Raw genomic sequence first — 288,358 nt, forward strand, 5'->3', positions numbered from 1 at the left:
TCCTTTAACTTGGACACACACATCTATAACTTTGGCCATTCTAAGCCAGTCATTTCCAGGAGTTATCTCACCCTCTGAGAAGCCTCCGTTTACTAATGTTTTCCAATGTTGTAAAAATGTGTAGAATAAATATTAAACATTTAACATTTCTGTCAACGAAGATTTGTTTCAGCCTGCAACACATAGTACGTTTAATAGTAGGCTAATATAGCTAATATAGAGACTTACATCATGTGTTGCCTTCATTATACTTATATAAGGCTTTTATTTTTCTGCAGCTCCAGAGACATTTTTAGTTTTTTTGGATTTTTGGTCCAATCTGGCTCTTTCAACATTTTGGGTTGCCGATCCCTGTTCGAGGCATGCCCAACCCCAAGCACACCTCCGGGTAGATTGAGGACACGCTAGAGAGGTTATGTCTGGCCTCGGTGTAACTGAAATAGACGGCTAGAGAGACAGGAACTGCTGCCCTTTAATCTGGACCCCAAAGTAAAAGAAAATGGATACATACTGTGGGTATTTGAGGAATGTGTTTTGTTCATTAGTATTACCATTTGCATATTTTTATAATTACATGATGACTTTAGCTTTATCCATTTTTGATTGTTTTTTTTCAGGACCATAAAAAAACAGCCACATTTTGCAGGGGACCCTAATCATACATTTGATCGATTGTTTTATGAAACATGTATATTAAATGACACAAATATAGTGTTATTTAGTCTAACGATTGTACCCAAGTGAAAGAGTCCTCCAATGCAAAATTACATTTCCGCATTTGTTGGATTCATACACATGCAGAAGGTGCATGATTTCCAATGGGGAGCACGTCTCGCCAGAACACCGGCGAGAAATGTTGGCACTCGAATAAAAAGTGTGTGTGTCACGGGATTTAGCGCCAAGTTCGGTCATTCAGTTTACTTCTGCAGTGCCTTACTGTACGACCGAAAGTGGTAAGGAGTCGTCTCTGATTGTCTATTGTCACTGATATTTGCGCCATGTTTAATCCAGTTAATATGCTCACAGCTGAACACCGTAATTGACCTGAAATCAATTACGATATTTGATCACGATCATATGTCCAGCCCGAGTGAACAGCAAAGGTAGGTATAGCCAAATAATCTACCTGAATAACTACTTGAATAAGAGTAAGTAGTCAATGAAAAAACTACTCAAGTACTAAGTAACTGGTGACTAACTTATTTTTTTATTGGTAATTGCACTACAACCGTAATGGGTGTGTGTGTTTGTGTGTGTAAGGTAAAGAGTGAGAGACTACTAAAGTATGCACTACAAAAGATCCACATTTTACAGTCACCTATGACGTTATAACAGGCTAATGTTGGCATATGCGAGCTAAAACATAAAAAAAAACCATCTACAACTTAGCGAAACATGTTTTCTCTGGTCGTGGAATTCTTGTACGCTGAAATGTGAACATTTCTCCTGACACACATGATGATATAAATGTTTAGTTGTTTTATACTTTGTAAGTAAACATTGAAGAGTTATGACTCACGTTACTTTTTACAGTGTGTGGTTTGAGTGCGGTCATGTAACTGCCAGGCTCTGTTTGATTGGCGAAAGGTCACTAGTGCTTGCTTTGGATTGGTGAATCGGAGTCAAGAGACAGAAGTGTCTCTAATGGGCCAAAGGAATACTGTATGTCTTGCCAGCAGTAATCAATAGATTACAAGTAAACATATTGATGATTGGGGTCGGGTACCGAATTCGGCACTTTTATAGGCACTAACCGAATTCTGTCAGTACTACCGGGTATCGATTCACGTAAAATCGAACAGTGCCATATTTCAATACCTTTTTTTGCACGTGACTTCACATCTGCTTGCAGACTCGTTAAACACAAGCTCAGTCAAGCGGCACTCGGGGCCGGCTCAGCCAATCTCCCTCTAAGTAATGTTGCATTTTTTAACACCAACAAAGACAGTATGCTAGTAAGGCTCCACTCTTCCAAAATGTGCTAGCCTGATGCTAATCTATTGTACAATAGATTTGCCATGGACAGGCTACTACTAGCATTATTATTTTTACATGGTGATTTCATCACCTCCAAATTTGTTCATGAAAACTACAACCAATATGAATGTTACAATCAAACAGATGATGTGTAATAAGTACAATACTTACAGTATAAACACTTCGTAGGGTGCAACATAACACATTCAGCTTCATGGAAAAAGCTACTCTGTAGTTAGACAACATATCATAGATCGCCTATACAGTACTGCCATCTAATGCCTTGGAAGTACAACTGCATTGCAGTTGAGACTCAAATGGAACAGGGATATAATGAGAACGTTTTGCTAGTGTCTTTCATATTAGCATGCTAGCGTTTTATGCTAGCTTTTTTGCTACTCTCTATGTATACACCAACAAATACTGCATTTTGGTATTTCTTCTTACTTTTCCAGCTAAAATTACGTTTTTTTGTCTAATTCAGCAGCCATACACCTTAGAGTCATATAACTTGGAATGTGACACATGTTAACTGTTAGCATGCTAGCACTTAACAAGTGTTACATACCAAGTTATATGACTGTAGGGTATACGGTTACAAAATTAGCTAAAAAAGCTAGCACTTTAATGTTAGCATGCTAGAAAGCTAACCTAAACATGCTAACAGTTAGCATGTTTGACATACCAAGTTATATGACTGTAAGGTGTATGGCTTGTGCAGCCCTTTGAGACACTCATGATTTAGGGTTATATAAATAAACTTTGATTGATTGATTGATGGCTGCAGCAGAATTAGAGAAAAAAGTGTAAAACTTGCAAAACAAAGTTAGCACTTTAATGTTAGCGTGCTAGCATGCTAACGTTGGCACGCTAACACATACTTGCCAACCCTCCCGTTTTTAGCGGGAGAATCCCGGTATTCAGCGCCTCTCCCGACAACCTCCCGGCAGAGATTTTCTCCCGACAAACTCCCGGTATTCAGCCGGAGCTGGAGGCCACGCCCCCTCCAGCTCAATGCGGACCTGAGACTGAGTGGGGACAGCCTGTTCTCACGTCCGCTTTCCCACAATATAAACAGCTTGCCTAACGAATTCAAACGAATGGAAATAAGAATTTCAGTTCATCCAGGACAGTTCGAAGGGGAAGGTGTATGTTGCCTGTAAATATGTAGAACATACTTCTCCATTGAACACGGTGGCCGAAATGATATACTCATCATGAACGGAGAAGTTAAACAGGACAATACTGCCATCTAATGGATAGCCACCGAAACACTGAAATTCAAGTATTTCTTTTATGTAAATAAAATAAATAAATATATATATATATATATATATATATATATATATATATATATATATATATATATATATATATATATATGAAATACTCGAGTACCGGGAATTGGTACCGTATCGGTTCAAATGTGAACGGTGCCCACGTTAGCAAAACAAATGTGGTGTTTCTTCTTCACAAAAATACTCAAGTAAAAGTAAAACGTTTTAGGACTACTCTGACAAATGTAAATGACCCCAAAAGTTACCCAATTAAAGGTTACAGTTAATTTAGTGTGTTACTCCCCACCTCTGACGATCGACGTACAAGTTTAAAGTGCGAACTCCATAGCTTTTTTGGGAAAATCATTAAACTATTGTGCTCCTCCTCTCACGAGGCAAAATAAACAGCACATGTTGTAGGAGGTTTAAAATTGGCCACTAATAAGGATAGTAATAGTTGTCTAACCTTTGATTTTAGCTCACGAGGGAGGCGCTAACCAGACCTCTATAGATCTGATGTATCACCGTCACTTATAAGGGTTAAAAATAATATATTTCCAAATCATACACAAACAAGGAGGTAGTCTAAGAATCTGTCTTTCCTTGCCTTCATTCCAAATTGAAAAGATGCAGAAGACTCGATCCTGTCGGTTTTAGGGTCAGAGTACGGACTGAAGTGACCCAGTAAGTGCACTGAGTCTTATCGGGGTCTGAAAGAAGCGTGGAGCTTGTCGCTGTGTCACATGAGTGTGCATTGTGGAGACGTGTGACAAACAATCACACTATGTTTCATACCTTGGCGACATGCGTTGCCCGTCTGGAACACCCTTTCGGCGTTTCAAAAGCTGACAGCGAATACAAACGTAAGCACCAAGCTGTGAGTGTGTGGATTAAAATTCCTTCATTACTGTTTTTACCTTTCTTATTTGAACAGGAACCAAAACCTGTGGAACCGCTTGAATGTTGTTTGTTTTAACATAGTAAACACTGTGTTGTGCTAAGTGTGCACTGCCTGTGTTTTGTGTTTCCCCAGGTAATGATAACCTAGTTTCTTGTGTGTTTGCATGTACAGGTCATTGCAGTGGTCATGGACCTCTTCACCGACGTTGACATCTTTCAAGATCTGATTGATGCTGGTTACAAGAGGAAGGTTTCTATCTATATCCTGTTGGAAAGCACAACATTACCTCATTTCCTGTCCATGTGCCAAAGGGCCAACATGCACGCGGGACACCTCAAGGTATGTATCGTTTCAAAAAAGGATGCACAAGGGTTGGGCAATATGGCTGAAAACTGTATCACGATATAAGTGTTTTATATCGGTCCATAAGGATAATTATTGATATTTTTTAATGAAAAATAAGAACTAGGAGCAAAATAAAATAAAAATATATATATTTTAAATCCAACCTTCCTCTGATTATTATCCTCTTGGATATCAAGGCAGAAAGGAAATGTCAATACAAGCATGGAAAACACTCAAACAATATAAACAAAATAGTAAAATCCCATTGAACCCACAAAGTGCTGAAAAGGAATATGTAAGAAATATTTGTAATTTTTTTTTTTTTGTAATTTTTTTTTTAACCCATTATTGTCACACACACACACTAGGTGTGGCGAAATTATTCTCTGCATTTGACCCATCACCCTTGATCCCCCCCTGGGAGGTGAGGGGAGCAGTGGGCAGCAGCGTTGGCTGCGCCCGGGAATAATTTTTGGTGATTTAACCCCCAATTCCAACCCTTGATGCTGAGTGCCAAGCAGGGAGGTAATGGGTCCCATTTTTAAAGTTTTTGGATGGTTAATGAAGTGTAAGAAAATAGTGCAAAGTGTGACAATGTAAACATAGAGAAACCTGAGAAGAACTATTTTCTGCAGGTCTAGTGCTAGGAAGTTACAGCTGTGCTCTAAAGGGTGAGCATGGCTAAGGTGGTGTGGTATTGGCGGTCTTGGTGGGGACGAGGGCCTTGCATCATTTACAGACCACATTGGTCTGACTACGGTCTGTTTTAAAAACAAAACAAAAAGTGCCATAGTGTCCAGGTGAATTTTCCTCTTTTATCCACAATTTCTTAATTTTGACTTTCTCTTCTCACTCCATGCAAAGAATCAACCGCCAGACAACCAAACTTGATAGTTGATACTGTTAGCGTGTCACTCCCACTGATTGGTGATCACTTCCTGCGTTGCTCGGCTATCAGAGATGCGAGCGCCTTGCTTTGCAGCTTCCGCTTTCTTCCAACGGTAAAAAAAAAATCCAACGTTTTATTGAACACATTTCTTTTTATAAGGATGATGTGTCTATGGCGATATAAATTGATATCGCCCTAAGATGTACTATGTAAAAAACACAGCTTTGTTATCTGGTCAGCAGACTTAACAAACAATGGCAACATTGTAAGGCTCCAATATTGATGGAACACCAATGTTAACCAAAATACTAAATTTAGAAAAATTATGTTTTTTTTAGTTCTGAATGAAGTTTTGTTATGCACAAAAGACACAATAATCTTGTTGTTGGTGCTAGGGATGGGGACTTGACATGGTTTGGAGCACATGTGGTACTAAGATCATGGGTGCAGATAGACTTAGACTTAGACTTCCTTTTTATTGACGGCACTGGGGACAGGGCAAAGGGTCTACCTCAGATTCATAGTGACAGCAAACCGCCCTCCCCCCTTTTCTGTCATTAGATGACACACATCACCTATAAAACAGATTAATAATGTTAGGTTATTTAGACTAATTTACATTGCAGCGCATATACAGTCCGGTGTTTGCATGCTATACGGCAGGGGTCACCAACCTTTTTGAAACCAAGGGCTACTTCTTGGGTACTGATTAATGCGAAGGGCTACCAGTTAGATACACACTTAAATAAATTGCCAGAAGTAGCCAATTTGCTCAATTTACCTTTAACTCTGTTATTATTAATAATTAATGATATTTATCTTTGTGGGAACACTGATCATCTAAATGATTTCTCACAATAAATATATATAGAAACAGATAAATATCAATATACAACACTTTATTTTTATATTTTCTCTAAGTGCACATTTTTCAAATTGAACATTTTCAAATGATCACTTCTAAGACAGTCTTGTGAAATCACAATATCCCATTTTAACTAGCTAGCCACTAACATTTTTTAACAAATCATGAATTACTTTGCACCATGTTTGTACAAATAATAACTCATGTAAAATACAAAAGTAAACTCTCAAATTTTTAAATCATGTCACACTTTGAACTGGACACCAAATCTGTTATCTGTTTCTTTGTCAGTTAGTGGGAAGCCTGGCATTGCATGCTGTTAACTAGTGTGTTGTACTCTGGTGTGTAACTTGACACTGCAACTCTGAGTGAGTCTTGCAGATGTGCATCAGTGAGGTGTGTTCTGTGTTTGTTCTTGATGAAGTTCATGTCAGAAAAGGCTGATTCACAAAGATAAGATTTTTCCTCATTGTTTGCGGAACCTTCTTAATCTTTTGGACATATTTTCACAGCAATCTGGCCTTAAGCTTAATTATGATAAATGTAAAATGTTAAGGATCGGAAATCTAAAGGGAACGTCCTTTCGAATGGAATGCAAAGTGCCTGTTTTGTGGACAGATGGACCAGTTAACATACTTGGTGTTGTTGTCCCAGAAAATCTGGAAGATCTAGGCTCAGTAAATTATGATAATCGACTAAGAAAGCTGGACAAAATTATGCAATTATGGAAAGGGAAATCCCTAACCTTGTATGGTAAAATGCCTATTGCCAACTCGTTAATTATTCCTCAATTTATTTATTTGTTTTTGTCATTACCAGCTCCATCACAAAACTTTTTTAAGATTTATGAGCGGAGGGTCTTCGATTTTGTCTGGAACGGCAAACCAGAAAAGATTAAAAGAAAGGTTTTGTACAAAGAGTACGAATATGGGGGCCTGAAACTTCTCAACCTTGAAGCTATGTGTCTGTCTTTAAAAGCATCAATTGTTCCAAAGATGTATTTAAACATTGAGTGGTACACAAATGTCCTGTTGGACAAAAAACATGTACTGTATCAAAATAAATTGTATCCTTTTTTACAAGTGATCCCCTCCCAGAGAGTCTGCTGGGAAACATGGCGGGGTTCATAAAGGAAACAATCCACTCATAGTGGTGTTTTCAATTTTATGTGCCAGAAAAAAGAGACAATATTTTGCAGCAGTTAATATGGATGAACTCTAATATTGTAATAGATGGAAAGCCTTTCTTTTGGAAAAATATGTTTGAAAGAGGAATCATTTTTGTCAATGATATTATCAATGAGAATGGTAAAATTATGAAGTATGATGAATTTAGAGCTATGTGATGCTTGCTCAAGCTTTTCATTTTATCAACTAACTGGAGTAATTGGGAAAAGATGGAAACAAATAATTAATTATGGAACTACTAAATTATTAGTTTGTAAACCTCTAATAAGAAATTCTAGTTGGCAAAAAGGAACTAAAATAAATAGAAAAATATATAATTTTTATTTAATAAAGAAATCTTTGAAGGCTGCCTCATACAACACAAATGGAAAATGGGAGGACTTTTTTGACTGCCCGTTGCCATGGGATGCCATATTCAAACTAATCTATAAAACCACTATCGATGTGCAAAATCGTTATTTTCAAATTAAAATTATTTATAACTTCTTACCCACAGGGAAAATGTTAAAATTATGGAATATGACAGAGTCAGATGATTGCCGATTTTGTTGTCAGGAGCCTGAATCCACCCTACATTTGTTTTGGTATTGTCATATTGTGTCTTTGTTTTGGGTGGAAGTTGAAAAAATGTGTTTAAGGATTGGTTTGTTTATGAAGCTTAATGTGGTTTCTGTTATTTTAGGAGAGTTCATTGACAATCATGATTTAGTCAATTTAATTATAGTACTCGGTAAAATGTTTATTTTTAAGGCCAAAAACAGATATTCACTTAGTATTACTTTCTTTAAAACATTTATTCAGTATTTTCTAACTTTAGAAAGTTACATGGTTGAAAACGATAATGATGCCAAAAAACATTAAAAAAAAGATGAGAAGTCCTCAAAGGCTTATTTTGAAAGTATAATTATGACTCCAAAGGGAATAAGCGGTAGAAAATGGATGGATGGATTATATGATATCTGTTGTTGTGTTCCCTAATTTGAGTGACCTGGACATAATCTGGACTGTACATAAATGCTTATTTTGAAAATGTAATTTTGTTTATAAATTATATGCAATCTGTTGTGTTCCCTAATTTTTTTCTGTGTACATGAATGAAGGTGTGTGTTGCTGAGTCCGACTTGGACATTATCTGGACTGGGCCTGGTTTAAAAAACCCTTTAAACAAATCTAATTTCATTGACAACCTGGTCTGTTGAAGATAAGGCCCTTTTTTAAAAAATAAAATAAAACAAGATAAATAAATAAAAAACATTTTCTTGGATAAAAAAGAAAGTAAAACAATATAAAAATAATTACATAAAAAATAGTAATTAAGGAAAATGTTAGTGGACCAGCAGCCTATACAATAATGTGTGCTTCAGGGACTGTGTCCCTTGCAGATGTGTTGTCTATGTTGTGGGAACCAGAATATTGGTAGCAGAAAGAAATAACCCCTTTTGTGTAAGTGGGTGTGGATGAGTGTGCATGGGGGAGGTTGTTTGGGTTGATGCACTGATGGAAAGTGTATCTTGTGTTTTTTCTATGTAGATTTAATTTAAAAAAAAAAAAAAAAAAACAATTTTTAAAAACAATTTTTATTTTTATTTTTTTTTTTAGAACAGGCCCGCGGGCGTCTCATCTGGTCCTTACGGGCGACCTGGTGCCCGCGGGCACCGCGTTGGTGACCCCTGCTATACGCCAATTTAGCGTTAAGGTGTACATGAATGTTGGAATTTCAATCAGGGTACTAAAGAGGACCTGGTAGCTTTGTTTGTGGGAAAGGAGAGATACCGCCACTGAAGCATGTTCAGTAGTTTATTAACTAGCGCTCACAACATGCAATCAACAAGAGCTGCCATACATCACTTGGCAACAGACGCAGCCTTTCAAAGGCACACACTCACGCACTCTGATCTCATGAAACATCTCTCAATGGCATGCACGGCCAGGGGCGTCACTAGCTTTTAAGGACAGGGGGGGCTTAGCCCCCAGTAAATGCACAGGATGCGAGCGAACGTAGCGCACAAGCACAAAACTTGAGTTTGAGTTTGAGTTTGAGTTTATTTCGAACATGCAAGCATACAACATGATACATCACAATTTCCAGTTTCTCTTTTCAACATGTTCGAAAAGGAGTAGGAAGAAGCAGAGCTTATTTAATCCTACCCCTTTTCTTTACATAACAGTTGCAAAACGTTTTGTTCACTTCCTGTTCACAATTTTTTCACAATAAACTCCATAAGTAATCACAATAAAAATAAATCAATAAATAATAGTAAGAATGTAATAATAATAATTGGTGAAGTAAGTCATATTTCACATGATGAGATAAGTAAGATTACTTTAAGAATGAATGAATGGATGGATGAAATAAATTGAGAATGTTTGTCATGGTTCTTCTTCTTTGTACTTTGTAAACACTTTAAGTTTGAAGAGTTTCTTGAAGTGTATCATATTAGTACATTGTTTGATTGCTTTGCTTAATCCATTCCATAATTTAATTCCACATACTGATATACTGAAGGTCTTAAGTGTTGAACGTGCAAACAAATGTTTTAAATTACGTTTTTCTCTAAGATTATATTTCTCCTCTTTTTTTGAGAAGAATTGTTGTATATTCTTGGGTAGCAGGTTATAGTTTGCTTTGTGCATAATTTTAGCTGTTTGCAAATTCACTATGTCATGGAATTTCAGTATTTTTGATTCAATAAATAAAAGGTTTGTATGTTCTCTATATCCAACATTATGTATTATTCTAACTGATCTTTTTTGTAACACCGTTAATGAATGAAGTGTACTTTTGTAATTATTTCCCCATATTTCTACACAGTAGCTCAGATATGGTAACACTAGTGAGCAGTAGAGAATATGAAGGGATTTTTGGTCTAGAACATGTTTTGCTTTATTCATTATTGACGTGTTTCTTGCAACTTTATGTTGTATATTTTTTACGTGAGATTTCCAGTTCAATTTATCATCAATCATTATACCTAGAAATTTGGTTTCATTTACTCTTTCAATTTCTATTCCGTCTATTTGTATTTCTGTTTGACTTTCTCTTCTACTGTTACCAAATAGCATTATTTTAGTTTTACTAAGATTCAACGATAGTCTGTTTTTGTCAAACCATCTTTTTAATTTGTTAATTTCTTCTGTTATTATTTGTATTATCTCCTGTGTGTTCTCTCCTGAACAAAACGCTGTTGTATCATCCGCAAATAATACTAACTTTAAATCTTTTGTAACTTTACAAATGTCATTTATATAGAGATTGAATAATTTAGGTCCTAGTATTGATCCCTGAGGTACACCACAGGATATATTTAGCGCTGTAGACGTGTGTTTGCCTAGCTTCACGTATTGTTTCCTGTTCGTTAGATAACTTCTTATCCAGTTTAAGACTAACCCTCTGATGCCATATCGTTCTAGTTTTTTGATTAAAATATTGTGATTAATTGTGTCAAATGCTTTAGTTAGATCCATAAAAACCGCTGCCGCACATTTTTTACTATCTATTGCATTGGTAATTTCTTCTGTAATTTCAATTAAAGCCATTGAAGTTGAAACATTAGCTCTGTATCCATATTGGTTATTTTCGAGTATTCTATTTTTATGTATGAAACTTTCTAATCTGTTATTGAACAGTTTTTCAATGATTTTAGAAAATTGTGGAAGTAGAGAAACAGGTCTATAATTTGTAAATTGATGTTTGTCTCCAGTTTTATAAATTGGTGCAACTTTAGCTATTTTCATTTTGTTTGGAAATGTACCTGTTTGAAATGATAGGTTACTAATATACATTAATGGTCCTGAGATCTCTTCAATAACCTTTTTTATCGTTTCCATATCAATTCCGTTACAATCAGTTGAAGTCTTAGATTTACATTTTTTTGCAATTGTAACTATTTCCTCCTGTGTCACATTACTGAGGAACATGGAGTTGGGATTTTGCTCTATGGTATCATTATAGTCCTCAATTGGAACTGGGTCTGGAATCCTTTCTTCCAATTTTGGTCCAATATTTACAAAATAATTATTGAAGCTTTCAACTACTTCCTTTATGTTGTCATTTTTTTGATTTTCATCTAAGAAGTATTGAGGGTAGTCCCTCTTAGTTCCATTTTTAATAATGCTATTGAGGATGCCCCATGTTGCTCTCATATTATTTTTGTTCCTGTCCAATAATTCACTGTAATATTCTTTTCTACATGATCGTAGTATGTCTGTTAACTTGTTTTTATACTTTTTGTACTAAATTTCTGCCTCTATAGTTCTTTGTGCTATAAATTTTCTATATAGTGTATACTTCTTCTTACAAGCATTGTTTAATCCTTTTGTCATCCATGGTTGATTATTCTTTCTCTGCTTGTTACTGAGTTGTATCCATGGACAATGTTTGTCATAAAGTATTATGAACTTGTTTAAGAAATGTTCATATGCTTCATCAACCTCTTTTTCATTATACACATTGTCCCAATCTTGCTTTTGTAGCTCAATTTTGAAGGCATTCATCCTCTTCTCTGTGTATAGTCTTCGAAATGTCCTTTTGTCTTCCATGTTCTTCTTGTAGTTTCCATCATATATTGTAAAAACTGGCAGGTGATCACTAACGTCGCTTATAAGTAGACCACTTGTAGTGTTATTATCAAAATCATTGGTAAAAATATTATCAATAGGCGTGGCGTGGCACAGTGTCCTGTGATTCTGCTTGGCTTTGTGATTTTAGGATATAGACTGATGCTGTACATTGTATCAATGAAGTCATCAATAAACTTTTGCTTGTTGGGGTTCAATAAGTCAATATTAAAGTCACCACATGAGAACATTATTCTTTGACCATTGTCCATGTAAGTTGCCTTGATCCATTCTTCAAATGTTTCTATAATTGACTTAGGTGATCTATATATACAACTGATGAATATGTTTTTGCTTTTTTCCTGATATATTTCAATGGTTATACATTCTAAGATATTATCTATGGCAAATGACATGTTTTTTACCACTTTGTAGTTCAGGTTCTTCATCACGTACACAGCTACTCCTCCTCCATTTTTGTTGGTTCTGTTGATGTAGTTTAGCTCATATCCCTCCAGATCAAAATCTATTCCTTTTTTATCATCAATCCATGTTTCTGTGACAGCAATCACTTTGAAGGGTTCGTTGATGTGTTCCAAAAAGTTCTTAATGTTGTTGTAATTTGCATACAAGCTTCTACTATTAAAATTAATAATTGACTATTTGTTATCACATTCAATGTTGCTATTATATTGATCATCTGTATAATAAAAACAACTATTACTGATGTGGGAGAAACAATTTGTATCTGGATCTATATCATTTTCCAAATCCTGGTTTTTGTGATCTTTGTTGCAGAAATTTTTTAGTTCCATATTTTCTTGTTCAACAAACTTTGATGTTGTTTCAATAATCTCTATAAGTGTAGGTGGATGCAATCCTCAATCTAGGTCCTCTTGTTTAGTCGTCCCTTGGAACATAGTAGTGCCGATGCTGAATTTAGGTGCTTGTTTTCTGTCAGAGTCCATTATCATCACAAACGGCTAACAAAGACTTAGAAATTATTCATTGTTATTATTATTTTTTCAGGGGGTTTAGTTTCAATCTCTGTTCAGTACAACAACAAACATGGGTTTGCACAGTGACATTTTGTTTACAGCATCAACAACAAACAATTACTTGCATGATCCTTCAAGATACACTGAAACACAATGAAAGTCATGGCATTAGCCTCTATGTTATTCATTCACAACATAGAGGCTAATGCAGTGGTTCTTAACCTTGTTGGAGGTACCGAACCCCACCAGTTTCATATGGGCATTCACCGAACCCTTCTTTAGTGAAAAATAAAAAAATACAATTTCAAATTCACGACAAAGTTATATGTTTTCGGTAACACTTTAGTATGGGGAACATATTTTAAGTAATAAAGACTTAATTTAGAGTTATTTGGTTAGGGTTAGGGTCAGGGTTAGAGGGTTAGGGTTATAATAAGGCCATGCCGAATAAGACATTAATAAGTACTTAATAATGACTAGTTAAGAGCCATTATGTTACTAATTTGCATGTTAATAAGCAACTAATTAATGGTGAATATGTTCCCCCTACTAAAGTGTTACCATGTTTTTTTACTGGTGCATAAAATGAACCGTGCATGAACATCACCTTGTTCAAACAACAAAACCAACACAGTGCATAAACTCACAACAAATTACACACCTGCAAATCAGTCAGCTGTTGCCGTATCCGTAATACGCCGATAGGGAGAAGTTTGTATTTACACGATGAGCCGGGTGTGTTTTGACCTCCGCCGAACCCCTGAGGCCGACTCACCAAACCCCTAGGGTTCCATCGAACCCAGGTTAAGAACCACTGGGCTAATGCCACGACTTTAGCTCACAATACAATAATTGTTTGTTCCCAAATATTTTGAAGTTGCACAGATTACATTTTGGGCACATATGTGACTAAAATGGTTGTAAATTCAAGCCCTGGAAATATTACTTAATTACTTGAATTAAAGTAATATCTGGATCGGGATAATTTGGCTTGCATATAGTACAGTATATTTATATATATATATATATATATATATATATATATATATATATATATATATATATATATATATATATATATATATATATATATATATATATATATATATATATATATTATGGCAAGCCGAAATTAAATATATATGGAAGTCTGAATAGAAATGAGAAACGTTTATATATACTGTAAATAAGAAAGACTTAGAGTCTGTCTGCTGATCTGAAAAAGAGCCGAAGCTGTCAAAAAGCTGAGGGACCATCTTCAAAGTGCAATGCTGAAACAAATAATGCAAACAATAAAATGTAACTTCCAGGGCTTGAGATAAATGTAGTCCCGTTGTCCCGGGGACGGTAAAAAAAATGCACGGGACGAAATGAAATGCTGCCCGGGACGATGGCTTTTAACCATTTTTTTTCTTTTTCTTTTTATGTATTTATTCATTTTACATTTTATATTAAATGTCTTGGTTTTTCCTCCCTCTGAAAATCCTATGAAATGTTTAACAAGCCATCGTATAATAATACAACAGCTATTAATGTAACAATACAATAAAACAAATATATTTAATGATGTTTTTTTCATTATTTTAACAGTAGGCTAATGTATATTACTTTATATAGATTCTACAAGAAACACAAAACTTAAAAACTAAATTATTTACAATTGCAGACACAAGGTTTAGTGCAGCTTCACTCATTGTAAAGGAAGACGGAAGTCCACGCAGGAGAAAAATGACTACAAAGATGGTGTCTGGGTTTTTCTTATATATATATATATATATATATATATATATATATATATATATATATATATATATATATATATATATATATATATATATATATATATATATATATATATATATATATATGTATATATATATATATATATATATATATATATATATATATATATATATATATACATATTAAGTCTTTCATACATATATACTGTATATATATATATATATATATATATATATATATATATATATATATATATATATGTATATATATATATATATATATATATATATATATATATATGTATATATATATATATATATATATATATATATATATATATATATATATATATATATATATATATATATATATATACTGTATATATACTGTATATATATATGTATGTCCTTACGTAACATCACCAGAATGATTGACAATTAGGAGGACCAATAGTCAACATGATCCACCCAGAAATAAATAAAACAAATGGCTTATCGATAAGCCATTTAAAAAAAAAAATTGTTTTAATATTTATTTATATGTATCATTAGTCTCCTACTCACCTTTCCAGTAGAGGCCTCTCCCCTCTCACTTTCTGTGCTCCTCTGCCCTGACTCCTACAGGTCAATAGGGTTTTGGAGTGATTATTATTATTATCTACTGATGATAGTCATACGTGAATGAGCTCAGCTCCTGTTCTCCTCCATGTGTAAAGTGAGAAACACAGCTGATGCTCCAGAAGGAAATAACCCCAAAGATAGCAAATGGTAAAAAAGAGTGCAAATTTAACTTTATAAATAACCAGGACCTTCATGATGCATTTCAGGCTAACTAGCTAACTAAGGTGCAGCATTGTTTTAGAGCGGGAATTTAACTTTTTGTCAAACACAGACCTGGTGTAAAGTGGAGCTAATACATTTTACTACAAGCAGTGATGAATACTTACTTTCTTGAAAAAGTTTCTTATGTCCCTTTTGCATCCGTTCACGTTCTTGTTCTGCAGTGCTGTGTGCTAATGTGCTTCGTACACCTGCAGGACCGCAACTCCGCAAGCAAGGTCGCAGAGAAAATGCGGACTGGATTTTGAGTGATGTGGGCATTTTCTATATGAACAAGTGGAATGGACGCACTAAGGGGGCTCTCTACCTTACGCTATGAAGTGAGGGGAAACTGAGTGAATAATGACAGTTTATATGATTATTTATTTAAAGTCATATTGGGGCCACTTTATAATGAGTATGTCGGCATGTATTTGTAAAAAAAAAAAAAAAAAAAGAGTTTTTTTTTTTTTTTTAACACCAAATTATTTAGGGGCGCTTAAGAATATTTTAGGGGGGCTTGAGCCCCCCTAAAATAGGCCTAACAACGGCAATGTGCACGGCTACAACTTATCACTTTGTTTTGACTTACTTCCGTCATTTTAAAATAAAAACTCGGACAGGGCAAAAACTCCTACATAATATCCCCGTGTGTACAATGTTTTTGTTTTGATTGAAACAAAAAAACCTATAGTACTGATTAATATTGTGCTGTATTTTATGTTGATTGTATAAAAAGTGGTTATAGAGATAGTATACTTTTTTTCTCTCTCTCTAATTCAAAAGGTCAAAGCATTGAAGCCATGTTTAAGTTTTATTTCATGAGATGTCCAGGGTGTACCCCGGCTTCTGGGATAGGTTCCAGCACCCCCTCCCACGACTCCATGAGAGACAAGCGGTAGAAAAAGGATGGTTGGATGGATATTTGTAAGAACCACAACTGATAAATGGTAATATATATGGTATCTTAGGCTGGTAAAAAGAAGAAAAATGTCATACAACCGTAATACAATCCTAACCGTGGATTTTGTGAACCTTTCCACCCCTAGTTGGTGCTACAACACTATTCTCACAGGAATATCATAGACAATATCATATCAACATCATACAGTATATGATCATATCTTGGGGTGGGTACCAAATATAGTACTTTTATAAGTACTGCCCGAAGTCATTCCAAACTACCTGGTATCGATTTACGTAAAATCAAATGACACCGTCGTCCGATGCTTTTGTTGCATGTGACGTCATGTCCGGTTGCAGACTCACAAGCACTTGGCTGGGAAACAAGCAGTCAAGCACTCAGAGTGGACTCTGCTGGACTGCCTCTAGGAAATGTTATATGCCAACAAAGTAAGAAGAAAGCACTCAAAAGTACAGTAAGGCTCAACTTTTCAAAGTGCACTAGCTCGATGCTAATTTACATTGTATTTGCCGTAGACATGCTACTGATTAGCATTAGAGATTTTACATGGCGATTTCAACACTTCCATATTTGGTCATGATAACGAAGATGTATGGTACTTACAGTATTAACACTTTTTAGGGCTTAACAAAAGACAAGACTGGCACATTCTACTTAATGGCAATCTGTTATGCAGAACCATTTTTTCTTACCTGTTGTACTGGTTTTTGTGTATTTGGGATCCGCATAAGTCCCAAAAGGTAATGTATGACAGTTTAAAAAAAAAATAAATCCCACTCACTAAAATTAATTGGGTATCTAAAAGGACCCCAATCATAAAAGTGTTGAAAATAGGTCATACTTTTTTTTACTTTCAACACTTAAGTCTCCAGATCAACTTCAGATCTATCTGTCGATAAGTTTTTATAATTTTTTTCTTTTTGTTTGTTTTATGTTCTTTTTGTCAAAGTAAACTTGTTTTTTTTAATATAGCAAATGCACAAAGATTGCAATATTTTCTCAAAGTGGAATATTTGATGATTGGTAGGGCAATAATTCATAACCACATTGTATTTAATTCATTATTATTTTTTGAGCAATGGCAGTTTTAAAGAAACAATAGCCTGCGTGGCAGCTTTGTGTTACTATAGTGTCAACATTTTAACTTTTTCTCATTACATTTCACCTGTTTGCTCTCATATTCCACTTTTTTTTGTTAATAGTAGTTTTAGAATGTGCTGTAGGTCGTGACATTAGCTGCGGGCTGCAAATGGCCCCCAGGCCATACTTTGGACACCACTGCACTATATTATTGCTATAAAATATTTGAGCTTGACAAAGCAGTTAGGGCGTTGTGTTGTCATATAACCCCAGTAATATGTCAGTTTACTAGAAATGAAAGTTATATTTCTATCAACTTCTACTAAATGCTTGTGACAACAGGCCCCAGACACAAGGAAATACACACACTCACAGTTGTTTTCATCAGACAATTAGCAGAATTGTCTTCAAGTTGGGACATGTGAGAGTAAGGCGTAGCAAAACTGATGTTAATTGTTTGAATGAGAAACTATGTATCATCAACTTGCTGCCAAGTGCCCAAATAGATTTTTACTGAAGTGAAAATACATTTATGGAGTGAAACTATTTATAATCTATGTGTGTGTAATATTCAGTAAAATAGCAATATACATAAAACCCTTAAAAAGGCCAATGTAAGCTATTTATTTGCATTTTAATATAGTTAGGAACACAAGTATTTGCTGGGAATATTTACTGTAAATTGGACTATTTTGTAGACTTGATAGAACAAAAATTAGGGCACAGGGCTGTTGCTTGAAAAAACACAAAGACAAATAAGGCGCACACACATTTCCTTCTACCATTTGGTGTGCTGGGGTAACTAAAGGCGAGCACAAAGGCAGCCTGACAGACTCTCAGAGCCATCTGCTTCTGGATTATCAGCAAAACGACAGAAAATGCCACAGTCTCATGCGGCACCCTGTGCTGCGCTCTGTAAACCAACACATGACAAGTGAGTGAGGCGCTCTGAGCTTGTTGGCAAGTTTGTCGTTTTTCTGACCGATTCGCTTTTGTGGCTTCTGCCTTCACCAACTCTTAGGCTTCTCACAATTTCCAGCTTTTTGTAGCATTAAGTTTTGTTTACGACATTTAACAATAGCAACAGCTTGAGCATGATTAATACAATCGATACAATTAATGCAAAACCTTTAATTTTGATGCAGTCTGTTGTCGACGTTTTTCAAAGTTCTTAGAATTATTGTTGATTCTAGTAACGTGCTGATCGATCAGCCAATTTTCGAGAGAAACTGTGTGATTTACGTGTTGCCTGTGGCTGACAGTATTTAATTGTATTCCCCCGGGTGACAAGCGGCTAGCAGCTAACTGTGTCCCAATACAAAGTGTGGCGCCACTCCCCCAAACTAATTATAATCCATTTAATTGTGGGTTTTTTTATCTTAAAGGGAACCTATTATGCAAAACCAACTTTTCGTACTTGTTTTTGCGTATTTGAGATCTGCATAAGTCCCGAAAATGTAAAATCAAACCATGGAGGCATCGCAGAGATATTTATAAAATAATATTGTCAAATTCCTTCATATTCCTCCAAACGACCGGTTTAGAATTTGCCCAAAGTTTTTTTCCCAATTGTGACGTCAGCGGGTATCTCCAAATATAGTTCGCTATGTAGTCAAGAATCATAATATGACTCTTAAGTATCATTATCAAATAACATTATCACTGCAGGATGAGGCTAACAACAGAAATCAAACAGCTATTAATAATAAATTAACAAATAGATTAATAAGAGTTACAGAGAGGATAATATAACAGATGTTGGTGTATTATCACAGTTCGTACACAATATGTTATTTTCTAAAATCATTGGGTTTTTTTTGGTTAATGTGAACAAATTTGGGGAATAATTCCCAGGACACAGGAGGACTTTGAGGGTAAAAACCCCCCAAAAATGTAAGAGTAGTAGATAGTAGTTTTTGTTTAGTTATTGTGTACTGTTGACTTTGTTTTGATCAAACAATTGTATGCAATACAAGATAATAAGGAACTAGTCTAAACAGTGTGTTGATATTGCTACACTGTCAATAGCACTCACTAGAAATGCGTTGAAAAATTGTCGAGCAATACATGTGATTGGTATCAATACCGGTATTAGCCGATCTGACTCACAGATGATTGGTATCAGAATCGGCAGCAAAATAAACCCTGATCAGGACATCCCTAATCGTTATATAACAATGATTTGAAAAATTTTATTTTTCTCCAGAAGGTTAACTGTAAGAGCCCAGTGGTGTTTGACTTGAAGGGTCATATGATTTGTAATGGTGGTTCTTTGGTCTACATGTTGCATAGATTATGTTTTACAGATCATCTTGTAGTAACTTTCTGACCGTCTCTTCAGGATGTGTCGTTTTGTGGGTGGTCTTATTTATGTGCCTCCACTTGTTTCTGTCATCCATGTTGTAGTTTTCAGTGCTTCCATATGAAATCTACGGACAGTTATAAGTTGGAACTATACGCTACTTTGCATTAGAAATGGTAACAGCGCAGGATGCATGTGCATGTATGAGCCAGTCTGCCCCACAAGAGGATAGAAGAAATGAAGGAGCTTATTGACTAAAGTGTCAGACTAAATCTCTACTGTATATGGAGATATCCGCTGACGTCACACTTGGGAAACAGTCACCAGATTGGGCAAATTCCAAACGGCTTGTTTGGAGGATTGTTTTATAAAAATCTCTACCATGCCTCCATGGTTTGATTTCACATTTTCGGGGATTTTCCCAAATACACAAAAACAGGTAGCAATAGGTAAGAAAAGTTGGTGTTGCATAACTGCCTAGCTTCTTAGTAAAACAGAGACGTTGTTAGCATCAATCAAAGTCTCTCTCTGACAGGCGTTTCACTCTCTCATCGCCACATGGCATTGCAGTGAGCTTTATCGAGCACAGGGAATGACTTCATAAGTAAGTGCCAATTATGACCAAAAATAGCAATAGTGCTAATCAATCCATCTTGTCATGTTGGCGTGGCCGATGAAACGAGGCAAAGGGAGGTGTAATAGCCTGATGACAGCATTTATAATGAGCTGGAAGTGGAAAAACGTTGTAGAGCAGCTCTCTCTGAAGCTTGGGAATATGTTTATACAAATCCATTTGTGTATAATTGGCCAACTCAACAGCTCATTAGGTGAGTCAGTTCTCAGTTGTAGCGACACTGTGACCAGAGCTTGTAAGGTGGCTTTATTTTGCATCACATTCTTCCTTGAACGGCCAAAGGCTTCGAAAATGACTTTTGCTGATCGTAACTAATCAGTCAAAGGGATGCACAAAGGGGAAGAGAAACCTGTGAACATAAAGAGAAGTTCCAACACATGACCCAGTGAATCAGACAGAGATAACAAGCCCAAGCTTGAGCTATGCAACTTCTTAAATGCAATGGATTTGTTTTAAAGACACATCACCCCAGAGACCGCTTCTAAAGTGATCAGGCCCACACAAATTCTACAATCATTCCAGATCAACAGGAGTGAACAAGCAATTCATTATGGAATGTGGAAGTTTGAAAAGAGTTGAGTCCTCAAAGTGGCAGCCAAACATCGACCTGTTTCATAATGTGCAATGCAGCTGTCAAATGCTCCAAATTGATTTCTCCCCATTAGTAAATCAGTAAAAGAAAACGAACACTGACTTAGGTAAATTCACTGCAGCAGTGGCTAGTTAACCAGCTGGAAACAAACAAAAACAGTAGACTTTGATTATTTATGTCCGCTTATGTATAAACAGAGGTGGTTTATTTCCAGCTATGAAAAGAGAATGATGAACAGCTTGTGTTAAAGTCTGCTAACTTGTTTGTACTTAATTTTAGGGATTAGAATCCCAATAATTGTTTTTTCTAATTCTTATTTCAAGATTCATAATTTTCAAGAATCGATTAAAAAAAGGCTGTCTAAGCATCATCACCCAAAATAAGCGATTGTAACCTGGAAGTTGTTACAATATTTTTTAAACCAAATAATATATTGCAAGGATCAATTTGAATCAAGTATCGTGTTGAATCAAGAAATAATTACGAATCGAATCGTCACCGCGTTAGGGCTGCAACGATTAGTCAACAGTGTCGAGTTTGTCGCCGACAATTATATTTGTCGACAATAGTCGTGACGTCATCACTAGTGTTTTTACGGGCGGAACTGGGTCACTCGCAAAAACATCGCCAGTGATAACATGTGAAGTGTGAGGATATTTCCTTTTATTCTTATTCAAAACATGAAAACCTTGCTAATTTTGCAAAGCAGACCTTGTTTTTATGGCAGTACATCTGTGATATGCCACCATATAAAGCAGAGACATGATGTCGGACATTTGGAGGTAAGATTTTTAGCGTCTACCTTGCTAGCTAGCTAACAAGAGTGAGACGAAAATGTTTGAAAAATAACTTTAACCATCATTTTAGCCAAAGTCAGCCGGCTAAACTTTGTCTACATCAATTCAAGTATGTTTTAAAGCAGCGTCAATTTGCAATGCAGTAAAAAAAAGCACTAATCAAATATAAACATTTACATATTGAGTCTAATAGAGTGCTAAAACTGCCAAGAGTTAATCAATAGTCAACATACCAGTGTGCAGCTTTTTAAACATCACAAAATGCTTTTCTTTTTGAGGAAGTTAGATTTTGTGTTTTGTTGTTAGTTTTCATTGCTGCTATTTTAACTGTTTTTTAAATACATAAACAAGGTTAATTTTATTTTAGCACTTTGCCTTTCCTTTCTTTTAAATGGACATTTTAATAATCATTGTAATTGTTTTAAGAGCTGAATGAGTAGCGCAGTTACAGTATAAATACATATTTATGAATTAATTAGTCATCTTCGTAAAATAACTTAAGCTGCATTTAGAGGTCGGTGGAAAAATTAGTGCCATTAAATATGTGGACGCTTTATTATCCAATTCATCGACTAATCGTTAAGATAATCATTGACTATTCGACTATCAAAATAATCGACCTACACCCCATGACTCGTAATCAAATCTTGAGTTGTTGTAAGATCCATCCATCCATTTTCTACCGCTTGTCCCTTTCGGGGTCGCGGGGAGTGCTGGAGCCTATCTCAGCTGCATTCGGGCGGAAGGCGGGGTACACCTTGGACAAGTCGCCACCTCATCATAGGGCCAACACAGATAGACAGACAACATTCACACTCACATTCACACACTAGGGCCAATTTAGTGTTGCCAATCAACCTATCCCCAAGTGCATGTTTTTGGAGGTGGGAGGAAGCCGGAGTACCTGGAGGGAACCCACGCAGTCACAGGGAGAACATACAAACTCCACACAGCAAGATCCCGAGCTCGGGATTGAACTCAGGACTAGGGATGATGTTTGATAAGAAATTATCGAGTTCGAGCCTATTATCGAATCCTCTTATCGAACTGATTCCTTATCGATTCTCTTATCGAGTCCAGATAGGTTGTTGTATATGGAAAAAAACACAATATTTGGTTTAACAAATCACTTCACATTCTCTACTGCTCGCTACTATAGTATTACCATATATGAGTTATTGTGCAGAAATGTGGGGAAATAACTACAAATGTGTGCTACATTCGTTAACCGTGTTACAAAAAATATCAATTAGACTGATACATAATGTTGGATCTAGAGAACATATAAACACTTTATTTATTGAGTCAAAAATATTAAAGTTTGATGATTTGGTAAAATTGCAAACAGCTAAAATGATGTGGAATTAAATGATGGAATGGACTAAGTAAAGAAGTTAAACATTGTACTGATATGATCCTGTTTAATAGGTTGTTCAAATGAATAGTGCTTACAAAGTACAAAAAAGAAGAATTATGAGAAATACTTTCAACCTTATTAAAAATAAGATATTCTTCATCTCAGTATATTAATAATGACTGAATTAATTAATTACATATTACAAAACTGTTGTATATACTAACTTACAGATATTTTATTATACAAAGGTCAATAAATGATGTATATATTTGTAAACGCTATGAAGTGGGAAAGGGGTAGGATTAAATAAGCTTTACTTCTTCCTACTCCTGTAAAGTGAAATGATATGAAACTGTGATGTATTATGATGTGGTCGGATCATGTTTTGTTTAGTTATGTTCTGTTAGTTTTGGACTTCCTTAGTTGTTTTGTGCACTTCGGGGGTTTGTTTTAGTCACCATGGTTACTTATGATTTTTACCTGCCTTGTGAGCGCACCTGTTGCTCATCAGAGACTCTATTTAAGCCTGCCTTTTCCGGTCACTCGTCGTGGCTTCATTGTTTGCATTTGCAACAGTTACGTTGGCATTCTGGTTTTCGAGCTCATGATTCCTGTGCTAAAGTTACCTTAGCTTCTAGTATTCCTGTGCTAAGTAAGTTTTTGCTTTAGCTTCTCGTGCGAACGGCACACTTTCCTTTTGTTTCGTTCCTGTCTGTTGTAATGTGTATGATTTATGAGAAATAAATCATCTCCTACCTGCACGCTTTCGTCCGGAGCCGTCATTTTTGCGCCCCGGGAACGAACCGCAGCATGCTGCACCCCACCCTGACAAATGACTGAGCTACGTGACGTCATTTCTTGTGATGTCTCACGGGGCATTTCTTGTCGGGACGGGATTCGTTCCCAGGGATTCGAATAAAGAACCAACTCTTTTTCTTTATTATAGTGGTCTCGATAGCGGGTACCGGTTCTCAAAAAGGGATTCGAGTCCGAGGACTCGGTTCTTTTCTTATCGAACAACCGGGAAAACCGGGTTCGAGCATTATCCCTACTCAGGACCTTCGTATTGTGAGGCACATGCACTAACCCCTGTTCCACCGCGCTGCCTCTTATTGTAAGATTCCCATCCCTATTTGGTATGTACTAGTACAGAGGTTTTTACCCTTTTTGATCTTGGGGCCCAACTTTTCTAATACACTCATTTATGAACATTGAATAGGTAATCTTCTCTCGATTTTAATCATATTCAATATTATATCCAACCTACTTACAGTTTTACAGGTCTAAACTTTGTCAAATGATATGAACCCATGTGTTAAATCTCTTTTTACACATAAACCAGCACAAAAAACAACAAGGCTTTGGTCAGGCTGATTACATAGCATACTAATCAAAGAAGTGACTAAGAAAAGCTGATGAAACTGTTACATAATGAGTAAAAATCCTGTAAAATGTTTTCCATGGCATTCGCTCCAGACTTCTTCTGATTGACTTCTCCTCAGTCAACTGACTAATCAATTACTGCCACACGTGTAAAAGTGTATTACATTTGAATACCGCTGCAGACCACAGCTGAGAAACAGATATTTTTAGTTGCCCTCTTGTGGCCCTATGGCTAAGAAACACTATACTAGTATATACTTAGCGGTTTGACAGCCAAGTAATCGTGATTTGGTGATTTTTGTGGGTTTTTATTTGTACGAAGAATGTCAAAACTTTGATGACTCTCTCATTTTCCTAACATAAAGCATTATGACCAACAATGTGTGTATGTGTATTATAGCACCTTCGGGTACGATGCACAGAGGGGTCAGAGTTCAACACTCGGTCATGCTCCAAAGTCAAAGGTCGACTTGGCCACAGATTCATGTTCATCGATGGAGACAAAGCTGTGTCGGGGTCATTCAGGTCAGTATACTTGATGTGTGTGTATCTATGTGTGTTTGTGTGACTGTGAGACAAATAATGCGTCTCTAAATGTAATTTTGCATAATCTACATATTTGACAGACAGGCTGTGAATGTATCCTGTTTTATATAAATGCATTTCCCCTGTTATTTGCTTGTTTTAAGTAACTCGATTGTGACATCATGTAAGACCATTGCAACGACTTAAATATGTGGGGTAATACTTTATATTTTGACAGGTTTAGTACTTGATATCTGCCAAATTTGAAACCTGTAAATTAAATTGTCAGCACTTAACTGTCTAGACAGTCTTAGATGTTATTGTCAGCTCTTTTATAATATAAATGTTTGTGTTTTCTAAATGATCTATAGTTTCACCTGGATGTCTTCACGACTGGACACAAATCTTGTCACCGTGATTACGGGACAGGCAGTGGAGGCCTTTGATCATCTTTTTCTCAACCTTTATATGAGCTCCAGATTTGTAGATCTTCGGCAAGTCACCACAAACCCTGAGCCGGAGGCTGACCCTCTCCCACAGCCAGTCACTGTAACCCTTCCTTCCACGACTATTGCAAGGAAATTGTACAACCCAAAGTATGCCTTACTGGTCGGGGAAAATGCAAGTCCCTCCCCCTCTGCCGTCCAAAACAGCCCCAAAGAGTCACAGACACCGGATGTCCCAGATACCAAGAAGAGGCGACGAGGAAAGGGGAGTCAAGAACCTGGAGAAGTAGAGGAGTTCATCCATCCGGGACTTATTAATTTAGAGAAGGCTTGCTTGATCAACTACCTGCCTACCTGGCCAGAGCCGGACCCCCCAAAAGATGTAATTGGGTTTATAAACATCATGGATACAAGCAAACCGACTCAAGTGCATCTGCAACGCTCTGAGAGGTTTGAAACCAGTCAAGCGATCCGGTTCAGCAGTCCTTTCAGCAATGACATCCTGCCTGTGGTTGCAAAGCAAAGGGAGGCATCTTTAAAAACTGAGGAGAAGACAAATCCTGCATCATCACAAAATATAATCAAAGCTGAACAGCCTGGATATGACACAGTACAATTCAGGGATCCCACCAGTACCAAAGCTGAGAAACTTCAAGTACTATCATCTGCATTAACCAGACAAGATGACGGTCAACCCACGAAACACACAGCCTCTCAATTTAGCAACGTAGAACGCACTAAACAAACAAATACTGACAGTTCTAATACCGAATACAGGGCACACGCGATGGAATCAAATAAGACACAAGCCCCTCAATTGAAAAGCTCTGTTGATTTAAACTCAGGAACCAAACACCCGCAAACTAAGAAAGCAATGCCGCTCATGCAAACTGTTCATACCCAGCAAGATCGCACTTCTGAAAGTTTCACATCTTTATCTGTCAATAATCCCGCTCCCACAACTGATGCCTCTTTGTCTGCAAAAAGCACCTCCTCGACACGCTCTGCTCTTACCTCCCGCTTTGAAACCGTCCAACACCTCTTATCCTTATCCTCAAGCTCAACTCCTACAACCCTGACACCTCACACTGCCCATTCAGTTACCAAAGCTGGCGACACCAGCGATGGCCCGGTAATGTCAAACACTGGTACGTCTAAGATGCCTGACAGCCTGACTACAACGAAAGCAGCCGGCCCCAAGTCCACTGGAGAACACAGGCAACGGACACCTGTAATGCTAAAAAACAATAATAAAGAAACTGGAGTGCAAAAATTTGACAGAAACAAAAAGGATAAAGAAGCAGTAGGACTGCATGATGGCAAAAGAGGAACCCCATGTGTCTCTGCGAACACAAAAAAAAGCCAATCAGAGGCCACTTTTGCACCAACTAAAGACGGTACTTCTGATGAGCTGAATTCTGTAGATGACGGAAGTGCAAAGCCACAGGCAGATCATGCAGCCACAGTAGAGACAAAGACCAGAGCAACAGCAAAACCGATCACTCGTTCAAAGTCTGCAAACATTGAGAATGAAAAAAACGCTGACAAAAAAACTTACCAAGTAAGAGAGAACAAACCTCAAAGAATATCTTATTCAGAAAAGCCTTCGCTGAGTATGTGGGAGAGGATTCAGGCACAGACACTTGATACATCCAGCAAAGATGTCAAATCCACAAAACTTCATGATAATACAACACATTCAAAAAAGAACGCCAGAGAAGCCTCCCAAGATTCTGCAAAGAAAAAAGAACTCTCTCATGCAGCCGAAAAATCCCCAAACTTACATTTGCCAGATGTCCGATCATCAGAGAGAAAATCGTGGTCAACACCAGACTCACCTGCTAAGACTCCAGACCTTCAAACCTCCACGTCAGATATGAGTGATGGGTATCTCTCATCGAGAGATGACTCCAATCGGTCCACGACTTCTGAAGAGTATCAGGAATGTAGCGCCTCTCCAAACCATGAAAGGATGTTTGAAAAAGCATTACACCAAATCCCCGGTACAACAGATACTCATACCGATAAATCCCAAGCAAATACTCCTAGTGTAGATAACCCCAGTTTATTGTTCAAAGACTATAGCTCTGTGGTTGCTTTGTTTGGCACCAAAGACAAGCATGTACCGAAAAATGAAACTCAGGCCCTTGATAAGAAAGTGAAAAAATTGGACAAGGAGGAAGTGAGAAATAAAGACAGTGGTATTCAAAAAATGGATGAAAAGGGAAGGACATTTAGGTCTGAACGAGATTCCAAAGGGAAGGACAGGAGGAATGGTGAGGAGTCAAAGACAACTGGTTCACCGAAGACCGCTGAAAAAGCAAAGGAGACCCAAGCTCAAACTCCTATAAGAAAGCGGGCGTTGAATATGTCGGCAACAGGGACACCAGTGCACAAGGACAAGAACTCAGAAGTCAAAACTGAGAAGGCAGGACCCAGCAATGTGCAGAACAGAGATGGCTTAGCCAGACAGGTTGATGGTCAGAAGGTACGAACAAGCAATGGCCGTCCGACAGCGCTGTAAATTATTAAGACACATACCTTGATACTGTACTTCAAAACACTTGCATCTTAGATCAAGGTTATTCATTGAAATTATTTTTAATCTCCCCCGCGCCCCCCAAAAAAAGAAAAAACAGCACAATGTAACATATGCCTTTTAAAAAGAACAACTAACTTTTAGACAATAAATTAAAGAAAACAAAAAACGACCACAGTAGTTTTATGAATTAATGTAATAACAATACAGCATTGGAGAGCAACCCGGTGAAGTTGGTTTCACGTTGGTCCGTAGCTACGGCGGCAGTTCACCCTCATTGTGCCCCGACTGCTCCGTCAAGGTGCGGAGAGCTCGCACGAGAAGTGCCGCTTTGAATGCTGGTCATTTATACTTAGGAGCAATGTTCCCTCTAAGGTGCGCGCCTGCACAATAATGCACTGCTCCCGTGTCCTCCGCGCATGCAAAATCTATGCAGCGCGCAAAATTCTAATCCAAAATCCAACCTAAACTCTGAACAAAATAAACACATGATTTATTCCTTACCATTTTCACTGCTACGTTGTGAGTTACAGGTGACAACAAGTGGTCACAACAGATAAAACAATGACGTCTGCCGAGACGTTTTAAGGAGGAGAAAGAGGTGGTCGCATCGACAATCATTTTATTAAATAAAACTGATGGATGGATGGCTGTAACCACACTAAAACAACATCAGCAACAAAACTACTATTTAGCAAATATGGTCACTTTCTGCTGTAATCGCACCAAAACAAACTAAATGTCGTATTGACAGAAGCGGCTCTTTTTCACTTGCGCCAAAATACACACACACTCGGCTCAGCCAGTGATGCGTTTACGGCCACAAAAACAGTCAGACAACTCCAACAACACACATTAACTATAACTGCCAGGTCGACACAATAATGCGGTTCACACACAGCCAATCAATGTCATCAACAGCGTGTTATGTGTGCGTGTTGCTGTTTTGTAGGTTAGCTTATAGCAGCAAAAGCAGTTAAAAGAGTTAAATGCTGCATGCTAACTCTTATTTTGGCAAAACGAACAGGCACTACATGTACACAAAAACTCCACAATCAGATGTTTGCTTACTTTAGTTTCATATATTAAGAATGTTTATTTATGGATATTAATCATGAAATGCAGTTACTAGATTACATAAATGCTAATAAAAACGTAATAATGTATTTTACAGACCAAGGGTTGTACACTGTATCCCATGCTTGTGCTAAAGCAAACATCTCATTGTGCAAAATGTGAATGTATTAATGTGAACTGAATGTGATCTCTGAAAGGGGTACATGTCTCAAATTCTTACATAGCACAACCCCCACCCAGAAATTCAACATAGAGCTCATGAAGAACAATATTTATTGTTAGTGAGCCAAATCTTTTATTTGAGAAAATAATATATATTTCTATAATAAAACATTTAACTTATGTCTGCTTTGGGAAAGTTGTGATGCTTGTGTGGTGACATATTGCTCACATGTGGTCCACTGAATGCTCAGGGAGTTTGTGCGTTTGTGCAGACACATAAAACACTAGAGGGAACATTTCTTAGGAGAGTGGACTTCTACGGTATCTCCTTCCAGCTGATTCTCCGTCAAACACACCATCAGCAGCGTCTCCATATTTTCATACTTAAAGGCCTGCCGTTTAGATATCATTTTAACGCCCTTGAATGGCAGAAAAGCTAGCTCTTGCTTCAGTATGGTGCAGATTGGCAGTGCTACACTTGAACTGCCTCGCCAAGTCAGAATGTATATCATCGGCTTCTTCTCTGCAGCACTTTCTCCATTCCAATGGTTGGAAAATAAAGATATGTTATTCACTAGCTATAAGCTAATGCTAGCGAGTTAGACAGAGTGGCTCTTACGGGGTTTACAACTAGTGGCTAGTTCAAACAACAAACGGCGCAAGAGCAGTGTTTGGAGAGATGTATGGTCTCAGTCACACGTTTAAACTCCGCACAGCGGCCACTTCAGTCATTTTTATTTCATTCGCATGCGAAGAGCTCTCCTGTGGGTGGGTATGTGCGACAAACATGCGCACACATAAAGTCATGAAAAATGAAACCAAAGCTAAGATTTAAATCTGTGCGGTAGTGCTGTGCGATATGGACAAGAATATTTATCCAAATATAGGTAATATACAGTTGAAACTCCAAACATTGAAGTATCGCGCAAAAGTTCATTTATGTCAGAAATTCAACGTCAAATGTGAAACTAATATGTGACGTAAACTCATTACATGCGACGTGAGATATGTCAAGCCTTAATTTGTTAGAATTTTAATGATCATGGTTTACAGTTTTTGAAAACCCCAAATTTTCCCAGAAATTCCATTTAAGGTTTTCATAAGATGTAGAATCTAAATTATATCAAAAGAAGGCTTGAAATATCATGGGCCTATATTATGGGCCTTTGCCAAATGTTAGTTTCACCTTGTAAATCTAATTGCTGCAATAAACAAACCTTTGCACGATGTTAACATTTTTTAGTTTCACCCATAAATCATAATATATAATTGTTTCTTAGAATCATATACATACACATATATCTACATATATATACACAACTATATATATAAATATATGTATATGTATGTATGAAATGAATGCCAATGTTGCTCATCTTTTCTCCTTTTGTCTATAAAACAAATATTTCATATATAAAAAGGACAAGACAATTGAAAAACAACAAAGTACTTTAAATACCAGTCCTTCTTTTCGAAAGTGTATAGTAGTTCATATCTACACATAAGAATGTAGAGATGAAATATGTAATTTATTGGTGTCTGCGAGACTGCTTGTCACTCTGTTTGGCTTGTTCAGTGTTTTTCTTTTCATCATGTTAGTATTTTGTCGCATTTTAACACTAGCTATTTGTATATGGACACAATTAATCGGATTAATAGCCTAACTGGAATAAAATCGCTTCATGTAAACACGCCATTTGGAAAAAATTCTGACCCGATCACACACGTTCAAATCAAAATTTCCGTCCGATCGAGACGGGTGGTTAATGTCGATAGTCATTCAGATTGGAGCACAAACACTTCTTCCTCCTGGGTCAGCTATACTTTGGTGATAGAGGAGGGACTAAACTTTATCGTCTCGGAATGAAGCGATTGTCTTGCGGCTGTCTCCCCCATTCAACATGTACAGGAGTAGCGTTAAATACTGTTGAGTTTGTTAAGACGAGCAAAATCAAAAGTATGGCCTGGAGCGCACCGAACTGCTCCATTTCAAAAAGAGAGGCAAGACAAAGGTAGCAAACAGAAGGAAAAATGTATAAATAAATAACGTGACATTGTCGAACAAGAAGAAATTCACACAGCTATGTTTGTTTACAGTGGAAGTCACTGCTTTTTCGTCTTCTACTTTGGTTTCCAGTATGTGCTGCGCATGTCAAAATAAAGTATTCTGATTTAAGGTCTGATACATTAAAAAAAACGCACGTCATAACCAGATAATTTTTTTCAGGGTCCATGTATACAGTAGCATTCTAATCCGAATTATAATCAGATTAAATACATTTTGCCCATGTACAGGCATGTTTAGCAGATTGGCCTGCCGTTGTTTGATACATGTGTTCCTTTTTTTTTTAAAATCAAAAACAAAAGAGTTCCTCTTTCCTCTTTTTGGTACAAATTTTGTTGGTTTAGCTTCCATTCTGCTCTCGGTCTGTGCAATGTTAACATCCATACTCTTGCCGGCTCTTGCCGTAAATTTCTTTCAAGCGGTGTAAAAAAAAGCTCCCACGATATAGCAGTGCTGAGTGTTTAAAGGCCTACTGAAACCCACTACTACCGACCACGCAGTCTGATAGTTTATATATCAATGATGAAATCTTAACATTGAAAAACATGCCAATACGGCCGGGTTAACTTATAAAGTGCAATTTTAAAATTCCCGCCACACTTCCGGTTGAAAAACTCCTTTGGATATGATTTATGCGCGTGACGTCACAGAATCCACGGAAGTGGTTGGACCCCGTCGAACCCGATACAGAAACCTCTTGTTTTCTTCTACAAAATTCCACAGTATTCTGGACATCTGTGTTGGTGAATCTTTTGCAATTTGTTTAATGAACAATGGAGGCTGCAAAGAAGAATGTTTTAGGTGGGATCGATCGGTGTATTAGTGGCTAAGTACAATACTTAAAGCAACACAACAAGGACTAGCAGACGCCTAGCCGATGCTTGCCGCCAAACCCACGGTTGAAGTCCTTCGTCGCGCCGTCGATCGTTGGAATGCAGGTGAGCACGGCTGTTGATGGGAAGATGAGGGCTGGCTGGCGTAGGTGGAGCGCTAATGTTTTTATCATAGTCCTGTGAGGTTTCAGGCACAACACCGGTTGCTAAGTTGCTAAATTAGCCTTAGCGTCGTTAGCAACAGCATTGTTAAGCCTTACCAGGCTGAGAATTTTTAACCGTGTAGTTACATGTACATGGTTTAATAGTATTGTTGATCTTCTGTCTATCCTTCCAGTCAGGGATTTATTTATTTTGTTTCTATCTTCATTTGAGAACGATGCTATCACGTTAGCTCAGTAGCTAAGTGTGTCTCCGATGTATTGTCGTGGAGATAAAAGTCACTGTGAATGTCCATTTCGTGTTCTCGACTCTCATTTTCAAGAGGATATAGTATCCGAGGTGGTTTAAAATACAAATCCGTGATCCACAATAGAAAAAGGAGAGAGTGTGGAATCCAATGAGCCAGCTTGTACCTAAGTTACAGTCAGAGCGAAAAAAGATACGTCCATCACTGCCTCTCTAATCCTTCACTGTAACGTTCCTCATCTACGAATCTTTCATCCTCGCTCAAATTAATGGGGTAATCGTCACTTTCTCGGTCCGAATCTCTCTCGCTCCATTGTAAACAAAGGAAAATTGTGAGGAATATTGCCTCCTGTGACGTCACGCTACTTCCGGTACAGGCAAGGCTTTTTTTTTATCAGCGAGCAAAAGTTGCGAACTTTATCGTCCATTTTCTCTACTAAATCCTTTCAGCAAAAATATGGCAATATCGCGAAATGATCAAGTATGACACAAAGAATGGATCTGCTATTCCCGTTTGAATAAAAAAAAATCATTTCAGTAGGCCTTTAATTAGTCGCAGCCCAGAAGTTAAAATTACGATGTGAATCATAGAGAGATTTCTTACAATATGTCGTACTGTGATATACTGTATATAATCGCACAGCACTACCGTGCGGAAGTACTTCCAATGTTTAACTTCAAATTGTGATATGTACTTGTTAAATCTGTTCTATTAAATCACTAATGGTGACATAAGCTAACTAGTTTTGTTCTTAATATACATTTTCAGTCATTTTAGAGCGTAACAAAAGGCCAAGAGACAGCTCATATACTATGAGCAGTAAGTTGGGGTACCACTGTATATAATGCATGTAAAATAGGGTTTGCCTGCAATGTATGCATCAGAAGCGCATCACTAATGCTCGACATGACACTTTGTCATTATTCAGTTTTAAACAAGGAGACGAGTGTGTAAAAGTAATGCTTAATGAAGCATTCAAGCACACCCTGATACAATAATAATGAAATTGTTAAATATTGATAGTTTCACATTTAGTGACATTTCACGTCAGTTTAACTCAGTGTTGACTTGAGAGTCTATAATAATAGAAATAGTCCGTTCAAGATGCTAGTGAAAGATTTTTTGCTAAAAAAAGGAGTTTCCCTTCTCCACTTGCAACAATACTGTTTGGTCTGTTAGCACTGCATTTCTGGCATGACTATAGAAATGTAAAGTGCGCTGTCTCCTTTGCCTTTTGCAGCAGCCTAAAGCAACAGCCAAGCCCTCTCGTCTTGTCTCAACTCCGGTGGCCCAAGAAGAAAAGAAAGTCTCCCACAGCTCTTCACAGGTCTTTGACTATTTATCGTCTTTCCATAAAGCCTCTTCGGAACAACCGCCTTCATAAGCAGCTCAACGCGAGAAGATTCACCGGTAGAGCCGGACAGTTGCGTCATGCACATGCGGCAGGAAAAGCCTAAACTTGCCTAAATTCCCAACGTACCAAAAATGCTATTTACTGCATGGGAAAACAGACATGACGGAAGTTTAATTTTTCGTCATCATTGACTGGTTGGACAACAAAAAACGCTTGAAGTACAAGACAAGCCAGTTGCCAGCGCCTCAGAACAAGAGTTCTGCAATGAGTGTGAATTCTACTTTCACACCACAACTAGCTCAAGGCCCAGATCCCTAAAGACGATGAAACTGAATACAGTGTCATGTGCACTCCACCCTTCTACCTCCGTTTGACCACTTAGGAGGAGTTCAGTAAAGAGATGAACCTGCTTACGTGTGGCTGGTCACATGCTCAGACTGTCTGACAGGTTAAGCTAGACAGTTGCGGAACAAGATGACACACCTAAGAGTCACTTCAGGTTGTACCAGACCCAAGGTCTTGTACTGAACACCATTTTCACAAGGACATTTAGTTGCCTTCTTGCTTCATGCTAGGCAACACCCTCTCCGGAGGTCTGGGAGCTTCTTCAAGTGCCCAAATATGATATTTGTGATGTCAAATCAATCCTGTAGAAGTTGGGATTGGATTTATTTAGAGGTTTGGTTTAGATACTTAGAATATACCTCTTCATCAATGTATTCAACCGCAATGCCCAATTCAGTTGTTTGGTCGATCCTTTATATAGTCGTTCACATTACAAAAAAAAATATTTTTAACGTGAGTGGAATGGGTTTGAATGGGATAATGACTATGTTCACACAGCAGGGTAAAATGTCCAATTTTAATTTTTTTTGTTAAATCCGATCTCTTTATTCAGTCGTTGAAAAATGCAATGTCTAATGTGAACATGACGTCATGGCTTCACATTTGCTGCAGTGTTTGTAAACATAGCTTCAATTCCAGTAGGTCTCAGTCCTGGCGTATTTGTGGCAATGTTATGTTGTGCAATCAAAGTCAACATTTTCTTAACTGAATTATTGGGCATAGAAGATTAAGAAGAAAAAGGCCCAACATTTTGGCCGCAGTTTGTGGGGCATTTCAAGGTCTGTTCCGAAGAGCGTGTGGGCGAACATTGACGTGAGTTCCCAAAACATGTTATTTTCACATGTTTTCTACTTATTTGTCAGCTACTTATTTTGCAACCGACTATTTTGGCAAATAATTATGACGAGTATTGCTATTTGATCATAAATTGGTTGGGTGACTGCAGACTGCAGTCGCGATTGATATATATCTGATTTATATCCACATATGAAAAAAGCCTGGTTCGGATTTGAAAAAGTCTGAATTGCACTGTGTCCATTGACATGAAAAACTCAGATAAAGGTCACAAATGGGCAACAAAATCCGGAATTGAACATTTTCTTAACCAAATTATTTTGCATAGTAGATTAAGAAGGAAGAGGGAAAGAATGTTGGCTCTCTGTAGGGCATTTGCTTCGATATCTGTTCAGATGATCATGTGGGTGAGGAGTCGGAGCCAGGAGTGGTGGGACATTGACGTGAATTTTAAAACATCTTCTTTGCAACTGTTATCTGCTCGTTTGTCGCTTTTTTGATGACGCATGAGTCAGATGGACGCGAAGCAAAGCGTTCAGACTGCAGTCACATGGGGCGCATATCGGATTTATCACCACATACGCAAGTGGGTCGGAGTTGAAAAAAATCATAACTGTACTGTTCACATTGACATGAAAAAAACAAATCTGAAATGGGGGAAAACAAATCGGAATGACCTGTAATGCACGTGTTTGCTTGGCATTCACCTTGGCATTTTTAATCAGCAGACCAAAAGTTGCCAATCAAAAAGCCTATGCAAAACGCTACAGACCGACTGGATCATATTTCCGTGATTAAATCAAGCATTTTTTAAATTTGAATGACACGGTGTACACCAGTACGTGTTTTAAAAACATTGCTGTCAGCTGATTATTTTGTTCAATCAGATTACACTTACACAAATTTAACTTTTTAAAAAAGCCCCCAATATTTTGACAAAAAATACAATTTTATTGTCAGAATGTCGTACAGGAAAATTTTTGTAAATGTTTTACTTGAATACACGTCATTTGCTAATAGTTATATCTGAAGTACTGTGGGGGTGTATTTTGAAATTGTCCATAGAGCACACCAGACTGATATGCATTGACCTGACAACTGACTGTAAAGCAACATTTTCAAGTAACTGCCCGCGGTTAAGGTAATGTATATGCATCCATCCATCCATTTTCTACCGCTTATTCCCTTCGGGGTCGCGGGGGTGCTGGAGCCTATCTCAGCTACAATCGGGCTGAAGGCGGGGTACACCCTGGACAAGTCGCCACCTCATCGCAGGGCCAACACAGATAGACAGACAACATTCACACTCACATTCAAACACTAGGGCCAATTTAGTGTTGCCAATCAACCTATCCCTGGGTGCATGCATATGTAGTCAAAATAAACTGCATGATTCATCTGTGTTTACACATGATTATTGCGATAATGTTTTGTGATTGATCGCAACTATGACAGCCCTCGTTTTAACCAAAGCAAACAACAAGTGAGAACATGTTAACAGCTCATCTCACAGTTACAATTTTACAACTCATAATAAGAAAATGTATTGGTCGAAATGATTACATCAACCAGTGTCCATAAACAAATCTGATATTGGCCATAATATAACCACTACAATCATGGGAAACTAATTCAGGTGACTCCCAGCAGCCCTTGCGTGTGTATTTGGACATCTTAGTGTTTATCAGCATTTAAATTAATTTGTTGCAAAGAAAGCGTGAGATTATGTGACAATTATGATACAATGTAAATATGTAGTTATGTTAACATTTGCTAGCTGCTTCATAAAGGGTTTTTTTTTCTAGAAGAATATGTTTTAGTACAGCTGTACAAAAAACAAGGTGGTTTGTTATTCACATTCCCTTTAAAGAATACCACAATGTGAATGGGAATTTTGAGAAAATGTCTACTAGATATGAACGTGGTCATGGCTACAATATCAAAACTTTTGTTGTGGTGTTGTCCCCAAGTAGGGATGGGTACGTTCACATTTGAACCGATATGGTACCAATTTCTGATACCTGGGAACTCGACGATACCAATTTTCAGTACATTTGTGTGTTATTAAAATATATATATTTTTGATGATTAATTAAAATTTTCATTGCAAAATTTTAAAATGAGATGATTATGATAACTCTTTCTGAGTCTCATTTAAAGTTGCAAGTCCAACACGTTGGATGGCAGTAGTGTATAGTTTATGGTATGTTGGCTAGTCAGTTCAGTCTTTGCTGTTGAGTCTTTTGTTGTGCCCTAAAAAGTGTTAATACTCTAAGTATTGTACTTTTTGCAAACCAGCTGTTTTTTTTGTAACACGCATCTTAGTTGTAGTTTTCATTAACACATTTGGAGGTGTTGAAATCGCCATGTAAAATCACTAATGCTAATCAGTAGCATGACAATAGTAAAGCCAATGTATATTAACATCAAGCTAACGCATTTTATGAAAAGTGGAGCCATACTTAACTAAATGTTGGAGCGTTTTTTGAGTCAATGTCTTTTTTGCCATTGAAAATTGCAACATTACCTAAAGGTAGTTTTTCTCAGTCCGATCTCAGTGCTGCTGGAGTGATTGCCAAGTGCAGAAGTGCAAAGAGTAGACAACTCAGGTTCCGTAACATAGCACCGTTGGATTGAATGTGACTTTGTACTTGTTGGACCGGCGGGATTTGGTCGGTGCCAAAAAAGCACTGGATTTGGTACAGATCCTTATCATTATGTTACGCTTATCTACGTCTCTCATTAGATCCATATACACACAGACCATATGTGACATTAGTAACAGTTACAGATCTCAATCAAGTAGTTCTGTTTTTTTATTTTTTTTTAAGAATTTATTTATTGTTCAGAAGTAAATATTTAAATGGATAACATCCTCACAGGTATAAACAGTTACATTGTATTTGTACAAATTTGGCAATAGGGCTCTCTTCCATTTGACATTCATTGTGCATTTTATATTCAAAGTATATTTAAGTAGGGTCTTGTTTACAGAATGTTCTGTTACTCTATTATTGCTGAAATATATTGTTATTGACATGATGTACAGTAAGTCATTCAAAAATAAAAGTTGCCAATGTTTTTTCGTCCTTTGTACAAAAAGTTTATTTATATTCAGAATGTTCTTGACAGAAACGTCAAGCAGATTGTAAAGACACATGTTCTCCAGATAAAAAAGAAGGAGCATTTAAAGCTGTTCTAGTTTGGAAAGTGGGAATATGCACAGCCTCTGTTTGCAGGACAAATAAACCTATTGAAGACCTCAATGACTCTTTAATGACTGAAGGATAATGATGGGAATTCTGTCTCTTTGTGGAGAGCTGGCTCTTTTGGATCGGCTCCCAAGTGGCTCCTCAGATATTTTGTTATTTAAATTAATTTATATATATATATATATATATATATATATATATATATATATATATATATATATATATATATATATATATATATATATATATATATATATATATATATATATATATATATAGTGGGGCAAAAAAGTATTTAGTCAGCCACCCATTGATTGTCAATGGGTGGCTGACTAAATACTTTTTTGCCCCACTGTATATACATATATATATATATATATATATATATATATATATATATATATATATATATATATATATATATATATATATATGTATATATATATATATATACATATACATATACATATATATACATATATATATATATATATATATATATATATATATATATATATATATATATATATATATATATATCAGTGTTTCCCACAGGACAGGCATCTATTTGTGGTGGTGTGGTCGGGGGGCGGGGGGTGGCGGTGGCAGCGGCGATGACCAAGAAGAACACGAAGTTGGAATATAATTACAACACTTTATGTACATCTTTATATACAGATTTGTATACACAGCATTTCTGATCTGACCCTGCTTTATTTTTCAGTGTTTGCTGAGTCTCACCTGTTGCCTCCGCCCTAGCTGGCTCTACATGCTGCCTGTCTTCCTCCTCTCCTACAACATCTCCCTGCGTACTTACTATCCCTTCCTCCTCACCCTCTCTCACTGCCTCAGCTGCGCCAGCTGCCACTGCTGCGGCACTAGTTGAAGCCTGGAAGTATTGGAAGCAAATTCATTTTCACACTGATGGACGTCTGTTCACTTTCCTTATGAGATTTCTAAGTGTCTACACCGTTTTGATAATACCTCCTGTGGTCCGGTCTTTAGGCCTACCTCCTCTCCAAGTCGAGCCCTTTTCGGCCGTTGAAATTATTTTTCTACACTCATCTGTGTGAAGGAGTGAACATCCAACATTAGAATTTATTACTAACGAGCAGAACCGCTCTATGTACAGTGCCGTCTAACCTTAAGCGGCAGCAGCTCAACACATGCAGGGTTCAACGTTAAGGTTTTTTTCTACTTGCCCGACTTCTCAAATCTACTTGCCCCAATATTTTTACTTGTCCTGCCTAGGTTTTTTTCTGGCTGTGTAGTTCTCATGGCTTATATCTTACTAAAATCCTTCCCGTTGACTATTTACAACACTACACAGTATTTATTATTATTATTATTATCTATAATTACATTTAAATGGTATTGCATACATGTAAAATTAAATGCTATTTCACATTATTTGACCAGTAGCAGTTACACCCATCTGAACAGGTCAGCCACCTGTTTAAAGCCCGATCACAGTTGAAATCTTGAAATGAAGGGCCTTTAATGGCCAAAACATTAACTTGGACAACATTTTAACACCTGGTTGGCTCAGATTTTATTCTTTTCATTGCATTCACATGCTGCAGTGGACAGTGGACAATTTAGCTTCAGTATTAATGCAGTATCTGAAGCACCGTCTCCACATGTGTTTATTGACAACCGGGTTATAACCTGGACACGTTAGCTCGTCGGTATGGTAACAGGTGACTGTTACTGCGTGCGTCTGCCCCGCCCCCCGAGTCAAACAGCGGCGGTGTTAATGAAGCAGCGTCAGGCTGCTCACCGTCAGTGAAACGCTCGGTGAAATCGCGGATTAATGTTAAATATATGACGAGCCGCGAGCGATGCAGCTATAACCTATCTCACCTGGTAGAGCACCCGCTGCGGCGACCCAGTTCGATCCCACCTGACAGTCGCTTTGCTCCGCGTCAATCCCCCCTCTCACCCTCTCTCCCCCCTCCCCCGTCTCTCTCCAGCTGTCCTTTCAAAATAAATGCATTCAAATCCCGAAAATAAAAATTAAGAAAATCCGAGTCGGTGCTGCACACTGCACAGGTTCGGACCACTTTTGAACTTGTTTGCCAAGACGTCTTACCCTCGTATTTTGATCCGGTCGGTCCGTTCTTCTTTTACTTCGTCGTCGTCGTCTTCTTCTTCTTCTATTTGTGGCGGATGTAATTCTTTCGTGGCGGCCCGCCACAAATAAATGAATGTGTGGGAAACAGTGTATATATATATATATATATTAGGGTTGTCACGATATCAATAGTACCGGTACCAAAATGTATATCCATACTTTTCGATACTTTTCCAAATAAATGGAACTATGAAAAAAAGTTCAATTTTGGCTTTATTTCAACAGAAAATCTTACAATACAATACACATATGTTTCCTATTGCACTCAAAGAACAATTTTAGAAGGTTCAAATATAAATTAAAGGGCATTAAACACATTGTGGTTTTTTTTGTTGCACTCAATTTTCCATAATCAAGAATTAGATTAGAATATAATGCAAAAGCTTTAACAACATAATATTAAATTATTTACCAATTATTTGCCAATCCTGGTCTGTGCTTTAAGAAAAATACAATTATTACTAAAAACTATGAATAAATGTACACAGATAAGCCGTAAAATACACATCTGTTAAAGATCAAACACAAATTGTAGCAATTTGTTTCCAAATTCAGTTATTTTACTTGTACTAGTTGACGTTAGATGGGCAGTCTTAAATGGTAAATGGGTTAGCGCTTTTCTACCTTCAAGGTACTCAAAGCGCTTTGACACTATTTCCACATTCACCCATTCACCCACACATTCACACACTGATGGCGGGAGCTGCCATGCAAGGCGCTAACCAGCACCCATCAGGAGCAAGGGTGAAGTGTCTTGCCTAAGGACACAACGGACGTGACGAGGTTGGTAGAAGGTGGGGATTGAACCAGGAACCCTCAGGTTGCTGGCACGGCCACTCTCCCAACTTATGAGAGTAGCATATGTGTTTTTGCGAGAATGGCAACGTGTTGGCTGAGTGACTTCAGTAAGTGAGTGGGCGAGTAAAGACAGGTAGAGGTAGCGCATGCACTGCACAGTAGAGTGATGAACGGGTTCGGTTGTGTCCTGCAAAACTAATAATGAAGCAACAGAATGTCACAAATCGGCGACCTCAAATTCTGACTGGAAAACGTAAAGTGAAGGGTTACCCCCGACGAAAACATCGAGCTGAAGTTTACAGTTACGGTAGCACAATTAGCCCCGAATGGGCTAACATCATGACTAACGTGTTACACGTCCGATTCGCCCAGCGAATCTCTGCCGGAGTATTAGCGCTGGGGTCCAGTGCACCACATTTTTGTATTGTCGCTCAGCGAAGTGCTTTAGAAGCTACCGGACCGCTCGTCTCCCCCGCCCGGACTGTTTACAGTGGCGCCAGGGGCAGGAGCGAGAGAGAGACACACACACAGTGACAGAGAGAGAGAGAGAGAGAGAGAGAGAGAGCGAGGGAGGGAGGGAGGAAGAGCGCGTGCGGGTCTAGTGGAAAAGCGGCAAAACGTTTTTCTGCTTGCATCACGCAAGTGACGTCAATGTTCGGCCCTCGAGAGCCATATACAACACCGTGATTGGTAGATTCCTTCAGCTCCGCACACAATGCTGTCAAGCGCCATTCATATAAAACTTGCGGGCCGCACTAACATTAAATTTTCATATTAAGGTGGGGGCCGCAAAATAACGTCTTGCGGGCCGCAATTGGCCCGCGGGCCGCGTGTCTGAGACCCCTGCTCTAAGGGGACAGATGTTGCTACTATGCAAAGTCTACATGTGAAAGTCCAGGTTGTTTGTGGAGCCTGCTCAATATGACATTTTTACTTTACAAAGTGTACACGCCGCCTTTCCGCAGTCCAACACTTTAAAATATGTCCAAATTGTACTCTTTTTTTTTTTTTGCTGTCACTCATCTTCGGTAAAGTGGTAAAATCTTCTTACGCTCCTCTCGTCTCTGTCCCTCTTGTCTGTAACACCTAGCCCCCATGTGCAATGTACTACCAGTCACACATACACTGCTACAGCCACACATGTTGACCAATGTGGCTTTAAAAGACAATAGAAAAAAAAAAATGCTTTCAATCGGGAGCCAGCTCTCTCGATCGCTAGCCGGATCCCGTCGTTCATTTCAAAGAGTCAGCTCTATTCCGGCTCTTGTTCGGGACCGACCCATCTCTACTGAAGGGGTATCAATTACAACACTGTCCACCTGTCCTCTCCAAATTGATGCCTCAGATTTTTTTATATATTTTTTCGACTTACGAACAAATAAGCGAACCATGTCTCGCTTCATTTAATAATTCATTTCAAAAAGACAACAGACTAGCGTGGAAAGAGGGAGGGAATCTGGTCAGGATGCCAACCGAACGCCTCCCCAGGGAGGTGTTTAGGGCACGTCCAACCGGTAGGAGGCCACGGGGAAGATCCAGGACACGTTGGGAAGACTATGTCTGCCAGCTGGCCTGGGAATGCCACGGGGAAGACCCAGGACACGTGGGGAAGACTATGTCTCCCGGCTGGCCTGGGAATGCCTCGGGATCCCCTGGGAGGAGCTGGAAGAAGGAAGTCTGGGCTTCTCTGCTTAGACTGCTGCACCCGCGACCCGACCTCGGATAAGCGGAAGAAAATGGATTGATGGATGGAGAAGATCTACTCTCGTTCAGCAGCATGTCTTTTATGGCATGCACACGCACACCCCAGTAAGTGATGCTTCAGTAATCTACAAGAAATATGTGTATTCTTACTGTACATGATGTGCTTTATTTGTGGCTGCATTTCCCACCTGGCAAGTTAAATAGAGACAATATTTTGGACTCTACAAAATAGGATGACCTCAATTCTTTGACATTGGCAATGAATCCTAAATCATGGATGACTTCCCCTTAGCAGCTTTGAAGGAGTTCTCAGTACGCTGACTGAGACAGAAGACACATGCCAGCCCGAGGCGGAACAAGCGAGAACGGATTAACTATCGGAGAAGTTTATCAGCAAGTCTTTTTCACGCTCAGCCCTGTCAAGAAAGTCTTATGTAAGCCTGTAGTGTTGAAGTACAGTCCCATGATGCTCCATTTCTGTAATGCTCACATCCACTCTAATGCTTTTTGGATACTGTTGGGAACAAATATCTATTTTTTTGCAGAACATTTCATTACGCAACAAATTATACCAGTTGAATAAAAGGTTCCCCTTTTTTTCTTTAAGCAGCCTTGATGCAGGACAAATATGCCACTGTTTTATTTATTATTTTGGATCTACATGTTTTGGTGATCAGGGGAAGATCAATGGAAAGATAATGTTTATTGTAAAATATAGTCATGACGTATGACATATATATTTTTTTAAAGTACGATTCTAAGGTTATACTACTTACGAATAAATACTGAACGGTGTAGCTCCATCCTATCTTGCTGATTGTATTGTACCATATGTCCCGGCAAGAAATATGCGTTCAAAGAACTCCGGCTTATTAGTGATTCCCAGACCCCAAAAAAAGTCTGCGGGTTATAGAGCATTTTCTATTCGGGCTCCAGTACTCTGGAATGCCCTCCCGGTAACAGTTAGAGATGCTACCTCAGTAGAAGCATTTAAGTCCCATCTTAAAACTAATTTGTATACACTAGCCTTTAAATAGACCCCCCTTTTAGGACCCCATATGCGGTCCCCTCCAAAGTTTCTCATTTATCCCATTAGGTTGAGTTTTTTCTTGCTCTGATGTGGGATCTGAGCCGAGGATGTTGTTGTGGCTTGTGCAGCCCTTTGAGACACTTGTGATTTAGGGCTATATTAATAAACTTAGATTAATTGATTGATTGATACATGATGTGGCTGAATAATAAACAATCTGAGTATTCCAAGATTAAACACTTCATGAATATGTTTATTCTGATTAATAATAAGTAGTGGCAGTGAATGAGATCCATTCATCCATCTTCTTCCGCTTCGCGAGGGCAGCATCCTAAACGGAGAAGCCCAGACTTTCCACTCCCCAGCCACTTCGTCAAGCTTTTCCTGAGGGGATCCTAGGGTGTTCCCAGTCCAGCTGGGAGACATAGTCTCTCCAACATGTCCTGGGTCTTCACCGTGGCCTCCTACCGGTTGGATGCACCCGAAACACCTCCTCTGGGAGGTGTCTGGGTGGCATTCTGACCAGATGCCCAAACCACCTCATCTGGCTCTTCTTGATGTGGAGGAGCAGCAGCTTTACTTTGAGCTCCTACCGAATGACAGAGCTTCTCACCCTATCTCTAAGGGAGAGCCCCGCCACTTGATGGAGGAAACTCATTTTGGTCGCATGTGCCCATGATCTTGTCCTTCCGGTCATGACCCAAAGCTCATGACCATAGGTGACCGGTAAATTAAAAGCTTTGCCTTCCGGCTCAGCTCCTTCTTCACCACGATGGACCGATACAGGGTCCGCATCACTGCAGATGCTGCACCGATCCGCCTGTCAATCTCACAGTCTACTCTTCCCTCACTTGTGAAAAAGACCCCAAGGTACTTGAACTCCTCCACCTGGGGCAGGATATCATCCCCAACCCGGAGATGGCACTTCACCCTTTTCCAGGCAAGAACCATAGACTAGGACTTGGAAATGCTGATTTTCATTCTAGTCCCTTCACACTCAGTTGCGAACCGATCTATAGAGAGCTGAAGATCCTGGCCAGATGAAGCCAGCAAGACCGCATCATCTGCGAAAAGCAGATATCTAATCCTACAGCCAACAAAGCCGATCCCCTCAACGCCCTCACTGTGCCGAGAAATTATGTCCATAAAAGTTGTAAACAGAATCGGTGACAAAGAGCAGCCCTGGCGGAGTCCAACCCTCACTGGAAATGGGTCCGACTTACTGCCGGCAATGCGGACCAAACTCTGACACTGATCATACAAGGAGCAGACCGCCACAATCCGGCGGTCAGGTACCCCATACTCTCTGAACACTCCCGACAGTAATTCCCCAGGGACAGAGTCAGATGCCTTCTTAAAGGCCTACTGAAACCCACTACTACCGACCACGCAGTCTGATAGTTTATATATCAATGATGAAATCTTAACATTGCAACACATGCCAATACGGCCGGGTTAACTTATAAAGTGCAATTTTAAATTTCCCGGGAAATATCCGGCTGAAAACGTCTCGGTATGATGACGTTTGCGCGTGACGTCACGAATTGTAGCAGACATTTTGGAACAGCACGGTGGCCAGCTTAAGTCATCTGTTTTCATCGCAAAATTCCACAGTATTCTGGACATCTGTGTTGGTAAATCTTTTGCAATTTGTTTAATGAACAATGAAGACAGCAAAGAAGAAAGCTGTAGGTGGGATCGGTGTATTAGCGGCTGGCTACAGCAACACAACGCCGTCAACCGCCGCGCCGCTGTCCTCACCGGTGTCTGGGTTGACTTCCTCCGTCTACGGGCCGCCGACCGCACCGATGATCGTGGTGAAGTCCTCCGTCGCGCCGTCGATCGCTGGAACGCAGGTGAGCACGGGTGGTGATGAGCAGATGAGGGCTGGCATAGGTGGAGAGCTAATGTTTTTAGCATAGCTAAGTCGAGGTCCCGTAGCTAAGTTAGCTTCAATGGCGTCGTTAGCAACAGCATTGCTAGGCTTCGCCAGGCGGGACAGCATTAACCGTGTGGTTACAGGTCCAGGGTTTAGTTCAGTGTCTCCTGATAGTAGAAGTAATAGTAGTATTGTTGATCTTCAGTCTATCCTTCCAGTCAGGGGCATGTTTCTTCTGTTTCTATCCGCAGTTAAGCACGATGCTATCACGCTAGCTCCGTAGCTAAAGTGTTTCGCCGATGTATTGTCGTGGAGATAAAAGTCACTGTGAATGTCCATTTCACGTTCTCGACTCTCATTTTCAAGAGGATATAGTATCCGAGGTGGTTTAAAATACAAATCCGTGATCCACAATAGAAAAAGGAGAAAGTGTGGAATCCAATGAGCCCTTGTACCTAAGTTACGGTCAGAGCGAAAAAAGATACATCCTGGCGTCCTGCACTGCACTCTAATCCTTCACTCTCACTTTCCTCATCCACAAATCTTTCATCCTCGCTCAAATTAATGGGGTAATCGTCACATTTTCGGTCCGAATCGCTCTCACTGCTGGTGGGAATGATTGTAAACGATGTGCAGATGTGAGGCGCTCCACAACCTGTGACGTCACGCTACTTCCGGTACAGGCAAGGCTTTTTTATCAGCGACCAAAAGTTGCGAACTTTATCGTCGATGTTCTCTACTAAATCCTTTCAACAAAAATATGGCAATATCGTGAAATGATCAAGTATGACACATAGAATGGACCTGCTATCCCCGTTTAAATAAGAAAATTTCATTTCAGTAGGCCTTTCAAGTCTACAAAGCACTTGTATGCTGGTTGGGCAAACTCCCATGCATCCTCCAGGACCCTACCAAGAGTATAGAGCTGGTCCACAGTTCCACGACCAGGACGAAAACCACGCTGCTTCTCCTGAATCCGAGGTTTGACGATACAGCGTAGCTTCCTCTCCATTTCAACTGAATAGACCTTCCTGGGAAGGCTGAGGAGTGTGATCTCAAGATAGTTGGAACACACCCTCCTGTTCCCCTTTTTCAAATAGAGGAACCACCACACCAGTCTGCCAATCCAGAGGCACCGCCCCCCGTGTCCACGCAATGCTGCAGTCTTGTCAACCAAGACAGCCCCACAGCATCCAAAGCCTTAAGGAACTCTGGATTGATCTCATCGGAATGAGATGTAAGGATGAATACGTAAGAACAGAAGAGTACTACAAAATCCTCCCTTGTTATTTTAAAACAAAAATAATCCATAGACTTTGCAATCAAACTTTTTCGATCCGTCTAATCTTCATCATCTTTAAAATCCATTAATTGTTTCTATACTGCTTGTCCTAATTACGGTCACAGGTACACTGAGGCCTATCCCAGCTGACGAGACGGCCGAGAACAAGCACACTCCACACAGACATGCAAATTCCACACATAGATTCAAACCCTCGATCTCCTGACTGCGGCCAACATGCTAAGCATTTGAACAATATGCAAGCCATTCTTAAACTCGCTTTTTACAGAACGTTTGTTCTAATGATCGTGTCTGCCATCATTATGCTCACAACATGGCTCATGTCAGTCAATGACGGAATGAACGATCAGAACTCTTCTTGATGGATTGCTGACGAGGACGTGAGGAATTGTCTGGACTTATCAGGCTGCAAATAATAATAATAAAAACGGACAATAGAATGGTCACTTCTCTGATGAAAAGACCTCTGAGGATTCTTTTGACTTTAGTTTATTCCAGTGGTTCTTAACCTGGGTTCGATGGAACCCTAGGGGTTCGGTGAGTCGGGCTCAGGGGTTCGGCGGAGGTCAAGACACACCCGACTCATTGTGTAAATAAAAACTTCTCCCTATCGGCGTATTACGGATACGGTAACAGCAGAAGTCACACTGATTTGCAGGTGTGTAATTTGTTGTGAGTTTATGCACTGTGTTGGTTTTGTTCTTTGAACAAGAATATGTTCATGCACGGTTCATTTTGTGCACCAGTAATAAAACATGGTAACACTTTAGTATGGGGAACACATTCACCATTACTTAGTTGCTTATTAATATGCAAATTAGTAACATATTGGCTCTTAACTAGTCATTATTAAGTACTTAGTAATGCCTTATTCGGCATGGCCTTATTATAACCCTAACCTTCTAACCCTGGCCCTAACCCTCTAACCCTAATCCTAACCAAATAACTCTAAATTAAGTCTTTGTTACTTAGAATATGCTCCCCTAGTGTCCAAAAAACTCTAAATTAAGTCTTTGTTACTTAGAATATGCTCCCCTAGTGTCCAAAAAACTCTAAATTAAGTCTTTGTTACTTAGAATATGCTCCCCTAGTGTCCAAAAAACTCTAAATTAAGTCTTTGTTACTTAGAATATTTCCATATACTAAAGTGTTACCAAAAACATATAACTTTGTCTTGAATTTGAGAAAAAAAAAACATTTTATTTTTCACTAAAGAAGGGTTCGGTGAATGGGCATATGAAACTGGTGGGGTTCGGTACCTCCAACAAGGTTAAGAACCACTGGTTTATTCCCTCTCTATGTGTCCAGGCTTGCCCCAAACTGGTGTAATCAAGTACTGGTTATATTTCAAACAGTACTTTGAGAAGTTTAAATTACGTTGGTCTTTTTCCAAATGACAAGAGTTTATAACTATAAATAAAATATTAAAGGTTCATATAAATTTACTGACTTATAACCTTAGTGGTTTTACAGTTTTTGCAGATATTTTTAAAGCATATTCTCCATATGTTGGAATTAAGTATTGACTTAAAGGGGGAACTGCACTTTTGGAAGTATGCATATCGTTCACAATCCTTATGTAAGACAAGAACACATGTGTTTTTCTTTTTTAATGCATTTTAAATAAATGCGATCAAAAGTAGGCTTACAATGGAGCGTATGGGTTTGGATTTATTCTGCCTATAAAAGCAATGCTAAAGCAATGACGCTTGAAGGATCCCCCCGGTACCGACAAGTAGAACGCACTCAAAGCTAAAAAAAAACTGCTAGTAATGCAGGTACTGGGGATACGATCCATTTCGCCTTTAAAGCTCTCTAAAACCACCAAAAACATGTATATACACGCTGTAAGTATGTATGGAATGTAGTAACAGGCAAATTCATAAAAACGTTTATTTTTACAATATTTTGGTAATTTTAAGCATGAAAGTAACTTCTTTCCTGGGCGCATGGATTTCACAGCGCACATGGCAACAAACGCTACGTCTATGAACAACAACAAAGAGGGCACTATTGTGTTCGCTACTACTGATGTCAAACTTTGTGAGCACTTTGAAACGTTATTGTGTAGACTTTTTGCTAAATGTTTCAAATTAAAACAGAAAACTGTGACTTACAATATCCGCTCTCACAGGGATGATGGGATGGGTGTATCTTTCAGCACTTGTGCTCTGTTTGAGTTGTTAAAGTCAAAATAATCCTCACTCCTCAGATAAAAAAAAAGCTTTTAAATTATGTTGCAATCGTTTTGCACTGCGTTCCATCTGTTGAGGGCCACATAGTATCAAGTTTGTAGCTTGTGGATTTTCAAAGTTGACCAACTTCTCAGCTTGGTGCCACAACTTTCTACTATACATGTGAGATTTATGATTTATAACCTATCTTACTAACTCATTTTTGATGGTGAGTGGCTACCAACATTATAAGCAGCTCAAGCTAGCTAGTAGGTGGCTACTTGCTAGTGGTCAGAGGAGCAGTGTGATGTATCACTACGCCAGAAAAGTAGTTCCTCCTATTCCTCCTACGATAACAATGTCGCTATAGCGTGGCTATTATGCAGGTCACGGCATGTAAATGGAGTATTGTTGGCAGTTTTTTCTTAGATCGCCTAAAAAGCGCAGCAGATATAATGTTAGCCACCTTGTATCTATCTATACCTGTATCTACTGTACTACAATTTTTTGACTATCTCAAAAGCACATCAAAGAGAAACACGTTTGTCCGTGTTCTACATAGGAATTGTGGATGTTGGGCAATTTGTAAAAAAAAAATTGCAGTTTTCCTTTAATAACCAATTAAACAAAATACACAAGGGACGACTGTTTTTTTGTCCTCTCCAGCTACTTAAGGCAAATCATATTGTTGATGTACAGTCTTGGTCAAAAGTTTACATACACTTGTGAAGGACATAATGTCATGGCTGTCTTGAGTTTCCAATCATTTCTACAACTCTTATTTGTTTTGTGATAGAATGATTGGAGCACATACTTGTTTGTCACAAAAAACATTCACAAAGTTTGATTCTTTTATTAATTTATCATGGGTCTACTGAAAATGTGACCAAATCTGCTGGGTCAAAAGTACAGCAACATACATACATTATCAATTTTGGTGATGTAGAAAAGTTACAGTCAACTTTGTGAGTGATTATGATTGACGACACCTGTTGACTTCTCTGAGCCCATTTAAATAGGGCTCATGTGATGCAGTCATTAGACTTGGTTACAAACGCGACAATGGGAAAGTCAAAGGAACTCAGCACAGATCTAAAAAAACAAATCATTGACTTGAACAAGTCAGGAAAGTCCCTTGGAGCCATTTCAAAGCAGCTTAAAGTCCCAAGAGCAACTGTGAAGACAATTGTTTGTAAGTATAAAGTGCATGGCACAGTTTTGTCACTGCCACGATCAGGAAGAAAATGCAAGCTATCACCTGCTGCTGAGAAAAAATTGGTCAGAATGATCAAGAGTCAACAAAAAAACACCAAAAAGCAGGTCTGCAATGAATTGGAAGCTGCTGGAACACATGTGTCAGTGTCCACAGTCAAGCGTGTTTTGCATCGCCATGGAGTGAGAGGCTACCATGCAAGAAGGAAGCCCTTGCTCCAAAAGCGACACCTTAAGGCTCGTCTAAAGTTTGTTGCTGATCACAAAGATAAGACCTTCTGGAGGAAAGTTCTGTGGTCAGATGAAACAAAAATTTAGTTGTTTGGCCACAATAGCCAGCAATATGTTTGGAGGAGAAAAGGTGAGGCCTTGAATCACAGGAACACCAAGCCTACCGTCAACCATGGTAGTGGTAGTATTATGCTCTGGGCCTGTTTTGTGAGTGCTTTACAGAAAGTAAATGGGACAATGAAAAAGGAGGATTACCTCCAAATTCTTCAGGACAACCTAAAATCATCAGCACGGAGTTTGGGTCTTGGGTGCAGTTGGGTGTTCCAACAGGACAATGACCCCAAACACACGTCAAAAGTGGTAAATTAATGGCTAAATCAGGCTATAATTAAGGTTTTAGAATGGCCTTCCCAAAGTCCTGACTTAAACTCCATTGAGAACATGTGGACAATGCTGAAGAAACAAGTCCATGTCAGAAAACTAACAAATTCAGCTGAACTGCACCAATTTTGTCAAGAGGAGTGGTCAAAAATTCAACCACAAGTTTGTGGTTGGCTACCAAAAGCGCCTTATTGCGGTGAAACTTGCCAAGGGACATGTAAGCAAATATTAACATTGCTGTATGTATACTTTTGACCCAGCAGATTTGGTCACATTTTCAGTAGACCCATAATAAATTCATAAAAGAAGCAAACTTCATGAATGTTTTTTGTGACCAACCATTATGTGCTCCAATCTCTCTATCACCAAAAAATTTGAGTTGTAGAAATGATTGGAAACTCAAGACAGCCATGACATTATGTTCTTTACAAGTGTTTATAAACTTTTGACCACGACTGTAGATGATCATATTTGCTGTACAGATTTACTTTTCAAAAGAGAAATGTGGGATACTTCTCTTGTTGCCTTGTTTGTATTTGACTTTATTACATGGATTAATATTATTGTTTGGCGCAGCCAGACCGGACCAGTGGGGGATAGAAAGAGAAATAAAGGAAGACAGAGGGGGAAATTGCGGACTCAAGAGGGGGACAAGACAGCGAGACAACCACAACAACAACAACAGAACAGCATCAGCAAATCCGATATGTACAAATATGTTACGAAGAGTGATAGCAAAGAAGCAGTTAGTGAAGTAAATATTAGTAACACAGAAATGACAATGAACATTATTACACTACAAATGGAGCAATACCAAAACCAATAGAAACATCAGTATTGATAATGAATAATAATACTAATAATTATTTCTATTATCAACAATACAATTGTTTCAAATGCAACAATACATATATGTAATAATAACTTGAAATACAAAAGATACATGGAGGGGAAGAAAGAGAAGCGAACTGTATGAACCTTGTAGATTGTTATAGTAGGGGGACAATAATGCACTCCATTACAAAAAATAATCAAATGTAGCCTAACAAAATGAAAAGAGTGTAATTTACAATATTGTACAACTGTTGCATTATTACCCTGGTAGTTCCTAATATTAGGCTATGCATCTGAATCAGACGTATGGAATCATGGAGCTACATACATTTTCAGCATTTGGGTATTTAACAATAGTTGCATCTGCAAATAAAGGACTATACTTGGTGTGTGTCTTGCTTGCATGCATGTTGTCTGCATGCGAGCACTACATTCTTGTCTGGGCCGAAGGGTGGAGCCTGGTATGCACGGAAGGTATTTGCTGGGACTGACGAAGGACAACTTGAAAGACAAGGACGGCAGAAGAAATAGAAGCCATCTGTTATCAAGTAACAGGTTGTGTCAAACCTGTACAGTGAGGGTGAGCGATCACACCATGAACGTTCATTGTCTCTTTACTCAATAATGACATGGTCTTAAATAGTGCAACACACACACATAGGCATCATATATGTGTTGTGAGTGTTTGGTTGTAAAATCTAAATTGAGATTTACATTGGAGCCTCCTAAGATAACTATACTTAAACATTAGTTTTGGTGATAATACAAACTCAAAAAGTAGCTACATAATGTCCATAATGATTTTTTTTCAGAATTCAGTAATCGATTACATTTCTGATCACTACCTTTTTAGTACATACAACATTTATATTAAAGTCAATAGTGCAAAATAATTACACAAAAGCAAAAACTACTGTTGGCACCTATTTTCTGAGTTTGTAAACAACAATAAAAACAACTAAACAACGATTTTGTGATAGAGAAATATAGTTAATCACTGAAGTATACTGATATTATACTATTTGTATCGATTGGGCCACCACTGTTTACATTCAAGAGCTCTAGCTTTGCGGTTAGCTATGCGTTTTGATACCCTCCTATAGTGTGTAGTGTAGCATGTTAAGCTATTGCTCCAGTACCGCAGTGATAATGCTACAGTTCTTTTGCTACCATGGAGGCAGATAGTGATTTAGAAGCTGCACTGTGGAGGGACATTAGCCGCTGGCTTGCTATTAAGAATGCTACATTGCGATGAGGACACTGTAGTTAGCCTGTCACTGTCAAGTTTGCAAAACACTGCCAGAATGCGTCAACATGCATTATCACCATATGACGATAGTATTGAAGGCTCCATTGACGGCCAAATTTCTAACACGTATATTAGGGCTGGGCTATATGGCTGAAAACTAGAGATGTCCAATAATGGCTTTTTTGCCGATATCCGATATTCCGATATTGTCCAACTCTTAATTACCGATTCCGATATCAACCGATACCGATGTATACAGTCGTGGAATTAACACATTATTATGCCTAATTTTGTTGTGATGCCCCACTGGATGCATTAAGCAATGTTACAAGGTTTTCCAAAATAAATAAACTCAAGTTATGGAAAAAAATGCCAACATGGCACTGCCATATTTATTATTGAAGTCACAAAGTGCATTATTTTTTTTAACATGCCTCAAAACAGTAGCTTGGAATTTGGGACATGCTCTCCCTGAGAGAGCATGAGGGGGTTGAGGTGGGCGGGGTTTGGGGGGGGGGGTGTATATTGTAGCGTCCCGGAAGAGTTAGTGCTGCAAGGGGTTCTGGGTATTTGTTCTGTTCTGTTTATGTTGTGTTACGGTGCGGATGTTCTCCCGAAATGTGTTTGTCATTCTTGTGTGGTGTGGGTTCACAGTGTGGCGCATATTTGTAACAGTGTTAAAGTTGTTTATACGGTCACCCTCAGTGTGACCTGTATGGCTGGTGACCAAGTATGCATTGCATTCACTTGTGTGTGTGAAAAGCCGTAGATATTATGTGATTGGGCCTGCATGCAAAGGCAGTGCCTTTAAGGATTATTGGCGCTCTGTTCTTCTCCCTATGTCCGTGTACCACTCTGTACAGCGGCATTTTAAAAAGTCATACATTTTACTTTTTGAAACCGATACCGATAATTTCCGATATTACATTTTAAAGCATTTATCGGCCGATAATATCGGCAGTCCGATATTATCGGACATCTCTACTGAAAACTGTATCATGATATAAGGGTTTTATATCAGTCGATAATAATAATATTGACATGACTTATTGAAAAAAGGATGAGGAGAAAAATATATTAAACGTAAACATTTTTATTTGAAATGTAACCTTCCTCTGATTATGACCCCTCAGCTATCAAGGCAGAAAGGAAAGGAAAGCATGGAAAACGAACAATGTAAAATACATTGTAAAATCACATAAAAAGCCCAACAACACGCTCTTTAAATAAAGGTGCAAAAATAAGGAATATGTTACAAATGGTTAATAAAGTGTAAGAAAATAGTGCAAAGTGTGAAAATGTAAACATAGAGAACTATTTTCTGCAGGTTTAGTGCCAGGAAGTTACAGCTGTGCTCTAAAGGGTGAACGCGGCTAAGGTGGTGTGGTATTAGCGGTCTTGGTAAATGGTTATACTTGTATAGTGCTTTTCTACCTTTTTTTTAAGGAACTCAAAGCGCTTTGACACTATTTCCACATTCACCTATTCACACACACATTCACACACTGATGGCGGGAGCTGCCATGCAAGGCGCTAACCAGGACCCATCAGGAGCAAGGGTGAAGTGTCTTGCTTAAGGGCACAACGGACGTGACTAGGATGGTAGAAGGTGGGGATTGAACCAGTAACCCTCAGATTGCTGGCACGGCCACTCTCCCAACTTTGCCACGCCGTCCCATGGTGGGGACGAGTGCCTTGCATCATTTACAGACCACAATGGTCTGACTATGGTCCTTTTGAAAAAAAAATCCCAAAAAGTGCCATACTGTCCAGGTGACCTTTCCTGGTTTATCTACAATTTTTTCATTCTTTTCTCACGCCATGCAAAGAATCAACCGCCAGACTGCCAAACTTTATCATTGATACTGTTACCTGATTGGCTGTTAGCGTGTCACCCACTGATCAGTGATCACTTCCTGCTTTGTTCGGTTACCAGAGAGCGAGTGCCTTTGTTCATGCAACCAACCTTGCTTCCATACTCCCGCTTTCTTCCCACAAAGAAGGAAAAAAATGTATGGAACATTTTATCCAACACATTTTTCGTTGATATCGATTACATGTCTACGGCAATATATACTGATATAATTTTATCGCCCAGCCCTAGTGTAGATTGCGTGTTCCCCGTTACCCTAATCGGACTGTACGATAGCGGTCTCTGGAATACATGTAGCATGCAGCACACATTTAAATACACATTTGGATAGCAACCATCCTCTCTCCCTAAGACCATTTATATGGAGATCAGAGACTTGGCTCCCCAGCAGGCACACACACCAATACACAAATACATGTACACACACACGCAGTCCAATTTGGTGAAAAGAGCTCATCATAGCATTTTTAATGAAGGGACGAGCCATAATGTCCACACTGAGAAATATCCACACAATAAAAGGTGGTCAAGGTTTGTGCCCTACAAAGATGCAAAAACAAGAGTGAGCACAACACGCCAAAGTTGTCACTGTGACTTCATCTACTCAACTAAGCCCTCCAAGTGCGCATCAGGATAATTCCAGACATGTGATCATCCTTTGGGGGGGATGACACACACACACACACACACACACACACACACACACACACACACACACACACACACACACACACACACACACACACACACACACACACACACACACACTGATTAAGTACAGTGATTTCCTCAGATAAAGAAGATATGAATTAGGAGGCTAGTGTAAGCGTCCGCGAATAAGAAAGTTGATCATGACATCCATGTGACGTCGAGCCCTTCTGACACATAGCATGAGTCACGCCTTAATGAGTGCGCTGGCTCTCACTCAGTCCTGTGGGTAATTAGGTTTCCAATTAGCCTACTGATCATATCCTCACATGTGGCACTTCAAATGTGTTCACAGCGAGGGGTGAACAGAAAAATGAAGATGTTACGTTTTATGTCGACCCCTTCCTCAGGCTTTGCTTGCTCACGAGGACGACGATGGCGCCCTCTTTTAGAACAGGAAGCAGTTGAAATGCACGTCCATTATGTGACTTTTCAGCAATATTCCTGAGGACAGAATTTCTAGGCGCAGTCAGGGCGTTGAGGGGATCCAGTTTGGTGGCTGCAGGATTAGGTCTGTTTTTTGCAGATGACGTGGTCCTGATGGCTTCATCTGGCCAGGATCTTCAGCTCTCACTGGATCGGTTCGCAGCCCAGTGTGAAGCGACTGGGATGGGAATCAGCACCTCCAAGTCCAAGTCCATGGTTCTCGCCCGGAAAAGGGTGGAGTGCCATCTCCGGGTTTGGGAGGAGACCCTGCCCCATGTGGAGGAGTTCAAGTACCTCGGAGTCTTGTTCACGAGTGAGGGAAGAGTGGATCGTGAGATCGAATGGCGGATCGGTGCGTAGTCTTCAGTAATATGGACGTTATATCGATCTGTTGTGGTGAAGAAGGAGCTGAGCCGGAAGGCAAAGCTCTCAATTCTCTAGAAAAGTGTTCTCAGAGTTTCCCCTAGATTGGCATAGAAGTGGGGGTGTGGTTAGGGGCGTGGCTATGGGCGTGATCAATTTAACATCACATTATTTGCTATGATACATATATTTTCAAACAAAAATGTATACATATATTTAAAACAAATCTGTTATCATTAATTATAGCATGAACATATATTTTCATCTTACATAGTATCATATTCCTGCTTATTGTACTTTTTTTTCCTAGGGATTTCTAGCAATCCTTCGTCAGTCTTTCCTCAGCAGAGGGTGTCTTGTGGTAAGCCGGGCCGAAACACCCCGTGACGCTGGGGCACACAACTGAAGATGTGTCCCAATGGTGGAAAAGCCTCCCAGCAGTGTCACCTAGCCTCACTTAGGTATGCGGTCAGGTGCAAGCCTGGCTCAGGGAGGAGGACGCCCCTGCCATGCAGAGTCCCCAGGGATTGTACCAACTAGTCCTTTCAACAAATTATAAAATTATGAAAAACAACTGGCAACAAGTCTAGCATCTATTGTAGACTGTACTGGTGTTTAGAGACTCTTTATTCATGTCGCTCCATGTCCGTGATGAAAAGCGAGCTACACTTGCTTCGCGCTGTTGGGAGCCTTTCTGTCCTGACATCTTAAATTTTGAATATCGCTGTCCGTGGGTATACTGGGATACATTAAAGTACTGTACACGCACATCACGGACATGCTCCCAACAATCCAGACAACCCCATGCGTTTGGATTACATCATCAGAACATCCGGTTTTGGCAGTGCTGTTGCGGTCATCAAATAACTTTTTTCCGGCAGCCAAATTTTCGGTGCATCACTAGTCAATAGTGCAGGAATAATAAACTAGATTTATCCACTCATACTATAACTACCAGCTGGTGCTAATGTGTATGTAAGTGTCTTATGATGGTCATTTTTTCCATGGTCTGTAAACACACCGTGTTGGCTTAAAAGGAGCAAGTTGTCGGAGTGAAACACGAAGACGCGTGTGCACGGAGGAAATACTTTTTGGAATTGGGCCAGCTGTTAGCATAAAAATGGCAATAAAAGCTAAAAAGAGTGTCAGACTTTGTGTCTTCTTCTGGATACTACAATACAGTATATTACTTAGTTTTGTTTTCACGTAAAAAACCCTTTTTAAGTTGTGGCGGCTAATATGTTGCCAAATAGATTAAGTGGAAACCCTGGCGTTTGTAACAGTATTTGTCACGGCTAAGAATTACAGGTGGAAAAATGATTGATTCCCCAATGCATCATGATTACAATGTGGAACATTCATAAATTGTTGGACAAATGTCTCATATATTGATTATATACCCGTATGTTAAATAAAGTAATACAGATGGTTCTAAAATGCAGCTAATGTGTTCGAAAAGTTAGTTCTTCGTTTGGTTTCTATCTAACGATGGGATAACCATTAGCTTATCTTTTACCATTATTGTGTTAGCTGAGTTAGTGCAGACACATACGGAGGCGGGAGGAGGATAAGACAAGCTATGCTAGCCGCGGCGCAAAGCTAGCTCGAATGTGAAGTAGTGAAACAAGAAAAGAATACATGCTTTGTACATTTCAACAGAAGGCTAATAGTAAAATTACAGCAGAGAGTAACCGGCTAAGAAGAGGAAATTATATATATATATATATATATATATATATATATATATATATATATATATATATATATATATATATATATATATATATATATATATATATATATATATATATATATATATATATATATATATATATATATAAACATACATATATATATACATACATACATACATATATATATATATATATATATATATATATATATATATATATATATATATATATATATATATAAACATACATATATATATATAAATATAAATATATATAAACATACATATATATATATATATATATATATAAATATATATAAACATACATATATATATACATGGGCAGCAAGGTGGAAGAGGGGTTAGTGCGTCTGCCTCACAATACGAAGGTCCTGAGTAGTCGTGAGTTCAATCCCGGCCTCGGGATCTTTCTGTGTGGAGTTTGCATGCCCTCCCCGTGACTGCGTGGGTTCCCTCCGGGTACTCCGGCTTCCTCCCACCTCCAAAGACATGCACCTGGGGATAGGTTGATTGGAAACACTAAGTTGGCCCTAGTGTGTGAATGTGAGTGTGAATGTTGTCTGTCTATATGTGTTGGCCCTGCGATGAGGTGGCGACTTGTCCAGGGTGTACCCCGCCTTCCGCCCGATTGTAGCTGAGATAGGCTCGAGCGCCCCCCGTGACCCCAAAGGGAATAAGCGGTAGAAAATGGATGGATGGATGGATATATATACATACATACATACATATGCATACATACATACATACATCATACATACATACATACATACATATATATATATATATATATATATATATATATATATATATATATATATATATATATATATGTTTTTATATATATATATATATATATATGTATATATATATATATATATATATATATATATGTATATATATATATATATATGTATATATATATATATATATATATATATATATATATGTATATATATATATATATATATATATATATATATATATATATATATATATATATATATATATATATATATATATATATATATATATATATATATACATACAATGCTGAAGAAACAAGTCCATGTCAGAAAACCAACAAATGTAGCTGAACTGCACCAATTTTGTCAAGAGGAGTGGTCAAAAATTCAACCAGAAGCTTGTGGATGGCTACTAAAAGCGCCTTATTGCAGTGAAACTTGCCAAGGGACATGTAACCAAATATTAACATTGCTGTATGTATACTTTTGACCAGGCAGGTTTGGTCACATTTTCAGTAGACCCATACTAAATTCATAAAATAACCAAACTTCATGAATGTTTTTTGTGACCAACAAGTATATGCTCCAATCACTCTATCACCAAAAAATAAGAGTTGTACAAATTATTGGAAACTCAAGACAGCCATGGCGTTGTGTTCTTTACAAGTGTATGTAATCTTTTTACCACGACTGTAAATGTATCAATAATCGATTTATAATCAAATTGTAGTCCCTAAATTGTAATTGTAATCGAATTTTGAGGGGCCCAAATATTCCTATCTCTACGAGGGATGTGGCGATAAACGGTAATAATGATAACCCCGGTAAAACTGCCGAAAATAATCGAAAAACCGACACCACAATTAATGACCACACTTTGATAAACTTATGGACCGACTAGCGTTAGCTTTATAGCCATCCTAAATGCTGACATGAAAACAAGAGACATTAACATATTTCCCTATGAAGAAACATCATAGCCCAATCTAAACTTATACAAGCACATTACTGCCTGGGTAAGTAAGATAGTCACATTAACATAAAGGCTGTGCCATCTAAGCACAAAGTGGTGGATCTATACTCCACATAGTCGTGGTGAAGCAGACACAGGTGTCTTTAACAGGAAGTGAGCTCGTGTGACGTCACATAAACTGAAAGTAAAGAAAAGTGAACATCCAGTTTTAATTTATTAAAAAAAACATTGTAAAATGTGTACCAATTCAAATGGAACAAGAGTAACATGTTTAAACACTCAAATGAAAATAATAGGGCTGTTAAGAAGCCAGAACAATATTTAATGCTAAGAAAGCAAAATCTTTTTGTTTTATTTTTATTTTGTTTTTAATAAAACCTGGTTAAAAGATTTCGGTGTGTGTATGAGTACTTTTTTAAGCACATTCAACACGATAATAATGGTATCTTTGGTCACCATAACCGTAATATGAAATATTTATACACTATATTGCCAAAAGTATTTGGCCACCCATCCAAATGATGAGAATCAGGTGTCCTAATCACTTGGCTTGGTGTATAAAATCAAGCACTTAGGCATGGAGACTGTTTCTACAAACATTTGTGAAAGAATGGGCCGCTCTCAGTGATTTCCAGCGTGGAACTGTCATAGGATGCCACCTGTGCAACAAATCCAGTCGTGAAATTCCCTCGCTCCTAAATATTCCAAAATCAACTTTATTATAAGAAAAGTGAAGAGTTTGGGAAAAACAGCAAGTCAGCCACCAAGTGGTAGGCCACGTAAACTGACAGAGAGGAGGTCAGCGGATGCTGAAGCGCATAGTGCAAAGACTTTCTGCAAAGTCAGTTGCTACAGAGCTCCAAACTTCATGTCACCTTCCAATTAGCCCACGTACAGTACGCAGAGAGCTTCATGGAATGGGTTTCTATGGCCGAGTAGCTGTATCTAAGACATACATCACCAAGTCCAATGCAAAGCGTGGGATGCAGTGGTGTAAAGCACGTGGTCACTGGACAGTGGAGACGCTTTCTCTGGAATGATGAATCACGCTTTTCCATCTGGCAATCTGATGGACCAGTCTGGGTTTGGAGGTTGCCAGGAGAACGCTACATGTCGGACTGCAATGTGCCGAGTGTAAAATTTGATGGAGGAGGAATTATGGTGTGGGGTTGTTTTTCAGGAGTTGGGCTTGGCCCCTTAGTTTCAGTGAAAGGAACTTTGAATGCTCCAGGATACCAAAACATTTTGGACAATTCCATGGGATGGCACTTTAAGTTCATATGTGAGTAACGGCAGGTGGCCAAATACTTTTGGCAATATATAATATCCTTACATCCCGAGTCAAGACAACGCATGAACGCCATGATGCTGAACTAAATAGCGCCCTCAAACGAAAGCGAAAGTTCCCCCTACCATGCCAAACAGGAAACAGAAGTGCAAACTAGAAGAACTAAACAGGAAATGAGGACGGAACACAGGACTGTAGAGAGGCTGTCAAAACGATAGCATCACTGTTTCTAAAGGATTGATTTTATTTTACTTCAAGGCTAATATGAAGCTGCTGATGTCAATGAGCCTCCACATGTGTGGCATCCTTGGACCAACACCAGAATCCTCACGCAGAGAACATCTTTTACTTGCAGGTGGTGACTGCAGCCGGTTAGTCCGAAGAGACAGAAAGCGCTGAAGCAGCATTAAAGCAGTCCCACTCCCAGACACTAATATTTGTGCTGGCACTCTGCCACACACACTTTAGCTGCAGGCTTCCCACAATTGTACACTTGTATATATCCTAGTGGGTGCAAGCAGCTTCAACTTGTGTGCATTCTGCTGCCTTCATCAGCAAGTATTAAGTCCACATGTCCAAATGTATCATGTGGCACAGGATGAAACATCCTACATCAGGAGTCTTCAAAGTTATCCAAGCCAAGGACCCCTAACTCATACTTGCCAACCCTCCCGATTTTCCCGGGAGACTCCCGTAATTTAGTGCCCCTCCCGAAAATCTCCCGGGGCAACCATTCTCTCGAATTTCTCCCGATTTCCACCCGGACAACAATATTGGGGGCGTGCCTTTAGCGTCCTCTCTCACCTGAAAAGGAGACTATTATATATGTCTCTGTTAGCCATAGGTTTATCTATAACCCATAAAGTAGGCAGGCACGGAGCTATTTCTCAGCGTGTGTTTATTCCAGCCGGCACGTTAATACACTGACACACAACATCTACATTCCCATCATGCATTGCTTCAAAACTACGGCAAGTAGTAATGTCCAAAAACATAACCGAGACAAAGCAGAAGAACGAAGTGACAATGACGAGTAAGAAGAAGAAGTACGCTTGCAAGTTTCAAAATGATTGGAAAAAATCAATTCAGTGTTCCCCCCCCCCACCTACCCCCCCGATCTCCCGAATTCGGAGGTCTCAAGGTTGGCAAGTATGCCCTAACTGGTGGAAAGAAGGAGCAAGGACCCCCTATTTAAATATCTGACGTGATGATGATTGTATTTTACATTCAACTGGTCACAAAGGTACCCTGTTATTGTGCAATACGAACAATAGTCAAATAATAACAGTAGTGTGCCGCAAATTACCAGCTGGCAACAAGCATGCTAATCACTAGCTGACAACTAGAGCGCTAACCACTAGCTGGCAACTAGTGCTCTATCCGCCAGATGGCAACTAGAAGGCTAATTGCTAGATGGCAACTAACGCACCATTCACTATCTTACAACGAGAGCGCTATTCGGTAGCTGGTAACAAAACGCTAATCACTTGCTGACAACTAGAGCGCTAATCAATAGCTGGCAACCAGAGCGCTAATTGCTAGCTGAAAACTAGCAGACTGATCGCTACTTGGCAGCTAGAGAGCTAATTACGAGCTGACAACTAGGGCGCTAATTTGTAGCTTACAACCTGCACGCTAATCGCCAGCTGGCAGTTAATGCACCAGTTGCTAGCTGACAACTAGAGAATAAATTGGTATCTGGCAACTAAGGCGCTGATCGCTAGCTGACAACTGGCGCGTCGATCACTAGCTAACAACTAGAGCACTAATCATTAGCTGGCAATCAGAGGACTAATTGATAGCTGACAACTAACACGCTAATTGCTAGCTGACAGTTAATGCACCAATTCCTAGCTGACAACTAAAGCATTAATTATTATCTGGCTATTAAAGTGCTAATCACTAGCTGACTACAAAAGCACCGATCACGAGCCGACAACTAAAGCACTAATCCTTAGCTGGCAACTAGAATGCTAATTACGAGCTGACATCTAGGGCGCTAATTTCTAGCTTACCGCCTGCACGCTAATCGCCAGCTGGCAGTTAATGCACCAATTTTCCAGCTGACAACTAGAGCATTAACTGTTGTCTGGCTACTAAAGTGCTAGTCACTAGCTGACTACAAGAGCACCGATCACGAGCCGACAACTAAAGCACTAATCATTAGCTGGCAACTAGAGTGCTAATTACGAGCTGATAACTAGGGCGCTAATTTCTAGCTTACAACCAGCACACTAATCGCCAGGTGGTAGTCAATGCACTAATCGCTAGCAGACAACTAGAGAGCTCTAATCAATAGCTGACAACCAGAGCGCTAATTGCTAGCTGACAACTAGTGCACTGATCGCTACCTGGCAACTAGAGCGCAAATTTCTAGCTGACAACTAGGGCGCTAATTTCTAGCTTACAACTAGCACGCTAATAGCCAGCTGGAAGTTAATGCACCAATCCCCAGCTGACAACTAGGGAATTAACTGTTATCTTGCAACGAAAGCGCTAGCCGAAAATGAGAGCACTTAACATAAGCTGGCAACTAGAGCACTAATTACTAGCTGACAACTAGGACGCAAATTTCTAGCTTACAATGTGCACGCTAATCGCCAGCTGTCATTTAATGCACTAATCGCTAGCTGACAAATAGAGAGTGCTAATCAATAGCTGGCAACCAGAGCGCTAATTGCTAGCTGACAACTAGAGCACTAATCATTAGCTGGCAACTAAAGTGTTAATTACTAGCTGACAACTAGCGCACTAATCATTAGCTGGCAACTAGAGCGCTAATTACTAGCTGACAACTAGAGCACTAATCATTAGCTGGCAACTAGAGCGCTGATTACTAGCTGACAACTAGAGCACTAATCATTAACGGTCAACTAAAGCGCTAATCGCTAGGTGACAACTGGCGCGTCGATCACTAGCTAACAACTAGAGCGCTAATCATTAGCTGGCAATCAGAGGGCTAATTGCTAGCTGACAACTAGCGCACTGATCGCTACCTCGCAATGAGAGCGCTAATCACTATCTGACAACTAGGGCTCTAATTTCTAGCTTACAACTAGCACGCTAATGACTAACTGGCAGTTAATGCACCAATCGCCAGCTGACAACTAGAGCATTAAATGTTATCTGACAACTAAAGTGCTAATCACTAGCTGACAACTACAGCGCTAATCATTAGCTGGCAAACAGAGCGCTAATTACTAGCTGAAAACTAGCGCACTGATCACTACCTGGCAACAAGAGCGTTAATCCCTAGCTGACCACTAGGGTGCTAATTTGTAGCTTACAACAAGCACACAAATCGCCAGCTGGCAGTTAATACACCAATCGCTAGCTAATAAATAGAGCATTAACTGTTGTCTGGCAACTAAAGCATTAATGCTAATCGCTACTTGACAACTAGCGCAATAATCTCTAGCTGGCAACTAACGAGCCAATCACTATCTGACAACCAGAGCACTCATTGCTAGCTGACAACTACAGTGCTAATCACTAGCTGACAATCAACTCCTCAATCTCTAGCTGGCAAAGAGAGCGCTAATCGCTGGCTGATTACTAGCGCACTAATCGTTAACTATGTTAAACGCTAACATAAATATACAATAATTTTTCATGTTATTATTTATTCACATTTAAGAAGATGATTGTGTGCTGGCTCAATGTTCTTGTGTATTTAAAGACATTCACAATTGTGAAAAAAATGCAGGGGCAAATATTAAAAAATATATTTTTAAAAATCTACTTTTACGGCCCCCCTGCAGTCCCGCTGCAAACCCCTAAAGGTTGCGGACCCGCTGTTGAAAGCCTCTCTCCTAAATGATGATATAAAGTATGCTTGGTTGACAAACAAATGTAAAAATGTTTGTCAATAAGTTGTGGTTGGATGACAGTGAGCACAAACAACAAGTAGTGGACAAAGCAATGAACAAAAAATACATAGTAGCCTAAATGAGACATGGTCAAAAATACACAATAGACAAAAATGTTACTGAAAACAGAGTTTCGAAGCGTTTACTTGTCTACCTTCGCAGATGACGTGAGTAGGGCTTCGCGATCTGTGAGGGCCACGTTTTGCGTGAAGAAGCGCATATAAAATGTCCATTAATTCATGACTACAAACATGTTCTTAACCCCTTCCTGCTCCGTCACTGATACGAATGTAATGGAAATTTTACAAAATGGCACGCAGCGTTAGTGCTGGTCTGGTAAGGTATTTATATTTGGTTCGATTCCCGGTTGGAGTTGTCTGATAAAAATTTGGTAATCCATGTTTTAAATATCTTCAATTTGTTATTTTGCACAAAAAAATGTATATCAAATATTTGTTAGCACAAAACATGCATTAAATTCAATTTCATTTGAAATTTTTAAAAGTACAGAATTTTCCGGACTATAGAGCGTATCGGTATATAAGCCGCACCCACTTAATTTTAATAGAAAAACTTATATTTTCTAATTTTAGCCGCACTAGACTATAAGCCGCAGATACTGTATATACGTTGTGAAATGAGTTATTTATACAGAAGTATTTTGTAAATGTTTATTTACCTTATTTGTTTCCAAACGGTGCCTGTCACACGGCAGTAAAACGGCTGATCAAACAAAACAACAGTCATCATCATGGACCCACTAGCTGCAGAAGCTAGTTTAGTTTAGTTTTGTTCATTATAGTGGGGGCCCTTAGGGAGATTTTAGGGTGTGTTCATTCACTTTTGTCTAAAAGCGCCAAATTTGGCACAGGTGTAGCTCAGGGCATACTTAAATGACTTGGCTAGGGTGCCCGCACCGGTGACTTTTGGGGTTGCCACAGCAGATGATCCAATATGGCCACCACCTGAACACGCTTTTGCCTCTACATTTGAACAAAATGAGCTACAAATCCAAACTTGGTGTCTATTTCATGTTTTTTGACAATTAGAAATATGATGGAAAAATCATCTTTATGATTGGTTGTGTCTGGACACCTAATTAGCATATTTCCAAGATGGCGGCTATGTAAAAATTAGGTGTACCTTAGCTTTTGATACTTTTGGCAAACTGTTTTAGGTTTTTTGAGCATCAGAAATATACTGGAATGATCAGATTTATGATCATTTATTTATTAGAGCCCTTTAATTTCCATATTAACAACATAGCCATTATCTACCAAAATGTTTTGCACATATATTTCAACACAGATAGAATGTAAAGCTACAGATATATTTCATTGTAACTATAATATAGGTTTCTGTTTCAACAGAAACAGAAAGGTATCTTATAGAGAAGGCTCCGACACGGTTATCCACACAGTGTGATAATAGTTTGGTCCCTCGACAGGTTATTGTTGTGTCTCCTGACTTCTCCTGATGTGAAAATCATACAGAAGAGCTTATCTATGTACAGTCATTCTACTGCCTAATCTAACACTGCACAAGGCATTAACAAATAATGTTGATTCCAAAATGACAAGCGGGGCAGAATCTAGTAAAGATTTTAAACTTCTCGGGAGATTAGTTACTCAAGCGTCTGATGTGCACGCAGCAGATGTGTACTATCATACCAAATGTTATCTGAACTTGAGATATGCAGCACAAGTTGCACAACATAAAACATCTTCTAGCATATCAGAAGAAGAAGCGTCTACCAGTGAATCCAGGGTAACCTTTGACCCTCTGACTATAGCGCAAATTGTTGCCCTAGTTGAGGATTCAGATTGCTCCTTCACAATTTCAAATTTAAGGCAACTCTATAGAACCCTTATGAATGAACGTGGGCATGTCTGTTGTTATAATGAACCTCACACAACAAGATTCAAGACACATCTCCTCTCTTTTCTGCCTGACTGGAGTGAACACCAGAAAGGGAGGTAGACGTACATTGCAAGCAAGCAAAAAGTGTCAGACAGTGTAGCCAGAGGCCATGATTCCAACCAGATTGATCAAGATGAGGCACTTTTGTTGACAAGGGCTGCCTTGGTTTTACACAAGTATTGTTTACAACCAGGACACAAATTTGATGGCACCTTACCTTCCAACTGTCTTACGGTATCTGTTCCTGAACCTTTAAGAGTATTCAATGACATTGTCCTTCAAGGACCAGGACTCCTCAAAGCCTATGAGGATAATACAGAAGGGCACTGCTGCAGGCCAGTTTTTATTGGAGTCAGGCAACCTCCGTCAAACTGAATATTCCCAATTTTGGAATGTGGGGATGGAACAGCTCGACAACAAAGACTTGGGAACCATACTGAACCCATCTGCCAGATGCCAGTACAGCCTGTGCCATCCTTCTTCGCTGCGGGTGCAAGAAGTCTTGTAGTGGGCGCTGCAAATGCTTTAAATCTGGGGTCTGTTGCACCTCATTGTGTGGCTGTGAGGGTGCATGCACCAACAATGAGGGTCCAGCACACTAATTTGGATGCGCACACTTGGTGCAGCTTTTGTCAAGTAATTGGGGAACAAAAACAACAACAACCCCACATAACAATAATAATAATAATAATAAAATAATTTTAAAAAAGGTAGAGAAGAAGACAGCCTCCACGTGGCCTCCCCCGCAAGTAGCCAAAGAGTAGTTGCCCTTTAAGCGAAACCAATGTCTTCAAAATTTACAACCACAGCTGACCCCCCCGACATTTCATATAAACATTAGAAAGGAATCACGCATGTTGCACCAGGTTTTACTCGTAACAATGCCCAAGTTACATCCAATGTCTTCAGAATAGCAAAACGCCACTTGGAAATATGCAAATTAGGGGTCTAGACACACCCAAAAATAAAAATGAGCATTCCAACACATTTCTAATTGTCAAAACACATGAAATAGACACCAAGTTTACATTTGTAGCTCATCTCAGTGTTTCCCACACATTCATTTATTTGTGAAGGGCCCGCCACGAAAGAATTACGTCCGCCACAAATAAAAAATAAAAATTGTTATGTTTTTGTTTTTTAATTTTTGTTGTTGTTGTTGTTGTCCTGTCCAGCTTCTCAGGCAAATCATATAGTTGATGTAGATGCCCATATAGGCTGTTCAGATTTACTTTACAAAAGAGAAGTGTAGGATACTTCTCTTGTTGCCTTATTTGTATTTGACCACTACTGTTTTCTGTTTATTTGTTACTGACTGTGGCAGGACACCTCTGCCTCTGTTTCACTTTATGTTGCTGGTAAATAATATGGTTGTAGTAGTAGGCTAAAGTTAAATTATTTAGTATGCACTAATTAAAGGGGCAGAGCTTTAAAGGCCTACTGAAATGATTTTTTTTTATTTAAACGGGGATAGCAGATCTATTCTTTGTGTCATACTTGATCATTTCGCGATATTGCCATATTTTTGCTGAAAGGATTTAGTATAGAACAACGACGATAAAGATCGCAACTTTTGGTATCTGATAAAAAAAGGCTTGCCCCTACCGGAAGTAGCGCGACGTAGTCAATTGAACATATACGCAAAGTTCCCTATTGTTTACAATGATGGCCGCATGAAGTGAGAGAGATTCGGACCGAGAAAGCGACGATTTCCCCATTAATTTGAGCGAGGATGGAGAAAGATTTGTGGATGAGTAAAGTGCACGTGAAGGACTAGTGGGGAGTGGAAGCGATTCAGATAGGGAAGATGCTGTGAGAGCCGGGGGTGACCTGATATTCAGCTGGAAATGACTAAAACAGTAAATAAACACAAGACATATATATATACTCTATTAGCCACAACACAACCAGGCTTATATTTAATATGCCACAAATTAATCCCGCATAAAAACACCTAGGTGTTTGTTATGCTAGCTCCTAGCTACTAGCTCGAGCTAGTTATAGCTCGAGCGGGTAATATGGACGGGATCCCGTATATATAACGAGCCAATACAATTCAAACACCTGCACAACACACACACTCACTCAGCCCAAAGAACCGTTCACCTAACCCAAGGTTCATAAAGCTTATATATTTAACCAAAGTTACGTACATGACACGCACGTACGGGCAAGCAATCAAATGTTTGGAAGCGCGCGGGTGGGACCTGATATTCAGCTGGGAATGACTACAACAGTAAATAAACACAAGACATATATATATATACTCTATTAGCCACAACACAACCAGCCTTATATTTAATATGCCACAAATTAATCCCGCATAACAAACACCTAGGTGTTTGTTATGCTAGCTCCTAGCTCCTAGCTACTAGCTCGAGCTAGTTATAGCAAGCGATCAAATGTTTGGAAGCGTACTCACGGTATCGCGTCTGCGTCTGTTAACGAAGTCAAAGTCCTCCTGGTAAGAGTCTCTGTTGTCCGAGTTCTTCGATCTTGACTGCATCTTTCGGGAATGTAAACAATGAAACACCGACTGTGTTGTGTTGCTGACTTCCCTCGCAAAATACTCCGCTTCGCACCGACTTTCTTCTTTGCTTGCTCAGCTTCTTTCTCCATAATGCAATGAACAAATTGCAACAGATTCACCAACACAGATGTCCAGAATACATCCAGAATGAGATGAAAACAGCTATTTCGTATTGGCTTCAATGTGGAAGCCATACCTGTGTTCTACTGGCTACGTCATGCGCATACGTCATCCTCAGAGGTGTTTTGAACCGGAAGTTCCCCGGGAAATTTTAAATTGCACTTTATAAGTTAACCCGGCCGTATTGGCATGTGTTGCAATGTTAAGATTTCATCATTGATATATAAACTATCAGACTGCGTGGTCGGTAGTAGTGGGTTTCAGTAGGCCTTTAAGAGACATTTTAGCTTTTATATTTTATAAGATATATTTTTTGTAAGAACCACAATTAATAAATATATTTCAGTGAATAACTTATTGTTCAAATCTGTATATAAATATGTACATAAAGTGTTGTAATTTTATTGTAAAATGGATGAATGGATGGACGCTTAAAACAAAACTGTTATTATTAATTAGTAAGTATACATTTTTTGAGCCTTTTTAGAGAAAATCATATCATTGTAGTAAATTATGCAAATTACTCGATGATGTCATGTTGACCACGCCCCCACCGCCACAGGTATCTTGGCAGTTTATGGGAAACACTACATCTGTTTCAAATGTTAGAGACAAAAGCTATTACAAGTGGCGGCCATATTTGATTGGCCGCTGTGGCAACCCCAAAGGTCACCGGCGCGGGCGCCCTAGCTAAATCATTTAAGTATGCCCTGAGCTACACCTGTGCCAAATTTGGCGCTTTTAGACAAAAGTGAACGCAAATATCCCTAAGGGCCGCCATTATTAAGGATCCCCATTAGTCAACACCGCAGTGGAGACTATTCTTCATGGGGTCCAGGCAAAAAACATCACACGATCACAAAAGAAAAGATTACAATGCAGTACAACATGATCAAACAATAAAATGTTGTAATACAAAAATAGCAACAACAAAGAACAAAAAAAACAATAACTTCGAGTTTACATAATAATGTTAATACCAAAGATAAAAAGAGCAATATAAAAATATATATATATATTTTAGCAAAAATAAAACTAGCTCTCATATTGGCTAATGCTAACGATGCTAGCTTGACTACATTACGATAACACGTACAAATATGCTGGAAAACACTCCTACAGACATCACACACGCGATTCTCACATTGTGCGATTTAGAATCGATTCTCATTTTTAAAAAATCGATTTTTTTGTATTTTATTTTTTTTGTATTTATTAATTTTTTAATTTTTTTTTTTTTTAAATATTTTTTATTAAGCAATCCAACAAAACAATACACAGCAATACCATAACAATGCAATCCAATTCCAAAACCAAACCCGACCCAGCAACACTCATAACTGCAATAAGAGCAATTGAGAGGAGACACAAACAAGACACAGAACAAACCAAAAGTAGTGAAACAAAAATGAATATTATCAACAACAGTATCATTAGTTACAATTTCAACATAGCAGTGATTAAAAATCCCTCATTGACATTATCATTAGACATTTATAAAAATAAAAATAAATGAACAATAGTGTCACAGTGGCTTACACACATCTCATAAGCTTGACAACACACTGTGTCCAATATTTTCACAAAGATAAAATAAGTCATATTTTTGGTTCATTTAATAGTTCAAACAAATTTACATTATTGCAATCAGTTGATAAAACATTGTCCTTTACAATTATAAAAGCTTTTTACAAAAATCTACTACTCTGCTTGCATGTCAGCAGACTGGGGTAGATCCTGCTGAAATCCTATTATTATATGTATTGAATGAATAGAGAATCGTTTTGAATCGGGAAAAAATTGTTTTTGAATCGAGAATCGTGTTGAATTGAAAAAAAATCGATTTTGAATCGAATCGTGACCCAAGAATCAATATTGAATCGAATCGTGGGACACCCAAAGATTCACAGCCCTAGTAAGAATTGTTTTAGTTGTATTGTAAAACTTACAAACATTGCTTGGAATGATGAATGAAGAATCCAGACGAGTAGAAACGCGGTGGACGATTAGAAGACGGAACACACTTGTACTTCCAGTTGCAAGCACTAAACGTTAACCCCGCCGCACCTGTGTTGAGCGAACTGGTCCAACAGATGGCGCCTTAGCACAAACAATAACAACTTTTCAAAGCCTTTGCTTGTGTTTTATAAAAACTATTTGCATTATTTTCTTTTTGGCCACATAACAGCCCAATCCAGATCCCTCAAAAAATACTCCAATGACAATTTCAATTTAAAATTGAATGAGTGGGACTGTTCCCCTGTGCTCGCGAGCAACCTGGTCGATGTTGCTTGGGATCGCTTCAAAACGGCGCTCCTAAAGATACTAAATGACATGGCTCCCGTGAAAACAGTCAGGATCAAAGCCCACTCGGAACCATGGATGAATCCGGACCTATTAGCTGCCATAAAAGACAGAGACAGAAAATACTCTGAATACCAAAAATGTAAAACAGAAGTAGATAAATAACCCAATAATATCAACCTCAAATTACTCCTTTCAACTCTCAAAAAGCAATGCAATAAATTAAGAAATAAGTCAACCAACCTGACTAAATCCTTAAAAAAAAAATTACATTAACGACGAAATAGAGGAAAACACAAATAAGCCACGTGAGCTCTGGAAAATTCTCAACAACCAGCTTCCTGGTTGCAGCCAGAAACTTAAAACAAGGCTCACCAACATCAGCATCAAGGAGGGTGACTCCCTCATTACAGACAAAATGGAGGTAGCTAGCAGACTTAACATCTTTTTCACCAGCATAGCCGCAACTCTTGTCAACAAGCTGTCCCACCACTCTGGTCGCTTTGGTGTAGAACACATTAAAACCTTCTACAGAAAGCTAGGAGTATCCAACGATGGTTTCAAATTAGAAATGGTCACAGCTGATGAGGTGTTTAAAAAATTGAGCGCGCTCCACCCTAACAAGGCCACCGGCCTTGATAATATTCCCTCCAGATTCCTCAGGGACTCTGCCTCCATCATTGCCCCGATCATCACGCACATAATAAACCTATCAATTACACAAGGCCAAGTACCAAAAGATTTTAAGATAGCAAGAGTAACTCCCCTCTTTAAAAAAGGAAGCAAATTGGAACCTGGCAACTACCGACCTGTTTCTATTCTCAGTTCCATTTCGAAAGTAATGGAGAAAATAGTTTATGAACAGGTCGATAGTTACCTTGCCACTAATAAACTCATGTACAAATTCCAATCCGGCTTCAGAACTAACCACTCCACTGACACATGCCTTCTCTATCTGACCGACCACATCAAACATGAGGGGGACGCGGGCAAATACTGCGGCATGGTCATGCTGGACCTTCAGAAGGCCTTTGACACCGTTAACCACGCTATTCTGTTGGATAAGCTCAGAGCAATCGGATTTAACAAAACCTCATGGAGCTGGATGCAATCTTACTTGGAGGGGAGGGAGCAGGTGGTAGAGGTGAACGGCACCGTGTCCCCCCCCCTCTCGGGGAGCTGTGGAGTCCCCCAAGGCAGTATATTGGGACCTTTACTGTTCCTAATATACATAAACGACATGTCATCGGCATGCGACTGTGAATTGTTTTTGTTTGCGGATGACTCTGCCCTGCTGGTATCCGGCAAGGACAGGTGGAGAAAATCCTCAGTGCTGAGCTCTGTAGAACTTGCACCTGGCTCGCTGACAACAAGCTATCCATACACTTGGGTAAAACAGAATCCATCCTGTTTGGGTCCCACATCAACCTTAAGAAAGTCACTAACATCACCATAAAAGTGGGTGACATTGTTATCACCAGGAAAGATGAGGTCACCTACCTAGGTTCCATTCTAGAGGCTAACCTTTCCTGTGATAAAATGGCAACCAAGGTAATCAGAAAGGTTAACCAACGAACGAGATTTCTCTACAGAATCTCCTCTCTGGTCAACAAAAGCACCTTGAGGATTCTGGCGGGAACTCTCGTTCAACCCCTTTTCGATTACGCATGCACCTCCTGGTACCCTAGCACCTCCAAAACCCTCAAATCTAAACTCCAAACATCTCAGAACAAGCTAGTCAGGTTACTTCTAGACCTCCACCCCAGATCCCACCTCACTCCTACCCACTTCTCTAAAGTGGGCTGGCTCAAGGTGGAGGACAGAGTTAAACAACTTGCACTGAGCCTAGTCTATAAAATCCACTACACCTCCCTGATACCGAAGTACATGTCAAACTACTTCCTTAACGTAAATGACCGCCATAACCACAACACCAGGGGGAGCTCCACTAACCACGTTAAACCCAGATTCCGAACTAACAAAGGTCTTAACTCATTCTCTTTCTATGCCACATCAATGTGGAATGCGCTCCCAACAGGTATAAAAGAAAGGGCATCTCTATCCTCCTTCAAAACCGCAATAAAAGTTCACCTCCAGGCAGCTACAACCCTAAACTAACACCCTCCCCGGATTGCTAATAATCAAATGTAAACAATCAAATGCAGATACTTTTCCTTATGCCTTCTGATCTCTCTCTCTCTCTCTCTCTCTCTCTCTCTCTCTCTCTCTCTCTCTCTCTCTCTCTCTCTCTCTCTCTCTCTCTCTCTCTCTCTCTCTCTCTCTCTCTCTATGTCCACTACTTGCTGTCCATATCCTAACCCCCCGGCTCCCCCCTCCACACCCCTGATTGTAAATCATGTAAATAATTCAATGTGATTATCTTGTGTGATGACTGTATTATGATGATAGTACATATGATAGTATATATCTGTATCATGAATCAATTTAAGTGGACCCCGACTTAAACAAGTTGAAAAACTTATTCGGGTGTTACCATTTAGTGGTCAATTGTACGGAATTTGTACCTCACTGTGCAACCTACTAATAAAAGTCTCAATCAATCAATCAATCAATCAATGGCCGTCAGCGAAGAAAAACCATAAATTAGCCGCACGGTTTTAAAAGCTGCAGGGATCAAAGCGTAGGAAAAAGTAGGGAATTATAGTCCTTAATTTAGGGTATAAAAATTGTTTCACATAGATGAAAAAAGTGTGATCAGTGAAATTTAGGCCTCCACTTATGCACACCTACTGTGTTGCAAGTGGTGCCCAAAGTTTTACCCCCATTCGTCGATATGACTTGCAATTTCTCACACAGCTTCATGTTGAGTGGCTGAGACACAGAGAGGGGACAGTAATAAGAGAGGAACAAGGAAGGAACCAAACAGGATCCAGTGTAAAAACATTTAAAGTCACCAACATGGACGTTTTGCTGTTTTTTTTAAACTTGTAGTTCAGCTGCACTTGATCAACAACAGGAAGTGTCTCGCACGCCCACTCACACATGAGCGGGAGTCATCTTCTGACAAGTGGAACACTATTTGTTTCCTAAGTTGGATGACAAACACACAAATAAACAACAACGCCAGCAGAGATATATTCATTTGCAGAGTACACAAGTGTACTGTATCATCTTGAAAGGTGTATCTTATTTTGTCGTTGTGTAACCAAGCAAAATATTACCTGTCACTATGATGCATCGTCTGCACACTACCATCATACAGTAGACATATTGTTAAAATAACTTTCTGATTGCAATCAAAACCAAGCTTTATTTGCCTCTTCTTCATCAACTATCGTAGGGATGGAGCGTATTATGGGAAAAAATCTGAACCATTCTGTTCTGGTTTCAGAGTAAGTTGTGTTGCTCATCAGTTTGGAGTGTGTACGTATGGAGGGTCATTTGTGTCTTTATTATGAAAGCTTTTTATGACAGTGAATTCATGTAACTGAATATTTTTTACATCAACTTGAGCTGACAATTGAATTGAATAAAATTGTCATCAAATAAATGTGTGTTTGAAAATTCAGTATAAAAAAATTCAGTGTATAAAAATTCAGTGCAAAAAAAATCAGTGTATAAAAATTCAGTCTAAAAAAATGAGAGTATAAAAATTCAGTGTATAAAAAAATTAGTGTAAAAAGTTTCAGTGTAAATAGGTTTTAGTGTAAAAAAAATCTGTCTATAAAAAAATTCAGTATAAGACAATTCAGTGTACAAAAATCAGTGTGAAAAAAATCTGTATGGAAAATTCAGTTAAAAAAAAATCAGTGTAAAAAAATGAGAGTATAAAAATTCAGTATACAAAAAATCACTGTAAAAAATGGGAGTGAAAAAATTCTGTGTAAAATATTTCAGTGTAAAAAATTCAGTGTCTAAAAAATCTGTATTGAAAAATTCAGTATACAAAAATTCAGTGTATAAAAATTCAATGTAATAACATCAGAGTATACAAATCCAGTCTATAAAAAATTATTGTAAAAAATGTCAGCGTAAAATTCAGTGTAAAAAAAATCAGTGTATAAAAATTCAGTGTAAAAAAAACAGTTGAAAAAATCTGTATAAAAAATTGACACGAGTGCGTCTCATTGTGCTCCAACCGACACTGGCACACCCCGTTCCGCGGCAGGCCCGCAGGCCACGCCCCCTCCACAGTATACTTTCACCGAAAAATATATTGTGATATATATCGAATATTGAGTTTAAGCAAAAATATATTGAGATGTACTTTTTCGTCCATATCGCCCAGCCCTAGTATTCAGATATGCACAAAACAACAATACCAGAGACACAAAGAGCAGTATGCAACAAAAGATTAGCAGAGGACGCTGCAATATAAACACTTCTGACTGCCAACCAGGAACATGTGAGGAGAAGGGTGCTCAAAAGTAGGAGTAAAGTCATGCCTGAACAAAACAAAAACTACCGTATTTTCCAAACTATAAAGCGCACCGGTATATAAGCCGAACCCACTAAATTTTTTAAATAAATAAAAATATTTCTCTATATATTAGCCGCATGGACTATTAGATATAATGAGTTATTTAGACAATATTTTGTAAATGTTTATTTACAACACACGCCAAAAGTGGTAAAGGAATGGCTAAATCAGGCTAGAATGAAGGTTTTAGAATGGCCTTCCAAAGTCCTGACTTAAACGTGTGGACAATGCTGAAGAAACAAGTCCATGTAAGAAAACCAACAAATTTAGCTGAACTGCATCAATTTTGTCAAGAGGAGTCTTCAAAAATTCAAGCAGAAGCTTGTGGATGGCTACCAAAAGCGCTTTATTGCAGTGAAACTTGCCAAGGGACATGTAACCAAACATTAACATTGCTGTATGTATACTTTTGACCCAGCAGATTTGGTCACATTTTCAGTAGACCCATAATGAATTCATAAAAGAACCAAACTTCATGAATGTTTTTTGGGACCAACAAGCATGTGCTCCAATCACTATATCACAAAAAAATAAGAGTTGTAGAGTTTTTTTTTTCTTTTCTTTTTTTCTAATAATCTTTTAAGACAGTAGGCGTTTTTCTCCGGAAAAAGTGTTGTACAGTATTCAGTACTGACGAGACTGAAAAAAGCAGGTTACGAAGTATTTCTTGCACGTTGATATCGACTTGGTATCAACGTACCGATATTTCACGGTACCTAATAAAGTTTCCTGTGTGGGGACAAGTCGCGCTCACGCAGCAGTTAGCTTGTCAACATGCTAATCCTACATCACACCGGCATGCCAGTTAGTCCCTCTCTGACCTCCTAAGAGGGTCAGACACATTCACAGAAGAATGTGGAATGTTGGAGACACAGCGCGAAGAAGGTTCTACTGGATGTGCACTATTTGCTGATGACTGCACAGAAATATCCAGGACCATATCTCACCACAGTGGGAATTGCTCTCGGGAAACAACTCGGCTATTACAAGAGAAAATAAAGCAAATATGGCGTCCCAAGCCTGAATGATTCATTACCTGAGAGGTGTGTCTTAATAAAATGCATCTAGTGTATTTCCATGGTCGACATGGAGTACAGTAGATAGTGTGCACAGTGGCACTCCACAAAAGCAGCTTCTGGAAGGATCCATCTGCACCTATTCTAACTGCTTGGGGACGCTAAATAAAATATGAGCCTCAGACAACCCTTTTAACGACACCCCACTTGAAAATGGCCGCTACTTTAACTGCATGGGAATCAATAGAGTCACCTTGTCGTGGTTTTAGTTGAACAGTCTTACCTGTGCGGTGGAGAGTTCTTGTCGAAGCCTTAAGGATGAAGACTGTCAAGCGTTGGCTGTTGATGTCACAACATTAAGTCCAGTTAGTTCTAGGATGGGCCTTGAACAGGCAGAACCTACCGAGGAAGAACGGAAACAGAGATTATGTAAGCAGTATGACAGTACTACTGTAGTCTCATCAGGTAACTTGATCGCTTACTAATGCAAATGTCTTCTTTAAGATTGTCTTCATGACAAATTTAGTAAGATTCTGTCCAAAAAGATAGACACATTTCATAAATGATCTTTAACCCTATCAGACTCATTCATTTGTACATAATACAAAATATAACGTAAAATGGCCATGAGGCAGAGGCGGACTTGCCATTAGGCAAACACAAGATTTCCTGAGGTCCCAAAATATCTCATACAAAATTGTTAATAAAGTTTTCTTCTATTTAAATCAACTATCTATGTTTTGGTCTTAATTTGTGCGCTTCAAAATACATCAAAATGCTTAAATCCCTCATTGTTTCAACAGCTACTTGGACTGGGCGATACTCAAGAAAACTATCGCGATATGAGTGTTCAATATCGGACAATATTGATAATTATTGATATTTGTATGACCTATCCAAAATAAAGAGCATGGGAAAAATATATGAAATGTAAACATTTTTATTTGAAATGTAACCTTGCAAAGTGTGAAAATGTAAACATAGAGAAACCTGAGAAGAACTATTTTCTGCAGGTTTAGTTCTAGGAAATAACGGCTGTGTAACATTAATTTGCCCTGTTATTCTTATAATAACTATGAAAAATATTTTTTGTTATTCAGTAAATATTATTATTATAGTGGTCAATATCGATAATTATTGAATATTTTTTTGATCAATGGTCAAAATAATATAAACAGATAGTAAGTAATAATTAAAAAAAACATACTAAAATAAAAAATAAAATAACAAATAAATAAATAAATTTAAAATAAAAAAATAAGTAAATATATATATATATATATATATATATATATATATATATATATATATATATATACACATAATATATTAATCTGATTTTAAAAGGCTACAGGTTACGATTTTTAATAATTTTTTTTTAAAAGGGGGAAATAAAAACAAGCAGTTTTTTTTTTTAGACTTAGACTTAGACTTAGACAAACTTTAATGATCCACAAGGGAAATTGTTCAACACAGTAGCTCAGTTACAATGATGGAAAGGACAATGCAGGTATAAATAGACTAATATAGCTATAAAAAATCTAACATATATACGAATATATACATAATATGTGTACAGAGTAATTTATATACAGATATATTATATTATGTCTATAACATATATACAATATAAACCAATGACCATGTACAATATTACAGTATATACAGTCTATATGACAGCAGCAGCATAAAATGGAGAGTAGGTCCAGCAGGAAATAGAAAATAGACATTATAAACAAAGAGAAGTAGCTAACATGTCAGGTGTCAGGTAATAGGCAGATGTCGTCTATTGCTGTATGGCGAGTGATTATACAGCTGGATGGAGTGTGGAATTAAGGAGTTCTTGAATCGCACAGTGCGGGAAGGAAGTTGAAGGAGCCTGTTGGAGTATGAACTCCGCTGTCCCTTAATTGTCAGGTGGAGTGGGTGGGAAGGATTGTCCATGATGGCCAGCAGTTTGTCCAGTGACCTCCTGTCCCTCACTGACACAAACGCCTCCAATTGCGTGCCAATAGTTTGGCCGGCTTTCCGGATCAGATTATCAATCCGGTTTGAGTCCCTTTTGCTGGTGCTGCTCCCCCAACAAACCACTGCGAAGTACAGTGCACTGGCCACAACAGACTGATAAAAGATCTCCAACAGCTTGCTGCACACATTGAATGACCTAAGCTTCCTCAGGAAAAAGAGTCTGCTCATGCCCTTCTTGTAAACAGCTTTGCAGTTGTCCTTCCAGTCCAGTCTGCTGTTCAAGTGGACTCCCAGGTACTTGTACTGCTCCACCACTGCCACCTCCCGGCCCTGGATCTTGATGGGCTCCACCGGGGTCACTCTCTTCCTGAAGTCGATGACCAGCTCCTTGGTCTTGTCCACATTAAGGACCAGATGGTTCGCCTGAGACCACTCCACAAAGTCAGCGATCAGTATCCTGTACTCCAATTCCCGTCCCTCTCCGATACACTCGACCACAGCAGAGTCGTCAGAGTATTTCTGCAGGTGGCAGGACCTGGAACTATACTGGAAGTCTGAGGTGTACAGGGTGAACAGGAAAGGAGACAGGACGGTCCCCTGTGGAGCACCTACACCACTGACCACAGTATCCGACACGGAGCTCCCCAGTCACACAAACTGGGGCCTGTCAGACAAGTAATCAGTGATCCAGGAGACAATGGATGAACTGACACCCATCCTGAGCAACTTGTCACTCATCAGAATTGGCTGAATGGTGTTAAAGGCACTGGAGAAATCAAAAAACATGATCCTCACAGTGCCCTTCCCACCATCCAGGTGAGAGTAAGCATGATGCAGCAGGTAGATAACAGCATCGTCCACTCCTACATGGGGCTGATATGCAAACTGTAGAGGATCCAGGGAAGGAGCCACCAGTGGCCTCAGCTGATCCAGCACAAGTCTCTCGAGGACCTTCATGACCTGGGACGTCAGGGCAACAGGTCTGAAGTCATTTGAGCTCGATGGGATGGGCTTCTTGGGCACCGGCACTATGCAGGATGTTTTCCATAGCACTGGTATCCGTTCTAGCTTCAGACTCAGGTTGAAGATGAAGTGCAGGATCCCAGTTAGCTGAGCAGCGCAAGTCTTCAGGATCCAGGGGTTGACTCGGTCAGGGCCTGCTGACTTAGCTGGATTGACTTTCTCCAGCTGCCGTCTTACAAGTCCAGGTGTCAGACACACCGGGCTGGCTTTCTCAGTGGGGGTGGAAGTGGGGGAGGGAGAGGGGGGGAAAACGGCTGTGGCAGGTAAAAGAGAAGGAGGGGGAGGTGGAGGTGTGAGAACAGGAGTAGTGGGGGGAGGGCCAGTAAGGGGTGCGTTGCTAAATCTGTTGAAAAACAAATTCAGCTCGTTGGCTCTATCTGCACCCCCATCCAGCAGTTTGGCTTTATTGTTGAAGCCTGTGATGGCCTTCATACCTTTCCAAACCTAACGAGTGTTGTTTTGTTGGAGTTTAGCTTCAAGCTTCCTTCTATAGGCATCTTTCCCTTCTTGAAGATTAACTCTGAGCTGCCACTGAATCCTCTTCAACTCGTCCCGATCACCGGATCTGAAGGCTCGCTTCTTTTTATTTAGCAGCACCTTTAGCTGGCTGGTGATCCAGGGCTTGTTATTTGGGTAACAGTGGACAGTTTTTGTCGGGATGATGGAGTCCTCACAGAAATTGATGTACTCAGTGATGCAGTCTGTGATTTTGTTGATATCTGTCCCGTGAGGCTTACACAGTACTTCCCAGTCTGTAGTCTCAAAGCAGTCTTGTAAGGCTATGCCAGCCTCAATGCTTCTCATTTGCACTGATTTAGTTGAGATGGGCTGCCTCTTCACAGCAGGAACGTAATGAGGTGTTAAAAGCACCAGATTATGATCAGACCGTCCCAAGGGGGGCAGGGCAGTGGCGCTGTATGCATCTTTTGAATTAGCATACAGTAGGTCCAGAGTTTTATTTTCCCGTGTTGCACAGTGTACATATTGATGGAAAGTGGGTAAAATAGAGTCCAGAGAAACATGATTAAAGTCACCCGAAATGAGAATGAGGGCATCGGGATGTTTGGTCTGTTGCTTAGCAACAGCGGCGTGAATGGTGTCACAAGCAGCAGTTTCGTCAGCAGAAGGAGGAACATACACTCCGATGAAGATTACAGAAGTAAATTCCCTTGGCAAATAATATGGCCGAATTCCAACAGCCAGAAGTTCAATGTCCGGCGTACAAACACACTCCTTTACAGTAATATGAGCAGGATTACACCACCTCTCGTTCACAAAGATGGCAATCCCGCCGCCTTTTTTCTTACCGCTAAGGAGTGTGTCTAAAGACCCACTTTTATTCTTTGGCTTTTAACACTACGTGAGTTGTGTGGTCTTCTGTCCTCTGTTGTCCTGTGTGGTTAGGGTTAGGGTTATAAATTTTGATGTCTATTTTACTGTTTTAATTGGTTTCACCCTTTAAAATCGTTTTTAATCATATTTATTTTTTATATTGTCTCTGTATTGGTTTTCTATTCATTTATTCTTTGTTTTTATTCAGTCATTGGTGTAGCATAATATTGTTTTTAATATAGTTTTTAATATTGTTTTGAATATTGTTTTTAACATGGCTGTGCAGCACTTTGGAAACATTCTTGTTGTGTAAATGTGCTATATAAATAAAGTGGATTGGATTGGATTGGATTGTGCTTCTATCCGCCCGTGAGGTTGTGAAGCCGGGTAGAGACGCGCAGTGGTCCGGGAAGTCCGCGTGTAGCCAAGTCTCCGTAAAGCACATGATGCTGCACACGGCGTACTCCTTTTGAGTTCGGACGAACCCAAACAATTCGTCCATTTTGTTCGCCAAAGACCGCACGTTCCCCATGAGGACAGAGGGGATTGCAGGCTTAAATTTCCTTCTGCGCTCCTTCATCTTTATGCCGGCACGGCGTCCCCTGCGCTTTTTCCGTACTTCCACGGGAAGGTTCCGGCCGCGTTCCCCATAGCGCTGGTAAGGAGAGCGCAAACAGCTCCTCGCGGGTGTAAACAAAAGGTCTGCTGCTCCGCTGATCAAAGCCAAACACAAAACGGCCCGAAAAGAAAAAGAAAAGTAACGAAAACACACAAAAGCGCCCAAGAACCATAATTAGTGGTTTATGGAAGGTAAGAGATTAAAAAAAGGCAATAAAAGTTTTTAAGGGTTCCTGCTGTTTTCTCTTGTATTGCACTTTTCAAACATTGTGGTTTCACCACATTGAAAATTTAAAAAAAATCTATATTTAAAGTATATTCCACAATAATTATTATGCTTTTTCAAGCATGTACACATTTTTAATTACCTAAAACATGTCAATACTACAGTAGTATTGAATGCCAATCAGAGTGTGCTATTTAGTATCAGGGCCACTGATTGGTTTAGCCTCAGACAGCGTTACTATATTGGATTAAAATAATATAAATGAGATTTACCGAACGCCTCCCTAGGGAAGTGTTTAGGGCACGTCCGACCAGTAGGAAGCCACAGGGAAGACCCAGGACACGTTGGGAAGACTATGTCTCCCGGCTGGCCTGGGAACGCCTCGGGATCCCCCGGGAAGAGCTGGAAAAAGTGGCTGGGTAGAGAGAAGTCTGGGCTTTCCTGCTTAGGCTGCTGCCCCCGCGACCCGACCTCGGATAAGCGGCAGAAGATGGATGGATGGATGGATGGATGGAGATTTAGGAGTTTTATTTTATATATAGGAGGGACTCTTAATGTAAAATATATATATATGTAAAAGGTTGTAAACAGTTTTTATGCTCTTAACTGGTATAAACGAGGGATGACAGTCATATTCTTAAAATGTGCCGCAGCACTTTGGAAAAGTGTCGGTCCGCCTTTAAATATGATAATTTAGCAAGCTGGCTAACGTAGCACTGTTGCTATCGTAGCTAAGCTATCTTACATTGCACAAATGTCTTGTCACTGGGTGTTGTTGTTGATTTTCTCTTGTCTTTGAGTCATCTTTGCTCGATATATCTGGTCTTGTGTGGTTTTGTGCGTCATGTACCTTGTTTATTTGATGGCTCTTCCTGCCTTCTAGAACATTCCGGGCTACTGGAGAGGGAAGAGCCAAAATGGGGGTCAGGGGTTGACAGATGAGAAGTTATTAATCATCTTGAAGGAAAGCTGTCTTACCTTTCAGTGAATATTTAGTTTTGAACAAAGTCTTAAAGTCTATTTGACCTTTGGTGAAATGTCAACATAATTATTAATGGCCACTTTTAAAATGAAGTCCTTCTACGGGAAGAAATGAAGACTATTTTTAGGAAGAGCGTTTGTCGCCACCTAGAGGAGAAAGCTGTGTGTCACAGTACGGCTACCGGAAAACGTCATTACGCAGAAAATGATCCATTTGAACCGTTAGCGCCCTCTACCTGTGGAAGACCTCCTGACCTACACTTCAACTACAGTAATCACATGCTGCCATTACACGACTAATATTTATTGTTTTAATGTATCATTAAATTAAATAATAAATTACAAAAATAAAATAAAGTCTAATATATGTATATACTATGAAAAATTTAAAAAAATCTAAAATAATAAATACAATTTAAAAAATATTTAAAGTTAATTCCCATTCAACATTAAATATAGCACATTTGTATTATCAGCAATATATGGATCACCAAACAAGATTTATAAAATGCAGTACAACCAAGGAAAACCGAAACCGACATATTTTAAACAAATCTCAGTTTGTAGGTAAGCGTAGTTTGTTTTCTTATAGGATAAATAAATAAATTTGCTTTGTGTTCCACGGTTTATTGCAAGTCTTTGCAAAAGATAGTTATCGTCAGGATTTATTTTTGTAATATATCACACAAAACATTCACACCTTGCATTGGTAAAAAAAAGTTGACAAAATGAGGGGAAAAAATGATATAGTAGTATATGTGTGTTTGTGTGTATATATATATATATATATATATATATATATATATATATATATATATATATATATATATATATATATATATATATATATATATATATATATATATATATAAATATATATATATATACATATATATATAAAAATATATATATACATATATATATATATATATATATATATATATATATATATATATATATATATATATATATATATATATATATATATATATATATATATATATATATATATACATTTTCTACCGCTTGTCCCTTACGGGGTCGCGGGGGGTGCTGGAGCACCCCCCGTGGATTTTGTGTTTTGTTGTTAGTTTTCATTGCTGCTATTTTAACTGTTTTTTAAATACATAAACAAGGTTAGATTTATTTTAGCACTTTGCCTTTTCTTTCTTTTAAATGGACATTTTAATAATCATTGTAATTGTTTTAAGAGCTGAATGAGTAGCGCAGTTACAGTATAAATACATATTTATGAATGAATTAGTCATCTTCGTAAAATAACTTAAGCTGCATTTAGAAGTCGGTGGAAAAATTAGTGCCATTAAATATGTGGACGCTTTATTATCCAATTCATCGACTAATCGTTAAGATAATCATTGACTATTCGACTATCAAAATAATTGACCTACACCCCATGACTCGTAATCAAATCTTGAGTTGTTGTAAGATCCATCCATCCATTTTCTACCGCTTGTCCCTTTCGGGGTCGCGGGGGGTGCTGGAGCCTATCTCAGCTGCACACGGGCGGAAGGCGGGGTACACCCTCAACAAGTCGCCACCTCATCACAGGGCCAACAGATAAACAAACAACATTCACACCCAAATTCACACACTAGGGCCAATTTAGTGTTACCAATCAACCTATCCCCAGGTGCATGTCTTTGGAGGTGGGAGGAAGACACAATTTCAACTCTTGTTTTTTTGTGATAGAGTGATTGGATCACATACTTGTTGGTCACAAAAAACATTCACGAAGTTTGGTTCTTTTATGAATTTATTATGGGTCTACTGAAAATGTGAGCAAATCTGCTGGGTCAAAAGTATACATACAGCAATGTTAATATTTGCTTACATGTCCCTTGGCAAGTTTCACTGCAATAAGGCGCTTTTGGTAGCCATCCACAAGCTTCTGGCAAGATTCTGCTTGAATTTTTGACCACTTCTCTTGATAAATTTGGTGCAGTTCAGCTAAATCTGTTGGTTTTCTGAAATGGACTTGTTTCTTCAGCATTGTCCACACGTTTAAGTCAGGACTTTGGGAAGGCCATTCTAAAACCTTCATTCTAGCCTGATTTAGCCATTCCTTTACCACTTCTGACGTGTGTTTGGGGTCATTGTCCTGTTGGAACACTCAACTGCGCCCAAGACCCAACCTCCGGGCTGATGATTTTAGGTTGTCCTGAAGAATTTGGAGGTAATCCTCCTTTTGCATTGTCCCATTTACTCTCTGTAAAGCACCAGTTCAATTGGCGGCAAAACAGACCCAGAGCATAATACTACCACCACCATGCTTGACGGTAGGCCTGGTGTTCCTGGGATTAAAGGCCTCACCTTTTCTCCTCCAAACATATTGAAAATAAAAAAAATAAAAAATGACAAGAAAATTGTGCATGAAATTCCCAGATGTTTATTTTTTATTTGAATAAAAACACTGCATTGTATTGAACATACATATTTCCTGCTCTACGGTGTTCAAAATTCAGCAGGCTTGATGACAAAACAATGACTTTTACATCCATTATCGACTTATTTTAGACATCTTGCTGATGCAAGTAGTCGACTGCACGCTCCCAAAGGATTTGACTGCAGCACGCGTCGGGCGACACGCCCACGATGCATCGGGAGCTCGACCTCCTTTCCACGCGTGGTCTGCAACACATCTCCTCCATTATGGATCACGTCTCGTGACAAAGACAAGAGTGCGTCTCATTGTGCTCCAACCGACACTGCACGGCAGCGAAAAGTACAAATATTCATCAGAACAAAAGTACCACAACAACACCTCATCAAGTACACGAACTGTGGATGCAAAACAAACCAAATATCGGGCAGTAAATTATAATTCAATTATTTTAAAAAAACATAATAGTGTCAGCAATATATCCGACTTTACATGAGTTTTCCAGCAGGGGGAGCCCTCCGTCCTCTAGTGAGCGAACGTGAGCTCATTTGCATATCTAACACCCCAAAGATGCGTTCAAAGACACTTGGTTATTAGCCCTGCCTTAAAAATATGTGTTATGGGCGGTGCGTGTCCTGATCATTCCACTTTTTTCAAGAATGGAAATGGTAAATAAATAATATATAAAACTGCCCTTTACTGTTAAAAATAAAACCGTAGTTTTTGCAATGAAAAACCGGAAGCCCCGTTACCAGAAGTTTACAGAAAAAACATGTTCATTTACCGTAATTTGGTGTAAAAAAACCCACCGTCAATTATTTTGAATTTTACAGTCACACTATAAAAAAAACGGCTGAAGATTTTTTTCAGTGAATTATCAGCAGTTTAAACCCCAGAATTTACTGTAAAAATAAAAGTGGTTCCGTTTTTTCCAGTTACAGCAATGCTTTGTATTTTACGGTAAAAAAAAACAAACTGGCAGCTCAGTTGCCGGAAGTGTACCCTAAAAAAATACAACCGTGCCTTTTTTCCACCCCCTTGTGTAAATTAACTTGTCGTTTTTATTTTTGCAATTTTATTTTGACATCGAGCACTCTAATAAAAGTCATGCGATTTTACAGTAAAATGTCAGCAGTTTGGTCGCCAGAAATGGACTGTCAAAATAATAGCGGCACTGTAGTTTAGTAATGCACTGTAAAAAAGAACCAAAAAAACACACTAAATTTTACAGTAAAATTCTGGCAACTGAGCTGCCGTTTTTTCCCTGTGAAATCTTCAGGTTTTTTTTGTTTTTTTTACAGTGACCACTGTAAAAAAAAAAAAAAAAAAAGGTCAGCAGATTTTACGTTAAAAAACTGGCAGCCCAGTCGTCAATTTTACTGTAAGTAATAGTAGCATTGTTTTTCCATTCACAGTAATGCACTGTAAAGACATCAGTAGATTTTACACAAAAAAAACAACAACTGTCTGCTCCATTACTGGAAGTTTACCGTAAACAAAACAGTGGTACTGATTTTAAATTTACAGTCATTTGGTGTTAAAAAAAAAAAAAGACACTTTACATTTTACAGTAAAATTCTGGCAATTGAGCTGTCGTTTTTTTAAAAATTAAAGTGGTACCGTAACAACAACAACAACAACATTGTAAATATGTGGTAACATTCCGGCGACAGAGCTGCCATTTTTTCCTTGCAAAAAAAAAAGTCAATACATTTTATGATGAAATATGAACTGCCTGATCCTCCAAAATGGATTGTCAAAATAAAAGTGGTACTGTTTTTCCATTTACAGTAATGCACTGTAAAAAAACAAAACAAAAAAACCAACTCTAGATTTTACAGAACAAAACGTTCAGCTTTGTTTACTGTAAACATAACAGTGGTACTGATTTTCAATTAACAGTAATTTGGTGTAAAAAAAACAAAGCATACTCTACCTTTCACAGTAAAATTCTGGCAATTGAGATGCTTTTTTCCCGCAAAATATACAGGTGTTTTAATTTTTTACAGTGAGAACTGTAAAACTTTTTTTTTTTAAATACACCTGTAGGTTTTATGGGGGGAAAAAAACTGGCAGTTCAGTCGCCGAAATTTTACTGTAAAAATGAAAATAGTGCTGTTTTCATATTTACAGTAATGCACTGTAAAAACAACAACTGCACATTTGACATAAAATTTAACTGAGCTACTGTTTTTTTTTTTTTACAGTGATAACTAAAAAAAACATGAGTAGATTTTATGGTTAAAAAACCCCAACTATCAGCTCAGAATTTTAGTGCTGTTTTTCCATTTACAGTAATGCACTGTAAAAACAACAACTGTAGATTTGTCCATGAAAAACTGGAATTGTTCACTCCCCATTCATGAAAAGGTGACGAAATCAACAACAACAAAAGAAGCACCTTATTTGAAGATGAAATGTGCTGATATGACAATCTTACTGAACACTGAAATGAAAAAGTACAATTATATAAAATATATTTGGGGTCAGGTCTACTTACGGTAAAGGAACTTTGGGATCGTAAAATATTGTTTGAAGTGAAAAACATAATATGTGCAACGTGAATTTTAATGTTTGGCTTTTTTTATGTGTGTGTGTGTGTGTGTTCTTGAATTTTTACCCTCCTTGAGACACCAACAAGTAAAAGTAGCTTCCATATGAGGAGGTGTGAACAAGTGAGGACATAAATCATGGTCCCAATACAGAAAAGCATTGCATCTAACAGAGAATGTCTCATTTGCACCCCTGGTGGTGAAATCTATCAAAATGAGGGTGGTCCCAAAAAGGAGGGATTTTTCAAATTGACTGTGTGTCGCTTTTAAAAGTGCTCCCCCTCTGGTCAACATATGTAATAACAAGTGTTTTTCTTGTAACATTTTGACTTGCGTTGAGTAAAATGACGACTTTTATTTTAATACTGCCAAAAAAATGTTTTTCTTGTGAAATGGTGACCTTTTTCTTGTGAAATTCCAACTCATTTTTCACCACAAGCTTTTTTATATGTGCATAGTATGTATATATTATTAATGTTGTAAATACACATCTTTATATATCAATCAATCAATCAATGTTTATTTATATAGCCCTAAATCACAAGTGTCTCAAAGGGCTGTACAAGATCTAGAAAGGGTGGTCCTAAAGAGGGAGGCATTTTTCGGAGGTCTCAAGAAGGTAACAAATAGAGGAATGTCTGTGTGTGTGTGTGTGTGTGTGTGTGCGTGTGTGTGTGTGTGTGTGTGTGTGTGTGTGTGTGCATTTGTTTAGCATGACCTGACATACACATACAGTAAGTGTGCGTGGATGAGTGTAACGTTGCCCATTATGCTAACATATGCTAACAGAACCTCCGTGGTGCGTTCAAGTACCCCTCCCAGTGTGCGTCAGAAGCCTGTCGTCAAATCAGACGTGAGGCTCAGTCGTAAGGACACACGAGGCGCCGAGGGCGTCACGAGCAGGACTGGGAGAGAGTCTGGAAGAGTCTGACCAAGTACCACCATAATGGCCAACATTCAAGTACAGTAGCGTAGTAGGCCTAAGAATTCATTAAAGACAAAGCAGAGGATTTATTTAATAAGTATATTTAGTATGCAACACTACACAGTTTAAACGGTAACACTGTGTGTGATAATTTCACTATAGGCGATTCTTTGGCGTACCACTAGATGGCGGCCACGTGTTACTACAGTCTGACAAGCACTGAAATATTAAGAGCTGACTCCAGGAAGTATTGTGACACACCTGTAGTCAATTAACCAGGTGCTGGGCTAGACCCTTTGGTTACTTTAGTTACTGTGGATGTTGAAGCTCTTGACAGATGGTAAAAATCTAATAAATAAGCTATTAATCATATATGGATTCTTTTTTTAATCAAATTAATCTCACTGTTGAATTGGGATTAATCACAAGTAATATTTCCTCGCGTCTTTTTAATTCGCTTAAAAAAAAGACCCCAATAATGTAATGTTATTGTTGGTTAGGAAGAAAAGGAGCGTGTGCAGTGTGATTAATCTGTTGTAAACATGATTAATGCAATACTTTTGTGATTAATCACATGAGTTAACTCGCTATTTTCTACATTTTCTATTAGATATTATGCTAGCTTCCTTTGTTACCTGTAGCACGACGCTAACGTTGATGTTTACTTCAGCTAGCTTAGCATCAATTGTGCTACGTTGGTTAGCGGCCCGCCACAAGTACATTTTATTTGAAATAATTTGATTTTTTTGTGTCCCAATGCCGTTGTCCATATAATGATGATGTCATTTAGTTTTTCTGTAAGCAACACCATATAAACTAGATGCTCCAATGCTGAAGTTGAAGTGAAATCCTGGAATTTTTAAAGAATAGTTGAAGTAGAGCACACAATTCCTGAACAGGCTGAATATTTTGAAGTTGGAACAGATTGAATCAGATGACAAATGTGGGAATTGTAGAACTTTGAAAAATGTCCCATTGATTTCAATGGGAATTTCCCCCAAAACTGGGAATTTCAGGAAAAGCGGGAATTTTTTTGAAAATGGTAAAACACTTGAATGGTCTGAATGAGTTGAAATGGTTGGTGTTGGAATTTTTCAAATCGGTTGAGAAATGTTGACGTAGTAACATGTTGAATTGAGAAATGGTATTACGGAATTCCTGGAAGTTCGGGAAAACCGGGAATTTTTCCAGTTCAAAAAACAACTTTGTTTTTTTTCTTAACTTAAAGGAATGTTTTGACGATGGAATGGTTAAAATGCGTTGGAAAATGTGGAAGGAGAAGTCGCCAGAAAAAATGGTGGAAATAGGGCTTTGGAAAACCAGGAATTCTGGAAAATCCTGGAATTTTTTTGAACTTGGAAAAAAGGTAGTTGAAATTTCCAGGATGAGTGGAATGTGTTGAATGGTTTGAATCGGTTGAAAAATGTGGAAATGGTGGTAGTTTGAAAAATTGCCAATTCATTTTGAATTGGAAAAATGTCCCGGAAAACCTGGAATTCTGGGAAATCTGGGAATTTTTCCAGTTCAAAGAATAACTTCGTTTTTTTCCTAACTAAGAGGAATGTTTTGACGGTGGAACGGTTGAAATGCGTTGAAAAATGTGGAAGGAGTAGTCGCCAGAAAAAATGGTCAAGGGAAAGCCCGCGATTCCCAAATAGGTTGAACAGTTTGAAGTTGGACCGGTTTGAATCGGGTGAAAAATGTGGAAGGTAGAGTGCGCCAAAATCTGGAGAAGAAGAAGAAGTTAAACTAGAAGAGGCAATTCCTTAAGGAATTGCGTGTGAATGCTCCAACGCTGAAGTTGAAGTGGAAATGCTGACAGAATTTAGTATGAATGTAAGAATAGTTTGAATGTTGAAGAGCTGAACTGAAATGCTAATAGAACGTAAGATACATGTAGAAATGGTTTAAATGTTAAAATGGTTTGAATGTTGGAATGTTTTGAATGTTGGAATGGTTTGAATGTTGAAGAATTAGAATTTCCAGGAAAACCGAAATTTGGTTTGGAACTTGGGAAATACTTAGTTTGAATGTCCAGAATGAGTGGAATGTGTTAATGTTGGAATGGTTTGAATAGGTTGTTAGAATTGTTTGTTTTAATTAGTTTAAATCGGGCAAGAAATGTTGACGTAGTAAATGGTATTAGGGAATTTTGGGAAAATCTGGAATAACTTGGAAAAAGGAAAGTTTGAATTTCCAGAATGGTGGAATGTGTCGAAGGTGGAATGGTTTGAATGGGTTGAAGAATGTGGAAATGGTGGACGTTTGAAGAATGACCCATTCATTTCAATGGGAATTTCCCCCCAAAATTGGGAATTTCGGGAAAAGCGGGAATTTTTTGGAAAATGGCAAAAAAAACTTGAATGGTCTAAATGAGTTGAAATGGTTGGTGTTGGAATTTTTCGAATCAGTTGAGAAATGTTGATGTAGTAACATGTTGAATTGAGAAATAGTATTACGAAATTCGTGGAATTTCAGGAAAACCGGGAATTTTTTCAGTTTAACAAAAACGTTGTTTTTTTGTCCAGATGAAGAGGAATGTTTTGACGGTGGAATGGTTGAAATGCGTTGAAAAATGTGGAAGAGTAGTCGCCAGAAAAAAGGGTGGAAATAGGGCTTTGGAAAGCCAGGAATTGTGGAAAATCCTGGAATTTTTTTTTAACTTGGAAAAAAAAGTAGTCTAAATTTCCAGGATGAGTGGAATGTGTTGAAGGTGGAATGGTTTGATTCGGTTGAAAAATGTAGAAATGGTGGAAGTTTGAAAAATGGCCAATTCATTTTGAATTGGAAAAATGTCCCGGAAAACCTGGAATTCTGGGAAATCTGTGAATTTTTGGAATTTGTCAAGGGAAAGCCCGCGATTCCCAAAAAGGCTGAACAGTTTGAAGTTGGACCGGTTTGAATCGAGTGAAAAATGTGCAAGGTAGAGCGCGCCAAAATCTGGAGAAGAAGAAGAAGAAGAAAAATAAGTTGGATAAATAGATGAGTTTTGGTGTAGAAATGTGTGAATGTTTTGGAACATTCACACAAAAATGTGTCAAATGACCGCGCAACATTTTATCGTCATTTTATCGTAAAAAAACAGCAGTACTGTTTGGACATTTACAGTATCAGCGTAAAAATGATAGTAGATTTTACGGTCGAAAACTAGCAGCTTTTGCCGGAATTTTACCGTAAAATAACAGTAGCTTAGACTGATCGGATTGTTTTCCCCTTCAAGTGACAAAGATCAGATTGTTGTTGTTTTTTTGCCCGTCGGAACGCCCCAAAGTGCTTTGAATCTGACCTTTTCGGATCAGATCCGGGCCACATCAGGATGTAGTCCCGAATCCGATCTTTTCAAATGCGACTTCAGTACAAACGGAAATGCGAAGTGAACGCGATTTTCTTCGTCATCTCTGGGCGAGCTACGTCACTCGTGTGCGCGGGGGAAGACGCAGCCCGCTAGCGGAATTGGATACTTCATCGCAATGTCCGATTTCAGAGTATTGCAAAGTATTTTTTCAGGCGACGAAAATTTTGGTGCATATATATATTTATATATAAATATATTGATTCCGAAGAAATAGCGATTGTTGAAGGATCATAATTGACGCTGTGGCGTATTTGCTTACATGATACGTACAGTATGTAAGTTGTTCACGTAAGTGAGTTGAAAAATAAAGCTAACGTAGATTCACGCTGATGTACTTGTCTCCTCTACTAAACAGATATAAAAATATTACAAGCGTCTCAAATATATGACACTATATATATATATATATATATATATATATATATATATATATATATATATATATATATATATATATATATATATATATATATTCATACATTATGTTATTTTTATTTATTTTCACGTTTAAAAAAACCCCACTCATTAAGGTGTAGCGACTTTTATTTTGTAGTAGTAGTCTATGACTATGTCTACACTGCAGGCCAAAGTGGCCCAAATCAGATTTTTTTCTAGCTGACTGTTTACACTGTGTGGCCCCCATGTGGCCCCAATGTGGCCTCGAAGGGAGTTGACCGGATTCCGTAAACGAACAAGGACGTGGCCACACCTTAAAAATGTGTGTTTTTTTACGTGAAAATAAATGAAAATTACTTATATATATATATATACAAACGTATATACATACATATCATACTTGCCAACCCTCCTGTTTTTAGCGGGAGAATCCCGGTATTCAGCGCCTGTCCCGACAACCTCCCGGCAGAGATTTTCTCCCGACAAACTCCCGGTATTCAGCCGGAGCTGGAGGCCACGCCCCCTCCAGCTCAATGCGGACCTGAGACTGAGTGGGGACAGCCTGTTCTCACGTCCGCTTTCCCACAATATAAACAGCTTGCCTGCCCAATGAACGGAGAAGTTAAACAGGGCAATACTGCCATCTAATGGATAGCCACCGGAACACTGAAATTCAAGTATTTTTTATTTTTTTTCTATGTAAATAAAATAAATATATATATATATCTATAGCTAGAATTCACTGTAAGTCAAGTATTTCATACATATATATATATATATATATATATATATATATATATATATATATATATATATATATATATATGAAATATATATGAAATACTCGAGTTGGTGAATTCTAGCTGTAAATAACCACGCCCCCAACCACGCCCCAACCACCGCCAATATACATATTATTTGTTGTGGACAACGTGAGCATTATGGATCAATGACCTTTAGTTATGCTTTGAGCATCAAACATGTGCAGCATTGACTTAAATGACCCAATGCAAACAACCTTACCTAGTCATGGTGCAAAAAAACAAAACAAAAATCCAACCAACACAAAATGTCAACAGACATGGTCACACAAAACACAACCTGCTCACTAAACTTTATGGAAATTATAATTTATTTTTTTTTTTTTCAAATTATAAAAAATTCAAAATTAGACCCATTTAAATCCATTACAAAGCATGATGGGATGATGGGAAGAATGCAGAACACTATATATATATATATATATATATATATATATATATATATATATATATATATATATATATATATATATATATATATATATATATATATATATATATATATATATATATACACATATATATATATACTTTACATGCAGTTGGCTTTCAGGCCCTCAACTAAATTATCACTATTTCTTCGGAATCAAAACATATATAATATATATATTACATAAAGCCTATTAGGTTGATTGGCAACACTAAATTGGCCCTAGTGTGTGAATGTGAGTGTGAATGTTGTCTGTCTATCTGTGTTGGCCCTGCGATGATGTGGCGACTTGTCCAGGGTGTACCCCGCCTTCCGCCCGAATGCAGCTGAGATAGGCTCCAGCGACCCCCCGCGACCCCGAAAGGGACAAGCGGTAGAAAATGGATGGATGGATATAGCCTAATATTTACGCACTATTGATGAGTGATGCACCGAAAATTTGGCCATCAATAAAAGACTTTGCTCACCGAAACCGGATGTTGCAAAGAAGTATCCACTTCCTCTGCGTCTCTTCCTGCGCACACGAATGACGTAGTTCGCCCAAAAGATGATCTAAAAGTCGCAAACAGTTCGCATTGTGGTAGACGAGGTGGGGGCAGCCGCAGGCCAGGTGGGCGCCCTTCTCCATGGCCAGGAAGAGGCGCAGGAGGGCCGGCCGGGAGATCCCGGCGGTCACGTAGAACAGGTGGATTACTCCGAAGTCACACAAGCACTTTGGAGCGTTTAGACCGGCAAACAATATCCGATCTTTGTCACTTTAGGGCAAAAATGTCTAATTTGGTGTGCAGTGTAAACAGGGCCACATTGGGGCCACATTGGGGCCACATTGGGCCTGTGCGCATTTATACTGGAGTCTGATGAAGATCACATTTTACTTGCAGTGTGGAAAAAAATGGGATTTAAATAAAAATCTGATTTGTGCAACTTCAGCCTGCAGTGTAAACGTAGTCAGTGGTACTGTTATTCCCTTTACAGTAACGCACTGTAAAAACAGCCACTCTTCATTTTAAGGTAAAAAACTGGCAGCTCAGTTGCTTGAATGTTACCGTAAAAATACACCATACTGTAAATTTTACAGTGAAAAAAAAATAGCAGCTGAGTTGCCAAAATTTTACCATAAAAATAACAGTAGTATTGTTTCTCCATTTACAGTAATGCGCTGTACTGTACATTTTACAGTAAAAAAAATAGCAGCTCAGTTGCCAAGATTTTGTCATAAAAATAACAGCAATACCGTTTTTCCATTTACAGTAATGTACTGTAAAAATAAAAACAATTTAATTTTACGCTAAAATACTGTTAGCTTAGTCGCCAGAATTTTACTGTAAAAATAACAGCAATACTGTTTTTCTATTTACAGTAATGCACCGTATTGTAAATGTTACAGTAAAAAAAAATAGCAGCTTAGTCGCCAAAATCTTACCGTAAAAATAACATTAGTACTGTTTTTCCATTTACAGTAATGCACTGTAAAAAAAAAAAAGTACATTTTACGCTAAAAAACTGTTGGCTAAGTCGCCAACATTTTACCGTAAAATAAGAGACGCACTGTACTGTAAATTGTAGAGTAAAAAAATAGCCGCTTAGTCGTCAGAATTTTACAATAAAAACAACATCCGTTCATTTTACTGGAAAAAAAAAGAAAACGGCAGGATTTTACTGTGAAAATACAAATGGTGCCATTTTAAATTTTACAGTAATTCTGTGTAAAAAAAAACAACACTGTAAATTTTAGGGCAAAATTCTGGCAAACTGAGCCTTCAGTATTTTACGGTAAATGAATATATTTTTTACGTAGTACATTTACACGAGGATCCGGTGGCGATGACCAGGATCTCCGGAACGTCTGACCTGGGACCAGCCAGAATCAAGTCCACAATCCACGGCTTAGACCCTGGTTCAGAAAGGGGATGCCAGACGGGCAGGGCTTAAAAAAGTAGGAGAGTTGCTTTGTGTAGAAAAATAGAGGAATTGTGTGAGGCTGATTGAAAGTCTTTGGCACGTCTAAAAACCACAAAGGATCCAGAGTGAGTAAAAAAGACCAAACCTGAAAGCTGATTAACATAATCCGTCATCCAGAGATGAGTCTTGCCAGACCGGGGTGGATCTGAGCCTGGACCGGCCCATAGTGCACCGTCTCGCCGTCCACCGCGATCACGCCCTCCCGGGAGAGGGGCTCCAGCCGCAGTGCCCGCACCTTCTGGTAGACGAGGTGGGGGCAGCCGCAGGCCAGGTGGGCGCCCTTCTCCATGGCCAGGAAGAGGCGCAGGAGGGCCGGCCGGGAGATCCCGGCGGTCACGTAGAACAGGTGGATGACTCCGTCGTCCGCCAGGGCGCCGGGGACTGCCCACAGGTCCTCGGCCAGGTGAGACTGGTAGATGGCCAGCACCAAGACAAAGTCCTCCTCCTCGACCACGGTCCAGCTGTCTGGGAGCGGCTGGTCCAGTCCTGGGAGTAAAGAATCTGCCGGTGCTCTGGTTTTGCCGTCGCTTTCGGGTCTCTTGGCGGAGGAGTTGCTGACACAGTTTCGGTTGGCTCTGTTGGGGGCGTAGTCGGGGTCCGGCCGGCAGGGGAGGGAGGAGCACGGCGAGTAAGGCTTCGGTCTGGAGGGAAGGTCCGGCCTCTCCGTCACGGGCAAGTACGCCAACCTGCCCCGGTAGACGCGCAGCGTGGCCAGGCGCACCAGGGTGCCCATCAGGAAGCGGACGGCGCCCACGTGCCGGTACTTCTCACTCTCGATGTCCACGTCGGCCACAAAGCCCCAGGCCAGCGACAGGAAGGAGAAGAGGCGCTGCTTGGAGGCCAGCTGGACCGACACCAAGTCCAAGGAGCCCACCTGACCTTTGCACAGCAGGAAGCTGCAGCTCAGGAGCAGCTCCTCGTTCCACGCGGGAGGTGACCTGAGGGACAGGAACTTAGTCAGGAACTGGAACTGGAAACTATAAAGGGCACCTCCTTTGGCTACTGTGTCATTTCTGCTTTTTGGATGTGTGTATATATATATGTATATATATATACACACAGTATATATATATTTACACACACATACATACACTACCGTTCAAAAGTTTGGGGTCACATTGAAATGTCCTTATTTTTTAAGGAAAAGCACTGTACTTTTCAATGAAGATAACTTTAAACCAGTCTTAACTTTAAATAAATACACTCTATACATTGCTAATGTGGTAAATGACTATTCTAGCTGCAAATGTCTGGTTTTTGGTGCAATATCTACATAGGTGTATAGAGGCCCATTTCCAGAAACTATCACTCCAGTGTTCTAATGGTACAATGTGTTTGCTCATTGGCTCAGAAGGCTAATTGATGATTAGAAAACCCTTGTGCAATCATGTTCACACATCTGAAAACAGTTTAGCTCGTTACATAAGCTAAAAACTGACCTTCCTTTGAGCAGATTGAGTTTCTGGAGCATCACATTTGTGGGGTCAATTAAACGCTCAAAATGGCCAGAAAAAGAGAACTTTCATCTGAAACTCGACAGTCTATTCTTGTTCTTAGAAATGAAGGCTATTCCACAAAATTGTTTGGGTGACCCCAAACTTTTGAACGGTAGTGTATACACACACACACACACACACACACACACACACACACACACACACACACACACACACACACACACACACACACACACACACACACACACACACACACACACACACACATAGATTTATACATGTATACAAATATACCTACATACATATATATATGGACTGAGACTGCAAGAGTTATGCTCCTATCATAACCTGTGCATAAAAAACAATCTTCTCCACCAAGCTAAGCCACAGGGTATCCTGGCGTCACCCCAGGTCCTGTCACTGGCACCAGCTGGATCTCATAATTACCCGGAGATCATCACTGAACTGCATCCTAGTTACTTGCAGCTACCACAGTGCCGACTGCGACACGGACCGTTCTTTGGTTTTCAGCCAGGTGAGACTTGAGCACAAACAATCATCATTCGAAGACCGTCCAAGGATTAAAGGCCTACTGAAACCCACTACTACCGACCACGCAGTCTGATAGTTTATATATCAATGATGAAATCTTAACATTGCAACACATGCCAAAACGGCCGGGTTAACTTATAAAGTGCAATTTTAAATTTCCCGCTAAACTTCCGGTTGAAAAACGTCTATGTATGATGACGTATGCGCGTGACGTCAATAGTTAAACGGAAGTATTCGGAACCCATTGAATCCAATACAAAAAACTCTGTTTTCATCTCAAAATTCCACAGTATTCTGGACATCTGTTTTGGTGAATCTTTTGCAATTTGTTTAATAAACAATGAAGACTGCAAAGAAGAAAGTTGTCGGTGGGATCGGTGTATTAGCGGCTGGCTGTAGCAACACAACCAGGAGGACTTTGCCTTGAATAGCAGACGCGCTAGCCGGCGCTAGCCGCCGACCGCGCGGATGATCGGGTGAAGTCCTTCGTCCCTCCGTCGATCGCTGGAACGCAGGTGAGCACGGGTGGTGATGAGCAGATGAGGGCTGGCTGGCGTAGGTGGAGAGCTAATGTTTTTAGCATAGCTCTGTCGAGGTCCGGTTGCTAAGTTAGCTTCAATGGCGTCGTTAGCAACAGCATTGTTAACCTTCGCCAGGCTGGAAAGCATTAACCGTGTATTTACAGGTTCATGGTTTAATAGTATTGTTGATTTTCTGTCTTTCCTTCCAGTCAGGGGTTTATTTATTTTGTTTCTATATGCAGTTAAGCATGATGCTATCACGTTAGCTCCGTAGCTAAAGTGCTTCGCCGATGTACTGTAGTGGAGATAAAAGTCACTGTGAATGTCCATTTCGCGTTCTCGACTCTCATTTTCAAGAGGATATAGTATCCGAGGTGGTTTGAAATACAAATCCGTGATCCACAATAGAAAAAGGAGAAAGTGTGGAATCCAATGAGCCAGCTTGTACCTAAGTTACGGTCAGAGTGAAAAAAGATATGTCCTGCACTGCACTCTAGTCCTTCACTCTAACGTTCCTCATCCACAAATCTTTCATCCTCGCTCAAATTAATGGGGTAATCGTCGCTTTCTCGGTCCGAATCGCTCTCGCTGCATTGAAAACAATGGGGAAATGCGAGGAGCCTTTCAGCCTGTGACGTCACGCTACTTCCGGTACAGGCAAGGCTTTTTTTATCAGCGACCAAAAGTTGCAACTTTATCGTCGATGTTCTCTACTAAATCCTTTCAGCAAAAATATGGCAATATCGCGAAATGATCAAGCATGACACATAGAATGGATCTGCTATCCCCGTTTAAATAAAACAATTTCATTTCAGTAGGCCTTTAAGACAGCAAAAGACGTCAATCCCCGATTTGTGTGAGCACTTCACCGATGCCATGGAAGAGGCTCTCAAGGACGGTGGAAAAGAGATGGAAGCGCATCCGTGAGGCCATCTACCAATTTACCATGGACACCTTTGGCAAAAGCGAGACCAAAAATGCTGATGGGTTCAAAGCAGCCATTGCGGAAACGGATCCAGTAATCTCAATCAAGAGAGCAGCACTGCTCGACTACAAGACCAATCCCTCTAAGAAAAGGCCAGACACGACGCACAACGAACATCCCGGCAACACGACAACAGTCATTGGTGCTTTGCTAGAGTATCCAACTTGCATCTGACTGTGAAAACACCCAGGCATAAAGTGAGCCTTTGGCCCTAGTGCGGTAAGGATCACCCTCCTGAAATCTGCCAGTGGTGACCTCATAACAGAGATGGGTGGAAGAGTATCTCCAGCTCCATGCAAAGGGGAACACTGTCACGGATACTGCAATTACTAACATAAACCCCCTGGGTGTTATGGAAGCGCTAGATGCTCTGCCTACCAGTGAAGAACTCAGCAAGGCCATTGATTCCCAAGCTCGTGGTAAGGCTCCAAGAAATGATGGCATGCCAACAGAGATCCTAGCTGGAAAAAGAAGCGACCTCCTCCATCTCCTGCATCAACTCTTGCTCCGGTGCTGGGAGGAGGGGGCAGTATTCCAGGGTATGCGCGATGCAAATATTATCAAGGTGACCGTAGTGACTGTAACAATAATCGAGGAATTTCCCTGCTCAGTACTGTTGGAAAAGCCTTTGCCCGTGTAGTCCTGAACAGACTACAGACACTCGCAGATCAAGTCTACCCTGAGGCACAATGTGGTTGTAGAGCGGGAAGAACAACAATTAACATGGTTTTCCCACTGAGACAGCTTCAAGAGAAGTGTGGTGGGCAAAGACGTCCACTCTACGTTGCCTTCTTCGACCTGATTAAGGCATTGGACTTGGTCAGCGGGAATGGGCTCTTCAGTTCCACCCTAAACTCTCAAGCCGGGTGACGTCCTTTCATGAAAATATCCAGTACGATGGCACGTCCTCAGACCCGCTCCCCATCAGATGTGGCGTAAAGCGAGGATGTGTACTCGCTCCGACACTCTTTGGTGCCATCATGTGCCTTCAGCCAGTCAGATGAAGGCTTAGATCTTCACACCAGAAGTGATTGAAACCTTTCACATCTCCCAGCAAAAACAAAGGAAAGTACTTATCAGAGAAATGCTTTGAGAAGACGAGGATGCCCTGACTGCGCATGCGGAGGAAGTACTTTGACAACTCGTCAACAACGTCCCCTGTGCCCCACTATCAGCCGCAAGAAGACCAAGGTCATGGGTCACATTGTCTGCAGCCCTCCGACTATCAGCCCAGGTATTCATACCCTGGAGACAGTGGAGAACTTCACCTATCTAGGCTACAACATCTGCAGCAGCCTCAAGAAAACCAAGGTCATGGGTCAAGATGTCTGCAGCCCTCCAACTATCAACATGGGTATTCATAGCCTGGAGGCAGTGAATAACTTTACCTATCTAGGCTCCAACATCTGCAGCAGCCTCAAGAAGACCAAGGTCATGGGTCAAGATGTCTGCAGCCCTCCAACTATCAACATGGGTATTCATAGCCTGGAGGCAGTGAATAACTTTACCTATCTAGGCTCCAACATCTGCAGCAGCCTCAAGAAGACCAAGGTCATGGGTCAAGATGTCTGCAGCCCTCCGACTATCAACATGGGTATTCGTACCCTGGAGGCAGTGGAGAACTTCCCCTATCCAGGCTCCAACATCTGCAGCAGCCTCAAGAAGACCAAGGTCATGAGTCAAGATGTTTGCAGCCCTCCGACTATCCACACGGGTATTGTACCCTGGAAGCAGTGGAGAACTTCACGTATCTAGGCTCCAACATCTGCAGCAGCCTCAAGAAGACCAAGGTCATGGGTCAAGATGTCTGCAGCCCTCCGACTATCAACATGGGTATTCGTACCCTGGAGGCAGTGGAGAACTTCCCCTCTCTAGGCTCCAACATCTGCAGCAGCCTCAAGAAGACCAAGGTCATGGGTCAAGATGTCTGCAGCCCTCCGACTATCAACATGGGTATTCGTACCCTGGAGGCAGTGGAGAACTTCCCCTCTCTAGGCTCCAACATCTGCAGCAGCCTCAAGAAGACCAAGGTCATGGGTCAAGATGTCTGCAGCCCTCCGACTATCAACATGGGTATTCGTACCCTGGAGGCAGTGGAGAACTTCCCCTAGCTAGGCTCCAACATCTGCAGCAGCCTCTCCCTTGTTGCTGAGCTGAACACACGGATAGGCAAAACAGCCACCGGTTCTGGGATAACATCAAGTTAGCCACCAATACCAAGATGAAGGTACACCAAGCTTGCGTGCCAAGTACCCTGCTTTATGGCAACAAAACATGGACTCCTGCCAAGAACGCAGACTAAATACTTTTCACCTTCGTTGCATCAGGGGAATACTGCCAATCACCTGGCTTGACCCAAGACGTTCTGGCACAAGCAGGTATAGCGAGCATGAATGTTTAGCTAGCACAAAAAACGCACGTGCTAGCTTGGCCAAGTCACTCGGCCGAATCCCGGAAGACCTACTGTACGGTGAGTTCGCAACTGGCTCCAGGTCTACACAAAGACCTGTTCTTCGCTATGAAGATGTGTGTAAATGTCATCTAAAGGCAGGAAATATCGACCTGGCCAACTGGGAAGCTGCAGACCGCAGCAAATGGAGGCTGGCTATTAATTATAGCATCCAAACAAGCGAGAGAAGGAGAGAGGACCGGCTTGAAGAAAGGAGAAAACAAAGACAGTTGAGAGGAGTACAACCAGAAACAGGACCTGTCACAGACTACATCTGCAACAATTAAAACAGAAACATTCAAATCAATTAGCTATCTAGTAATTTGTATTTTGTGATGAAAATTAAAATTAAACTTAGCCAAATCATTTCGATCCATTGCACAGACTCTATTGCCTTTTAGTGGCCAACTATATGTATACCTTTATATATATATATATATATATATATATATATATATATATATATATATATATATATATATATATATATATATATATATATATATATATATATATATATATATATATACACACACATACATACATACATACACATACAAATACATTAGGGCTGCCAAATGATTATTTTTTTAGTTAAATTAAACACATTTTTGAATTTCAAATAATTGTGATTCATCACAGGTGATTACTCGTTTGCATAATTGAAATTAGTTTAAGAAAAGACCCCAATATTTGTACACAAATGTATTTTTATAGTCAAAATGTCATCCAAGAACCTTTTTACCCATTTTACTTGAACGCATGTCAATATATGTATATATGTATATATATATATGTTTGCAGGTTTCCCTGATTTATATATATGTGTATATATATATATATATATATATTAGGGCTGCAACTAACGATTAATTTGATACTCGATTAATCTGACGATTATTACTTCGATTAATCGATTAATAATCGGATAAAAGAGACAAACTACATTTCTATCCTATCCAGTATTTTATTGAAAAAACAGCATACTGGCACCATACTTATTTTGATTATTGTTTCTCAGCTGTTTGTAAATGTTGCAGTTTATAAATAAAGGTTTATTTAAAAAAATAAAAAATAAAAAAATAATAAAAAAAAACAAACAAACAAAAACTCTGCCCATGCGCATAGCATAGATCCAACGAATCGATGACTAAATTAATCGGCAACTATTTTAATAATCGATTTTAATCGATTTAATCGATCAGTTGTTGCAGCCCTAATATATATGTATATCCATCCGTCCATTTCCTACCGCTTGTCATATATACATATATATATATATATATATATATATATATATATATATATATATATATATATATATATATATATATATATACATATATATATATATATATATATATATATATATATATATATATATATATATATATATATATATATATATATATATATATATATAAAGGGAAACCTGCGAAACAGGCTTGTAATGTGGTTTTACTACTTTGTTGACATTGTTTTCTATGCTTGTGTTGACATTTCCTTTCTGCCTTGTCAGCTGAGGGGATTATAATGAAAAGAAAGATTTTTCTACCGGTCCTTATTTTCCATAGGTACAAAAAAAATATAAATAATCATCAATATCGAGCGATATAAAACACTTATATCGTGATACACTAAGATATGCTGGTGTTTTACTAATAATACATAAATAGCACGGCCACCATGTTTGTGCAGTGAGGGCTGCAGGCATTTATATTATATTGAACTTTCCACTAAATTCTCATTGGATGATGCTGAATAAAGAGATTTTTTGAGTTCCTAGACGTAGGACATGATTGCTTTGAGGTTATCAGCAGCCTCTGCTTCTTGAGTGATGACGTGTCAGTTGGCAGCAGAATCACACAGGAGTGAGTTAAATCACTTTTTTTTTAAGCTCGGCAAGCTTTTTTCTTAACTCTCTTCTAAATGACCCGGTCATGCACAGGTGTCAAACTGGAGGCCCGGGGACCATATCTGTGCCGCCTCATCGTTTCATATGGGCCGCGAAAGCCTGGAAGTATTGTGCAGCAATAAAGTACTTTCTTACTTAACGTGTTTGTTCTGTCAATTTGGACAGAGAAATTGCAAGTACTGCATAGAATAGCGTGTCTTTTAAAGCTGAGACCTATCTGACCATGCAACATCATCTTATTAACATGGGGGTGTCCAAAATGCAGCCAGCAGGGTAAAAAAAAGCAACTTTTACAATGTAGGGGAAAAAAGCTAAAAATGTCTAAACTTCTTCTACCAATGGTCTCATACTGAAAAGTCAGAGTATCAAAATTTCAGCTTTTTCTCTTGCTTTTTTAATTAATTTTTACTGTCGTGGTTTTTACCTGTGTAATAATGAATAATACTTTGTCACCTACAACACAAAGCTGACAATAAGTTTTGTCTTAAAACATCTGCTTTTATCTCTCTTTTTATTTTTGTATTTTTTTTACAAAAAAGTAAGTAAATCAAGATAGTTCCCGCATACTTCGACTTATTAGTTTGTGGCCCTTGTTGGAAAAAGCTGCAACACCTCTATATTATTAACATATACCATGAATTATATTTTCCTACGCTTTGAAACCTGCGGTTCATAAAACGGTGCAGCTAATTTATGGAGTGTTCTTCGCTGACAAACATAATACAAATAGTTTTTATTATAATTGTATTATTGTTTGTGCTATGGCGCCATCTTTTGGATAAGGGCTGCTGGGTGAATGCCTTACAAGTGCCCTTCCGTCTTTTAGTTGTCCATAACGTTGCTACTCATATGGATTCTTCATTCATCACTCAAAGCAACGTTTGTACGTTTTACAATTTAACTAAAACAATTCTTACTCACTGAACCGTCCCATGTGTGATGTCTGTTAGGAGTGTTTTTTCATGCATTTTTGTACGTGCTATTGTGGTGTAATGACGCTGGCATCGTTAGCATTAGCTAATATGCTAACATGTTTTTACGAGTGTCTGTGTTAGCATTATTAACTTACAATAGCATTCTTTTTGTATTGTTTCAGTTTCACAAATTCCTCAGTAAATTCGCTCACTGCAGGTGCCGCAAGGTGAATGCCTACAAGTGTTTCCTGCTATTTAAAGCTTTCAACTGGAAGTACAAGTGCCGTTCCATCTCTTAATCATCCAAGCAAGCTTTACAATATAATTAAAACAATTCTTACTAAGAAATTTGTGGAAATTTATAATCAAGCTAGCAGCGTTAGCATTAGCTAATATGCTAACATGTTAATGAGTGTCTCTGTTAGTATTTATAACTTACGACATTCTTATTGTATTTTTTCAGTTTTACAAATTCCTCAGTAAATTCACCGAAACGTCACCATGGAGTTATTGAGTCTGTTTGGCTGATTGGAGAGCTAGCTTGCGCAGCTAGTGGGTCCATGACAATGACTTCTGTTTTGTTTGATCAGCCGTTTTACTGCCGTGTTACAGACACCATTTTGAAACAATTATGGTATGTCAGGGTTGTCCAAAGTGCGGCCTGGGGGCCATTTGTGGCCCGCAGCTAATTGTTTACCGGCCCGCCACACATTCTGGAAATGCTATTGCAAAAATAAAAATAAAACATTTAAAAAAGTGGATTGAGGTGAAATCTAACTAGAAAGAGTTGCAATGTTGACACAAAGCTGCCATAGGCTGTTTTTCCTTTTGTCTACCTTAATTTTTCTTTTTTTGCCATTGCTCAAAAAAATTAAAAATAAAATCTATGTTATAATGAATTATTGACCTATTTAAGGCTCCAATTACTTCAAATATTTCACTTTAAAATGTTTTATGTGGAAAATATTGCATATATTGTGTGGTTGCCATATAAATACATCAATGTTTTCTTTGACAAAAGAGCATAAAACAAACGAAATAATAGTTCAAACGTAAAATGGACAGATATATCTGAAGTTGATCTCGTAACTTAAGTGTAGAAAGTTTAAAAAAAACTAATAAAAAATGATCACTTTATGGGTGGAGGACCTTTTGGATCCCAACAATATTTAGTGGGATTGTATTTATATTTTCTCTGTGATAGCTCAAAAATTACGGCCCTCAGTGGGAAAAGTTTGAACACCCCTGTGGTATGTAAATAAACATTTACAAAATATTTATGTGTAAATAACTCATTTTACAACGTATACTGTATATCTGCAGCTTATAGTCAGGTGCGGCTTATATATGGAAACATGTTTTCTTCTAAAAAATATACCAGTGCACTTTATGGTGAGAAAATACAGAAAAATACGGTGTTTGAAACATTTTGTGTTGAATTGCGATTATAGATGAATATTCATATATATCCACTGTAACAAGCGGGCTTCTGAGGGCAGCCATAAGTGAAAAGTGTCTTTCAATGACTGCGATAAAGGAGGGACTCACTGAGAGTAGTGATGGACGGAGGCAGCCAGGGCGTTGCCAGAGCCACCCGGCAGAATCCCCAGAGGGGTCTGGATGGCCTCTTGCCAGTCATCGCGCTCCATCAGACCGTTAACCACCTGATGAAACAAGCATGAATAAATAGCATCCGCGGTGTATAAATCTGCCGCTATGTCCGAGTCGGAGCACCTCAAAGAGCAGCCCGTCTCCCGACATGATAACCAGGGCGTCCCACTGTGACAGGTCGGCCTTCTTCACCAGCTCTCGTGCGTGGTTCTGGTGCTCTGAGGACACAAAAACACGGGTTTATAGGAAAAATGAGGGCAAGGGCAAAGACAGACAGGCAAGCTTCCATCATGGCTACGGGAGATTAAGTATTGACTTGTGAGGCCAGACATGTGACATCAGGCTGCCCTTCAGCGGGCTCCAAGGCAGCTTAACTGCTCTGCAAACATCTGTGACCGACACATGTGTGCGCTCAAGTACTGGATGGAGCGCATGATTCATGGCGTTACACAAAAATAACAGTATTTCCTACCAAGTGACCAACGATTCTGGAAAAAAAAGCAGGTATCAATGTATATATATATATATATATATATATATATATATATATATATATATATATATATATATATATATATATATATATATATATATATATATATATATACAGTCGCAATCAAAAGTTTACATACACTTATAAAGAACATATTGTCATGGCTGTCTTGAGTTTCCAATAAATACTACAACTCTTATTTTTTTGTGACATGGACAAAGATAAGACCTTCTGGAGGAAAGTTCTGTGGTCAGATGAAACAAAAATTGAGCTGTTTGGCCACAATACCCAGCAATATGTTTGGAGGAGAAAAGGCGAGGCCTTTAATCCCAGGAACACCATTGCTACCGTCAAGCATCATGGTGGTGGTAGTATTATGCTCTGGGCCTGTTTTGCTGCCAATGGAACTGGTGCTTTAAATGGGATAATGAAAAAGGAGGATTACCTCCAAATTCTTCAGGACAACCTAAAATCATCAGCCCGGATGTTGGGTCTTGGGCGCAGTTGGGTGTTCCAACAGGACAATGACCCCAAACACATGTCAAAAGTGGTAAAGGAATGGCTAAATCAGGCTAGAATGAAGGTTTTAGAATGGCCTTCCCAAAATCCTGACTTAAACGTGTGGACAATGCTGAAGAAACAAGTCCATGTCAGAAAACCAACTTATTTAGCTGAACTGCACCAATTTTGTCAAGAGGAGTGGTCAAAAATTCAAGCAGAAGCTTGTGGATGGCTACCAAAAGCGCGTTATTGCAGTGAAACTTGCCAAGGGACATGTAAGCAAATATTAACATTGCTGTATGTTTACTTTTGACCCAGCAGATTTGCTCACATTTTCAGTAGACCCATAATAAATTCATAAAAGAACCAAACTTCATGAATGTTTTTTGTGACCAACAAGTATGTGCTCCAATCACTCTATCACAAAAAAATATGAGTTGTAGAAATGATTGGAAACTCAAGACAGCCATGACATTATGTTCTTTGCAAGTGTATGTAAACTTTTGATCGCGACTGTATATGATTACATAGTATCATATTAATATAATGGATATATAATTAATAATTCATATAATTGTATATTAACAGTATGTGAAAGTTCAACTCCTACCTTGTTTATTTCCGTGACGACCTCCTTAAAGTTTTGTAATCAATCAGAAATATCAAGCTGCGAAAATGCGCCAAACATCGATAAGTGGAGAGAGAGTGTTTTGCCTTTTCCCATCATCCCTTGTAATGGATTTAAATAGGTGTAATTTTTTTATGCTGATTAGACGTTTTTTATATAATCCACAAAGTTCAGTGAGCAGGTTGTGTTATGTGTGGCCATGTCTGTTGATTTTTTATTTTTGCGCCATGACTAGGGAAGGTTGTTTGGATTGGGTCATATAAATGAATGCTGTGCACATTTTTCAATCAATGTACAATTAATAGCCACTGATTTGAGTTGCTGAATTGGCCATCAGATGGCGACGAGGCGGCAACTACCAGATTGTTGGTATTTTATGTGAAAACACCACGCCTGCCAAATTACTCTTAGTCTTGGACACCCGTGGTCAAGAGCACACAGATGTCTATATAGACAAAGTTTTAAGCATTTGACAAAAATAATGTTGAAAAGTTAACATTAATTGTGGCCAAATTAGTCACCAATATTATCATAACATACAAACTCCAAAACCAGTGAAGTTGGCACGTCGTGTAAATCGTAAATAAAAACAGATGATTTGCAAATCCTTTTCAACCTATATTCAATTGAATAGACTGCAATGACAAGATATTTAATGTTCCAACTGGAAAATGTTATGTTTTGCTAATATTTGCTCATTTGGAATTTGATGCCTGCAACATGTTTCAAAAAAGATGGCACAAGTTTGCAAAAAAGACTGATAAAGTTGAGGAATGCTCATCAAACACATATTTGGAACATCCCACAGGTGAACAGGCTAATTGGGAACAGGTGGGTGCCATGATTGAGTATAAAAGCAGCTTCCATGAAATGCTCAGTCAGTCACAAACAGGGATGGGGCGAGGGTCACCACGTTGTGAACAAATGTGTGAGCAAATTGTCCGACAGTTTAAGAACAACATTTCTAAACGAGCTATTGCAAGGAATGTAGGGATTTCACCATCTACGGTCAGTAATATTGTCAAAAGGTTCAGAGAATCTGGAGAAATCACTGCACGTAAGCAGCAAGGCCAAAAACCAACATTGAATGCCAGTGACCTTCGATCTTTCAGGCGGTACTGCATAAAAAAGCAACATCAGTGTGTAAAGGATATCACCACATGGGCTCAGGAACACTTCAGGAAACCACTGTCAGTAACTACAGTTTGTCGCTAAATCTGTAAGTGCAAGTTAAAACTGTACTATGCAAAACGAAAGCTATCCATCAACAACACCCAGAAACACCGCCGACTTTGCTGGGCCTGAGCTTATCTAAGATGGACTGATGCAAATTGGAAAAGTGTTACGTGGTCTGACGAGTCCACATTTGTAATTGTTTTTGGAAACTTTGGACGTCGTGTCCTGCGGCCCAAAGAGGAAAAGAACCATCCGGATTGCTCTAGGAGCTAAGTTGAAAAGCCAGCATCTGTGATGGTATGGGGGTGTATTAGTGCCCAAGGCATGGGTAACTTACACATCAGTGAAGGCACCATTAATGCTGAAAGGTACATACAGGTTTTGAAGCAACATATGTTGCCATCCAAGCAACGTTATCATGGACGCCCCTGCTTATTTCAGCAAGATAATGCCAAGCCACGTGTTACAACAGTGTGGCTTCATAGTAAAAGAGTGCCGGTACTAGACTGGCCTGCCTGTAGTCCAGACTTGTCTCCCATTGAAAATGTGTGGCGCATTATGAAGCCTCAAATACCACAACGGAGACCCCGGACTGTTGAACAACTTAACCTGTACATCAAGCAAGAATGGGAAAGAATTCCACCTGAAAAACTTCAAAAATTGGTCTCCTCAGTTCCCAAACGTTTACTGAGTCTTGTTAAAAGGAAATGCTATGTAACACAGTGGTAAAATTGCTCCTGTGACAACTTTTTTGCAATGTGTTGCTGCCATTAAATTCTAAGTTCATGATTATTTGCAAAAAAAAAAAAATCTCAGTGTGAACATTAAATATCTTGTCTTTGCAGTCTATTCCATTGAATATAAGTTGAAAAGAATTTGCCAATCATTGTATTCTCTTTTTATTTACCATTTACACAACGTGCCAACTTCACTGGTTTTGGGTTGTGTATATTAACAATGCAAATAACCCTTTCAAACGCAATAAACATATTTTTTACTACTGTAGTATTTTTGCACTATTGTAATTGGAAGGTGAATAACTTAATTATCCGAACTAAAAAGGTAAACAAACATAAAACAATATGGACTCTCCATCTCTGGTAGCAAAAATTGCGCTTCAATACATTTTGTTAGGAATTTTTGTCCAACATTGGAAAAACTGGGTCAGGCGGTTTGTTTTGTTGTCTTTTTTGTTACCGATTGCAATTTTTTAATGCCTTTTCTTTTTAATGCCTCGCAAAATCCATTCAATGACTTTTAATGTTTGCTAATGACCCGGTTAAAAGTTTATACTAATTAGTCAGTTTAGGTCACATGATTCATCTGCAATATAGTGATTCAGGGGGACTGTGCTGCCAAATAGTGACACTTTTTAATGATGAGGTGTTTTCATTGGAGCAGATCAACATTGGTCAGCAGTGTTTACGCTGGGAGACCTTCTTTGAAGGGTTTGTAAATGCAAGAGGCATTCAGACAACACAATTGTCGACGCAGCAAAAAAAAGAGAGAGGGGCGACAGCTAAATGATCAAGTATCGATGTGCTCCTACTGGGAAGTTATGTTTCAGCTGACATATTGATTGAAGGAATACACACAACACACATTACATAATCCTCTTCATCTTCTGGGCCTGGTGTGTGTGTGTGTGTGTGTGTGTGTGTGTGTGTGTGTGTGTGTGTGTGTGTGTGTGTGTGTGTGTGTGTGTGTGTGTGTGTGTGTGTGTGTGCGTGTTCTTGTATTTCTACCATTCTTGAGACATCAAAAAGGGAAAGTAGCTTCCATATGAGGAGGTGTGAACAAGTGAGGACATAAATCATGGTCCCAATACAGAAAATAATTGCATCTAATTGAGAATGTCTCATTTGCACCCCTGGTGGTGAAATCTATCAAAATGAGGGTGGTCCCAAAAAGGAGGGATTTTTCAAATTGACTGTGTGTCGCTTTTAAAAGTGCTCCCCCTCTGGTCAACATATGAAATAACAAGTGTGTGTAAAAATTTGAAGTGCTCCCCCTCTGGCCAACATACACTACCGTTCAAAAGTTTGGGGTCACATTGAAATGTCCTTATTTTCAATGAAGATAACTTTAAACTAGTCTTAACTTTAAAGAAATACACTCTATACATTGCTAATGTGGTAAATGACTATTCTAGCTGCAAATGTCTGGTTTTTGGTGCAATATCTACATAGGTGTATAGAGGCCCATTTCCAGCAACTATCACTCCAGTGTTCTAATGGTACAATGTGTTTGCTCATTGGTTCAGAAGGCTAATTGATTATTAGAAAACCCTTGTGCAATCATGTTCACACATCTGAAAACAGTTTAGCTCGTTACAGAAGCTACAAAACTGACCTTCCTTTGAGCAGATTGAGTTTCTGGAGCATCACATTTGTGGGGTCAATTAAACGCTCAAAATGGCCAGAAAAAGATAACTTTCATCTGAAACTCGACAGTCTATTCTTCTTCTTAGAAATGAAGGCTATTCCACAAAATTGTTTGGGTGACCCCAAACTTTTGAACGGTAGTGTATGTAATAACACGTGTGTGTAAAAAATGTAAATGCGCCCCCTTTGGCCAAAATTAATAAAAAATAAATAAGTATATAAGGACATACGGTAATACCTTGAAGTAAATAATGAAGATTAAAAACCAATTACAAACGAAAAATTCAACAACAAAAAAAGTTAACTAAAAGCAGTCTTTTTCTCACAATGTGTCGACTTCTTTCTTATAAAATTGGGAACAATTCCTCATATTCTTTCTGTTTCTGTAATATTGCAATATTTTCTCGTAAAATTATTACTTTTTGATGTAGAATTACTACTTTTTTATGTAGAATTACTACTTTTTTTATGTAGAATTACTACCTTTTTATGTAAAATTACTACTTGTTAATGCAAAATGGTGACATTTGTCATATCAAATTCTGACTTTTATCACAATATTGCCAAAACAATTTTGTTCTTGTAAAATAGTGACATTTTTTGAGTAAAATTATGACTTTTGTCATAATTTTCCCAAGTAAAATTCCGATTATTATTATAATATTGCCAACATTTTAAAGTTTTCTTATAAAATCGAGTAAAATTACGACTCTTTTCATAAAATTGACACATTTTTAAGCTTCTCTTATAAAATTGCGACTGTTATTGAGTAAAATTAAAACTTTTGTCATAATATTGCACAAATGTTCAGTTTTTCTTGTAACATTTTGACTTGCGTTGAGTAAAATGACGACTTTTATTATAATACTGCCAAAATTCTAAGTTTTTCTTGTGAAATTGTGACCTTTTTCTTGTGAAATTCCAACTCATTTTTCAACACAAGCTGTTTTATATTTGCATAGTATACAGTATATTGGCCCTAGTGTGTGAATGTGAGTGTGAATGTCTATCTGTGTTGGCCCTGTGATGAGGTGGCGACTTGTGCAGGGTGTACCCCGCCTTCCGCCCGAATGCAGCTGAGATAGGCTCCAGCACCCCCCGCGACCCCAAAAGGGACAAGCGGTAGAAAATGGATGGATGTATATATTATTAATGTTGTAAATACACATCTTTATATATCTAGAAAGAGTGATCCTAAAGAGGGAGGCATTTTTCGGAGGTCTCAGGAAGGTAAGAAATACAAGAGTGTGAGTGTGTGTGTGTGTGTGTGTGCACGGTATGTCAGGAGGTGGTGATGCGGTGCTGCGTTGACAGACAGAGCGGCAGAAGGAGTGAACGGTGCTCAGCAGCCGACTCAGCAATTTGAGGCTCCAGCTGATGCAATACTTCCATATTCATACTCTTCAACACGCTAACCTCCACCTAAAGACGCTCACTTTGTGGAGTCACCACACCACTATAATCTGGTTGTCTTTTGCAGAAATGCACCGTCTTGCTGCATGTGAGGAACACTGGATGCTTGGTACAGTGTGTACGATGGATGCTTTAATGAGACTCTCATTAAAGCAACAGTAAGGAACACTTGATGTCCTACTTTGCTTATTATTGTGAATAGGGGTGTCCTCCAATAAGAAAACCATTTATTCTATTTACTAAAGTAATTTAAAAAAAAGTAAACAGGCTAGGCTATAGGCTACTATGAGCTAGCAACTACACAACAGCTAAGCACACAGTAGCACACAAGGTAGACATACAGTCGTGGTCAAAAGTTTACATACACTTGTAAAGAACATAATGTCATGGCTGTCTTGAGTTTCCAATGATTTCTACAACTCTTATCATATATAGAAGGTCTTATCTTTGTCAATGTGATGTCAGATGATACAAAAATGTAGCTGTTTGGCCACAATACCCAGCAATATGTTTGGAGGAGAAAAGGTGAGGCCTTTAATCCCAGGATCACCATTCCTACCGTCAAGCATGGTGGTGGTAGTATTATGCTATGTGCCTGTTTTGCCGCCAATGGAACTGGTGCTTTACAGGGAGTAAATGGGACAATGAAAAAGGAGGATTACCTCCAAATTCTTCAGGATAACCTAAAATCGTCAGCCCGGAGGTTGGGTCTTGGGCGCAGTTGGGTGTTCCAACAGGACAATGACTCCAAACACACGTCAAAAGTGGTAAAGGAATGGCTAAATCAGGCTAGAATGAAGGTTTTAGAATGGCCTTCCCAAAGTCCTGACTTAAACGTGTGGACAATGCTGAAGAAACAAGTCCATGTCAGAAAACCAACAGATTTAGCTGAACTGCACCAATTTTGTCAAGAGGAGTGGTCAAAAATTCAAGCAGAAGCTTGCCAGAAGCTTGTGGATGGCTACCAAAAGCGCCTTATTGCAGTGAAACTTGCCAAGGGACATGTAACCAAATATTAACATTGCTGTGTGTATACTTTTGACCCAGCAGATTTACTCACATTTTCAGTAGACCCATAATAAATTCATAAAAGAACCAAACTTCATGAATGTTTTTTGTGACCAACAAGTATGTGCTCCAAACACTCTATCACCAAAAAATAAGAGTTGTAGAAATAATTGGAAACTCAAGACAGCCATGACATTATGTTCTTTACAAGTGTATGTCAACTTTTGACCACCACTGTATGTAATACATGTCTGTGGAGGGGGGCGTGGCCTGCGGGCCTGCAGCGAGGTGGGGTGTGCCAGGACCGGCCTCAAAGTCAGCGACAGGTGCGTAGATGGTCCACCTGGGCCTTGTTATCTAATCACCTGTCGCTCTGTACAAGCAGCGGCCGGGAGGAGAGACGGAGTTGGAGCTGGGGGAGAGCGAGAGCACAAAGAACATTGACCAAAAGACGACTGCTGAAAAGCACCAAAAACTTGTTCTGAAGAATAAAAACTGTCTTGTAAACAATGAAACGGGCTCGCCTAGAAATGCTTAGTGGTCAGGAGGACCCACTGGAAGAGAGTTTCCACAATCTCCTTCATTGAACAATATTGCAGTGTAAAACAACACGTTTGTCAATATGAACAAGTATCAAATAATTATGGTTGCATGTTAGTGACACATGCAAAGTCTCCAATGTGGATAAAGTATCCAGTAACAAATGTGTCCGCATTATTCCATTTACTGCGTCGTGAGCTTAATTTAACGAATTATGGCCAACAGGTGTCACCAAAAAAACAATTGCCACTCCAACTTAAAGACAGCACAAGTCTATAACAGACGGTTATTATTAAATATTTTAGTGTTTTTCACAGCTACCATTAAGTAGGTGTACCAAATCCGGTATTTTTTTTTAGGACATACTGAATCCCGTCGGTCCTACTGGGCACCGATTCACGTGAAATCAAACGGTGCCTTGTTTCGGTACCTGGGTTGCGCAGGACGTCACGCCCTGTTGATGACTCAGTCTTGACAGTCTTGACTCACTTTGGCACTTGATCACTACAGCAGCACTGAGAGCGGACTCAGCCAAACCGCCTCTAGGTAATGTTACAATTTTTAATGCCAACAAAGAAATTGACTCAAAAAACGCTCAAAGTAAAGTAAGTAAAGTAAAGTAAGGTAAAGTAAAGTAAGACTTTTCCAAAACTGCGCTAGCTTGATGCCAGTATAGATTGGCTTTGCAACCGACATGCTACTGATTAGCATTAGCAGTTTTACATGGCGATTTCAACACGTCAAAATGTGTTCATGTAAACTACAAATAAGAAGCATGTTAAAATCAAACAGCTGCTGCGTAATAAGTACAATACTTATGTTGTTAACACAACAAAAAAGCAAAACACACATCATAAACTATACACTACTGCCATGTAACATCTTGGACTTACAACTGTAAGTGAGACTTAATGTCAGACCTACATACTCAAATGTGAACATTTAACAACGGGACAGCAGTAATCATAATCCACTTATTTTTAAATGTTGCAATAAAAATTTCATTTAATTACCAAAAAACAATTAACATTTATTAATTGCATTTATTATTACGTATATATAATATGTAAATATGATATATATGTTATATTTGATATTGCTACTATGGTACATTTTAGTCTACTTTATACCTCCATTATCCTTTCCATCCTTACCCTTTCCATACTGTGTGGAACAATTTCCCTTGTGGATCAATGAAGTTTGTCCAAGTCTAAGTCTAAGTGTAACACACGCAATTCCCCAAAATTGGTATTGTTAAGTATCGACCAGTATCAATTCCTTGGTACCGTATCGGTTCAAATATGAACAGTACCCATCCTTACCTAACATTTTTCTTTGTTTGACAAATGTTTATTGATCAAACCTTTTTCAACATTCCACACTCCAAAATAAGAAAAGTTTGCATGCCTTGTGCTGATATCGTATCGGATCGATACCCGCATGGGCCAATACTCAAGGTTCCGATATCGTTATCGTATTGGCAGTGACACTCCTAATTGTGAAGTGTAATTTACTTTTAGGCCACTTTGGTAGATATATACAGTATATACTGTATGTGTATATATATATATATATATATATATATATATATATATATATATATATATATATATATATATATATATATATATATATATATATATATATATGTGTTTTTATATATTGTTATACATATATGTACATATATGTTCACATATATACATACACACATACATACATACATATATATATATATATATATATATACAAACATACATTTATATGTATATATATATGTATATATGTATATATATATATATATATATATACACATATATAAATATATATATATATATATACATACATATACATATAGATGTGTGTATCTATGTATATATATATATATATATATATATATATATATATATATAAATATATATATATATATATATATATATATATATATATATATATATATATATATATATATATATATATATATATAGATGTGTGTACCTATGTATATATATATATATATATATATATATATATGTATATATATATATATATATATATATATATATATATATATATATATATATATATATATATATATATATATATATATATATATATATATATATATATATATATATATATATATGTTACTCAGTGACTCAGTGACTTGGTTAAAAGTATTTTTTTACATTTTGTAAGGACACACCCTGCAGGACAAAAATATCAATATAGAAAGTATTGATATTTATATCACTCACAGTACAGTATGGCTCCACCAGTCCTTCTTTCTCATGGCCATTGTCCATCTCCTACAGTTACAAACAAAGTAATATGCAAGAGTCCTCGACTATTATTAGATATGAGGTCTTGGCAATAATGACCGTATAGAACTGCACTGTCACTAAGACAGGGCTGAATCGTTGCAATTTTCAACAGCAACCAAGCAAGTATGCTTGGTAAAAAAAAACGCCCGAACGTAAAATAAGGCTCCGCTCTTCCAAAATATGCTACTAGGAATTGATTAACGTGGACCCCGACTTAAACAAGTTGAAAAACGTATTCGGGTGTTACCATTTAGTGGTCAGTTGTACGGAATATGTACTGTACTGTGCAATCTACTAATAAAAGTCTCAATCAATCAATCAATGATGCTAATTTACATTGGATTCCACATAGACAGGCTACTATTGGCATGAGCGATTTTACAGGGCGATTTTAACACCTCCAAATTTGGTAATGAAAACTACAACTAAGATGAACGTTACAATCAAACAGGTGGTGTGTAATAAGTACAATACTTACAGTAAAAACACTGTAGGGCGCAACATAACACATTCAGTTTTATGGAAAAAGCGACTTCCTAGTTAGACAACACATACCATAGATAGCCTATACAGTACTGCCGCCTCTTGGAATTACCCCGGATAAATAATAAATATATGTAAACTTGGAAGTAAACGTTTATATAAAGTACTACATTACCCAGAAGGCTTAGCGCTGCAGACAGGAAGAAGAAGTAGGTATGAGCTCCGCAGACGGATAACAATTGTGTGGTTTGATCTATAAAGAGTTGATTTATTGTTACAAGTTGTTGTTGCCGCTTTGTCTACACAAAAAACAAACGTACGTTTTGAGTAGACAGTTAATGTGCGCGTTTGAGCACCACTCAAAGACAAATTAGATTGGCGAAATTTACGCTGGTTGGGCAGATTGTGCGAGGAAGTTGTGGGAAATTGGACAAAGTTGCAATATTTGTAGGGATTGGTTGAATTTGCGTGAATTAGCGCAATCACTACATTGCGGGAATAGTACAGTATACTCCTCATTGCTATTTCGTTTGGCGAATACACAACAAAAAGATTAGAAGAAAACACCCTGGCAAGTCAACCTTTCTTTTTAAGTATCTCAGGTTTTAGTACGATAAATAGTATAAGAAACATACCTTGTTATTCAAAAATAAGTATTTTATACCCTTTAAACGTGTTTGGATTTCAGTTTTTGCTGTACATGTCACAAACTCGCATGGCGGCGGTCGGTGTGACCCTCGGATGCAGAGAGGGTAGGCGATGTACAGGCAAGAAGGTCCTTTTATTAGGGACCGAGCAAGACAACAACACAGGCAACGCAGGAACACAGGGTAGTATTCAGTAGGGCTGGGCGATATATCGAGTTTGTAAGATGAATCCATATATTTTTAAACAAGATCCTCCCACCTCCAAAAACATGCACCTGGGGATAGGTTGGTTGGCAACACTAAATTGGCCCTAGTGTGAGAATGTGAGTGTGAATGTTGTCTGTCTATCTGTGTTGGCCCTGCGATGAGGTGGCGACTTGTCCAGGGTGTACCCCGCCTTCCGCCCGTGTGCAGCTGAGATAGGCTCCAGCACCCCCCGCCACCCCGAACGGGACTAGCGGTAGACTCAATAACTCCATGGTGACATTTTGGTGAATTTACTGAGGAATTTGTGAAACAGAAACAATACAAAAATAATGACATTGTAAGTTTATATTAAAAACAAAAGCTTGATTACATTACAATAGCACGTACAAATATGCATGAAAACACTCCTAAAGACATCACACATGGAATGGTTTAATAAGTAAGAATTGTTTTAGTTATATTGTAAAACTTACAAACGTTGCTTGGGAGTGATGAATGATGAATCCAGAACGAGTCGAAACGCTACGGACGATTAGAAGACAGGACCGGCATTTGTACTTGCGGTTCAAAGCTTTAAACAGCAGGAAACACTGTAAAGGATCACTCAGAAGCACTGGCAGTGAGCGAACTTGAACAAAAGATGGCGCCATAGACAAACACTAACGCACATATTCAGTGTATTTGCATGTGTTTAATGAAAACTATTTGCATTATGGCCGCCAGCGAAGAAAAATATTTGATTTTATAAGCCGCAGTGTTCAAAGCGTAGGAAAAAATTAGTGGCTTATAGCACGGACTTTACGGTAAACAATAATTTTATATGACACATATTGTAACCAAAACGTAACTATAGTGGTTAATAGTGTGTGTGTGTGTGTGTGTGTGTGTGTGTGTGTGTGTGTGTGTGCGTGCGTGCGTGTTGCTGACCTGTGATGACAAGGGAGTAGGGGACATCGGCTTCATTGAGCATGCCCTGCACGTGCCCAGTGAAGAGCTGCAGAGCCTGGCCACGCCCACTGTGAGGGTTTACCAGGATCATGACTCTGCAAGGCCGTCGCACCTCCCAAAGCGTGACACCTACGAGTCAAAGAGACGTACACGTCGACATTGTGTGTATCTAGCATGTACATCACATGGACAAAAGATAAGACCTTCTGCAGGAAAGCTCTGTGGTCAGTATGAAACAAAAATGTAGCTGTTTGGACACAATACCCAGCAATATGTTTGGAGGAGAAAAGGTAAGGCTTTTAATCCCAGGAACACCATTCTTACCGTCAAGCATGGTGGTGGTAGTATTATGCTCTGGGCCTGTTTTGCTGCCAATGGAACTGGTGCTTTAAATGGGATAATGAAAAAGGAGGATTACCATCCATTTTCTACCGCTTTTTTTTTTTTTTTTTTTCCATAAAGAAATACAATCAAACCTGCGTTCAAAGAACTCTGGTTTATTAGTGATTCCCAGAGCCAAAAAAAAGTCTGCGGGCTATAGAGCGTTTTCTATTCGGGCTCCAGTACTCTGGAATGCCCTCCCGGTAACAGTTAGAGATGCTACCTCAGTAGAAGCATTTAAGTCCCATCTTAAAACTCATTTGTATAATCTAGCCTTTAAATAGACCCCCCTTTTTTAGACCAGTTGATCTGCCGTTTCTTTTCTTCTCTCCTCTTCTCCCCTGTCCCTTGCGAGGGGGAGTTGCATAGGTCCGGTGGCCATGGATGAAGTGCTGGCTGTCCAGAGTCGGGACCCCGGGTGGACCACTAGCCTGTGCATCGGTTGGGGACATCTCTGCGCTGCTGACCCGTCTCCGCTCGGGATGGTTTCCTGTTGGCCCCGCTGTGGACTGGACTCCCGCTGATGTGTTGGATCCACTGTGGACTGGACTTTCACAATGTTATGTCAGACCCACTCGACATCCATTGCTTTCGGTCTCCCCTAGAGGGGGGGGGTTACCCACATATGCGGTCCTCTCCAAGGTTTCTCATAGTCATTCACCGACGTCCCACTGGGGTGAGTTTTTCCTTGCCCGTATGTGGGCTCTGTACCGAGGATGTCGTTGTGGCTTGTACAGCCCTTTGAGACACTTGTGATTTAGGGCTATATAAATAAACATTGATTGATTGATTGATTGATGTGTACTTACAGACTGTATCCCTGCAGACTGTATTGATGTGTTTTGTTTTTTATGTTGATTTGAAAAAAAAAAATATATATATATATAATTTTTTTTTTTTTTTTAATTTCTTGTGTGGCCCGGTACCAGTCGGCCCGGTGGTTGGGGACCACTGGTGTAGACAATGCTGAAGAAACAAGTCCATGTCAGAAAACCAACACATTTAGCTGAACTGCACCAATTTTGTCAAGAGGAGTGGTCAAAAATTCAAGCAGAAGCTTGTGGATGGCTACCAAAAGTGTCTTATTGCAGTGAAACTTGCCAAGGGACATGTAACCAAATATTAACATTGCTGTATGTATACTTTTGACCCAGCAGATTTGGTCACATTTTCAGTAGACCCATAATAAATTCATAAAAGAACCAAACTTCATGAATGTTTTTGTGACAAGCAAGTATGTGCTCCAATCACTCTATCACAAAAGAATAAAAGTTGTAGAAATTATTGGAAACTCAAGACAGCCATGACATTATATTCTTTACAAGAGTATGTAAACTTTTGACTGCGACTGTAAACATACAGCATTAATCAACATTAAAGGGAAAAAACATGGATTCTGACAGGAAGTTGCCATCGATGATGTTTGAATATGTGCCTCTGTAATGTACACACAAAGTTACCCCGATAATAACGAGTATCGATATTACTGATAACCACGGTAAAACTCCCAACACTGAGTATCACTGTTTAAAATTAAAGGCAGAAAGTCATATTCTATCCTCTATTTACTGTCCTCCCAGTGAAGAAGTATACACTTTGATGGCACGGGAAACAAAGGAGTTTGTAGGTCCGTTGCTTTTGGTGGCTGGCATCTTCTATGATGGCTGCTCAGTTATGTTCTATCCAAACATACATATTAAAGTTCAAAGTACCAATGATTGTCACACACACACTAAAAGTGGTGAAATTTGTCCTCTGCATTTGTCCCATCCCCTTGGGGAGCAGTGGGCAGCAGCGGCGCCGCGCCCGGGAATCATATATACTGTATACATACATATAAACATCCATCCATTTTCTACCGCTTGTCCCTTTCGGGGTCACGGGGGGACATACATACATATGTATATATATACAGAATATTTCCAAAATTATTTGGCCACCCGTCCAAATGATCAGAATCAGGTGTCCTAATCACTTGGCCCGGCCACAGGTGTATAAAATCAAGCACTTAGGCATGGAGACTGTTTCTACAAACATTTGTGAAAGAATGGGCCACTCTCAGTGATTTCCAGCGTGGAACTGTCATAGGATGCCACCTGTGCAACAAATCCAGTCGTAAAATTTTCTCGCTCCTAAATATTCCAAAGTCAACTTTCGGCTTTATTATAAGAAAATGGAAGAGTTTGGGAACAACAGCAACTCAGCCACCAAGTGGTAGGCCACGTGAACTGACAGAGAGGAGGTCAGCGGATGCTGAAGCGCATAGTGCAAAGACTTTCTGCACAGTTCGTTGCTACAGAGCTCCAAACTTCATGTGACCTTCCAATTAGCCCACGTACAGTACACAGAGAGCTTCATGGAGTGTTTTTCCATGGCCGAGCAGCTGCATCTAAACCATACATCACAGTGTTTCCCATAAACGGCCAAGATACCTGTGGCGGTGGGGGCGTGGCTATGGGCGTGGTTACCATGACATCATCGAGTAATTTGCATAATTTACTACAGTGATATGATTTTCTCTAAAAAGGCTCAAAAAATGTATACTTACTAATTAATAATAACAGTTTTGTTTTAAACATCCATCCATCCATCCATCCATCCATTTTACAATATAATTACAACACTGCATGTACATATTTATATACAGATTTGAACAATAAGTTATTCACTGAAATATATTTATTAATTGTGGGTCTTACAAAAAATATATCTTATAAAATATAAAAGCTAAAATGTCTCTTAAAGCTCTGCCCCTTTAATTAGTGCATACTAAATAATTTAACTTTAGCCTACTACTACAACCATATTATTTACCAGCAACACAAAGTGAAACAGAGGCAGAGGTGTCCTGCCACAGTCAGTAACAAATAAACAGAAAACAGTAGTGGTCAAATACAAATAAGGCAACAAGAGAAGTATCCCACACTTCTCTTTTGTAAAGTAAATCTGAACAGCCTATATGGGCATCTACATCAACTATATGATTTGCCTGAGAAGCTGGACAGGACAAAAAAAAAAAAAATATATATATATATATATATATATATATATATATATATATATATATATATATATATATATATGTATATATATATATATATATATATATATATATATATATATATATATATATGTATATATGTATATATATATATATATATATATATATATATATATATATATATATATATATATATATATATATATATATATATATGTATATATATATATATATATATTATTTTTTTATTTTTTTTATTTGTGGCGGACGTAATTCTTTCGTGGCGGGCCGCCACAAATAAATGAATGTGTGGGAAACACTGCATCACCAAGTCCAATGCAAAGCGTTGGATGCAGTGGTGTAAAGCACGTCGCCACTGGACTCTAGAGCAGTGGAGACGCCTTCTCTGGAGTGATGAATCACGCTTTTCCATCTGGCAATCTGATGGACGAGTCTGGGTTTGGAGGTTGCCAGGAGAACGCTACATTTTGGACTGCATTGTGCCGAGTGTGAAATTTGGTGGAGGAGGAATTATGGTGTGGGGTTGTTTTTCAGTAGTTGGGCTTCGCCCCTTAGTTCCAGTGAAAGGAACTTTGAATGCGCCAGGATACCAAAACATTTTGGACAATTCCATGCTCCCAACCTTGTGGGAACAGTTTGGAGCGGGCCCCTTCCTCTTCCAACATGACTGTGCGACAGTGCACAAAGCAAGTTCCATAAAGACATGGATGACAGAGTCTGGTGTGGATTAACTTGACTGGCCTGCACAGAGTCCTGACCTGAACCCGATAGAACACCTTTGGGATGAATTAGAACAGAGACTGAGAGCCAGGCCTTCTCCACCAACATCAGTGTGTGACCTCACCAATGCGCTTTTGGAAGAATGGTGGAAAATTCCTATAAACACACTCCACAACCTTGTGGACAGCCTTCAGACTGGCAAAACATATCCTATCTGTGTCACTTGAGGGCATAAACAATTGAGACTTGCCGTGTGTGCAGTGTAAACGGGGCCACAAAGCAGCAACACAAACCTGAATGGTTCTACCAACCATGGCCTTCTGTGGCTTCCATCTGACAACAGTCATCTTGTGTCTCTGCACCCTTTGACCCCGGCTGGCCAAAGAGGTGTGACTCCAGCAGGGAGAGTGGGTAGAGAGTGTAAAAACAAACACACACCAGCACAAACTGTGTCTCCATTCAGCCACGCACACACACTAGCCCCATTGTCGCTGGTTTGTATCAACGCACAATGTGGCATTCAAACACAAAAAAGGGCCGTCTACACTTCCAGAATATCAAGCTGCACTGGAAATTGTTCCCCAAAAAGCTTTGGCTCAGCACAACCTTCATCAAACCCTTCCATCCTTTCAACTTTGGAATGAAAACAGGGAAATCTAGTTCACATTTCGACTTGAAATATGTCAGAAAGTTCTTACACCCTGTTTCGCAATAAAAGAACTTTGCAAAGTTGCTCGTAAAAAAAACACTTTAGTGGGATACTGTACTGGAAAATGGGGCTCGAGCCCACGAGAAAAATAATAAGACGAAGCAGTAAATGCGTTTAAATGTATATTTTTTATTTCCATGCGGTGCAAATTAAAAGTGAGTCATCAAGTACGAGCGGTTTACGAAAGGCGAAGCATTCGCATTGATGCAGGGCACTTTCACATCAAGATGAGGCGTGGAAGCGTGCAGCACACCTCCACAAGCCTGCATCCTAGCGGCAGTGCTAAGTGCTGGTGTAGGGGCAGGACGATTATGAATAGGGGCGCGAAAAAAAGTCACCCGATTCTAAATAGAATTATCATTTTCAAAAATCGATGAAAAAAAATCTAATTAAAAACATTAAAAAATATATACACAAATCAAATTTAAAAAAAAAATTGCAACCAGCGTTTTCTAACCTTTTTTGAAAAATTTCCATTATAATTTGCGAGAATCGTGTTGAATCAAGAATTGATGCTGAATCGAAACCCAGGAATCGGAATCGTAACGAATCAAGATTCAAAAGATTCAAACCCCTAGTTGTGATTGGGGATTGCGACACATTTCAGGGTGATTAGGGTGACCCGGAGAAGGGGGCGCCTGTGATGTGTTTGCGCACCCCTTAAAAAGTGGGTTGTTTTGCCGCTGCTTTTCACCACGATGTCTGTCTTTTTCAGTTTTAAATGCTCGGAAAAAACTTGTGACAGCTTCCCTGCTCTTTGCTCTCTTTCTCCCTCTTCCCTGAGCCGTCTGTCGCGGCACTCGCACACAGAGGCCACGTCAACTGCATTGCGACCGACATCGCTGTAGGTGCACCGCTCCAATGTGCGCGCCCTCGGAGCGCTCTTGCAGACTTTTTATCGATGAAACTTAACTGGAAGTCTCTCCAGAGAGTGGTGAGAACGGCGGAAAAGATCATTAGGACTCCTCTTCCTCCTATCCAGGAGATCGCAAAAAGTCGCTGCCTGATCAGGGCTCAGAAAATCTGCAAAGACTCCTCCACCCCCACCAAGGACTGTTTTCACTACTAGACTCTAGAAAGAGGTTCCGCAGCCTCCGAAGCAGAACCTCCAGGTTCTGTAACAGCTTCTTCCTTCAAGCCGTAAGACTCTTGAACGCATCATAATTAAATTATCCCCTCAACTCCCCCCAAAATGGATAAACTCGCTGGAATGAAAAAGACAATATAACATACATCCATAAACGTGGACGCAAGTGGAAAAGTGCAATATATTTATCTGTACAGTAATCTATTTATTTATTTATATATGCACCTTATTGCTTTTTTATCCTGCACTACCATGAGCCTATGTAACGAAATTTCGTTCTTATCTGTGCTGTAAAGTTCAAATTTGAATGACAATAAAAAGGAAGTCTAAGTCTAAGTCTAACAAAGAAATCATCGCTAAAAAAATACAAATCCAAGATTTTTTTCTAGTCGTTGAATCGTTTAAGTTTGATGTAGCTTTGAGCAGTTTAGTCTCTGGACCGACAATCTCGCTGAAATGTCGACGTTAGTCACGAATAATAAGACAAATAATTGTCTTTAATTACAAGTTGTTGTAAAAAAAAGTTTTAATAAAAAAATAAAATAAAATAAAAATAATATTAATAACATTTAAGAATAAAAAGTTTATAAAAAAACTAAATATATATATTTTTTAAATTACACAGTTAATTTTTTTTTTTTAATTATTATCCACCATACACCATGGTCCAGTTGCACCATTGGTGTATTTAAAAAGTTATTCAATGGTTTTTAATTATGCAAATTAAGTAATCACATAGTCTTCCAAAAGAAACCTTTGAAAATAAAATATAATTTTTGTTTAGGTTCTTTAAATAGGAAACATGTCAAGTATGTTTAGGAATAACGAGTGGAGCTAAAACTCCAAAGGTGGATTTGGGTATTTCCAATGCTGGGGGTTCAGAGCGGTGGGTTAGTGGAGAGGCTCGAGGGGTGAAAGGTCATACATGTTGACAGGACATCACAGCAGTGTGTCACACAGAGGAAGTCTCACGGGACGTCTGGTGACGCAGTGTGGTTTACTGGGACACACACACACACGCACGCACTCACACACACACACACACACACACACACACACACACACACACACACACACACACACACACACACGCACACAAACTTACTGACCTTCAGGCTGGAGAAGCACTGCAGTGACTATTATATTTTATTACAGAGGTGGGGCAATAAGAGTCAAACTACTTTTTAAACCTGCATGAGTAGGGCTGGGCGATAAAATTATATCAGTATACATCGTGATAGACATGTAATCGATATTAATGAAAAATGCATCCGATAAAACATTCGGTAATTTTTTTTTTCTTTGTCGGAAGAAAGTGGAAGTATGGAAGCATGGTTGGTTGCATGAACAAAGGCACTCGCTCTCTGGTAACCGAGCAATGCAGGAAGTGATCATTGATCATTGATCAGGTATCAACTATCAAGTTTGGTTGATTCTTTGCATGGAGTGAGAATAGAAAGTCAAAATGAAGAAATTGTGGATAAAAGAGGAAAAGTCACTTGTGCAGGTTTTAGAATTTTTTTCAAAGGGACCGTATTCAGACCAATATGGTCTGTAAATGATGCGAGGCAAGACCGCTAATACCACACCACCTTAGCTGCGCTCACCCTTTAGAGCACAGCTGTAACTTCCTGGCACTAAACCTGCAGACAATAGTTATTATCCGGTTTCTCTGTTTACATTTTTACACTTTGCATTATTTTCTTACACGTTATTAAGCATTTCCGACATATTCCTTATTTTTAGACGTTATTGTTAAATGTTCAATGTGATTTTACTATTTTGTTGACATTGTTTGACTGTCTTCCATGCTTGTGTTGACATTTCCTTTCTGCCTTAATAGCAGAGGAATTATAATCAGAGGAAGTTACAACAAAAAAAATATATATTATTCTCCTGCTCCTTATTTTCCATAGGTCAAAAAAATATTCAATAACAATCGATATCGACCAATATAATAATAATATTTAAATAATTATTGAATAACAAAAACTATTTTCAGTAGTTAAATAAGAATAACAGGGCAAATTAATGTTACACAGCCGTTATTTCCTAGAACTAAACCTGCAGAAAATAGTCATTCTCAGGTTTCTCTATGTTTACATTTTCACACTTTGCACTATTTTCTTACATTTTATTAAGCATTTTTTACATATTCCTTATTTTGCACCTTTATTTTAAGAGCCGATTGTTAAGTGTTCAATGTGATTTTACTATTGTGTTTACATTGAGTGTTTTTCATGCTTGAGTTGACATTTCCTTTCTGCCTTGATAGCTGAAGGAATTATAATCAGAGGAAGTTACAATTCAAATAAAAGTAATTATTCTCCAGCTCTTTATTTTCCATAGGTCATAAAAATATTCAATAATTATCGATATCAACCGATATAATAATACTATTTACTGAATAACACAACATTTTGTCCATAGTTAAATAAGAATAAGAGGGCAAATTAATGCTACACAGCCATTTCCTAGAACTAAACCTGCAAAGAATAGTTCTTGTCAGGTTTCTCTATGTTTACATTTCCACTTTTTTCTTACACATTCCTTATTTTTGAACCTTCGTTTTAAGAGCTTATTGTTGTGATTTTGAAATGTTGTTGACATTGTTTAAGTGTTTTCCATGCTTGTGTTGACATTTCCTTTCATTTCTGCCTTGATAGCTGAAGGGGTTATAATCAGAGGAAAGTTACATTTCAATCAAAAATGCTTACATTTCATATACTTTACTCCTGAAAAATAAAAATAATGATTGATATCGACCGATAAAAACACTTACATCACGATACAGTTTTCAGCCATATTGCCCAGCCCTATGTGCTTGGAACTGCAAAAAAACAACAAAGGTGAAGAAAACTAAATCACCACATTTATTCATCACATTGGGATTAAACAAATGGTTCTCTAAAATGTGTATATTAGGATGATCAGAAATAAATCAGTATGACTTCCATAACAAAAAAGGAAATACATCTTTGTTAGTATTTTTGCCCAGATTTGCACCAAATGGATTGCTCCACTCCGTCACAAAGTTCTAATAATAATTCAAAACTGAATAATTTCTGGGGGGAACGTCCTCGTGAATATTTGAACACGAGGTAGTTCTCTATGGGAACATTTCACATAATGAATCAAGCCTATCACGACTTAAAGGGACATACTGACAGTGCCCCTGCTGGTAGCAGCTGTGTACTGCACTCAATTATGCCTTAGACGTGATGACTCAACACACACAAGCTGCCATATTATATTGACAGTAAGTACTACTTATTAGTGTCATCATGCCACACATAACATAGAAAGCATGCAGGATATATACAGTATGTGTACAGTATCGTGGGGAGAATAATCCATTTGATCGATTGTGGATCGATACATTTTCATTTTTAGCGATATCACAAGTCTTATTATCGATCACTTCGGAGGAAGTTTAAGCCCTGAAGAATTTTCTATGAGGAAGAAAAAAAACAAGTACATTTGTATTTCGTAACAAATCTTAGACATGTTTGATATTTAAGTGTAGACCAAATTGAACCGAATCGTGATTAACCGATTTAGAACTTTATGAATCGAAATCCGATTCGGGAAATTGGCCATGAAACCCAGCCCGAGTGTCCCGATGAAACATTGTCCCTCTAGAGCCCATTCCGATACTGAAGACTTAAGTATTGGCCGATATCGATATTAATTTGATACGACACTAGTGCTAGCTTGTATCATTTTGTAGCATGGGATGTTAAAAGAGGTTGGATCAAAGGAAACGAGTCGAACAGAGAACAAAGGTAGGCATGAAAAACACTAACCTATTCAGTATTAACCGTCTGGAATGGACTTTAAGTTGAAGTGGAGTGGTTTTGTATATTTGTCGACACGTAGAAGTCACAATGAGTCATGAAGTTAAGCTCATGACGCAGTCAATTGAATGATGCGGACCCTTTTGTTACTAGATACTTTATAATATGTCTTGGAGACTTTGTATGTGTAAGTAATATGTAACTATAATTACTTGATACTTAATTATATTGACAAATGTGCTGTTTTATTTTCAATAATAATTACCTATGTCTAGCTTGTGTGCTGTTGTGTGCTTAGCTGTTGTGTAGCTGCTAGCTGCCTATAGCCTAGCATGTTTACCTTTTGTAAATTACTTTTGTAAAATAGAAGACATTGTGTGCTTTTTGGAGGACATTTAAATGTTAACTTTGCACAATTAAACACACTATAGGACAGCTTGTATCGCACATGATATCACACACAAGTAAACACGCCGCACGACTACTTGTATCGCACATGATATCACACACAAGTAAGCACGCTGCAGGACTGCTTGTATCACACATGGTACCACACACAAGTAAACACCCCGCAGGGCTGCTTGTATCGCACATGATATCTCACACAAGTGAACACGCTGCAAGATTGCTTGTATCGCACATGATATTACACACAAGTAAGCATGTTGCGGGACTGCTTGTATCGCACATGGTATCACACACAAGTAAACACCCTGCAGAACTGCTCGTATCGCACATGATATCTCACACAAGTGAACACGCTGCACAATTTCTTGTATCGCACATGATATAACACACAAGTAAACACGCCGCAAGACTGCTTGTATCGCACATTATATCACACACAAGTAAACATGCAGCAGGACTGATTGTATCGCACATGATATCACATACAAGTAAAGACACTTCAGGGCTTCTTGTATCACACATGATATCACACACAAGTAAACACACTGCAGGGCTGCTTGTATCGCACATGATATCACACAAGTAAAAACACTGCAGGGCCACTTGTATCGCACATGATATCACATACAAGTAAAGACGCTTCAGGGCTGCTTGTATCGCACATGATATCACACACAAGTAAACACGCTGCAGGACTGCTTGTATCGCACATGATATCACATACAAGTAAAGACGCTTCAGGGCTGCTTGTATCGCACATGATATCACAAATAAGTAAACACGCTGCAGGACTGCTTGTATCGCACATTTTACATGCAAGTCGATATAACACAACACTTGTTTTTATTTGCTGATATCGGCCCGATGTTCGATATCAATATCAGATGGGAACGCCCCTAATATGAGGGAACATGAATGGATGAGTGGATTCTTATGGAATGTGCTGTTTGTCATTTGGCAGCTATCTGAGAAAATTCAAGTCATCTCCAGCAAAGCAGATGAGCAGAGACGTAATTAACTTGAGGATAAACACTGGACAGGGGATTAGGGACTCACGCTGACTTTCAAACGACCTCTGCAGAAGAGGCAGCGTCTATTTGGCTTTGGAATGCAAAGCGTGCTGATAAATGAATGAGACGCCCAAGAAAAGTGGAACAAGTCTGCATCAGACTCAGTGATTGGTGATATCTCAGCCTGCACACGTCCAAGATGCAGCTTTTTGGAGGACACAAGAAGGCACTCAGGTTACATCTGCTGCATGCACACACTTCCAACTAAACAGTCCACCTTTGCTTTTTCAACTATGGAGATTATGTTGTGTCTTTATTACAACAGCTTTGTTTCACACTGAATTTATTGCGTTTGCATTTTGTGAACTGAATTTTTTTGTACACCAAATTATGCTGACTATTTCGTTGAATAAAAAAATTGTGAGCAAAATGTGTGTTTAAAATTTCAGCTGATTATTATACAGTGCTTGAAAATTCAGAGCATGAATAATTGTTGCTTCAGAACTCAAGACTCACGATAAATTAAGACTGAATCACTCGATCCTTTCTCAGAACCAGTAAATGAGGTGCACATTTTTCTGCATTGATTTTTTTTTACACTCAATTTTTATACACTCAATTTCTATACACTCATTTTGTACACTTATACTCTCAATTGTTTACACTCAATTTTTATACACTCAAATGTTTTACCCTTACATTTTATAAACTCAATTTTTATACCAAATTTTTCTGAAATAAATTTTTTTTACACTCAATGTTTTGCAGTCAATTTTTCAACACTCATTTTTTTTCCACTTACATTTTATACACTGAATTTGTATGCAGTGAATTTTTTTTGCACCCAGTGTTTTTACACCAATTTTTTTACACTAAATGTTTATGCACTGAACTTTTTTACATTCAATTTGTATACACTGATTCTTTACACTCAATTGTTATGCACTTAACTTTTTAACACTGAATTTGTGTATACCAAATTTTTCTGAACTAAATGTTTTTAGAAAAAAAAAATTTAAACTGAAATTTTATACACTATATTTCTACACCAAATTTTTTTACACTCAATTTTAAGACACTCATTTTTATACACTGAATTTTTCTGCATTGACTTTATTTTACACTGAATTTTAGTTTTTACAATGAATTTTTAGACACCGAATTTTTATGCCACATTTTTCTGAAATACAATTTTTAACACTCAATATTTTGCACTCAATTTTTCGCAGTCATTTTTTTTACACTCAATTTCTATACAAAAAATTTTTACACTCAATTATATACACTCAATTTTTATACACTCATTTTTTACACTCAATTATATACACTCAATTTGTATGCACTAAATTTGTATACACTCAACTTTTTTACACTCAATTGTTACCCCTTAATTTTTTCAAAACTCAATTTTTTATACCAAATTTTTCAGATTTTTTTTTTTTACACTCAATATTTTGCACTCAATTTTTCTGCACTCATTTTTTTTCCACACATTTTTTTTACACTGAAATTGTGTACACTGAATTCGTACGCAGTGATTTCTTTTACACCCAGTTTTTTTTACACCAAATTTTTCACACTCAATTTTTATACACTCAATTTTTTACACTACATTTTTATACACTGATTTTTTACACTCAATTGTTATGCACTCAACTTTTTAACACTGAATTTTTGTAAACCAAATTTTTGTGAACTACCTTTTTTTTTACACACATTTTTTTTACACTGAAATTTCATACACTATATTTTTACACCAAATTTTGTACACTCAATTTTTAGACAATCATTTTCATACACTAATTTTTTCTGCATTGACTTTATTTTACACTGAATTTTAGTTTTTACACTGAATTTTTATACACTCAAATGTTTACACTGAATTATTAACCCTTATTTTTATACACTCAATGTTTTATAACAAATTTTTCTGAAATACATTTTTTACACTAAATATTTTGCACTACATTTTTCTGCACTCATTTTTTTCCACACATTTGTTTTACACTGAAATTTTATACACTGAATTCGTATGCAGTGAATTTTTTTTGCACCCAGTTTTTTTTACACCAAATTTTTTACACTCAATTTTTATGCACTGAACTTTTTTACACTCAATTTTTATACACTGATTTTTTACACTCAATTGTTATGCACTCAACTTTTTAACAGAATTTTTCTAAACCAAATCTTTGTGAACTAAATTTTTTTTACACACATTTTTTTTACACTGAAATTTTATACACAATATTTTTACACCAAATGTTTTACACTCAATTTTTAGACACTCGTTTTTATACACTAAATTTTTCTGCATTGACTTTATTTTACACTGATTTTTTGTTTTTACACTGAATTTTTATACACTTAAATTGTTACACACTATATTATGTATATTCATTGTAGCAATAACCAAAATATTGGCGCTCCATACGAGACAGTTCTGCACCACTACAAACAATGTTGACCCTTATTTTAATACATATATATTTTGCACTCAATTTTTCTGCACTCATTTTTGCCACACATTTTTTTCCACTGAATTTTATACACTGAATTCGTATGCATTGAATTTCTTTTTGCACCCAGTTTTTTTACACCCAATTTTTTACACTCAATTGTTATGCACTAAACTTTTTAACACTGAATTTTTGTATACCAAATTTTTCTGAACTAAATTTTTTTACACTGAAATTTTATACACTATATTTTTACACCAAATGTTTTACACTCAATTTTTATACACTGAATTTTTCTGCATTGACTTTATTTTACACTCAATTTTAGTTTTAAAACAATTTTTAGACACTGATTTTTTTTAAACTAGCTTTTTTACACTGACTTTTGACACATTGAATTTTAAAACACTGTATTTTAACAAACTCAATTTTTTAAACGCACACATTTTGATTCAATGAAACTCTCAGCATAATTTGATGTGGAAAAAAAAAAGAGGTCACACAATTTAAATGCAAATCTAGTTGGATAAATTCAGTGTAAAAAAAACAACAACTTATGTAATAAAGACACAAATGAACCTCCATTCAAACATCCTTTCTATTCTAAAAGGTAAAACACGCAGCAGACACTTCTTTAGTTATAGTGAGATTCGGGTAATTCTGCATTTTCACATGTAATAATCGGACATTGGGCTGTTTACATTGTATATTGTGTATATTCATTGTAGCAATAACCAAAATATTGGCGCTCCATACGAGACAGTTCTGCACCACTACAAACAATGTTAACACTTTCCATATTCCTGCTGTATGAGTGATGGAGTCATTAGCAAAGTAAACAGTTCCCTTATTGTTTACATGTTAATTGGCACCTGACTGTAATCCAGGATGAGACGCTAATGAGGCTGGAAGACAGCGGCGGCACGAGCAGACCTCGTTAGACGAAGCAGCAGCAAAGATAATCAGCGCCGTGTTTTGATGTGACTTTTTTTCCCCCTCACACGTCATCAATAAACCCTCGTGGGAAGTAACGACACAGATGAGTCAAGTTTGAGCAGCAACGCTCTTGTTGACGTTGGGAATGTAAACAAACTGGCTGGACTTAAGTATTGGGACACCCTAACAAGGCCTTTTGGATGTAAGATTAGGGACTGGGCGATACGGCTGAAAACTGTATCACGATGTAAGTGTTTTGTATTGGTCGATATCGATAATTATTGATATTCTTATGATTTATCCAAAATAAGGACCTGGAGAAAACAATATTAAATGTAAACATTTGTATTTCTAATGTAACCTTCCTCTGATTATAATCCCCTCAACTATCAAGGCAGAAAGGAAATGTCAACACAAGCATGTTGAAAACAAACAAAATAGTAAAATCACATTGAACACTTAACAATAAGCTCTTAAAATGAAGGTGCAAGAATAAGGAATATGTAAGAAATGTTTCATAAAGTGTAAGAAAATAGTGCAAAGTGTGGAAATGTAAACATAGAGAAACCTGAGGAGAACTATTTTCTGCAGGTTTAGTGGCAGGAAGTTACAGCTGTGCTCTAAAGGGTGAGCGCGGCTAAGGTGGTGTGGTATTAGCGGTCTTTCCTTGCATCATTTACGGACCACATTGGTCTGACTACGGTCAGACCAACATCCAAAAAAAGTGCGATACTGTCCAGGTGACTTTTCCTCTTTTATCCACAATTTCATCTTGTTGACTTTCTCTTCTCACTCCATGCAAAGAATCAACCAAACTTGATAGTAGATATTGTTACCTGATTGGCTGTTAGCGTGTGACTCCCACACTGATCAGTGATCACTTCCTGCGTTGGTCGGTTACCAGAGAGTGAGTACATTTGTTCACGCAACCAACCTTGCTTCCGTTCTCTCGCATTCTTCCAACAAAGACGAAAAGACGAGTTGGGCTTGGCTACAGAGCTCCAACTGTCGGCTTTATTATAAGAAAATGGAAGAGTTTGGGAACAACAGCAACTCAGCCACCAAGTGGTAGGCCACGTAAACTGACAGAGAGGGGTCAGCGGATGTTTTACACATTTTTTTCTAATTAATAATGATTATGTGTCTATCACGTAACCTGAAAAACAGGCTTGTAGGGATGATATAGCCTCTTGTGTTTTTTCCTGACCTAACGTATATATATATATATACATATATATATATATATATATATATATATATATATATATATATATATATATATATATATATATATATATATATATATATATATATATATATATATATATATATATATATATATATATATATATATATATATATATATATATATATGTATACAGTATATATATATATATATATATATATATATATATATGGCCACCCATCCAAATGATGAGAATCAGGTGTCCTAATCACTTGGCCCGGCTACAGGTGCACAAAATCAAGCACTTAGGCATGGAGACTGTTTCTACAAACATTTGTGAAAGAATGGGCTGCTCTCAGTGATTTCCAGCGTGGAACTGTCATAGGATGCCACCTGTGCAACTAATCCAGTCGTGAAATTCCATCGCTCCTAAATATTCCAAAGTCAACTGTCGGCTTTATTATAAGAAAATTTGGGAACAACAGCAACTCAGCCACCAAGTGGTAGGCCACGTAAACTGACAGAGAGGGGTCAGCGGATGCTGAAGCGCATAGTGTAAAGACTTTCTGCACAGTCAGTTGCTACAGAGCTCCAAACTTCATGTGGCCTTCCAATTAGCCCACGTACAGTATGCAGAGAGTTTCATGGAATGGGTTTCCATGGCCGAGCAGCTGCGTCTAAGCCATATATCGCCAAGTCCAATGCAAAGCGTGGGATGCAGTGGTGTAAAGCTTGTCGCCACTGGACTCTAGAGCAGTGGAGACGCCTTCTCTGGAGTGATGCATCACGCTTTTCCATCTGGCACTCTGATGGACGAGTCTGGGTTTGGAGGTTGCCAGGAGAACGCTACATTTCGGACTGCATTATGCCGAGTATGACATTTGGTGGAGGAGGAATTATGGTGTGGGGTTGTTTTTCAGGAGTTGGGCTTGGCCCCTTAGTTCCAGTGAAAGGAACTTTGAATGCTCCAGGATACCAAAACATTTTGGACAATTCCATGCTCCCAACCTTGTGGGAACAGTTTGGAGCGGGCCCCTTCCTCTTCCAACATGACTGTGCACCAGTGCACAAAGCAAGTTCCATAAAGACATGGATGACAGAGTCTGGTGTGGATGAACTTGACTGGCCTGCACAGAGTCCTGACCTGAACCCGATAGAACACCTTTGGGATGAATTAGAACGGAGACTGGGAGCCAGGCCTTCTCGACCAACATCAGTGTGTGACCTCACCAATGCGCTTTTGGAAGAATGGTGGAAAATTCCTATGAACACACTTCGCAACCTTGTGGACAGCCTTCCCAGAAGAGTTGAAGATGTAATAGCTGCAAAAGGTAGACCAACATCATATTGAACCCTATGGGTTAGGAATGGGATGGCACTTCAAGTTCATATGTGAGTCAAGGCAGGTGGCCAGATACTTTTGGCAATATAGTGTATATATATATATATATATATATATATATATATATATATATATATATATATATATATATATATATATATATATATATATATATATATATATATATATATATATCAGTGTTTCCCATAAACTGCCAAGATACCTGTGGCGGTGGGGGCGTGGCTATGGGCGTGGTCACCATGACATCATCGAGTAACTAGCATAATTTACAACAATGATATGATTTTCTCTAAAAAGGCTCAAAAAATGTATACTTACTAATTAATAATAACAGTTTTGTTTTAAACGTCCATCCATCCATCCATCCATCCATTTTACAATGTACAATATACAGATTTGAACAATAAGTTATTCACTGAAATATATTTATTAATTGTGGTTCTTACAAAAAATATATCTTATAAAATATAAAAGCTAAAATGTCTCTTAAAGCTCTGCCCCTTTAATTAGTGCATACTAAATAATTTAACTTTAGCCTACTACTACAACCATATTATTTACCAGCAACATAAAGTGAAACAGAGGCAGAGGTGTCCTGCCACAGTCAGTAACAAATAAACAGAAAACAGTAGTGGTCAAATACAAATAAGGCAACAAGAGAAGTATCCCACACTTCTCTTTTGTAAAGTAAATCTGAACAGCCTATATGGGCATCTACATCAACTATATGATTTGCCTGAGAAGCTGGACAGGACAAAAAAAAATAAAAAAAAAGAATGTGTGGGAAACACTGTATAAATATATATATATATATATATATATATATATATATATATATATATATATATATATATATATATATATACATACAGTATTTATATATATATATATACATATATATATATATATATATAAATAATGTATTTATATATATATATATACATATATATATATATATATATAAATAATGTATGTATGTATATATATATATATATATATATATATATATATATATATATATATATATATATATATATATATATATATATATATATATATATATATATATATATATATATATTAGGGCTGCAACTAAGGATTAATTTGATCATCGATTAATCTGTCGATTATTACTTCGATTAATCGATTAATAATCGGATAAAAGAGACAAACTACATTTCTATCCTATCCAGTATTTTATTGAAAAAAAACCAGCATACTGGCACCATACTTATTGTGATTATTGTTTCTCAGCTATTTGTAAATGTTGCAGTTTATAAATAAAGGTTTATTAAAAAAATAAATAATAATAATAATATTTTTATTTTTTAAATTTAAAAAAAAAAAAAGCCTCTGTGCATGCGCATAGCATAGATCCAACGAATCGATGACTAAATTAATCGGCAACTATTTTTATAATCGATTTTAATCGATTTAATCGATTAGTTGTTGCAGCCCTAATATATATATATATATATATATATATATATATATATATATATATATATATATATATATATATTAGGGCTGCAACAACTAATCGATTAAATCGATTAAAATCGATTATAAAAATAATATTAATATATATATATATATATATATATATATATATATATATATATATATATATATATATATATATATATATATATATATATATATATATATATATATATATACATATATATATATATATATATATACATTTATATGTATACATATACATATACAGGTACTGTATATATATATATATATATATATATATATATATATATATATATATATATATATATATATATATATATATATATATATATCACATTATATATATATACATACATATACATACATATATACACATATACATATATATGCATATATACATATATATATGCATATATACACATATATTATATTATATTGAAGAGGTGCAACATCAAACCCTACGAACTTGAGACAGCTGCAGCCAATCGATCGCTGTGGCGCTCGCTATGCCATGACGGGGTCATGTATCTGGAGGAGTGTCGGAACCAACACCGGAGGGATCAGCGGTAGGCGAAGACACCACCATGCAGTTCCAGAACCATCCCAGCCCCCTGATCCAGGCCTGACATGTCCCCACTGTGGCAGGACGTGTGGTTCCAGGATCGGACTTCATAGTCATATGGAGTGGCATCGTCGTCAGCAACGATAGCCACCGACCAGAGCAACAAAATGGAAGCTACGTCATCTTCGACTACGATGGACCGCCTAAGCAAGTAAGCATACACATATACATATATACATATAATATATATAAATGTATATATATATATATACATATATGTGTGTATATTTATATATATATACACATATATACAGTATATATATACATATATGTGTGTGTGTATATATATATATATATACATATATGTGTGTGTATGTATATATATATATATATATATATATATATATATATATATATACATACACACACACATACATATATATATATATATATAAATGTATCGCGCAGCCCCAATAATAATAATAATATTGATGTATTGTTGTGATTTCTATTATCCACTGATGATATAGTGTTATGTCATATTTATAATAATATTTAAAGGCCTACTGAAATGATAACCGCTAGCGCTAGCCGAAGTTAAAGGCCTACTGAAATGAATTTTTTTATTTAAACGGGGATAGCAGATCCATTCTATGTGTCATACTTGATCATTTCGCGATATTGCAATATTTTTGCTGAAAGGATTTAGTATAGAACAACGACGATAAAGTTCGCAACTTTTAGTCTCTGATAAAAAAAAGCCTTGCTCCTACCGGAAGTAGCGTGACGACACCGGAGGAAGGACTGCTCATATTTTCCTATTGTTTACACCAGCAGCGAGAGATTCGGACCGAGAAAGCGACGATTACCCCATTAATTTGAGCGAGGATGAAAGATTTGTGGATGAGGTACGTTAGAGTGAAGGACTAGAATGCAGTGCAAGACATATCTTTTTTTGCTCTGACCGTAACTTAGGTACAAGCTGGCTCATTGGATTCCACACTCTCTCCTTTTTCTATTGTGGTTCACAGATTTGTATTTTAAACCACCTCGGATACTATATCCTCTTGAAAATGAGAGTCGAGAACGTGAAATGGACATTCACAGTGACTTTTATCCCCACGACAATACATCGGCGAAGCTCTTTAGCTACAGAGCTAACGTGATAGCATCGGGCTCAAATGCAGATAGAAACAAAATATATAAATCCCTGACTGGAAGGATAGACAGAAGATCAACAATACTATTAAACCATGGACATGTAAATACACGGTTAATGCTTTCCAGCCTGGCAAAGGTTAACAATGCTGTTGCTAACGACGCCATTGAAACTAACTTAGCAACCGGACCTCACAGAGCTATGCTAAAAACATTAGCTATCCACCTACGCCAGCCAGCCCTCATCTGCTCACCTGCGTTCCAGCGATCGACGGTGCGACGAAGGACTTCACCCGATCACAGATGCGGTCGGCGAGACGGAGGAAGTTAAGGTGAGTTCGGCGGCTAGCGAGTCTGCTATCCATCTCTGTCCTCCTGGCTGTGTTGCTGTAGCCCGCCGCTAATACACCGATCCCACCTACAACTTTCTTCTTTGCAGTCTCCATTGTTCATTAAACAAATTGCAAAATATTCACCAACACAGATGTCCAGAATACTGTGGAATTTTGAAATGAAAACAGAGCTTTTTTGTATTGGATTCAATTGGGTACCAATACTTCTGTATCAACCGTTGACGTCACACGCATACGTCATCATATCTAGACATTTTCAACCAGAAGTGTGGCGGGAAATTTAAAATTGCACTTTATAAGTAAACCCGGCCGTATTGGCATGTGTTGCAATGTTAAGATTTCATCATTGATATATAAACTATCAGACTGCGTGGTCGGTAGTAGTGGGTTTCAGTAGGCCTTTAAGTGAGCAATGACAGGTTATACAATTATTTAAAAATGCATACATGGTTACTTTGTACTGAATTCGTCGACACTTTTTTGTAAAAACAAAACAAAACAAATTTTTTTTACAAAACAAAACTAATTTATTTCTATTTTTAATCTGGGTTTTTAAGATATTTTCTAAATGTATTTTTTATCTAGATACGTGGGGGGCTTCAGGGGTCTTGTGAATCTGGGAGCTCAGAATTTGGTGCTCCGCCCCTGCTATGAGGTGTGGTTCTAGATGGCTAAAAAACGAGTAGAGCAGGTTTTGGGAATGCAAACTAGTTTTCCCGAGAGAGAGAAGTCGTTGGTTTGTTAAAAATGCTGAAATAAAACCGATTATTGGATGTCCTGTATGGAAGTAGAATTGTCTCACATCAACTTATATATCAATATGATATTAATACCTATGCATATATTAATAAATATACAAATACAAATGGGATATACAAATAAATAAATAATTTGTATCAATAAACGCGTACTGGTAAATATATTTTTGAGATTGGAAAACATATACAAATAAAATGTATAAATATAAAAATGTGACATACAAATAAATCAAGAATTTGTATAAATAAACAACGACGTCTGGCAACATCCAAAATATCTAACGAAGTAAAAGTGGAAGTAGGAGAAAAAAAAGATCCTCCAGTAATCTACAGATACAGCATTTCAGTACTACTACTACTAGTGAAGTAGGTCTTAATAGAAGCAGTAGAAGCATTTAAGTCCCATCTTAAAACTCATTTGTATGCTCTAGCCTTTAAATAGACTCCCTTTTTAGACCAGTTGATCTGCCGTTTCTTTTCTTTTCTTTTCTCCTCTGCTCCCCTCTCCCTTATGGAGGGGGAGTTGCACAGGTCCGGTGGCCACGGATGAAGTGCTGGTTGTCCAGAGTCGGGACCCGGGGTGGACTGCTAGCCTGTGCATCGGTTGGGGACATCTCTACGCTGCTGACCCGTCTCCGCTCGGGATGGTTTCCTGCTGGCCCCACTATGGACTGGACTTTCGCTGATGTGTTGGATCCGCTGTGGACTGGACTTACACAATATTATGTCAGACCCACTCGACATCCATTGCTTTCGGTCTCCCCTAGAGGAGGGGGGGGTTACCCACATATGCGGTCCTCTCCAAGGTTTCTCATAGTCATTCACATTGACGTCCCAATGGGGTGAGTTTTTCCTTGCCCGTATGTGGGCTCTGTACCGAGGATGTCGTTGTGGCTTGTGCAGCCCTTTGAGACACTTGTGATTTAGGGCTATGTAAATAAACATTGATTGATTGATTGATAATAGCCTTGGCCTTAGCTCTACTTCGTTAGCTGCTAGCTAGCTAACGTTGCCAGACGTCGTCGTCACATCAACACCTGTAAAAGCTGAGTGACTGACTAAACTATCTAGTAGATACAACAATGGCACTACTACCCATCCATTTAATCCACCATATGATCCTCCCTAGTGTGCCTCTGATTGGCTCGCCAGTGTCTGACTATGTCTGTGACCCAGACCGCTCTGGCTGCAGTGCCCTCTGCTGGTTGTGGTTTGTGGGAGTGTGGGAGGAATGTCTCATCAACACAAAAGCAAAAAAGCGATCCACATATGCAAATTCAATACAAATGCAAACACAAAATCAAACATATTTATATTCAAATCTCCAAAATATATTTATACAAATTCTTGATTTATTTGTATGTCACATTTTTATATTTATACATTTTATTTGTATATATTTTCAAATCTCAAAAATATGTCTACAAATACGCGTTTATTTATACAAATTATTTATTTATTTGTATATCACATTTGTATTTGTATATTTATTACTATATGCATATGTATTAATATCATATTGATATATATATATATATATATAAGTTGATGTGAGACATTTCTACTTCCATAGTCCTGCACATGAAATAAAGTAGAAAAGGTGTCCTTGCTCACCATCTCTCCGAGGCGCCTGGAGCACCGCGGCGTCCCGGATGGCGCGCGCCCACCTCTCCGCCTCTCGCAGGTTGGCCGCGGCGTCCTGGACCAGCGCCACCCTGAAGCACTGCTCCAACCGCTGCCGGGCCACGCCGGCGCTCATCCAGCGCCGCTTGAACGGGTAGAAATAGGCGCGGAAGTAGGCGCCCGCGTCCGCGCTGTCCTGCGCTCGCTGCGCCCGGCAACCGACGCAGTCCGCCAGGTTAAAGACCACCTTCGTCCTGCCGGGGGACGACGAGATCCTCTGGACGGTCAGGGCGCCCTCCGTCAGGCTCACCGAGTACCGGACCTTGTCGTCGAGCGTGTCCGTAAACTCCCCGTAGAGCATGCCCACCAAGCCGTTCCGCGGGCGGGGAGGCTCGTCTTTCTCCATCCCGGCCCGGCCGGAGCGAGGCTGGCAGCGTGGTACTCGAACACCGACTCCCAAGTCCGAGGGAGTGCAAGTCGAAGCTGCTGCGGGACGCTGAGCACGGGGACACGCTATGCCTTGTCTGGGTCGTTGTCTCCCTCTGGAGGCTACAAGTGGGACTGCACAACACTCATATGAATTATTGACATACAATCCAGTGTTTTCCAACCACTGTGCGGCGAGATATTGCCTGGTGGGCCGTGGAAAATTATGCAACTTCACCTAACTCAGGGGTCGGCAACCCAAAATGTTGAAAGAGCCATATTGGACCAAAAATACAAAAACAAATCTGTCTGGAGCCGCAAAAAATTAAAAGCCATATTACATACAGATAGTGTGTCATGAGATATAAATTGAATTAAGATGACTTAAAGGAAACTAAATGACCTCAAATATAGCTACAAATGAGGCATAATGCTGCAATATGTACATATAGCTAGCCTAAATAGCATGTTAGCATCGATTAGCTTGCAGTCATGCACTGACCAAATATGTCTGACTAGCACTCCACACAAGTCAATAACATCAACAAAACTCACCTTTGTGCCTTCACGCACAACGTTAAAAGTTTGGTGGACAGAATGAGACAGAAAAATAAGTGGCATAAAACACGTCCTAGAAAGTCGGAGAAAGTTATACTTGTAAAAAAACTACGGTGAGTTCAAGGACCGCCAAAATTAGTAGGACAAAAACGGCGCTCGCCAAATACTCGAATCAGTGAAGCATGTTTAATATAAACTGTGATTTATAACAATTAGGGAGGTTTGCGTCATGTTTGTCCTCCTACGGAAACCATATTAAAACAAAAACTTTTTTTTTTTCCTCATCTTTTTCCATTTTTCATACATTTTTAAAAAAGCTCCTGAGAGCCACTAGGGCGGCGCTAAAGAGCCGCATGCGGCTCTAGAGCCGCGGGTTGCCGACTCCTGACCTAACTGGTCCAAAAAATATTTTTTTGCAAATTAATAATTATAAACTGCAAATAATGTGCCGTTGCTCTGTGTCTGTGCTGTGAAGATGTAATACTCCATGTCAGTAGGTGAAGTGAAGTGAATTATATTTACATAGCGCTTTTGTCTAGTGACTCAAAGCGTGTTTACATAGTGAAACCCAATATCTAAGTTACCATTTAAACTTCGGTGTCTTGTTCACGAGTGAGGGAAGAGTGGATCGTGAGATCGACAGGCGGATCGGTGCGGCGTCTTCAGTAATGTGGACGCTGTATCGATCCGTTGTGGTGAAGAAGGAGCTGAGCCGGAAGGCAAAGCTCTCAATTTACCGGTCTATCTACGTTCCCATCCTCACCTATGGTCATGAGCTTTGGGTTATGACCGAAAGGACAGGATCACGGGTACAAGCGGCCGAAATGAGTTTCCTCCACCGGGTGGCAGGGCTCTCCCTTAGAGATAGGGGGAGAAGCTCTGTCATCCGGAGGAGCTCAAAGTAAAGCCTCTGCTCCTCCATATCTTCACCACTGCTTAATTCCTCTTCGGGGTTGTGGACGGCTGAGCAGCGCTTTATAGCGGCAGCCGGCCTCCAGGGCGCCAAATCCCCCCCCCCCCCTGTTGCGAGTTGTTGTGATTACATGTATCATGTTTATGTGTGCTATGCTATGTGAGGTTTTTTTCCTTGGACTCAGTCTGGACCCCTCCCGAGGGTCCAGCCTTAGACCGATACTATTTTTACTCTTCCCCTTTCCCAATGTCACCTTTTTCCCACCTTTTTAAGGAGCGCTGTAAGTGGCTGATCCGTTGCCGGTCCCGTCTTGTCCCCTTGTAACGTATGTCTGCTCTTAGTGGGACTGTGCCGAAAATGAAATTTCAGTTCTTATGTGTCTTGTACATGTTAAAGAATGGACAACAATAAAGCATCTTGAATCTTGAATCTTAATATACTAGTGTGCCGCGGCACAGTGGTTGAAAAACACTGCAATAACCAACACAATTTACACAAAAAATAGGATATTTTCAAGTAGAAGTACAAACCCCGTTTCCATATGAGTTGGGAAATTGTATTAGATGTAAATATAAACGGAATACAATGATCTGCACATCCTTTTCAGCCCATATTCAATTGAATGCACTACAAAGACAAGATATTTGATGTCCAAACTCATAAACTTTTTTTTTTTTTGCAAATAATAATTAACTTAAAATTTCATGGCTGCAACACATGCCAAAATAGTTGGGAAAGGGCATGTTCCTTTTCACAACACTCAGTAAACGTTTGGGAACTGAGGAGACACATTTTTTAAGCTTCTCAAGTGGAATTATTTCCCTATTCTTGCTTGATGTACAGCTTAAGTTGTTCAACAGTCCGGGGGTCTCCGTTGTGGTATTTTAGGCTTCATAATGAGCCACACATTTTCAATGGGAGACAGGTCTGGACTACAGGCAGGCCAGTCTAGTACCCGCACTCTTTTACTATGAAGCCACGTTGATGTAACACGTGGCTTGGCATTGTCTTGCTGAAATAAGCAGGGGCGTCCATGGTAACGTTGCTTGGATGGCAACATATGTTGCTCCAAAACCTGTATGTACCTTTCAGCATTAATGGGGCCTTCACAGATGTGTAAGTTACCCATGTCTTGGGCACTAATACACCCCCATACAATCACAGATGCTGGCTTTTCAACTTTGCGCCTATAACAATCCGGATGGTTCTGTTCCTCTTTGGTCCGGAGGACACGACGTCCACAGTTTCCAAAAACAATTTGAAATGTGGACTCGGCAGACCACAGAACACTTTTCCACTTTGTATCAGTCCATCTTAGATGAGCTCAGGCCCAGCAAAGCCGACGGCGTTTCTGGGTGTTGTTGATAAACGTTTTTTTCGCCTTGCATAGGAGAGTTTTAACTTGCACTTACTGATGTAGCGACCAACTGTAGTTACTGACAGTGGGTTTCTGAAGTGTTCCTGAGCCCATGTGGTGATATCCTTTACACACTGATGTCACTTGTTGATGCAGTACAGCCTGAGGGATCAAAGGTCACGGGCTTAGCTGCTTACGTGCAGTGATTTCTCCAGATTCTCTGAACCCTTTGATGATATTACGGACCGTAGATGGTGAAATCCCTAAATTCCTTGCAATAGCTGGTTGAGAAAGGTTTTTCTTAAACTGTTTGCGACCCCGAAGGGATTAAGCGGTAGAAAATGGATGGATGGATGTTCAACAATTTGCTCACGCATTTGTTGACAAAGTGGTGACCCTCGCCCCATCCTTGTTTGTGAATGACTGAGCATTTCATGGAATCTACTTTTATACCCAATCATGGCACCCACCTGTTCCCAATTTGCCTGTTCACCTGTGGGATGTTCCAAAAGAGTGTTTCATGAGCATTCCTCAACTTTATCAGTATTTATTGACACTTTTCCCAACTTCTCTGTCACGTGTTGCTGGAATCAAATTCTAAAGTTAATGATTATTTGAGAAAAAAAAAAGTTTATCAGTTTGAACATCAAATATATCAAATATTGTCTTTGTAGCATATTCAACTGAATATGGGTTGAAAAGGATTTGCAAATCATTGCATTCCGTTTATATTTAATGTATTAGCTCCATTTTACACCACGTCTATGTTTGACAAAAAGTTACATTCCCGCTCTAAAACAATGCTGCTACTTAGTTAGCTAGTTAGCCTGAAATGCATCATGAAGGTCCTGGTTATTTATAAAGTTAAATGTGCACTCTTTTTTTACAATTTGCTATCTTTGGGGTTACTTCCTCCTGGAGCATCAGCTGTGTTTCTCACTTAACACATGGAGGAGAACAGGAGCTGAGCTCATTCACGTATGACTATCATCACCAATAGCCAACATGATCCACAACATCCTCTAGTATACCTTTAAATCTTTCATATACACACACATATATATATACATATATATATATATATATATATATATATGTATATATATATATATATATATATATATATATATATATATATATATATATATATATATATATATATATATATATATATATATATATATATATATATATATATATACAGTTGTGCTCATAAGTTTACATACACTGGGAGAATTTATGATTTCTTGGCCATTCTTCAGAGAATATGAATGATAACACAAAAACCTTTCTTCCTCTCATGCTTAATAGTTGTGAGAAGCTAGTTATTGGCAAACAACTGTTTACTCTTTTTAAATCAAAATGACAAAAGAAAGTACCCAAATGACCCTGATCAAAAGTTTACATACCCCAGTGACTTTGATCTGATAACATGCACAAAAGTTGACACAAACAGGTTTGAATGGCTAATCAAGGTTCCAATCCTCACCTGTGACCTGTTTGTTTGTAATTAATGTGTGTGTATAAAAGGTCAGTGAGTTTCCGGGCTTCTGACAGACCATTGCATCTTTCATCCAATGCTGCACAGATATTTCTGGATTCTGAGTCCTGGGGAAGGCAAAATAATTGTCAAAGGATCTGCGGGAAATGGTAATTGAACTGCATAAAATAGGAAAGGGGTATAAAAAGATATCCAAGGAATTGAGAATGCCAATCAGCAGTGTTCAAACGCTGATTAAGAAGTGGAAAATGAGGGATTCAGGTAGACCAGCAAAGATTTCAGCCACAACAGCCAGGAAAATTGTTCGAGATGCAAAGAAAAATCCACAAATAACTTCATCTGAAATACAGGACTCTCTGAAAAATTGTGGTGTGGCTGTTTCAAGATGCACAATAAGGAGGCAACTGAAGAAAAATGGGCTGCATGGTCGAGTGGCCAAAAAGTACAATTTTGGTCTCATCACTCCAGATTACTTTGTTCCAGAAGTTTTGAGGCTTGTCTCTGTGTTGTTTGGCGTAATGTAAGCGGGATACTTTGTGACATATGCGCAGAAATGTCTTTCTTCTGGCGACACGACCATCCAGCACATTTTTCTTCAAGTGCCTCCTTATTGTGCATCTTGAAACAGCCACACCACAATTTTTCAGAGAGTCCTGTATTTCAGCTGAAGTTATTTGTGGATTTTTCTTTGCATCTCAAACAATTTTCCTGGCAGTTGTGGCTGAAATATTTGCTGGTCTACCTGAATCCCTCATTTTCCACTTCTTAATCAGCGTCTGAACACTGCTGATTGGCATTCTAAATTCCTTGGATATATATATATATATATATATATATATATATATATATATATATATATATATATATATATATATATATATATATATATATATATATATATATATATATATATATATATGTATCAGTGGCGTGCAGTCACTAGAGGCAGGGGAGGCGGGGGCCTCACCTGCCATCATGGAAAGAAAAAAAATTTAAAAAGAAAAAAATAATAATTAAATTGTTATTTGTATCCAGTGATTATACTAAAGTTATTTTCCATTTAACTTCACCAGTTTTAGATTATTTTTATTTTTATTTTCACATTTGCCGTTCAAATACTGAGAAGAGACGGTGCGGTGATCAGCAGCCAGTTGAGGCACGTCACTGATTTGTGCCTCAACATGGATTGTGCACAATGACTCGGCTAACTGCTGAGCTGCTGTGCAGTGAGACTGTATTGCTATATGAATTATATCAGCTAACTAAACTATGGCATAGTTTAGTTAGCTGGGGTATATAATGTACAGTGTATTTTGTCAACAACTGTATGTGTGTAACGTATTTCTTGTGCTGAGCATTCATAAAACTGCTGCAAAAAACGTACTGTCTGTCGCAGTAATCCGGCCTCCTGGTGGTAGAGGGCGGTAGTGATCCCAGAGATCATTCCTCGGCCGCAGAAGAAGAAAAAAAGAAAAAAAAGTTAGCAATAAGTGCGGCGATTGTTTATTTCCTCTCACCTGAACTTTTATTAAAAACATGGAGGATTACATATGTAAAATAAAACAGTTTTCTGAACTGGACTTTCAATCGAAGCAGGAGGTAATAATTAAAGGTAGACCAACGCCGGAGCTAAAAGGTTTGCTTTTGACTTCGGGACAGAAGACCCGTTCTTTTCAAACGGCGTGGTACACAAAGGCTGGCTGTGTGGATGTCCAGCAAGAAAGGTAAGACCATAATAATGTTTTTTTTTATTAAACAGGCTTTTTTGTGTGCTACAGTTGTGTAAAGAATGCTGGTATGAGCTTTTAAACATAACCCGTTAACTGCTGCCAATCACATGGTGAATAAGATACTATATAGGGTTCATATGTTTGTAAATCTGACTGTGATGAAGTCAGTGCCTCACCAGACATTAACCTCACCGCACGCCACTGATATATATATATATATATATATATATATATATATATATATATATATATATATATATATATATATATATATATATATATATATATATATATATATATATATATATAAGCCAAATTATCCCGATCCAGATATTACTTTAATTCAAGTAATTAAGTAATATTTCCAGGGCTTGAATTTACAACCATTTTAGTCACATATGAGCCCAAAATGTAATCTGTGCAACTTCAAAATATTTGGGAACAAACAATTATTGTATTGTGAACGAAAGTCGTGGCAATAGCCTCTATGTTGTGAATGAATAACATAGAGGCTAATGCCACGACTTTCATTGTGTTTCAGTGTATCTTGAAGGATCATGCAAGTAATTGTTTCTTGTTGATGCTGTAAACAAAATGTCACTGTGCAAACCCATGTTTGTTGTTGTACTGAACACAGATTGAAAATAAACCCACGGAAATAATAATAATAACAATGAATAATTTCTAAGTCTTTGTTAGCCGTTTGTGAAGTTTTGTGCTTGTGCGCTACGTTCGCTCGCCTCCTGTGCATCTCCTGGGGGCTAAGCCCCCCCTGTCCTTAAAAGCTAGTGACGCCCCTGTGTGGTATTATTCAAAACTAATGTAAAGTATCAAAAAAGGGAAGAATAAGTGATTATTACATTTTAACAGACGTGTAGATAGAACATGTTGAAAGAGAAAGTAAGCAGATATTAACAGTAAATGAAAAAGTAGTTTAATAATTAATTGTCTACCACTTGTCCTTAATAATGTTGACAAAATAATAGAATGATAAATGACACAATATGTTACTGCATACGTCAGCAGACTAATTAGGAGCTTTTGTTTGTTTACTTACTACTAAAAGACAAGTTGTCTAGTATGTTCACTATTTTGTTTAAGGACTTAACTGCAATAATAAACATATGTTACACATTTGCATTGCTCACATGATTAAAAAAAAAAGATACTTACCCTAAGATTTGTTGTTAAAATAAAGTTAATAATGCAATTTTTTTGTGGTCCCCTTTATTAAGAAAAGTACCGAAAAGTACTGAAATAATTTTAGTACTGGTACCAAAATTGTGGTATCTTTACAACACTAATATACATATATAATATATATATATTTTATATATTTGAAAGATACATCTCCTGGATGCACTGGGACACATCATCAGTGATGTATCCTGGATTCATCGGGTGTTTCGGGTCTCACAACATCATACACCCTCGTCCAGGCGACCCGGCCGGGGTGATCAAGTCCCTGCTTGTGTCCCAGTAGCAACCCACGGATCTGCCCTTTTCAGCCACAACCACCTCGTGGCTTTCTCTGCCGCTTCACTTGCGGATTGAATGGCACTGCTTTTGGCCGCCCCTGTGACTCCCAATCGGCCAAGCACTTTGCAGAGGGAGCGTCCTGCAAAGCCACGGCAGCCAACTTCTATTGGCCCATAGAAAGTCCTCCAGCCCCTGCCCCTGCAGTCCTCCACCAGCTCCTGGTACTTGGCACGTTTCCTTTCGTTGGCTTCCTCAATCCGCTCCTCCCAAGGCACTGTTAGTTCCAGCATGATGAGGTGTTTTGAAGCCTCTGAAATGATGATCATGTCTGGCCGTAGAGATGTTTTTACAATGTGCTGGGGGAACCTCAGTTGTTTTCCCAGGTCAACATGTTGCTGCCAACCAGCGGCTGTGTGAAGGAGTCCTGTTGTTGTCTTTGGACGTGCACAAGGTCTCTCTCCAGCTTTGATGAATGAGATTGCCTTCTTTGGCGCATGTTGTTGCTTGCTGGTGCTGATGGCTGAGGCTATGCCAGACCTGGGCATTCTGCGGCCCGCGGGCCGCATCCGGCCCTTTGTGCGTCCCTGTCCGGCCCGGGTGAGGCCAATTATAAATTACAAAATAAATTTTAAAAAGTATCTATGTCGAGTGTGCAATACAATGGTGCTGCTTTTGTTTTGAAAATCGTTATTTGTATTACTTCCGTGTGGACGTATGCGTGATTGTGAGTGAATGTGAACAACTGCAATTACAAAACAAAGTTGAAAAAACATCTATGTCCTGCGCGCAATACAACTGTGCTGCTTTTATTTTGAAAAGTATTATTTATGGGCGTGTGTCCGTGTGTAACCTGCGAGTGAAGGTGCACATGCAGCGACAAGTGATGCACGGTTTACACCCGAGACGCCAAAAAGAGAAAAGTTGATGAGGAATGCCGTGTTTTCAACAACACATGAACTGCAAAGCAACGTCCCCTCACCTAAGGTGCGTGCCTGCGCAATTGCGCACTGCTCAAGCGTCCGCTGCGCGCAGCAAGTATATGCCGCGCACCAAATCAAATCCCATCTGAATTCTAAACAAAATAAACATATTTATTCTATGGAATTTTGCAATGCAACTTTGAGTGACAGTGACAACAAGCGGCCCTAATGGTGTTCGTCAACACCGTTCAATTGAACACCGTTCAATTATTGAAGCACCTCTATCGAGATGCTTCGAGGACAGGAATTATATCGAACACTTTATTGAACAAAACTGTTTATATTCGGACATAACCACACCAAAAACATGAGTAAAACAATTCTATCTCGAAAAACTAGTCATTTTCTGCCGTAAAAACCAGGCCAAAACCAACTTGTCATCTGTCACCAACACGCATAGCACTAAACCACTGGTGCGTTTAAGGCCACACAAAAAGTCGGACAACTCAAACACCACACAAAGTTACACTATGACTCCTCAGTCATACGTGTGCTTATTTTACTGTCATTTATTATTAATGTTAATTTATATATATTAGTCATGGAATGCTGTTACACACACTATGTTGAAGTATTACTATTATTATTATTATTATTTATCTTACGGTATATATCAAAAATAATATTGAGCAAAATTTAATTGAAATATTGTCGATGTGGCCCTCCAGCAGTGCTCGGGTAGCTCATGCGGCCCCCGATAAAAATTAATTGCCCACCCCTGGGCTATGCTCTCAGCAACTGCTTTGAGTACCTGGTCATGACGCCAGCGATAGCGACCATCAGCCAGAGACTTTGGGCAACTGCTGAGGAGATGTTCCAAGGAGCCTCTTCCGGAGCAAAGGAAGCAGGAGGGTGTCTCGCTCTTCCCCCAAACATGGAGGTTTGCTGGGCTAGGGAGGGAATCATAGACTGCTGCCACGAGGAACCGGACGCGGTGGAGGTCTGCCTGCATGATGTTTGACCAGGTGACTTTGCGCTGCAACGTGCCCTCCCATCTTGTCCATGCCCCCTGTTGCCGGAGTCCCACTATCCTGCCCACTCGCTCTTCCTCCAAGCCTGCTCGGACCTCCTCCTGGAGTAGATGTCGTCTTTCTTTGCCCCGGGCCTGGCCGACTTAGGTCTTTGGGAAGTAACCCAAGCCTGCTCTCCCTGTTGCTATGGTCCCAACCAGTGCCTTTTGCCTAAGGTGTGACTCAGCCACCTCCACTGCCTTTTCTGCCTTCCACTTCCTTCCTGTCCTCACTTCAATCCCGGCTTCAATATATATATATATATATATATATATATATATATATATATATATATATATATATATATATATATATATATATATATATATATATATATATATATGTATACTGTATATATACAAACCCTGTTTCCATATGAGTTGGGAAATTGTGTTAGATGTAAATATAAACGGAATACAATGATTTGCTAATCATTTTCAACCCATATTCAGTTGAATATGCTACAAAGACAACATATTTGATGTTCAAACTGATAAACATTTTTTTTTTTGCAAATAATCATTAACTTTAGAATTTGATGCCAGCAACACGTGACAAGGAAGTTGGGAAAGGTGGCAATAAATACTGATAAAGTTGAGGAATGCTCATCAAACACTTATTTGGAACATCTCACAGGTGAACAGGCAAATTGGGAACAGGTGGGTGCCATGATTGGGTATAAAAGTAGATTCCATGAAATGCTCAGTCATTCACAAACAAGGATGGGGCGAGGGTCACCACTTTGTCAACAAATGCGTGAGCAAATTGTTGAACAGTTTAAGAAAAACCTTTCTCAACCAGCTATTGCAAGGAATTTAGGGATTTCACCATCTACGGTCCGTAATATCATCAAAGGGTTCAGAGAATCTGGAGAAATCACTGCACGTAAGCAGCTAAGCCCGTGACATTCGATCCCTCAGGCTGTACTGCATCAACAAGCGACATCAGTGTGTAAAGGATATCACCACATGGACTCAGGAACACTTCATAAACCCACTGTCAGTAACTACAGTTGGTCGCTACATCTGTAAGTGCAAGTTAAAACTCTCCTATGCAAGGCGAAAACCGTTTATCAACAACACCCAGAAACGCTGTCGGCTTTGTTGGGCCTGAGCTCATCTAAGATGGACAGATACAAAGTGGAAAAGTGTTCTATGGTCTGACGAGCCCACATTTCAAATTTTTTTGGAAACTGTCGACGTCGTGTCCTCCGGACCAAAGAGGAAAAGAACCATCCGGATTGTTATAGGCGCAAAGTTGAAAAGCCAGCATCTGTGATGGTATGGGGGTGTATTAGTGCCCAAGACATGGGTAACTTACACATCTGTGAAGGCACCATTAATGCTGAAAGGTACATGCAGGTTTTGGAGCAACACATGTTGCCATCCAAGCAACGTTACCATGGACGCCCCTGCTTATTTCAGCAAGACAATGCCAAGCCATGTGTTACATCAACGTGGCTTCATAGTAAAAGAGTGCAGGTACTAGACTGGCCTGCCTGTAGTCCAGACCTGTCTCCCATTGAAAATGTGTGTCGCATTATGAAGCCTAAAATATCACAACGGAGACCCCCGGACTGTTGAACAACTTAAGCTGTACATCAAGCAAGAATGGGAAAGAATTCCACCTGAGAAGCTTAAAAAATGTGTCTCCTCAGTTCCCAAACGTTTACTGAGTGTTGTTAAAAGGAAAGGCCATGTAACACAGTGGTGAACATGCCCTTTCCCAACTACTTTGGCACGTGTTGCAGCCATGAAATTCTAAGTTAATTATTATTTGCAAAAAAAAAAAAAAAGTTTATGAGTTTGAACATCCAATATCTTGTCTTTGTAGTGCATTCAACTAAATATGGGTTGAAAAGGATTTGCAAATCATTGTATTCCGTTTATATTTACATCTAACACAATTTCCCAACTCATATGGAAACGGGGTTTGTACATATATATATATATATATATATATATATATATATATATATATATATATATATATATATATATATATATATATATATATTTCCACACACACACATATATATATATATATATATATATATATATATATATATATATATATATATATATATATATATATATATATATATATATATATATATATATATATATATACGCGACTTGTCCAGGATGTACCCAACCTTCCGCCCGAATGCAGTTGAGAAAGGCTCCAGCATCCCCCCCCCCCTCCTCTTGAAAGGGACAAGCGGTATAGAAAATTGAGATGTATATATATATACACAATAAAAATAAAAAACAAATATATACATACATTATTTTTCATATGCCCCCCCCCCCCCCCCCCCCCCCCCCCCCAGATTTAAACCAAACACATTACATTGTGTAAATGTGGAATTTTCCGGGTAGATAACAATTTGACAGCATTCTCCAAGTCTTTATGAAATTTACAAGGTAAAAACAGAACTACTTCTTCCTTGAAATTAAAAAGGTGTACTACAAGTAACAGTGCAACATAAAGATCCTTCCTGAATAACTGGGAGTTTGGAAATTGACAAAAAATAAATGGTTTATTGACCCCTCAAGATTACAAAAGGAGCATGCTGGAGAAACATCCGGGTACGACGAGAGGCGGAAGTAAACCAAGAGCGGTGGCTAAACACGTGAGAGTATCCAAATCTTCTTGGCGGTTGTGCATAAGCTGTTTTGTGACTGGATGGAGATGGAAGGGGATAGTGACGGGATGTATGAGGAAGGTGTGGACGTGGATAGGATAGAGGGGAGAGATGAAAGAAGGGGAGTGGAGGGCATGAAAGAAAGTCGAGTGCTAAAAGAGTTCACGAAGAAGATGAAGTACAAAAGAGAAAAAAGACTATGGAAGATAATTACAGGATTATATATACATTTAAATCAAGTCAAGACATGAATGACATAAGTTTAATGACACTGGTTAAGGGGTTAAAGAAGGACATCGGAGAGGTGGAGATAGCGAAGGTGCTTAGGGACGGACAACTTTTGATTAAATGCAAAAATGGAGAGCAAAAGAGTAAAGCAATGCGGTTGCAAAAACTGTGCAATAAGATAATAAAGGAAAAAATGGAAGTGGGAGAACGAAAGGGGGCAAGAGGAGTAGTGACAGGAATTCCAAGAGGTGAAAATTTAGAAGAATTGAAAAGACAAATAAAAGGGGGAACTGTCAAGATGATGACAAGAATGATGGCATATAGAAATGGAGAAAAGACGGAGAGCGAATCAGTATTAGTACAGTTTGTCGAGGAAGTCCTCCCGCAAAGAATTTGGGTTTTTAAGCTTTTATGTTAGAGCTTACGTTCCACCCCCAGTACGCTGCTTCAAGTGGCAACGCTATGGGCACATAGCCAGTGCGTGCCATGCTAAGTTGACATGTGGAAGGTGTGGAGGGGAGCATGAATATGGACAATGTGGAGATAATGATCTGGTCAAATGTTGTAACTGTGGCGGGAATCACACAGCAGCGTATGGGGGATGTGTCATTAGGAAACAGGAAACAGAAGTACAGCAAATCAGAGTAGAAAGAAATATTACATACGCAGAGGCAGTTAAAGTAAGAAATCAAGAAAGTGCAGAACAAGATAGAAGTGAGAATAGTTCAGAACGAGACAGAAGTGACAATAGTTTAAGTAATAAAAAACAAGAGGCAGCAAATACAGGACTTTCTATGGACAAGCTAGTTGTGTTCCTGGCATATGTCATAAACTGCACAGAACAGGCAAGAAATAAAACTGAGAAGATCAAAATAATTGTCAAAGCAGGAGCAAAGTTCTTAAATTTTTATTTTATTTTCATTTATTTATTTATTTCAGGCAATGACAAAGACGTACAAGTTGACAAAACATAATAATATAAATTAATATAGTGCATTATTGTCCAGTTTTGCCTGAAAGGGAGTGGGAAGAAGATAATGTATTTAATCCCACCCCCAGTTCTCCATTCAGTGATTATTCACATGAGTTTCACTCTCACTTTGTTCAAGGATTATAATACAGATGTTGTATCATAGTGGCATTACCACAGGTAACAATAATTATTACACTGTAACAATCATTTGTATCAACAATGTAGGAATAATGAATATACCAACAATGGTAATAGACATCATAGCAATAATGGTAATAGACAACATAGCAATAATGGTAAGGAAACATTGAGCACATGTTAACACTTTGAGACAGAGTACAGCAGCAGGTCAAATTAAAGACCCTCATCTCTATATTTGAACCAGACCCCATGTTTGTATAATAGTTTAAATCGATTAATAGTTTGGCATTGCTTGTGTTGTAATTCCAGTTTGTTCCATAGTTTTACTCCGCATACAGACACACAAAAACGTTTACGAGTGGTTTGAGCTCTCTGCAATAAGAAATATCCAAAGCCTCTCAAGTTATGAGCTTGCACTCGTCTTATAAAAAAACGTTGTAGATTAGGTGGCAATAATTTGTTAAAAGCTTTATATAAGATTATTAATGTATTATATTTAACAAGGTCATCAAATTTGAGCAACTTTGATTGCATAAACAGATTATGAGTATGTTCTAAATAACCAACGTTGTGAATGATCCGCACTGCTCTTTTCTGTAATATAATCAGAGGATGAATTGTGTTTTGGTAAGTATTCCCCCATACTTCAACACAGTATGTAAGGTATGGCAGTACCAAGGTGCAGTATAGAGTACGGAGTACATTTTCATTGAGGTATAGTTTTGCTTTGTTTATAATTGAGAGGCTTTTGGAGATTTTTGTTTTAATGTGTCTGACATGAGGTTTCCATGATAGTTTACTATCAATTATTACTCCCAAAAATGTATTCTCATTTACGATTTCAATTTGGGTACCATCAATACTTATTTTCTGTTCAGACGTTATGTTGCGATTTCCAAACATTACTATCTTAGTTTTATTCATATTCAAAGATAATTTATTTGTGTCCATCCATTTTTTTTACTATGTTTAGTTCTGTGTTTACTGTATTTATAAGCTCATTATAGTCATCACTACTGTAGAATAAATTTGTGTCGTCTGCAAAAAGTATAAATTTCAGTATTTTGGATGTATTAAACATATCATTAATATATACATTAAACAGTTTTGGCCCCAACACGGACCCTTGGGGGACACCACAAGCAATGCCAAGAGTATCAGATAAAAATGTACCCATTTTAACAAACTGTACCCTCCCTGTTAAATAACTTTTTAACCAGTCACCAGCCAGCCCCCTAATTCCATATCTTCCCATTTTATCTAGTAGAATTGAATGATTAATGGTATCAAAGACTTTCTTTAGGTCAATAAAAATACCAACTGCATGTATTTTATGCTCCAGTGCATTAGTAATTTCCTCAATAGCTTCAGTTATCGCCATTGAAGTTGTTCTTTTGGACCTAAAGCCATACTGACCGTCATTGACTATATGATGCTTCTCAAGAAAAGATTCAAGTCGAGAGTTAAATAGTTTCTCTAAGATTTTTGAGAACTGAGGCAAAAGAGAGATTGGTCTGTAATTGGTGAAAGCGTGTTTGCTGTCACTTTTGAAGAGCGGAGTTACTTTAGCGATTTTCATTTGACTTGGAAAGCAGCCAGTCTGGAATGATAAATTACATATATAAGTTAATGGTTTTACAATATTCAGGATAACCTTTTGAACCAATATCATGTTGATATCATGGCAGTCAGTGGAGCACTTACTTTTACACTTCCGCACAATGTTTGTCACTTCCTGCTCATTGGTAGCTGAGAGGAAGAATGACAAAGAATTCTGTTCAATATTTGATTTTGTAACTCCATTGTCTGGGATATCAACAGCCAATTTAGGACCAACATTTACAAAAAAACTATTGAACTTGTTTACTACATTACTCATATTATAATCTTCACCGTTTTCATCAATAAAGTAATCAGGATATGTCAACTTGGAATATCCTTGTTTTATTAGACTATTCAAAACATCCCAAGTTCCTTTTATACTATTTTTGTTTTCATATAGTTTTTTTTTGATAATATAACCGTTTGCTTATTCTTATAATATCAGTTAATTTATTTTTGTACTTCTTGTATCGTTGTTCGACTTCTTTTGTTTTTATTTTGATGAAAAGTTTGTAGAGATTGTTTTTCTTTTTACAGGCATTAATTATCCCTTTTGTGATCCAAGGGCTATTTTTATTTTTTCCTTTTATAAAATATTCTTTTACGGGGCAATGTTTATTATGCAGGGAAGTAAAGATGTCTAAAAAATTACAATAAGCACTGTCCACATTAGGTTCTCTGTATACTGAAGTCCAATCCTGAACTGCTAAACTATTGTTTAGGGCACAGATTGTTTCCTCAGTTGTTATTCGTTTAGAGATTTTTGCCATAGTGTCTTTGGTTTTCTTGAGATGACAGTCATATTGTTACGTCTTCGACGCATGGCTGCGATTGTTGTGTTCCTTCCAAGGTAGGAGACAAGCAGGAGTGTCGTGGAGTTAAGATGAAGTATTATTTTAATAAATTAAAGGCAAGACAAAAATACAAAACTGAGGACGCTAGCAAGCGTGGAGCAGAACAAAACCAAAATGTCACCAAAGGTGAAAAAACGAGGAAAGCTAGACTTTGCTACAGCGATGAGAAAAAAAAACATGAGACGTAAATGTTGCCTACAGCAAACATTGACCCAGCAACTACTGCTGGGTGACCGCACACTATAAAGGGGAGTGATTAACCAAAACACCTGGCGAGAACACTAATTGCTAAACTAAGACAGGTGAGGAGAATCAGTGCCCATGGAAACCAACAGTAAACAGGGAAAGAGGGTGCTCCCAGGAAACAGACTAACACAGAAACATTACCAAAAACATACATCATGCCATGATCCGGGTAACGGATCATGACATAACCCCCCCCTTAAGGGACGGATCCCAGACGTCCCAAACTAGAAACCCCTCCCCTAAAAAAAAAACCTCCAGAATAAGTCAAAAGTCACGGGAGGGTGGAGGGAGGTCTTGGTGGTGGGCCGCCCAGCCATGTGTCCCCGAAGCCACCGGGGACAAGTCAGGTGGCGGCGGCGAGTAGATTGTCGCCGCCTTTGTCGAGGCGGGCGACCTCGGAATGGCCATGTCTGTGGCCGTTGAGGAGGCGGACGAGACTGACGCCAGAACCTCAGCAGTCTTTGAGTCCTACACCCAAGTCCTGGGCGTCGCTGCTGTTGGCGCCAAAAGCGTCCATAAAAAGTCCAGAGACGAGGAGGTGGGCGGCGCCGTGGTGTGGCCCGCCAGACACGAGTAGGTGGGCGGCGCCGTGGTGCGGCCCGCCTGACATGAGGAGGTGGGCACGTCGTCGGCGAAGCAGGCGTAGAAGCCGTGGGAGGCGTGGTAGGCGAGGCAGGTGTGGAAGCCGCGGGAAGCGTCATCGCCGTGGAAACAGGAAGCGTCGTCGCCGTGGAAGCCGCAGGAGGCGTCGCCATGGAAGCAGGAGGCATCGCCATGGAAGCAGGAGGCTCGTCTGTCGGCGTGGGCGGAGCCAGAGGCGGAGCAGGCGGCTCGTCTGCCGGCGTGGGCAGAGCCATAGGCGGAGCAGGCGGCTCGTCTGCCGGCGTGGGCAGAGCCATAGGCGGAGCAGGCGGCTCGTCTGCCGGCGTGGGCGGAGCCATAGGCGGAGCAGGCGGCTCGTCTGCCGGCGTGGGCGGAGCCATAGGCGGAGCAGGCGGCTCGTCTGCCGGCGTGGGCGGAGCAGGCGGCTTGTCTGCCGGCGTGGGCGGAGCAGGCGGCTCGTCTGCCGGCGTGGGCGGAGCCAGAGGCGGAGCAGGCGGCTCGTCTGCCGGCGTGGGTGGAGCCAGAGGCGGAGCAGGCGGCTCGTCTGTCGGGGTGGGCGGAGCAGGCGGCTTGTCTGCCGGCGTGGGCGGAGCAGGCGGCTCGTCTGCCGGCGTGGGCGGAGCAGGCGGCTCGTCTGCCGGCGTGGGCGGAGCCAGAGGCGGAGCAGGCGGCTCGTCTGCCGGCGTGGGCGGAGCCATAGGCGGAGCAGGCGGCTCGTCTGCCGGCGTGGGCGGAGCCATAGGCGGAGCAGGCGGCTCGTCTGCCGGCGTGGGCGGAGCAGGCGGCTCGTCTGCCGGCGTGGGCGGAGCCAGAGGCGGAGCAGGCGGCTCGTCTGCCGGCGTGGGCGGAGCAGGCGGCTCGTCTGCCGGCGTGGGCGGAGCAGGCGGCTCGTCTGCCGGCGTGGGCGGAGCAGGCGGCTCGTCTGCCGGCGTGGGCGGAGCCATAGGCGGAGCAGGCGGCTCGTCTGCCGGCGTGGGCGGAGCCATAGGCGGAGCAGGCGGCTCGTCTGCCGGCGTGGGCGGAGCCATAGGCGGAGCAGGCGGCTCGTCTGCCGGCGTGGGCGGAGCCATAGGCGGAGCAGGCGGCTCGTCTGCCGGCGTGGGCGGAGCAGGCGGCTCGTCTGCCGGCGTGGGCGGAGCCAGAGGCGGAGCAGGCGGCTCGTCTGCCGGCGTGGGCGGAGCAGGCGGCTCGTCTGCCGGCGTGGGCGGAGCCAGAGGCGGAGCAGGCGGCTCGTCTGCCGGCGTGGGCGGAGCAGGCGGCTCGTCTGCCGGCGTGGGCGGAGCCAGAGGCGGAGCAGGCGGCTCGTCTGCCGGCGTGGGCGGAGCCAGAGGCGGAGCAGGCGGCTCGTCTGTCGGCGTGGGCGGAGGTCTCAGCTGGACTGCTAGGTGGGCCGTAGGGGGAATCATCACCTGCAGCGCGGTGAGTATACTTCCCAGCTGTCTCTCCAAAGCATCAAGGCGAGCATCTTGGCGTTCCGCCATGGCGTTGACGCAAGCCCCAAGAACGCCAAACTGTTCCTCCTGTTGTCCAAGTTGTTTTTCCTGTTGGTTCAATGCCCTTTTTACTGGGTCGGTCTCTGCAGGGTCTCGTGTGCTTTGCAGAGCTGGAGCAGGAGGTGGAGAGGATGGTGTTTGCAGGACCACCAGCGTTGATGGTGGCGTCAGCGTGGCAGGCGTGGGAGGAGCCAGAGGAGCAGGAAGTAGGGCCGAAGCAGACAGCTCCCCCGCTGGAGGAGAGGCAGGCAGCAACCTCAGTGGAATGAGGTCTGCTTGCCCCGCTGACACGCTACCAGCACTGCCCCCCCCCTCAGGAAGCAGATTCCAGATGCTAGATGGAGCTGGTGGGGGGAGCGCTTGTGCGGGTTCGGCGGGAGCAGAGGGCACGGGCGGGTGGGCTCTAGGAAGCCTGGGAGCTGGCCTTGTGCGTGAGCGCCGCTGGCGTCTTTCTGGACAATTGCCAGCAGGTGGTGTCTGAGGGGAGGAGAAGCCGCACGGGAAGAGCCTGGCAGACAACGTTGGGGGAAAAGTGTCCATTTCGCAACCCTCATACGCATGTGCCTCTGTGCCTGCCCACTGCCCGAGCCTTCGCTTACCGGGTGGCGTGGACGATGTCCGGGTGGCTTGAGAGTGGGGGAGGAAGCGGGTCTCTGCTTCCGTCAACTTCGCCATCAGCTGCCCCCATGCCACCAGAGCGCCGGCCGGAAGGTCTTCTTCGGACAGCTCCGCTTCGTCTTCGCTCTCCCATGGCTGGACGTCCGCTCTGAGCTCCCGGAGGATGTCTTGCTTGTCCATGTTGGACAGGAACACTTCGTCTGGCTGGGTCAATCTGTTACGTCTTCGACGCATGGCTGCGATTGTTGTGTTCCTTCCAAGGTAGGAGACAAGCAGGAGTGTCGTGGAGTTAAGATGAAGTATTATTTTAATAAATTAAAGGCAAGACAAAAATACAAAACTGAGGACGCTAGCAAGCGTGGAGCAGAACAAAACCAAAATGTCACCAAAGGTGAAAAAACGAGGAAAGCTAGACTTTGCTACAGCGATGAGAAAAAAAAACATGAGACGTAAATGTTGCCTACAGCAAACATTGACCCAGCAACTACTGCTGGGTGACCGCACACTATAAAGGGGAGTGATTAACCAAAACACCTGGCGAGAACACTAATTGCTAAACTAAGACAGGTGAGGAGAATCAGTGCCCATGGAAACCAACAGTAAACAGGGAAAGAGGGTGCTCCCAGGAAACAGACTAACACAGAAACATTACCAAAAACATACATCATGCCATGATCCGGGTAACGGATCATGACACATATAAAGTAAAGACAGGTAAATGGTCAGTGATATCACATATAAATAGGCCACTGGTGACTTGATTTCCCATAATGTTTGTAAAAATGTTGTCAATGATTGTGGCACTATGTGTTGTTATTCAGCTTGGTTTGGTTATGGTTGGATATAGAGACAAGCTGTACATTGTGTCAATGAAGTCATCAACATGTTTTTGCTTGGTTGAGTTTAACAAATCAATGTTAAAATCACCACAGATAAATATGTTTTTTTGGTTCACAGAGGAAAATAGTTTACCCATCCACTCATTGAAAGTTTCTATGCTTCAACCAGGTGCCCGGTATACACAACTCATGAAGATATTTGTCTTTTTGTCATTTAGGATTTCCACTGTTAAACATTCAAATAATCCATCGACTGCTATGGTCATGTTTGTTAAAACTTTAAATGTAACAGATTTATGAATGTACAATGCGACCCCTCCTCCTATTTTATTTATTCTGTTTATGTATGTTAATTCATAGTCATTCAGACTAAAATCAATACCTTTGAATATGGGCAAGGAGGAGGATGTGCCATATTTATTAAAGAAGACATGCATTATACAATATTAAAAGAAAAACAAGAACTAGAAATAGTAGGGGTAGAAGTATGGAATAATAAAGAAAGATACAAAGTGCTAAACTTCTATAATCCGTGCAAGAAATTACAAATTCATCAACTAGAAAAAATAGTCGAGCACTGGAGTGGCAATATCATTTGGTGTGGTGACTTTAATGCACATAGCACAATGTGGGGTGAACGGGATGACTGGAATGGGGAAACATTGGAAGCATTTTTGGAGGAAAAAGAACTGGTGTGTGTGAATGATGGGTCGGGAACAAGGTTAGATGTAGTTACGGGTAAAGAAACAGCAATAGATTTAACACTAGTGTTACAAGGGTTAGCAGGAAAGGTAGAGTGGGAAATAAATAAAGACAGCACTATAGGAAGTGATCACTACCCAATCTTCATTCACATAAACATAAACCAAAGGACAGAAAGCACTAAAAAATAAGGAAGATGGAAGTATAATCACGGTGATTGGGGACAATTTAGGGAAAGTACTGACATGACATTAAAGGAAGTGGATATAAATCAAGATATTGAACAACTGAATACAGATATTACAAAGTGCATAATAGAAGCAGCCAAAAAGATCATACCAAGGAGTAGTATAGGGAAAAGAAGGAAGATAGTGCCGTGGTGGACACAAGCGTGCACAGACGCAATAAAAGAACGGAATAGAGCATTTAGAATATTGAGAAGAACACATAATTTCCAAGATATGATCCAATATAAAAGGCACCAAGCTAAAGTAAGGTACGTTATTAAAAAGACAAAAAAACACTATTGGAGAACGTTTTGTGAATCATTAAATAGAACTACTCCTTTAGGCCAAGAAAATGTCAGGGATCAGAAGTGAACATAAAAATCATGTGATGAAAGATGGGACACGGTGTGTGGTAGAAAATAAAGAAAAAGCAGAACTTTTAGCAAAGACATTTGTTAAAGTGCACAGTAATGATAATTTGAGAAATGTACAAAAACAAAAGAGAGAAGAAACAATTAGTTTAAATATTGGGGAAATGGTGGAAGACAATGATAACAGTTTAACCAACACTATAGATATTAAATTTTCTTTGAATGAAATGGTTCGAATATTGAAAAAGGTTAAAAATACAACACCAGGAAAAGACCAGGTGAGTTATCAGATGATCAAAAACTTAAGCAGCATTGGCAAAGAAGTGGTCTTGAAATTATATAATAGGATATATGAAGAAGGGAAATTACCAGCAGAGTGGAAAGAAGCTGTAATAATTCCGATATGCAAACCAAGGAAAGACCCGGAAGAGGCAGGTAATTATAGGCCGATAGCATTGACCTCAAATTTGGGTAAAGTAATGGAAAAAATGATTAATGAAAGACTAGTATATTATTTAGAGTCAAAAGAAATAATAAAAAACTACCAAAGTGGATTTCGCAAAGCAAGAAACACAAACGACCCAGCAGTGCAGCTGGAAGAGGAAATTAGAAAGGGACAAATAAATAAATAAAGTATAATTGCAGTATTTTTTGATATAGAGAAAGCTTATGATATGTTGTGGAAACAGGGGTTGCTGATAAAACTAAATATAATTGTGATTAGAGGGAAAATGTATAGATGGATAAAAGACTTCTTAACAAGTAGAAAAATATTAGTAAAAATAGAGAATGAATACAGCAGAGTATATGAAGTGGAAAATGGGACCCCGCAAGGGAGTATAATAAGTCCAGTATTATTTTCAATAATGATAAATGAAGTTTTTAGTGAAGTGGAAGGGTTAGTGGATGTGGCAGTGTTTGCTGACGATGGAGTGATGTGGAAGAGAGGTAGAAATACTAATCATATACAAAAGAAGATTCAAAAAGCGGTAAATAATGTTCAAGAATGGGGAACGGCGTGGGGTTTAAGATTCTCTGTTGGAAAGACAAAAGTCATAATTTTACAAAGAGGAAAGTACAAAACGAGATCCAAATTAAACTCTATGGAGAAAATATAGAAGAGGTAAAAGTATTTAAATATTTGGGTATATGGTTTGATAAAAATATTAACTGGTCAACCCACATCAGCAAAATAGTGGAGAAAAGTACAAAGGTGTTAAATATAATGAGGGCTTTGAGGGGTAAAGACTTGGGGGCTGATAGGCAGACATTGAAAGCAATATAAGTCACTTTAATTCGATCTGTTATTCATTATGGATGCATTATTTATCAATCTGCTTCAAAAACATTACTTGGGAAAATAGACAGGATCCAATCACAGGCTTTAAGATTATGTTGTGGAGCTACTAAATCAACCCCAGTTGCAGCATTACAAGTAGAGATGAATGAAAAACCTTTAGATATGAGGAGAGATCAACTGTCAGTAGTTTATTGGGCAAACTTAAAAGGGTCCAAGCAAGGACATCCAACCCATCAAGTGCTACTAAACTGCCAAGAAAAAGAGAAGAAAAAAATGAATAGTTTCGGGTGGATAATAGGAGACCGATGTAATAAAGCTCAAATTGATAATATTAAAGTTAGCCCTACAGTACCAATCCCTGCAATACCACCGTGGATGTATGAAAACCCAAATGTAAACATGCAATTACTAAAGAATAGAAATTTAAATAGTTACCAGATAGATTGAGGAAACGTTTTTAGACAACATAATGGTGTACACAGATGCATCAAAAACTATAAATAATAAGGTAGGAGCAGCAGCAGTTATCCCACAAGGAAACATAGTATTAAATAAAAGAATTAGTGATAAATTATCTGTTTTTACGGGAGAATTGGTAGCAATTTATATGACAATTCATTGGCTAGAGGAAAATAAAGCAAGAAAAGCAGTCGTGTGCTCGGACTCCAGCAGTGCATTGACTAGCATAAAAAACATAGCATCAGAAACAAGACAAGATTTAGTTTATGAAAGTGTTCAGGCAGTCTACAGAATAAATGAAGCGGGAGGTGTGGTAACATTTCTTTGGGTTCCTGTTTATGTAGGAGTTGAGGGGAACGAATTAGCTGATAAGTACGCAAAACAAGCAACCACTAAAACGGAAGTAAACATGGAGATTAAGCACAGTAAAGAAGAAGTGAAGAACATCATTAAGATAGAACACAATAAAAAAGTGGCAGGATAATTGGAATAAGGAAACAAAGGGTAGAGAGTATTACAAAGTCCAGAGGAGAGTAGGTGTAATGAGAGGAGGCAATAGAAATAGGAAGGAAGAAGACATTATTACTAGAATGAGATTAGGACATACATATCTAAATAGTTCATTGAAATTGATGGGGAAACATGCTACAGGACTGTGTGATTCTTGCCAACAGATAGAAAATGTAAGACCTGTTTTAATACATTGTAGGAAATATAATAGAGAAAGGGAAATACTGGGAAATAAGTTAGCGATAGAGAATATTAGGTTAGCAGTGGAAGATATATTAGGATTGCACTCAGAACAAACAGGTTATAAAGCAATACACAATTTTTTTTAAAACACTAAAAGAAGAAGAAGAAGAACATCCGGGTACTGGTGGTTACTTCACAGCCAGCTTTAGCCACGCCCAGTTCCAAGTCACGTTGGTAGTGACGTAAGCGAAGTATAAAAACGCATCGCGCAAGCCTTCCTGTCTTTGCTCTCTCTCCACCGTCGTCGTCTCGGACGCGAGCATCGATCTCTTTATCGTGTCGTATTTTTCATACATTTCTATGTCTTTCTGTTCAGCTACGATGCTGATTGCAGCACACGACCCTCCGTGAAAAGCCACCGTTTTGACGGAAATGTGAAGTTGTACGCGCTAGCTTGTTAGCATGCTAGCTCCAAGGCGAGCAACACGTGGTCACGCCTGCAGCCATGCATCTTCTGACAGGTAATTTGTGACATTTAATGATTTTTTTTATAAATCTGCTCTGTAAAATGTGATGAGTTTTGTTATCCCTGTCTGAAGACCACCTGTGGAAGACAATGCTATCTGACTTAAGTCGGGGGTCGGCAACGCGCGGCTCTGTAGCGCCGCCCTAGTAATCCACAAAAATATATTTGTTTGAATATGGTTTCTGTAGGAAGACAAACATGACACTAACTTTCCTAATTGTTCGATATCCCACTGTTTATATTAAACATGCTTCACTGATGAGAGTATTTGGCGCGCGCCTTTTTGTCGTAATTTCGGAAGTCCTTGAACGCACCATAGTTTGTTTGCATGTACAACTTTCTCCGATGCTGCCATAGAGAGATGTTAAAAGCCACTTGTTCTTTGTCTGTTTGTCCAGCCAACGTCCTGTGCTGTGTGTGAATTCTGTGAATTGACTTCCATCCATCCATTTTCTACGCTTATTCCCTTCGGGGTCGCGGGGGGGGGGGCGCTGGAGCCTATCTCAGCTACAATCGGGCGGTAGGCGGGGTACACCCTGGACAAGTCGCCACCTCACCACAGGGCCAACACAGATTGACTTGTGGAGTGCTAATCAGGCCTATTTGGTCACTGCAAGCTAATCGATGGTAGCTGTATGTACATAATGCATCATTATGCCTCGTATTTTAGGGCATTTTATTTGTAGTTTCCTTCAACTTTGACACACACATCTTTACCTGTGCATTCTAAGCCCGTCGTTTCCAGGAGTTATCTCACCCTCTGAAAAGCCTCCATTTTACTAATGTTGTAAAAATGTGCAGAATAAATATTACATTTAAACATATCTGTCAACGAAGATTTGCATCATTTGATAGTAGGCTAATATAGACACTTACAGCATGTGTTGCCCTCATAACACTTATATAAGGCTTTAAAATGTTTGCGGCTCCAGACAGATTTTATTTTTGGTCCAATATGGCTTTCAACATTTTGGGTTGCCGACCCCTGGACTAAGCAGTAGACGTGAGAATATAGAAGCTAGTTGATCCATCACTCACTAAATGTTTTGTTTTAGGTTCCTGCTCCAGATGTTCCATGTCAGATTGAGGTGTGTATGAAACTACTGCAATGTCCTACTTTCTTCTTAACTCAATGATGATAACTGGAAGTGCCGTCTGATGCGATAACTGACGATGGCTAAAAGCTTTTTCTGAGAACTAGTCAAAGATGTTTTTTTGAGTTGTGTACAATAAACTGGAGCTGACAAAGTGATGTTTGTGTTTAGCAGCTATAAACTGCTGCTAGAGGATCATCAGTGGACAGGTAAATACTGTGAAAACGTGCATGTTCATCAAGCCAGTGATGATAAAAGTTATCCCTGTCTGAACTTCAATGTTGATTCATGGTAACCTGAGGCTTGGCATGAAATTAAATGTAACTTGCTGACTTAAGACAGTTTGTAAAATGTCCTGTTTTGTGTCCTTTTATAGGTGACACTTGATTTGGGCGGAGCAACCTGAAGAGTAAAAAACCCATTGGGGAGTGACATTGAGGTTTATTTAAAAATGATAATAAAAAAACTTGAATTCATACTGCCGGTGTCCAATGTGACTTGTTGTGTCCGTAAGGCTTTTTCTTCAAGTTGTTGAGGAAGATCTGCTGCTCTTGCAAGTAGTGTTGTTCCTGTGTGCAGGAGAAACCACACTTCAGCCAGGAAAATATGAAGATGCTGTTATAACTAGGGATGTCCGATAATGGCTTTTTGCCGATATCCGATATTGTCCAACTCTTTAATTACCGATGCCGATATCAACATCAACCGATATATACAGTCGTGGAATTAACACATGTCTAATTTGGACAACCAGGTATGGTGAAGATAAGGTACTTTAAAAAAAAAATATTATAAAATAAATAAATTAAAAACATTTTCTTGAATAAAAAAGAAAGTAAAACAATATAAAAACAGTTACATAGAAACTAGTAATTAATGAAAATGAGTAACATTAACTGTTAAAGGTTAATACTATTAGTGGACCAGCAGCACGCACAATCATGTGTGCTTACGGACTGTATCCTTGCAGACTATTGATATATAATGTAGGAACCAGAATATTAATAACAAAGAAACAACCCTTTTGTGTGAATGAGGGAGGTTTTTTGGGTTGGTGCATTAATTGTAAGTATCTTGTGTTTATGTTGATTTAATTAAAAAAAAGAAAAAACCGATACCGATAATTTCCGATATTACATTTTAACGCATTTATCGGCCGATAATATCGGCAGGCCGATATCGGACATCCCTAGTTATAACCATTACCTTTTTCATTTGATGTTTACACTTATTTGTTATTGTATTGAGTCAACGTCCCATGTTTACTGTAAAAAGTTATTCCCTTTTTGTGTGACACGAAGCTCAAATTTTCATTTTGAGTAATGTCACACTTTGAACACCACTGAAATTTGCATTTAAGACCGTTTATTCAAATGTTAAGAAAAAAAATTCTGTTAAATTGTTAGTATTTGAAATGTGCACTGAATGGGCTTAGCAACTTTTTAACCAAACAATGTAACAGCACACATTTTAAATGTATATGTCTCACAATTACTAATTTGTAAATAAGGCTTCAGTGAGCATATGTCACACTGACTAGCACAGTGTTGGTATTTCATAATCTACAAGAAGTGATTCTCAAACTGGTGCGTGTATCAATAGTAATACGCTTGATCAAAGGACAGTGTTCTATTATACTATATTCAAATTGTGTAAAGCAGAGGTGTCAAACTCATTTTGCGGGGGCCACATGGAAAAAAATCTATTCCCAAGTGGACCAGACTGGTGAAAGCACAGCACGATAACTTAAAAATATACAACTTCAGATTGTTTTCTTTGTTTAAAAATAGAACTCATTCTGAAAATGTACAAATCCTAATGTTGTTGGGGTATTGTTTACACTTACATGTTGCAGTAATTAGTATTTTACCTTTTATTTAAAGTTTTCTTATACTTTCTGAATAAATTGTGATAATGTTCATCAGTCAACTCATTGGTGTTATTTTTCGATCCATCAAGATTAAAAAATATCAAAATCAAAACACAGGATGTTTATGTACTTTGCAAATTTTCCTCAACTAACTGGTGCACTAACGTGGTTTATTTTATTAAATATGTAGCATCTACAAATAATTGTTATTATGACATCTAGTGGATACATTCAGAACAATTTCTTTCATTCAAAAATTTCCGCTCATTTTTATACTTGTCAAGCATCCTGCAGGCCGGATAAAACCTGTTCGGGGGCCGTACGTTTGACACCCCTGGTGTAAAGCGACTGGCCAAAAATATTGAATATACTTTGTAAATTAAACCTGTCTTGTTTTAATGAATACTTGTGCCTACTGTATTTTCATGTTGATCATTGATGGTACTTGGAGAGCCAAGTTGTTTTTTTCCTGAGGTGGTACTTTGTGAAATAAGTGAGACCCACTGTACTAGATTTAAAAGTCACCACATTTGACAGGCAAATATAATTATTGTGTGTAAATAACTTGTGCAGAAAGGAATATGAAACATGCAACTCTGGTCAATGAGCCAATGGTCAGCAGGAGAAGACAGTTCACCTAACTTTGCGCTATGAGATCAAAATGATCCCCCATTTTGGATTTATTTTTAGTTCCATGTACATCGGTGGTGACAAAATACGGCACGTCACTCTCCTGACTTCATTTAGTACAAACTCACTTGAGAGCCCAAAAATGTGCTTCCCGATACACAAGTTTGTTGCCTCATAGTGAAATGACACAGCAGCTGTATCGGTCACATAGTCTTTCTTAATAGGGACACTGCATCACTCCTGGTGTTTCACAAGGCAGCGATGCTTCAGTATCGTCTGACCCTATCACTAATCAATACAAATTGCTCGTCGGCCCGAGGAATATTTCTGGCATTCAGGCTTGTGCACTAGGGCTGGGCGATATAACCATAATAATCACAATATAAGTGTACATCGGTCAATATTGATTGATATTTTTTTGTCGAAAATAAGGAACAGGAGAAAAATCTATTAAATGTTAACATTGTTATTGTATTTGTAACCTTTCTGATTAGAATCCCGTCAGATATCAAGGCACAGAGGAAAGTAAATATCAACACAAGCATGGAAAACAATGTATACAAAAGTATAAAATCACATCAAACACTTAAAAAGCTCTTAAAATGAAGGTGCACAAATAAGGAATATGTAAGAAATGCTTAATAAAGTGTAAGAAAATAGTGTGAAAATGTAAACAGAGAAATCTGAGAAGAACCATGAAAATGGGACCCATTACCTCCCTGCTTGACACTCATCAAGGGTTGGAATTGGGGGTTAAATCACCAAAAATTATTCCCAGGCGCGGCCACTGCTGCTACTCACTGCTCCCCTCACCTCCCAGGGGGTGATCAAGGGTGATGGGTCAAATGCAGAGAATAATTTCGCCACACCTAGTGTGTGAGACAATCATGTGTACTTTAACTTTAACTATGTTCTGCAGGTTAAGTTACAGCTGTGCTCTAAAGGGTGAGCGTGGCTACGGTGGTATTAGCGGTTTTGGTGGAGCTGAGCGCCTTGCATCATTTACAGACCACATTGGTCCCTGAAAAAATCCCAAAAAGTGCCATACTGTCCAGGGGACTTTTTCTCTTGTATCCACAATTTCTCCATTTTTACTTTCTCTTCTCATTCCATGCAAAGAATCAAGCGCCAGACAACCAAACTTGACAGGCACTTTGAAACATGATAATGGGCGGCGAGTCGGAACGGACATGAAATCAACTTGTCAAATGTTTTCAGACGTAATTCCAACTTGACACAAATGGATGGGGACATGCTGATTCTGGAGGTCCTAAATTGAAGAATAAAATACAAGCATAGCCCAGGCAGCTATATGGGGACTTCCTGCGTTGCTCGGTTACCAGAGAGCAAGTGCCTCTGTCCATGCAACCAACCTTGCTTCCATACTTCCGACGAAGACGGAAACTATTTATCGTATGCATTTTTTATTGATATCAATTACAAGCATCGTGATATATACTGATACCGTTTTATCACCCAGCCCTAGTGTGCGCACAGAAAAGCAACTAACAATTTTAAGTTATGTTGTTATGACAAAATATACGTTGAATAGTCGCTAACTTTAGATAACTTCAAAGGTGCACATGTTCATCACAAACTCTCCAGAGAGTGGTGGCCCTTACCCCCAGGAAATTGTAATCCAACAGGAATGCAGGTTTGGAGTTCAGGAGTGATAATAAAAACATTAGCAACATCTGGTAGGAAGCCCCCACAGGTAGGAGTAGAGGATAGGGGTCGGAGGTCACCCGACTCAAACTGATCATAGGAATAATGTCAAGGAAAGATTGACTGGCCAGACTGACCGACTCCAAGGCTAGACCTACAAAGGAAAAGGGTCTTCGTGTAAGAGGTATTTAAGTACAGTTGTCCAAGAAGACAGCAGAACAGTAATCCGAGCCATAGTCTCTCTCTTGGAGCTGCAGCTCCAGTCTGAGTCTCGCTGAAACAAATAATGCTTTTTGTTCGACGATTCCTCTTTGGCGTCTTCTTGGCTCATCACCCATCGCACGACCAAAAAATATACAACACTAGCCAAAACGCTATCATTAACTAACAGCACAAAGCTAATGCGTGTGTTACTAAACGGGCGAAGTTTGTGTCATTACGTGCTGACAGCTGTAAGAGGGCGGGATATATAACGACTAAAACATTGGAAAAGTTGCAAACACCCCCAGGAAGCAGTCTTATCACAGTGACTTGTCCGCACTACTTGATGTTATTGTCGCTTACCTTTATTTCGTTGTACTTCCATATCGCCAGGCGTGCCAGAGACTGAGGATCGGGCAATGACTTAGTGGTCTTCGGTGTTGGTGCCAGATTGGTTTCTGGCATCACTGAACCTGAGTCTCCAGATAAATACAACGATTCAAAGAATACTTTAAATCCACACTAAACGTTGATGGTACCTGTTAAAACAGTCGGATTGCTTTGTGTTCCAGAGGGTAGTTTGGGTTGAACCTTCTCACTGATTTGCAGCTGATGAAACCGTAGTCGCTCCTACAATTGAGGTGATTGTTGCTTAAACGAGCACAGCGACTACAAACAGGTTGATTTATTTTCAAAGAGCACATTTTTTAACCAACACCTGAATAGTGCGCTGTTCAAGCTGCCTCAGCTTCTCGATCTGGGAATGGATGTTTCTTAGCCTTGCCTGGTGCTCCGCCTCCACACGTTTGGCTTCCTGCAAGGCCTGCTCACCTTCCTCATACTTTTCTGCTGCCATCTGTAGACCACAAGGGGTTTGTTGGCAGGACTATGCAAGTGACTCATTCAGGATGTTGGTATTTGCATTAAAGTTGATGCAACACAGAAGCTAACTACCGCACTCGGGCAGTTACAGTCGTGGTCAAAAGTTTACACCGCACTCGGGCAGTTACAGTCGTGGTCAAAAGTTTACATACACTTGTAAAGAACATAATGTCATGGCTGTCTTGAGTTTCCAATAATTTCTACAAATTTTTTTGTGATAGAGTGATTGGAGCACATACTTGCTGGTCACAAATAACATTCATGAAGTTTGGTTCTTTTATGAATTTATTATGGTTCTACTGAAAATGTGACCAAGTCTGCTGGGTCAAAAGTATACATACAGCAATGTTAATATTTGGTTACATGTCCCTTGGCAAGTTTAACTGCAATAAGGCGCTTTTGGTAGCCATCCACAAGCTTCTGGCAAGGTTCTACTTGCATTTTTGACCACTTCTCTTGACATAATTGGTGCAGTTCAGCTAAATTTGTTGCTTTTCTGACATGGACTTGTTTCTTCAGCATTGTCCACACATTTAGTTCAGGACTTTGGGAAGGCCATTGTAAAACCTTAATTCTAGCCTGATTTAGCCATTCCTTTACCACTTTTGACGTGTGTTTGGGGTCATTGCCCTGTTGGAACACCCAACTGCACCAAAGACCCAACCTCCGGGCTGATGATTTTAGGTTGTCCTGAAGAATTTTGAGGTAATCCTCCTTTTGCATTGTCCTATTTACTCTCTGTAAAGCACTAGTTCCATTGGCAGCAAAACAGGCCCAGAGCATAATAATACCACCACCATGAGGTAGGCATGGTGTTTCTGGGATTAAAGGCTTCACCTTTTCTTCTCCAAACATATTGCTGGGTATTGTGGCCAAACAGCTCAATTTTTGTTTCATCTGACCACAGAACTTTCCTCCAGAAGGTTTTATATTTGTCCATTCAGATGAAAAATGAGTTGTTTGGCCACAATACCCATGTAACCAAATATTAACATTGCTGTATGTATACTTTTGACCCAGCAGATTTGGTCACATTTTCAGTAGACCCATAATAAATTCATAAAAGAACCAAACTTCATGAATGTTATTTGTGACCAACAAGTATGTGCTCCAATCACTCTATCAAAAAAAAAAAACAAGAGTTGTAGAAATTATTGAAAACTCAAGACAGCCATGACATTACCGTAATTTCCGGACTATAAGCCGCACCTGACTATAAACCGCACCAGCTAAATTTAGGGGAAAATACAGATTGCTCCATATATAAGCCGCACCCGACTATAAGCCGCAGGGTTTTGATGTGTAATTACCGTAGTATATAGGGGTTCCTGCTACCACGGAGGGGATTGTCGGGACAGAGATGACTGTTTGGGAACGCAAAGCGTCCCATTTATTAACAATAAATCTTTCAATCATTCAATCAAACTTTCACATCTTTGACATGGCGAACAGCATTCGTGCAGAGTACAAATAATACAACGGTGCAAAGTAATACAAAGTGCTCGCCTGTACGTTATCAAAATAACCAGCCTACAGGTATATGAAAAGTCAGTCTTTAATCATTGTGTCATCGTCTTCCTCCTGCGTACTAAAACCACCGAAATCCTCTTCGTCGGTGTCGGAGAAGAACAGGCCGTAAATAAGCCGCACCGTTGTATAAGCCGCAGGGACCAGAACGAGGGGAAAAAGTAGCGGCTTATAGTCCGGAAATTACGGTATGTTATTTACAAGACTGTGTCTAAATGTTAATGCAAATGAAACCTCTGCTGTTAAAATAAAAACACAACCCAGGCAAAACATGTTAAAAGTAGCATATTATGAACACAGACTCCTTGAGTGACAACTAGAACGGCCAATCACTTTAGCAAGAAACGTCAGCGCCAATCAATGAGCCTGAAGACGGTCTAAAGGGGAACAGGGATTTTCTGCTTGGTGCTAGTGTTTGACCTGTGTCTATTTACTATAGCGTAACATTGTTTCTAGATCGTGCAGGGGACAAAATGACAACAGTTCCACTGCAGGCCAAAGTGGCCATTATTGGATTTTTTGGAGATCTGATTTTTTTTCCAGCTGACTGTCTATCTACACTGCAACTAAATATGTTTTTTATTAGACTCCGGTGTAAACTTGCACGTGGCCCCAATGTGGCCTCGACGTCAATTGCATGCGCACTTCAATAAAGTGAAAACAAAGGAAGTTGACCAGGAGGTAGTCGCTACTATTACAAAATAAAGTATAAGTCACAACACACAAAACATTTTTTTACGTGAAAGTAATGTAATGTATTAATAGATGTATATAGTGTAATATATTTGGGAGGGTTGTAATGTTTTTATGGCCGTCAAGGACATCAGCGTGAATCTAAGTGAGATTTTCAACTTACATGTAACCAAATGTGCCAAAGTGTCAATTCCGGTCTTTCAACAATGGCTATTTCTTCTGAATCAAAATATATATTTATATATTACATATAGCCGGTTATTTATGCACTATTGACAAGTGATGCACCGAAAATTTGGTCGTCTTAAAAAGACTTTGCTCACCGAAATCGGATGTAGGGATGAAATATCCACTTCCGCTGGCGACTGTGTCTTTCCGGCCGGCGCACACAAGTGACGTAGCTCGCTCAAAGCTGACGGAAAATTCACATTCGTGTCGCATTGCGTTTAGACTTAAGTCACATTTGAAAAGATCAGATTCCAATCTGATTCAGGATTACCTCCGGATGTGGCCTGAATCTGATGTCAAAAGATCAGATTTGAAGCACTTTGGAGCATCTAGACTGGCAAAAACAAATCAGATCTGTCACTTGAGGGCAAAAAATCTGATTTGGTGTGCAGTGTCAATGGGGCCAAACTGACTTTTGGCTTAGTACAAATTACAGCCTTGCAGCAGGATGTCCATTCTATAGATCACCCGAATAATGACGCCGATATTTGTCATTTTTACGTATATCTGTCTTTATTAAAACATTTTTTAGATTGAATTTATACACAAATGATATCAGTATTTAAAAAATAAATATTAGTGATGTAGATGGTAAATAAGCACTGCTCAAGTTTGTTCTGCATGAAAAAGTATTTCTATATATGTTTTGATATCTGACAAGGCATCTATTTTAGTTCTTGTGAGAATTCTGCACTGATGCAGCCATGCCCCGAACCCCCTCCTCCACTGTTGGTCGCCGACAGTACGTCTCCTCTGCTTACCCATCCATCCATCCATTTTCTACCACTTGTCGGTCTCGGGTTCACTGGGGGTGCTGGAGCCTATCTCAGATGCATTCGGGCTACCTCATCGCAGGGCCAACACAGATAGACAGTCAACATTCACACTCACATTAACACACTAGGGCCAATTTAGTGTTGCCAATCCACCTATCCCCAGGTGCATGTCTTTGGAGGTGCCACGCAGTCACGGGGAGACCATGCAAACTCCACACAGAAAGACCCCAAGCGGGGCTCGAACCTCAGGATCTTTGTGTTGTGAGGCACATGCACCAACCCCTGTTTCACCATGCTGCCCCCTCTGCTTACCAAAACTTTGAATTTTTGCCGGGAAATCCAGATTTTGTCCTTCTTTCCGATTACGTTTTTTTGTTTTTTACTACTGCAGAGATCAACTCGACAATCCTCCGTCCCCAATACTTGGAGCGTGTGTTAATTAAAGGAGCACTGCCAGTTTCATGTTCCGTGATTCAATCAAACCCCAACACGGCAGAGATGGATGACAAATAGGCGATAATTATATAAGTTAAGAGCAGCAGCTCACACGTTCTCATACTTTCTGTCACATCCAGGAAGAAATTATGTCAGCCAGCTTGGAAAATGTACCAACTATAATCTACGTGAAGAAGCCCAGAATAGTTTTTATTGAAATGTTGGCAATATTTCAGAAACCTCAGAATGTATTAACCCATAAAGTGTTATCAAATGGAATAGATGGTGAGTTGTCGTGATGTAGAAAAATGCCGTATTTTGACCAATTTTACCAGGAGATTTGCTATATTTTGAAAAACAATAAAGGTGTTGCTGCTAAAAGAACCACAACATTAGCGCTGCATTAAACATTATGTCGCTACTGGTCCATCATTTCCTAGAAAAAAAATTAAATCCTTGTCTAGCTGTTTACAGACGCATAATAACCATGTTTAAATACGTTTTACTCCTTGACTACTAATAATCTAACCTGACTCTCGACAGATCCTTGTAGTTCGCTGAGCTCCACACAAGGATCTGGGACTTCTCAATAGGAGATGTACTTCAGAAGGCGGGGCCTTGTAAAAAAAAAAATCATTGTATGTGATTGGATGAACCACTTGTCTGTTATCTTGAATGACGTGCTACTTCAACCACTCACATGGAAATCAACCCGTGACGCTGATGAGAGCGACGCTGGGAAATCCAAAACAGAATAGTCGACATATTGGATAACGACAGAGCGAGAACTTTTACTCAAACAACGCAGCAATGTCAGTAGACGATCGATGTTGTTTGTGCAAAGAAAATATGCAGAATCAATGTCAGCACACAACTCCTCGCTGTTGTTGTTTGAATCAAACAGTCGCTTCGGCGCTACGTCACATCTATAAAATCCCGCCCGGCGATCCTGATTGGTTCATTATTTTTTGCTATCTTGAAGGACTTTGCAATGCCCTCGAGCCCAGATCCTTGTGTGGAGCTCAGCGAACTACAAGGATCTTGGCTAGAGTCAGGTTACTAATAATCAGTATCGGCCTTGAAAAAAAACAAACAATGCTTGATATCTAGTCCACAAGGAACAATTTCCCTTGTGGATCATTAAAGTTTGTCTAAGTCTAAGTAGTCCTTTCTACTGCCAACTTTACCATGTGCACCCAAGAACGTAGTGCTATTTCATGAGTTACCTTGCTGAAGGAATCCACCTCCTGTGCTCGACTCTTCAGCCTCAGAGCGGTGCTGCTTATCCTTTCCTTTTCCCGATTCAGTTCCACTCGGAGTTGTTCCAGAGCTTCTCTTTCCTGAGCCACTGTCGCCTCCCTTTGTTTCAGATCTCCGCTACGCAGCTTCAAATCAGCTTGCTCCTGCGGGCCCCACCGGGGTTCTATTCACTCTGGGTTTCAAACGGAGTGGATTCGCTGAGAATCTGTCTGAGCTCACCTGTGCCAGACTCATGATGGAGCCTTCCCTCCTGTCCAGGAGCGTGCTGACGTCTTGCTCGGCCCTCTCTCGCCTCTGTTTCTCCTGGGCATGGAAGACGTTCCACTCGGCGGCCAGTTTCCTTCTGTCGTCTGCACACTGCTGCATCACCGACTTCTGCTCCTCCAATAACGCGCTCTGTTAAGGAAGGGGGGGCAGGGTAGGAATGATGTTTGATAAGAAATTATCGAGTTCGAGCCTATTATCGAATCCTCTAATCGAACCGATTCCTTATCGATTCTCTTATCGAGTCCAGATAGGCTGTTGTATATGGAAAAAAACACAATATTTGGTTTAACAAATCACTTCACATTCTCTACTGCTCGCTACTATAGTATTACCATATCTGAGTTATTGTGCAGAAATGTGGGGAAATAACTACAAATGCTTGCTACATTCGTTAACCGTGTTTCAAAAAAGATCAATTAGACTGATACATAATGTTGGATATAGAGAACATATAAACACTTTATTTATTGAGTCAAAAATGTTAAAGTTCGATGATTTGGTCAAATTGCAAACAGCTAAAATGATGTGGAATTAAATGATGGAATGGATTAAGTAAAGAAGTTAAACATTGTACTGATATGATCCAGTTTAAGAGGTTGTTCAAATGAATAGTGCTTACAAAGTACAAAGAAGAAGAATTATGAGAAATACTTTCAACCTTATTGAAAATAAGATATTCTTCATCTCAGTATATTAATAATGGCTGAATTAATTAATTACATATTACAAAACTGTTGTATATACTAATTCACAGATATTTCATTATAAAAAGGTCAGTAAATGATGTATATATTTGTAAACGCTATGAAGTGGGAAAGGGGTAGGATTAAATAAGCTTTACTTCTTCCTACTCCTGTAAAGTGAAATGATTTATGAAACTGTGATGTATTATGATATGGTCGGATCATGTTTTGTTTAGTTTGCATTTGCAACAGTTACGTTGGCATTCTGGTTTTCGAGCTCATGATTCCTGTGCTAAAGTTACCTTAGCTTCTAGTATTCCTGTGCTAAGTAAGTTTTTGCTTTAGCTTCTCGTGCGAACGGCACACTTTCCTTTTGTTTCGTTCCTGTCTGTTGTAATGTGTATGATTTATGAGAAATAAATCATCTCCTACCTGCACGCTTTCGTCCGGCGCCGTCAGTTTTGCATCCCGGGAACGAACCGCAGCACGCTGCATCCCACCGTGACAAATGACTGAGCTACGTGACGTCATTTCTTGTGATGTCACACGGGGCATTTCTTGTCGGGACGCGAGTCGTTCCCAGGGATTCGAATAAAGAACCAACTCTTTTTCTTTACTATAGTGGTCTCGATAACGAGTACCGGTTCTCAAAAAGGGATTCGAGTCCGAGAACTCGGTTCTTTTCTTATCGAACAACCGGGAAAACCGGTTTCGAGCATCATTTCTGGGGCAGGGTTTCAAATCTCCAGGTTCTGTTGTCCTTGAACGAGCCTCACCTTGGCTCTCTCCAGCTCCTCTCGCTCCATGTTCATCTGCATCGTCAGGGACCGTCGCTCATCCTCCAGGCTTTTAAGGGAGGATTCCACCTTGGCCTGCTCCGCGGTCACCTTCCAGCGCTCCTGAAACAAGAACTGCGTCATCAGTGTCGTCGTACAGTAGGAAATTCAAATGGCCCTGTTCGCCGCGGTTTACCTGACACATGAAACGTGACAAATTGGGACGTGCACTATTTACTTTAGCCGCCAGACGGCAGTAGAGTGTTGACTATTAAAATGTGTTTTGTGGCAATTCCAACTTTGACCACAGTGTCAGTTGCTATGCAGAGTGGCACTTTCCATTATTTTCAGCAGACAGCATTGCAAAACGATTAAATCCCCCACCTTCCTCTCACGAGAGATCCCCTCAGGATTGGGGGCATATGAATCCCTTCCCGACTGTAGTCCAGTTTTATACTGCTTGTGTACGACTTGAGAGTAGATATGTTTGCTAGCTCCCAGTTTGTAGCGTGTGCAAGGCACATAATGTGTGGTTCTAATCCCTCGCTTACGACTAGGTTTGGGCATGGAGGATCTGGCATTGATGGGAACCGGGTCTTATATTTATATTTGTAAACAATTTTAATTTTCCATGCTTACAGAGGCGGCTCGCAGCTAACTGTATCTCCATACATAATGTGGAGCCACTCCCCTAAGCCAATAAGCCTCCATTGTGGCAAATAAATCAATTAAAGTAAATTTATATAGATATTTTTATATATTTTACAGTCTAACAACGACAAACTACATCCCTTACAAGTAACATCACTGACGTACTGTAGGACGATGCTAAACATGTTACACAGACAAGCTAATCGCTAAGCTAACCACTATCTTGAAACGTCACCAAGAAATAAGTGCTTAGCAAAGTTTAAGAAGTGTCGATCAGTTATATTTTAAAATACTATACTATTACAAAACAAAACATAAGAAGTGGAAATAAAGAGCAAACAGTTGGAATGTAACAATAAAATGTTGCAATGTTGACACTCATAACACAAAGCTGTCATGCAGACAGTTTTTTTTTTTACTTTAAAACTGTCATTGCTCCAAAAATAATAATGACTTATAATCAACAGATATATCTGAAGTTAATCTAGAGATTTAAGCTTTGAAAGTAGAAATAATATACATTGATATATGACTTATTTTTTAACACTTTTATGAGTTTGGGCCTTTTGTACCCCTGAGACTTTTAGTCAGGTCTTTTAAACTGTCATTTTTCCAAAAATGATAATGACACAAAAGCAATGTCGTTATGAATTATTGACCTTTAAGGGCTCCAAATAATTCACATCAAATATTCCATTTTGAAAAATGTTTTGGTGAAAATATTGTATATTTTGTGTGCTTACCATAAAAACAGTTTGTTTTTTTAAAGACCATTAATAATAAAACGAAAAAACATTTATGGCAACGGATGGATCTGAAGTTGATCTGTAGATATTTAATTGTTGAAAGTACAAAAAATAAATAAATAATATACGCCTTGTTTAACACTTTAATGACTGATACCCTTTCGGGTCCTGCAGGACCTTTACCATGATAGTATTGAAAATGAAAAATATCAGAATGGCCCCTGCATGCTGTAACTTTGTGGAAAAAGTGTGGACACTTCTGGTGTAGATGGAATAAACTTGCCTTATAAAAGAAAATAAGGAAATAGTTTGAATACTGTCTGTATCGGAATCCGCCACTTTTGTGAAAGTGTACCTAACATTTATTAATCACAACGTAACTACATCATATAGGAGCAGGTGGGTAAAGTGTCTTACCCAAGGACACAACGGCAAAGGCTAGGATGGCGGAAGAGGAAATCGAACCTGGAACCCTCAAGTTGCTGGCACGGCCACTCTACCAACTGAGCTATGCCACTCCAGTAGTCATTTTCATGAGATTAGTTTCTATTCTAAGTGATTTGGCCCACTTAAATATTGTTTTTTTTTATCAGCTATGTGCTATAGTATTTTATGCCTGGGTTCGGGGGCCTGCTTTGGAAAGATCGTGTACCCCTTTCAGAGATCACATTCAGTTCCCCATAAAACATTCACATGTTGCATGAGATTAAGTTTGCATTCCTGTAACTTTCTGCCTGTGAAATAAATATTTCTATTGGCAATTCTGTAATCTAGTAACATAATTTCATGATTGATATCCAAAAATTAACATTCTTAATAAACGACAGTAGAATAAGCACACATCTGATTGAGGAGTCATAGTGTAACGACCTGGAATTTACACTTAATGTGTAGTGTTGGAGTTGTCCAACTTTTTGTGTGGCCATAAACGCATCAGTGGCTAATTGCCCTGAGTGCATGTGTTGGTGCAGGTGAGAGAGAGCAAGCGGCAGCTGTTGATATGACAGATGACAAAGACTTGCTTTTGGCTTGGTTTGTACGGTAGATAATGACCAGTTTTGCTAGGTAGGAGTATTTTACAATTGTTTTTGGTGTGGTTATGGCCGACAAACAATTTTGCTAAATAAAGGGATAGATGGAATTTTTGTCCTCTTAAAGCGTCTCGACAGACGGTACAATAATTGAACAGTGTTGACAAACATTGTTTTATCTGTTGTGGCCGCCTTGTGTTACTCACAGTTGCATTGCAAAATCATATAAAACAAACTGTTATGCGTATTTTGTTTCGAGTGGGATTTGATTTTGTGCGCGGCATAGGACGCATGAGCAGGCGCGCACCTTAGAGGGAATGTTGATGGCGAGTTATTGTGATGTAGAGAAATGCCATATTTTTACCAATTTTCCCAGGAGATTTGCCACTTCTTGAAATGCAAATGTAGACGCTCCTCTTAGACTCACGTAATGAAGGGGTTTGTGAAATCCCCTGATTTTTTTCTCTGCTAAATTAACCACAACATTAGCGCCAAATAGAAAAGGATGTTGCTACTGATCCTACATTTCTTAAAAAAACAATGTTAAAAAGGCAAATAAAAGCCTTGTCCAGCTGTTTTACTGACATACACTACCGTTCAAAAGTTTGGGGTCACATTGAAATGTCCTTATTTTTGAAGGAAAAGCACTGTACTTTTCAATGAAGATAACTTTAAACTAGTCTTAACTTTAAAGAAATACACTCTATACATTGCTAATGTGGTAAATGACTATTCTAGCTGCAAATGTCTGGTTTTTGGTGCAATATCTACATAGGTGTATAGAGGCCCATTTCCAGCAACTATCACTCCAGTGTTCTAATGGTACAATGTGTTTGCTCATTGGCTCAGAAGGCTAATTGATGATTAGAAAACCCTTGTGCAATCATGTTCACACATCTGAAAACAGTTTAGCTCGTTACAGAAGCTATAAAACTGACCTTCCTTTGAGCAGATTGAGTTTCTGGAGCATCACATTTGTGGGGTCAATTAAACGCTCAAAATGGCCAGAAAAAGAGAACTTTCATCTGAAACTTGACAGTCTATTCTTGTTCTTAGAAATGAAGGTTATTCCACAAAATTGTTTGGGTGACCCCAAACTTTTGAACGGTAGTGTATACTATTCATGTTTAAAGTTAAAGTTAAAGTACCAATGATAGTCACACACACACTGGGTGTGGTGAAATTTGTCCTCTGCATTCGACCCATCCCCTTGTTCACCACCTGGGAGGTAAGGGGAGCAGTGAGCAGCAGCGGTGGCCGCGCCCATGAATATTTTGGGGTGATTCAACCCCCAATTCCAACCCTTGATGCTGAGTGCCAAGCAGGGAGGTAATGGGTCCCATTTTTATAGTCTTTGGTATGACTCGTCCGGGGTTTGAACTCACAACCTACCGATCTCAGGGCGGACACTCTAACCCAGGGGTGGGCAATTAATTTTTACCGGGGGCCGCATGAGCAACCCGAGCACTGCTGGAGGGCCACATCGACAATATTTCAATTAAATTTTGCTCAATATTATTTTTGATATATACCGTAAGATAAATAATAATAATAATAATAATACTTTCATTTAACCTAACTTAACTTTATACCAAAAGCACTGCTTTGGAAATCATTTGTACCCCTTTCAGAGATCACATTTAGTTCCCCTTAAACATCCTCATGTTGCACAATGAAATGTAAGCATAGGATGAAGTGTGCATTCCTGTAACTTTCTCTAGTAACAGCATTCCATGATTAATATAAATATATTAACATTAATAATAAATGACAGTAGAATAAGCACACGTATGACTGAGGAGTCATAGTGTAACTTTGTGTGGTGTTTGAGTTGTCCGACTTTTTGTGTGGCCATAACCGCACCAGTGGTTTAGTGGTATGCGTGTTGGTGACAGATGACAAGTTGGTTTTGGCCTGGTTTGTACGGCAGAAAATGACTAGTTTTTCGAGATAGAAGTGTGAAAACTCATGTTTTTGGTGTGGTTATGGCTGAATATAAACAGTTTTGCTCAATAAAGTGATCGATATAATTCCTGGCTTCGAAGCATCTCGATAGACGTTACAATAATTGAACGGTGTTGACGAACACCGTTAGGGCCGCTTGTTGTCACTGTCACTCAAAGTTGCATTGCAAAATTACACAGAATAAATGTGTTTATTTTGTTTAGAATCCAGATGGGATTTGATTTGGTGCGCGGCATATATTTGCTGTGCGCAGAGGACGCTTGAGCAGTGCGCAATTGCGCAGGCGCGCACCTTAGAGGGAACATTGCTTGGCAGTCCATGTCTTTTTGAAAACACGCCATTCGTCATCAACTTTTCTCTTTTTAGCGTTTCGGTTGTAAACCGTGCATCACTTGTCGCTGTGCACCTTCACTCACAGGTTACACACGGACATACGCCCATGAATAACACTTTTCAAAATAAAAGCAGCAGAGTTGTATTGCGCGCACGACATAGATGTTTTTTCAACTTTATTTTGTAATTTGTGATTGCAGCTGCTCACATTCACTCACAATCACGCACACGCATACGTCCACACGGAAGTAATACAAATAATGCTTTTCAAAACAAAAGCAGCACCGTTGTATTGCACACTCGACATAGATACTTTTTTACATTTTATTTTGTAATTTATGATTGGTCTCACGCGGGCCGGACAGGGACGCACAAAGGGCCAGATGTGGCCCGCGGGCCGCAGAATGCCCACGTCTGCTCTAGCCACTAGGTTAATATATAACCCATTCTTCCATCCATCTATATCTTTTTCTGCTTATTCGAGGTCGGGTCACGGGGGCAACAGCCTAAGCAGATGATTAAATAACTTTTACCGCAAATGAAAATCGTCTCCAAATATCGGTTATCAGCCTCCTTGACTATTAATAATCGGTATCGGCCCTAAAAAAAACATATCGTGGATCTCTACTCCTGACCTTCTCAAGCTGTCGCTGCTGTTCATTGATCTGAGTGTCCATCCTGGAAATGATCTCCTTCAGGCAAGCCTTCTCCTCAGCCATTGCTTTCTGCTGCTGAGCCAAACGCTCCTGCATGACTGAAACAAACATCTCGTTCAGAACTTAACTTGTCAATACCGCTGCGTGTTGTGTCCGTACTTCGAAGCTGCTCATCTCTGTGCCGCGCCCCCTGCTCCAAGTCTTGGCTCGTGTGCTCATGTCTGCTCTCAACCAGAGTGGAGAGACCTCCGAGACGAGAAGAGAACTGCTCCATCTTCTCGATCACGACAGTCAGAGACCTGGGCATAGAAGGCGTACTCCTATAACAACACAAATTATTCTGTGCGCTCCGATGTAATACAATATTGATGCACTTGTTTCCCTTCCTTTCACATGAATTATAAACATGCACCAACAAAGGAAAACAGGCTAAATAAAGACATGGGGAACCTGGTCTCAGACGTTGCACTTGTCACTGCGTCAATCTCCTCCTCTTTTAGTCTTTTCAGTCTATTGACATGGTCTTCGTAGTCTTTCTTCATCTCCAGAATAGATTTTCTGGAAAGACAAGTGTGAAGCAACGCTTTACGAGTGAAACTTGTGCAACAAAGTGAAGGGCAAACTCTGTCACAATATATAGTTTGGGACGTATATGTTTCATTGGGTTGAGGTCAGGGCTCTCAAGTTCTTCCACACCAAACGTATCCAAGCATCGGGGTGGGAAGTCATGCTGGAGCAGAAAAGAGCCTTTTTCAAGAGTGGTAGAGTATATTTTTTGCAATCCAAATCATCATATGCCACTAGTGCTAAAATCTGCGCGCATAGTGTGGCCCTCCAGCCTCTTCAATTTGGCCCGCGAGACATCATGAGATCAACAAAGCAATGCACCACAGAATGTTTTCAAATGAATCCGAAATACCTGGCGGTCTCTGAATGCTACATATTTGCTGCCATCTTGTGGACTATGTGAATAAATCAGATCATAACCCTTGAAAGTACTTTGAAATAATAGCTCAGTATTTAGTTCAGTGGCGGATGCTGGTCTCTCAAGGAGGGGAAGCTCAATTTTGGCCTACATCATAAAATGTGTTGGTTTATTTATACGTAAATTCTACCCTCTGTTCCTTTTTAAGAAAGTGGTCTGTGACCCTGTCGTAAAAGAAAGTGTCTTTTCCAGGGATTTGACAAGTGTCCTCTCAAAGGCCAGCAGAGGTAGGCTGCTTAAACGGCCTTGGCCCATGGTGTTGCGGGTGTAAGACTTCCATCCATCCATCCATTTTTTACCGCTTGTCCCTTTAGGGGTGGCGGGGGGTGCTAGAGCCTATCTCAGCTGCATTCGGGCGGAAGGCGGGGTACACCCTGGACAAGTCACCACCTCATTGCAGGGCCAACACAGATAGACAACATTCACACTCACATTCACACACTAGGGCCAATTTAGTGTTGCCAATCAACCTATCCCCAGGTGTATGTCTTTGGATTGAGCCGCTTTAAACAGGAGAAGCTCCTCTCTACACCTGCAGATGTAGCTCCAATCGTTGCCACTAATGACAATAGTTTGTACACCTGTGTGCATTATAAATGTATGTTTGTTGTTCAATAAAAACAAATAAAAAAAATAAAAATCGAATTATCTGCCATTATGTGCAGCTTGCTACCTCGCTAGCTGGGACTGGCGCGAGGCTAGTGCGAAGTTTGTTCGCCTGTGAGTGCTTTGAGGTGGAGGGGCTCAGCAGCACCTGCTGCTCGGTAAGGACAGAAACTGCAGAATGAAAGAAGTCAATCTCCAAACACAAAAAAACACCAGAAATAGAAGCTCTATTTGTCGCTTGTCGTTTTTAAGAAAGAAAATGTCGCTAAGAAAATCAGGAAAGTCTTCAACTCAGAACAACAGAATAAATATTGAAAAAAGGTCCCACGGACGTTTACAACACAAGATCGCTGATTCTCTCATTTCGCTGTCAATCAAAAAGGGAATCAGCCTTAGACAGATCATCCAATCATCATGCAGAAGTTGAGCGTCCGGGCCAGCCCACTGCCCCATAGACCCCCAGAGACGCTGAGCGTCCAATGGGCGGGACAAAGCCCAGCATTTATCCAATGACTCGTCTCGTTTCGCAGCAGTGTTTGCTTCCCCATTGAAGTCTGTGGACGCCAAGCTCTATACTGTTTAAAGCTCCGTGGAGCTGCGGGAATGAGAGAGAGGAAAGCCGCCTCGTTACCAGTGATAAGAAGCTGATTCTGAACAAAAGAGCGCGGTGTAGTGCATTTTTAGTCAATAACATGTACACACAACACTATATATTTAGTGACTTATTTTTTGACATTTTAGGGGAAGCTGAGCTTCCCTTGCAGTCTTAGAGAAATCGCCACTGATTTAGTTCTATGAAACAATCCAAACAACCTTCCCTAGTCATTGTGCAAAAAACAACACAAAAAACACAACTAACATAAATGTCAACACACATGGTCACACAACCTGCAAACTGAACATTGTGGATATTATGAAAAACATCCAAACACCATAAAACACATTCTAAATTACAACCATTTAAATCCATTAGAGTGCATGATGGGTAAAATATAAAACACTTTCTCCACACATTTTAGCTGCCTGATATTTCTGACACAAAACTTAAGGAAGGTCGTCAGGGACGTAAACAAGGTAGGAGTGAAACTTTGACATACTCTTAATATCTAATTATATTAATTATATATCCATTATATTAATTATATATATTCATCTTATCAATATAATATGTACACACACACACACATAGTTACTTTACATGCAGTCGGCTTTCGGCCCCCGGCCAAATCTTTTTAGCCCAATGCGGTGCCCAAGTCAAAAAGTTTGGACACCCCTGGTTTAGACCATTGATCCTTCTATGTTTTCCAGATCAAGGACCCCCAAACTGATGAAGAGTTGGGCCGGGGACCCCCTAATTATAAATACTTAAACTACCTTGTTTTTGTGCAATACTAAGATATTCAAATAAAATAGTATAACGCCGGTACCGAGCACGCCAATCGCTCGCTGACACTTAGGGCCTGATTTACTAAGATCCAAATATCTTGCGCTAAACAGCGTGTGTAATCTATAAAAATGAGTGTTCTTTTAGCGGGCATATTACGTGTGATCTACTAAGACTGGGTGTGCAATTGTTTATTTAAATGAGGATTTTGCGTGTACCAGTACTATATATACACTGTTTTCACCCCGGAGACACTCATTTACAGCACATTAATGCTATCATGAATGTTTTCAAATATGTACTACTTTTATGGGCATTTCAGAAGCAGTCGTGCATTGCATCTACAATGAAACCATTTGTTTTTTTTTACAGCTGAAGGTGCACGGGAGGGAGGTTGCACTACTGTGCTCAAGATGCAAAAAATGCTTACCGTATTTTTCGGACTATAAGTCGCAGTTTTTAAGTCGACTTATACTCAGGAGCGACTTATGTGTGAAATTATTAACACAATACCGTAAAATATCAAATAATATTATTTAGCTTTAGAGACTAGACGTATAAGATTTCATCGGATTTAGCGATCAGGAGTGACAGATTGTTTGGTAAACGTATAGCATGTTCTACATGTTATAGTTATTTGAATGACTCTTACCATAATATGTTACGTTAACATACCAGGCACGTTCTCAGTTGGTTATTTATGCGTCATATAACGTACACTTATTCGGCCTGTTGTTCACTATTCTTTATTTATTTTAAATTGCCTTCCAAATATCTATTCTTGGTGTTGGGTTTTATCAAATAAATTTCCCCCAAAAATGAGACTTATACTCGAGTGCGACGTATATATGTTTTTTTCCTTCTTTATTATGCATTTTCGGCCGGTGCAACGTATACTCCGGAGCGACTTATAATCCGAAAAATACGGTAACTATAATATATCTTTAACATGAAGAGAGGTCTTTCATTCCAGCTTTTAGAGCCTGATCGACTAAAGGTTTGCGCGTACTAAAACACGTGCCAACCTGATAGCACACGCAAAAGCTGATCTAGTAAACTAGTAAGCAGAGAATTGTGTCTGTTAAGTGAGCCGATTAAGGTGTGCAATCCATTTTGCGTCTCTGTCTTCATGAATATGCAAAATATATGCTGATCATCAAAACGCCCCTGTGTGAGAAGTACGTGCAATTCCACACACTGCAGGACCAGTGGTCGCGCTGCACAGACAGACAACGGACAGACGAAAATCCTCCGTCCTACGTGTGTGTGTGAAAAATAAAACAATATTAGACATATCGTCTATTCAGCAATTTCCTTTTATAATTGTATTGCTGCTGAATGATTGATGGTGCTGATTAAAATGAATTCAATGGATGTGTTTTGGTGTCTGTTGGCGGTTTAGTTTTTTAATGTTTGTTTTCTTATTTAGGAAATATATAACTATAATATATCTTCAACATGAAAATATGTCTTTCATTGTGCATTTTTTTTGCATTTGACCCACGAATGCGCTGGTGACGCTATCCACAGCCTTGCGCACAGACTGAAGTGTCAGTGTACACGTTTCTGTTGTCTAGATTGCGATTCAGAAAAGGTGTTACAGATTATAGAAGTGTGCTGCTTGTTCAACACATCGCTCCCAGGTAGTAACACGATAACATGAATGTTCAGAAAATGATCGTCTCCATGGTAAAAGCCCCGTGTGCACGCAAAATTCTCATTTAAATAAGGCGGTCTGCACCACTTTTCAATTGCACATGCAGTCTTAGTAGATCACACGCAATATTTAGTGTTTTGCACACGCTGTTTGGCATGTGGTGTTTGGATCTTTGTAAAGCAGGCCCTTAATGCACTAATGACAAGCTGACAACCTGAGCGTTAATCCCTAGCTCACAACCAATACCCTAATCGTTAGCTGACAACTGGCACATTAACTGCTAGGTGACAACTGCCGTGCTAATTACTAGCTGACAACCGGTTGTTGTTTTGGCTTGTTGGTAAAGAGACAGTTGATCCATCGGCTTCTTGTTATGTTTGTTTGATATACAGTAGTGTATAGCACTTTATATTTTGTCCAAAGTGAACAAACCTTAATAATAATAATAATACCTGGGATTTATATAGCGCTTTTCTAAGTACCCAAAGTCGCTTTACATGTTTTTCTGAACCCATCAATCATTCACACCTTGTGGTGGTAAGCTACTTTCGTAGCCACAGCTGCCCTGGGGTAGACTGACGGAAGCGTGGCTGCAATTTGCGCCTACGGCCCCTCCGACCACCACCTATCATTCATCATTCATTTCACGGGTGTGAGCGGCACCAGGGGCAAAGGACACAACGGCAGCAATATTTAGATGGTAAGAGGCGGGGAGCAAACCTGCAACCCTCAGGTTTCTGGCACGGTTGCTCTACCCACTACGCCACACCGCCCCATGAACAAACCTTCACTAAAATATGGACTTTTGTCGAGGCTGGAACCAATTATTCAGATTCACATTGTTTCTTAAGAAGAAATTTGCTTCACTATACGAACCTTTCTATTTATGAAACCTGCTCAAGAACCAATTAAGGTTCCACTCTAAAATAAATGACAAAATACACTTATCTTGTCTAAAGACTCTAATCTCCTTCAGAAAGGACACAGAAAAGTTTCCCTCAGATTGGCGCTGACCAGAAATTGCGCACAAGGCATTGACGCACGGAGAGAAAGCGCAAACAGAGTAGTTTTTATGTGCACCATGCATTGTGCCTGAACGCCAGCTTTGTCGGGTTCACCTCTGCAGATCTCGCAGTCTCTCTACGTCACGGTCTTGGTCTTGCTGGAACTGGGCCAGTTTGCGCTGGTAGTGCGCCTGCAGGTCCGAGCGCTCCTTCTCTGCGCTTTGCGTTAGTGCGGCCAAGCGCTCAATGAGGTCTTCGCATTCCTGACGCATCCGTGTCTCCCTCTGAGCGGTCGATTCTTCGAGAAGCTTGACGCGAGTCCTGCGAGGTTAGATGTTGGTGTTACCCAAGATGCGCACAGGTGTAAAAGCAGACACGTGCATTTGAGACTAAATACCTGTGGGCGTTTTCCATGAGTTCCATGTCCTGTTGATGTCGCTGCTGGGCACTCTCCAGTAACATCTGGCTATGGTCTCGTTCCAGCTTCAAGGTCTTAATCTGGGCAAAAAAACACAGTATTTACAGTTTGCAATCCTGTCTAAACACAATATAAGAGCATTCTCCTGCTCCATCATTCTAAATCACCCAGGTCTAGATTTGGCACGCCATATCCTTTTATTTGGCCAGTAAAAGCCTGAAAATAAAATGTGTCAATAAAGTACTGTGATGGAAAATAATTATGTACCTTTTATGTCTATTACAAACTGCACATTCCGTGAAAATAAAATTATGATCAGAGAATGACCTTGTCCGCATGACTCACTGTGAAAGTATTTCTTCTCCCTTCTCGTTGCTTGACTTCTTCATTCCAGTTAACAGTGCACCATTGTCTAAACGGTCTGTATTTCCGCTGTTGTTGTGTCATAAGCTCTCTTCCTCTCCCAAACTGTGCTTACTCCCCCTACCATCCAGTATTCAGTGTAAAAGAGTAATGCGCTCTTCCCCCGGTGCACACTCTCTTACTAATGCTTGCCATGTGTGACTGGTGTCTATTGAACAGCTCAAGCCATTCAATAAATCTAAGAAAGACAATTTTGTTTGACTACTTTATTAGAACATTTCCAATACAGTTTTTTTAACTTTACTGACAAAATGTATTCATTCTTTCTATTTTGACAGAAAAAAATACATGTACTGCATGCAATTGCATATATTTTTTAATATTATCTAATAATGTGATCATAAATATTATATCAACATACCGGTACGTTAAATTTTTTTGGTTAATGTCAAATATCTGTTTGATTTATGTATGACTGTAATAATAATGTTGTTCATGATAATAATGTAATGCGAGTTACATTTGTATGAATTTAGGTTGGAAAGTAGTTATAATCTGTTATGATAATAATTAACTATTAGTTTTATGTTTCCTAATAATATAACAAATATTATATTATCATACATTACAAAATGTTTGTGTTAAAATACAAATAAATATCTGATTGACTTATGATTCCAAAGTAATTTATCCATTAAAATTGTACAATTATAAAAATAGTAATAGATTTTATGGTAAAAAACCAAAAAAAAAAAACAAAAAAAAACAAACTGTTCAGTTGCCAGAATTCTATCGTTAAAAAAAACACAGCACCATTCTTTCATTTACAGTAATACACAGCACAAACAACAGATTTTACAATAAAAAACAGACTGCTCAGTCGCCAGAATTTTACCGTAATTAAAGTAATATAACGTAAAAACATCAACAACTATAGATTTTACGGTATAAAATTGGCCGCTCTGTCGCCAGAATGTTATCGTAAAACAAACAGTGGTAGCCTAATATTTTTCCATTTACAGTAAAATGCGGAAATAAACACTGCAAATTATACAATAAAATTCTGGTGACTAAACTGCCAGTCTACATTTATTGTATTTTTTTTGCAGTACGTAAAAAAAAAGTTCTATATTCAAGTACCTGTCCCTCCAGCTGGATGATGCGAGCCTGTAAATCCTGGTCCTCTGCAGGTGGCTGTCTCTGCAGTGCCGCAACATCCAAAACACCTCGGAACCCCAGCGACTGCATCATCTTTCACACAGAGACCATAATGAAGTGCTGCATATTACAATTTTGCAAGACGGGCTACGCAGGGACTCTTTTTACCTGCTGCTGTAGTAACAATTGTTGCTGCAGGCTGTCCGCTGAAAAAGGCATCTGCTCAAAAGACATGCAGAGAAATTAGATACTGTCATCGTCTTATACCATTTCTGGGGCTGTCAAAGTTAATGCGATAATAACAATAATTTCTATTTATTTTGACGCGCTATTCACGTGCGGCACAACCACAAGCCGGAAGAAGCACACGGCAGAGTCAGCTACTTAGGTGGCAGCTGACCTTCTTCTCATTGATTGTAGTAGCATCACAGTGCATTGAACAACTTTTATTCCATTGTTCTGAGTTGAATTTTACAATCCTGTAAGTGATGATTTCTTTTTCAAATCTAGCATCTTTTATCTGTTACTGGAGACAGCACTCGTGTGTGGAGAGTATCTGAAAAGGAGCTCCCACTACTTGAAAGACCAGCAGCCGCCACTGTTTGACAGCCCTCATAATTTCCACTTGGCAGTACCTGTTGCTGGACCGCAGCTGATGAGTTCGGTAACTGGTTTGGCTGTGAGAGTGCTGGGAAACAAAGCAGATATGTAAGCACACCTTTGATTGCACACCATGTCTTAAAGCACATCTGAAATTAATAAACCGTAGGTTGGGTTAGTATCTCACGTCTTTATCTTATCAAGACATATTGGACAATTTTAAGCTTCCAACTTTGGGGAAACAGTTCGGGGAAGACCATGTTATGTTCCTGCATGACTGCACAACAGTGTATAAAGTAAGTTGGATGAATCTGGTGTGAAAAGAAAAAGCCCCGACCTAAACCACATCACACAAGTTTAGGATGAACTGGAACCCAAAATTGTGAGCCAGGCCTTCTTTTACGATATCGGTGATCTTTGACTTTTGGATCAATGGATACCATGTCCAGACTAACAAAATATACTGTAAAGGGGGTCTTCCATATTCTCTTTTTGTAAATGTAATATCTATCTGTCCAATGTTTTCGTCAAAGGGAGGTAAATACCTTCTTTGGTTCTCTCATCTCTGTCGGGAGCAGATTGTGAAGCAGGGCGAGGTTGTCCGAGGGAGGAGCTGCGACATGACAAAAAATGGAAGATGGAAATGTCAGGTCAGCATAAATCCAATACAGTTGAACCTCAATTTACGAACCCCTCTATTTGCGAACTCTTCAAATGACACCTTTTTGGATCGCGCCAAATATGCCTCTGTGTGTGAACCATGTCTCTCTGTACTGACACTTCTTTCATTCATTCGTATTGAAGAGACTGAGGAAGCCGGCTTCGTATTTTTAATTGTGATAAGAACAAACTTTTCTGGAAAAAGATGCCAAAATGGACTTCTTTCACGGACGAGGAGAAAACTACCTCTTGTTCAGTGGCGCTTATTCAAAGAGCACGCGTACACACCCACTGCTCCTTTTTCTCCTTCCGTGAGCTGCTCCTTTGACCATTTTAAAAGTGGATGTTAAATTATTGTATCAATATGGTTTTTAAAATGAAAGATTTTTGTGATTTCCGATTGTTTGTGGGGGCACCAAAGGGAGTTATGTGTATGTGCGTGTTGGCAAAGCAGCGCATACAGGACAGTTGGACTTGTCGTTGTTGTTTTGGGTTGTTAATAAAGAGACAGTTGATTCATTACCTACTTGTTATGTTTGTTTGAAGCAATTTATATTTTGTTCAAAATGTACAAACCTTCACTAAAATATGGACACCTGTTGAGGATGGGAACCATTATTCATATTTGCATTGTTTCTTATGGAGAAATTTGCTTCACCATACAAACTTTTCTATATACAAACCCTGTTCTAGAACCAATTAAGTTCGTAAATCAAGGTTCCACTATACATACTCCAGGAGATTTTTGTATTTGATTTATTTGAATAAAACGGATCCCGATTAGTTACTACACAGTAGCCTCTAGTCTTCCTGGGGCCCATCACACAAGACAATAACAACATCAAAACAAAAATTCAACAATACATAGAAATTACACTTAAGAACACAGGATATACATATATACAGGTATTGTTATAAAAAACAAAACAAAAACAAAAACAAAAACAGTACTATAATAAAATCATTAATAAAAAAATCATATATAAAATAAGGAATAAGAGGAAAATAATTTTGCTGGGGTTTGTCTGTTTGTTAGTTAGCAACTTAACTCAAAAAGTTATTGGCGGATTTTGATGAAACCTTGAGAAAATGTACGAAACGGGATAGTCATCCGGGTTATTTCTAGTACGTTACCTTATGTTTATATTATTAGGCTGAACTTCTCTGGATGTGTATGCTAGCGGCCTCGCCTCCACCCACAGAGACAAAGAGAGCAGATGACTGACAAGAGCATTCAGTTTGTGAGTGAACCCTTTTGCAGCTTGTTTAAAAACGAAAGACAAACAAAACAAACATGCGCAAACATGGAAATTGCATTTATTTTTCGATTCATTACCTCTACCAGGAGGTAATGAATCTGCTGGGGTCTTTCTGTCTGTTCGTTAGTTAGCAACATGGCTTAGAGAGTTATAGGCGGATTTTGATTTAACTTTCAATTAAATGTTAGAAATGGGATAAGAAACAAGTGTAAGGAGGTTAATTTTTGTTATTGACACTGTATTCATGTAACTGAATTGTTTGCGTTTGAATTTTGTGAACTAACTCTCAAATTATGACAATCTTATTTAATAAAAATTTGGAAACAAAATTTGTGTGTTCAAAAATTCAGTCTGTTAAAATACAGTGTTCCAAAATTCAGTAGAAAAAAATCAGTGTGTAAACATTTAGTGCAAAATATCAGTATGCAATTTTTTATTTTTTTTTCGTATGAAAAATTCAGTGTGTAAAAATGTTTATAAAAAAATCCGTTTAGAAAAATTTTGGAGAAAAAATTTCAGTGTAAAAAAAAAAATCAGTGTGAAAAAAAACAACTGTATGAAAAATCTGTTTTTAAAATTCAGTGTAAAAGAAATTCAAACTCAAGACCAATTTTAGGTAAATTAAGACGCAAGCACCTCATTGGCTGGTTCTGAGACAGAATCGATTGCTTCAGTCTTAATTTACGGCAAGTAGTTCTAAAGTTTTGGAGCAACAAATATCTTTGCACTGAATTTTTATGCGCTGAATTTTTTTACAATGATTTTTTTTTTTACACTGCATTTTTACACACTCAAATTTAAATAGAATAGAATAGAATAGAATAAAAAGTACTTTATTGATCCCTGGGAGAAATTCAGCACCACAGTTCGCTCACAATAGACAATAAACACTTAGGTATTTTTACATGTGAATAATATAAATACAGTCTATTATACAGCATTATTCACATGTGAATAATATAAATACAGTCTATCATACAAAACAGTGTATTTTAACAAACTGAACTTTTAAACACATATTCTGGGCTCAAATTTGTATTTAATGAAATTCTCAGCATAATTTGATGTAAAAAAAAAATGTAGTTGACAAAATTCAAATGCAGAAAATTCAGTTACATAAATTCAGCGAAAAAAAAGGTTTTGCAATAAAAACACAAATGAACCTCCGTACAAGAGGTTACATTTTATAGGGTGATCCGGATCATCGTCTTAGTTCTGGATTGTTTTAAAGGATTCTTTAGCCTGGCGCAGGACTGCGCTCTCTGATTGCTTTTCTAATTATTTACAACTTACCCAACAATGTTGTCTCTGCCCCTGCTAGTGTGTGAAGTGGCTTCCTTACTGGAATGACAGAATATTTTGGTGAAGACACACAAATCCATGGATGAACATTTAGCATGCTCATAATACCTCACGAGCAACTCCAGATCCACTTCTTCTCCCAGACCTAAAGACTGCTCCTGCTTGGAGACTTTGGCGTCAGAGTTGGATCCGGTGAGAGACCTCCTCCTGCTAAGAGCGCCCACTAACCAGTCGTCAACATCATCCTTTATCTTCAGGCTTCTGGTGGCATCTGGCTTTGCTGCTTTGGGGGAGGCCGACAGGGGGGCATCTCCTTCTATTTTAGAAGCAGGTGTTTTTGGGCCGCCCGTCAGAGCGGGCTTTCTCTCCAACAAAGGCGAGGAGGGAGATTTGGGAGACTCTGATGAGGTCTTCCTCTCTTTGACGTCTTCTTCCAGGTCGCCGGGCTCATCGCTTGCTTTGAGACACAGCCAGTCGGCTGGGTTGCGGGGTCGAGTGGATGTCGGGGAGATGGGCGGCTTCTTTTCGAGGCTGGAAGGACGGACATTCTCTGTCGAGAATCTTTAAAAACATTTTTTAAAGGCAAAAATAAAACCGGGTGAACGCCCGTTTTGGTGAAGCTCAAACATGCACTGGAGTCACACACAAACACACCTGATGGACTGCTTGCGCAACTGGGGACCTGCAGGGGGGGCTCCCACAGTGGGCTGATAGGATCCAAATATTCGATCGTCTTCTGAAAAGGCGTCTAAGAGGACGACAGGGGAAAAAAAGTATTTAAATTCCAGAATAAAAAGCTTAAAACTCTAAGGATGCTACACAAAGTTAAGTAATTGAGCAGTGTAAAAACATACTGTATATATATATATATATATAATAGGTAGGGATAGGCCGATTATCTGGGCCAATATTTGGCATTTTGACGTATGTCTTCATCGGCCTTTAATTTTTTTTACAACTACAACAGTAGTTGTAATCAGCAGATAAAATATACACACATACAATACCAGTACTAAAAACAAGTGTGAAGGAGATAGTAATAACCACTGCTCATTCACCAGCCTTTTTGCTGAAGCCCATTTTTTTCGTATTCATTGAAGACTAAAACTGACTTTTATTGTCAAAAATTTTTTTTGTGTTAATAATTTTCCCTTTTTTATTCACATTTATTTTAGTTCTTCTGATAATTCTTCCTCCCTTCCTCTTCTGATCGTCTACGGTACGTCTCCCCAGCTTGCCCGTCAATACTTTACATTTTTGCAGGGAAATCCGTTTTTGTCCTTCTTTTCCTTTCTTCTCTGTACCGTTTTGTTTGTTTTCACTACTGCAGCGACCGAGTCGCTCGACACGCCTCCGCCCACAACACTCAGAGCGTGGGCTCATTAAAGGAGCGCGTGGAGTTTCATGTTCCGTGATTCAATCAAACAATCAACGTGACACATATGGATGGACATGAAGACGACAGAAAATATATCTCTGCCAAAAAAACTATCTTTGTGTAAATTGACAAATAGGAGATTATTGAGTAAAGAAGAGAAGGCAGCAGCTCACACATTCTCATACTTTCTGTAACATCCAGGAAGAAACAATGTCAGCCATCTTGAAAAATGTCTCAACTATAATCTACGTGAAGGAGCTCAGAATTGTTTTTGTCTAAATGTTCACAATATTTCAGGGTTTCTCCCAAGGAAACCTTACAATGTATTAAATCCATAAACTGCTATAAATGTGTAAAATTTAGTAAATGGTGAGTTATTGTGATGTAGAGAAATGCCATATTTTTAAAATAATTTTCCCAGATTTGCCATATTTTGAAATGCAGATGTTGATTCTCCTATTCAACACATGGTGTTTGGAAAATCCCATGTTTTTTTATGTCCCTACTAGTCCGACGTTTCCTCAAAAATAAAATAAAAAACATAAAATAAAATTAAAGCCTCGTCCAGATGTTTACTGACGTACACTATTCATGTTTAGATAACTTTTACTGCAAATTAATATTGTCTCCAAATATCAGTTATAGGCTTTCTTGACTACTAATAATCGGTATTGGCCCTGAAAAAACCACAGCGGTCGATCTCCCATACCTAATAGTGTTATGACAACTTGAGTTCAATCATCAGTGCAAAGTGCAAGTTGCTCAAAATAAAGCTGATTGGTTAGTCTTAAAATTCCCGATTAGGACAGGTTTAATTAGGAAAAAATAATTCCCAGTTGGCTTGCTTGACTGTAAAAAGTAAGACATATTGTTTTGTCATTATTTTTATTATTAAAAAAAAAACTATTTTAACAAAGAGCCCGAAAATACTTTACAGCAAAGTGTAATTTTTCAGTAGTATACGTCAACATTTCACATGTCAGTCAACAGAAAGTCACTTTCTGATACCTCCCAACTAATTTGATGCAGAATACGTTGCAGTTTAGAGCTTGGAATTCACTTTCTGATTTTTTGTTTAAGGAAATGAATTCAGTCACTTTTTGTAAAAGATTAAGACTTTATGTGTTTATACAAGAATAATTATTTTCTATTTGGTCTATTTTTGGTTTCTGACTAGATTGCGTGCAAATGGTTTTATTAGATTTTTTTGTCAACAGTTGTATTTTGTTGTACTGTAATGGCCTTCTCACTTGTCTCTCTAAACAAGCTGTAAAGCAGCTGAAGTACATCCAGAATGCTGCTGCTCGAGTCCTGACTAGAACCAGAAAATACGACCACCTTAGTTAGTCCAGTGCTTAGGTCACTGCACTGGTATCCTGTTGCTCAGACAATAGACTTTAAAACGGCTCTCCTTGTGTACAAGTCTGTTCATGGTCTTGTGCCAAAGTACATCTCTGACATGTTAGAGTCATATGAACATCTCGAGCTATGAGAACCTCAGGGAGTGGTCTCCTGCTGGTGCCCAGATTCAGGACCAATTATGTTTTGTGCTCATAAAATCTGTAATAGTCTTCCTGAAGATGTGAGACGGGCCTTAACGTTGGCAATGTTCAAATCCAGCCTGAAAACACTTTTATTTAATTGTGCATTTGGCAACTAAAAGTAATTTCTCTACACTCGTTGATTGATTTTAATGAATTATGATGATTGTATTTTCGGATTTTAATTTGAATTATTTGTCCTTCTTTTAATTTGCTGTAAAGTACTTTGAATTGCCTTGTGTATGAATTGTGTTCTATAACTAAAATTGCCTTACCTTGCCTATTTTGTTTGGCTATTGTGTTACTTATTGTATGTACGGTATGTTATTTGTCATGTATGAATAGGTGTGTATTTCCTTTTGCCTTAATGTTGCATGTATTAAACGTTTTGAAACAATATACCCCAGCATCTAATGGGGATGTTAATAAACAAACGTACCTTTCAAATTGTAGTTCTTCTCCCTGGACGGAGGCGGGTCCTTCTTGGCACCTGTGGGTGACCACTCCACACTGGGAGAATGATTCTCCAGAATCTCATCGAGCCTTGTGCGAACTCTCTGGGGATGCTCGCCACTGAGATAACGCCGAAAAAAATAATAAAAAAGATATGGCAGGAAAATAAGGAGGGGGAGTGAAGTTTTTAGACTCATATTGTTCATTAACGTGTTTTTCGGTTTTGTTTGAACACTTATGAGAAAATATGTGACAAATAGTGGTTGAACACGGGGGTCTTCAGTGTTTTACAGGCCAAGGACCCCAAACTGATAGAGCAGTGGAGCAGGCACCCCCTACTTATAGGTCTTGCATGTATTGAAATAATTTGTGAGAACATTGCAGAAGGACTATAAAATATATAATTTTTAATAGTATAATCAACAAAACATTTCACGAGCCCTTAGAGCACAGGTGTCAAACTCAAAATCTGCCCCAATACATAATTTAATATGGCCTACCAAAGCCTGGAAATAACATGCGTCAATAAAGTACTTTATCTTTTGTTACTAAATGTATTCATTCTGTTGGTTTTGACAACAAAAACATACGTTTACCGCATGCAATGGCATATATTAGTATTCAATATTATCTAATAATGTAACACACGTTATTATACATTACATTTATTTTTTGGAAATACAAATAAATACGCAAATATCTGCTTTACTTATGTATGAGTCTGTAATAATAATGTTGTTCCTGTTAATAATGTAATGTTAGTTGCTAGTGGTGTGAATCTTTGGGCGATTTGATCCGATTCTGATTTTTGGGGTGACAATTTGATTCGGAATCGATTTTCAATTTAAAACGATTCAAACCGATACTCACAATGTATTATTTGGTATAATAATTAGAATGAAACTTTTTCAAAACAGGTAACAGGTTAGAAAAGCTCCTTTAGGTTGCATAGAGATGGCCTAAAAAAGTTATTTTTAATTATTATTATTCTTGTAAAAAAATAAAATAAAATAACATTTTGTATCGATTTATTAAAATTATGAAACAATGTAGAATAGGGATAAATAATAATCGCGATTCGGATGTTAATCGATTTTTTGTGCACCCTAATAGTTACATTTGTATGAATCCATCCATCCATCCATTTTCTACCGCTTATTCCCTTCGGGGTCGCGGGGGGTGCTGGAGCCTATCTCAGCTACAATCGGGCGGAAGGCGGGGTACACCCCGGACAAGTCGCCACCTCATCGCAGGGCCAACACAGATAGACAGACAACATTCACACTCACATTCACACACTAGGGCCAATTTAGTGTTGCCAATCAACCTATCCTCAGGTGCATGTCTTTGGAGGTGGGAGGAAGCCGGAGTACCCGGAGGGAACCCACGCAGTCACGGGGAGAACATGCAAACTCCACACAGAAAGATCCCGAGGCCGGTATTGAACTCACGACTACTCAGGACCTTCGTATTGTGAGGCAGACGCACTAACCCCTCTTCCGCCGTGATTTGTATGAATTTAAGTTAGAAAATAGTTCCAATTGTGTTGTATTTTTTAAGTGCAATTACAATTAATTTCTATTGTAGTCTATAATCTGTAATAATAATAGAATATAATATATCTTTATTGTCATTGTACATTGTACAACAAAATTGCAAGCAAACTTATTTAGTGCAAATTCATAATCACACTTTAAAAAAAAACATAAGAACATGGTACTAAGATAAATAGATACAAATAATACATTTTAAAAAAACATAAAATACCAAGCACACAGCTCACATGCACAGTCATTCTTTTTTATGCCTTAATTGTGTTCAGCGACACTATTGCTCTCGGGTAAAAAGTGTTCTTGAACCTGTTTGTCCGGCATTTTATTGTCCTGTATCTCCTGCCCTAGGACAGCAGTTCAAAAAGTTTATGTCCTGGGTGAGATGGGTCCCTTATGATGTTTTGGGCCTTTTTAAGGCACCTGGCACTGTGTAGCAAAAACAATAACCAAAGATTTTACGATTAAAAAAAAAAACTGGCCTCTCCATCACAAGTATTTTATTGTAAAAAAAAAAAGCGGTACTATTTTTCCATTTTCAGTAATATGCTGTTGAAAAAACACATCTACAATAACATTTTGGCGACTGAGGTGCCAGTCTACAGATGTTTTTAACTATGCAGTATGTAAAAAAATATATACGGTAATGATCAAATGCATAGGCAATTGTGTAATAATATCATGGGTCAATTCTTATACATTTATAATAATTTACTACTCACTGTTCCAAGCAGCCATAACGGCAATGTGGCCCTCAGTAAAAAACAGTTGGATAGCCCTGCCTTAGTGTTTGCGGACCCCGTTGAAGACCTCTGGTTCACAAATAAATGTCTAATTTTGTCCAAATGATAAACTTTGTGAAAATCGCTGTTGGGCCCGAATGGAATGATTTGCATTCCAGGCCGTAACACACTTTCTGTATGTGCAGGCCCATCGCGTGTGATCATTCACAGGAGGAATCTTCGTGACTGAAACAATTTCAAAACATATGTCATGGTTGCTGTCTTGCTTTTAAACCGGCGAGTACGCTTTTCTAAACGCTGCTTTTGTAACGCAGCGTTGTGTGCGCGTGGAGTATCTTGCATGGTCGAACCAGCAGGAGAGCATGTTATAATTAGAGCTCGACCCGTATGTGTTTTTCAAGGCCAATACCGATATCAAGTAGTAGTAGTTAATGAGGCCGATAACCAATATTTGTAGCCCATAATTATTTAAACATGAATAGAAAATGGATGGATGGATGGAATAGTAGTAAACATCTGGGCAAGGATTTAAGTTGTTTTTTAACTTTGTTGTTTAAGAAACGTGGGACCAGTAGCGACATAATGTGGTTAATTTAGCAACAAAAAACATCAGGGGATTTCACAAAAACCGTTATTACGTGTATCCAAGAAAATTGGTCAAAATATGGGATTTTTCTACATCACAATGACTCGCCATCAACTCAATTTTATAGCAGTTTATGGATTTTGTAAGGTTTCCTTGTAAGGAACCCTGAAATATTGTGAACATTTAAATAAAAACAATTCTGGGGTCCTACACGTAGATTCTAGTTGAGACATTTTTCAAGCTGGCTGACATAATTTCTTCCTGGATGTTACAGAAAGTATGAGAATGTGTGAGCTGCTGCCTGCTCGTCTGTACTTATAAACGTATCCCCTATTTGTCAAGATATTTTGGGAATTTTTGGCAGAGATATCTCATGATACTCTGCATGCTCCTTTAATGAGAGTCGGAGGGTTGTCAAACGACTCGATTGCTGAAGTTTTGAAAACAAACAAAATGGGACCGGGAAGACGCCAGGCAAGAAGGACAAAAAACGGATTCGGCAAATATTGAAAGTTTTGACAGGTAAGCAGACAAGATGTATTGTAAGCGACCAGCACTGCGGGAGGGAGAGAAATGGGGGAAATGGCCGTGTGAGCGCAGTTGAGCTGAAGGGGGTAGATTCTCACAAGAACTCAAATAAATGCCATGTCAGATATCAAAACATATTTGGGGAAAATTATTGACAATGACAGTCATTCTTATATATGCTTGAGCAGTAATTATTACTATTTACTTCACTATTATCATAATTATTTTAATACAAAATATCGGTATCGTAAGTGCATATTTAGTATCTGATGAGGTAGTTCTGTTGTTTAATTATAAAAAAATTTAAAGGGCAGATACCGATTAAAATAGACCAATACCGATATAAGTCGAAATGCCAAATATCGGCGTAGATTATCGGTCATAACTTTAGTTATAATGACTTGTTTGGACGCAAACGGCCTGAAGGGGGAATTTTGCCTATCGTTCACAATCATTACAAAAGACATGACGAGGGAGGTATTTTTTTAAGGCATTCTAATTTGTAAATAAACGTAAATAAAAGTCTGCTTACAGCGGAGCCAATGGGAGGTCCTTTATTCCGCCCATAAAACCCAATAAATAACCATTCAAAAAGCACCAACAACACTCCATTTACATTTCGTGTCTTGAATATTAACCAAGTATTAGTGATATTGTTATTATAAACGCTAACGCAGACAAACTATTTATAGCGGCGCCGTGATCACGAGTTTGCGTGTAATGTTTACATGATCGACTAGTGAGGTGTTTCCTCGATTCCCAGCTCGCTGAAAGTTTATTCTCGATCAGAAATCATGCTTCTCACCTACAAGGATGAGGACGTATTCTGACAAGTTTGTACACTTTGACAGCCAATTTAGACTGTGAATCGGCAATAACGACAAGGAAAGAGGATTGGGTCCACCCCCCTCTATTTTATATTATTTTATTATGAGTCATTCTTCATCTAAACGGGAATATATTAACATCCGAGCAGTCGGCATCCTAATGACAGCAGACCGTATACAGTAAGTGAGGTTTTATGTTTGTTGGCTCTCATGAAGTCTGCAGTGAGTAATAATCAGTGATGCATTTATGAAATGAATGCTCCGCGTATGCGTAAAATGATTAAAATATGTTATTATAAATGTCCTTGTTACTACTTTACATATATAATTACAGTGTGTATATAAAACCTTTACCTGTGTTTTAAGGGCTTTATAGGCAGAATAGAGCGACTCTGATAGGCTCCATTGTAAGCTGACTTTTGATTACATTTATTTAATATTTACAATGCATTAAAACAAAAAACGTCTGTCGTCCTGTCTTTCATAATGATTGTGAATGAAAGGCGAAATTCCCAAAAAAGTGCAGTTCCCCTTTATCGGCTGCTCACGACCACTTTAAGCACTAACGCAGTAATTTATTGATCACTTGAGAACTAAAACGACATACATTATTACAGAAGAAAAAGCTGTCACCTTTCCAAGTTGGACCACAGCACACTTCCTTGTTTCTTAGGATTCTTGTTATCACTGTCCAAGCCAAGGTCGTCAATTAAATCATCTTTCTCGTCATCAAATGTGAGGTCACTCTGTTTCTTTGCAGCATTTGCTGGTTTTAAAAAAACACAAACAGAAAGAGAGTACTTCAGGGTGCGGCATTTACAGGAGAAGCTATAGAATCATCTGGAAAAGTAGAAATAAGGCGTACTTGTTTCCTTCTTTTGGGCTTGAGATGTTGCATGTGAAGGTAGGGGTTTTTCATGCTTGGTCGCCTGTGAGCTGGGTTTGGATTGCGTCTTGCTTTTATTTGAAGGCAAGCCATCGAGAAGGTCAACTAAGTTATCACACTCGTCCAGGTCATCGTCCAGGTCTGCAGAAGAAAATAGAAATCTGTTTAGTTCATGCACCAAATCTGATGAAAAGTCTCCTATTGTTTACATTTCCCAGACAAAGCACCAACCAAACAAGCAGAAGTGTAAATATGACTCAGAATATTATGGACCTTGTTGCTGCACACATAAGAACACTTCATTAGAGTTAGGGCTGCAACTATCCATTATTTTAGTAATCGAGTAAATGTATCAATTTGTTTGATTAATCGAGTATTTGGTTAAAACATACTTAATAGCCTCAATGCGTCTTTTAGGGAAAATAGTTCAAAGATTGTTGTACTTGTCCTAACTTATTACCTTCTATGTACCTTCTTCCACATTTTATATTCTTTTCTTCCACCTTTTATTTACCTTATGTCACCCTCTATTTAATTTATTTCACCATTTACTTACCTTCTATTTAACCTATTTTGCCATTTACTTACCTTCTTTTACATTGTATTTAACGTATTTTACATTTACTTACCTTATGTTACCTTGTATTTAACTTAATTTGCCATTTACTTACTTTCTTTTACATTGTATTTAACTTATTTTACCATTCTATTTAACTTAATTTGCCATTTACTTACCTTCTTTTACCTTATATTTAACTTTTTTTTACTATTTACTTACCTTATTTTTCCCAATATTTAACCATTTACTTACCTTCTTTTACTTTATATTTATTCTACCTTCTATATTCCTTATTTTTACCTTTTATTGACTTTTCTTTTACCTTCTATATTCCTTTTTTATCTTTCATTAATTGACCTTTTATTTACCTTGTTTTGTATTCTATATTCCTTTTCTTTACCTTCTATTTTGCTTCTTTGACCGTCTTTAACCTTGTTTTATCTTCTATATTCCTTCCTTTACCTTGTATTTATCTCTTATTTACCTTATTTTACCTTCCATTCAACTTTTTACCTTTTATTTACCTTCTATTCAACTTATTTGACCTTTTATTTACTACTTTAACTTTCTATTTACCTTATCTTACTTTTTATTTATCTTATCTTACTTTTTATTTACTTATTCCTTCTTTTACCTTTTTTAACCTTCTATTTAACGTATGTTACCTTCTAGTGACTATTTTCACCTTTTATTTACCTTACTTTACCCTTTATTTATCTTATTGTATCTTTTATTTACTTCTATATGCTTTCATTTGACCTTTTTTCACCTTCTTTTATATATTTTTGTTCATTTTCTTTTACCTTTAGTTAATTTCTATTACCTTCTATTTACCAACTCTTTTCTTCTATTCAACTTATTTTACCTTCTTTTAGTGGTCCGGATTTTATAAATTTGTATTAGTTACAATCATTCAACAATTAATCGAAGCAACAGAATATTAACCAAAGCTTTTTTCTAATCGAATTAATGGATTTAATCGATTAATTGTTGCAGCCCTAATTAGAGTACATCAATGTCTCATTCACCATGGTGGGTGTTAAAACTTACTTGGCCGATAAAGCTGACTCTGATGTTTTTAAGGGTGTCAATACACTATATTTATACAATATCTTTCTACTTGTGGCTTTTCTCTGTCAGGGGTCGCCAAGTGAGTCAATCGCATGAAAATTTTTTTGTCACATCAGATGCTCTTCCTGATGGGAATCTAAGCCATGCCCTCTGCCATGGGAGGCAGACGTGTCCACCATAACAAAACCAGGAATGATTAAAGCACATCTATGCAAATTCCTGCAAAATAAAATACCTACAGTACTGTATATTATTACATATATTTAATTAATACTGATGTATCCTCAGCTCTAGTGTGAATGACACGTCTCGATTAGTCAGAATAGGTCAGAGAAAAAAAGCTACTTCCAAGAATGAGATGATTGTACCTGAGAATGAAACCAACTTCCCACGCATCAGTGAGATCTGGGTTTGACTTATCGAGTCTTTCCCTCTTGCGTTGTATTTTTGCTTCAGGGGAAAAAAACACAAAATGTGCTTGTTTTATGTATTTTACCAAGTTGGGCAGATTAAATGAGCACAGTTGCCGTCATTTAGATTCATAGTCACGTCACTCATTAAAGCGATGACTTTTTACCGACCGTGACGCAACCCGGAAGTGGTATTAAACTACTTCGCTGCGGTGTTTACGCTGCGACAAGCTCATTAAAGCAATTCTTTAAGGAATTAAAATATAGTGTATTCACAGTGAAACAAAAAGTGAATACGTTTTGAAGTGGTGAGTTGTTTCATTTATAACACATACGCCAAGTACAGTTGTACCTCAACTTACGAGCTCAACAAAACAAGTTAGACCAGGGGTCACCAACCTTTTTGAAACCAAGGGCTACTTCTTGGGTACTGATTAATGCGAAGGGCTACCAGTTAGATACACACTTAAATAAATTGCCAGAAGTAGCCAATTTGCTCAATTTACCTTTAACTCTGTTATTATTAATAATTAATGATATTTATCTTTGTGGAAACACTGATCATCTTAATGATTTCTCACAATAAATATATATAGAAACAGATAAATATCAACATGCAACACTTTATTTTTTATATTTTCTCTAAGTGCACATTTTTCAAATTGAACATTTTCAAATGATCACTTCTAAGACAGTCTTGTGAAATCACAATATCCCATTTTAACTAGCTAGCCACTAACATTTTTTTAACAAATCATGAATTACTTTGCACCATGTTTGTACAAATAATAACTCATGTAAAATACAAAAGTAAACTCTCAAATTTTTAAATCATGTCACACTTTGAACTGGACACCAAATCTGTTATCTGTTTCTTTATCAGTTAGTGGGAAGCCTGGCATTGCATGCTGTTAACTAGTGTGTTGTACTCTGGTGTGTAACTTGACACTGCAACTCTGAGTGAGTCTTGCAGATGTGCATCAGTGAGGCGTGTTCTGTGTTTGTTCTTGATGAAGTTCATGTCAGAAAAGGCTGATTCACAAAGATAAGATTTTTCCTAATTGTTTGTGGAACCTTCTTAATCTTTTGGACATATTTTCACAGCAATCTGGCCTTAAGCTTAATTATGATAAATGTAAAATGTTAAGGATCGGAAATCTAAAGGGAACGTCCTTTCGAATGGAATGCAAAATGCCTGTTTTGTGGACAGATGGACCAGTTAACATACTTGGTGTTGTTGTCCCAGAAAATCGGGAAGATCTAGGCTCAGTAAATTATGATAATCGACTAAGAAAGCTGGACAAAATTATGCAATTATGGAAAGGGAAATCCCTAACCTTGTATGGTAAAATGTCTATTGCCAACTCGTTAATTATTCCTCAATTTATTTATTTGTTTTAGTCATTACCAGCTCCATCACAAAACTTTTTTAAGATTTATGAGCGGAGGGTCTTCGATTTTGTCTGGAACGGCAAACCAGAAAACATTAAAAGAAAGGTTTTGTACAAAGAGTATGAATATGGGGGCCTGAAACTTCTCAACCTTGAAGCTATGTGTCTGTCTTTAAAATCATCAATTGTTCCAAAGATGTATTTAAACATTGAGTGGTACACAAATGTCCTGTTGGACAAAAAACATGTACTGTATCAAAATAAATTGTATCCTTTTTTACAAGTGATCCCCTCCCAGAGAGTCTGCTGGGAAACATGGTGGGGTTCATAAAGGAAACAATCCACTCATAGTGGTGTTTTCAATTTTATGTGCCAGAAAAAAGAGACGATATTTTGTAGCAGTTAATATGGATGAACTCTAATATTGTAATAGATGGAAAGCCTTTCTTTTGGAAAAATATGTTTGGAAGAGGAATCATTTTTGTCAATGATATTATCAATGAGAATGGTAAAATTGTGAATATCATAGATATCATTGCACCTGTTACAGTTAAAACGATTTCTGGCAAGCAAAAGGCACCCTGGAGAAAATCTGCTGCTGTAACAGCCCAGAGAAGAGAGTGCAGGAAGGCTGAACGAATCTGGCGGAATACAAAACTTCATATTCACCATGACATCTATAAAGAGAGCCTCCAGGCCTACAATTTAGTCTTAAAAAGTGCTAGAGAAACATTCTTCTCCAATATCATAAACAGCAACACAAATAAGGCCAAAACCCTATTCACAATCGTTGACAGACTGACTAAACCCCCAACACAAATACCAGCCGAACTCCATTCCACGCAGAAATGCAATGACTTTGCATTCTTTTATACTGATAAAATTGAAGGCATCAGACGCACCATCAATATCTCAAGTAAAAAAGTTGGATCACCACCCCATTTAGGCAAAAGTAACACAGCAATGATGGCAAGCTTTAATGCCATAGACTCTAAAACTCTAGTGGAAACGGTGACAGCTCTAAAGTCATCCACCTGCTGCCTTGATGTTTTACCTACCAACTTCTTTAAGAATGTTTTTGACTGCCTATCAACAGACATCTTGCAAATAGTTAATAATTCTATTAAATCGGGCAATTTCCCGAAGGCTTTCAAAACTGCAGTCATTAAACCTCTTCTAAAAAAGCAGAGCCTAGATGCCTCTGTTATCAACAACTACAGACCAATTTCAAATCTACCATTCATAAGTAAAATAATTGAGAAAGTTGTCCTCCAACAACTAAATCACTTCTTGGCTTCTACTGGCTGCCACAACAACTTCCAGTCAGGATTTCGACCTCTTCATAGCACAGAGACGGCCCTTCTTAAAGTTATAAATGACATCCGTCTAAACACAGACTCTGGCAAAACTTCAGTATTAATGCTTTTGGACCTCAGTGCTGCATTTGACACTGTCGACCACTCAATACTTTTGGACAGGTTGGAAAACTGGGTGGGGATCTCAGGCACAGTCTTAAGCTGGTTCAAGTCATATCTACAAGATAGGAACTATTTTGTTTCCATTGGTGACTTTGTATCAGAACCAACCAACGTAACGTGTGGAGTCCCCCAAGGTTCAATCTTGGGGCCGACTTTATTTAACATCTATATGCTCCCACTAGGACAAATCATGCAAAATAATAACATTGACCATCATTGCTATGCCGATGACACCCAAATCTATGTAGCGCTATCACCAAATGACTATCGCCCCATAGATCTTCTGTGCCAGTGCATTGAGCAAGTCAAACACTGGATGTGCCAAAATTTCCTACAACTAAATGAAGATAAAACTGAGATAATTGTTTTTGGTGCTACAAAAGAAAGGTTTAAAGTCATCCAACACCTTCAATCACTGTCCCTGAAAACCTCAAATAAAGCCAGAAATCTTGGGGTTATTTTAGATTCTGATTTACATTTCGACAGTCACATCAAATCAGTAACAAAATCGGCCTACTATCACCTCAAAAATGTAAAAAGACTTAGAGGGCTCATGTCAGCTCAAGACTTAGAAAAACTTGTACATGCCTTTATTACCAGTAGGCTAGACTATTGTAATGGTCTCCTTGCAGGTCTTCCCAAAAAAACTGTCAGGCAGCTACAGCTTGTTCAGAACGCTGCTGCTAGAGTTCTAACAAAGACCAAAAAATGTGAGCACATTACACCAATTCTTAAATCCTTACATTGGCTCCCTGTACATCAGAGAATAGATTTCAAAATCCTCCTGCTCACATATAAATCACTACATGGTCTAGGGCCCAAGTATATCACTGATATGCTCCCACTATATACGCCCTCTAGATCACTAAGATCTTCTGAGACCAATCTGTTAGCGGTTCCAAGAGTAAACTCAAATCAAGGGAGATCATCATTCAGTCACTATGCAACACATAGCTGGAATAAACTTCCTGAAGATGTCAGACTCTCCCCAACTCTCACTACTTTTAAAACTAGACTGAAGACTTTTATGTTCACCTTAGCTTTCAGCTAAATCTTTTAATCTTTTAACTTTTAACGTCTGCACTGTTTTTATTTTTATTGTCTGCATTTTAATTTTGCTTTTATTTTCTTTCATTTCACTTTGTTGTCTGTGAAGCACTTTGAGTCTGCCTTGTGTATGAAAAGCGCTATACAAATAAAGTTGCCTTGCCTTGCCTTGCCTAAAATTATGAAGTATGATGAATTTAGAGCTATGTATGGTGATGCTTGCTCAAGCTTTTCATTTTATCAACTAACTGGAGTAATTGGGAAAAGATGGAAACAAATAATTAATTATGGAACTACTAAATGATTAGTTTGTAAACCTCTAATAAGAAATTGTAGTTGGCAAAAAGGAACTATAATAAATAGAAAAATATATAATTTCTATTTAATAAAGAAATCTTTGAAGGCTGCCTCATACAACACAATGGAAAATGGGAGGACTTTTTTGACTGCCCGTTGCCATGGGATGCCATATTCAAACTAATCTATAAAACCACTATCGATGTGCAAAATCGTTATTTTCAAATTAAAATTATTTATAACTTCTTACCCACAGGGAAAATGTTAAAATTATGGAATATGACAGAGTCAGATGATTGCCGATTTTGTTGTCAGGAGCCTGAATACACCCTGCATTTGTTTTGGTATTGTCATATTGTGTCTTTGTTTTGGGTGGAAGTTAAAAAAATGTGTTTAAGGATTGGTTTGTTTATGAAGCTTAATGTGGTTTCTGTTATTTTAGGAGAGTTCATTGACAATGATGATTTAGTCAATTTAATTATAGTACTCGGTAAAATGTTTATTTTTAAGGCCAAAAACAGATATTCACTTAGTATTACTTTCTTTAAAACATTTATTCAGTATTTTCTAACTTTAGAAAGTTACATGGTTGAAAACGATAATGATGCCAAAAAACATAAAAAAAAAGATGAGAAGTCCTCAAAGGCTTATTTTGAAAGTATAATTATGTTTGTAGATTATATGATATCTGTTGTTGTGTTCCCTAATTTGAGTGACCTGGACATAATCTGGACTGTACATAAATGCTTATTTTGAAAATGTAATTTTGTTTATTAATTATATGCAATCTGTTGTGTTCCCTAATTTTTTTCTGTGTACATAAATGAAGGTGTGTGTTGCTGAGTCCGACTTGGACATTATCTGGACTGGGCCTGGTTTTAAAAACCCTTTAAACAAATCTAATTTCATTGACAACCTGGTCTGTTGAAGATAAGGCCCTTTTTTAAAAAATAAAATAAAATAAGATAAATAAATAAAAAACATTTTCTTGGATAAAAAAGAAAGTAAAACAATATAAAAATAATTACATAAAAAATAGTAATTAATGAAAATGTTAGTGGACCAGCAGCCTATACAATCATGTGTGCTTCAGGGACTGTGTCCCTTGCAGATGTGTTGTCTATGTTGTGGGAACCAGAATATTGGTAGCAGAAAGAAATAACCCCTTTTGTGTGAGTGGGTGTGGATGAGTGTGCATGGGGGAGGTTGTTTGTGTTGATGCACTGATTGAAAGTGTATCTTGTGTTTTTTCTATGTAGATTTAATTTAAAAAAAAAAAAAAAAAAAAATTTTAAATTTAAAAAACAATTTTTTTTTAGAACAGTCCCGCGGGCGACTCATCTGGTCCTTACGGGCGACCTGGTGCCCGCGGGCACCGCGTTGGTGACCCCTGAGTTAGACAAACTAATGGAGGTCCGATATTATTATTCACTACGACAAAGGAATATTAAGGAGGTTGGGTCGTAAATACAAATTACGAAACCACAGATAGTGCTTTGTAAATGTGATCTATATGAACTTGTTTCCCTCCCTGGCCGGTAATCCTAATGCGGCAGGGTTCTCCAACCTTTTTTCCCACCAGGAACCAGTTTAATGTAAGCATTATTTTCACGGACCGGCTTTCTACGTGTGGCAGATAAAAAACAGCAAAAAAAATTTAGCCTTTGGCTACAATATGAAAGTTAATTCGGGGAAAATGCGGTAGTTTATGAATTAACTAGACGAGGCAATTCCTGAAGGAATTGCATGTGAATGCTCCAATAAAGTAAAAGAAAAAAAAGTTAAAGTACTATTATTATTATTATTATTCTCTGCATTTGACCCATCACCCTTGATCACCCCCTGGGAGGTGAGGGGAGCAGTGAGCAGCAGCGGTGGCCGCGCCCGGGAATCATTTTTGGTGATTTAACCCCCAATTCCAATGCTGACAGAATGAAGTATGAATGTAAGACTAGTTTGAATGTTGGAATGTTTTGAATGTTGAAGCATTTGAATTTCCAGGAAAACCGGAATTTGGTGTGGAACTTGGGAAAGACTTAGTTTGAATGTCCAGGCTGAGTGGAATGTGTTGAAGGTGGAATGGTTTGAATAGGTTGGAATTGTGGAAGTGTCAAAAAATGTATAATTCATTTGGAATGGGGAAAATGTCCCTAAAAACTGAGGATTCTTGGAAATCCGGGATTTTATTTACAGTTTTTGAAAGGGAGCACATACGGAGCCCCTAAAGGGACATGGAGGGAAAACAATGTTTTGCGAGATCTCACAATACTTTTTGCGAGATCTCGCAAAAGTTTTTTTTCCTATGTCAGTGAACCGGAAGTAAAACAGACACAGCGATGGAGGAGCCTACCCATCATCCGTGAGAGAAGTTTATTGATTTCTATTTTAGTATTGGCCTAACATATAAAGACAACAAATCCGTTCTTGCCTGAGACATGGCTTTGACATAAGTGAGAGACATCTGAAAAGAATACTCAGGGCGAGGGGGCTTTCTCGTCGTAGCACAGATGATGGGTAGGCTCCCGCATGCTCCCGCTCCTCCATCGCTGTGTTTGTTTCACTTCCGGTTCACTATCGCTGTCTGTTTAATTTCCGGTTCACCATCGATGTGTCTATTTCACTTCCGGTTCACCATTGCTGTGTCTGTTTCACTTCCGGTTTACCATCGCTGTGTCTGTTTCACTTCCGGTTCACCATCGCTGTGTTTGTCTCATTGCCGGTTCACCATCGCTGTGTCTGTTTCACTTCCGGTTCACCATCGCTGTGTTTGTCTCATTGCCGGTTCACCATCGCTGTGTCTGATTCACTTCCGGTTCACCATCGCCGTGTCTGCTTCACTTCCGGTTCACCATTGCCGTGTCTGTTTCACTTCCGGTTGACCATCGCTGTCTGTTTCACTTCCGGTTCACCATCGCTGTGTCTGTTTCACATCCGGTTCACCATCGTTGTGTCTGTTTCACTTCCGGTTCACCATTGCCGTGTCTGTTTCACTTCCGGTTCACCATCAATGTGCCTGTTTCACTTCCGGTGCACCATCGCTGTGCCTGTTTCACTTCCGGTTCACCATTGCTATGTCAGTTTCACTTCCGGTTCACCATCGCCGTGTCTGTTTTACTTCCGGTTCACTGACATTGGAAAAAAAAACTTTTGCGAGATTTCGCAAAAAGTATTGCGAGATCTCGCAACACTTTTTGCGAGATCTCCATGTACCTTTAGGGGCTCCGTAAGCACACAATTATAGAACAGGCTGAATATTTTGAAGTTGGAACGGTTTGAGTGGGAGTTTGAAAAATGTCCCATTCTTTTCAATGGGAATTTCATGGAAATTTGGGGATTTCGGGAAGAGAGGGAATTTTTGGGAAAATGCAAAAAAAAAAAAAAGTATGTTCTAAATGAGTTGAAATGGTTGGTGTTGAAATTTTTCCAAATCGGTCGAGAAATGTTGAAGTAGTAAACTTTTTAATTGAGAAATGGTATTAAGGAATTCCTAGAATTTCGGGAAAACTGGGAATTTTTCCAGTTCGAAAAACAACTTAGTTTTTTGTCCTGATTAAGAGGAATGTTTTAATGGTGGAACGGTTAAAAAATGTGGAAGGAGTAGTCGCCAGAAAAAAGGGTCAAAAAAGTTCTAGGAATTCCTGGAATTTTTTTTTAATTTTAAAAAATTATCATTTCAATGTCCAGGATAAGTGAAATATGTTGAAGATTGAATGGTTTGAATCGGTTGAAAAATGTGGAAATGGTGGAAGTTTGAAAAATGGCCAATCAATTTTTAATGGGAAAAATGTCCCTGAAAATCTGCAATTCAGGGAATTTGTCAAGGGAAAGCCCGCGATTGGAATAGTTTGAATCGGATGAAAAAAGTGGAAGGTAGAGCGCGCCAAAATCTGGAGAAGAAGAAGAAGAAGTTGAATAAAAAATAGACACACTTTGGTATAGAAAACCATATTAATTGTGTGAATGCTTTAGAGCATTCACACAATTAATAATGCTGTACGGCCTGGTAGCAAATGCGCCACGGACCGGTCTGGGGTGGGGACCCCTGCACTAGAGGCTCTAGCAATTAGCAAATAACTTTGACTGGGGGGGTGGGACTTCCCGGACAAGGATGGGAAGTGACGTACAAAAAACAAAACATAACATTGAGAAAAAAAATAGTAGTAATAATAGCAATAAAAAAAATAGAAAATAGCACAAAAAACAACATGATGCCTTAAAAGCCTGATTAAAAGAAATTATTGTTTAATGTGATTTAAAAAAAAACATGTTTTATTTAAAAAAAGAATAAAACAAACCTGTCAAACAATTTATATCTTTATATGTCATCTCTTTTCAGCATGTAATGTGCACAATTGAATATATTAGTTTTTTAGACAGTAATGTGTTTGTATAAGTTCAGATTGTGGTATGACTTCTGTAAGGGGAAAATAACAATGTGTCTTAAAATACTTTTTATTCTTAATGTTTCCATATATTGCAAGACTTAGCATTTATTAGCGTGCTATTAGCAATTAGCAGTGCTAGCTACCAATGAACAGCGCTAGCTGCTGGATAGCGATCAGCGTGCTAAATCAATCAATCAATCAATGTTTATTTATATAGCCCTAAATCACAAGTGTCTCAAAGGGCTGTACAAGCCACAACGACATCCTCGGTACAGAGCCCACATACGGGCAAGGAAAACTCACCCCAGTGGGACTTCAATGTGAATGACTATGAGAAACCTTGGAGAGGACCGCATATGTGGGTAACCCCCCCCCCCCCCTCTAGGGGAGACCGAAAGCAATGGATGTCGAGTGGGTCTGACATAATATTGTGAAAGTCCAGTCCACAGTGGATCCAACACATCAGCGAAAGTCCAGTCCATAGTGGGGCCAGCAGGAGCCCTTACCACCAGATCTGGGAGTTTATGGAATAGCGGTTAACAATTACGATTTCACAATATTAATTTGAAACAGGGACGGCGTGGCGAAGTTGATAGAGTGGCCGTGCCAGCAATCGGAGGGTTGCTGGTTACTGGGGTTCAATCCCCACCTTCTACCATCCTAGTCACGTCCGTTGTGTCCTTGGGCAAGACACTTCACCCTTGCTCCTGATGGCTGCTGGTTAGCGCCTTGCATGGCAGCTCCCGCCATCTGTGTGTGAATGTGTGTGTGAATGGGTGAATGTGGAAATACTGTCAAAGCGCTTTGAGTACCTTGAAGGTAGAAAAGCGAGTATAACCCATTTGTCATTATTTATTTATCATTACTAACCGCGGTTTGTTATCAATACTGGTAATTGTTACATCTCTAGTCGGGTTGTACGATTTACCAATGCTAATGAATTAAAATAAATACCGGTACCATGATAACACTGCTGGTAATATGAGCCGAAGTGCATGTGAGTCAACACACACAGAAAGCACTTATAAGCGGAAACACTATTGAGACAGAAAAGGGAGAATGGACATAATTTGGCTTAAAAACTAACGATAAAGGTGAAGCTATAAACACTGAAGCACCAGAGTGGTGCTTTAAAACATGTTAGATTGGGAGATATAAATAATATAAATTTGTACATAGATAGAGTTTTTATTACTATCGTTATATTGCGATAATGCATGTTGATGCCTGGCAAATTTGACGGTGACAAGATAATAAAAGCTTTCTCAATGCACTGCAGAGTCCTTGCTAGCTATTTAGCTAGTGTCTAACATCCAGCTACAGTGTTTTCGCTACTCACTAATTATCGCCTCCATGGCGACAAATAAAGTAAGTTTCTTACAGGTATCATCCCTGCAGGACGAGAAATAGCTAAACATGCTTCACTACACACTGTAGGAGGATACAATAGCTCACCGCTAGCAGCAAGCAAGCGCTCCTGAATGTAAACAAATTGGTGGCTCTATAAATAAAATTAACTGGAAATCGCATATAAAATATAGAACACAAAGTGGAAAAAAATATTTAAATTATGAATAAAGCAAAATACTTTCTGTACCAAAAGTCATTACATATTCTCTACTGATATCGGTATCGGGACAACTGTAATCTCTGACGTATACTATATGGAGGTCTACCCATTCAGATGAGTCACATGCTGAGCCCAGAGAAGGAAACAATCTGCGCACTCACCCGAGAAGCTGAACTTCTTGGTCCGTGCTGCAGACGGGGTTATCTTCTTCCCCCCTGTGGTGGCTTTATCTATGGTGAAGTAAGGGAAGACAATCAAGTCAATGCTTGCAGAAAAAACTACAATTTGGGCGAGCTATATTGAACGGTTCAAAATGACAGTTTTGCATTTATAGACCATCACAACTAATCACATGCTTGGATATAAGAGGGTTCATTTTAATTTTTAGGGGCAAAATGTAAGTATTATTCAAATACTGACAAGTGTTTGGACAATTGACTCAAAACTTTACTGGCCAGGCCTTTGTTACTACAATATTAAATAAGTAAATACATGATGAGTGGAGTTTATTCAGGTGTTGAGTATTTAGCAGATGTTTGATGGGTGCTACAGTCACTGTGGTATCCATTAGCTTGAAATGGGAACCTTAAGAGTTATTTAGGTTGAGCAGCACTCGCCGATGAGCTAAAAACCTTAAGCCAGGGGTGTCTAAACTTTTTGCCTCCAACGTGACAAATGTTGGCCAAATAACAATTTTCACCCCGCAACAGTACCACAAGTGAGGAATTTATTTAGCCTCAAACCGTCATGATATAAAGCAGTAGGTACCGTCAGGTTTATAAAAAAAGTCTATAGATTTTCCAGGGGAAAAAATGGCAGCCTAGTCACCAGAATATTTTTTTACACCAAATTACTGTAAATTGAAAAAACGTATCCCTGTTGTTTTTTAGGGTAAAATTCTGCTGACTGAGCTGCCAGTTTTTTACTGTAAAGTCTAAGGCCATTTTTTACAGTGCATTACTGTAAATTAAAAAACACGATACCACTGTTGTTTTCTGGTGACAGAGCTGCAAGATCTACGTTCCTTGTTTTTACTGTGTTACAGTAAATGGAAAAATGGTAGATTTCGGCTACTGAGCTGCCAGGTTTTTACCGTAAAATCTACTGAGTTTTTTTTCCCAGTGTCCATCAATGATTGTGCAGCTTAAAAGAGGTCAGTATTATATTTGGTGACCACTCTTTCTCTAAACAAAATGAAACAACAAGCCAAACTTTGGGCATTTCTGCCACGTCCAGCGTAGTTCTTTAGATATCTGGGAGAGAGGTTCACACAACATACTATCGCACTGCCACACTTGCAGAGTATCAATTACGCTACCGATATTAGAGGTGTCCTGATACTGATATTTGAGCTTTGACAATACGTTGATACTGACATGGATCCAAGCAGGAATCATACATACTTTTATTATTATGTAGAGTGGAATGTTGGAAAAGGTTTGATTAAGTGAAATGAGCCAAACAGAGAACAATGGTAGGTATGAAAAATAGTAACCTATGTACTATCAACTGCCTGAAATGGATATATGCTGTCTTTATTTATTTATTTTTTTAAATTTTATTTAATTTATTTTTTATATTTTATTTATTATATTATTTTAGAAGAAGTTATAAAGTGGAATGGTATTTTTTTTTCCTGCACAATAATTCATTAAATTAAGCTTATAATGCAATAAGTTGAATGATGCGGACACATTTGTTACTGGATACTTTCCAATATACTGCTACTGCCTTGGAGACTTGGTATGTGTAAGTAATAAGCAACTATAATTATTTGCTACTTGTTCATATTGACAAATGTGTTGTTTTACACTGCAATAGTGTTCAATTGAGGACACTTATCAAACAGTATGTCTAGCTCAGTGGTTCTCAAACTTTTTTTGTCATCCCCCACTTTGGACAAGGGGGAGTTTTCAAGCCCCACCTGCCCCCATCGCCCCAACAGAACGCTAATGCCAAGCTTAACATTTTCAAATTTATTGAACATCAAGTAACATCAAGTTGTATACATTCAAACTCAATAACATAAAATAACATCAAGTTCAATAATAAATAAAATAACTGTGCAGCTGTGGTATAACTTGCATCAAGTTCAATAATAAATAAAATAACTGTGCAGCTGTGGTATAACTTGCATCAAGTTCAATAATAAATCAAATAACTTGCATCAAGTTCAATAATAAATCAAATAACTTGCATCAAGTTCAATAATAAATAAAACAAAAGTGTTATAACTTGCATCAAGTTCAATAATAAATCAAAAAAAGTGTTATAACTTGCATCAAGTTCAATAATAAATCAAAAAATTGTTATAACTTGCATCAAGTTCAATAATAAATCAAATAAAAGTGTTATAACTTGCATCAAGTTCAATAATAAATCAAATAACTTGCATCAAGTTCAATAATAAATAAAATAAAAGTGCCACTTTGCAATCTTTGCAAAAAAAAAGGAGGAGCTATGCATTTTGGCAAGACAGGAAAAGTGAACATGAGTTTTACAGTACTCCAGCATTAGTGGCTGCAATGAGCCTGTTTTGCACTGCACAAATCGGGGTTGCAGGCTTGACACTGCCACTGTTAAAACCTCATTGAGTTCGGGGCTGAGCTGCCTTGACGCGAGTGCTTCCCGGTGAATGACACAGTGTGTCCAATGCGCATTTGGCGCAACCCTCTTTATTAGAGCCTGCAGCCCGTTTTTTTACCCTGCCATGGTCTGTGCGCCATCAGAGCAAAAGCCCACACAGTTTTCCCATTTAAGGTTGTGTTCTTTGAGGAAACTGTCCATTATCTTGAACAGCTCATCAGCAGTGGCTCTATTTTTTATGTATTTGCAAAACAGCAAATCCTCGCACAGTGACTCGCCATTCACAAAACTTCCGCTTAGCCATTAGTTACTGTTGCTATGTCTGTCAAACTTTCGCTCCTACCTAGAAATTTAAAGCCTACAGGAAAAATAAGTAATTTACATTTATTTATATAGCGGATTTCACAGACAGAATCACAAAGTGATTTACAGTGTGTATAGAAAATGAAAGCATAGTAAAAAAAAAAATCTAAGAATATAAAAAAAAAAAAAAAAAAAATGTAAAGTGAAATTTCCTCCCGTTCCTCGCGCCCCACCTGTCATGTCTCTATTCCCCACCAGTGGGGCGCGCCCCACACTTTGAGAAACGCTGGTCTAGCTTTTGTGCTATTGTTTGCTTAGCTGTTGTGTAGCTGCAAGCTCCTAGTAGCCTCAAGCCTAGCATGTTTACCTTTTGTAAATGACTTGACTAAAATACAAGCAAAAAAACAACCTGGTGTGCAATCCATTGGGATCGTGTATGAAGACAAAATCATTAAAAAAATAAATCACTATAAAATACTTCAGGACTTTACAGAAATATAAAGCTGATCATTTGTTTAGTGCAACATTACCTGCTTCCTCTGGTTTTACATCAGCCGCTATATCTAGTTCTTGCATGAAGCCGTCATTATCCGAAGGTTTTTGTTTTGGCTGATCCACATCATGGTCAAATATTAGACATAAAAACAAAACAATAGGTTATCAGAAAGCATGGAGAAAGACAAGAAAATAACATTTTGGTAACCAAGGACACCTTTATGTTCCCCAGTATGTCAATGGCAACTGTTGCAGTAATGTCGGCATCCTTAAACGAAGAAGAAAACAACAGTGAGAATCAATTTTGATGTAAATATCTTGATATCACCTTCAACAGTCTTTACCTCCTCTGCGAGCATACTGAAGATGTGGTCAGCATCAGACGATCTGGATGGAAAAACGGTCTTAAAGGGGGTCTGCACTTTTTGGGGGGAATTTTGCCTATCGTTCACATTATGAGAGACAGGAAGACTCTTCTTTTTTTAAGGATTTTAAAGATTATAAAAAACGCTTGGAAGATGCGCCTTCAAAGCCTCTAAAACAACTTCAAAACCCTCCATCAACATTTTATATACACACTGCAAGTATATATACAATGTAGTAACAGACACCTTCATAACAATATGTAATATGTACAATATACACACTGCAATAACAATATGTAATATGTATAATATACACACTGCAAGTATACATATACTGTATAATGTAGTAACAGACACCTTCATAACAATATGTAATATGTATAATACACACACTGCAAGTATACATATACTGTAGAACAGGGGTCACCAACGCGGTGCCCGCGGGCACCAGGTAGCCCGTAAGGACCAGATGAGTAGCCCGCTGGCCTGTTCTAAAAATAGCTCAAATAGCAGCACTTACCAGTGAGCTGCCTCTATTTTTTAAATGTTATTTATTTACTAGCAAGCTGGTCTCGCTTTGCTCGACATTTTTAATTCTAAGAGAGCCAAAACTCAAATAGAATTTGAAAATCCAAGAAAATATTTTAAAGACTTGGTCTTCACTTGTTTAAATAAATTCATTATTTTTTTTACTTTGCTTCTTATAACTTTCAGAAAGACAATTTTAGAGAAAAAAATACAACCATAAAAATGATTTTAGGATTTTCAAACACATGTACCTTTTTACCTTTTAAATTCCTTCCTCTTCTTTCCTGACAATTTAAATTAATGTTCAAGTAATTTTTTTTTTTTATTGTAAAGAATAATAAATACATTTTAATTTAATTCTTCATTTTAGCTCCTGTTTTTTCGACGAAGAATATTTGTGAAATATTTCTTCAAACGTATTATGATTAAAATTACAAAAAAATATTCTGGCAAATCTAGAAAATCTGTAGAATCAAATTTAAATCTTATTTCAAAGTCTTTTGAATTTCTTTTAAAATTTTTGTTCTGGAAAATCTAGAAGAAATAATGATTTGTCTTTGTTAGAAATATAGCTTGGTCCAATTTGTTATATATTTTAACAAAGTGCAGATTGTTTTTTAACCTATTTAAAACATGTCATCAAAATTCTAAAAATAATCTTAATCAGGAAAAATTACTAATGATGTTCCATAAATTCTTTTTTAAATTTTTTCAAAAAGATTCGAATTAGCTAGTTTTTCTCCTCTTTTTTTCGGTTGAATTTTGAATTTTAAAGAGTCGAAATTGAAGATAAACTATGTTTCTAAATTTAATTGTCATTTTTTTCGTGTTTTCTCCTCTTTTAAACCGTTCAATTAAGTGTAAATATCATTAATTATTAATAATAACATAAGAGTTAAAGGTAAATTGAGCAAATTGTCTATTTCTGGCAATTTATTTAAGTGTGTATCAAACTGGTAGCCCTTCGCATTAATCAGTACCCAAGAAGTAGCTCTTGGTTTCAAAAAGGTTGGTGACCCCTGCTGTAGAATGTAGTAACAGACACCTTCATAACAATATGTAATACGTACAATATTTACCTTATTTTGGACATTTTAATCATTGCCGGAACTGACTTCCTCCGCGAACGTAGTTCCATTTCCTGCACCCGTAAAAAAATGCGAGTGTGTCTTCTAATTAAAAGTTAAAGTAGACATGATTCAGTGGCGTGCGGTGACGTTCATGTCAGGTGAGGCACTGACTTTATCACAGTCAGATTTACAAACATATGAACCCTAAAGAGTATCTTATTCACAATTTGATTGGCAGCAGTTAACGGGTTATGTTTAAAAGCTCATACCAGCATTCTTCCCTGCTTGGCACTCAGCATCAAGGGTTGGAATTGGGGGTTAAATCACCAAAAATTATTCCCAGGCACGGCGCCGCTGCTGCCCACTGCTCCCCTCACCTCCCAGGGGGTGAACAAGGGGATGGGTCAAATGCAGAGTACAAATTTCACCACACCTAGTGTGTGTGTGACAATCATTGGTACTTTAAACTAACTTTAACTTTCCATCCATCCATCTTCTTCCGCTTATCCGAGGTCGGGTCGCGGGGGCAGCAGCCTAAGCAGGGAAGCCCAGACTTCCCTCTCCCCAGCCACTTCGTCTAGCTCTTCCCGGGGGATCCCTAGGCGTTCCCAGGCCAGCCGGGAGACATAGTCTTCCCAACGTGTCCTGGGTCTGCCCCGTGGCCTCCTACCGGTCGGACGGGCCCTAAACACCTCCCTAGGGAGGCGTTCGGGTGGCATCCTGACCAGATGCCCGAACCACCTCATCTGGCTCCTCTCCATGTGGAGGAGCAGCGGCTTTACTTTGAGCTCCCCCCGGATGGCAGAGCTTCTCACCCTATCTCTAAGGGAGAGCCCCGCCACCACTCATTTCGGCCGCTTGTACCCGTGATCTTGTCCTTTCGGTCATAACCCAAAGCTCATGACCATAGGTGAGGATGGGAACGTAGATCGACCGGTAAATTGAGAGCTTTGCCTTCCGGCTCAGCTCCTTCTTCACCACAACGGAACGATACAGCGTCCGCATTACTGAAGACGCCGCACCCTGTCGATCTCACGATCCACTCTTCCCTCACTCGTGAACAAGACTCCGAGGTACTTGAACTCCTCCACTTGTGGCAGGGTCTCCTCCGCAACCCGGAGATGGCACTCCACCCTTTTCCGGGCGAGAACCATGGACTCGGATTTGGAGGTGCTGATTCTCATCCCAGTCGCTTCACACTCAGCTGCGAACCGATCCAGTGAGAGCTGAAGATCCTGGCCGGATGAAGCCATCAGGACCACATCATCTGCAAAAAGCAGAGACCTAATCCTGCAGCCACCAAACCAGATCCCCTCAACGCCTTGACTGCGCCTAGAAATTCTGTCCATAAAAGTTATGAACAGAATCGGTGACAAAGGGCAGCCTTGGCGGAGTCCAACCCTCACTGGAAACGTGTCCGACTTACTGCCGGCAATGCGGACCAAACTCTGGCACTGATCATACAGGGAGCGGACCGCCACAATCAGGCAGTCCGATACCCCATACTCTCTGAGCACTCTCCACAAGACTTCCCGAGGGACACGGTCGAATGCCTTCTCCAAGTCCACAAAACACATGTAGACTGGTTGGGCAAACTCCCATGCACCCTCAAGGACCCTGCCGAGAGTATAGAGCTGGTCCACAGTTCCACGACCAGGACGAAAACCACACTGTTCCTCCTGAATCCGAGGTTCAACTATCCGGCGTAGCCTCCTCTCCAGTACACCCGAATAGACCTTACCGGGAAGGCTGAGGAGTGTGATCCCACAATAGTTAGAACACACCCTCCGGTTCCCCTTCTTAAAGAGAGGAACCACCACCCCGGTCTGCCAATCCAGAAGTACCGCCCCCGATGTCCACGCGATGCTGCAGAGTCTTGTCAACCAAGACAGCCCCACAGCATCCAGAGCCTTAAGGAACTCCGGGCGGATCTCATCCACCCCCGGGGCCTTGCCACCGAGGAGCTTTTTAACTACCTCGGTAACCTCAGCCCCAGAAATAGAAGAGCCCACCACAGATTCCCCAGGCACTGCTTCTTCATAGGAAGACGTGTTGGTGGGATTGAGGAGGTCTTCGAAGTATTCCCTCCACCGATCCACAACATCCGCAGTCGAGGTCAGCAGAACACCATCCTCACCATACACGGTGTTGATAGTGCACTGCTTCCCCTTCCTGAGGCGGCGGATGGTGGTCCAGAATCGCTTCGAAGCCGCCCGGAAGTCGTTTTCCATGGCTTCCCCGAACTCCTCCCATGTCCGAGTTTTTGCCTACGCGACCGCTGAAGCCGCACACTGCTTGGCCTGTCGGTACCTGTCCGCTGCCTCAGGAGTCCTATGAGCCAAAAGAACCTGATAGGACTCCTTCTTCAGCTTGATGGCATCCCTCACCGCCGGTGTCCACCAACAGGTTCTAGGATTACCGCCACGACAGGCACCAACTGCCTTGCGGCCACAGCTCCAATCAGCCGCCTCGACAATGGAGGCGCGGAACATGGTCCATTCAGACTCAATGTCCAGCACCTCCCTCGTGACATGTTCAAAGTTCTTCCGGAGGTGGGAATTGAAACTCTCTCTGACAGGAGACTCTGCCAGACGTTCCCAGCAAACCCTCACAATGCGTTTGGGCCTGCCAGGTCTGTCCGGCATCCTCCCCCACCATCGCAGCCAACTCACCACCAGGGGGTGATCGGTAGAAAGCTCCGCCCCTCTCTTCACCCGAGTGTCCAAAACATGAGGCCGCAAATCCGACGACACAACTACAAAGTCGATCATGGAACTGCGGCCTACGGTGTCCTGGTGCCAAGTGCACATATGGACACCCTTATGTTTGAACATGGTGTTCGTTATGGACAATCTGTGACGGGCACAAAAGTCCAATAACAAAACACCGCTCGGGTTCAGATCCGGTCGGCCATTCTTCCCAATCACGCCTCTCCAGGTTTCACTGTCGCTGCCAACATGAGCGTTGAAGTCCCCCAGTAGAACGAGGGAATCACCCGGGGGAGCACTCTCAAGTACTCCCTCGAGTGAATCCAAAAAGGGTGGGTACTCTGAGCTGCGGTTTGGACGAGAGGGTAGCTTTCCCCACCCGAAGGCGGAGGGAAGCTACCCTCTCGTCCACCGGGTTGAACTCCAACATGCAGGCTCTGAGCCGGGGGGCAACAAGAATTGCCACCCCAGCCCGTCGCCTCTCACTGCCGGCAACGCCAGAGTAGAAGAGAGTCCAGCCCCTCTCGAGAGAACTGGTTCCAGAGCCCTTGCTGTGCGTCGAAGTGAGTCCGATTATGTCTAGCCGGAACTTCTCTACCTCGCGCACTAGCACAGGCTCCTTCCCCCCCAGCGAGGTGACGTTCCACGTCCCAAGAGCTAGCTTCTGTAGCCGAGGATCGGACCGCCAAGTGCCCTGCCTTCGGCTGCCGCCCAGCTCACAATGCACCCGACCTCTACGGCCCCTCCCATGAGTGGTGAGCCCATTGGAGGGGTGACCCACGTTGCCTCTTCGGGCTGTGCCCGGCCGGGTCCCATGGGGGCAGGCCCGGCCACCAGGCGCTCGCCATCGTGCCCCAACTCCGGGCCTGGCTCCAGAGGGGGGCCCCGGTGACCCGCGTCCGGGCGTGGGAAATCTGAGTCTTTGTTGTTTCATTCCCATAGAAGTCTTCGAGCTGCTCTTTGTCTGATCCCTCACCTAGGACCAGTTTGTCTTGGGAGACCCTACCAGGGGGCATAAAGTCCCCGGACAACATAGCTCCTAGGATCATTGGGACACGCAAACTCCTCTACCACGGTAAGGTGGCAGCTCAGAGAGCTGCCACCTTAAAGTGTAAACTTTAACTTTACACTTACAAACTGTAGCACACAATAAAGCACATTTAATTAAAAAAACGTTATTATGGTCTTACCTTTACTTATAAATGCGGGAGCGTTGTGAATGAATGAAATATGAAATCCGCGCTGCATTCTGCAGGTGTACCTAATGTTGTGTCCCTGTTCACGGCTCCTCCGGCGCGCCGCGCGAGCATTGTTGTTTTTGCACTTTTTGGCTTCTTGTTAAGTGACTTTTTTTGGGTGGATTCGGTCTTGCACGTGGAGGGTTTGGGTGTGGGCTTTGGTTGGTGTGGCGCTCCCGTCGGGCGATGCATTCTGCGGCGGGAGTGTTAACCGGCACCAGGAGGCGGGGTTATGAGACGAGCCTCACACAGTGTGTCTTGGCAGCAGTTTTATGATCGCTCAGCACTAAAAATACGTTACACACATACAGTTGTTGACAAAATACACTGTACATTATATACCTCAGCTAACTAAACTATGGAAATGTATAATATAATTCATACAGCAATACGGTCTCACTGCACAGCAGGCCAGCAGTTAGCCGAGTCATTGCGCACAATCCATGTTGAGGGCGAGGCACAACGCAGTGACGTGCCTCAACTGGCTGCTGACACCGCACCGTCTCTTCTCAGTATTTGAACGGCAAATGTGAAAATAAAAATAAAAATAATCTAAAACTGCTGAAGTTACCGTATTTTCCGCACCATAAGGCGCCCCGTGTTATTAGCCGCACGTTTAATGAACGGAATATTTCAAAACTTTGTTTACCTATTAGCCGCCCCGTGCTATTAGCCGCACCTACGCTACGCTAAAGGGAATGTCAACAAAACAGTCAGATAGGTCAGTCAAACTTTAATAATATATTACAAACCAGCGTTCTAACAACTCTGTTCACTCCCAAAATGTAATGTGCAAATGTGCAATCACAAAAATAGTAACACTCAAAATAGCGCAGAGCAATAGCAACATCAATAACTCAACGTTGCTCATACGTTAGTGTCACACAACACACAAAATAAACATTTAAAGCTCACTTTCTGAAGTTATTACTCATCCACAAATCCCTCGAATTATTCTTCTTCGGTGTGCTTCACTTGTTTTTTGACACCATCGATGATGTGGACGCGCATGCAGTCGTAGATCAACAGGAACGGCGCTGCGTGAAAAAAGTCACCCGGTGTCTTCGCGTAAACGTCTATCAACCACTCGCTCATCTTTTCTTCATCCATCCATCCCTTCGAGTTAGCTTTTATGATGACGCCGGCTGGAAAGTTCTCTTTTGGCAAGGTCTTCCTTTTGAATATCACCGTGGGTGGAAGTTTCTGAACGTTAGCATGGCGAGCCAGAATCACAGTAGGACGACTTCTCATTCCCTGTGGTACGAATATTCACCGTACGTGCTCCCGTTGTATCCACAGTGCGGTTCACATGAATATCAAAAGTCTGTGGAACCTTGTACGCGTGTCTCTTAGTAGGAGACATTTTGTTGTCTTTACAGATACACACAAATGAAATGAAACGTAATATCCGCGCGCTTCTTCTTCTACGGGGGCGGGTGCTCACCTTGGCGGTTGCTTACAGTAGAAGAAGAAGCGCTTCCACTTCTATGGGGGCGGTTGCTTACTGTAGAAGAAGAAGCGCTTCCTCTTTTACGGGGAAAAAAGATGGCGGCTGTTTACCGTAGTTGCGAGACCTAAACTTTATGAAAATAAATATGAATATTAATCCATATATAAGGCGCACCGGGTTATTAGCCGCACTGTCTGCTTTTGAGAAAAATTGTGGTTTTTAGGTGCGGCTTATGGTGCGGAAAATACGGTAAATGGAAAATAACTTTAGTATAATCACTGGATACATATAACAATTTAATGTTTTTTTTTTTCTTTTTACTTTTTTTTCTTTCCATGATGGTAGGTGAGGCCGTGCCTCCCATGCCTCTAGTGACTGCACGCCACTGCCATGATTGTCACACACACACTAGGTGTGGCAAAATTATTCTCTGCATTTGACCCATCACCCTAGATCACCCCCTGTGAGGTGAGGGGAGCAGTGAGCAGCAGCTGTGGCCGCGCCCGGGAATAATTTTTAGTGATTCAACCCCCAATTCCAACCCTTGATGCTGAGTGCCAAGCAGGGAGGTAATGGGTCCCATTTTTATAGTCTTTGGTATGACTCATGGCAGACTTGGTAACAAACAACAAAGACAACTATTTTTGGACAACTGGAGATTGACAACCGTATCTTTTTTAAGCTGAATATATTGAAGATGAACTACTGCTTCTGGAAGCGAACACGAAGGAAGAGTGAGACGTTGGAGCAGACGGAAGCCGAGAGAGTGAGGTGAAAGTGACTTTGGCGTTATAAATGTGGAATTTGAAGCCAAGCTATTTCAACATAAATGGAGTGCTTACCCAAATAAACTGGAAAAAAATGTCCCCGGACAGCTGGACCAAACAGACAATTGTCCACCGTGTGAGTCACACTTTATATTAATCATGATATATGATACAAAACATGAAATAATACTTTACAGATACTGTAATATGATTGTTCATGTTTTTCAGTCAGTACAAATTGGTGTCTTATCGCATTGTGTTGTGCATTACAAACTCAAACAGGTTGATGTAGAAGCAAGCTTATCTCTTGCCGTAGCTAGCTGTTATGGCTAATACCGTAGTACGCCGATGTGTTACTACGCTACACTAAAAGAGTTCCTGAGTGTTCACTCTAACAATAACAATGTAGCCACAGCTTGGTTATTACACAGGTTACAGACCGTAAATTAAGTATTGTTGACAGTTTTCTAAATAATTTTTAAAGTGATTTCGAGGTAGACTTGATTGCTACCATTAGCTGCATTGCGAGAATGAGACGATTTTTACATGTTAGAATGCAAAAATAAACATTTATCTTCTTGTCTTTCATATTGATTGTGAACAATGGGTAAAATTCCCCACAAAAAAGTGCAGTTCCCCTTTAAATCACGTAATCTGCACATAAACATCAAGTGTCATGTATGTAGTAATGTATCAAACTTACCCGTGTAGTAATCCACCACGTCCTGATTTCTTTCTTACCGGCAGTACTGTTGAGAAAATTGGTAGAATATTAAGAACAGCAGAATCATACTGTTTCATTCCCAAAATTGATATCACTTACTGTCATCATCAAATGAGCTGCCGAAAATATTGTCATCTCCGAGTGAGCCTTGGGAGCAGAAAGATCATCTTTGACACAAGGTTGGAGCTCTTTATACTGTTACGCTAAAGAAGGGGTTTTAACCTTTAGTCTTGAACTAGGCCTGGGCTAAAAAACACTATCATTATTTATCGCGATAGAAACGTAATCGATATCAAAAAATGCATTGGCCAATTTTTTTCTTATTCTTCGGAGGAAACCGGAAGTTGCGAAGCAAGTTTGGTTGCAAGAACAAAAGTCACCCGCTCTTTGGTAACCGATGCCAAAATGTAGAAATTGTGAATAAAAGAGGAAAATTCAACTCAACAGTAGTGATGTGCGATAGCACTGATTTTTGTTTCCGATCCGATACCAAGTAAAATTCAGGCTGGTGTCGGCAATACCGATCCGATACTTGGGTCTGCTAAAAATTAAAAATGTGTGTATTTTCAAATAACATTTCTTTAAAAAACAAACAAAAAAAACAACAGTAAAAATGTCAGAAAAAAGAGCAAAAAGTCAGAATGTAATGAGAAAAGGCAGAATTTTTTAAACTAATAATTAATAATAACATACCTAATCACCTATAACATATTTTGTCTTAAAATACGTGGATCATTTCTCTAAAAAATAAAAACAAATATCAAAATTCCCCCAACCCGATGGAACTAAACAAAGTTTAGTTAGTTAATTAGAAAATAAAAAAATACTAACTTATGAATTAATTAGAAAAATTACAACAACCATAATAGACATAAACATTAATATTTTCATGCAGGCAACATTTTTGACACAGTAGGTAATGCAGTTACGGTAATCGTATTATTATTTTTATTCTGTTCTTATATGTGGAAAAAAACAATAGTAAAAATGTAAGAAAAAAATAGCAAAAAAATGAGAAAAAGCTGATTTTTTTCTAACTAATAATTAATAATAACATACTTGGTCACCTATAGTATATAGCTGACACAATATTTGTTTTTAGCATTTAAAAAACAAACAAAAAAAACAACAATATGGCAGCACGGTGGAAGAGGGGTTAGTGCATCTGCCTCACAATACGAAGGTCCTGAGTAGTCGTGAGTTCAATCCCGGGCTCGGGATCTTTCTGTGTGGAGTTTGCATGTCCTCCCCGTGACTGCGTGGGTTCCCTCCAGGTACTCCGGCTTCCTCCCACCTCCAAAGACATGCACCTGGGGATAGGTTGATTGGCAACACTAAATTGGCCCTAGTGTGTGAATGTGAGTGTGAATGTTGTCTGTCTATCTGTGTTGGCCCTGCGATGAGGTGGCGACTTGTCCAGGGTGTACCCCGCCTTACGCCCGAATGCAGCTGGGATAGGCTCCAGTGCCCCCCGCGACCCCGAACGGAATAAGCGGTAGAAAATGGATGGATGGATGGATCAATATAGGCTCGCATACTCTGACTTTTCTTGGTGTAAAAAAATTGGACACTCTTGAACTACAGTATCAAAGGTATCAATATTTTGATGTTAGCGCATGCAGATTTGGTATTGGTGGTATCGATCCGCACATCACTAATCGACAGTATGGCAGTTTTTTGTTCATACAGACCATATAATCAGACCGATGTGGTCTGTAAATAATGCGAGGCGCTCGTCCCCACCGAGACCGCTAATACCACACTGCCTTAGCCACGCTCACCCTTTAGAGCACTGCTGTAACTTCTTGCCACTAAACCTGCAGAAAATAGTTTCTCTACGTTTACATTTTCAGACTTCGCACTATTCTGTTACACTTTATTAAGCATCTCTCACATACTCTTTATTTTTGCGCCATCATTTTAAGAGCTTACTGTTAAGTGTTAGTGTTGATGTTTTCTTTCCTTTCTGCCTTGATAGATGAGGTAGGTTGCATTTAAATACACATATTTAAATGTAATATTTTCTCCTGGTACTAATTTTCGATAGATCATAAATATATCAATAATTATCGACCGATATAAAACATTTTTATGAAAATTATTCTGACAATAAATGTTATGTATTATTGTTGTGTACGACTAGCAAGATAATTCAATAACAGGGATGGGTGGTAAAGATATTAAAATGTGTGAGTAACATTGATGTAACGGGAGGGACTTACTTTTAGACAGTTTCCCCTTCGGCTTAGTGGCCTGAATTAAAACATATAATATAATATATAGTTAAATGATTCTAATAAAAGAGACAATGAGTAAGTGTGTTTACCATTACAGTAGCAGCTAGCTTAATAGCTGCTTTAACATCAATCCGAAGAGGCGTCTCTCGTCTCCAATGGTGATCACGCCAACTATGTCGTCTTGTATTTGTATGTCGAACGCAGTGCCCACTGCGTTCGACATTGAAAAAACGGTCAACTTAAACAAAAGAAGCGGTTTAAAATTCACACACATAAACCGTGTTCTGGAGTAGTCGCCAAGGTTGTATATTTGAGATTTGAATCGGGACTCGATTTAAGCTTCCTGTTTTACTTAACGAACTGCATCATGGGTAATGTAGTTTTTGTATTGTTTTGCTCCTGTATATGATGTCTCTACAGTAGTATGGTTTAACGGTTACCGCTCTTTATAAAAATATGTATAATGTGTTATTTTTGCCAAAAACCTGTATATTTATGTAAAAAAGAAAGAAAGATATATCCTCTTGAATGGTCAGTGTATGTTTTGGTCAATTTATTTGGAATTTTGTTTTGAAATACAAAACAATTTACTGAAAAACAATGCATTCTTCTTTTTCGGTGTCAAAAGCAATAACTATATCTTCAAAAACGGTTTAATTTTTGTTTTATATTTCATTAATTTTTTTTTAAAACGAAACGGAAAAATAAACAACATTCACAAAAACTCACCAATTTATGCAGGTCCGGCAAAAAAATTACGATACTTTGTGGGCCCGAACATGAAATTGAAAAATTAACTTAATAGAAAAATGAAAAAAAAATTGCCCGATTTACGTATCGTCACGGAAATCGATGGCTACGTATCATGAGAGGACGCGCGTAAAATTCTCAAGAAGCCATATTTGAAATTAAACAGGAAGTTGGCCATCAGGGGTGGTACTTTAAGAAACTCCACCAACAGACTATGACCAAATGAGTCGCGGTTAAATTAAAAGATACACGACGAATGGGCAAACTTGGTACTAGACATATGCTACCTGTTAGCATGCTAACATTAGCATACTGACATTACCATGCTAACTTTTTTTTTTTTAGCAAATTTTGCAGCTGAACACCTCAGAGTCATGTAACTTGGTGCTTGGCACCTGTTAACTTTTAGCATGATAACGTTGCCTTTTTTTAGTGTACACTACCCCTCATCATGGCAAAGACACGCCCAAACGCACAAGACGCAGCCCCGTAACCGAAGACCATCGACCATGGAAAAAGGAACTGGTAAAAAAGGGGCGGTATAGCTCGGTTGGTAGAGTGGCCGTGCCAGCAACTTGAGGGTTCCAGGTTCGATCCCCGCTTCTGCCATCCTAGTCACTGCCGTTTTCTACAGTGCCTATTTCTTGTGCGGCCCGGTACCAATCGATCCACGGACCGGTACCGGGCCACGGCCCGGTGGTTGGGGCCCACTGCTCTAGAACATCTCCTCAGCTATCGTTGGCGCCATGACCAGGTGCTTAAGGCAATTGCATTAGCACCAGTAAGCACCATCAAGCAGCTAGCTCAGCTGTCGATGCAATGTGAGTTCAGATATTTGATTTCTTTATTTTTTCACGTTTAAAATGTTGTTTTAATTTTGACAGTACCACATAAGGTATGTTTTAATTGCTTTTGGGGGTTTATTGATTTTTAAAATCGCCTGAAAATAACCCGTTTTGTACAATGTAACAGTAGGGAGTGAATGTGTTCCTGTATAGTATTTCTCCAGCAATGGTCATTTGGTGACATAAATGATGGTATTTTGAGAGTTAATCTTTAAAGTCGGACATCACTGAAGGTAGGGCTGGGCGATATTTCCTTTTATTAATATCTCATTATTTTTAGGCCATGTCACGATACACGATATATATCTCCATATTTTGCCTTAGCCTTGAATGAACACTTGATGCATATAATCACAGCAGTATGATGATTCTATGTGTCTACATTAAAACATTCTTCTTCATACTGCATTAATATATGCTCATTTTAAACTTTCATGCAGAGAGGGAAATAACAACTAAGTCAATTTACCAAAACTGTATTTATTAAACAGTTATTACGCAGTGGCACAAACATTCATGTAGTTTCCAAAACAGAAAGTGCAAGATTGTCAGAGACATTTTAAAACAAGCTCTTAGTGCACTTTTGTGCATGATGTCACTAAGATGACATATCAAAACAACACTAAATTAAAGATATTTAAAAAACTGTCAAATAAAAATGAGCTGCATAATAGGAAATCAAATAGTGTATGTCCTTACCATGAATTGATTAACGTGGACCCCGACTTAAACAAGTTGAAAAACTTATTCGGGTGTTACCATTTAGTGGTCAATTGTACGGAATATGTACTGTACTGTGCAATCTACTAATAAAAGTTTCAATCAATCAATCAATCAATCAATTCACTATGTGGTAGGTTACTGCGGACGTTATCTCCTTCTGTTGTTGACTATTTTTTTCATACAGTGTTGATGTGGAAATGGTTGCTTGGGCAGTTTGTGGGTGTGGCACCGGCCGGAGATGTTGGCATGCGGAGTTTCAAGCACTCTTCATTCTCTAGCGGGTGACTTTTCAAATTATGCTACAAATTAGCAGTAATGCTACTTTTTGTAGCAATGCTTTTGCCGAATACTTGACATATTACGGTTGTCTGTTCGACATCTTCCCACTTGAAGCCAAACCACTGCCAGATGATGGACCCTGTGCTGTTATTTTTGGGAATTAATTATTTGTCCTCTATTTGTTACAAGATTCGCACCTTCTTTCTCTCGTATTACCACTTGCACCACTCCGCCAGCATCACTGCTAACGTTACCCATGCCGCTACCTCTCTGCTCGGCGAGGGCGTATGACGTTGCAGTATTTGACGTATGTAAGAAGGTGCACTTGTTTCATGTCTCTGTGAGAAGGAGAGACAAGAAAGAGTGATAAAAGCATGTAGTGTTATGCCCGCAGCTAAAAGCAACTGCGTGAGAACGTATACTCGAATATCACGATATAGTCATTTTCTATATCGCACAGACACAAACCCACGATATATCAAGTATATTCGATATATCGCCCAGCCCTAACTGAAGGCCTACGTGGGAAACGCACGGCCCGCCACTGAATTCCACGCGGGTGTTCCGAGACCCGACGCTCTGATATGTAACCGGACGTGGAGGATCCAAAGGTACCGTGATGTGGATCAGGCCTGCTGTGATGGACGACAGTGATCCCATGTCACGACGAGAGAGTGCTATATAAGTGGAGCATGATATGATTGCACACAAACATCAGCAGCAGTTGAACGGACATCTCTCGCTTGCACTTCCTGAGTGTTTTCATCACGCCAGCTTTTTTGCCAGCATGCAGATCTCTAACGTCCTGCTTTGGGCCTTCAGAGTAGTAGTAGCCTAATATGAAAACATGTAAATAGTATCACATCAGCCCTTTGATACGATATATTTACATGTTTTCAGTTTAGATTCAGTGATTTTGTCTTCATTGTGATTATATTGGCAGTAAAACAAAATAACACAACAAAAATATATTTGTGAAAAATCCTGCTGATATCAATCTGATTCCGATACCAACCTTTAGATAGATAGATAGATAGTACTTTATTGATTCCTTCAGGAGAGTTCCCTCAGGAAAATTTAAATTCCAGCAGCAGTGTACAAAATTGTAAAAAGTAAAAAGTAAATAATGGGGGTATAAATGGAAACAAAATAGAAACATTTTACAATAGAATAAAAATAAATAGCAACAATGAGAATAAAAATATAACAGCAAAATAAGAATATAACAAGAGAAACTTTATGTTGATACTAGCGACCAACGGACTCGTCAAGGGCTGCGCGGCCGCTGCATGCACCCGTTATTACTGATACTGATACTGATGCTAAAGAGAAGTGCAACGACGCCTGACCCGGCCCAGCATGCGCCCAGTCCGGCGCACCCGCACAGTCCGGCACACCTGGCCCTGCTGGTGGTGGTGGCCACCATCGTGTCTGTGCTGGTCCAGGTGTGGGAGTGAGACGGCCTGCCACGACATGTCACCATGGCAACCAAGCAGCTCCACTGGCACATATTTGACTTTGGATTCAGTCCTAGCAAACACTTAAGGACCTCTGCATCTTTAAATGTGAACGTTGGGGGAAAAAATACAAGTCTGCTTTGAAGTTGCTCCTAATGATGATGTAGTGTTGGAGATGTGAATGTTGTGCGACTTGCTGTCATAGTCATTGGAATTATTCACCATGAACAAGATCCTGTCCGTGGATTTGAAAAAATAGTTAATTAAGTTGCTCAAGTGCACACTTTTCTATTCATTTGGAAACACATGGCATTTCTTGCAAGATTGTATGGTTGCAAATATGCACTCAAGTCTTGAATGATTGTGTCCCTGCAAATTTGTGTGGTTACAAATAAAGTCTTCGGACCGATGCTTTGTCTTTGCTATTTTTTCCAGCTGCAACACACATGGACATCCACTGGGGGGTGATACAGATCAACAAATAAAACAAAAGTTTCGGCTCTTAGTGAGCATTTGCCAAGATAATCCATCCCACCTCAGTGTGGCACATCAGGATGCTGATTAAACAGCGTGGATATTGCACAGGTGTGCCTTAGGCTGCCCATAATAAAAGGCCACTCTGAAATGTGCAGACTCCCAATGAAGCAAAACTGCCCATAGCCGACTGGGCTTTTGTAATTGTAAATGTTTAAATATTTTGATTGATTGATTGATTGATTGAGACTTTTGTTAATAGATTGCACAGTTAAGTACATATTCCGTACAATTGACCACTAAATGGTAACACCCGAATACGTTTTTCAACTTGTTTAAGTCGGGGTCCACTTAAATTGATTCATGATACAGATATTTACTATCAGATATATACTGACATCATAATACAGTCATCACACAAGATAATCATCAGGGTATATACATTGAATTATTTATATTATTTACAATCCGGGGTGTGGGATGTGAGGGGGTGGGGGGGTAGGTTTGGTTGTTATCATCACTTCAGTCATCAACAATTGAGAACAGAGAAATGGACATTGGAACAGCGTAGGTCTGACTTGGTAGGATATGTACAGCAAGTAGTGGACAGAGAGAGAGAGAGAGAGAGAGAGAGAGAGAGAGAGAGAGAGAGAGAGAGAGAGAGATCAGAAAGCATAAGAAAAAATATCTACATTTGATTATTTACATTTGATTTTTAACAATCCGGGGAGGGTGTTAGTTTAGGGTTGAAGTTGCCTGGAGGTGTACTTTTATTGCGGTTTTGAAGGAGGATAGAGATGCCCTTTCTTTTACACCTGTTGGGAGCGCATTCCACATTGATGTGGCATAGAAAGAGAATGAGTTATTTGTGATGTCATAATTGTTAATAGGTCGCCTGAATCAAATAGAGGTCAAACTATGATTTTAAAAATTATAAAAACTTTTTTGCACATGTTTTCCATTTTAAAAATGTCCCAAAAACCTTTCCCACCACGTGTTGTTTACTTCCGGTAAAGCCAGGAGATGCAACCGACGAAACTGCAGTATCGAGCAGAAAACTATAAATATGATTACATCATGCATTACTTGGTATTCAATCTCAAATAATATGGATTTATTACCCCGAAAGGGACAAGCGGTAGAAATGGACGGATGGATTTGCATAATGCAAAAAGAAGGCAGGTTGATGAACCCCTTATGACGGCATGGCGAAGTTGGTAGAGTGGCCGTGCCAGTAATCGGAGGGTTGCTGGTTACTGGGGTTCAATCCCCACCTTCTACCATCCTAGTCACATCCGTTGTGTCCTTGGGCAAGACACTTCACCCTTGCTCCTGATGGCTGCTGGTTAGCGCCTTGCATGGCAGCTCCTGCCACCAGTGTGTGAATGTGTGTGTGAATGGGTGAATGTGGAAATACTGTCAAAGTGCTTTGAGTACCTTGAAGGTAGAAAAGCGCTAAAGTATAACCCATTTATTTATTTATCATTTATGACCACTAGATGGCGACAAACGCGCATTACATACCCGATAATATAGCAGCAGTCAATTAGCCACAAAAACGGTCAACAATGAAGCACATATGACAAAAAAAAGTTAGATAATATTTTCATTTTAACTTTTAGACATTTATTTACTTACAGTCGTTGCTATCTGAAGCGTGTGAAGGCTAAAAACTACGACAAATCACAGCATTGACTGTGTCCTACAAGACCCGGAAAACTATGTTCCCATCCTGCAATGCGGCCCCCGCAAAGGCTGTCAAAATAATACACACGTTTGTTGACTTCCTGTCAAGAAAACACGCAGTAATTAGAAGTTTTGTGGTTATTTTAGGGAAATATTAATGAACAAGTAAAAGTAAATGTATGCCTACGTGTAGTATATCAACGGAAATATATTTATTTTAAAAGGTGGGAAATATCCGTCAAATAATTTGCAGAAACAAAGTGTCGTATCTGAAAAGCAGGCAGGCTGCTGAACAAAAAATAACCACTAGATGAAGACAAACGCAGCAAAATGAATCATTTAATTATGCTGCCTTGCTTTGTTTCTATTATACGTGACACTTTTTTTTGTCTAACCAACTCTAGAAAATGCATAATTCTGTGGAATAAAAAAAAAAAAAAAAGTGACTATTCATGCACACATCTGAAAATGCTATCTCTTTTAATCACAACCTTTTATATCCACTAAACATTTTTCACACGAAAATACATACGTTTGAGAATGAAGTGAAAAGCCATAACTCATATTTAGAAAAAGCTCATTGAGAAAATTAATCTTGACAGCCGGGGACTCGAACCCGTGACATCCATGGAGCTGAAACTCCGCACACATAAAAGTGATAAAAATGTTCCTTTGTATTGTAACATCTGGAGTTATTGTTGAAATAAAATCAAACAAAATAAGTAACGATGCAAGAAAAAAGAGCAAAAAGACATAATGTGGTGAGAAAAAGCTTACATTTTGATATTAATAACCAAGAATGGCAATAATTGGATTAGCACAAGATAGATAAAAATAACTGGAGTCCTAAATGGACAACAACTAACAGATTCACATAATACGTTCTTTAAGTGCACAATATTGCAGTTTAAAAAAATTACATTTGTCAATATAAACAAATATTAAATAATATTTAGTACAGATTCAAAGTCTTCAAGGTGTATTAAAATTGTATCCAGTAACAAACGTGTTACTACGTCACATTAATGTGACCATAAAAAAAACAACAAAAAACAAAAAAAAACACTCCACTTCAACTTAAAGACAGCATAAGTCCATTCCAGATGGTTAATAATAAATATGTTAGTGTTCTCTGTTTGACGTATTTCACTTGATCAAACCTTTTCTGACATTCCACACTACTAAATAATACATCATTTGTGCTGATACCGTATCGGCTTAATACTGGTATCAGCCAATACTCAAGGCTCCAATATCGCATGAGAAAATAATGTCATCTGTATTAACAGGCTGACACAAAGTTATACAATTAGCCATGTTTTTCTTTACATACTATAAATGTAAATAAATGATAAATGGGTTATACTTGTATAGCGATTTTCTACCTTCAAGGTACTCAAAGCGCTTTGACAGTATTTCCACATTCACCCATTCACACACACATTCACACACTGATGGTGGGAGCTGCCATGCAAGGCGCTAACCAGCAGCCATCAGGAGCAAGGGTGAAGTGTCTTGCCCAAGGACACAACAGACGTGACTAGGATGGTAGAAGGTAACCAGCAACCCTCCGATTGCTGACACGGCCACTCTACCAACTTCGCCACGCCGTACTGATGTTTTTTTTTGTTTTTGTTTTTACGGTAACATTCAACGTTAGTTATTTCTGCAGTGCATCACTGTCAACGGAAAAACAGTGGCCAGAAGTTTATCGTTAAAAAAAAAAAATAGTGGTACTTTTTTCCGTTTACTGTATTATGCTGTAAAAAAAACACCAACAAAACAAAACAAAACAAAAAAAGAGTAAATTTTACAGTAAAAAAAAAAGTAGCCGCTCATTCGCCAGAGTTTTACAGTCAAATTTACAATGTTTCTTTTTTTTTTTTTACAGCATTTTACTGTAAAAAAAAAAAGTGACAGTTTTTTTTCTACAGTTGTTTATTTATTAAGTATTACTGTAAATAGAAGAAACAGTACCACCGTTTAGTTTATTGTAAATAAAACACAGGTCAACAAATTACCCCATTTTTTTTTTTCTTTTTACGGTTATATGCTGTAAAAACCCCTATACACTTTACAGTAACAACTGGCAGCTCAGTCAGCATAATTTTATCTTAAAAGATATAAACTATTATAATTTATTGCATAATTTGATGTATAACTTGATTTTAAAACCATAAGTCAATCAGATGTTTAAGTACTATATATATATATATATATATTATATATATATATATATATATATATATATATATATATATATATATATATATATATATATATATATATATATATATATATATATTTTTTTTTTTGTGTATATACTGTAACATTACAGACAGTTTAAACAATAACATTGTTATTTGAATAGTAGAATAGAGCTCATACCACGGTTTGAGAATCCCTCATATAAATGGTAGAAATGTGATAATGCAATTTGATGACACATTCTAGCTGTGTCCCGCAAATTTAGCAGGCACACTACTTGCTGTAGAACAGCCATCTTGGCTTGGTTGACCACCACTGTTTTTTTTTATCACCGGGAAGAAATCACGCATCGCAACGGTAATACAATAGATCTAGTGCTTGTCAGGGGTGTCACCACCTCCAAAGTTATGATACTTCCATATACTAAAGTAATGTCCGATCATTACCTTATAAAATTTGAAGTTTTGACTCTTTGTCAACAAGCTAATAATAATAATAACTGCTATAGCGGCCGCAACATTAATGCTGCCACAACGATGACTCTTGCTGACCTACTGCCTTCGGTAATGGCACCATTCCCAAATTATGTCGGCTCTATTGATAACCTCACTAACAACTTTGACGATGCCTTGCGCGAAATTATTGATAGTATAGCACCGCTAAAGCAAAAAAGGGCCCCTAAAAGGCGCACCCCATGGTTTACAGAAGAAATTAGAGCTCATAAATTATCATGTAGAAAACTGGAACGCAAATGGCGCGCGACTAAACTTGAGATTTTCCATCAAGCATGGAGTGATAGTTTAATAACTTATAAACGCATGCTTACCTTAGCTAAAGCTAAATACTACTCAAATCTCATCCGCCTCAACAAAAACGATCCTAAATTTCTGTTTAGTACAGTAGCATCGCTAACCCAACAAGGGACTCCTCCCAGTAGCTCCACCCACTCGGCAGATGATTTTATGAATTTCTTTAATAAGAAAATTGAACTCATTAGAAAGGAGATTAAAGACAACACATCCCAGCTACAACTGGGTTCTATTAACACAAATACGACTGTATATACGACGGACACTGCCCTCCAAAATAGTCTCTCTATTTTTGATGAAATAACATTAGAGGAATTATTACAGCGTGTAAGTGGGATAAAACAAACAACATGTTTACTTGACCCACTTCCTGGGAAACTTATCAAGGAACTGTTTGTATTATTAGGTCCATCAGTGTTAAATATTATAAACTTATCACTTTCCTCCGGCACTGTTCCTCTAGCATTCAAAAAAGCGGTTATTCATCCTCTGCTCAAAAGACCTAACCTCGATCCTGACCTCATGGTAAACTACCGACCGGTCTCCCACCTTCCGTTTATTTCCAAAATTCTCGAAAAAATTGTTGCACAGCAGCTAAATGAACACTTAGTGACTAACAATCTCTGTGAACCTTTTCAATCCGGTTTCAGGGCAAATCACTCTACGGAGACAGCTCTCACAAAAATGACTAATGATCTATTGCTAACGATGGATGCTGATGCGTCATCTATGTTGCTGCTTCTTGATCTTAGCGCCGCTTTCGATACCGTCGATCATAATATTTTATTAGAGCGTATCAAAACACGTATTGGTATGTCAGACTTAGCCTTGTCTTGGTTTAACTCTTATCTTACTGACAGGATGCAGTGCGTCTCCCATAACAATGTGACCTCGGACTATGTCAAGGTAACGTGCGGAGTTCCCCAGGGTTCATTTCTTGGCCCTGCACTCTTTAGTATTTACATGCTGCCGCTGGGTGACATCATACGCAAGTACGGTGTTAGCTTTCACTGTTATGCTGATGACACTCAACTCTACATGCCCCTAAAGCTGACCAACACGCCGGACTGTAGTCAGCTGGAGGCGTGTCTTAATGAAATTAAACAATGGATGTCCGCTAACTTTTTGCAACTCAACGCTAAGAAAACGGAAATGCTGATTATCGGTCCTGCTAGACACCAACATCTATTTAATAATACCACCTTAAAATTTGACAACCAAACAATTAAACAAGGAGACTCGGTAAAGAATCTGGGTATTATCTTCGACCCAACTCTCTCGTTTGAGTCACACATTAAGAGTGTTACTAAAACGGCCTTCTTTCATCTCCGTAATATCGCTAAAATTCGTTCCATCTTGTCCACTAGCGACGCTGAGATCATTATTCATGCGTTCGTTACGTCTCGTCTCGATTACTGTAACGTATTATTTTCGGGCCTCCCTATGTCTAGCATTAAAAGATTACAGTTGGTACAAAATGCGGCTGCTAGACTTTTGACAAAAACAAGAAAGTTTGATCATATTACGCCTATACTGGCTCACCTGCACTGGCTTCCGGTGCACTTAAGATGCGACTTTAAGGTTTTACTACTTACGTATAAAATATTACACGGTTTAGCTCCAGCCTATTTCGCCGATTGTATTGTACCATATGTCCCGACAAGAAATCTGCGTTCAAAGAACTCCGGCTTATTAGTGATTCCCAGAGCCAAAAAAAAGTCTGCGGGCTATAGAGCGTTTTCTAGTCGGGCTCCAGTACTCTGGAATGCCCTCCCGGTAGCAGTTAGAGATGCTACCTCAGTAGAAGCATTTAAGTCCCATCTTAAAACTCATTTGTATAATCTAGCCTTTAAATAGACCCCCCCTTTTTTAGACCAGTTGATCTGCCGTTTCTTTTCTTCTCTCCTCTTCTCCCCTGTCCCTTGCGAGGGGGAGTTGCATAGGTCCGGTGGCCATGGATGAAGTGCTGGCTGTCCAGAGTCGGGACCCCGGGTGGACCACTAGCCTGTGCATCGGTTGGGGACATCTCTGCGCTGCTGACCCGTCTCCGCTCGGGATGGTTTCCTGTTGGCCCCGCTGTGGACTGGACTCCCGCTGATGTGTTGGATCCACTGTGGACTGGACTTTCACAATGTTATGTCAGACCCACTCGACATCCGTTGCTTTCGGTCTCCCCTAGAGGGGGGGGGGGGGGTTACCCACATATGCGGTCCTCTCCAAGGTTTCTCATAGTCATTCACCGACGTCCCACTGGGGTGAGTTTTTCCTTGCCCGTATGTGGGCTCTGTACCGAGGATGTCGTTGTGGCTTGTACAGCCCTTTGAGACACTTGTGATTTAGGGCTATATAAATAAACATTGATTGATTGATTGATTGATTGATTGATTGGAGCACATACTTGTTGGTCACAAAAAACATTCATGAAGTTTGGGTCTTTTATGAATTTATTATGGGTCTACTGAAAATGTGAACAAATCTGCTGGGTCAAAAGTATACATACAGCAATGTTAATATTTGCTTACATGTCCCTTGGCAAGGTTCACTGCAATAAGGCGCTTTTGGTAGAGTGCCTGCTCCTGCTTGCTCTCGGTTTGTAGCATGTTTAGCCTCGTCTTCCAGTGATAATGCAATGGAGGTGACTATTATTCACTGAGGGAAGCAGCTCCACACTGTGTATAGAGACACATCATTAGCTATCAGCCGGGACACTAAAAACTGAACGTTTTGTCAAACGCATTGTCTAATCATATTGATTACGTGTCAATCAGCACTCTTTTTTCCCCTTTCTTTCATTGTCATTTGAGCAATTGTCTCTTTATGATCTTTAATCGTAGATATTAATACAAAACCCAAAACCAGTGAAGTTGGCACGTTGTGTAAATGGTAAATAAAAACAGAATACAATGATTTGCAAATCCTTTTCAACTTATATTCAATTGAATAGACTGCAATGACAAGATATTTAATGTTCACACTGAGAAACTTAATTTTTTGCAAATAATCATTAACTTATAATTTAATGGCAGAAACACATTGCAAAAAAGTTGTCACAGGGGCATATTCACCACTGTGTTACATGGCCTTTCCTTTTAACAACACTCAGTAAATGTGTGGGAACTGAGGAGACACATTTTTGAAGGTTTTCAGGTGGAATTCTTTCCCATTCTTGCTTGATGTACAGCTTAAGTTGTTCAGCAGTCCGGGGTCTCCGTTGTGGTATTTTAGGCTTCATAATGCGCCACACATTTTCAATGGGAGACAGGTCTGGACTACAGGCAGGCCAGTCTAGTACCCGCACTCTTTTACTATGAAGCCACGCTGTTGTAACATGTGGCTTGGCATTGTCTTGCTCAAATAAGCAGGGGCGTCCATGATAACGTTGCTTGGATGGCAACATTTTTTAAGAAGCGCCGTAAGTGGCTGATCCGTTGGCGGTTCCGTCTTGTCCCCTTGTAACGTATGTCTGCTCTTAGTGGGACTGTGCCGAAAATGAAATTTCAGTTCTTATGTGTCTTGTACATGTTAAAGAATGGACAACAATAAAGCATCTTGAATCTTGATCTTGAACATATGTTGCTTCAAAACCTGTATGTACCTTTCAGCATTAATGGTACCTTCGCAGATGTGTAAGTTACCCATGCCTTGGGCACTAATACACCCCCATACCATCACAGATGCTGGCTTTTCAACTTTGCGCCTCGAACAGTCCGGATGGTTCTTTTCCTCTTTATTCCGGAGGACACGGCATCCACAGTTTCCAAAAACAATTTGAAATGTGGACTCGTCAAACCACAGAACACTTTTCCACTTTGAATGAGTCCATCTTAGATGAGCTTGGGCCCAGCGAAGCCGGTGGCGTTTCTGGGTGTTGTTGATAAATGGCTTTGGCTTTGCATAGTAGAGTTTTAACTTGCACTTACAGATGTGGCGACAAACTGTAGTTACTGACAGTGGTTTTCTGAAGTGTACCTGAGCCCATGTGGTAATATCCTTTACACACTTATGTCGTTTTTGATGCAGTACCGCCTGAGGGATCGAAGGTCCGTAATATCATCGCTTACGTGCAGTGATTCTCCAGATTCTCAGAACTTTTTGATGATATTACGGAACGTGAAAACTTGTAGATGTTGAAATCCCTAAATTCCTTGCAATATCTCGTTGAGAAATGTTGTTCTTAAACTGTTGGACAATTTGCTCACGCATTTGTTCACAAAGTGGTGACCCTCGCCCCATCCTTGTTTGTTAATGACTGAGCATTTCATGTAGGCTGCTTTTATACCCAATCATAGCACCCACCTGTTCCCAATTAGCCTGTTCACCTGTGGGATGTTCCAAATAAGTGTCTGATGAGCATTATTCAACTTTCTCAGTCTTTTTTACCACTTGTGCCAGCTTTTTTGAAACATGTTGCAGGCATCAAATTCCAAATGAGCTAATATTTGCAAAAAATAACAACGTTTTTCAGTGTGAACATTAAATATCTTGTCTTTGCAGTCTATTCAATTGAATATAGGTTGAAAAGGATTTGCAAATCATTGTATTCTGTTTTTATTTACAATTTACACAACGTGACAACTTCACTGGTTTTGGGGTTTGTATATATATATGTATGAAGTCATGAATTGTGTACAATGTGTATGGCTTTCCAACCCTTTAAACGTGTCATGTGTTTTCCTGTGTCCCAAAGAGGGAGATGAAATAGTAATTGATTGATCAGTTTAGTGCATTGGGAAAAGCACATGAAACCCTGTCTGCGTGAGTGTGTAAAAATGTGTGTATGTGTGTTGTGTGTTTTTGTTCCACTCCCCTTGCGGCCATTCTGTCTCGCAGACAGCTGTTTGGTGACCTGGTAACACCCCCCACTCTCACTGCCCCAGCATATTACACACACGTGTATGGACACCCTGGGCAGCCCCAAGTATGTCCACACACACACACACACACACACACACACACACACACACACACACACACACACACACACACACACACACACACACACACACACACACACACACACACACACACACACACACACTAATTGTTTGAAATAGACATTCCCATAGAGACAGACTCGCCGTGGTGTTTTACGTTTGAAGTGACTTTCAAATTATTCCCGCATGTTGCAGGTGTTCATATTGGAATTGTATTGTTTTATGAAAGTGTTTAAAAAAAGTAGCTTTTATAAGTTTTTGTGTACAAAAATGTCTGTCTGTTTTCTCCCAATTACAGGAATTTACTCTACAGTCGTGGTCAAAAGTTTACATACACTTGCAAAGAACATAATGTCATGGCTGTCTTGAGTTTCCAATCATTTCTACAACTCTTATGTTTTTGTGATAGAGTGATTGGAGCACATACTTGTTGGTCACAAAAAACATTCATGAAGTTTGGGTCTTTTATGAATGTATTATGGGTCTACTGAAAATGTGAGCAAATCTGCTGGGTCAAAAGTATACATACAGCAATGTTAATATTTGGTTACATGTCCCTTGGCAAGTTTCACTGCAATAAGGCGTTTTTGGTAGCCATCCACAAGCTTCTGCTTGAATTTTTGATCACTCCTCTTGACAAAATTGGTGCAGTTCAGCTAAATTTGTTGGTTTTCTGACATTGATTTGTTTCTTCAGCATTGTCCACACATTTAAGTCAGGACTTTGGGAAGGCCAATCCAAAACCTTAATTGTAGCCTGATTTAGCCATTCCTTTACCACTTTTGACGTGTGTTTGGGGTCATTGTCCTGTTGGAAGACCCAACTGCGCACAAGACCCAACCTCCGGGCTGATGATTTTAGGTTGTCCTGAAGAATTTGGAGGTAATCCTCCTTTTTCATTGTCCCATTTACTCTCTGTAAAGCACCAGTTCCATTGGCAGCAAAACAGGCCCAGAGCATAATACTACCACCACCATGCTTGACGGTAGGCTTGGTGTTCCTGGGATTAAAGGCCTCACCTTTTCTCCTCCAAACATATTGTTGGGTATTGTGGCCAAACAGCTAAATTTTTGTTTCATCTGACATCCCATGGACAAAGATAAGACCTTCTGGAGGAAAGTTCTGTGGTCTGCCTTGGTGCCCTAAAATGTTAGCCCTCCTTTAAGGCAACACTTGCCTTGACCCTAAAAAGTTAAAACTTGAGGCCTGAATCACTGACTAATTTGTAATCACTATAAAAAAGTAACATGTCTGATTTGAATCATATTAGCAACCTTTCGGTATTCACCCAATTGATGCCTGGTCAAAGTGTGATGATACATTGTCAGATGAGCTCATAAAAGTTCATAAAAGAGCTTCCTGATCTGTGTTTTCAGACTACTGTTATGTTCTCTAAATCAGATAATGTGACCCCCGGGGCCACCATTACAGTTTTAGTATTAAGGTCAATAGTCAGTTTTTTATTGTACATGTAACAATTGATATGTAGGGGTTTAGCGATACTCCATAATCACCAGTTCACTGGTTTTAAAGTCACAGTTCGGTTTATTTTTGGGAACAAAATGCAAAAACTGCTTAGCTAGTTTTAAAGGGGACCTATGATTATTTCAATCTACATTTAGAGCACTTCCTTGTCGTCTAGGACAGAGTTTCTTAACCATAGGGCACATTGTTATCTGTTTCTTAGCTGTGGTTCGTGTGGGTCACACCTGTACTCACTTGCAATACACTTTCCCACCACTTGTGGCAGTAATGACAATCTCAAACAGAAGAAGTCTGGAGCTAAAGTCAAAGGAAAGTTTCATCAGCGCAAAAATACATGACTAAAGTGGTGAATCTGTGTTTTAATTTAGTTAAGAAATGCATTATATTTATTTTAGCATAGCTTAATTATGTATACATTTTTCGTCAGTTATTTTTGAGTTTATTTGGTTAGTATTTATTTTTTCTAATCAGCCTGACCTAAGCCTACGGTGTATGTGTTAAATAAAGGCTAATCGTTGTGATTAACACATGCTTTTATATCATTTGACAAGGTTGTGAACTGTAAGTGGGTTGGATATCATTATAGAATATGACTACAATTAAGATTACTAAGTCGGTGTTATTGTTTGAGTGGGCCCCGGACCCCTTTGTAGTGGAAAAGTTGGGCCCCCGAGGTCGAAAAGGTTAAGAACCCCCCGGTATTTATCTTTTGAAAATGCACAATGTTTAAAAATATATCTTGAAGTCGCCGCTATTTTTAAGGTTGAAAATAAACTTTATAAAAGGTAGAGATTCACCGGGTCACAACAAAACTTATTAAAAAAAGATTTGGCAGCACTTCTGTCACTCGCTGCATGTCGTACGTCGGTATATTGGGTGCATGCTATGATTAGATGAAAAATAATACTTTATCCGACCTTCTCTTGCTTCCTCACAGGTGAAAGCAGACTTGAGAGCCAGACCTCATGCCCAAATAAGTACGTCCACCTTGCTGTGACATCACAATGTACCCAGACTGGGCCCTTTTAATGGTTACTAACATGAAATACGCAATCTCCTGTTGAGTAATTCTTCAATTAGGGTTGCGGCTATTGATTATTTTAATAATCGATTATTTTGTTCTATTAATCGGCTAAACACACTCTATAGCTTCAATGTGTATTCTAGGGAAAATGGTTGAAATAAACAAACATTTTATGCTTGCCATAACCATTGTTTTTTTAGTTTTTTTTAAATGCACACCATCATCATTGAAACTGAACTTTCAGCATGTGTGCAAATCCAAATTTTATAAAGCAAAAAAAATATTTGGATTCCAAACACAACTTTATGAGCTTTATTGCAGCGGCCGTGGGGAAACTATGTTTGCATGATAACATTTCCGGACAACCTTTTTTTATTAGTTACACTCATCAAACGATTAATCGGAGCAACATATTATTAATTAAATCTTTTTATAATCAAATTAGTTGATTTGATTGATGAATCGTTGCGACCCTATTTTCAATGGAAAGCATTTGCAAATAAAAAAGAGAACTATTGTCTAATGAATCTAAAAATATTTGGGCCACTTTGTTACATTTTGTGCATTAAAGTTGCTAAAACCGAGCCAAACCAGTCCTATATAGTGTATTATAGTGACGTGCAGTCAGTGGATGCAGGTGAGGCGGGGCCTCACGTGCCATCATGGAAAGAAAAAAATGTAAAAAGAAAAAAAAATTAATTAAATTGTTATATGTATCCAGTGATTATACTGTAAAGTTATTTTCCATTTAACTTCACCAGTTTTAGATTATTTTTATTCAAAATCGCTGAATTTTCACATTTGCCGTTCAAATACTGAGAAGAGACTTGCTGTGATCAGCAGCCAGTTGAGGCACGTCACTGCATTGTGCCTCAACTTGGATTGCGGACTCGGCTAACTGCTGGCCTGCTGTGCAGTGAGACCGTATTGCTATATGAATTATATTATACATTTCCATAGTTTAGTTAGCTGAGGTATATAATGTACAGTGTATTTTGTCAACAACTGTATGTGTGTAAGTATTTCTTGTGCTGAGCACTCATAAAACTGCTGCGAAGATGCACTGGCTGAGGCTCGCAGTAATCCCGCCTCCTGGTGGTAGAGAATGCACCCCGCCGTAGAATGCACCCCCTGACGGGAGTGTTATATCGACTAAAGCCCACACTTAAACTTTCCACGTGCAAGATTGAATCTATTTAAAAAAGTTATTTAATAAGAAGCCAAAAAGTGCAAAAACAATAATGTTCGTGTTGGAGGAGTTGTGAATGACTGCAGGGCCACAACATTAGGTACACCTGCAAACTGCAGCACGGATTTCATATTTCATTCATTCACAACTCCTCCAACACGAACATTATTGTTTTTGCACTTTTTGGCTTCTTATTAAATAACTTTTTTAAATAGATTCAATCTTGCACGTGGAAAGTTTAAGTGTGGGCTTTAATTGATATAACACTCCCGTCAGGGGGTGCATTCTACGGCGGGGGTGCTTTAATCCAGCACAACAGCGGCACATGGACTTCATTTATAAGTAAAGGTAAGACCATAATAAAGTTTTTTTTATTAAATGTGCTTTTTTGTGTGCTACAGTTTGTATGTGTAAAGTTAAAGTAAGTTAAAGTACCAATGATTGTCACACACACACTAGGTGTAATGAAATGTGTCCTCTGCATTTGACCCATCCCCTTGATCACCCCCTGGGAGGTGAGGGGAGCAGTGGGCAGCAGCGGCGCCGCGCCCGGGAATCATTTTTGGTGATTTAACCCCAATTCCAACCCTTGATGCTGAGTGCCAAGCAGGGAAGAATGCTGGTATGAGCTTTTAAACATAACCCGTTAACTGCTGCCAATCAAATGGTGAATAAGATACTCTTTAGGGTTCATATGTTTGTAAATCTGACTGTGATGAAGTCAGTGCCTCACCAGCCAGGAACCTCACCGCACGTCACTGGTGTATTATAAATAATGCTGTCCGATTTAAAACATACTTGCCAACCACCCGTTTTTAGCGGGAGACTCCCGGTATTCAGCGCCTCTCCCGATAACCCCCCGGCAGAAATGTTCTCCCGACAAACTCCTGGTATTCAGCCAGAGCTGGAGGCCACACCCCTCCAGCTCAATGCGAACCTGAGTGGGGACAGCCTGTTCTCACGTCCGCTTTCCCACATATAAACAGCTTGCCTGCCCAATGACGTCATAACATCTACGGCTTTTAGAGTGCACAACTGCGCACACAACAAGGAGACGAAGCAGAAGAACGAGGAAGTTACAGACATGGCGACGCCGTCGACGAGCAAGATGAAGAAATATGCTTGCAAGTTCCAAAACGAATGGAAACAAGAATTTCAGTTCATCCAGGACAGTTCGAAGGGGAAGGGTATGTATGTTGCCTGTACATTTTGTAGAACAGACTTCTCCATTGAACACGGTGGCCGAGTCATGAACGGAGGAGAAGTTAAACAGGACAATACTGCCATCTACTGGATAGCCCCCGGAACACTGAAATTCAAGTATTTATTTTACTTATATGTATAATAAAATAAATATATATACATATATATATATATATATATAGCTAGAATTCACTAAAAGTCAAGTATTTCATACATACATATATATATATATATGTATATGAAATACTTGAGTTGGTGAATTCTAGCTGTAAATATACTCCCCTATTAACCACGCCCTTAACCACGCCCCAAACCACGCCACACCACGCCCCTGACCACGCCCCCACCCCACCCCCCACCTCCCGGTATCGGAGGTCTTAAGGTTGGCAAGTATGATTTAAAATAACACACATGATTCATCAGAAGAATTGTTCACATTTATTATGTATATATGCAGATCAATCACCCAATGTATTTTCACTGCACATTTCCCTTCTTTATATAAAACGTTTTGTGCAAATAAAAGGTTGTAATCCATGTAAAATATCTACAAAAATGTTCATGTGTGACATTCCGACAAAAACCCCTGTCATTTGTTTCAAAATATCATACCGTATTTTTTGCACCCACTAAATAAAAAAACTAAAAACACATTTTTCCCCATCTATTAGCCGCATCAGACTATAAGCCGCTGATGTATACGTTATGAAATTAGTTATTTACACACAAATATTCTGTAAATGTTTATTTACATACCTTAATTGTCTCCATACGGTGTCTGTAACATGGCAGTAAAACGGCTGATCAAACAAAACAAAAGTCATTGTCGTAGACCCACGAACTGCGGGATTTAACTCTCCAAACGGAACGGCAGGTCTACTTCCAGTTCAAAGGTTTAAATAGCAGGAATTCACATTCACCAAGCAGCACCTGCAGTAAACGAACTCGTCCCCCAAAAAATATTTTCCATATATTAGCCACATCGGAATATAAGCCGCATATACACTACCGTTCAAAAGTTTGGGGTCACATTGAAATGTCCTTATTTTTGAAGGAAAAGCACTGTACTTTTCAATGAAGATAACTTTAAACTAGTCTTAACTTTAAAGAAATACACTCTGTACATTGCTAATGTGGTAAATGACTATTCTAGCTGCAAATGTTTGGTTTTTGGTGCAATATCTACATTGGTGTATAGAGGCCCATTTCCTGCAACTATCACTCCAGTGTTCTAATGGTACAATGTGTTTGCTCATTGGCTCAGAAGGCTAATTGATGATTAGAAAACCCTCGTGCAATCATGTTCACACATCTGAAAACAGTTTAGCTCGTTACAGAAGCTATAAAACTGACCTTCCTTTGAGCAGATTGAGTTTCTGGAGCATCACATTTGTGGGGTCAATTAAACGCTCAAAATGGCCAGCAAAAGAGAACTTTCATCTGAAACTCGACAGTCTATTCTTGTTCTTAGAAATGAAGGCTACTCCACAAAATTGTTTGGGTGACCCCAAACTTTTGAACGGTAGTGTATATATATACATAAGTTGTGAAATGAGTTATTTACACAGAAATATTCTGTAAATGTTTATTTACATACCTTAATTGTCTGCAACACGGCAGTAAAAGGGCTGATCAAACAAAACAGAAGTCATCGTCATACTATCTGCGGGATGTAACTCTCCAAACGGAACGGCAGGTCTACTTCCGGTTCAAAGGTTTAAACAAAAGGAATTTAAATTCATGAAGCAGCACATGAAATGTGTGAACTCGTCCAAAAGGTAGCGCCATAGCACATTCAATAACACATCTTTTCAGTGTCTTTGCATGTGTTTAATGAAAACTATTTGCATTAAGTCCGTCAACGAAGAAAACAATTAACAAATTAGCCTCACCGTTTTATAAGCCGCAGGGGTCAACGAGTAGGAAAAATGTAGCGGCTTATAGTCCGGAATTTATGGCATTTCAAGTTATCCAAGCATGTAATTTATTGCGATTAATCACGATTACTATTCAGAAGTGTGGTTGGTAACATGTTTTATTTTAAGAATAAGATGCTATCTAATAAAAAATATATATATTTAAAGCATTTTGGGGAAAAATAGTTTGATGCATTGATTTTCGTCAAATCTTTTAGTGTCGTCAACTAAATAAATGTTTTAACACGGATTCCAGTTGACTGCGACTGGCCGACACACCACTAGCCTTAATTTCCTAAGATTCGTTTTCCATAATAAAAGCATGCTGCATCTCTTTACACGGAGGATGGCACTTGATGGATTATCCGCCTGCAATTATGCTGACACGGGTCACGTAACTGTGGAAAGAGTTTGAGAGGTTTGGTTACCGAGTGCATTCTTATTTCTCCCACTGATGGGCTCATTCTCATTTTGATTTGTGTTTATATGCTCTCAGGTACACTTTTAATCCAGCTACGTTCCTACGGCGCTTGTATTTCAGTTTTTTTGGCAGTGTTTTATAGGCGTTTTTAACGGCCCATTTGTGACTCACTGCGCGGCGTACCACTCACATTAAGATTATATGACCTTTTATGGCACGTCAACTGTGATCCTGTTTGGATGGCGAGGCTATAATTTTTATTTATTTTTATTTTTTTTTACACTGACATGCCAGAATGTGTTTTGTGGTCCCGGGTAATGAGCTCCCAGTGACCTGGCCGAACTGTATTTTTAACGTGCTCTGACATTTTCAACACCGTGACACTTGGTGCAGGTTTTTTCTGTACGAGTGTGTGCGCCATAGAGCTGGGGAGTATGGCTGGAAACTCTATCATGATAAAAGGTGTTTTATGTCAGTCAGTATCGATAATTATTGATGTTTTTATGACCTAAACATAATTACTGCATAACAAAAATTCCTTTCCATAGTTGAAAAAAAAACAAAAAACAAGGCAAATTAATGTTACACAGCCCTTATTTCCTAGCACTAAACCTGCAGAAAATAGTTATTCTCAGGTTTATCTATGTTTACATTTTCACACTTTGCACTATTTTCTTACACTTTATAAAGAATTTCTTACATAGTCCTTATTTTTGCGCCTTCATTTTAAGAGCTTATTGTTAAGTGTTCAATGTGATTTTACTATTTTGTTGACATTGTTTGAGTGTTTTCCATGTTTGTGTTGACATTTCCTTTCTGCCTTGACAGCTGAGGGTTTATAATCAGAGAGTAAGGTTACATTTTAAATGAAATATATTATTCTCTTGCTCCTTATTTTCCATAGGTCATAAAAATGTAAATAATTATCACTATCGACCAATTTAATAATAATATTTAAATAATTACTGCATAACAAAAATTCCTTTCCATAGTTAAACAAGTATAACAGGGCAAATTAATGTTACACAGCCGTTATTTCCTAGCACCAAACCTGCAGAAAATAGTTCTTCTCGGCGGCATGGCGAAGTTGGTAGAGTGGCCGTGCCAGCAATCGGAGGGTGGCTGGTTACTAGGTTTCAATCCCCACCTTCTACCATCCTAGTCACGTCCGTTGTGTCCTTGGGCAAGACACTTCACCCTTGCTCCTGATGGCTGCTGGTTAGCGCCTTGCATGGCAGCTCCCGCCATCAGTGTGTGAATGTGTGTGTGAATGGGTGAATGTGGAAATACTGTCAAAGCGCTTTGAGTACCTTGAAGGTAGAAAAGCGCTATACAAGTATAACCCATTTATCATTTATTCTCAGGTTTCTCTATGTTTACATTTTCACACTTTGCACTATTTTCTTACATTTTATAAAGCATTTCTTACATGTTCCTTATTTTTGCACCTTCATTTTAAGTGCTTATTGTTAGGTGTTCAATGTGATTTTACTATTTTGTTTACAGTGTTATCCACATTTATATTGACATTTGCTTTCTGCCTTGATAGCTGAGGGATTATAATCAGAGTAAGGTTACATTTTAAATGAAATATATTATTCTCTTGCTCCTTATTTTCCATAGGGAATAAAAAGAATCGATGATGATGATGATGATAGGTCATAAAACATGTTTAACACAATTATCGCTATCAATCAATATAATAATAACAAAAAATCCTTTCCATAGTTAAAAAAGAATAGCAGGGCAAATTAATGTTACACAGCCGTTATTTCCTAGAACTAAACCTGCAGAAAATAATTCTTCTCAGGTTTCTCTATTTTTACATATTCACACTTTGCACTACTTTCTTACACTTTATGAAACATTTTTTACATGTTCCTTATATTTGTATCTTCATTTTAAGAGCTTATTGTTAAGTGTTCAATCTGATTTTACTATTTTGTTTACATTGTTTGAGGGGTTTCCAAGCTTGTGTTGACATTTCCTTTTTGCCTTAATAGCTGTGGGATTATAATCAGAGTAAAGTTACATTTTAAATAAAATATATTATTTTCCTGCTCCTTATTTTCCATAGGTCATAAAAAATGTCAATAATTATCGCCATTGACCGATAATAATAATAATATTTCAGTAATTACTGCTTAACAAAAAATAATTTCCATAGTTGAACAAGAATAACATGGCAAATTAATTTTACACAGCCGTTATTTCCTAGCTTATTTTTTAAGTGTTCAATGTGATTTGACTATTTTGTTTACAGTGTTATCCATGCTTGTGTTGACATTTTCTTTTTGCCTTGATAGCTGAGGGACTCTAATCAGAGTAAGGTTACATTTCAAATAAAATAGATTATTCTTTTGCTCTTATTTTACATAGGTCATACATTTTTTTAAAATAATTATCGCTATCGACCAATTTAATAATAATATTTAAATAATTACTGCATAACAAAAAATCATTTTCTTAAACAAACATAACAGGGCAAATTAATGTTACACAGCCGTTATTTCAAAGTGATTTGACTATTTTGTTTACTATCCATGCTTGTGTTGAAATGTGCCTTCTGGCTTGATAGCTGAGTGAAATTTAATTAATTCAGAATCGTCCTCATCCCAATGCATGAAATAATTGCTCCATTCAAGTAAATATGACTGAACACCTAACTGGTTGTAAATAACCCAACATGCTAATACAGATGAAAACATCATAGTCATGAGACAAATGGCCAATGTCTCACAGACAATTAGTTCCCAAATGATCTATTCGTTACGTCCTCTAATATACGGTTAATGTTTGCCAGATTTCTCCACCAAATTGTGCGGAGGTTTAGTGGAGTTTACTGAGCTGTGTGAGAAATGTCAGGTCGAGCTGACTTATGGAGGTCAGACTTTGGGGTTTAATAACCCTGAAAGTAATTGTAGCTCTTCCAACTTAACTACTTGTGTACCTTTTGCATTAACAGTGGGACATGCAAGCACAATGCTATACGTTTTGGGCGCAGTGATGTAGTCTTTGGCGCAGCGGGAAGAGATAAATCACACTTCTTTGCTCTGACAATTTGATAGACACGTCTGGGTTGCAAGGAGAGATTTTGCCGATCTGACGGCACTTTGCCGGCCATTCGCAGGAAGGACGTACACTTATCTGTAAGAGCGTCATCGGGCGCATTATCCTGCGTAAATGGCCAATTTAAAGTAGTCGCAAGCGTCTTACTTCGGACAAAGCTTCTAACTTTGTAGGAACGGAAGTTGCCTTAAGAGCTACTTTGACAACATGAAAGGAGAGCTGTATTATTTGTGTTTGAGCAACATTTGTATTTTACTTGTTATTGTGTGGTAGTTTGCCATTGAATAGGCATGGTATCTGAATTATACTGGAAGTTTAAGCAAATACTTTTAGTTGCCGTATTTTCCGTACTATATGGGCTAGGCCGCACCTACTAAAATAAAAAAATAAAACATATCCATATATTAGCCGCACCGCTGATATATATGTTGTGAAATTAGTTGTTTACACAGAAATATTCTGTAAATGTTTATTTACATACATTTAATTGTTTCCGGACGGCGTCTGTAACACGGCAGTAAAACGGCTGATCAAACAAAACAGAAGTCATCGTAATGGACCCACGAGCTGCGGGATTTAACTCTCCAAACGGAACGGCAGGTCTACTTCCGGTTCAAAGGTTTAAACAGGAGGAATTCACATTCACCAAGCAGCACCTGAAGTAAACAAACTCGTCCCCCAAAAATAATTTTCCATATATAAGCCGCATCGGACTATAAGTCGCAGATATATACATTATGAAATGAGTTTTATTTACACAGAAATATCCCGATTGTAGCTGAGATAGGCTCCAGCGTCCCCCGCGACCCCGAAGGGAATAAGCGGTAGAAAATGGATGGATGGATATTCTGTAAATGTTTATTTACATACCTTAATTGTCTGTAACACGGCAGTAAAACGGCTGATCAAACAAAACAGAAGTCATCGTCATGGACCAGCGAGCTGCGGGATTTAACTCTCCAAACAGAACGGCAGGTCTACTTCTGGTTCAAAGGAAGCAGGAATTCACATTCACCAAGCAGCACCTGCCGTGAACGAACTCGTCTTTGCATTTGTTTGATGAAAACTATTTGCATCATGGCCGTCAGCGAAGAAAAAAAATCCACAAATTAGCTGCACCGTTTTATAAGCCGCAGGGGTCAACGAGTAGGAAAAAAGTTTATAGTTTATAGTCCGGAATTTATGGCATTTCAAGTAATCCAAGCATGTAATATATTACGATTACTACTCAGAAGTGTGGTTGGTAACATGTTTTATTTTAAGAATAAGACGCTATCCAATAAAAAAACCCAATTGGTTTACAGCATTTTGGAGAAAAAATCGTTACATGCATTGATTTTTGTCAAATTTTTTAGTGTCGTAGACTAAATCAATGTTTTAAAACGCAATTGTTTCCAGACGGTGCCTGTAACACAGCAGTAAAATGGCTGATCAAATAAAACAGAAGTCATCGTCATGGGCCCACTAGCTGCGCAAGTGAGCTCTCCAGTCATCTAAATCGCTCAATAACTCCACGGTGACATTTTGGTTAATTTACTGAGTAATTTGTGAAACTGAAACAATACAAAAAGAATCCCGTTGTAAGTTAATAATACAAACACAGAGACTCGCAAACGTGTTAGCATTGTTAGCTATTGCTAACAATGCTAGGTTGATTGCATTACGATAACAAGTACAAATATGCATGAAAACAGACGTCACATATGGGACGCTTTAGTAAGTATGATTTGTATTAGTTATGATGTAAAACTTGCTTGGAGTGATGAATGAAGATAGGAGTAGAAATGCTGTGGACGATTAGAAGTCGAAACGGCAATTGTACTTCTGGTTCAAAGCTTTAAACAGCAGGAATTCCCATTCACCCAGCAGCACCCGCAGTGAGCAAACTACTCCAAAAGATGGCGCCATAGCACACACAATAACGCACCTTTTAGTTGTCTTTGGATGTGTCTAGTGAAAACTATCTGCATTATGGCGGTTAGCGAAAAAAAATACAAAAATTAGCCGCACCGTTTTAATAGCCCCATGGTTCAAAGCGTATAGTTCGGAATTTACGGTACTCAAAATTGGGCGGCGAGCTTTTGATACAGTAGCTGGCAAATATTTTCCATATATTAGCCGCACCGGACTATAAGCCGCAGATATATATATATATATATATATATATATATATATATATATATATATATATATATATATATATATATATATATATATATATATATATATATATATATATATATATATATATATATATATACATGTTCCAAAATGAGTTATTTACCCAGAAATATTCTGTAAATGTTTATTTACGTACCTTAATTATTGACCAACGGTGTCTGTAACACAGTAGTAAAACGGCCGATGAAACAAAACAGAAGTCGTCGTCATGGACCCACTAGCTACGTTTTGGTGAATTTACTGAGGAATTTGTGAAACTGAAACAATACACAAAGAATGCCGTTGTATGTTAATAATACTAATACAGACACATGTAAACGTGTTAGCATATTAGCTAGTGTTATCAAAGCTAGCTTTGTTACATTACGATATGCATGAAAACACGCCTACAGACATCACACATGGGACGGTTTAGTGAGTAAGAATTGTTTTAGGCATATTGTAAAACTTACAAACGTTGCTCGGAATAATGAATGAAGAATCCATATGAGTAGGAACGCTATGGACATCTTAGAAAACAGAACGGCACTCGCCTTTAAATGAAATGAAAGGACAGTGCAGCACCTGCAGTGAGTGAACAAGCAATAAAACACATTCTCTGTGTTTTTGCTTGTTTTTTTGTTTTTTTCATGATGGCGGTCAGCGTAGAAAAATCCCAAAACTAGCCGCAGGGTTCAAAGTGTAGGAAAAAAGTATCGGTTTATAGTCTGAAATTTACGATACCTGAAATATGTTAATAAACTAATCGATATATTACTCGATTATTAAAATAATGTACATTTGCAGCTTTACTTTGAAGCTCAACTGAAAACGCAGATGGGGTTTGGACTGAAAGTAGAAATGGTTTGAATGTTGAAATGGTTTTGATGTAAAAAAGTTTTGAAATAGTTTAAACGCTAAATGTCGGTTTGGTTAGAATAGTTACATACTGGATCAGGGGTCGGCAACCCGCGGCTCTAGAGCCGCATGCGGCTCTTTAGCGCCGCCCTAGTGGCTCTCTGGAGCTTTTTCAAAAATGTATGAAAAATGGAAAAAGATGAGCGGGAAAACATATATTTTTTGTTGTAATATGGTTTCTGTAGGAGGACAAACATGACACAAACCTCCCTAATTGTTATAAAGCACACTGTTTATACTAAACATGCTTCACTGATTCAAGTATTTGGCGAGCGCCGTTTTGTCCTACTAATTTTGGCGGTCCTTGAACTCACCTTAGCTTGTTTACATGTATGACTTTCTCCGACTTTCTAGGACGTGTTTTATGCCACTTCTTCTTCTGTCTCATTTTGTGCACCAAACTTTTAACATTGTGCATGAGTGCACAAAGGTGAGTTTTGTTGATGTTATTGACTTGTGTGGAGTGCTAATCAGACATATTTGGTCACTGCATGACTGCAAGCTAATCGATGCTAACATGCTATTTAGGCTAGCTATATGTACATATTGCATCATTATGCCTAATTTGCAGCTATATTTGAGCTAATTTAGTTTCCTTTAAGTCCTCTTAATTAAATGTATATCTCATGACACATGTAATATGGCTTTTAATTTTTTGCGGCTCCAGACAGATTTGTTTTTGTTTTTTTTGGTCCAATATGGCTCTTTCAACATTTTGGGTTGCCGACCCCTGTACTGGATGAAAACCAACGCTTCCCATCCAATCTGTTGGAGCTTGACAGGCGCTGTATCTGTAATCTGTATCAGATTCAAAATGACTTGGGACTATATTTTGCTGCCAAAACTGGATCAAAGAAGTATTGAGAAAAGGCCGTGAATACTCATGTACATGTGCATTGTTTTTCATCTTTTAATTATTAATACACATTTTTTGGAAAACACTTTCACATTGTCATGATGAGGTATTTTGTGTAGAATTTTGAGGGCAAACTGGAGTTTGTTCCATTTTAGATTAAGGCTTTAACATAAAATGTGGAAGTTGCTGACGTTCTCCTTGTATGTTTTACACTTGAAAAATGTTTGTCCTTCTTAAACATTCGTTTATGTTCCGACCCATTTAATAGCATTCGTGAACTGTTTTTGTTGTTGTTAAATGAAAAACAGTGAGAGATTATCATCACACTTCAATATCTCTAACATGTTAATGGTGCTTCTTTGCTACGTCAGCCTTGCCAATTAAAATTGGTTCTTGATTGTTTTTCCCTGGACGTATGAAAGTCAAACTAAATACATAAAACACAACAACAAAATACAATTACTAAACTGGGTAGTAAATGTTTATATACTACCGTATTTTTCGGAGCATCGGGCGCATTAAAGTAGTAATTTTATGATTCAATTTTTCTTCATTGCAAACTCTTCCTTGTGGTCCACATAACATGTAATAGTGGTTCTTTTGTCAAAATGTTGCATAGATTATGTTTTACAGATCATCTTCAAGTCGCTTTCTGACAGTCTCTTCAGGATGCGTCATTTTGTGGGCTCTTATTTACGTGCCTCCACTTGGACAGCGTCTTCTCCCCGTCGTCTTTGTTGTACCGATAGTTTTTAGCCCTTCCATAGCAAGTCTACTGACAGATATAAGTTAGAACTGTACACTACTTGAGAGCAGAAGATCAATGCCCCACAACAAGAGGATAGAGAACAAGTAGGAGCTTATTGACTACAATGGCGGACGCACGCATATTTTCGGGACTTATGCAGATCCCGAATACACATCAGCAGGCACAAATAGGTAAGAAAAGTTGCTTTCGCTTAATATTGCGAAACAAAACGCCAGATAATGTCTTACCTTATACACGCACCATAATAATACCCGTATGTTGAAGCACAGTACGTCTGACTATGGTCGCCTTAAGTCTGCGGTGCGGTGTTGTAGCTTTCCAAAGTCGTACTAAAAAAATGTTGACAGATTTTTGAGCGCCGTGTGTAATGTTCTATATTCTCAATGGAACATCGACGTTTTAAGCTTACTTGCTAGCGTCATTTATTGAACTGGTGGCGTCAACCTGCGGTCCACACCTACCTCTTATGTGTGACTGCCATCTACTGGTCACACTTATTACACCATGTACCGAATAAAATTGCTTCGAGGTCGGTAAGCACAACCAGAATTAATCCGTACATTAGACGCACCGGGTTATAAGGCGCACTGTTGATTTTTGAGAAAATGAAAGGATTTTAAGTGCGCCTTATAGTCGGAAAAATACGGTACTTTACCCTGAAGGCTTAGCACTGTAGACAGGGACAGGAAGTAGGTCTAAGCTGCATGGGAGGACAATTGTGCCGTTTGATCAATAAAGAGTTGATATATTGTTACAGGTTGTATATAATTATCGATATTGACCAATTTAAAACACTAATGTGGGCTACGTTCACACTGCAGGGTAGGATGTCTGAATTGGATTTTTTGGTCGAATCCGATCTTTTTTTGGGTGGGCGTTCACATTCCCCCCGCCCCCCAAAAAAGCGTTGTCTAATGTGAATGCAATCTGACCCGGTCTTCAGTTCTGACGTTTTTGTGGCAATTTAAACGGTTTTCTGCGGTCAAATTCAACATTTTCTGAACTCAAGGAAGAAGACAAGTATTTTGGCTATGGCAGTTTTACGGGATTATTTTCTCCGATGTCTGCTTGAAGAGCATGTCTGAGGGGCGAGCAGTCGGAGACCGGAGTGGTGAAAGTTTCACGTGATTTTCCTCTGATATTTATTTTCTAACCGTCTATGTCGGCGAAGAAATAAGTACCACTGATAGTCACACACACACTAGGTGTGGTGAAATTACTCTCTGCATTTGACCCATCCCCTTGCTCTACCCCCTGGGAGGTGAGGGGAGCAGTGAGCAGCAGCGGTGCTCGGGAATCATTTTGGTGATTTAACCCCCAATTCCAACCCTTGATGCTGAGTGTCAAGCAGGGAGGTAACGGGTTCTATTGTTATAGTTTTTGGTATGAATATGACCATGGTTTCCCCTAAACCAGGGGTCGGCAACCCAAAATATTGAAAGAGCCATATTGGACCAAAAATACAAAAACAAATCTGTCTGGAGCCGCAAAAAATTAAAAGCCATATTACATGTGTCATGAGATATAAATTTATTTAAGAGGACTTAAAGGAAACTAAATGACCTCAAATATAGCTACAAATGAGGCATAATGATGCAATATGTACATATAGCTAGCCTAAATAGCATGTTAGCATCGATTAGCTTGCAGTCATGCAGTGACCAAATATGCCTGATTAGCACTCCACACAAGTCAATAACATCAACAAAACTCACCTTTGTACACTCATGCACAACATTAAAAGTGTGGTGGACAAAATGAGACAGAAAAAGAAGTGGCATAAAACACGTCCTAGAAAGTCGGAGAAAGTTATGTAAACAAACTATACGGTGAGTTCAAGGACCGCCAAAATTAGTAGGACAAAACGGCGCTCGCCAAATACTCGAATCAGTGAAGCGTGTTTAATATAAACAGTGTGATTTATAACAATTAGAGAGGTTTGTGTCATGTTTGTCCTCCTACAGAAACCATACTAAAACAAAAAAATTGATTTTTTCCCCCTCATCTTTTTCCATTCTTCATACATTTTTGAAAAATCTCCAGAGAGCCACTAGGGCGGCGCTAAAGAGCCGCATGCGGCTCTAGAGCCGCGGGTTGCCGACCCCTGCCCTAAACTGACAAGATATCTGTGGCGGTGGGGGCGTGGTTATGGGCGTGGTCACCACTACGTCATCAAATAATTTGCCATGGTAATATGATTTTCTTAAAAAGGCTCAGAAGATGTATACATACATTTAAACAAATCTGTTAATAATTAGTATTAACATTGTTTTATCGTTTTTCCATGTTTTCAATTGTTGCTGCTTATTGTACAATGTACTTTGCTGAGATATTTTAAAATGTTTACAGACTTTTTAATGGCTTGTTTTTCATTAAAAACAACTAGCATCTTCTTCTGGTGTTTGTATTTTTAAAAGCCACCACTGTCCTCTTAATATTTGCACATTTTGTAGACGGCTGTCCGCAGGTAGATCTGCGATATATATAAAAATTATGTCCACATCACAGACATGCTGACAATGCTCCAGACAGTCACAATGGCGTGCATTTTGTTTACATCCGGTTTCGGTAGCACTGTTTTCGGCGATCAAAGTTTTTTTCCCGGTGGTTACGTTTTCGGTACATCACTTGTCAAAAGTGCGCAAATAATAGCCTGTATGTACAATTCATACTGTAACAACCAACTCATGTTAATGTTTTATGTTCGTGTAGTTTGGATTTGATGTCAGTTTTTCCCATGTTTGCAAACACACCATCCTGGCCTGAAAGCTGATTGGCGGAGAATGAGGAAGCGTTGTTGTGAGTCCGGGGAAGCGCGAAAGTGTTTGCACGGAAGGTAAAACCTGTTGGAATTGTGCCATTTGTTATCATAAGATTGGTAATAAAAGCTAAAAATAGCTACGTTTTCGGTACATAACCAATAGTTCGCAAATAGTAGCCTGTATATATCGATTCATACTGTAACGACCAGCTCATGTTAATGTTTTATGTTTGTGTGGTTTGTTTTCCCCATGTTTGCAAACACACCATCCTGGCCTGAAAGCTGATTGGCGGAGAATGAGGAAGCGTTGTTGTGAGTCCGGGGAAGCGCGAAAGTGTTTGCACGGAAGGTAAAACCTGTTGGAATTGTGCCGTTTGTTATCATAAGATTGATAACAAAAGTAAAAAATAGCTATGTTTTCGGTACATCACTTACAATGGTGCTCAAAAATAGCCTGTATATATCAGTTCATACTTTAATAACCAGCTCATGCTAATTTTTTATGTTCGTTTGTTTTGGATTTTATGTCAGTTTTTCCCATGTTTGCAAACACACCATCCTTGCCTGAAAGCTGATTGGCGGAGAACGAGGAAGCGTTGTTGTGTGTCCGGGGAAGACGAAAGTGTTTGCACGGAAGGTAAAACCTGTTGGAATTGTACCGTTTGTTATCATAAGATTGGCAATAAGAGTTAAATAGAGCGTCAGACTTTGTGTGATTTCTTCTGCGGGTTACAATATGTTATATTACTTTAATTTGTTTTCAAGTAAATTAAAAAACTATTATTTTCCAAACATAGTCGAGCACCCACGTGGGATTAATGGCAACTTTCTATCTTTAAAATAATTTTTGAAAAATCAATCTTGTTGTAGTTAATTTTGTGGCGAGTTTGGTCCGTTTTACAAAATAATAAAGCCACAAATCATATGGGGTATTAACTTTGCTAAAGGTCTATTTTTTTAAAATATACACACACCGAGCACCCACTGGCAAAATTGTAGATCGGCGCCTATGTTTCCACATACGGAAGAGCCCTGGGACGGATATGTAAAAAAATCGGAATTACACTGTTCACACAGACTTTAAAAAATTCAAAACCGATTGCGTATGTGCAAAATAAATAAAATATGGAATTGACCTGCAGTGTGAACAAGGCCATAGTGATACAGTTTTTGCCCATATTGGCCATCTGCATTGTCATGTTCAGTTCTTTGGAGACATTGTCCATAGAATCTGGCGTGAATTGTTGTTGTTTGGTGGTTGCTCCAGGTTGTGCCTCTTGCCTAAAGTCCGCTGAGGTGGGTTCTGGCTCAGGCGTGATTCTGCAGGATAAGCTGTAAGATTTCATGAATGTGTAGCCCTGACTGTTCTGTATTCACGAGTGGACTCGTGGGTGAAGATGCAGGAGTTGACTTTCCTCAGCATTGATCCCTCTTCTATGCACCATTGCTTGTTGCACCATTCATCAGCTCTGCTGTTTCCCCACTTTGCCAGGTCGGATCGACTCCACCGTGCACCGTTCCCCAAAGACCTATCAGGAGTAAAGCAGTCCCTTTTTCCAGGAGAAGCGCAGGAGAAGCGCAGGATGCGCGATTCACCCCAACTCTCCCCCTCCTGAAGGCGCTTTAGCGCATGCAGAGAGGCGAGAACCGCCAAGAGTCCGTCCATCCTTCCAGCCGCCACCGTCTCTGCAGAGCGCGCACGAGTGCACACTTGGCGCACACATCCCGTAAACACAAAACGTGCGCGACGAGAGGGTTGAGGGGCGGTGGGGGTTTTGAGAGAGAGCGGGTCACATGCACGCTCTCTGCGGGCTGCGGGATCTCTCTACTGGTCCGCGAACGTGCGCGTCCAGCCTGCCTCTACCCTTCTCCTCAGCCCCGGGACGGCAATGACGAGAGACCGAGCGCTGTGATCTGGCAGAGGCAGCTCGAGCCCCCCACCATGCGCGGCGGGGCCAGCAGAGATTGCAGTGCAGCATCAGCCGCAGGCGCACGCACAATGAAGACTGGATTACTACAACGTTGACGTTCTTTGCCGTCACAAAGTGAGAACAACCTGGAATTCCACTCTTTTTTTTGGCACGGTGGAAATTATCGCTCTCCCGATATTTGGTGGTTTGTTTCCCCCCCCCCCCTCCTGTTGTGCAGGGTTTGAGAGTGAGCACCATACGAGGCTGTAAGGGGACCGTTGCAATGTCATCTCACGCCACTGTTTTGGAGCTCCGTGGAAGGGAGACGCTGTAAGTACTTTGGTATTTTTCCCCCCTCCGTGTTCCGCATGCCGGGGATCCCACGCCTATTTTTTTTTTTTTCACCCCCTCTTTGCTGGTGCTCTCCTCGGACCGGGTTCCCCACAGGCGTCCCCGAGCCAAAGTGCGGCACCCACACCACACCAGGCACAACATCTGTCTAATTTGAATAAGAAACAATAAAAGAACGGGCCAAAAAAAAAAACCTCTGCATGGATGATGCGCTCTAATTAGCTTCTAATTCATCGTGTTGGCGCAGTGAGATTGGGTACACAACCCACCTCTGTAGGTGCACCCCCCCCCCCCCCCCCTTCGTCTTCTAAAATCCGTTACTTTGACCATGAATGTGGCATGAAAGGCATGGTTGATCAGACATCTCTTGTGAAACAGACCGTTAAAATGAACTAAAATCTGCGGCTTTTACTCAAATTGGTCGCTGGCACAACTTTTAGTTGGTACCCACTCCATGCCAGGATCAGAACCAGCTTTAATGACTAAGTTATGTTTCACGCACAACAAATTGGACTTGGTAGACTCTGCTCTTATTGTTCAATGTAAACAATACATATGAGTGAGTAACTAAGAAGTACTTAAATCCCTAATATGTGCAGGGTGAATAAATAGTAATGCATTGGTGAATAGAGCAAAAGCAAAGAGATGGTACATTCAGTTCCTTATTGGTTAGTTCATAAACTGGAATCACATTTTCTTTGGTCAAAACCGTGTTAGAACGCTGGCTTTGGGCTTTTGGGGGGTGGATATAGTGTCCTCAGAAGACAGTTGTCCGCGGGGTGCAGGAGGCTTCCCCTCTTGTCGCCAGCAGGGGTCACACTTGCATTGCCTTGCCTCCATCCTCTCCTGCCCTGCTCCCAGGCGCCAGTCACGTTGTTCAAGCGCAGTTCTCGCCTCCTCCCACTCTGTAAAGGCGTCAGCTGCAGCCCATGGAGGGCCAATCCACATATATATATATATATATATTTTTTTTGGACAGAAAAAGGAAATAAAATATTAACCCACCTCCCCCCATGTAGATTGAGGCCAACGCCAAAGCCTCTTTCGCTTCTGGGTTTGCTGCCTACCTGGGAGACGCTTAAAAGAAACATGTGATGGTGGCATGTCATCAAATCTTTGTTTTGATACCAAATTAATTACTTTGAGCACACCTGCCAGGTCTAAGATAAGCAAATTGTAAGACAGTTACTGTGTCATCAGTATCGTCCGTGGCTAACGCCAACTCCGAACGTGGGCCCCTCAGAGAGCACTTTGGGGAAACGAAAAGACTGCAATCCTGTTTATTGCCCACTACTACAAAACGAGGCTTACATGCACGACAGCAAACTCCTTTTAAGTTAGCGCGGAATGAACAAAGCGTCTATCTGACGTGAGTGCAGCCGAGCAACCGCGGAACACGCGATAGCGCAAGCAGTTGATATCACCATTACATCATCTTTATACTTCTATTAATATGCCCCATTTACTCGTCTGCTGAGACGCAAGTAGCTCAAAGTCTGACTGATGTACATTAAAGGAAATGGCTCCCTAGAAGGAAGTGTTTGTGTTTCCTAGTTCCAATAAATCCAAATCCAATAACATGTTAGGTTCATTGATGACCCCAAATCGCCCGCGGGGTTTGAATGGTTGTCTCTTCTCCGATTGGCTGTCCGTGGTGTAGCCAAGGGTAAACTGCGGGCTCCCAGTGCTGCTCAGATGCTGGCGTTTAGTGAAATTTCAGCCGGCAATTAAAAGAGTGAGGCGGTAAGTGACTGATTCAGCTGGAAATGGTATAGGAACAGACGACGGTGCTCATTACTCCTGTAGTCTAACTGCAACATTGTGTTAATTGTGTTAAACTAACACGTTTTTAGTGGCTAATTAATCATTAGAAAACCCTTGTCTCAACTGAAAACCCATTTCAGGAGGCAGTACAATGGCTACCTTTGTGGCATTGTGAACTTGATTACATCCTCGAAATGGCCAGATTGAAGTTTCATCTGAAACGTGTCAGAATGTATTTGTTTATAGAAACTGTCGTATACAGTGTTTCCATTAAAACTGTCATCAGTTCAAAGTCCACGGATGAACGGCTAGATTCAACCTCGCCGATTAACTTAATGCTACCATTTGAAACATTTACTATTGCTTGGATTTGAATGGCGTCCGGCTCATCAAATATGCGTGGTGGACAAGCCAGGGTCTGTTCCTCGAAGAAAAATGCCCTACGTTTGCCTTGTTTTCGGCTGTACGAACAGTCCACATCGCGAAAAGGATGAACTTTTTCTTCAGAGTCACTTGAGAAGTAATCGTGAAGGGCGAAAGAGTGCAAGATTTTACGAAAGACGACGACAAAAGTGGTACGCACTCCAGTGCAAGGGAGCAAAGTCGAAGAACGCATGAGTGTGCAGTGATCACTTTGTTAAATGATATATTTTTTATACACTTTACTCGTTTAGTATTTCCCATTAAAGTATTATCTAGTTATTATTTGTAGTGAATTAAAAAACCCCCCACAAAAACAATGTCAGGGTTAGTGATACTTAGTCAGGAAACGTACTTCTAAGTCTCCGCAAGTACATATGACAACAGGACAACTATCAAATATGGTGATGATTCAGTAGTTGTTAGTTTATTAAATGGATTGCGGTCTCAAGTGTCGAGCTGTCAGGTGATAGTTTGTTTACATGGACTGGTCCTCGAAAGATGCAAAGTCAAACCACGAAATACAACCTTACCCGAGCAAAAAAATATGCATATTTATCCGAGAGAGTCTTGATACCAATTTCCTTAACCCAACCACACACAGATAAATTAAAGACCTCTGTGCTTTTCCAAGTTTTTGACTGAATGATGTCTGGAGCACAAGATAGTTCGACATGTCTGGGAACTCCACAGACTGATAATCATTGATGTCGCTCAACAAATCCTTTTTTGATAAAGTATAAGAATCATTCCATTGCATAGTTACATTTTTTTGCACATATCTGATTTTTGCTTGAAGATTTAAGCCTCTTTTGTACTCAGATAGTTCATCTTGGCTTGGTTGACCACCACTGCTTTTCACTTGTGGGCAGAAGTGACGTGACAGAATACAAGCAATAGAAGCAGACAGTACGGACCTGCCGGAAAATGTTGATTGTCTACTTTTATCAATATTGAAATGACGATTATTCATTATGTTAGGTAAGGCTTATCAGTGTGGCCCACAGGTCGGCAATCTACAACGTGACATTATAGAGTAATTAAAAATGAAATAATAATAATAATAACAAGGCTAAATAAACGTTACATACGCATAATCAAATAGAAATCTTTGTGTTTTGATTCATTAGTAGTAGGGATGATGTTTGATAAGAAATGATCGAGTTCGAGCCCATTATCGAATCCTCTTATCGAACCGATTCCTTATCGATTCTCTTATCGAATCCAGATAGGTTGTTGTATATGGAAAAAAACACAATATTTGGTTTAACAAAAGCTCACTTTTATTTTATAAGAAAAACATAAAATAAAATAAATAAATAAATATTGACTGTTACCCCCCTAAAAAAAAATTAAAAAAAATATTGACTGTTGTTACCCAAAGTATATTAAGTGGGATTTTTCAGAAAAACAAATATATACAGTAACACAAAAACAACCTGTCTCTGTGATCACTATATGTGAATAGCCATGCCTTGAGGCGTTTTTTCCGGTCCATTATTTTTGCTGCTTGTGTGACATCACAGGAAATGACGCAGCTCAGTCATTAGGGCATTTCTTGTAGGACGGGATTCGTTCCCAGGGATTCGAATAAAGAAACAACTCTTTTTCTTTACTATAGTGGCCTCGATAACGGGAACCGGTTCTCAAAAAGGGATTAGAGTCCATGGAATCGGTTCTTTTCTTATCGAACGGTTCTTTTCTTATCGAACAACCGGGACAACCGGTTTCGAACATCATCCCTAATTAGTAGTGATCCACCAAACTTAGGGCCACCAAAACTTAGACTTATCACACACAACACTGGCAAAACCGGACGTTGCGATGACTTACTTCAATACATCCGACAAAGACCCATGCACTGTGATCTGTGAACATACCAGGGGTGTCTTCTGTGAGGACATGCTCAACGTCAGGTTCAGTCATCTAAAATCCAAACATTCCGATTGCCCCATTAACTCGGTCTGCGGCGCCATTCAGTATTTTGCCTGTACATTATCATTTGTATTTTATATTGCTGTAATACCAGTGGTAAATAACTATTGCCTCGATTTAAGTGTGGTGAGTACACAGTCTAAACCATAAATGCAACGGTAACAATAATTGGCATGATCATTTTGGTTTGTCCGTTTGCGGCCCCGGTTTCCTAATTTTTGATTTTGGCCACAAATTTAAATTTTACTGCATCAATTTTCTTATAAATAAACACATTTACATGACAGCTTTAGCTGTATTTATCCATTTTGCAGTTTTATTTTGAGGAGTCTTAAAAAAGACAGCCCCGTCGTCGATTGGACAAATAACTTTGTCGAAGTGTCTCCAGCACAGATGCAAACATCCAGTCGACTGAGCAGAGTACATGATATTCAGATCTTGGTTTTTTCCCCCGAATGCACGGCTTTTGACCGTGGTACCCTGCCTTGTTTGATAATTTTTTTTAATGGAAGACGTTCCGTTGTGATGACATACAACGCTGCGATTTCTTAGCGAATATTGCTACACAGATTCACACATTCACGCAACAGCTGATTGAGAAACATAAGTATTTTATATCCATACAAAAACAATCCGGAAGACATTTTTTATTCAGTCTATCGGTGAATGTGGGTAATTGCCGGAAGTCTAAAAGCGGTGCCGAACTCTAGAACTAGACTCTACGGACTTCAGGGCAGTGAAAACAAAGGCAACTGGCTTCAACAACCCTTTCCAAGAACCGTTCGATAAGAAAAGAACCGATTCCATGGACTCTAATCCCTTTTTGAGAACCGGTTCCCGTTATCGAGGCCACTATAGTAAAGAAAAAGAGTTGGTTCTTTATTCGAATCCCTGGGAACGAATCCCGTCCCACAAGAAATGCCCTGTGGAACATCACAGGAAATGACGTAGCTCAGTGATTAGACTGAGCTACGTCATTTCCTGTGATGTCACACAAGCAGCAGTAATAATGGACCGGAAAAAACGCCTCAAGGCATGGCTATTCACATATAGTGATCACAGAGACAGGTTGTTTTTGTGTTACTGTACATATTTGTTTTTCTGAAAAATCCCACTTAATATACTTTGGGTAACAACAGTCAATATTAATTTTTTTATTTTTTTTAGGGGGGTAACAGGTAATATTTATTTATTTATTTTATTTTATTTTTTTCTTATAAAATAAAAGTGAGCTTTTGTTAAACCAAATATTGTGTTTTTTTCCATATACAACAACCTATCTGGATTCGATAAGAGAATCGATAAGGAATCGGTTCGATAAGAGGATTCGATAATGGGCTCGAACTCGATAATTTCTTATCAAACATAATCCCTAGTCGTAAGCATGTTTATTGTTAAAAATACCAGTGATCGGACATGGTTTTTCGGACACCATACGACAATAACCATAACTTATAAGTCAAGCTGGCCTTACTTGTCTTTCAAGCTGAGCTTGTATTGATTGGAACATTCTGTATATCATGCTCCAAGCACATAGAGACCACGTTGTTGAATCCTCCTGGAGAGAGCTTATTTATCTCCGCTTGAAAAGAAGCCCCACCAGATCATCAAAGTGATTCAGAAGGATCAGCTCTTCACCCCCTTAGGAGGCTTTGAGATGCGGACGTTTGTCTGGCTGGACCGTAGGAAGACGAGGGCCAGGGAGTGTTTTTTTCTGAATCACGGCTTTCAGTTGTTTCTTCTCGGTGGAAATTTTTACATTAACTTTTATATTCTTTTATATTTTGTGTCTGTAAATAACTGATGGATGGACTCTCTTCTTTGTTTTACTGATTACGGCCTTACTGGCCTCACCAGTGTGGTCTGTTATAGTGGGGATTTATTGCCGTGTGTAAAGTAGTGAGGATGAGGGTCCGCGTCTTTACCGTATTTTCCTGACTACAGAGCGCACCGGTGTATAAGACGCACCCACTAAATTTAAGAATACCAAAAAAAAATCCTTATATTAGCCGCACCGGACTATAACCCGCAGATATATATGTTGTGAATTGAGTTATTCACACATAATTTTTTTTACTTACATACCTTTTAATTGTGCCTGTACTTCGGCAGTAAAACGGCTGATAAAGCAAAACAGAAGTCATCGTCATGGACCCACTAGCTGCGGAAGCTAGCTCTCCAATCAGCTAAACAGACTCAATAACTCCACTGTGACGTTTTGGTGAATTTACCCAGAAATTTGTGAAACTGAAACAATACAAAAAGAATGCCATCGTAAGGTAGTAATACTAACACACAGACACGTCTTAGCATATTAGCTAATTACGATAGCACACACAAATATGCACTCCTACAGACGTCGCACATGGGGCGGTTTAGTAAGTACGAATTGTTTTAGTTACATTGTAAAACTTACAAACGTTGCTTGGAGTGCCGAATGAAGAATCCGTACGGGTAAAAACGCTACGCACGATTAGAAGACAGAACGCCACTTGTACTTCCGGTTCAAAGCTTTAAACAGTAGGAAACACTTGCAGGCATTCAACCAGCAGCACCTACAGTGTGAGAACTCCTCCATAAGAAAGCTCCATCGGAGCGGCGTGGCTCGGTTGGTAGAGCGGCCGGGCCAGCAACTTGAGTGTTCCAGGTTCGATACCCGCTTCTGCCATCCGAGTCACAGCTGTCGTGTCTTTGGGCAAGACACTTCACCCACCTGCTCCCAGTGTCACCCACATTGGTTTAAATGTAACTTTTAGTGGTTAGAGTGTCCGCCCTGAGATCGGTAGGTTGGAGTTCAAATCCCAGCCGAGTCATACCAAAGACTATAAAAATGGGACCCATAACCTCCCTGCTTGGCACTCAGCATCAAGGGTTGGAGTTGGGGGTTAAATCACCAAAATGATTCCCGGGCGCGGTGCCGCTGCTGCCCTCTGCTCCCCAAGGGGATGGGTCAAATGCAGAGGACAAATTTCACCACATCTAGTGTGTGTGTGACAATCATTGGTACTTTAATCTTAATCTTATAATGGGTTTCACTATGTAAAGCGCTATATAAATATATTTTACTTCACTTCACCACACCATTTCAGTTTTTGCATGTGTTTAATGAAAACTATTTGCGTTATGACCATAAGCGAAGAAAAATTCATGAATTAGCCGCGCCGTTTTATAGGCCGCCGGGTTCAAAGTGCAGGGAAAAAGTAGCAGCTTATAGTAAGGGTGCACCAAAGCCTACGTTGCAAAACCCAGAATTGTGTTTTGATGGAGGCCGAGAGCACTCCTACAAGCTCCTTCACGCTAAGGGGAATTAGCTGAGGTGCATCTGATCCGGGTGAAGTCCTCGGGCACTTCTCGTTGGAGGTGTTCCAGAGACTCATCCAGCTGGCCCTGACCCAGAGCAAGATGGACAAATTACAGCTGATATGACCCGAGAGAGTCTTGGAGGTCACCCAGGAGAGGAGAACGTATGCTACGGCAGGGTTAAATCTGCCGCCACCACGATTAAAAGCTGCATCAACGATAGAAACGACAAGATACTCGGGTCGGGACACGTTTCGGAGCCCGTGTGTTTGTCGGATCATGTTTTTTCTTGGTGTTACTAATCTTTTTGAAACCTAGGGCGCTATGATTTCCGCGTTAGCGGAGTTGAGGAGGATGGAATAACGATTTTGGCCAATAAGAAAAAAATAATAATTTTAAACATGAAAAAGTCGCGGAAATCAATGCCATACACCTAACATCCACTGTAATGATATCAAGTACATGCACATATCTAGTCGATACTACTATGATTACATCGATATTTTTTGGCATCACATCTTCTTCCATTTTTTTTAAATGTATATTATGTTTATAAAGTCAGGAAATACGTCCCTGGACACACGAGAACTTTGAATAAGACCAATGTATGATCCTGTGACTGTCATGTCTGTGTGACCATGTTTTGATTTAGTCATGTTCGGTTTTGTTTTTTGGACTCTTTGTGCACTTTTGTTTGTTTTGTCACCATAGCAACCCATTAGTTTTCACCTGTCATGTCACGCACCTGTTTTCACGTTCGGACTCACACACTTGTTGTCAATCATGTCTGTATTATTTAAGTCCATTGTTTTCTGTTATTTTGCCTGGCGACATCACACTTTATGATCACTCTTCTTCATGCCTTGTTCACAGTTCCATGCCAAGTAAGTTTTGTTTCTTGTTCATAGTTTTTTGCCTTTGTGCAAGTCTTTTATTTTCATAGCCACGTTTTGTACTTCCGCCTTGTGCGCGCTTTTTGTTTATTCCTTTTTGTAGTCATTATTAAATCATGTACCCACCTTCACGCCACGTATGGTCCAAATCATTTGCACCACGGTAGAACAAATCACGCCAAAGTCCAAGCCTTGACAGTAACTACTTGGTATCGGATTGATACCTAAATGTGTGGTATCATCCAAAACTAATGTAAAATATCAAACAACATAAGAATAAGTGGTTATTACATTTTAACAGAAGTGTAGATAGAACATGTTAAAAGAGAAAGTAAGCAGATATTAACAGTAAATGAACAAGTAGATTAATAATTAATTTTCTACCACTTGTCCTTAATAATGTTGACAAGATAAAAGAATGATAAATGACACAATATGTTACTGCATACGTCAGCAGACTAATTAGGATCCTTTGTTTTTTTTACTTACTACTAAAAGACAAGTTGTCTTGTATGTTCACTATTTTATTTAAGGACTTAACTGCAATAAGAAACATATGTTTAATGTAACCTAAGATTTTTTGTTAAAAAAAAGCCAATAATGCAATTTTTTTGTGGTCCCCTTTATTTAGAAAAGTACCGAAAAGTACCAAAATAATTTTAGTACTGTACCAAAATATTGGTATCGTTACAACACTAGTCCTACCCATTTCCCACATCATAGCAATGACTTACACATATGTTCACTCCCTGGACTCTCTATGTACACATTTCAAACATTAGTGTTGATACAACACTTTTCTTCATGGCTATGTCAGTCATTTATGAGGAGACCAATATCTTTCCCCCCCCTCAAGTTCAAGACATTTACCAATACTCTTCCTCTTTGTACTTTGTAAACACTTGAACAATTTCTTAATGTGGATCATTTTAGTACTTTGATTTCATTGCTTAATCAATACCATCATTTAATTCCACAAACTGACATGCTAAATGTTTTAAGTGTTGCACATGTTTAGGTTACATTTTTCCTCTTTTGTTGAGAAGAATTGTTGAACATTCTCGGCTTGCAGGTTATATTATACATCATTTTAGCTGTTTGCAAATGCACCAAATCATTGACTTTCATTTACATTACATTTATTAAAAAAGTCATTCCGTTTGTAATTAAAATCACTGTTTTGTTAAAGTAACAAGTAATTCGATTTATTTTTTAAAAGGAGTTTTCTGAACACTGGTTGTAACGTACATAAAAGCAATTAATTGGATTACTCGTTACTAGTAACACCGTTTTTCGAAACACTTTGGCTTAAGATACAGTGCAACATACATTTTGCAATTCTTCAAAAGGTGATTTTTAAACTGATAAATATTAACGGTGGATTCGTAGGATATATGGTGTTATTGGGTGTTAAAAAGAACAACAATGTAAACACCACATTTTAAAGGCACGCGCACACTCCGCTTTCATGAAACGTCTCTCAACTAAATATGTCAGTTCTAAGATTTTTTTAAGCAATGCATTACTACTTTCCCTCGTAATTCAATACATTTATTACAAAAGTCATTCCGTTTGTAATTAAATCACTTTTTTGTTAAAGTAACAAGTAATTCGATTTACTTTTTAAAATGAGTTTTTTTTAACACTGGTTGTAACGTACATAAAAGCAATCAATTGGATTACTCGTTACTAGAAAAACTAGTAACGCCGTTTTTCGAAACACTTTGGCTTAAGATACGGTGCAACATACATTTGTGCAATTATTTAAAAGATAATTTTTAAACTGGCAAATATTAACGGTGGATTCGTAGGATATATGGTGTTATTGGGTGTTAAAAAGAACAACAATGTATACCGAACCAAAACCTTAATAAGATACACTTAGCTATACTGTAAGCACCACAATTTAAAGGCACGCACGCACTCTGCTCTCATGAAATGTCTCTCAACTACACTGATTGATTGATTGAAACTTTTATTAGTAGATTGCACAGTACAGTACATATTCCGTACAATTGACCACTAAATGGTAACACCCGAATACGTTTTTCAACTTTTCCACCTTAATCAGTGTGTGAATGTGTGTGTGAATGGGTAAATGTGGAAATACTGTCAAAGCGCTTTGAGTACCTTGAAGGTAGAAAAGCGCTATAGAAGTATAACCCATTTATCATTTATCATTTAATCAATTCATGGTAACACATGCCACATATTTGATTTTTTTACTCAAGGCATTATTATTTTCCCTCGTAATTCATTACATTTATTAAAAAAGTAATTCCATTTGTAATGAAATTAGTTTTTCGTTAAAGTAACGGGTAAAAAGGAGTTTTCCGAACACTGGTTTAATGTACATAAAAGCAATTAATTGGATGCATCGTTACTAGAAAAACTAGTAACAGTGTTTTTCTAAATACTTTGGCTTAAGATACTTTGCAACATGCATTTTTGCAATTATTCAAAAGGTCATTTTTAAACTGATAAATATTAATGGTGGATTTGTAGGCTATATGGTGTTATTGGGTGTTAAAAATAACAACAATGTATACCAAGCCAAAACCTTAATAAGATCCACTTGGCAATACTGTAAGCACCACATTTTAAAGGCACGCACACACTCTGCTCTCATGAAACGTCTCTCAACTACATATGCCAGATATTAGATTTTTTTAAGCAATGCATTATTACTTTCCCTCGTAATTCATTACATTTATTAAAAAAGTAATTCCGTTTGTAATTAAATCACTTTTTTGTTAAAGTAACAAGTAACTCTAATTGCTTTTTAAAAGGAATTTTCCGAACACTTGTGGTAACGCACATACAAGCAATGAATTGGATTACTCGTTACTAGAAAAACTAGTAACGGTGTTTTTCGAAACACCGTTACTGTGCAACATACATTTATGCAATTATTTAAAAGGTCATTTTTAAACTGATAAATATTAATGGTGGATTCATAGGATACATGGTGTTATTGGGTGTTAGAACGAACAACAATATATACCGAATCAAAACCTTAATAAGATCCACTTAAAAATACTGTAAGCACCACATTTTAAATGCATGCACACACTCTGCTCTCATGAAACGTCTCTCAACTATATATACCAGATATTAGATTTTTTTAAGCAATGCATTATTACTTTCCCTTGTAATTCATTACATTTATTAAAAACGTAAATTCCGTGTGTAATTAAATTACTTTTTCCTTAAAGTAACGAGTAAAGAGGAGTTTTCCGAACACTGGTTGTAACGTACATAAAAGCAATTAATTGGATGACTCGTTACTAGAAAAACTAGTAACGGTGTTTTTTGAGACACTTCGGCTTAAGATACTGTGCAACATGCATTTTTGCAATTATTCAAAAGGTCATTTTTAAACGGATAAATATTAATGGTGGATTTTTAGGATATATGGTGTTTATTGGGTGTTAAAAAGAACAACAGTGTATACCCAGCCGGCTTTCCGGATCAATTTGTCAATCCGGTTTAAGTCCTTTTTGCTGGTGCTGCTCCCCCAACAAACCACCGCAAAGTACAGGGCACTGGCCACAACAGACTGAAAAAAAGACCTTCAACAGCTTGCTGCAAACATTAAAGGACCTCAGGAAAAAGAGTATGCTCATGCCCTTCTTGTATACAGCTTTGCTGTTGTCAAAAATACCGAGCCAGAAACCGTGGACCCCTCCAAGATACACTCGCTTTGTGCATAATTTGATCAAAGTCACATGCAGGATTCTCACAGGAACGAGGCAATAATTCCCCCGGACCGACTAAACAATAGACAAGGTTACCACAGTGGAGGTCCGCAGGGAAGTAATTGAATTTTTCATCGCTCATATTGCTTTTCATCCCGCGTTTGCCGCCGGTGCTCCAAGACACGGTTATTCAATAATAAATTCCACTCTGTCAAGGTAACGCTGAACAACCAATTAAACATGAAGATGAATATGCCCAAAGCTACGACACTAAAAGACTTTGCTCTTGTCTCATTGACTAGACAAGTAAATAGCGACGGAATAAATAAAAACGCAGTAAAGAACTTATAGAGATCAATGGAAGAGATCCAGCAGATGGAAGGAAAAACAATGGAATATTCATCTTTGAGAGATGAAAATATCTTTATTCCTGCGCAACACAGTAAAACACACACTTCGCATGTGCATGGAGCACCCTGGCCCAGACTTTGTAAATAAATCATACACATAGAGTGTATACAGTATGTTAATGCAACTTTAATGCCATTTAGGACGATATAGGAGGCAGCGCTGCCATGACTGTGGCGCTAAATGCTGTCATATTAATCATGGTATCGAGATAATGCAAGCTGAATTATTGATGCGTGTGCGAGCGAGTTATGTGTGAGAGGACCGGTTGGAATATGCCAACAATGGGGTTTTTTTTAATGGCGGATACAAACAAACATTCATCCTATTGTGTCGTGTTTTTCGGTACTAAAAGTGTTACCAGAGATTACCCACCTCCCTGCCAAACAGCGTTCACTTGGCGGTGCCAAAAGAGGGGTAGCCTTTTGTGTGACGCCGTGCTACTCCCTTTCTTTTTTTGCATCCACTCAACTTCCTTCATCCGTTTTCAACCTGCTCCTTTTTTCCCCGAAATTCCGACGTGGTGCCGGGCCAAATGCTGACACTCTGTATTGGAGTTTGATCCACGCATATTTTAACGGATCAGTAGCCTGCTCGCCATTGTGACGTGTTTTTGCCCACCTCAGCAGGCTGGCATTGCAGGGCGAGTCTCCTTCATGCAGTGCAGCATTTAAATCACATTTTAAGCAGCATTGACTTGTATTTTCTCAAGGCCCCTGCAGCTCTATGCGAGCACATGCGATAGAGTTTGTGAATTGCCAATACAAGTCCACTTCGGACAACGTTCTCTGGGGCCTCGTGTAGCAAGAGTTGCGAGGATTTCCCAAATAGTCCGTCTGCGTTAGCGCTTGTAATAACAATATCACTCATATATGGTTAATTTTCAGGTCACGACATGTAAATGGAGTATTGTTGGCACTTTCTGGATGTTTTTAGTGACTATAATGAGAGGACCCTGTTGACTAAATGTTAAGCTTTTAGTTTAGTTTAGTTTAGTTTATTAAGGATCCCCGTTAGTCTATTTACCCTTTTTTGGAGTTCATCATAGATTTTTTTTTTTTTTTATTGTTATGCCTTGGCGAGAATGAGGTCACAGATGCAGAAGGGGGACGATTGACACATACTTTATTTTAACAGTTTTCTTTGAAATCTCTTTGGACAGAGTGATTAAAACAAAGTGGCTACAAAATCTATCTTTGATACATTAGAGTAACAACAGATAAATATCATAGGGCATAAAGCAATAAACGGAAAATCACTCCATAGGGAGGAAAAAGGCAAAAGCAAAATTCTACACAAATCTAATAACAACAAAAAAACAACAATCTATGATGAACTACAAAAAAGGGTAAATCACTCATGCAGAGGAGACAAGAAGCTATAAACAGAAAGAACGCTACAAAGAGCTGAGAGAACTACAAACTAAAGTGCTCCAAGAGGAGGAAAAAAGGAAGGCAAAGCACTATGGAATTAGCACAAAAACTTGACCAAAAATCTTTAGCAAAACAAAAAATCATTCTTTCTCAGAGGGAATAAAGAAATCATTAAATAAGGCAAGGCAATACTTATCAACTTGGTTCGAGACTGTGGACGAAGGCTGGAGGTACGTGACGAGACGATATACTCTGGCACAAGACAAGAGGAGGACGAGACATTTATACACATGAGGGAGGGTGACACAGGTGGGCACAATCAGGAGAGACATCAGACCAGTGAAAAGGGAGGAAAGGCAAGTGATCTGAAACGAGAGGGAGAGTTAACCTTTCAAAATAAAACAGGAAATGACAAGACAACATGAAACCAGACGAAACCCAGACAAGACTTTACCCAAGTGTGACACCGCTAAAATAGTCCGTCTGCGTTAGCGCTTATAATAACAATATCACTCATATTTGGTTAATTTTCAGGTCACGACATGTAAATGGAGTATTGTTGGCATTTTCTGGATGTTTTTAGAGAGTATAATGAGAGGACCCTCCATCTGTTGACTGAATTGTTAGCTTTTATTATGCATTCAAAATCGTAAATAAATAGTCGAGCAGATTTATGACACCAAAAGACCTCCAAAGTTTGTGGATAAATAGATATGATCAAAATAGTACCAATCTCACGGAGCCAGATACGTGATCCTTTACGTAGAGGAGGAACCACAGATCCCTTCACCGTCAACAACAATGCTAATGGAGCAGACTTTGTGAGAACCCACAACGATTACTTTGGGAAAAAAATGATGATCCAGGACCTTATATTTTTGAGCCCGAACATAAAGAGGATGAGAAATAACTTTCAGAAGCTGAATGCTAAACCAGTCCGCTAAAATAGTCCATCTGCGTTAGCGCTTATAATAACAATATCACTCATATTTGGTTAATTTTCAGCTCACGACATGTAAATGGAATATTGTTGGCACTTTCTGGATGTTATTAGAGAGTATAATGAGAGGACCCTCCATCTGTTGACTCAATTGTTAGCTTTTATTATGCATTCAAAATCGTAAATAAATAGTCGAGCAGATTTATGGCACCAAAAGACCTCTAAAGTTTGTGGATAAATACATGTGATCAAAATAGTACCAATCTCACAAAGCCAGTTAGATCCTTTACGTAGAGGAGGAACCACAGATCCCTTCACCGTCAACAACAATGCTAATAGAGCAGACTTTGTGAGAACCCACAATGATTACTTTGGGAAAAAAATGATGAACCAGGACCTTATATTTTTGAGCCTGAACACAAAGAGGATGAGAAATAACTTTCAGAAGCCGAGTGCTAAACCAGTCCGCTAAATTAGTCCATCTGCGTTAGCGCTTATAATAACAATATCACTCATATTTAGTTAATTTTCAGCTCACGACATGTAAATAGGTTATTGTTGGCACTTTCTGGATGTTTTTAGAGAGTATAATGAGAGGACCATGCCTCTGTTGACTCAATTGTTAGCTTTTATTATGCATTCAAAATCGTAAATAAATAGTCGAGCAGATTTATGACACCAAAAGACCTCCAAAGTTTGTGGATAAATAGATATGATCAAAATAGTACCAATCTCACGGAGCCAGATACGTGATCCTTTACGTAGAGGAGGAACCACAGATCCCTTCACCGTCAACAACAATGCTAATAGAGCAGACTTTGTGAGAACCCACAACAATTACTTTGGGAAAAAAATTATGAACCAGGACCTTATATTTTTGAGCCTGAACACAAAGAGGATGAGAAATAACTTTCAGAAGCCGAGTGCTAAACCAGTCCGCTAAATTAGTCCATCTGCGTTAGCGCTTATAATAACAATATCACTCATATTTAGTTAATTTTCAGCTCACGACATGTAAATAGGTTATTGTTGGCACTTTCTGGATGTTTTTAGAGAGTATAATGAGAGGAGCATGCCTCTGTTGACTCAATTGTTAGCTTTTATTATGCATTCAAAATCGTAAATAAATAGTCGAGCAGATTTATGACACCAAAAGACCTCCAAAGTTTGTGGATAAATAGATATGATCAAAATAGTACCAATCTCACGGAGCCAGATACGTGATCCTTTACGTAGAGGAGGAACCACAGATCCCTTCACCGTCAACAACAATGCTAATGGAGCAGACTTTGTGAGAACCCACAACGATTACTTTGGGAAAACAATGATGATCCAGGACCTTATATTTTTGAGCCCGAACACAAAGAGGATGAGCAATAAGTTTCAGAAGCCGAGTGCTAAACCAGTCCGCTAAAGTAGTCTGTCTGCGTTAGTGCTTATAATAACAATATCACTCATTTTTGGTTCATTTTCAGGTAACGACATGTAAATGGAGTATTGTTGGTACTTTCTGGATGTTTTTAGAGAGTATAATGAGAGGACCCTCCATCTGTTGACTCAGTTGTTAGCTTTTATTATGCATTCAAAATCGTAAATAAATAGTCAAGCATATGTGTTCTTGTCTTACATAAAGATTGTGAATGATTAACAGGTGAGGGATGCATGCATTATAATCTAAAATGTACTTTTAGCAAGTTTGAGACGAAGAGGAATCTGGTGTGTCAACAATAGCAGCGTAAGTTAGCATTAGCTCACTGCTATCAATGGGCCACTAAAATAGTCCATCTGCGCACTGTAAGGCGCACTTAGTACCAGTAGAGTGGAAAAAGTAGTTGCCTCTATATTGAAGATATAGCCTGTAGAAATGTTCGTACGACAGCTGTTAGCGGTTAGCGGTTAGCTATCGTATCCTCCTACGGTGTGTCGTGAAGCATGTTTAGCTAGGGATGAAACTTGTAAGAAACTTACTTTATTTGTTGCCACGGAGGCGAGGATTAGTGATTTAGAAGTAGCTAAAACACTGCAGACTGCGGATGGACGTTAGCCTCTAGCTAACGGCTAACAAGAGCAAGAGCAAAACACCTCTTGCAGAGCCATGCTTCAGCGTTTCGAGCTTCAACTTTATCGTTATTATTATATGGGAATGGTCAGAGGGTACTGGGGGCGTGGCCTGGGCAGTGTCAAAATGACAAAATCGTCTACTTTACATAATTGTTTTTATGTTTCTTCTCTTCCTAAGGCTAAAAAATGTTTTACGTATATTTAAAGACAAACAATTTTTTGGTTGCAGGGTTTTCACTAAAAGTTGCGAAAATTGAATTCCAAAATTGCATTAAAAGCATTAAATGTGATATCCGGAGGCATTAAAAATGTAATTCCGTGAAATCACACATGCTAACCGCTAACCGCAAGTCGGCGATTAAAGGCAGGCTGCAGTTAACGGTGCAACATTTCTTTGGCGTGACCAACAAAGCAACTTCTGCTGTGGCCACGACGCCACCACAATTGGCAGCTGCTGCTACCACTGCAGAAAAAAAAGACATGCATTCTCAGATAAAACAGTCCTGTGAGCCGATTCTAATTAACCAGAGGGTATCAAATAATGTAAACTTTTCAGCTATTCAAGATTATCATGGTTATTATTATTATTATTATTATTATTATTATTATTATTATTATTATTATTATTATTATTATTATTGTTATTATTTTCTATTATCATCATCATATATTTTTCTTTTTACATTCCATCGTTTTGCTGTATTTTTCAATTGTAGCTGCTTATTTATAACAGAGGCTGCACTTTGTACACCCCTGGTTTATTTACATAAATTATTCTGCCTTTGCTGAATGTTGGAATTTAGTTTGGCAAATAAGTAAACAGTCATTTAAATTAGAGATTAAAAAAAAACTCTCCATGGGGTTGTTTATTGACTGTAACGTTACTGTAAGAGTAAGCACACAAAGGAAAGTACATTAATATACACAGGAAGTTCACATACGTGTAAGAATTGTGTTGAATCAACAATACATTTTGGGATAAACTGTAAAATAAATCAATACTAGCAGACAGGATAAAAGTTGGCTCTCATGCCGCTAGCCTAATGCTAACACACAATGGACGACCCCATTGACAGGCTAACGGAAATTAGCATCAAGATTGTTTTAAACTTGTACAAACATTTAACAAATGTGATTTTGGAGATTTTTGTCATTTTAAAACAAATAACTTCAGCAATTTTTTTTGACGGTGAAGTGTAACCTTATACTAAAATGTGTATGTGAAACACGATTGATTAACGTAACGATTAATTGACTAATCAGATTATGAAGCGCACACATATCAAATGGTTGTAATTTAGCCATTAGCTTTTAAATTCGTCTATAGTTATTTTTCGGCATGCGCTAACTTACAATAAATACAAACCCCAAAACCTTTGAAGTTGGCATGTTGTGTAAATGGTAAATAAAAACAAAATACAATAATTTGCAAATAATTTTCAACTTATATTCAATTGAATAGACTGCAAAGACAAAATACCAGACTTTTGATCCTTCAGGCGGTACTGCATCAAAAACCGACATAAGTGTGTAAAGGATATCACCACATTGGCTCAGGAACACTTCAGAAAACCGCTGTTCGTAACTACAGTTGGTCGCTACATCTGTAAGTGCAAGTTAAAACTCTACTATGCAAAGCGAAAGCCATTTATCAACAACACCCAGAAACGCTGCCGGCTTCGCTTGGCCCGATCTCATCTAAGATGGACTGATGCAAAGTGGAAAAGTGTTCTGTGGTCTGACGGGTCCACATTTGAAATTGTTTTTAAAAACTGTGGACGTCGTGTCCTCCGGACCAAAGAGGAAAAAAAACATCTGGACTATTCTAGGTGCAAAGTTGAAAAGACAGCATCTGTGATGGTATGGGGGTGTATTAGTTCCCAAGGCATGGGTAACTTACATGTCTGTGAAGGCACCATTAATGCTGAAAGGTACATACAGGTTTTGGAGCAACATATGTTGTCATCTAAGCAATGTTATCATGGACGCCCCTGCTTATTTCAGCAAGACAATGCCAAGCCACGTGTTACAACAGCGTGGCTTCATAGTAAAAGAGTGCAGGTACTAGACTGGCCTGCCTGTAGTCCAGACCTGTCTCCCATTGAAAATGTGTGGCACATTATGAAGCCTAAAATATCACAACGGAGACCCCGGACTGTTGAACAACTTAAGCTGTACATCAAGCAAGAATGGGAAATAATTCCACCTGAATAGCTTCAACAATTGGTCTCCTCAGTTCCCAAACGTTTACTGAGTGTTGTTAAAAGGAAAGGCATTGTAATACAGTGGTAAAAATGCCCCTGTGACAACTGTTTTGCAATGTGTTGTTGCCATTAAATTCTAAGTTAATGATTATTTGCAAAAAAGAAATAAAGTTTCTCAGTGTGAACATTAAATATCCTGTCTTTGCAGTCTATTCAATTGAATATAAGTTGAAAAGGATTTGCAAATCATTGTATTCTGTTTTTATTTACCATTTACACAACGTGCCAACTTCACTGGTTTTGGGTTTTGTAGTTGATTATTATTAGACTACTACAAAAATGTCCATGTTAAAGCAAGGACAGGCACGCACTGTACTGACACAAACTATCAACATGTACGTAAACAAAAGACCAACTGTCAAAGTGTCAGGTTTAAACACTGATGACATCTATTAAACAGACGAGAAGCAAAGAATCATGCTCAATTGAGGAGAGACGTGTTTTGGGCTGTACTCTAGTTACAGATCCAAACAACGTTCTAAAGTCCCGCCCACATGCTTCCTCTATTTACTTGGGAGGTCCCTGGTTACATCACTGAAGCTGTCGCTGAGGGAAGTGGGTAATCTCGACAGCTCTAGTTAGACACAATATATGATTATACAAAAATGCAAATGTGCTGACAGTCGTGATATTGCCTTGTCTCTGCTCTGTCTGGGTCACGATACTCGATGTTCGGCCTTGGCAGTCAGCAGGCCGAATCTGGAAACAAACACTGATGCGAGACTGGCTTGCAATCTTTTGGATTGCCAGCTTTGCACAGACAAAGAAAAATACAATTTCAGCACAATTGATAATAACTATAGCAACGGCCCTTAAGCATAAGAGTTGTGTGATAATATATACATAATTATTCTAACACAAAGTAGCAGCATTCAAAACCACAAAACAGCACCAAAGCTAGCTAGCTTCCTCAATAAAAAAGTGCAATTTGAGATTACAATGTGTTCAGAAAAATGCATAAAGACACATTTTTAGTTTCAGTTTGGCTAAAATGATAGTGGAATTGATTTTTCACACAACTTCGTCTCTCTGTTGTTAGCTAGCTAACTGTTTTCAGATGTGTGAACATGATTGCACAAGGTTTTTCTAATCATCAATTAGCCTTCTGAGCCAATGAGCAAACACATTGTACCATTAGAACACTGGAGTGATAGTTGCTGGAAATGGGCCTCTATACACCTTTGTAGATATTGCAACAAAAACCAGACATTTGCGGCTAGAATAGTCATTTACCACATTAGCAATGTATAGAGTGTATTTCTTTAAAGTTAAGACTAGTTTAAAGTTATCTTCATTGAAAAGTACAGTGCTTTTCCTTCAAAAATAAGGACATTTCAATGTGACCCCAAACTTTTGAACGGTAGTGTATATATATATATATATATATATATATATATATATATATATATATATATATATATATATATATATATATATATATATATATATATATATATATATATATATATATATATATATATATATATATATATATATATATATATATATATATATATATATATATATATATATACATATATATATAGAATCATTTGGTACTGATAAACATTAAACTAACTCAAATAACTATGATAAATGAACATTAACTCGGAAGCACGATATATAAAACATTTTATCCTACAGAACACACATGAATAAAATATATTTTTTCATCGAAACCAAGAAGTCAGGTATAATAGCGACAATGAACACGTTTTGTAGTCTACAAACTTTCTAAACAGGGTTTGAACACGCGGCCCCTCTGGCATTGTAATGCACCCACTCATGGGGGCCCCACTATTTTAGAAGAGCTGCTCAAGGTAATGTTGCACTTTTCAATGCCAACAAAGTCATGTACTCCAAAAAAACGCTCCAACTAAGTAATGTAAAGCTCCACTTTTCCAAAAAGCGCTAGCTTAATGCTAACATACCTTGGCTTTGCTATTAGCATTAGCGAGTTTACATGGTGATTTCAATTTAATTCAAGTTATTTAAGACTACAACTAAGATGCACGTTACAATCAAACAGTACTTACAGTTTTAACACTTTTTAGGGCGCAACACAAAAACACTGGAGAGCAGTTATCATAATCAGCTCATTTTTAAATGATGCAATTACAAATGAATTTTATTATCAACACACAAAAAAGTGCTGAACATTTGCTTCCGTATCAGTTCAAATTTTATCGGTACCCACTGAAAATTGCAGCGTTTTTTAAATAAATATTTTTATTTTTTTATGAGCTTTTGAGCTCATCTGAAATCTGATTTTGACTCCATCTCACCCAAAAAGTGTTTGCGGCGACACCAAATCATGCAGCCTGTCATCTGTCAGCGCATCGACATATCATCTTGCCATATGTTTCATGTCCTTCTGACTTCAGTGACACACACACACACACACACACACACACACACACACACACACACACACACACACACACACACACACACACACACACACACACACACACACACACACACACACACACACACACACACACACACACACACACACACACACACACACACACACAATCTTTCATGCTCTCCGAGCACTGGGAGTCCAGCGAGTCTCCCGAGGGAGATGAGGGTGTAAATTGTCGAGCTTGTGAGACAATGATGATGTCGCTGTACTTTTCTGCCCTGGCTGATACGGAGAGGCTGATATCAGCCTTACATGTATTGGGACCCTCGCATTAGAGCGAAAAAGTAGACTCATGTCCTTTTATTCTAAAAATGTCTGAAATAACGAGAGATAAATACAATTGAAGTTTAATGATGTATTCTTCAAAAAAATAGTACCATATTTTCTGGACTATAGGGAGCGCCAGCATATAAGCCACACCCACTAAATCCATGTATAAACCGCAGCGGACTATAAGCTGCAGATATATACATTGTGAAATGTGTTATTTACACAGAAC

General features: G+C 39.0%; 4 protein-coding genes, 2 long non-coding RNA genes and 2 other non-coding genes across 16 annotated transcripts in view; 5 read left to right on the top strand and 3 right to left on the bottom strand.

Annotated features, from left to right (window-relative positions):
• LOC133652102 (protein FAM83G-like) overlaps nt 1–38,457 on the top strand; it is a 46,947-nt gene extending 8,490 nt beyond the window's left edge. The window contains exons 2-5 of one of the 2 annotated variants that reach the window (XM_062050483.1): nt 4,327–4,494; nt 25,028–25,152; nt 25,524–28,086; nt 33,924–38,457. In XM_062050483.1, coding sequence (XP_061906467.1) covers nt 4,327–4,494; nt 25,028–25,152; nt 25,524–28,086; nt 33,924–34,067 — 3,000 coding nt within the window. In that variant the 3' untranslated portion in view covers nt 34,068–38,457. The remainder of the gene's footprint in view (nt 1–4,326; nt 4,495–25,027; nt 25,153–25,523; nt 28,087–33,923) is intronic. The other variant, XM_062050484.1, reaches the window with a different exon arrangement.
• Nucleotides 38,458–77,495: 39,038 nt separating this feature from the next.
• Nucleotides 77,496–83,890, bottom strand: LOC133651509 (uncharacterized). The gene is made up of 3 exons (XR_009826426.1): nt 83,752–83,890; nt 83,624–83,670; nt 77,496–78,005 (listed from the first exon to the last, which is right to left on the bottom strand). It is a non-coding gene; the product is annotated as an uncharacterized LOC133651509 (long non-coding RNA).
• A 2,260-nt stretch (nt 83,891–86,150) lies between these two features.
• On the bottom strand, nt 86,151–143,841 carry LOC133652103 (sphingosine kinase 1). The gene is made up of 7 exons (XM_062050486.1): nt 143,748–143,841; nt 142,758–143,327; nt 119,729–119,878; nt 107,124–107,218; nt 106,938–107,053; nt 96,682–97,534; nt 86,151–86,480 (listed from the first exon to the last, which is right to left on the bottom strand). Exons 2-6 carry the CDS (start codon nt 143,170–143,172, stop codon nt 96,706–96,708), a joined length of 1,605 nt encoding a protein of 534 aa, XP_061906470.1. The 5' UTR covers nt 143,173–143,327; nt 143,748–143,841; the 3' UTR covers nt 86,151–86,480; nt 96,682–96,705.
• A 23,004-nt stretch (nt 143,842–166,845) lies between these two features.
• On the top strand, nt 166,846–168,812 carry LOC133652105 (uncharacterized). Its single transcript, XR_009826525.1, has 4 exons — nt 166,846–167,237; nt 168,298–168,330; nt 168,508–168,545; nt 168,713–168,812. It is a non-coding gene; the product is annotated as an uncharacterized LOC133652105 (long non-coding RNA).
• LOC133652104 (fas-binding factor 1 homolog) lies at nt 168,096–232,512 on the bottom strand. 8 transcript variants are annotated; one of them, XM_062050492.1, is made up of 31 exons: nt 232,268–232,512; nt 232,164–232,194; nt 231,116–231,251; nt 230,041–230,088; nt 229,921–229,966; nt 221,436–221,478; nt 221,309–221,359; nt 221,127–221,205; nt 217,869–217,937; nt 205,479–205,640; nt 205,247–205,379; nt 200,366–200,499; nt 197,662–197,755; nt 197,116–197,568; nt 196,999–197,046; nt 194,332–194,399; nt 193,822–193,874; nt 193,355–193,405; nt 193,169–193,279; nt 191,645–191,745; nt 191,362–191,568; nt 186,062–186,169; nt 185,771–185,910; nt 185,591–185,709; nt 180,230–180,352; nt 178,723–178,899; nt 178,470–178,646; nt 173,421–173,558; nt 173,242–173,332; nt 173,066–173,181; nt 168,096–168,905 (listed from the first exon to the last, which is right to left on the bottom strand). In XM_062050492.1, the coding sequence occupies exons 6-31, from the start codon at nt 221,448–221,450 to the stop codon at nt 168,810–168,812; spliced, it is 3,114 nt and encodes a 1,037-aa protein (XP_061906476.1). In that variant the 5' UTR covers nt 221,451–221,478; nt 229,921–229,966; nt 230,041–230,088; nt 231,116–231,251; nt 232,164–232,194; nt 232,268–232,512; the 3' UTR covers nt 168,096–168,809. The 8 variants fall into 8 exon arrangements, with proteins under 8 accessions (XP_061906476.1, XP_061906472.1, XP_061906471.1 ...); XM_062050488.1 differs by lacking the exon at nt 231,116–231,251 and having other exon boundaries at nt 173,066–173,175; XM_062050487.1 differs by lacking the exon at nt 231,116–231,251.
• On the top strand, nt 168,371–168,438 carry LOC133652776 (small nucleolar RNA SNORD49). The gene has a single exon (XR_009826621.1). It is a non-coding gene; the product is annotated as a small nucleolar RNA SNORD49 (small nucleolar RNA).
• Nucleotides 168,574–168,643, top strand: LOC133652775 (small nucleolar RNA R38). Its single transcript, XR_009826620.1, has one exon. It is a non-coding gene; the product is annotated as a small nucleolar RNA R38 (small nucleolar RNA).
• A 33,656-nt stretch (nt 232,513–266,168) lies between the features above and the next one.
• The window catches only part of grin2aa (glutamate receptor, ionotropic, N-methyl D-aspartate 2A, a), a 485,324-nt gene continuing 463,134 nt past the window's right edge, over nt 266,169–288,358 (top strand). Inside the window, exon 1 of the mRNA XM_062050498.1 lies at nt 266,169–266,354. The gene's annotated coding sequence lies outside the window, so the exon portion shown is untranslated. The remainder of the gene's footprint in view (nt 266,355–288,358) is intronic.

This window comes from Entelurus aequoreus, linkage group LG06, assembly GCF_033978785.1.
Source record: "Entelurus aequoreus isolate RoL-2023_Sb linkage group LG06, RoL_Eaeq_v1.1, whole genome shotgun sequence".
In the NCBI taxonomy this organism is placed as follows: Eukaryota; Metazoa; Chordata; class Actinopteri; order Syngnathiformes; family Syngnathidae; genus Entelurus; species Entelurus aequoreus.

Excerpts from the sequence above, each read along its gene's own strand:
- LOC133652103 (XM_062050486.1), bottom strand. The coding sequence starts at position 143,172 with ATGGAGAAAGACGAGCCTCCCCGCCCGCGGAACGGCTTGGTGGGCATG. Across the intron at positions 107,219-119,728 it reads CTACTCCCTTGTCATCACAG|AGCACCAGAACCACGCACGA; the intron begins GTCAGCAACACG and ends TTGTGTCCTCAG. Across the intron at positions 107,054-107,123 it reads GAGACGGGCTGCTCTTTGAG|GTGGTTAACGGTCTGATGGA; the intron begins GTGCTCCGACTC and ends TTGTTTCATCAG.
- LOC133652104 (XM_062050487.1), bottom strand. Across the intron at positions 205,641-217,868 it reads CAAGAAGTTCAGCTTCTCGG|ACCTGGACGATGACCTGGAC; the intron begins GTGAGTGCGCAG and ends TTTCTTCTGCAG. Across the intron at positions 185,911-186,061 it reads AGTGCAACGTCTGAGACCAG|GTCTCTGACTGTCGTGATCG; the intron begins GTTCCCCATGTC and ends TTCTATGCCCAG.